The sequence below is a fragment of the Ischnura elegans genome, chromosome 9 (assembly GCF_921293095.1).
Source record: "Ischnura elegans chromosome 9, ioIscEleg1.1, whole genome shotgun sequence".
Lineage (NCBI taxonomy): Eukaryota > Metazoa > Arthropoda > Insecta > Odonata > Coenagrionidae > Ischnura > Ischnura elegans.
The window spans coordinates 14,927,735-15,216,092 of record NC_060254.1 but is presented as its reverse complement, the minus strand read 5'-3'; the positions used below and the strand labels follow the sequence as shown (position 1 = coordinate 15,216,092).

The following is a 288,358-nucleotide window of genomic DNA, read 5'->3' as shown; positions in this document are numbered from 1 at the left end:
CACACGTACCGACCACACGCCAGCACCGGCAAAATGCCGGTTAACTGCCGGCTATTGTCACTGTGGATCGCCGACGCCGGCTCAAAAACTTAGCAACGTATCGCTTGACCGGTAAAAATCCGGCGTGTGTGCAAGCATCGCTTCGCCGGTAAAATATCGGCCAATATTTTACCGGCCGTCCAAAATCGGTGTGTGTGCAAGGGGCCTAACGGAACTACTACACTCGGCTCTCCATCAGCTAATGCCTCTGCCGTTTTTTTCCTTTCCGAGACTCCACAGGAAAATATCAAGTTACAGGGGAACAATGGAAACGTGTTTCATCCCTACCCCATTCCACCAACTGACCTTTTTCGGTCTACCAGGTTCAATTCCCCGAATTTCTGGAGGTCAAATGCTACGTGAGTCACCTTCTGAGCTCGAAGATATCTCGATATCTTTCAGCAATTGTATGACACGCACGAGGTTCTAAAAAGAATTAGACCTAACGCGACGTATATCTTACAGCATTTAAGTTTTTTGAGCTCTAATTGATTGACACAAAGATTTATAGCTAAAATAAAGCTACTAATATTCAGCATAGTCCAAACAGCACAATTTCGGAAGAAACAAGCGTAGCATAAGCGCATTCAAACAAGACGAGACGGACTGGAAACTCAGGCAACGCAAACTGCGTATATCACATTGCTGCGCCTTCGCCCCTTCGCTTTAAAGGCAACGACGTCACATGCAAGATCGGACGTGTTCTTCCCTTGCTCCTTCGCTCGTAGCTTTAAATACGGAGGGGAGGGAGCCCTCTTCCCCTCGACCTCTCCTTCAGCGCTCTTCACTTATAAGCATTTCCGATTTCTTCTATCCACCATTAAGTCCAACAATGAGCACACTCGTTCGAATTTTTTCTACCGCAGGTTTTGACACCAATATTACTATATGCAGTATAAATGCCGTGGGATGCCCACTCGTGGCAATAAATTTAGCGCGCGCTTCGGAGCGAATCACCCCGCGCGATCTTTTCAATGGGTGCATTCAGGGGGAGTGATCGCTCCCTGATCAGTGAGCGGACTGTGACGTCAGCGCTCACTGAGCGATCACATCCCTCCCTGGATGGTGAATGCTCAGTGAGCGCTTTGGTGGGGAACTTGAAATGCAAAACATTCAATATGGCGCCCAGCGCTTGTGTTTACTTTCGTGTAGCGGCTGCGAAATATCCTTTAATTCCTGTGATAAGTTCATACCTTGTTCACTCTTAATGTACGGGCCTTAAGGATTTATCGCTAACAGTTCTTTGCGAGTCGCGTGATATTTATTGGAAATGCCTTTTGTGTCAATCGTCCAAATATTTCGTTGGGAATCTGGCGCCTGACATTGAAGTCTTGAAAAAAGAGGTTTTTGCACTAAAATGGACGTCTTTCCCATGTTTAGAAAGCAATAGTTTCACATTTGCTAATTCCGTGAAATCCGCTTCTCTTATAGTTTCTTGAATGAGATTTAATAATTGATCAAGGACAGCAGTAGACGTTATTATCACAACAAACTGTTTGTGAACATCGGGTGACTAATGATGAAGTTATATCTCAGCATTACGGGACGTAGTGTGGCGGATGTTTTGAGGAAGTGCTGGTAAACCGATCAAATTAAAAAAAATGCTGGTTTTATCGTACTAACCAAATCTGACATTACTTTTGAAGTGAGCTATGTGCCACATGAGCTTCTAATTGAGGAATGGACTTTGAATGTGCTCGGGTTAATGTTCATGTTCCTGCTGATGACAAACAAATTTTTGTTATATCTTCTTGTCGTTCGCCAGCGAGTAGTTTTAAGGGTTTTTAAAATCGCTGAACAACTTGCTTGATGCCAACTTTTTATTGACATAATAGATTTAGCCTCTAACATTCAACATTTCTAGTTCTGTCTACTTTATGTATGCCACTCACTTTGTCAAAGGTCACATGAAAGGTTGTACTCTTAACCCTGATATCACTGTAATATATGTTTCTCTACCAGAAGACCAATATTTATAAAGGTACCTTGGTATTTATAAAGGTAAAGGACGCAAATTTGACCGTGGGACATCGGCTTTATGTACGATCATTCTCGCGTGTGTTATAGAAATTCACCGCTTTACACGATGCAATTTTGATTTTAACTTCATACAGACTTCAGCTATTGCGCAATGACGTCCCCCGTGTAAAACGGCCTGAAGGCAATGTTGAAGCCATGGTCCTTAATTACTTAGTTAACCCGGGAGAAAAATTACTCACGCCTTATTTTTTGACTAAGCGGACAAGTAATACCCCGCGATTTACGTATATAGATATATTTCAATTTATCTGAAGCGTATGAAATATAAATAAAGAATTAAAAACACATTTCAACTCGAAAATCCATTTTTCAGCGAAGGCTACATCTGAACTTTACCTGGCTTACGACAAAATTCCACCGCAGAATAATATTTTGGCCACCTAATTTAGTAAATAAATACGTAACAAAAGGCCTTCTGCCAATCGCATTTAATATGCCTACATTACGTATAAGTCATCCAGCGTTCGATACGTTACAATGTATAATTAATACGGCTGCTCGACTCGACAGTTCTTCGGCACTATTTTGAACTCGCGCCGCCGCTCACTGGCCGGTGAGCGAGGTGATCATACTCGGAGTACGCTCACAAATATGGCGGCCGCTCACTAGTGATCGGATGGTGAGCGGTCGCATCCAGGGGGAGAGCGGTGGTTCGCTCACCTTCCGCTCAGTGAGCGGAGCTCCCCCTGGATGCACCCAATGTTCACCTCTGGGGTACCGACGTGACGGCGCGATGCTTGCAAGAAATTCAAACAGGAGCATTTTAAAAATACGTCACTAAGGGAGAAACTCCCCTGGCTGCCGCTTGATTTTGACCCAGGGTTTCAGATGACTGACTCACGCTGAAAACCAAGGCCACTCAGTTCCCCTTGAATTTGCAACCGGTGAAGGGGAGGGGGGGAAGATAAGAAGTTTGTGTAAGAGGCGCACCCCCATTTTCGACTGCAATATCTGGGAAAAAAGGTGCGCCTCTTACACGCGCTTATACGGTACATACAGCAGGAAATTTGAACATAGAAGTAAGAAACAACTTATCAGAACTTATATTTGGAGTATGCTCCTCCTTGGAAGTGGGTCATGGACGATAACAATAGCAGAAAAATCAAGGGTAGAAGCCTTTGAAATGTGATGCTAAAGAAAAATGATGAGGATTAAATGGATTGACTCAGGGGTAGATATAGCATCAAATTTTGGGAGGTGGGCGGGGTCATGACCTAAGTTCAGGGAGTATAGAATATGCACTCCCAGGGAGAGAGGGGCAATCCCTCACCTAAATTTTTTTACAGGGAGGGCTACATTTTACGATAAATATAACCCAAAGTTCTATCACGCTTGGGACTTGTAACCATGCATTTTCGTATACACTCCCAGTACTCCTTTACAAGGATACAAAAACTATTTGACTAAAAAGTATTGAAAAATTTTGATAAAGATTGGGGAGGGGACATGAGCCCTGTGACCCCCCCCCCCCCCATCTTCCCGCCTGAATCTGTCACTGGTTGACCAAGTTAGTGATGAGGAAGTCCTAAGAATAGTAGTAGAGAAGACAAGCCTCATGAAAACCTTGATAAGAAGACAGAACAAGGTTATAGGCTATATTTTGAGAGATGATGGCCTGATAAAGACAAGGTATTTTTTGAGGAGCAAGGACATGGTAAGAAGGAAGACCTCAAACAAAGTATGTATGTATTTGGGGAACAGGTAAAGGAGGGCATGAAAGACAAGAAAAACGCAGGTGTGAAAAGGTTAGCTGAGGGGAAAATTGAGTAGGGAGCTGCATCAAACCAATCTCAGGATTGTAGGTTCGAAGATTTTCGCAGCGTTGATTAGATGATCTCTCCATTCTATTTGGGTTTTCACCGCGAAACTGTTGTCACTAAAACACAACGGACGCGGTGAAAACCCGAATAGAATGGAGAGATCATCCAATCTCAGGATTGCTGGCCAGTGATGATGATGACCTTACTATGCATCTCAAATGTCTATCGCATAGTGTACTTCTACAAGTTAGGGGAGGGATTTACCAAAATAACAGAGCAATTTTTCAAGAAAAAGTTTTCTTGTGATAAATATTTATTTCTTAGTTACAACTTTATAAGTCTCCCACCTAACACGCCTCATTCTGCCCTGAGGATGGGTTTGGGGCAAATAGTTTCCCAGTCTTTGGGTCATGATAATGCCTGCAATAATGATGAGAGCCCTGAGTGTGTGATCAAAATATTTCATGGTGAGACTGATAGAAGCAAAGATCTCATCAATACAAGGTAAATGAAAAGCATAGGTGCTTACAGCGTATCAACTCGTGCCACCACTTTCTGCCCCTCAATGGTTGGTTTGGCCCCATTGCAAGCCAACCCTCTGTGGCCGCCCATATCTGCGGCTCACTATGAGAGGAGGGACCACATCAGGTTAACTTCCCCTTCAAGAGAAGAGTCTTGGTACCTGGCATTGGTCAAAAAAATTCTGAAATGTACTGATTATAAAAAAACCGATGATTACCAAAATGAGATTGATAATATTAGATGCATGCATTATGTAGAAAATAGCTTACATTCGCAACATTCATGAAAGAGGATGGAAACTTCTTGTTCATCTCTTTTCAAGGCTGGATTCGGTATAATTTTCTGTCCCCCCATAAACCCTAATCAGTTCAGGCAATTGCCCAGTCCATTTTATCATGGGCAGTTACTACTGGGCATTGCTACTCATGCTGGATTATGTACCCATTCATCCAATCCTATATCCTAAGTTAATCTGGAATGAAAATTTCCCCTTAGAAAGACAATACCAGACTAAGATGCAATACAGATATTCAGCTATAATAATATGATTAGAAACGTGACTCCAATGGTTTTCATTTGCATTTATCATTTGAAAAGCCATGGAATGCATAAGCAACAACAAATGTTTCTCCAGTATATTGAACTCTCAAGTAGTCAGTAAATATGCATGTACTAATACACTGTGTAGCAGAAAAATTCTAATCTTGGGTTGGTATCCATGGACTTCTGGTCCATGGGAAATAGTGAAAGACCAAAAGTTGGTACCGGTGGTTACTTCTGTTTTTCCCCATTACGGTAAAGTGATAATGTCTTTTATGGAATGAGCTATCAGATAAATGCATAGCCAACTAGTATTGGCTTGTAATAATGGCTGGCTCATTTAATCTGTATCACCCTCCTGGACTAAAAATGCAATTCAATGGTTTACACAGGCAAAATAAATTTAAGGTCGTACTTGCCAATTATAAGGTCGAGCTTTTCTTCTATCGTCTTCAATTGAGAGAGGGCCTCTTCACAGCCCCCACAAGATTTTCCTTCCTGCCTCTCTTTCACATTCTCCTCCAAGATGGCTACCCTCTTTGCAAGAGGAGAATGAATTTCAAGGAATTCCGTACCCCTGAGGCCTGAGGTGGTGCCATCTTATGAGCACTCTCTACCCAGCTCATTTGCATATCACCAGCTACTTTCCTCTTCTTCTTACTGGAGACATCAAGTTAAAATACAGGGATGTTGTGAAATATGAAGTTTACATCACCTCCATATTTAACAGCATCATATAACCAAAAAATAGAAATTTTGGAATATAGGTACGTATATATTTCTACCTTCTGAACTCTTCGCTCCTCAACAGGATCTTCAATCTCCCCTTCATCAGCCGCTGTGCTAACGAAGTCCGAGTCTGTCCTCTCTAAAATCAGATGTAGAGGCCTGACTGCAATCATGGATGCTTAAAAAAAAAGACAAATATTTAGAATATTATAGAATAATAATTTAATAAAATTATCATTATGTTCATTTTTTGTGTATGTGTAGCCTCAATCACATAATTTCATATTAATATCTTGCATATTAAAAAAAGAGAAAATTTCATACCATTATTGTTGCATGTTGTTTTTAATCTCAAATATGAGAAGACTGTTTGCCTGTCAGACCCCTGTGCCCCCCCCCCCAGAAAAAAATCCTGGCTCTGTCCTACTAGGCAACTATATGTAATTCATTAAGAAATAAATTTGGAAAAATTCCTTTTACACAAAAATATTTTTAAAGATATAATCAAACATGACTGCTGATGATGACAACTAATACTGCTACCATGAACAGGCTAAGCTATTCCCCAATAGCAACAGTGGCCCGACTAATGAAATTTATGGCATCACTCATTAGGACGACTCCAGGGGCGGAGGGGGGGGGCACAAGGATACCTCGTAATACAAATCGAATGCAATGATAATGGGACCGTATTAAAAGTCTTGCATATTTTTTAAAGATATTCATGGTTAAATAAAAACACAGTACTATTCCACAACCTTATATTTTTGCAGTCTACTAGTTTCAACGTTTACAACGTCATTATCAAGACACGTGCCCCCCCCCCCCCCCCTTAGATCCGCCTATGGATGACTCACTGCATATTTATCTATTTCCATTGTTCTAACCCTGCATGGATATATCAACTGAAATACTCACTGCAGTCGTTTTCATTTTCCATGAATGGGCACGAACTTTTGTTACTACCTATGTATGTGTTATTTCTTATGACCATGTGGTGACCCTGTTTCATGCTACCTTCCGATGATTGGTCTTCCCCAGCCAAATACCCCACAGATGAATGACTCTCAGGGTATTTTTTACAAATAGATAACTAAATGTGCATGGCTAATATACATGATATTTCTAATTTATATCATTATGAATGTCGCATTAAAGTATTGGTACATTCATGACATCATTCTAAACAAATTGATATTTATTATATTTTGGAAATTTACTTTACCTTGAAATTTTTTCACAAAACAATATTTTCCTAATGAACAGTGATTGTTTTTACCTGGTAAGTAACCATCAGCACTCAGCAGTGTACAATGCTTTATAATCACCATTCTATATAGATTCCATAGGTTTTCAGGGTCCAGTCAAAGTTTTACCTTTACTATATTGCATTTTTATTCCCAATGCTCACCCTTTACCACTGGATGTAATTCTAACCTCTTCAAATTAGCTTGCTTGTGTGAGCGTACCACAGGCACTACATTCAGGTTTTTTGCCATGCTTATGCATGCAAGGCATTTAACCCTTTCGAGACTGGAGCATGACTGCTGTACTGAGCCCAAAGGGACTCTTCCGTTCCCTCTGTATGGAGAATTTTAGCAGGGCATTCTTTAAGAACGGTCTCGCAGATAATCACTCACTCTCAGCATCAACCATTTTCGACCCTTCCTAGCGGGAACTCCACATTATCTCGGACTCTGGGGGTAGTTGGGCTCCCTTCTTTTGGGATTTATAACCCTACCAGAGGGATTAGTTCACGGTCAATCATGCTTTGTTTATATGGATTAGCTACGTAATTCCATTTTTACGAAGGGAATTCTAATGGAAATAATAGGCCCAGTGTAGCCATCCATTAAAATGCAAAAAGGTTTCCTGCTGCTTTTGGGCACTATTTTATTTTTTAAATAAAGATCGCGGAAAACATTGAAGGAGTGTGAATTCATGCACTGATAATCTGCAACACGGATAAACCAAACCTGGATAATCAGGAGTCTGTTGTACATGGATAATTGTTGCTTGCACGAAAATTGCTGACTTTGAATTGAATTTCTTGTTCTATTCTGAGAATTGTCAAATATTGAACAAAGCTTTACCGTCAATATTAACGCATTTAATGCAGCAATGATTTCCATGTTGATGGTTATACTGAAATCAAGATTTAAGTTCATATTTAACGTAATTTCGCTTAAAAATTGTAAATGCAGCTCAAAAGACAGAATTCAATTATTAATTTATATTTTTTGAGAGAGAAGCCTATATTTATTTCGAAAACTGACTGAATGAACAATTGAATGACCGCAATCCCTTACCACATAGAGGGGTAATGCGGTGACCACAAATTTGGACACAATATTTTCGTCTAAATTCGGAAGTGTTTACACCCACTCTAACGCGTGAGGGAGGTGGAGGCGGAGGACGGCTGAAGGAAAGGAAAGCGAAAGTGAAATACGGCAACAAAAACACACTCAGAGAATATGGGAAGAGGGACACCTCAACAACATGGAGTTATTGGGACAAACACTCCACTTCCTAGGTTATGATACCATATATGATAACATATCATATAGGTCAACTTGGGGGGGATAGGACCTGGGAGGCCAAGATTTTGGGTATAAAAACCCTCAAAATCTGAAGGAAGGCAGTTGATGTTGGGGAGTGACCGCTGGGACGTGAACCGCGAGCAGAGGTCGAGTTAGACAATAAGGAATCTCCCATCTTCTCTGTGCCGTATTTCGAAACTCTGTCGGCAGAAGTACCTTTGCCCAGGGCGCAATCCTCCTAAGGAAGGGCGAGAACTCACACTCAGTCCGAGAGTCACAGCCCCGCCGAAGATCAGGAATACATTATGGAATGTGTCATGCTAATTTCTAATATCTCCACAGCCATTCTGATGAGCTTTCAGACACAAATTCTTAAAAATATGCAGCAAAAAGCTTTGTGATAGCTACCCTGGCGAAAAATCTGTGTAACAAATATGTGTAAAAATATGGTACATTATGTAAAACTACACATTTACTACACTTTTCTACTCACAAAGTTATACAAATCGTACAGTTGGTACATCCTGTACATTATTGGTACCACAGCTGTACTCAATGTGATGCATCAGATGTTACACAGATTATACCACTAAGTTACCAGTCTATTCATACACCAGAAGTGTACACAATTTGTACACATCAATCACCATTTTTGGGTACACAAATGTCATCACAATTTTACCACTGTGTCGCGATACCAATAATTTACACTCATAGTACAGAGATATTACCCCAGAAGTGTATACCTAGTCCATGTTTTCTACCTCTCCTTACACTTTTTCTGTACTTACAGGCCATTCTCACCAACTGTTCCCATTTTTCGTGCATGTCATGTACCACATTTTTTTGTCAAGTGTAGATCAACACTCAGTGTTAGAGGGAACTTTTGTTGCAAAATAACTTACTAGGTTTGAAAAGAAGATTTTATTAACATCAGGTAACAATTTATCCACCAGGTACATCAACTTTTATTTATCAGAAACATTGTCAAGAAAACTAATAGAAGGGCATTTCCACGAAAATGACCACTTTTTCTCTAAAATTAAATTTTAGGCTGGAAATATTTTATCTTGATAAATCAACAGTTAAATGATCGAATTTTATGAAATCAGTATTGGATTTGCTCAAACACCTTAGTTACTCATTTGGTGATCGTTGAATTCAAGATGGCTGACAAAGATTTGTTATGAACTATTTCATTATTGTTTACAGAGTAATATTTATCAAAAAACAACATAAGTAGTGTCCTATTGCATTGTGGGCCTTGTGTAGTATAGCTTTGGCAACGTTTTGAAACAAATATCAACTTTAATACATAATGTACATAGATTTTAAAACACGGATATAAGTGAACATGAAAAATTGGTAATTCCGTCACAAAAACTCTAAATTGTTTTTATTGTATCATAAATTTATAACATAGTGATTTTATTTTAGTTCTAGAAAGGTAGGTTCAGACACCCTTTAAGGGCTAAAATTAGATTCTCTAAAAAATGCTTAATCGAGGCCACATAGCAGCGTGACTCTTGAAAAGTTGAAAAAGGCCTATGAGGAACATAACATATAAATAGCACAAGTTTTTTGCTGGCACAAATCATTTTTGGAAGGCCGAGAACACGTTGAAGATGAACTATGCAGACGGTACATGTGCATGAGTAAAAATAAAATATCCATAAACTCAGGTTGAAGTAATACTGTCCAAAGTTGATGTCTTAAAAATTAACATCTCCATATAGAAGGGGTCAATGTCTTGGAAAAACCTGCTAGTGTGTCTTGTGACCTATGGCTGATAGAAGGTCTGGTTAGACTGACACATACGGGAAACTGCAGGAAGCACAGAATAAACAGGAGATGGGAATTTTATTTTATAGAAGCTACATTTTTTAAATTTTATCTGGTAATAATACGTTTACTGTTGATTCAGAGTTGTTTTGAAGTTAAATGACCTTATTCTTTTTGAGTTTGAAACAAGAAGCAATTGGTAATTCCGTCACGTGTTTATTTATGACTGTGATGAACATATTATTAATTTGTATTTTTGACGAATTGTGTTATCATAAGCAATGACTCAAACACTGTTCAGAGCCATATTAAAAGTTTTCAAATTCCACTTAGATTCACAGAGTTTGAAGATGTTTGACATCATTGCACATAGGAGGTTGACCTGGGAGTAATTCCGTCACATTTTAATTTTAGGCATATTTAGAAGGTATTTCTATAATTAATTTTGTTTCTTTTTATGAAAATCACCTTCAGAAATGTTTTTTGATCATGCACAGATAGAATTTTTACAATAATGATGTATTTTAAAATTTTATCGAAATATCCAATTGCATAGTTTTCTCTGAAAGTAATTCCGTCACAAATGGAATTGCCCAGATATCTGTGTGATTTTAAGCACTAATAATAAATAATGAATCTAATCTCCATAACAACCATAAGGAATGTCAGCTATAAAGTTTCCAGTATCTGTTTCCATGTGAATACATTGACCAATGATATCCGAGGGTTAAATGGCAATTGAACTACCTTTATCAAGGATTCTTTTAATGTGGTTTACCATTAGCAGTTGAGTTTGAAGAATGGGAGCCTTGTCAATCGTCACTTCTTGAAGCATAACAACAATGTAACTTCTTTCTCTACTTAGAAAGTGGTAATTGGTTTTATGAATCCCCTTCTGCCATCCCCAGTTTTTACCCAGGAATCGTCATTTTTCTTTCCCTCAGAATAACCCTTAGTTGTTAGGCGCACCTTCCTATCCACCATTCTACTATAACTATAAACAGTCTCCTCTAAGAAATCAACACCTAATATTCTCAGGCACTCCAAGTCCTCTGCACTCAAATGATGAGTTGTTGATTTCCCAATCAGAATAGATTGATTGCATTGCACGTGGAATGAATACCTCTTTCCAGTGATGTCTGTAATAAAAAGTAGAGGCTCATCTGAAGATGCTAAGCATTCACAAAAGTTTGGATAATCTTTAAAAGTTAAGTATCTGCGAGTGAGTTGTATGGCGACTCTTCCAGGACTTGTGTGCATTTTATTCAAAAAATGATTCTCACCCTCGAAAACAAAAGTACTGTAAGCCCAAATAGCCAAATAAACCAAAAATCTGAAACTGCTTTTGTAACATGTAGCAGTAGGTGAACATTGTACGTCATAGCTGTTTCTCTGAAATGCTGTTGGGTGAGAAAAACGTATTTTCTTAGGTAGCAATGTGCCAATTCTAATTCATTGCCTGTTATAGAACCTTTGAGCAGAATGTAAAAAGATGCTGAGAGCAGAGCAAAGTGTTCAAAATATTTACCATTTAAATGACCATCAAAACAAGCAATTGAATAAAAAGTAGTAAAGCTCTCCACTCACCAGCTGTGTATTTTTGTATGTGCGTAAGTTCCCTGGGTGTTCTTGTTATTGATCTTGGAGGCCTGATCTGCATTAGACGCTGGTTCATCACATAACTTTTCTCTGGATCACCTAAGTAATATGGAGCACCAGCTGTGTTGAGGAGTGCAAATACATGAGCACGAGTGACTCCTAAAAGTGCATTATGCATAAAATCAACAACAACCCCAGAACCCAAATTCAAGTATGGATGTAAATAAACTAATGGGGTAAGGCCTTTACACCCTCTGTAAACTCGCTCTTTGGTATTTCTGTTATTTCTACGTTCATGAGCAATTTGCACGTCTACAAGCATAGATTCTTGAGTCCTCAATGCAGCAGGCTCTTTACATACAGTGAATCTACGTCCACGCTGTGTGTTTTCAGCCCTCTGATAACAGAATGTGCATCCCATGTAACCCGAGAAAGATGTCAAGTTCAAAAATTTATATTGAGCTCCTGAATCTAATACCGCCAAGATAGGGATGACTTTACTACGTTGCTCCACACCATTGGAGTCTTTCCAAGCAAAACCATCATTAGCAAGTTTTTTCAAATCATTAACAAAAGGCTTCAAGAAAATATTCATGTTCGGCTGTTTCCGACCCACCCACATACCAGCATAAATCAGATATTTCTTCCTTGTTTGTGGAGACAGTTCATTGATATCCATAAATAATGGCCAGGCAGCCTGCGTAGAAGATTCACCCAGAGCTAAACCATCCGTGTTAATTGTAACTGAAACGTTTTTTGGGTCTGAAAGAGGTTCACCAGGTTCACACAATTTTTTGTACATGACTTCCGGAGGTCAAAAAATCTATTATATGGATCTATGAACTGAAAAACCGACTTTGGCACCCTTTAAAACCTATGATTCGACACTTTGGTTGTCATGATGGCCCGACGTTTAACTCTATGACTTTTGACCCCCACTGTGACCCTTGGAAGTAAAAAAAATCAACAATGTGGATCTATGAACTGCCTAGCCGACCTTGGCACCCTTCAAAACCTATGATTCGACACGTTGGTTGTAATGATGGCCCGACGTTTAACTCTATGACCATTGACCCCCATTGTGACCCTCGTAGGTCAATTAGTGAATAATACGGGTATTTGGACAATAACAATGACTTGGACACCCTATATGTAAAACCCATGGATCGACACCTTTGTTGGTATGCTATTCTTTTTGCCACCCTTATGACCTTGACGGTGACCTTACAAGGTCAACAGTTGAATTTTCGTAAATAAAAGTGTTATTTTCGGGTTTCTCGTGCCCGAAAATCTAAGAATTGACAGCTTGGTCTATGAAATTCAGACTTTTTTCTATCTCGATTTTTTTAACATTGAAACCCCATAAGGCAAATTCAAATTTTATGTTTGGACCCACATTTGTGAGGTCAAAATTGTAAAATTTTGCTTACACACAACAAAACTTAGGACCTTTCCCCATAAGTGTGCCAATTTTCATGAATATTGTTTGGTGCAAAGTTACTAAAATTACAGGTCAAAAATGACACACGACCCTTGGGACAGTCTGTATAAGAATAAACTCTTCTTTTTAAGATACCACAATTCATGTGAGGCATGTGGTGATAACTCAGAATTGCTGATAACAATTTGTGATCTATGCATTTTAAGGACAACAAACATGACTCCTTGCATTGCAATAAAGGAGTTCAAGAGTAACAAGAGGGGGTGGAATAAGTTTGCAGCCATATTCAAGAACATTTAGGACTACTTTTATTTAGGCTCCAATCCTTCAACCAAGCTGGTATTTGACAGTGTTTACTGTGCCTACCAGAGTAGCTGTTAAGGTCATTGGAACACTTAAGCCCTTCCTCCACGTCAAGGTAGTAGGAAGTCATCCATGGGAAGGGAAAAACCAAGTGATTATGTTTCTTATAATAAACAAAAATACTTTTCAAAGTACACAATAAAACTTTTTAAAAGAATAACAACCAATGAAAATAAAAATAATGGGTATTAAAATAAAATAAAGACTACCATCTGAGTATGAGGACCTCTGAAAATGAAATGGAAACATTGTTACTTTAAGACCGCATTCGAAATGTCATGACAAAGGAAAGGTGAAATTATTCTAAATGCTCACGCCTATGTGAAATACTGATGGATAATGTGATTCTGGATTCTTTGGGCCCTCTCCAAAGCATCTCCCATTGGATCTCCACCATTAGGCACCACGTTGCCTCTTTCTTCCTCAGGTTCTTCATGAAGAGGAACCCTTAATGAGGTTTAAACTTCAATATATTCATTGCTATACAATCTCCTTCCTGAGTGATACAGAAAATAAACAAACTTACCCGAAATGCAACAAAATATTGTGCAAAATGGCACAAACAGAAATTATTTCTGAGGCCCGTTGTGGTTGGTAATGCAGGGTGCAGTCTCATTGGAGACAACTCCATCGCCCTTTCAGCACCCCAAACAACCTCTCCACAACACTCCGTGTTCTACAGTGAGCCGCCGTGTAGCAGAACTCTGGAGTCCCTTCCTCTGCGTGGGGGAGAGGCGTGAGCAGCCAGGGCCAATGCATAACCTGAGTCTCCTGAGATTGAGATGTAGGGACAAGAATATAATGACACACAGAACAATATAGTCATCATCTGATTGATTAGTTTCTAGAAGCTTGGTATAGCTTTTACCAATCAAAAAATACATCCCAAATCTTTCTTGATGGGCATCCATCAGCATTCTCCTCACCCTGCTGTAGGACCAGATGAAGTGGTCATGAACAAACCCAGGGTATGTACAAATTTTCAATATTTTCACCTGGTCATCAAAAAATCTGAAATTGGAACGTTACATACACATGAAGAACACACAGTATATTGGTAATACATAGCCACATCACTGTGAGGCAAAGTTCATGAGCCACAAATCTAAATGAAATAAGGAACTGCATAGATACCATTTGAACATTTAACGAGAAGCCCTTGTAGTTTCTATATCCCTCTGCATTTATCAGAGGAGTGACAATTGCAATATGAGTGCAATTTATTGCACCTATAACTACAGGGAATCAACCAATTTTTTTTACCAAAATAAAAACCTTTCACTTCAGTGTAATATCACAACATATCACTTCATAACTAACCTTTCCCCTATGCACTCCCATGTGGCCCTTCTTGGAAATTTTACCCATTTGGGCAACATTCTACGCACCATTGCTCTTGTCACCCGCTCCAGGCATACACTCACAGTGTTGGCTGACAGAGAGGAGAGCATCTGGCATCTGTTAGCCCACGCCTTTGTACCTTTGATAAGTGGGGCTGCAATTCAGTGCACAGAAGCGTTAAATCAATTCTAACACAGTGTTGAATCATTAATTCTTTCCAATATTTTACGCATTATTATTTGTAGTACATAATAATAGTGGTGAGTAAAAGGTGAAGGTTTATTCGGCAATACATAGACATCAAAAGGTTCCCCTTTGACACTTTCTTTTGGCTGGGGATATCACAACGAAGGAAAAATGAGTATCTTATCTCCCTGTATTGAACAATTTAAAGTGGTACAATATTGACAGAATCAATATAAACTCTACGCTAGAGAGCTACAGTAATTGTTAAGAACATAAGCACCTGTGTGAGCCAATTACGTTATTGAACCCACCTTACATTTCCTGAAATTGTATCCTTACCCTAAACAAAAACTCAACCATTACCAACAAAAACTAAACCACCTCTAATGACAAAGTGAGGAACGTCAACTGTTGATTTACAGTTTTGGGCTCAAATACGATCCTCATCATTAATTTTTCCCGAAAACTCTCAGAAGAAATGAAGGACTTAATCAGTCTTAACCATTTTAAATAGCAATTACCATTTGAGCCGATTGGCGGAAAAGTGAACGTAAACAACCAATTTCGCTTTTCGTTTGTTTACTACAGCGTACGTTAAGCGTCGTCTGTGTTTAGCTGGACACAACGTTGTTGACAGTTCTATATTTCATATTATTTGGGGTTTATTACGATTTATAAACGTAGATATCACAATTTAATATTAAGATAATCAATTTTAGTCTATATTTTTACTTCAGGACGCCCCAGTAAAGTTAGTAAAGTGTACCCATATGTAGTACTGAGGGTGTCAGTGGCACTGTTTTTCTTCGGATCTAGTTAAAATGTCTGAAAATTGGGTAGGTTATGCTGTGTCATTAGATTGTGGCGATACATTGGGTAGTTACCAAGGCCACATTAGCGCCGTAGATACGAAAGAGCAGACGATAACTTTGACAAAGGTGTTTCAAAATGGAATTCCTCATTCTTCTCCGAGCGTTACGTTAAGGTAAGTGCCCGATGTAATTACCGTATTGCCTACTTAAAGATGTATTATATGTTATATTTTTTTAACATTTTAGTGCCAGAGACATCAAAGATCTTAAGATAATTGATACGTCCCCAGACGCAGCCACAAATTCGGTTTCAATTGCCAAGCCTAGTGTTAAGAGAACAGGGAGGTCAGTTAGTGAGAGTCTAACTACAACGAAAAACAGTTCTCCGATGGTTGATGTGGTAAGGAAGCAAGTGACTGAAGAGATGGCAAGTCGTAATCATTCAGGTACTTAGTATTTCTTGTTGTTTATCTTTTGTTTCTTTAAGAGAAATATCCCCTCGGGTCGATTTGTGTTGATTGATTTTCTTTTGATAGTTTCTGAAGGTAATCGCACTCCGAGCAAAAAGGATAGATTTCGAAATCGTTGGACTGACAGGAACGAGGCTTGCTTTGGCAATCACATAGACAACACAATGGATCAAGACTTCGATTTTGAAAAAAATTTAGCCTTGTTCAACAAGCAGGTATGCTTTTTTATCTCCATTGAGTTACAATATGTTTACTCAATGTATTTCGCACTTCGGGTCTTGAACCTTGGTTCGGAATCGATTCCATTCTGTGAGGCATTTTTCTAATGCAATTGATGCATAATTGTATAGGAATTGCAATTTCACTTGCGATACATACAATTGTAACTGGCGTAACTGCATAAGGGGTGTAATATTTTGTCCCCATTAAAAATAGGCCACAGCATAACAGTGGCTGAACCTAAACAAGCAAATTATGGTACTTTGGGACTTAAAGTTATCTGTAGGCTCGGGTAAATAAGTAAAGTTATCGTCGATTACGAGCTAGTAACGTATACAATGAAAGTAACAATTCGTCTTTCACCATAAGGAGTAAATTACAAATAAAAATTACATTTTGTTAAAAGTAATTGTTACAAGTTTTAATTACTGCATAAGTAATTGTTACAAGTAATCCAATTGCTTTTACTCGGTTACTTACCAACACTGATCTATTTCATAAAGCACAATAAAAAATCAACCTCACAGCTTTGAAACTGAAAGAAGTGAAAATGAAATTGAGTCAATGATTTTTAAATTCACTGTAGAGATTTATCTATTAATGATGTTAGGTTTTGTAGAATAATCTGTGTTAAATTTTAATCAAGTGAGCCATTCTGTCAACGATCAGGTGAGCTTTTCTCTCATCTAGTTGCTTATAAATGTATGCAGCAAATTTTAAAATTCTCAGAGGGAATTACAACTATGACATGTACTGATGGAATTGCATATATAAGGAAGTGCAGTGTAATTAACTCAGCAAGGAAGTTTAGTACAAGGATTTAGGTTAGTGGCTTTGTAAACTAATTTTGTGTATTTTTGATTGCTTAAGTTTCACTTCCATAGACAGCCGGTATCCAAGTCTACGGGAAAGTCGTGATCAGTGCTTCCCATAATAAGTTTTAGCATGTTATTTATAAAAATGAAATTTTCTTTTCTAGGCTGTATTTGATGAGATAAATGCTTCACAGAAGCCAGACATACTTCGACAAGCAGATTCAAACCGGCAGTACCGACATGATGAGAACATTATTGGTTCAACTCCAATTATATACAAGCAACTGATTGTCCCCTCTCCAGATCTCAAAGAATATGTCACAGGTACTTTTTTGTAATCACAGTTTCTTCTTCAGAATTGTTGCAATTTTATGCACTAATGAGTTTTGTCAAGAAAATGTATTATAAAATTTATAAAAAAATAGGTGCATTAAAAAAGGTGCTTAAAAATAGTAATTTGAAATAAGACAAATAAATACGTTGGAAATTATTGAAAACTGTTGGGTAGAAACTCACTAACAGTGGAACAACATTTATAAATTTGCTCGCCCTTCAATTTGACCTTGAACTGAATAGTCATGGGAATGGAACGGATATTGATAGGATGTTTATTGTACGCAGTGGTAGGGGTGCAGCTAGGAATTAAGGCTAGGGAGGGTTTCAGGCGCAATTAATACTGGGGTGCTTGGGGGTGTGGTATACCTGCCAGAGTAATCGGGAGGTGTGGGGGCCCTCCGCCAGAAAAAAATTACGATAAATGGTTCAAAATGTTGAGTTTTAAGGCCTTCTGAGGGATATTTTGTTAATACTCACACTATTCTGTAAGCAATATTAATCCAATAAAGTAAAATAGATTTAACTTAAAAATTCTCTGGACTCTTGGGGGGGTTTTACCCCCCAAAACCCCCTCTCGCTGCGTGACTGCACAGTGGCTTTGCATTGGATCTTTTAACCCTTTCGTGCCAAACATTGGTAGTAGTCACTGGGAATTTTCATACTCAAGAGACCTAACTACGGCTCTAGCTGGCATGGAATTTTCAATGCAAATGAATGGACGGCGGCTAGAACCAACACTGGGAAGGGAAGTGACCTCTGAATTAGCAATGGTCAGAGATATTCAGGCTCTTTCTGGGACCCAGCCTAGTGAGACCTTATTCCCACTCCTCAGCAATTAGGCCAGCACTTTCTACTCATTTATGATCCTCCTCATCACAGAAATTATTTGCTAAGTGGTTTTATTGTCATTGGTTTTTGCAAAGACACATTTTGTTGTATACTCTAAGTTTTTATATTTTGAAATGAATTCTTTGTATTCTTTATGTGTAAGCAATTTTTAAATGAAATTTTAGCATTACTATGAATGGACTACTGGTGTTAAAGTCTTAGTATGTTCCTTGTCGATACTTCCACTGCACAGATGCTCAACAATCGCTCTCTGAATCAAATCTGCTCATCTAGGAGCTCAATAATATGAATGCGCATAGCTAGCAGTGTCCGAATCATTAACGCTCAGCTCCGAAGCTTGGAGAATTGGAAGTGAGCGTTTATACTCAGGCTATTGCCAGCTGAGTGCATAAGTACTGTTGGTCTACTAGATGAGTAGATTTGATTCGGTGGGCGATTGCTGAGTGTTTGTGCAGTGGAGGTATAATTATGTTTCTAACTTAGTTATTATCAACGCTAGAAATCTGTTTAAAATTACAAAATGCTAAAAAATAATAGTTATTCTTACATAAGTGTAAATTATTGGAATCAAAAGCAATATTTTTTTAATAAATATACTGCTAATGCAGTAAGTTGGCCATGGATTCATGCTAAGAAAAGGTTTGAGGGTCAAGTCTAATGGCCGTGGTAATACCTGGGCACTCCGTTGAGTTGGTTCCCAATTTGGAGGGATGAGAATACCTGGGTAACTCCAAAACAAAGCTCTGCAGGGAGAGGTTTAAAATATTCTCATGCTACTCGTAGCACGGAAAACATTTTCCTCTCATAGGTACCTATAGGAAAGGATGAAACAGAGGCTGAACGTGTATTGGAGGGTGTGTATGTAATTTCTAGAGTGTGTAATGGATGTGTTATATTAATAAATGGAGACTCACAAAGTTTTTGTTTGAAGTTGTGTACTTCACTTTACTGATCACCACCATTCTATATGGTGTGTTTTACTACTTATATGGCATGCAACAGGAAAAACCACTGGAGAACAATCGATCTATGCTAAGCATACAAAACTGCGAGGTAAAGAGTGCCGCTATGCAATACTTCACCATTTTCAGCATCACAAACTATCATACATCTAAATGACATTCTCAAGTGGTCTTATTGTAGTCTAATGATGTTAATACCGATTCTATTCCAATTTTTCATGCTACCGCATGTAAGAAAAGTAGGATCATGAAAGTTGTCCATGATTTAGTTTGGTGTAGATGCGTAATATAACTAAAGTGTGTGTAAAAGAAGTGTTATTACAGGCAAGATAACAATTTTACCAATAAAATATAGTTTTATTCAGTATCTTTGCAACAATATCTTTTGATTTACTTGGATTTCATAAATTTTAGAAAATTTTAAGAATTAAATTTTTCTAAATTTGTCCAAATAAGTGCTCACAGTTTGTTGTACAGATGAATGATGATAAATTTCATGCATTATAACTTGTACCAATCTATTTAAAACAGCTAAGTGAAGTTTCATCTCCTGAAAAAAGCTTTTTTTCGACCAACTTCAGATTATTGTCGCCTGTTCTGGTCTGTATGTATTGTATTGAATTCACAATTATGTAATTAATTTGTAGCTGTTTCATTTTTGCTATTGCTCATGAGTTATTACATATTGTTGTTCATTTAAAAAGTGAGTAGAAAAACATGGCCATATAATTTAGGTGTTCAACTGTAGCAAAGAGGTGGCTGATTCCAAGGCAGTGTATCTACCAATTCCTTAATTCTGATGGAACCTTCATACCTATCTGTAATAGAGATAAATACATAATTTGTTGCTTTGGTTTTAGTAGTCCCTTTCAATGTGAACTTTTCTCATATCCACAGATACAGGCTTGGTCGTCCCGAGTGTGACACCTGAACTACGCCACCAGCTGTTTGCTGCTGCAGAAAGGTTGGGACTGTCAGTGGAACGGCAGACAGAACTATTTGGTAGAGCTGCCACTGAAATTGCCTTGCAGTTACTCGGTGGAAGCCACAGGTAATTTGTAGAATCTTTACTCCACCAGCAATATTTGCGGCACAATACAACAATGAATATTTACATGCGATCGCTTCTTGGTTTCACCAGCTTTTGAGTCTAGAACCAATGTCAAAAAGAATGTACACCAAAATTATTTGTATAAACTAGAAAAAAAAGTAAAACTGACCCATCAATTTGTATGGAAACTTCTATAAATTGGATGGCAATTTGACTCAGGAAAATCAGGTGAGGAAAAAGTCATAGCAGATTTTTGTAGGCTTCTTTCGAAAACTTACCCTTCCAATGCACATTGGCATTCCCCACATAATATTTTCAAGGTTCCTCCAGGCTACAAGTCACGTTTCCCTATCATCGTCTTCTTCCAACTCCACCTACACCCTCTGGCCACATCATGAGAGAGACTCTTAGGTGTCATCTCATTTCGTGATCATGGGGGTGGAAGGGAATATGGAAGATGAGTGGGCAAGGTGGCCACACTGAATGTTTCCATACCTGCATGTCTAGTCTGCTCACAATTCTACCCTGGGAAATTTGTTTTATGTAAATTAAATTAAATAAATAGGCCAATTTTTTGCCAATTTACTTAGCATTTGGGGGAGCATCAGCCTACTCAATTTCTAAGCCAAAAATTTTATTTACATTTATCATATTGTCTTTAAAAGAAGGTTATATTTATGCTCAAAGTATTTTAAGATATGAAGGTGAGAAGAGGTTTCTCTCTAGATAGTAGTAATGGACCATGTTCCATAAGGTAAGAGCAAGTGGTTTTGACTTAAGAGCTTTCCTTTGATCCTCTTTTGAGTTTATTCGTCCTTAATATACCGTGTTTATCTGATAATAGTCTCCCCTTTTTTCCAAAAATGCCCTTGGTAAAAGTAAATGGGGGACTATATTCAAATGCATTTTCTAAAATTTTCCCGAAAATGAAAAATATATCGGGATCTAGAATAAAATTATGTTTAGAATGAAGTATTGTTCATTGTATTTTTCATTATTTTGATGCCGACAGTAGTACTTAAACCCTATTGCAGTCTTACCTTTTGAGTAGACGCGAGAGGTTGTACATTGCATTTGGTGTTGCATTACTAATGGAGCAGTTTAAAGAAAATGTATTTTGCATGAAACTTTTCTAAATGGTTTTGGAAAACTTGAAGGAGACTAGTTCATATATAACGTAACACGTGGCATAATCCAGAAATACAAAGTGTATTGCATGGGGTGCAATGGCTCCCCTAAATTGGGCTACTGCCTCAAGGATTGCACCAATACCCGATGGCTCAAATGGAATTAATGATGTGATTTCCAGCACATAACAACTGCTACATAGAATGCTCATAAAATGAAATACACATCATTGGACTTAGGGGAAGGACTGGGGACCCACAAGTTTCTTTGAAGAAACCAAGAAATGTATTCAAATACATATGTCAGTGCAGCAGCAATCTTACTGAAGGGTTAATCTCACTACAATACCACTGAATTAGAAGACCACTTTACCCTCCAAATTTATTTTCCTTTTTACGCTTCCCTTAAATTTTACATTTTGATTTGTCTTTTTTGTAATTTGACAGGAATATGTTACTCCTGGTGTAAATAAATTTAATTTTACAATGTACCTTCCTTTGTTTGTCCCAAAATATGAGTGCTGTGCTGTTAACTTTTCCAGAAAAGTCCAGGAAATAAAATAAATTTGGACTGCAAATCAGGGAATGTGGGTGACTTTGTCTATTCGCTGGGGATCTCTCACTTTTGCATTTCACTAATGCACTTCAGTTCCAGAGAGTTGTCTACAGAGTACTCACAATATGGCAACCATAGACTACCTGGTCTTAATCGCAGCATCTGAGGTGATCACCCTCGGCAAAAATATTCCTGCTGGACTCTTATTCCTTTGATGCTCATTTCCTCTTCCATGGCCATTGGAAATCCTGTGGAGCTCCCCCGACTCCATTAAAGACTTTCATACATAGTCAAAGGTTCACTGGAAGGATGCCAACTGCTCACTCACCTTAATCCTTGGGGAATACTTCATATCCTCATTATCTCCTGAAGAAGGAGTGGCCTTTCTCCATGACATCGTCGAGGCCATGGAAAAATATTTGGTTCCCTTAGTAAAGGGGAGGAAAAAAAAGTTCCATACATGTTTTAAAGCAGGCACAATACACATTCTTGGAAACAGAAATCATGCTTGATGCATCCACGAGGCCATCCCAAACTAGAAAACTCACCATTCCTTTGTTTATCTCCACCAATATTCCAAACTCTTCAATTCTACTGGCTACAAAAACTATGTGCGGACTGTTTCTTCCAACTTTTCCTCCAGTCCCACAAATGGGGAACTTGCATGAATTTTTTTTATTTCACAGGCGGACAGAAAGTTATTTTCTGAATACAACAAAGAAAACCGCATGTATATCTGAGTTTTCCTTCGCGAGATATTCAATGTTAAATATAACGAATTTTAAAGCGCGGGAAAAACTCCCTCACCCCCCAAGCCACTGCCGACGAGGCCTCGATGACGTCAAAGGTGCCTAAACATCACGCGAAGCTATTGTTGTGATTGTTTGTAATAGTTGCCAGCAGTTGTGAGAGCTTCGTTTGTTAGACGTGTTGATTATTTTCTATTTAAAGATAAATATCCGACGATAGAGGCTTGGAAGCCCTCATATTTTGCATTATTTATAATATTAATATCTGAGTAAGGGCATAAAATATAAAACTGGAGCAGTTAAACCAAAATTTTTACAATACCTAAATAACATCGTTGTAGGAGTCTGAGCCACGGCCGTAGGAAGGGGGATACGTTAATGGTAAGTTGATGTTATCGACGGCATATCATTCATTTAAGTATGTAATTAGAACGATTTTGATGTTTACTAATGTCCGCTATGCTTTTATATACAATAACTTTATACGTTTATTCGTAGGTACCGGAGAATTCGTCGTTTAGGATTGTCTGTGCTTGTATTATGGGGTGAGTTCCAGTCAATGCAACTTTTGCTCGCTGATTGGAGATATCTAGGAACATTTTTGTGCCAAAATAGTGTTATTTTCAACGTGACATCTCCCGTTAAGCTACTGCTAATAATCACAGTGCCAGTGGTTGTAATGCACAAAGTTTGACAAGGTTGAAAAATATCGGCCAAGAGTTATCAGTGTTCCATCGTGATTGAATTGTGAAAAGTGCTATTACGCTATCGATAAATGTCTAACAGTAGTGTAAAAATTGTCAGTGGCGTGTTAACCTCCGTTGTTCACCGTAGATATGACATTTCACGATCAAGCTATTGAAATACGAATATATATCGTAATAACTGTGTGTGAAGTTTGTTATTCCATTATTTCAACGAATAGTAGTGAGAAAAGTCACCTGTGTCACTTGTGTGTGCTAATTTAAGGGTTTAAATCAGTGAATAAATAGTTGTTTCCATCATAACGAGCTCTGTTATTGTAAGTTGTACGTGATGAATATAAGAATGTGACAGTGACTTCCAGTTTTTGATAAGAGTATTTGCCTATTTCCCACTATATTTTTATGGTATATGCTAGTATATTGTTTATGGATTTACCTATATTATTGAAATAGATTGTGGCTTGTGTGTGTTGGCAGCGGAACCGATTCGCGATCTCACATGTGGATTGTGTGCAGATTGTTTTGCTGTGAATTCGTACCGTAGGACGGATAGGACTACCTTCTCCGCTAATTCGGCGTTGCCAAATTCAACAGCACAGCTTACTCTAATGTCAACAGCACAGCTTACGATCGTTATCCTCTAGTATTACAAGTTTCTTTTACATCTCGATTTGCCGCCGACGTATAGAAATAATTTGTCTTAACAAATTTTATGAGGGCCGTGGCATCAATTTTTGGTGTCCTAAAAAAAAAGCTGGTGTCCTAACACCCCATGCCACTCGCCTTTTAGGCGGCTTGCGGGGTATTATGTAGATGTAGATGAATTTCAGGTGTACTATTCGAACGAGTGGCAACGTTATCTTTCATTTTTCTGATAACTAAAACATACGAAGTGAAACGCTTGTACTTCATCATCCCGATGTCGCATTATTAATATCCCAAGTAATAATCGTGGCACATTAGTCAGAGGAAAACTTGCCCAAGAATAACAGAACAAAATAAAGTGACGATGAGCGGCTAAATACTCCCTCAAAACAAATTTTACATCATGCGCTCAGCGTATTTCCCAACTCCATACGGTTGTTTAGGCACCTATGACGTCACGCCTGGCCTCGGCAACGCTCGGGTGTCTTCGCGCAGTGGTCGGCTCAGAGAAATTTTTCTCGATTTTAAATGCAATTTTTTTATTTCTTTTGATGTTGAATGGAGAAACTGAAGGTATTTTTGCGAGCTAATATATCCATTTTACTCATTCAAAATAGTTTTTAGAGCAATCTACGACCCATGCAAGTTCCTCATTGTGGCTTCTAATCAATCAACACCATAACCATCCCTAAATTCCTGAAGCATTCGCCTTTAATACCAAAAATGCTGTGGGCTGAGGGACACCTGACTTCTTTCTCAAATTCTTATTTGATTGCCTGTAATCTACTTTATTTCAAAAATGAACCCATGCCTATTCTTTTTCTCTCAAATTAAATCATTCTCTATCCCACATACTGATTCCTGGGAAGTTAATATCTCAAAAAATACTATCCACTGCTTACCTGGCCCTGATGGTCGCAACCCTAAATTCATTCCCAACTGCAGTTTATCCTTCTCACAACCTTAGAGTCTCTCGTTCAATCACTAGTTTTTATTAGGAACTTTCCCTGGAAATGTGCCAACTTTATTCTGATACTAAAAACTGGTAGAAAAATTGATGTCTCAAACTATTATCCCATATCATTGCTTCCAATACATACTTCTTTCTGTCTGCGGGTGAATTATTCTCACCAGGATTTACTATTTCACATCTCCTTTTTCATCCTCCTAGGAAGAATATGCTTAACAAATCATGCTGTCTTCCAGCTCCATACCATCTCTGCAATGGACAACTTTAATCAACTTAATGCCATCTACCTTGATTTCGTCAAGGCTTTTGACACTCTTCATTATCAACTTCTCCTTCATAATCTAAGCCAACAGTATGGCATATATGGTATGTTCCTTGGCCTACTTTCTAGCTTTATCTCCCACAGAACCTAGCGTCAGCATCAGGGGTGCAGCCAGGAATTAAGGCGGGGGGGGTTTAGTTGCAACTAATACTAAGGTGTGTGGGGGTATGAAATACCCACCAGGATAAGTGTAAGGTGCGTGATTAACAAATTGCAGAATTTTAAGATAAACGGTTCAAAATGGTGAGTTTTACGGCTTTCTGAGGGATATTTTATTAATCCTTACACTATTCTATTGCTAATATCAATCTAATTAAGTAAAATGGATTAAACTTAAATATTTCTCTGAGCTCTGGGGAGGGGTTTAACCCCCAAAACCCCCCTCGCTATGCCACTGGGCAGCATCGCCAGTACCTCCCCTCCTTGGTCTCCTGTGACATCTAGAGCTCCCTAGGGCAGCGTCTTTGGGTATAACTTTTTCAATTTATTTATAAATGAACTTCCGTCCCAACTTCGGATCCAGGATTTTTTTCTGGGGGGTCTAACAGGCAAATGGTATTCTGATATTTGAGATTAAAAACCACATACAAAAATTGCTATTCTCTTTATGTTAATATGAAAGTTATTATGTGGTATGAAATTAAATGATTGAGACTCCATAATACAAAACAAAATTAACGTAATGATAACTTTATTAAAAATCTTGTCCATTTTTCAAGCGCCTTCCTCCCACTTGCATTTTTCTACTCCATCTGCATATTCTCAGGACTTGACTCTCATAGTGCTCACCTTTATGCTACCTTTCATCCCACCCTTTATTGATCCATTTTATTAATCATGTTTCAATTTCACCATGCAACTTATGTCCCATCTGTCACCAAGGGAAATGTTTTCCTTGCTCCTCTGGTTTCTTCATTAATGGTTCATATACTATAGTATTTTTATGTCCTACTTCATGTTTTTGTAAAATTTTTCCCTCTAAATTGTCTTAATTCCTATGTGTGAAAAATGTGTTAAATAAATCATTTAACATACCTGTTTATTGCCATCATTTATACTAATCCCTGCATTTTACATTTCAAGGTTGATTGAAAGATGCCTTTGAGAAATATACAAAATGGCAAATTGTAATTACATTGAGGATTGCCTGAATCCTGCTCTGTGACAATCTATGCCTGACTTAAATTAATCACCTTTGTCTTCCTGTAAATCCATTAACAATACTCAGGGGAGTGCCTTTGTAGCTTCTGTATTTAAAACAAATGTTTTCCACAGTGTAAGACCTATGTTACTGTCTGCATTCTCCTTGCAGATTTATAGATTCCCCTTGCAACTATCTGCCCCAACCTCATTCACGTCATAGCCTCTCCATCAGTTTTTCTTCCTTGTTATCACACCCACCCTATCACCTTCTCGGCTGTTCACTGACAGTCGGCTTAATGTGTCAACAGTGGATTTCAGGTCGGAGGAGACTAAATATAGGGGAAGCTTAGCAAAGGAAAGGATGCAGAAGGAAGGAATAAGTAAAAACTCAACAATGAAGATGCTGTCTAGAATTCCTTAAAAAATAGCTGTGGAGGTTTTTTTCCAAAACCGTGGTAGATTTCCTTGATCAAACAACTGTTCTAATAACAGTGGAGTTCTCACTTCTCATGTTCTCCTCTTTCCAGACTCAATCCTCACAATGCTCACCAGTGGCCTACGGTCGTTGCCCTCTGTGGACCTCACAGGCAAGGGGCCGCCGGAATAAATTGTGCTCGGCAGCTGGCTTCTCATGGCATCCGCACCCTGGTCTATGTTGCTGACCCTCAACGTCTTCCATCACAAATTTCAGCCGAGCTTGCATTGTACCGAGTCACTGGAAATGGTGTTGTGTCAAACGTAAAAGGTAAAGTGAACAGATAGAAATTTTGCCTGAGCCACTGTGTAGCCCTAAGTTGGAAATTAGGAATTACAATTGTACGCTTTACCCTCTTAATGCTATTCTTCTTCCTGGGTTACTGGTGAGTAATATTTCAATTAATTGGAAAAAAAACAATACAAAGCTGTTTTAATACATATCCATATGTGGTTTCTTTTAATTGGTGAGGTTAAACTGGTTAATTTTGACAAAATATTTTACGTTTTAGCAAGGGATAGGTATAGTTTTAAGTTATGGCAAATTAAATAATGGACTACGTTAGAGCCAATATATCAGCCCACCTTGCTTTTCACCCAAATGGTAAAAGGCGATATATCAGCCTGCTGCACTAAAAGGGTTAATTTTGGGTAATGCACTCATTCACTCTATGGAAACCAAAGATTGGTGTATTGTAGCCTGCCATTTCTTCCTTTCCTAAGCCAGTTCCTAAGTAGTTCCCTGATTTTCTTCATCCTCATGTCCTTTATCTGATATAAATTATCTTTTGCCTTCATTGGTGGGCTTTCCCTTCATTTCTTCCCCTCCATAATATTTCTCAAAGTTTAGAAACCCCTCTTCAAAGATATTTGCCGCCTGCCCTGACAAGCAGGAGTTCACAGCTGTCTTCGTTGTAATTGCAGCGTTTCCCACCAAAATGATATTTAACGTACCAAAAAGGTGGAAATCACTCGGAACATGTTCAGGGCTGTTTGGTGGGTGATCCAAAACTTCCCAGCCAAAACAGTCACTCATTTCCCAGGTCCGAGCAGCGGTGTCAGGCCTTGTGTTGTTGTGGAGGAGCAAAATTCCCTTTGTCAACATGCTACGCCTTTTATTCTGGATGGCGTGTCAGAGCTTGGCTGCGATTGCACAGTAGGCTTCTGAGTTGATCGTCATTCCTTGTGTCATAAAGTCCACTAGCACAACACCGAGCCTGTCCCTGAACACCGTTGCCAAGATTGCGACAATGTTTGTGATCACCGATGGCCGGCCTGAGCGATCTTCATCGTGAATATTCTCGGGGCCATCTTTGAATTCTCCGACCCATTTCTGCACTTTACCTTCGCTCATTGCATTAGCAGCATACACTTCACAAAGCTGGCAGTAAAGGTCTGCAGCCAACATGTTTCTTACTGTCAAAAATTGTATCACTGACCGAATCTCACACACGGCGGGCTATTTGATAATCTTAAACACTTTAAAGATCCAGAGTAAAGCGTACATGTTAGATGCAGAACTGCAACCGGCATGTGGTTGTTTGCAAGGAATTCCGGGAGGCAGCACGCACACTTGTTACGGATGGCGCGCAAACTACTAGTGTATGGCACAATGGACCTTACTTAAAAAACAGGCTTTGTATAATACATAGCATTACCTACAAATTTTGTCCAGGTAAGTTTTTCTCGACTAACCATGTGGGCTTTCGAAGAAAGTTAGAGCTTAATGATTATTCATTTAAATCCCATTCTCTTTCCCAAATTCTCCAGAGTTAACCACATAAGCTGCGTTTTTTTATGATGAAATCCAGTTGTATCTGAAAACTATAATAATTTTCTTCTGTCATGCCAGAGTTACTGCTAATTTAAAAATATGTATGCAAAAATATTCAATGTTGCAAAAATATACAGTATCTACTAGTACTTGACGCACATTTTTTAAATTACATATTTATTCACTCCTGATCTATCTTTTCCTTCTAAAAGATAATTATGTAATGGAAAAGTCTTCATAGAGAGGGGCATGGTTCATTTGATTCACCCCTTTACTTGATTACTTTTTGCCATTTTTTGCAGTTGTGGAACTGGAAGTTTCGTTGGCTTAGTTTTTAAATGCTACATTCAGCACCCAAATATCCACTTAAAGGCCATCAAATCAAATAATAGCATTCATTTGGAACTCTAATGCATCAGTTCAAAAATATTTCACCTAATATTTCTAACCAATTTCTCTCATCTATTGCACTATGTGCTCCACCTATATACAAGATTACTAAGCCGTCATGGTGCTTGAGTAGGTTTTTTTTTTTGTAGACCTCTAGTGAGGTAGAGATCCTATAGACACTGTGGTAGAGTGTGAATGAGATATTTCAGTGTATTAGTGTACATTAAAGAAAACCCAATCAATCCCAATATAATTTATTTCCCATAATGCAAATCCATAAAAATAATAATACATATCTCTTCATCAAAAAAGCCATAAAAACAGCTGGAAATGAAAATTTACTATGTACAAATGTTGCATGTAAGTGGTGTTTGAAATCCCATCACCCTTTGTGGAGCCATCTAGTCAGCTCCTGAGCTCCCTATGAGAGACCCATATGCCCGTATTGGGTTGAAGGCAAATGGATCTTCCCTACGTACTCCTTTCCATAACACTAGCTTTTTAGGCCACAATGAATCGAGAAGACTAGCGTCTTATTTACCTGATATCACAACTCAAGATGCTGCTATGTAGTGAAGCTAGTTTTATGAACAATAAATTTTTTTTGAGACAGCACAAATTACAAACATAAATATGTTATATGTACTTCCACACATGAAGTCTCCCTAATATGGTTGAATATATGATGACTGTATGCTGTTAATTTCCAATTTCTATTTCAGATCTGCCGTCAGTTGCTGTTGATCTCATTATTCTTGCCCTGGAAGGTCATAGTCCTTCGTTCTCTTCAGCACCCAGCAATGGTGGACCCAGTGTGGCATCACATAAAACATTTCCCAGTTCATGGAAGCAATCCTCCTCCTCGCCAGCACTTTCATCTCTCAGCTCATCGACTGGCATTGCACCTGTTGCAGGCTGGGCTCATGAAAACAGGGCTACAGTATTGGCCCTCGATCCACCAGCTACTGGAACGGGAGTGGGAACTAAGGTTTGCTTTGACTGATTGTTGATTTATTATCATTTAGCCTGGTCACAATAATTGTCGTGGAAATAAGTAAATAATTTACTCTGTAGGTACTCTTAAGTGAATTTCAGGCTCTTGGTTTTCCAGACCGTTGTGCAGATCATTATGCTATCCAGATTCATTAATTCCCATAGTTATTTATCTAAGTTCATGGTGTAGGTCAAGGCACAGAAAGCTAAAGTTCCTTGGTTCAATACCTGATGCAGGGGAACTTTTTTCATTGAAATTATTAAGGATTTTCCACCATTATGGAACAGAATTGAAGTATTCAATGATTGGTCCTTTGTTTGACATAGTAGTTCCTTTAAGGAATTCTTAGCCTCTGAGATAAAGTTGTGTAGTCCTAGATGGAAAAAAAAGTTACCATCCAGAAGCTGAAATTCTGATATCCCGACTCAATGTCAAATTGGATATGCCAGCAACCACACCCTAGCTTTAGCAAGCAACAGGCATATGAGTTGGAATGGAATTTGTCTCTCTCCCTTATGTGGTGCTCTGCATATGATCTCTCAATTAGGTCCTTGGAATGAATTGCATAATATTCACCCCACCTGACTCCAGAATTCATTCTAATGTGTAACTTGGTCTTGTTTTCTTTGAAGGTCACCTTGGCCCCTGTGCTTCCTTTATCGCATTCATCGGATAATGGCAAAATCTACCTTTGCAATCTTGGATACCCACTGGGAGCATTCCAAGATGTTGGCATAAAGTATAGATCTCCATTCGGACCAAAGTTTGTGATTCCCCTCTACCTGAATGATATTTGAAGCAAGTACTATCCTCTTGGACTCCTTAGAAGACATCCAATGACTTGCCCCCATGGCATATATGAGTGCAAATTTGGACTTGAGGAGTAAAATAGCATACTCTGCTCTGTTCTTGTGGTGTTTGCCCAGAAGTTCAAACGTTTGGATTGTAACTTTTATTTGGGACCAACTAACTACTCTTCAGTTAGGTGTTTTCATCCTGAAGAAAATAATGACATCTCTTTTTGCCGGTATATTGATCCACTTTATTTATGTAAATATTGAGGATTGGAGGGTTTTGAGGAAAAGTTTTGTTTTCCTGAAGTCTTTTATTTTGGTTTTTTGACTGTTGACAAATTGAGTGATTATGCCTTACTTTTGACGATAAGGGCTTTTTTGTTAAGAAAACTTTAAGTAGTCATGAGATAACTAGCAATGCATCAAGTACTATTGCTCATATGATTAATTGCATGGTGTAATTGTGGAAACTGGAAATGTACAAAATATATCTCAGACACAATAAACTTAGAGGAAATCGGAACAAAGCATATTCTTCATCAAGGTTTTATGACCATTTTTATTTACTGAGCAAACATAATTTGAGATGGAGTGAAGGTTAATCTTTTCTCAAAATCAATTTGATTAATTGACCCTCCCTTTCATTTAAAACCCTACAGTGATGTGAGTTAATACGAGCAGTTATTCAGTGCAGCATTATTTCTCTTCGTGCAGTAGTTGAATGGGAATTGAAATTATAGGATACGGTTTTCTAAAATGAGTTATGAAAATTTAATGAAGATAACTCAACTGAAGGAGGGTTAAGGGTAACATAGTGCTTTAGATGTAAATACATGGAAGAAAACACTTATTTCATTTACAAAATGCTGCCACCTTTCACTTTTTCGTCAATAATAGTCCTTGTTCAGTTTTAGACATAAGATCTATTGCTATATACATAGTATAAATCTATAGGCGTAAGATAGTGTAGCTGTAGGCATATAGTATAGCTATAGTTTAAGGTAGTGGGTCACACTGCAGCATGCTTGCTGCGATGTGACCCACCTGTGGGTAGTACCCTGGATTACAGCAAATTAACTATTTTTCTTCATTTTCTTCAGTTGTTGCCACTAATTGGAATCAGAATTTAAAGTCGCGTCTGCAAGGGTGAACCCAAAAATAACCAGACAGAATTTCCAGTGTGTTGCTCAAGTAGCATGGGATTCCACGAGATGGTTTATAAGTATTCCCTCCTGACTCATTGCTGCAAGAGGTGTTCTTTATATGATTGTGGCAAGCCCCTGTGACGGTTTTCATTCAATGAGTTTATCAACCTCTTCCATTTTGTAAATGGCTGATATTTGAGAATGGTATGCAGTATTGAAATTTTTCTTTCTGCTTGGTAAAAGTGTATACAACATTTTTCATATGTTGTCTGCAGCTATTGAAGAAATGCCTTGAAAAGGACTCAATTTAATGAGTCGTATTCGTGACGTAAACGTTGCAATATGGCAATCAAAGATATTCAATACCCAAAAAACTTTCATGTTCAGAAATGATGGTAATGTTGGAAAAATTTGTGCACTTATGCCCAAGGATATAAGGCATACTATTGGTGAACTCAGTGAACTGTCTAATATTTCGTGGAATTCAGTGCAGTGTAAATCAATCGATGATCGGGAGGTTGGTCGAAGATGCATCAAGGGAACGGGTGATGAATCAACAAGAGAATGGAAGGCTTACGCTGTATGACATGCTTTATTGGCAATACCAATCGGACTGACGCCTCCTCCACGCATCTTTCGTCTGTGCATCCATTGTCTGCCTCGTGTATGCTGACCCAACACTAGCAGATCCCCACTCCCACCCCTTGACTCTCACCTGACATTCAGCCGTATCGTTAGATTGTAAGTCAGCAACAGCAAGTGACTAACGGAAGTTGGCGGGAGGTGGGGAAGAATGCGGAGCAGTCATTACAGCAGCACCTTTTAGCTGAAAATTTGCAATTTAGGCACAACATGGCGTAATTCATTCCATGCTCATCAACTCCTGATCTAAAAAGAGCTTGTGTAGCCTTTTGCTGTACCACTTGGAAGTCAACAAGAACGTTTTTCACAAAATCATCTCTGAGGATGAATGGTGAAATTATGGGTATGACCCTAAGATAAAGTACCTAGTAGTCATCGCAGTGGAAAGCTGTAGACTCCTCTTTCCCAAAAAAGGCTTGTAAATCGGGATGAATGAAGACAATGCTGATGTATTTTATTGATGTTTGTAGCATTCTTTTTTCACAGTACATCCCAGAGCTTCAAACATTGAGCCAAGTCTTTTGTCGACAACTTGAGTGTTTTGAGGTGGTTGCATGAGGGTGTTCAGCTAAAATGGCCAGATTTGTGGTCGAGTGTGTACTGGCAGGAATAGAAGGATCTAAAACTTTGCTATTTCCACATAGGTAGTAATTTATTTACACCGACCATAGTTTTGTTACAGAGTAACATTATCAAGGTGTAAGGGAGTGTGGACTGGGTCTTTCACCATCATTCACCATGCAACAGCTCACACATCCATTTCAGTGTGTGATTTTTTGGGAAAAAACAACATGGCAACACTTCCTTTCCCACCCTAGTCACCAGATCTTGCACTTAATATTTATTTTTGTTCTCCGAAAGGTTTGGGTTTTGCAGACATGCTGGAGGTTAAAAGAGAATCAAAGGCTGTGCTGTAAGGCATCAGGAAGGATAAGTACCATAGGTGTTGGTGCATTGGAAAAAATGTTTGATCCAATCCAATCCAGTTGATTTGAAATGGCATTTCGAGGTAACATTGCTGGGAAAGGGCCCAAGTGACAGACTAAGAGGGACGTTGCAAATGTTAGCAACATGTGCCAGTATGCATTGTCCATAGGGGTTACATATTCAAACTTCAAGGAGTGTTAAATTGGGAGAAAGCATGGAGGAAAGGTGTGGCCTATGATTTTGAGCAATTGAACTAGCAAAAGAAGAAGCTGGCTAGAAGATTTTGGGAGCCAACTAGATGTGTCCCTAGCAGCTGCTCTGAAAGACATTAGTGGTTCCTTTTATTCAAATATTCCACAATCCAGGAAGCACTCATTTTTTAAAATTCTTAGCTAAGCATCCAAAGGCATTGCTTTTGATATCTCTGGAAATTTTTCAGAATTTCAGGAAAGTACAGCTCTAATTCAAGGTCCTGTGAGTTAATTTGCTATCCCCAGTTGATTAGGACAATCTTAGTTACACATCAGAATTAATCATCTGTGTTTTATGTCCGCAGTTAAGAGAAAACCATTAGATATAATATAAACAGTGAGCACTTGGTGTGTCAAGGGACAACTGTGGGGACAAATGTGCTTCTTGGTGGTGATAATATAATCACCACTCATATTAGTGTGCATGGTTTTTGTAATATTTTGAACATGTATTCGTCTCCCCCATGTAAGGTTTGGTGACATTTGGCAAGACCACTACGTCCCTTACGTCCCTCTTATGTAGTGAATGAAGTTGGAGTAGCCAATTTTGAGAATTTGCTGTCAATTCGCTTGCATAAGAGCATGATACATTTCATTAAGTTAAGTATAACACTGAAAATTACATTGATTGCTTCTTATTGGTGGACATTATGAAGTGTGTCTATATCTAAAAATGTCAGAGGATGGATGACCCTGAGATAGTGATCTCCTGAGAAGATATATCGCGGGTATTTGTCGTTAGGTAAAAAAATTTGATGGGGGCTACAGCCCCCAAAGCCTCGCGCCCTGTCTATGTTCCTGGTTGAACCTTGTCCAAGTGGAAGAGGGAGTGTCCTAGTCTAAAGAAAAAAAGGGAGGAAAGAGGAAAAATGCGGCAAATTTTTGGGGCGAGAGTTAAAAAGATTGTACCCAAGGCATTTTATTAGCATTTTATAATGTGCCGTCACTATGGTGGCCAGCACGAACCATATTCAGGGCAGGCTAGCTGCTGGTACTCTGATATGTTGTACTATGAAGACCATGGGATATGTGTAAATTTCCTGTCACTGTGAATTGGGACCAGCAATTATAATATCATTCCATCATGATACAGGGTTCTTTACATTAAGTTCTTCGTTTTGGGGGTCTTCATTACATCATAACTTTCCACGGCGCAGTAATGGTATGCAACAGGGGCGGATCCAGGATTTCTTTCTGGGAGGGGCACAAGCAAGGCCATATCCAGAATTTTGTTCAGGGGGGGGCACAAGGATACCTTGTAATACAAAACGAACGAAATGATAATGGGACCGTATTAAAAATCTAGCATATTTTTAAGGGTCTGGGGGGGCACGTGCCCCCGTGCCCCCCCCCCCTGGATCCGCCTATGGTATGCAATACCTCTTAGTAATACCTCTTCCAACAGAAGTCACTCAAGAGTCACCACCAGATATCGTTCTTATTTTTCTAGGTGATACGAAATGGATGCACATTAGATGTAATTTTTGTTTCAGCTGCCAACACTTGATACTTTTCTAGATATTGGCGATGGAAAGCAGGCGTGCAGCTGGGAATTAAGGCTATGGGGGTTTTCGGAGCTACTAATACTGGGGGTTTGGAATACGGGAGGTGCGGGTGCCCTCCCCCAGAAATTTTTTATGATAAATGGTTCAAAATGGTAAATTTTACGGCTTTCTGAGGGATATTTTATTAATTCTTACACTATTCTGTAAGTAATATTTATCCAGTTAAGCAAGATGGATTAAATTTTAAAATTACTCTGAGTTCTGGGGGGTTTTGTTCCCCCAAAACCCCCCTCGCTGTGTCACTGACGGAAAGTACCAGGAAAACAACTACATTTATGCAACTCGCAGCGCAACAAACACGGTGTATTGTTGTGCTGTGGGTTGCATAAATGCATTAGTTTTTTTCTTTCTTATACTTTCCGTCGCTAATATCTCGAAAAGTATTGAGCATTGACGGTTGTAATAAAAAGTACACCTCATGAGTATCCATTTCCTATCACCTATCAAAATATGAACGAGATCTGGTGGTGAAACTCGAGGGACTTCCCTTTTTCGGTCTGATATTGGTAGACAAGTAGCTTTTAGGTATTCAGCAATGACTTTTAAATTTCTTGTTAACCTAGTGAAATAAAACTGAGAAACGCCTTAAAGGTTACCATCCTTTCAATGTTTCTAAACATTACGGGGAGTGGGTGGGGGGGGGGGGGAAGCGGCCGTCCCCTCTTAATACGCCACTGTCAAAATGGAAACTGATTTTCTCGGAGGCCAATTGCCACGGTGCAAACTTCGTGCATTTTTCCCCGCAGTGGATAGAATTGTTTTGTTTTCCTCTTATAAATGCTTCAACCCATACCTAGTGTTCATTAGTTAAAACATGATAAAATCAATTTAAGTTGTTGGTGAAATATCCCTCCCTAAAATATTAGGATAGCGTGTAATTTTTGGCTACCCTATTTATTATCTAGGTTGGGACAAGTCAGGAAAGTCAGGAAAGTCAGGAAATAGTCAGGAAAAAAAGTTTTGGTCAGGAAAATCAGGAAATCGTCAGGATGAGCGCCCGAAGAGTCAGGATGGATCGGATTGTGTGCCTTTTGCTGTGCCGCCGGCCACCGCACGCCGCACTGGCGGCAAGCGACAGCCGCAAGATGAGCCGAGAACGCCCGCGCCGCGCTGTCTCACCGCCTCCCTTCCCCTCGTGCTAACCCGTGCCGAACTGGGCTGCCGCCTTCACCGCCGAAGCAAGGAGTGCTGGCGTCGCTCTGCCTGCCGCTGCATGGCAAGGTTCTCGCATGTGTTCTAGCAATTCACCGCTTTACACGACGCAATTTTGATTGCGCCTTCGCACGTACGTCAGACTGCGCAATTCCGTGTACCGTGTAAAACGGCCTTTAGACACTCTTAACCCTCTCATGCATGCATGCATGCATGAAATCCTTTGGAGTAATCAAAAAATAAAATAAACATGTGACGAGTGCAAAAAGTGAAAAGGGTTGAAATTTTACATCGCTTGCTGCAGCGGTTCCAATTAGGCAAACGTTTAGCAAATAATTTAGACTATTGAAAAGGAACCAACTTCAATATTGAGCTCAGAGAGAATTCAGAAGAGTCAAAGCATTTTTAGAAAATTTCTAGAAAACATTCAGCAATGTGAGTCACTTAAAAATAACGATCATTGATTATAAAATAAATTTTGAAATTACCGATTGCTAATTCAGATGCACTATAATTGAATTCATATGCCTACTTTTAAAGCTCCTCTCGATCACCCGTCAGGTATGCTATCAGCTAAATAAAACTAAAACACATATATGCATATGCTTTTCACTAAGGATGACCATGTCATTGCAAAACGCTATTTTCTCACCATGCGTCTTGTCGTTCATTATCATGCTCTGGAAAAATTAGTTGATAATTGAGAATAGAGAAAAGTATAAAGTCTGAACGCAATGAAGATTACCAATAAATCTGGAGCAAAGTATCAATACCTGAATTAATGACTTTTGATCGGATAACCAGGCTAAAATCTCAAAAGTAAAAAGAATCCTTCACTTGGAAGAGGTTCTGATTCAATACAGTTGCAAGTACATATGACGTGAAAAGAAAAAAAATTGAAACGGTTTATCCTAATTTACCTTAGAAGTTTAGCAAGACTACCAATTTATAGCTTGTTCGAGTGAAGGAATAATTACCATAAAAAATATAGGTTTCTATCATGCGATTTACGATCTTTCCCGTGATGCCTGAGAAATATTTTTAATGCGCTAAAATATTTTTGAACTTCAATTATCACATGTTATGGGTTATTCTGCTCAGCCATTGCCTGGAAAATTGCTCTGTATTATTTAATGGCGTACAAAATAATAAAATTACAACTAGTTTTTAGTCTCACGTCTAGAAATGAGGTTGAATGATTTCTTACAATGGGGATACAGTGGAGGTCATGCCTTTCGGGTTGATGATGTAAAAACATAATTGTCTTTGCACGAATAAGTATGTTAGGTAATTTATCTCAAAAGTGGAAAAAAATCTAGCTTATCACATGTGATAGGAGCATCGCAAATCTTGTACATCACTTCTTTGGTATATATACATATTAATTTTGACCGATTCACTTTCAGCGATATTTTTTTAACGTGTGAGGGGTATTAAGAGGTTGTTGGTGCCGATTTGTATATCCATGAAATAAAAGGATTCCTAAATTCAAGTGCCCACGTGTAGTATGAGACGTTTCGTCCAGCTTTCTTCGTTTCTGACAGTTTGAGCACGTCGCCACTGTATAGCGGGAGGCCGGCATACACGGCAGTGTAACGCGCTCTTCTTCCACAAAAAGTCATTTTATCATTTGTGGACTACTGAGACCATTAACGGAGAAAGCGCAGGAAATATTGACTACATTGTGTTGAACGCATGGCGACGCAGCGTCTCAGGAACCTTAAATGAATTCTGTACTACCATACGACAATGCAATAGCAAAGTTGCATTGGGTCGTCTGTGACATAGTAGCGGCTTGGTAGGCTCATGCGCAGAAGCGAGTGAGGCAACCTTAGGCTCTAAACCTTGGCTCCACGGTCGCTCCTTTTCCGCGCCTTTCCCCCCACACCCCCCGCCATCCCACGCGCTCCCCGGGTCTACGCCCGCGGCGGGTCAACAATAACAGTGCGACGGTGACGAGTCCGGACGAGTCGGTGTGCCTGGAGAGCAGCGGAGGTTGCGTTTTCTTCATTGAAGGTAGGCTGTCACGAATATTAGCAAACTCACTGTCGTGTTATTTTATCCACTCCATTCGACTATTCATTGAAACTTAATGGTGCTGTAGTTCAAAATGAGATTGTATTATTTTCAGACCCGAATGCTGAGGCCCATTTCGTCTCTAGTCATGGTCGGGGGAAAGCAGACGTATTGGAACGAGGATTGGTCAAAGGAGCTTCATTTCAGCTGCTTCTCACCAAAGACTTCGACTGCATTAAAGCATGGATTGCCAGAAGGAAAACCAACATCTTTCTACTGCTCGGTGTGCTGCAAGACGAATCAACTCGGCAACATGGGTCGCGGTGCCCTGACTAAACACCTGTCATCAACCCACCACAATACTGCCGTCGAGAACAAGAAGAGCTGTTACGGGATCAAGATATTTTGTTTGCCTTCCGCTAAGAAGGTAAGTGATGGTGAGTTATTTGTAAAATCTTCGGGGTTTTCTGGTTCTCTACCCCAGCCTGATTTTTGTAGGTGACTACAGCAACTCCCTCTACCTCTACATCCGCGTCGGTGAACCCCACGGCGGCGGCACCTGGTTCCTCAGCATCGGGTGGGACTGCAGAAGACCCTCGGGACGATCCCGATGACCCCACACCAGCTTCACCTGCCTGCACATGTTCATGCCCATGTGCGCGATGTACCAACGAAGTTATCGCCGTCCCGAAGACTGCTGGTTTGCAAGGTCTTAACACCTGGTTAATGAAGCAAGATACTACCAAAGCTGAGATTTTGTGGTGTATCTATTGTGTAACGAGCCATACTTCTTTGTCTTCTGGGGGCAAGGCAGTGCAGTTATTTCCCACAATGTTCCCAGATAGTATGATTGCTGCAAAAATGGAATTGGGTCGGAACAAAATCGCCTATTCACTTGTACATGGTTTAGCCCCACATTTCCATGATGTTATCACATCTAAGTTAACCAAACTGGATTTTGTGGTAGTTTTATTTGACGAGAGTCTCAATAAGTGTAGCCAGAAGACTCAAATGGATCTTGCCATTAAATTTTGGTGTGATGATCAAAATGAAACGGTGACGAAATATTATGATTCAGTGTTCCTGGGTCGCTCAAGGGCGACTGATCTCATATCGGCATACTGCACAGCAATTCCTAGAAGTGTGCAGTCTCATGTGCTTATGGTTGGCATGGATGGCCCGAATGTTAATGTCAAGTTCCTGAAAGATCTCCAGATTTATATGAAAACAGAGTTTGGTGAGGATGAGCCACTGCTGCTGCTCATGGGGTCCTGTGGTTTGCACGTAGTTCATAATTCCTTCAAAGAGGGGGTTAGTAAGTGTGGCTGGAATATTGTCATGTTTCTCAGGGCCTTATACAATATATTTAAGAATGTGCCTGCCCGTCGCAGTAAGTATACAGAGTGGACAGGCTCTACTACTTTCCCAAATAAGTATTGTGCAGTGAGGTGGTTGAATAATGCACCTGGTGCCGATAATTGCATCAAAATATTGCCAAACGTAAAAACTTTTATTGAAAAAGTGAGAACTGGACCTGAAGAGGATAAAATAAAATCTGCCGGCTTCTTGTATGTTGCAAAAGCTGTTGAAGATAAGATGTTGGGGCCTAAGTTAGCCTTCTTCTCATATGTTGCAAGACTTGTTGAGCCATTCTTGACTACTTATCAAACCAATGACCCAATGGCGCCGTTCTTGCACACGGACCTGTCGAACTTAGTGTCGAACCTGCTTAGACATTTTGTCAAGAATGATTATGTAAATCGAAAGTCAGATGTATGTAAAGTTGACATTACCAATGAAGACAATCTGATTCCTGTGAAGAACTTCAATTTTAGTTTTTCTGTAAAGGACGCTCTCAAAAAAGTACAAGTATCTACTCCAGAAATGCTGAAGTTCAAGGAGGAGTGTGTGCTCCTGCTGAAGGCTATGGTTAGTAAAATTCTTGAAAAGGCTCCCTTGAATTACAAACTCTGCAGAGCCATAACTTTTTGTGACCCAGAACTGATTTCACATTCCAAAACTGCCGTTTCTACTCGACTGAACGGCTTCTTGGAACAACTGCACAGCCGCAATTGGCTTCCTGCAAGTGAGTGCGACACTATTTTGTCTGACTTTAAGGTGCTCTGTGACAAACAAGTATTTGCTAACGCCTGTCAAGAATATGATCGTCAGAGGCAGAGACTAGATCATTTCTGGAGAGGTATCTGGGATCGTTATAAGTGCTCAGATGGTTTAGTGAAAGTGATTAAAATGGCTCTGATCATAAGCCATGGCCAAGCTTTCATCGAGCGTGGCTTCTCCATCAATAAGGAGATAATAGTAGAGAACCAATTAGATATGTCTTTGGTGGCTCAGCGCCAAGTGTACGACTCAGTCAACGCTGCTGGTGGCGTAGAAAACATAAAAATATCTGCTGAAATGATCAACAGATTTCGGCACGCGCGCTCCGAGTATGAAGAAGCAAAGAAGCAGCGCCGATCTGAGGACGCTGAGGTCGAAAAAAAAAGGACCCATGAGAAGATGATTGGAACTGAAGTTAAGGAGCTTCAAGCCAAAAAGATGAAAGTGTTAGCATCAAGCCAGAAGGAGGCTGATGCCATTGATGAAGAAATAAAAAAGTTGACTGGTACTTTCTAACTTAACAATGGAGTTTCTAACTTAGACAATTTGTGAAGTGCACTTTAAATTAATAGTGATTTTTTTGTTCACCAAGTTTTTTTTACTGTTTTGACTAATGATTAAGTCACAGTGATTGCTAGTCCAAAGTGGCCATATTTTGTTTGGAAAGTCAATATGAAAGAACTATGATAATTTGTGAAGTGTACTTAAAATGAGGAAATAGTGATTTTTTTGTTCACCTTGTTTTTTTTACTGTTTTGACTAATGATTAAGTCACAGTGATTGCTAGTCCACAGTGGCCATTTTTTGTTTGGAAAGTCACTATGAAAGAACTATTATTATGTGTGAAGTGTACTTAAAATAAGTAAATTGTGATTGTTTTGTTCACCTTGTTTTTTACGGTTTTGACTAATGATTAAGTCACAATGATTGCTAGTCCACGGTGGCCATATTTTGTTTGGAAAGTCACTATGAAAGAACTATGATAATTTGTGAAGTGTACTTAAAATAAGGAAATAGTGATTTTTTTGTTCACCTTGTTTTTTTTTTTACTGTTTTGACTAATGATTAAGTCACAGTGATTGCTAGTCCACAGTGGCCATTTTTTGTTTGGAAAGTCACTATGAAAGAACTATTATTATGTGTGAAGTGTACTTAAAATAAGTAAATTGTGATTGTTTTGTTCACCTTGTTTTTTTTACTGTTTTGACTAATGATTAAGTCACAATGATTGCTAGTCCACAGTGGCCATATTTTGTTTGGAAAGTACCAAAGTACCTAACGTGTAGTACTGTACAGTAGTAACATTTCTTGTAAGTTTTTCTGATATTACAATTAAAAAATACTGAAGTGTTGCATATTTTGAGCTATTTCCTTGTATATGACCTCTTATGACATCTTTCTTCATGCGTTAAAACTTATGGCGAACGCTAGAAAAAGTCAGGATATATCAAGATTTTGGTCAGGAAAAAGTCAGGAAAAGTCAGGATGGGAGGAAATTGAGATCTTGTCCCAACCTAGTATTATGTACTTTTCTCCCCAAGTATTCGTCTGCTGGCTTTAAGAACCCTTAGGGTACACGATTTCGATTGAAAGCCAACCACGACCTCACTCTGTACAGTTATTTTGTATTCCTATAATATTTGTTTTGATGGTAATCGTGAGTTAAAATTTGATCTCAGTTGTAGTTTGAAAGATTTCATTTTGAACGGATATATTTTTTTGCTATATCATTTATTGCATAATTTTTCTCCCCGAAGATTCGTGAATGCGCGTCTTGAACGCACGGAATTCTCGATTTTAATAACGATTTCGATTGGAAGTTAACGCGTCGACCTACATTTTTTTGACTGATCGGAGCGCGCGACCTCACCGTGGCCAGGTCGCGATTCCGTAGGCGGAACGAAGTGGGAGAAAGCTTGGGAGGACCCTGCTCTTGCTTCGGGTCATTTTTGTTAGTTACGCTTCAAAATTGTGTGAGGGTAGGGTCGCAGGAAAGGTTCCGCCGCTCATTAATCAGGTCACATATTGAATATTCGACAGCGCATGAAATCCAAATGAAAAAGAGGTTATGTCAAGAGTTCAGGGAGAGCAGCTTCGTCCATGTGTAACCACTTTTTTTCAAAGGTGGAAAGGGGCTTTTATTTGAATATTAGCCAGCTATCCGAGTGAAGTTATGTAAAAGATTAATGATCTCCGAAGTATGCACATTAATGATGGATACGCACGAGTATTTAGGGTGGGGGAAGTTATAGGTTGTGGAGAATTTTAGGAAGCAACCGCGGAGTCCATAAAGCAAGCGGCTAACTTTCACGGAATGACCGATCGGTGCAAAATGAGTGAAAAAAATTCCTAAGATGAAAATTCTGTTGATTTAACCTGGGCGCGAACTAAGATACAATGAATTGGCGAACAGTGGTCTATCATCTCGTGGCTCCAACTCTGCTTTTCAGTTGAAATTTCTTTTTCTAAACGCTAAATATGATTTCCCAGAAAATTTGTTAAAAGCTATGATTTTTAGCGATTAACAGTCATTTTTAGACGAAAACACAATCGACAATGGTGTAAACGCGATGAGTAAATGACCGTATGTTATTCAATAAACAATAAGAATATGTACACTGTGGTCTTCCGGTCCCTGCGTGAGTTATTTGTGTAGGTAACTTCAATTTAAGGTCTCCGTCCGTCGAATGGGACGTTAAGCCATGTTCCCTGGGCGCCTCTCGTTAAGAGCAAGCAGATGCCAACGCTGAGCTTCTCACCGCCCTCCTTCCATACCCTTCCCTCATGGCGCAAATAATTTCAGCTGTCGATCGCCTCCTCCATATACCATACCATACAAGATGTATAGTATCCCTGATCAGTGGCGTAACTAGGAATATGCTTTAGGGGGGGATGAGGGGGCTTTGGGGGGGATGTGGGGGCTTTGGGGGGGATGAGGAGGGTTAGTGGGGGGCTACCCCCCCAGGTAACGGGAATTTCAGGAAAAGTTATGAAAAATAACATGCCTGAAAATGCATTTTACATCATTTCGGTACTTAAATTTTAACTTTTAGCAGATGCAGTTATTATATATCAAATCCAGATAAGATTTTCATATAATTTTTTGATTTCTCAGAGGCTTAAGGGGGGGGGGATACATCCCCTCATCCCCTCCATTGTTACGCCACGGTCCCTGATTGATGCTGCATTGGTCACTTGCAGCAATTAAACGAGTTATGTCAATAATTTCACTTTTGGTAATAGAAATTCCTTTTCTCGCAAAGAAACGTCCTCTTTTCCATAAACTTCTTTTCTCTTACCGTTGCTGAGGCTTCGGCACGGTCTCGCACTGCTCAATCTATGAGATAAATAACGTGACAGCTATCGCCTTTCAGAGGACGCATGTTTCGCGAATTTTACTATCACTAAAATTTACTGCCGTTTTTGCAAATCAAGTGGAATATTTTGGAAATGCAGGTATGCCATAAGAGGCCCTCTTAACGATGACAGAATTTTCATGTGTAGGGGAAATCCCCACCCTGGTACGTAATCACTATAGCTAGACCCTAACCAGAAAAGCATTTCATGGGTTGTTCAACTTGGAAAGGGGTACACTTCGGGGGGGTTCAGCAGGAGGAGATACGCGTGAGACTAAATCTATCTTTCAAGCAATAAGAGAGGAGATTTCAACCCCTATTTGTAATAGACTGTGGTGTTAGGCCAGCGCTTATATTTAAAAAATGATCCGATTTAAGAATTCGTGGTCTCAAAATGTGCGCATCGGTGAGAAAAATATTATAAAAGAAGCCCGAGGTTCGTGGGACGACGGATAGCCAGCTTGTAGGGTCCAATTGCAGTTATTTTGAAGGTTGAGGTTTTCGACCCGGATAAAACGTTTTTTAAAGTAATCATTTTATATTGGAGTTCTCTAGGTAAATATTTCAACCGTTTTGCCGTATCTCGATTCCTTCATGCCGAAACGCTGCCTCTAAAGGCCGTTTTACACGGGGCACGGAATTCCGCAGGTTAGAGCTGCATTAATTTCTAAAATGGCGTGGAATTGCGCGAATGCGTGAACGAAATTAGAACAGGGGCTATTTTGCCGTCTCGCATCCATGCATTCTAGCATGTGTTCTAGCAATTCACCGCTTTACACGACGCAATTTTGATTGCGCCTTCGCACGTACGTCAGATTGCGCAATTCCGTGTAAAACGGCCGCATGCCTCCCGCCTCCCTGCCACCCGCCGCGCCGCGCATTGCTTGATTCGCGGAATTCCTCAGTCCCGTGGATCTTCCCTCCTTCCCCTAACATCCTGGCGGAGTGGCTCTAGAGTGAGTTACATTTACAAGCTGGGGACGATATGATTCATTTTTAAATACAATTTTATAAATAGTACACTTTAAGCGAAAAGAGGGATACAAAAGTCGTAGCGGTAGTCGTTAAAATCTTCACTAAATTGAGTTTGGAGTAGCTAGTGCGTAATTCATTCTTAGTATTGAAGTCATACTGTAGCCCTCCTTTTACTATTCAGTATCAGTTCTTTTACCTCTCTGAGGCCCTTCTTCTCAGTATTTTCTTGATATGTCCTAGGTACTTGTCCCTTCCACTGGGGAATTTCCATCAATTTCTCATTCCATTTTCTCTCCCACGTAACTACTGTCTCGCATATTCTTCCTTATATCTCCTCATTTCTCGTCCTATTCGTTCATTTTATCTTCGGTATCCTCCGCCAGTTCCAGAAGGCCTCTGATAATTTATTCCAATAGTCCAAGCTTCCGAACCGTTGAGTGCCATTGCACACATGAATAAGCAGAATAAAAACCTTGGGCCTCCTCGCCTAACGAAGGTTTTTGTTGGGACTGTCCGAAGGGCTCACCCGGGGCTCGAACCCGAAAGCCTTCTATCTTTAGCCTAGTGATCTACCGTCTGCGCTACCGCACTGCCTACAAAAGTAAAAAACCAAAGCTTTTTATCATGTTTACGCTTTCATTTACCATTCGTGATTTATGTTTGACGTGATTATTTGCTCATCACTATGTCAACGCGAAGGAAACGTAAAATTCTTGGTCGTCTGTGGGCAGCGTTGAGTGCCGTGAGATGAAGACGCCGGATCGAGGAGTCATGCCTGTTTAATTTGGTAAGCTTACAGAGGACGTGTCTATGAATTTCAGGTATTGTAAACTAGCGTCAAATATAAATTTACTAGCTGCACCATGAAAATTTTAGGGGTGGCATGGATTAAATTAAGGGAACTGTCAAAATAAAATAATTTGAAAATATATGTAGGTATATGCGTTTAAATATGAACCAGTTTAACATTAATTACCGTCCTATTTCCACTTTCTAAAAATAATCCCTGAATAAACTGAAAAATGATCCCATAAAATAATGAAAAATAAATTTCGGCCGCGCTAATGAAACCATTCAGCTGTGGTTTGGATTCTAACTGAAATTGAATTCCATTACATTTATATGCATGCTACCTTTACATTAAGTAAACAGTGCGCAAATAAGTATGCAATTATGAGAAAAACGTCTGTATTTTTGCTTTCATCATAATTTTAAAAGCTAAAAACTGTGCTGTTGTATAGGAGTGATGAAAAGGTAGGTATTATCTCTAATCAGGATCTTGAAGCAATTAATCCTTGCATGATTGTCATTTTTTATATAATTTCCCTCCTAAATAGGGAATAGATTCGCTGAATTCTCCTCTGTAATGAATTCCTAGTAGTAGAAATGGGAGACAGTTTTAACACTGTTCAGACGAAACGTAATTATCTTACAATTACGACCCAGAAAGACCTTGTTATCATTAAATTATTCCACCGGTCAAGGTAGGTTTTCATGGAGCATTTTGCTTATCTCCCCTGCCTGTCTACCCTCCCAGCTTGGAGTTACCTCTTCAATTCAGAATAAGGCCCACACTTACTTTTCCTCCCTCACTTAACGAACATTCTTCCCTCTAACAACGTTTTCAACTTCCCCTTCCTCCTCAAAACTATCTACATCCAAACATTCTGTCTTCTCCTTATCTCATCTAGAATCTGCCTCTCCTCGCCCACCATGTCTAGCACTTCGTCTTTCCTCCTCCCCCCCGTCCCCTTCACCTTCTCCAACCGTCTTCATACCCACATCTCGGAGGGCTCCAGTCTTTTTTCATCCTCCGTCCTGAGTGTGCATGGTTCCGTACCATAAAGGCCGTTTTATACGGTACACGGAATTGCGCAGGTTAGAGCTGCATTAATATCTAAAATGGCGTGGAATTGCGCGAATGCATGAACGAAATTAGAACAGGGGCTATTTTGCCGTCTCGCATCCACGCATTCTCGCATGTGTTCTAGCAATTCACCGCTTTACACGACGCAATTTTGATTGCGCCTTCACACGTACGTCAGACTGCGCAATTCCGTGTACCGTGTAAAACGGCTTTTAAGCTCCACAGTCCAGATCAGACTCTTAACTAGCCTGTTCTTTAAAGTCTGTCATGACTATCCTCTCAGTAGCTCTTTCCTTTTCATGAAAGAAAGACGTCAGGGAGTAAAATTTGAACCCAGTTGTCATTTAGTGATCCTATATTTGTTAGAAGTGCCCGATAGATGGGCGCATCATCAGTGGCTGAGGTGGCAATCAACCGAAGTTCGGCCATAGCCCCGCGGCAGAAGAAGCCAGTCGGCCGATTTCTAAGGCGCCCCGAGGCTTAATCGTCTCCTTATGTAAAACGCGAATTTGCACATTTGGGTTACGGTGAGCAGCGCCGCAGTCCTATTAGGTAGGAAGGCAAGTCATGAATAAATTAGCGGTTGAGACAGTTTCAGCGGGAAAGTTCCCACTCACCATCGGACGGAGAATGTGAAGAAGGTATTTTCATTGGACGACACTTGAGGTTTGCCCTTTCTCTCGAATGGCCATTTGAGCCACCCTTCTCCTCGCCATACAAGTAAAGATTTCTTTAGTTGTAATACTAGAGTGCTACTTCATTTTTTTTTAATCCTTTGGAGAGACAGGTAGGTACTTTCTTCTTAAAAATTGGGGGTTTTATTTTTGCCAAATAAGGAAGCATTTTTGGAAAATCTTTCATTTTTTGCTTGAAATGTTTTTCACACAATAAAAATTCACAATAAATTATTGATAACGATTACAATGGGCGTTGTTTCAATCACGGTAAGTTTACTTGGGGCAATTAGCAAATCATTTTTCTTAGAAATAATGGGTTTTACTCTTACCGAATAAGAAAGCATCCTTGGAAAATCATTAATTTTTTCTTGAAACGTTTTTCAAGCAACTAAAATTCACTACAAATTATTAGCATTTATGATTACAATTGAAAGTTTTCTATCAGTTACGGTAAGTTTACATGGAGCAGTTTGCTAGTCATCCCCCCTTTAATTCAAAATTACAGCAATCCCTTCCATAACTTTTTCTCGGTCTTCCCTCCAACCTAGTTATGAGTATCCTCATACCGTTTAGTACTTGCTCCATCAAAACCATTCATCTCTTCCAGAGGTTTCCTTTTATCATCCACCATGCCTAGAACTTCAAAATTTCTATTCTCCTACGTCCACTTATCTTGGTACTCCGTGCTCCTCTACTCCCAAATATCGTGCATCTTCAGAGTTTTTAATCGTCCTGTTGCCATCAGCGTCCAAGTTTCTGCATCGTAAAGCGCTATATTCCAGGTCAGTAATGGTAGTAATTAAAAAAATAATAATAGATTGATAAGCGAAGTACCCACGCATAATGTCTTCCAAGTACTTAATTCCAGAAGTTCCACTGAGTCAAAAGAAAAACGAGGGAGCAGATAGCAAATGCACAATACCAAAACTTTTATCCTGAAATTTTCGATATTCATGCTGCCCTTAAGTGGGACGATAAATTGACAGGTATCCCACATGTTTTAGGAAATAGATTTGACCCCAAGACCTTTTGAAAATTTTACGGGGCTTTTAAACCTATTTGATGTTAAGAATAGCATTTTTTAACAGCTTTCCGGCGTCTTTTTTCCAGCATCATCTCGTCTAGTCAAGTAATAATCTCGTATTAAACGTCTCTCTGCAGTGTCATAGTGGTATGAGGAAGTATCTAGTCTCGAAGCAACTCCAGTTAGTAAGTGAGCGATAAGTAGAATGTCGTTTTAAAATGCATGAATACCATTTCAGAACCGGATCAATTTCATGACTTGACGGAGAATCTGTCATTGCTCCACCTGTGGCTGGTGTTTTCCTTTGATTAATCATCTGGAAAATTCCCGCAACACTTGGCCTCATGTTTCTCATTTATGTAAAAAATTAAAACATCTCGCATATAATATATTATCACTGTCTTATTCGTCAATGAAAACCACCCTTTCTTTTATTGCATTTCTAGGAGACAGCATTCATAGATTCAATTCCGAACATTGAAATAGGCGTTTTTTTTGTTAGAGAAATCGTTCGTTTTCGTCAAACTATCAATGCAGAGCAAGTGAAACTGGGCGCCGACATTTATAAATATACATGATTTATCCATCAAATTAATCTAAGATGTAAGTATTTAAAGAGAAAATGTATTTTGCATAAATTTCGAAACGATATTTTTGTGCACCAGCACTTCGTAGTGTATGCAAGCAGATACGACTATTTTACCACTACACCAGCTGGTCTTAGCATCAACCCGGTATAATGATATCGCGCTCTTTTATTTCATAAGAGAATCTCGAATATGACATGATTTGTAGCTAGTTGTTGGGGGTTACGCATGCGTAACGAAACTAATAAGGCATCCAAAGCTAGTGGTCCAGGCAGTAGCGGATATAGAAAAAGCTATCTTGAGTTACCTTTACTCTTACCCCAATAAAAAATAATCAAGTCATATGCAGAGTCTAAGAAAATTTTAGTTAAATTTATTACACACGTATACAAGACAATGCCATCTTACAGGGGCGGATCCAGGATTTTTTTCTGGGAGGGGCACGAGTAAGGCCGTATCCAGGATTTTGTTCTGGGTGGGGCACAAGGATACCTCGTAATACAAAACGAACACAATGATAATGGGACCGTATTAAAAATATTACATATTTTTGAGGGTCTGGGGGGGGCACGTGCCCCCGTGCCCCCCCCCCTGGATCCGCCTATGCCATCTTATGATATAAAAAGTTATAATTGTGGCTCTGCAATGTTTGGCTATACGGGCGGGCCCGTAAGGGGGGGGGGGGCTGCACCCCCCATCTGTATACGCCACTGGGTCCAGGTAAAGCTCCTCATGAAAAGGTTAGATCTTGGGAACAATATTTTACCCTATCTATGCATCTGTTGCTTACATTATCGAAGCATTAACTCAAGCATATTGATATAAGTAAATGCCGTCGTTTTTATGCATTATTTTCACAACAAATCCTCTCTGAAAATAACTTTTTAATTATTGAGGTCTATGATGTGAAAATTCATCTAAGATTGCCATATCGTGAATGTTTTAACCCAAAATCAAGAAAGCGATTTATGAAAGCCAAGCTGAGCTCAGGTTTGACTAATGTGTGCATCGCTTTAGAGAATAGAAAATTTTCTACGGGAATTTCAAGTGGTTAAGAGTCTTGGTCGATGCAATCCGCTGCGGACCGTAGCTTCTTCACAAATGTGAAGGGCTCATTTGTTTCCCTAAATCTCCTCTTACGATAGACAAGTTTTCTGAAAACATGCCGTTATCTTAGTGTGTATCCTCTGTGCCATTAGTGTAAGCTGCTTGCCGCGTCCCTTCGAGACGTCCGCCATTTTGTAACGGAATGACATGCATACTACGTTTAATTTCTCCAAACCGTAGTTAACACAAGCAATAGTATCTTACTAACAGATTTTACTATTTTGTATACCATAGATTATCAATTTAATTCAGCAATTATTTAATGAGTAATATTTTCTAAGAAAACTGTATAACGCTGTTCCTCAGAAGTTTTGTAATTTTCTCACTCTTTCATCTAGTTGAGTGCTTAGGCAAATTTTGAAGTTCCTGACCCGAAAAATGTCGTTTGTATTTTGTTTATCCTTTATCGACTTCAGCCTTCTGACGAAGGAAAAAAATAATTGGGAACTCAGTATTTTCCTGTAGTTCCGAGTGGTCAACTTGACGAGATGCAGTTTTAGCAATAATTTGATCTGTTTGTAGTTTTCAGTAGTTTTTCACTGGAGGTTCAGTGGCCAAATACTTGTATTGTGTTGCTGACTACGTATCTGGCACCAATTGATAACAGCTATCAATCTCTAAGTGGCTTTAGAGAGATTTTTCTTGATTCATAATGACCACCCCAGACGGCACAGGAAGTTTTCGTACCTGAATACGAGGGTGGACCATCAAGATACAAAAATCGCGCTTAGGAAGTTACTAAAAAGGTTTTGTTTCTTTATTTCCTTTAATGACGAAAAAAGATGCAAGAGGACTGGCAAATTCATATGCATCGATAAAATTGTATCTCATCGATAAAACTGTATTCGGTCTGGGACTATTTTCTTTCGCGGGTGGTGCCATCTGGTGCCATCGTGCCATATCCTCCTAGAAAGATCACATGTCTTCACAAGCCGATGGAGCCCGCATCGTTTACGTAACGTCTCACCACATTTCAGGGATTTTTGTGGTTAAGTTTGTGAAAAATAGAGTGTCTGGTAATGGTGAAGTTTCCCTTATTCTTTAATTTCATTCACTGGGCTTCAGAAACGTGTTTGTGAGATATTTTTGTTAAAAATGCCTTTCGTGTGTGTATTGTCGGGATGTAATGGAAACTCCGGGACATGGTTCAAGATTTTAGCTTTCCAAAAGATCCTGAGTTGAAGAAGAAGTGCATTTGGGCGATAAGAAGAAAACATTTCACCCCTACGAAAAACTGTGAGGTATGTACTCTCTTTCTCGTTGTAATTATTTGGATGTAATTTTAAGTCAGAAGTGGCTTCGGGATGTTGATGCATCAACATCCCGAACTATTCAGTACTGAAGTACTATTCAGTACTAAAAATGGTGATTCAAAATATTGCAGCTGCAATTCTTTTGAAAATTCTTGCATTTTAGTTGTCTTTTTTGTAATAATTCATTCGGTAAACGTGTGGTTAAAGGAGAAACTAGGAATAAGCTGCCAAGTTTATAGGATCGAATATTGCTTCTTAGCTTGCCCTATGGTGTATTACACGTCGGCTTTCATCATTTCAAATTATCTTATGCTATAGTTTATAACAATAAAAATATCAGGCATACAAATATTTACTGTATTTACGAGCCTAGTAATTTGATTTCTCATGCAGAAATACCAAAAATTGGAAATGATTTGACCTAATAAGTTACATGGTATTTTATTATTTATTAATTTTAGGTGTGTGAGCTTCACATCGCACCTTGTGATATCAGAAAATAATCTGTGGCCTTGGACGAGAAGACGAGGAGAAAATTCTTGCTGAATTGAAGGTGCCCAGATTGGAGGAAGGTACCATTGCTTCACTGTTACCTACCTGTCGCCAAGAAGACAGACATTGTGGCAGAAGTGACATATTTGTGGATGTGGATTTGATTTGTGCAAGTTGATACTGTGATAGTGGACGTTCATCGGAGAAAGTATTGAAGATAGTTTTTATGTATCGACCTGTCCTCTTTTAAATAATTTTCTATTCGAAAGATAATAAGAGTAATTGTTTCGCTAAATTAGATGTGGAATAGAAGAGGAAATTGGAAATATTATTGTGGTTGACAATAGAAAATACATAACATATGTATTGTATTTCTGTGGGTTTTTTTCTTTCCTGCCTCGTTAAAATTTCTTGTGGTGGTGACTTCATGCAAAGTAAGTAAAAAATCGGAGGTGTGATCTAAGAGATACCATGTTTTATTTTAAAAGTGTTTATGCTGGTGATTTGGCAGGACTTTCATATTTTTAATAGGTTGCATTTACTGCAGTGACCTAGAGACTTTTACTCATCCCAAATAATTTTTCAAATACTTTAGCGCCTGATATGGGTAAGTTTTAGTAGCTGAGACTGAACTATACGTTAATTTTTGCTTGCATTTTGATGAATTCGATAGTACTAATAGCAGATGTGTCAGCAATCCTGTTTCATTGGCAATTTTTATTTAAAAATTTTATTTCGTCAGGCTTTAGGGTAAGCTTTTTAATGCTCGTGGGCTATGTGATGTCTTATTTAGGGTCAAAATTAATAAGAATTTACTCTTATTAACATCTCAAGGTTTCCATGTAAGTACGAGCCACTTAAGAATGCTGGGGATGCGTGAATTAGCCTTGAGAATCTCATTTCTCGCAGTTATTTAAGTGGCCGAGTAAGTTTTGTAAGTTCTCAATAGGTAAATAGTACTGTATCATGGTAATTAGAATTCATGATATAGTATTATTTACCTATTGAGAACTTACAATTCATAATGATTCATAACATTCTCATCGATTGAGATTAGCCTGAGTGCTGTGTTCCTCCGCGCTTTGTATCCTATCGTACGTGCTTAGTAGCGGACATTCACATGCTGCGTACGCGCTTCGTCGACAGGCCGCGAATGGAAAGTATCCATTGACGAAAAGCGACGAAGCGGAATAGTATCCCCGTAGTCAATGGATACTATGTACATACGAATTAGATACGGAGGGTTCTGTGCCGTCTGGGACGCAAGTAACTTTCAATGCTTTCTATGCAGCATTAAGTAGAAACACTGCCGCGGGGAAAGTGCAGCGAATCTATAATTCTGTAACTGATCATTATCCTCAAAATAAAATACGAAAGATTCAAATAAAATTATTAAAATTAGCCTCTAATGCTGCCAGTTATTCCACGAACAGAATTAAAGTAATAACGTAAACTGAAGAGCGAAATTAGATCATCTGTGTCACGCTTTCATTGTTTGTGAGATAGATTAGTAAATTAGTAAATTTACGAATTAAGTAACATATTTCCTCCCTTCACCGTTGATGATGTGAACTCGACAATTATGGAAGTGGATTGATGAAATTTCCCTCTATCATGTTTACTTCGTCAGGTTAACGCAGTGACGACACTACCACAAATGGGGTAAGTTATTAAGGGCGCTTTGATACGCGTTTAATATTCTAGTCACGACTCAAACTCGATAGGTCACGAAGTATTTAAGACCGAAACCCATAAATATTAAAGCTCCTCGGGCATAAATAATCCACCGTATTATTGATTGCCTATTAAGTTAAAATTTGGTGTGATAATTTCACTTTTAGTGAACTTTTAAAAAATTATCCCCGTTTTTTTTTCAGTTATTTCCAGGTATATGTTTTATCGCAGTGCAGTAACATTTTAAATGTGGTGATTCATTTAAACTAATATCTCTTTGCACATTAATTTTTTCATTGCTTTGTTGGAATATAAATACTTCCTTCTTCCTTTGGTTATTGTCATCTGTTGTTAATTATTATCATGTTTATAGGGAACTTTGAAGGGGCCAAAAACGTCGTCTTGTTTTTTTTGTCGAGTGTAAGTGCCTATAATATTATTGTTTTCATGTGATTTTCTTCGGACTGCTCTTGACTGGGGTGGTAGGACTATTAATAGCAGGCAATTAATCTCGTTCTTCAATGCGCAGAAATATTAGCTATAATTTTCTGTATACTGTAGAGATGGTAATGTGGTGTTATCTTGTGGAACTCATCGAAGGATTGTGGCCGATTCCGTGAACATAAAAATCGCCTGAAGACTTTAAGACCGGATGGGTGAGGATTAGGTGGGAGCGGTACCCCTTATGTAATTCCGGAAAAAAATATGGTAATAATTAATCTGGCTCTCTCATACAGGTTGTATTCCACGAGCACAACAAACGATGTTGAAAGAAAATTGAAGTAATATCTAAAAGCCGCTTGTCTAAGCTGAATCGTTATCGATGAGAGGTATTGCATACCACCAAAGTGCTGCAGAAAGTAAGAATAACCACGGCCTTGATCGAGTCCTGATTGCGGAGCTGTTCATCTTTGCCATCAGACCCGGCTTTTACAAAGGACTTGAGTATATGCTAGGTGGAGCTTGGTGCGCAAAATTTCCTACTTTTTGTTGATGGCCGGTGTCCTAAAAACCTCCGCCGCACGCCTATTGAGGCGCTGGTGGAGTAATATATAGATTTTGATGAACTGCTGCCTTCCACCTGTGGAGCCGGGCAACTCCTCTAGCAAAAACTCCTCTGGCAACCAACAACTACCAATGTAGATAATCGAATCCAACAACTAATAACGGACTACTGGAATGCTGCCTCAACTTCAATTCCCCTTACTAATATTAAAAAGAGCACAGTTTAATGGTGGAATCTGAAACTACAATACTTAAAAACGAAGTGTAGACGACAAAGAAAGGCATTTCAAAGGTGTAAGAACGAATATCGAGCAGAATTAAAACGAATTTACTATGATTCAGTCGCTAAATATAAGGATGAAATCAAAAAAAGTAAAGAGAAAAGTTGGCAAAACTTTGTTAAAAACAACTTGGAACAAAATCCTTGGGGATTTGTATACAAACTTGCAAGTAACAAATTAAGGATTCCAACGACATATGTATCACATATGAATCCAGACGGTGAAATGGAAAATTTGAATAACACTTTAAATAAAATACTAGAAACGCTCATTCCTAATGATTTAGTAAGCAACGACACTGAAGCTCAAATAGAAATCCGCCGACTGGCGAAAGAAAACGGAGATTCGGAAAGTGTAGAAATTAATGAAACAGATACAGCCACTGCAATTTATGGAATCAAAAAGAAGAAAGCACCGGGAATTGACGAACTTCCCGGAGAGATGATTCTACATTCCGAATCAATAGTTACACCACTCCTCACACGCATCTTTCAAGATTGTCTACGTCTCGGCTATTTCCCGACCTGCTGGAAGACTGGACTCCTCTGCACGATACTGAAATCCTCGGATAAGGACCCTGCAGACCCTAAAGCTTATCGGCCGCTTACCCTGCTCCCTGAATTAGGAAAAGTCTTCGAAAGAGTGATCAAATCAAAGATAGAAGAGCGGATCCCTGAAGAGGATCTTTACAATCCAAACCAATTCGGATTTAGAAAGGGGAAAAGCACCATTGATGCCGCACGAAAGCTACAATTAGAAATAAATAATTACCCAGGTAAATACGTCGTAGTCATATTTGTAGACTTTGCTGCTGCTTTTGACTCGGTTTGGTGGCCAAATTGTATTCTTCAACTGAAACGAATGAAAGTTCCAAGAAACTTAATCGGATTAATGAGGAGTTACTTCTCAAACCGCACCACGGTGCTAAGAAGTAAACACGCAGAAGTAAGCAAAACCGTTACCAAGGGGGCACCGCAGGGATCGATCCTGGGACCACTGATCTGGAACATAACCATGAACGAACTCCTGCAGATGGACCTACCGGATGGCTGCACTATTACAGCATACGCTGATGACTTGGCGGTGGCAGTGCCTGCTAACTCAAGAAGAGAACTAGAAAATAAAGCAAATGCATGCTTGGCAACCATAAACGCCTGGAGTTCCAAAGTAAAATTACAGATTTCCACTGCAAAAACTAAATACGTTTGCTTTGGCAACACCCGACTGTCTAGGAATCCAACTATAAAGTTAGAAGGGAAAAACATTCAACGAGTAAGCTCGTTTAAATATTTAGGAATATGGTTTGATGAGCGTATGACTTTTCAGACGCACGTTAATAATATGACAGCAAAGGTTAAAACCATTTTCTATGCGTTACATAGATTTTGCAAAATTAATTACAACATTAATCACTCACATCTCATAACAATTTATTCTACAGTGGCATTACCTGTTCTAGCCTACGGTTGTGAAATATGGGGTGAAAAGCTAACTCAATCCCGCATTGTAAGGAAGCTTAATGAAGCTCAGCGAGCTTGCCTTCTAAGCATTGCCCGAGGATACAGCACCATGAGTGTCGACGCACTAACAGTGATCACTGGTATAATTCCGATAGCCCTAGCAGTGGCAAAAAGGAAAGCAAATTCCGAACTAAAACGCTTCGGAGCCACCAAATTCCTAAACACTGACATTAGCATAGAGCAACCTAGGAATGAATTAAAAAGGAGGATAAATCAACTAATAATCACCGAATGGCAGAAGAACTGGGATTCGAGCGAAAAAGGACGGCAAACGTACAAATTCTTCCCCAGCATCATGGAGCGCCAAAAAATGAACATAACAGCATCCAGACAAATAACAGAAATTCTAAGCGGACACGGGAATTTCAAAACGTATCTAAAACGTATAGGTAGAAGCAAGACCGATGAATGCGAGCGTAGCACAGGAGACGATTCTTTCGAACATAGAGTGACTTACTGTCCATTGTACCAGGCTGAAAGAGCTGAACTACGGAAAATCCTCGAAAATTGGCCACCAGAAATGACTGAAATTGGAAAACTTATACCCAATAATGCAAAAATTATTACTGCGTTTAACCGCAAAATCATTCAAGGAGACGCTGATGATGAAGATGGAGACGAAGACCAATGGTAGGATGAAGGAAGAAGATAAGAAGAAGAAGAAAGAAGAAGACGTCAAAATTGTTAAGCAAGTAAGAAGAGAAGACAGAAGATGCAGAAAATCATGTAAAGCAAAAAACAGAAGACGAGCCAGATAGAAGACGCTGAAGATAATGGAAAATAAACGCTTACATTCTTAAGAATGAAAATGTCCAAAAATAATAATTTTGTAACTTAAAAGAAAAAGGAAAAAAAAAATATTTTGTTAATTTCTCTCTAACATATTACTTTTCTTTTGATTAAAGCAATTGTAACTTAATTTAATAGGGGGTTAAATGTTAAAGGAACCCCAATTTCTGTAAAAGTCTTACGGAATAAAGGCATAGAAAAGAGGAGAATGGAATAGACTGGAACTCAGACTTGACATCTGATAACATTCCATTCTCCTCTCTTTTTTTTTTTTGTGGAGCCGGGCGAATTGAAGTAGCTACTATAGTTGTCGGATCCCGAAATTCCAGGAAGTATACCGAGTTTTTCTCGTAAATAGGGTGGTTTCCTATTATTTTTTATTGCCTAAATCGAAAGATTATTACTCCTGGAGTACGTATTTCACGCTTTTAGATTTTTAAATTACGGTATCTATTTTTCGCGGTTAAACGAAAAGTGAAAATCTTCAAGCGCGCGAAAACGCGACGGCTAAGTACTATTGCTGGGAAAACCCCGTGTGACGTCGTTCTGGTTCCCGCTGCCGCAAGTGAGGTGACCTTGGGGCGAGGCTTTGAGCGCTGATACGACGCAGGATATTGGGTTGAAATATTAATTTTATAAATTCTCAATATAAAATATATGTTGAAACTGGGAAAATCACTTTTGAAGCGGCACTATATGTAAACTGGGATCCGGGGAAGACACCGCCACCGAAATGAAAAAAAGTAAAAATTAATCAATTTGACAGTTAGTTCCGACGTGTCCTGATAGTGATAGATATGTGATCGCTTATCGTCACCATTGGCCTTATCATGTTGTCTTCCTGTTACCCCCCACATCGCAGGATATCGGCCGATAAAAAGATAGTAATCTTTAATGCGGCTCTCCTATACAGATTTTTATTCCACCAGCTCAATAAACAATATTTGAAGAAAATTGAAGAATATCTAAAACCAATTTGTCTAAGCAGAATCTTTATCATTGACTTTTGGTGAACGCGATATTTTACATTGATTGAGCAATTATAAATTGATATCATCATCTTAGAACCTCACTATATTTCCAGGTTTGACAGGAACAATAAATTTAGTAATTTTTTTGCCGAACGGGTAGGTATATGCATTTGTTTTTTCTTGAAAAATAAAGGACTATCTAAAAATTGATTCACAAATTAAGAATTTTGGCAAACTAAAAATGTCAGATACATTTATTTGGCCCCAATAGCCTCTGCATTGGGGCCAAACCAATTTTTAGATTTTCCAATGGTATTCACCTCAATGGCGAATGTAAAGGAAATGTGGGTATAGATGCGCCACTGCGCTGGAGTTAATCGTAAAATGCGAATTCCTGACGATGTTTCTCGAGAAGGGGAAAGATGATGCTTGGAATACACTATTTTTTTTCAAATTATTGGGAATTGGTGGAGTGTCCTTGACGAATTCTTATGCCTCGGGGAGGGTTTGTGTAGCGATGGGCGGGGAAGAAATAATATAAATATTCGTAGACGTTTATATGGAAAAAAACTGAGAATTTCGTGTGTGGGATCGTTCTCTAACTTGTTTCCTCCGCCTTCGATAAACTTTCCCTTGTACGCACGATGCAAAATTTGCGTGAGCTCCGTCCATCGCTTCCAAGGGTACTGCGTAGTCCGTCCCGTACACTCTTGATAATCGCTGCTACTGCTGGAGCGTTAAATAGGTTTTCAAAAATATAATAATAATGATAATAATGATAAACATTTATTATTGCGAACCCATTGGTTCTTTAATAAATTAACAACCAAAATAACACATATACTCAGTGAACAAATATATGAAACACAATAAAAAATACAACTAAAAACCCTGAATTATGGGAACTCATAGAGTAAATAGATAATACAACAATGCATAGAACGAATGGGAATACAGCAAACAATATCTATTTTCATTTCAGCATATTGGAATCTATTAAATTGAAACCTCTTTTTTTGGGTATCCGGTTGGTGTAGTGACTAGAGTATCGGCTTCCCACCCCGTGGGCTCGGGCTCAAATCCCGGCAGTGGCAGAGAATATTCTGAGACTGCCCGATCCCTGCTTGGATGTAGTGTGGAGAACATTGCAAGCGGAATACTGCGTCCGTCGAATGCGACGCCAAGCCGTGATCCCCTTGGTGTCTTTCGTTAAGAGCAGGCTAATTCCGACGCCAGGTCCCTTCCCTCGTGGCGCAAATGACCTCAGCTGTCGGCCGCCTCCTCCAAGTGCCATACCAACTTTTCTTTTAAAACTTTCCATGGCTTAACATGTTTTAAAATCATCAGGCAGTGAATTCCATCTGCGAGAAATAGAAACTATGAATGATCTGCGATACATCCCTGTGCGAATGTGTCCGCGGCGAGGTTGTGAGTGGAGTGCGATCCATTTATTCTTGATGTTTATGAAATCAGCTGATTTTGGCGTGACTCGGTGGAACGATGAGATATTCATGGTGAAGCAAATATATGGAATTGGAGTGAGGGGAGTGGGAGGGGGAAAAATCTAAATCTAAATTGTTCACTTAAACTATTTCCCCCTCCCACTCCCCTCACTCCAATTACATACGCCCCCACCTCCTACCTTGGCCTGGGTATATATACCGAGAGAATTTTTGTTGCATTACCTTGAAAATGACTCAAAGTGTCGAAACCATGGTCGGTTAAGTGTTAAATAAAATAATGTGGAAATTACCATTTGTGTTTTAATCATGGAGAGGTTGATATGCTGCAAACTTAATATATATAGATTCGTGGTTTTGAGCTTGATGTTTCAAATGGCGCGTGCACATTGCGATCCATGGGGCGTAAGACGCTACTGAAGAGAGGTTAAGGGAAGGAGCGGTTATGCAGGAATAGTGGAGAGAGGTGATTTAAATCGAAGGATGCCGACGGTTAAGGTACGGCTATATATACGGGTACGGCCAGGGGGAGAGGAACCTTCAGTCCCTCGCCTCCCTACCGAAATTTTTCCCTTGCGGCGACTGCCCGCGATGCTTTTGGTGAGGAGGTAAGTATGCCATGATGCATTTTTTTCTGGCACTCTTTCGATATAATTCGATTGCAAAATGTCTGCCACTAAATCACTTCGAGGAAACACATAGGCGGATCTAGGGGGGGGGGGGGCACGCGCCCCTCCCCCCGGGCCCTTAAAAAATACGCAAGATTTTTAATGTGGTCCCGTTATCATTGTGTTAGTTTTTTGTTATGGGGTATCATTGTGCCCCCAAGAACAAAATCCTGGATGCGGCCTTGCTTGTGCCCCCCCAGAAAGAAATCCTGGATCCGCCCCTGAGGAAACATCAACAATATGGTAGTTTCCTTCATCAAAGAAAACGAAAGGCATTGATTGCGATTCGTTACCCACCATTAGTGTATTCATAGTATACAAATTATTTGGTTTTAGAAACACCGGTTTAAACGAATGGCAATGGTCAATTTTATCCTCATTTGAAAAAGACCAGATTGGCGCCCATGTGATGCCACTCCACCTGACGTCACAGGGATCTAGTTTCTATACCAGTAGATAGGAGTTTTACATCGTCTGAGATTACCAATGCATGCATGAGGCTCAGAGCTCAGGGAAACATGTCTTAATAATCACCTATTAAAACTGGCTAAGGTCGGAAAGTTTCCTTCTTTTGATAAGGTATTAATCATCCTTATTTAAGCCAAGCGCTACCTTATAGCGGGGTACTCGGCTACCTGCTAGCAGCCTGCATCGCAGTGGAGCAAATACCCTCGCCCCAAGGTCACCTCACGTGGTGACAGCGGGAACCAGAATGACGTCACACGGGGTTTTCCCAGCATTCATACTTAGCCGTCACGTTTTCGCGCGCTTGAAAATTTTCACTTTTCATTTAATCGCGAAAAATAGATATTTTCGTTAAAAAATATAAAAGCGTGAAATACGTACTACAGGAGTAATAATCTTTTGGTTTAGGCAATTAAAAAATAATAGGAAACCACCCTATTCAATCTCCTTATGTGTATGGACAACTTTTAGTGATAGGTATTCGAAAAGATTCATTGCATGAACTTGAGGATTTAAAATTATGGAGACTAATGTCATCATTATGTTTGTAGCGAAGGAAAGAGTGAGGAGCATGATTATACCTAATTATTTAAACTGTGCCACAGTATTGTTTCGGGTTATTTCTATCTTTATCTACCATAATCGACAATACTGATTTGGTTATCTACCTTGACTCACACACTAAGCGTTAGGAAGGGTTAGCGTCGCTATATTTAATGGCAGAATTATCCGTTAAAAAGTGTTTTGTGCATTTTATTTGTTTCCTGTACGCTCCCAATAATCCGGCGTTTTCGATGACCTGGCTATGCCTCCGCTGTATGTATGTCGGAATAGCGAGTTCGCATATTACCTACCTACTTTGCATATGTAAAGTATGTCATCATGCATTTTATTTATCAAGGAAGATATCCTACCTCTCTTCCTCTCACTTAATCGTCTTCTCATCCCCCGATCTCATGTAACCAGTATATGTACATCAACATAGATTTTGTGGATCTCTCACCCCTCTATGTTGTTTTCATTTATTGGTTTTACTCGCTTCAAATCTCTCTCAAATTTGTCTAACATTACAAGCCATTATGTGTTCCTTGTCGCTCGCTTTACTCTCATCCTCTACATATTCCGTATCGTCTAACTAACCCTAATCATGGTCTCCTGTAGCCTATTCTCATCTTATTTCTCAGGGTCTCCGTTATTCTACTCCAAACTATATTGCAGGCCGTTTCAGGACAGCATTCTGCCTAATTCCGGTATCCTGTCGATGAGGATTTCGTAAGTACCCGTGCAAGTTGTGTTTTACTTACAAAAAAGGCTTAGGTACTTATGCGTTTTCCCTTCGTGTTAGTTCTTGGCAATCACTTTCCATCTCATCATTCATTACTTTAATATTAAATTTTCAGTCAAAATGAAAGTTCTATCGTCGGTGAAGAGTGGTATATAACATGGCCGGTTTATTCTCGTGGAACTGGTACTTATGAAGATTTTATTTCATTCAGGCTAGGAATTAATTTCTTTTCATGGTCCTCCTTATAAAATTTCGTTATAACCGGCAAGTAAATAACCTCATTGCATCAACCAGTCACCGAAATCTGTATGCTTATTACACTTTATCATTCACTCCACGGTTTTTAAAAGCCATTATAATTACTGAGCGTTAATTTTTTAAAATGGAATTACTGACCCACATTCATGTAGTTAAACTGTTACCAGAGGAAATACTGAATGTGAGAGAGGTTGATGTGAATATCACTGCGAGAAAGATTGTCTTCAAATATCACGAAGAGTTATTTCCATTGTGCCCACTCCAAGGATCTCTGGGATGGATACCACATAAAGTCTATTAAACCTTTTTGAGTGCTCGCAAAAACAGCCCCAAAATTGTTTCTCGCAAAAATCCATGGCATTGAGCTCCATACGTTTGCATCATGTTCCTACCTTTTAAAGCCCTGGTGGCCTGGTTATTGTGGGCATTGATTGCTTTTATACCGATTTTGAGGAAGAAAATGTCTGGAGGCCATGGAGGAGGTCCACTTATTGTTATACTCGCCGAGGTAATGGCAGTGAACCACTTGCGACCGCTGTGCCTCCCACTCGGACGATTGTGGTGGAAATTATTTAAAAGAGATGCGTTTTTAGGGGTGCGTCGACAGCAGGGTCATTTGCAATGATTTAAAAGAGCAAAATAAAGCTCACGCGGAATTTAATGCAATTCTCATGGGAGGAAAAGAGGAAACATTGCACTTTTAAGGAAGAAGTCCAAATATCACGGACCATAGATAAGGATTGCTTAGGTAACACATTTTGGATAAGGTGCCTTTATCGTTTCATCTGGAATGCTGTCAGGAGTTGGATATAAGGTGTGGTTACGGTTCTTCCCCTCTTGCTGTTGCTATCCATGACGTTGACTTCCACTGCTCTTTCTTCCTCGTTTCTCATCAACATGCAGCCCCGTAAGCCACCTCAATAAGCGGATGGCAAAGCGTGTGGTTGGCTTGGTTCACGTGCGATATGGGAGATTAATCGTTATTTCTTTTGAGTGGCTATGGCCTCATGTATAATCTCAAAAAATCACTCATACTTGTTTCTAATACTGTCGTACATTCCCGAGATGTAGAATATAATGAATGGATTCCTTACTTCTTCGCTTGCATTCTTATCTCGTGGTAGATTTTATTTTCTCTAGAATTACCTCATCGCCAATGCTATTCTTTTCAATATTTTCTTTGCTTCGGCCACAGAATTTTATCTTTCCTCTCTGGTATAAGAGCTTACAGGGGCACTCGCAGAGAGGAATTTATGACTCGCCGCGCTTGTGAGTTATACAAGAAAAATGCTCGAGGGCAACCTAGTGAGGAGGCTCCGATTCATTTTTCCCGTTGGAGCACTGCGGCGCAAAGGCCCAAAAATTAGGGAAGGCAACATCCCCCCAGGACCGATCATCACCGATCAACAATCCATAAGCCTGAATCACACGATCATTTTTTTTCGTCGCGAAAGTGATCACTAACGCGATCACTTTTCCCGACGCGAAAAGCGATCACTCTAGTGATCAGTTTTCTGAATCACACGGTCACTCCCGCCGTCGCTTTTCGCATCATTTCCGATATCACAACTCGTTGTCATGGGACCCGCATCACGAAAATATATAGCGTGCTTGTTTATCAATGTCGTTCCCACAATTTTCAAACGTTGCGCTGCAAGTGCTCCATACGGTCATGCGTTCCGATTGGCTGATATGGAGTTTTAGTGACGGTTTTAGCGACGGAAAAAGCGACCGGACTAGTGATGAAAAATAGCGATGGGAATCCTCATCGCGATCGCGAACGTGAGAAACAATTGCCGGCGACGATCATTTCGCCAAGTGATCACGATAGTAATCACTTTCGCGACGAAAAAAAATGATCGTGTGATTCAGGCTTTACATTGGTTTGACGCAGCTCTCGCTTATTTGTCCTGTCAGATAATCTGTTCACTCCTGCGTATTTCTTCTCTTTCACATCCTCCTTTACCTGCTCCATACTACATTGGAAGGCTTCCATTTCCAATTTCCATTGACATCCACTTGTCCCTCGACGATTGTCTTCAACAGGTCAATATACCTCAAGGTACGGTCCATTAAGTTTTATTGCCTTCTTTCTCAAGTTTTCAGAACGCTTCTCTTCTCTCCTACTTTTCGTAGGGCTTTCTCATTGCTCCATTTGGTTCCCATCATTCTTATGCAGCACCACGTTTAGAATATATCCGCCTTTGATTTCTCCGCTGTTTCATTTTCTATGCCTCACTTCCAAGAATCTGAATTTACGGCTCACATATTTTATGGAGACTGCCAGATTTGCAAAAATATTTCCGTCTTCTCACCATTGAGCGACTCTTTTCTGATTTAGAACGCTTAGCAAAGTTTTGAGTCGATAGAATGGCATTCCTATCAACCCATTCTTATCTTGTAATCATACCGTTAGAATGGCACTGGGATTTTTATGAAATGAGCGAATAACAACGGTATGGTTCAAACTCCAGCCCCCGTTAATCTTTGGGCATTTAGTGGACCACCTCCGATACGCCCACACGAAATTTACCCTTCTCCCAACTAACCATCCCCCTGAAAATTTATTCTAGAAGGTGATAATACTTCGGTTGATAATTCATAATTTACAAATCATGATTTTAGTCCACAAAAACTATATTTTTTACTAGACTTGATTTTAGTCTACAAAAAGTTACTAATGTACGGCGAATTTACATTATAGAATCATGCTTACGAAATATATAGCTGGTTGAATTAAATGCATAATTTTCCGATGCTCGTTCTCTGGCAACAAAATAACAGTATAGGAAACCCTCTGAGGGTACCTGAGGATGACGCCGCTGCGTCGAAACTAGTAATACCTTAAAATAAATTGGTGGAATACAGCAAAGTTTTTCATTTCATTAACGTTAAAATGAAATTCCACAAAGTTTAGCCTTAGACAATAGAGTAAACCCTCATACAACTTAAAGACTGAATCACTTGATCATTTTCAAGTGCTTACACCTGCGTTCATTCTAGTGATCACTCGGAAATGATCGTCGCGCGCGATTACTTTTTCGCGATTGCTCCAGTGATGAGGATTCCCATCACTTTTTCATTACTCGACACGTCGCTGAAACCGTCATTGAAACCACCTATCAGCCAATCAGAACGCATGGCCGTAGAGAGCGATCGCAGTACAATTTTTCCAATCGTGGACAAGGGTACTGCATTGAGGAGGCCCAATTCCCAGGGATGCCGACTTACAAAAAATATTGTGGGAGCCCAACCCGTGGATCTTGCCCAAGGAAATTTTATAAGTAGTGAGTTTAAAGTTTTTTAAGCATTTTAGAAGAGTCGTATGATCAACATAAGAACCCTGATAACTCATATCCCGATATCTGGTCAAAATGGAAAATGGACAAGCCTAACACAATTTCCACCCACCCATAACGAATTTTCGAGGGGGCTCGGGCCCCCTTAGGCCCCATGGAGTAGGCGCCACTGCCAATTACATTCCATAGAAAGTTGATTCCTGCTGCCACTTCTGTCGCATATTAATCGGTTTTCAAAAATGTCCGCGGCACGGTGATGAGAGCGATGCGATCCACCATTTTTCTATATTTTGCAAATCAATTTTTGTAATCTCGAGGAAGAGCATTGAGCTTTTATGAATTGGATAAATCACATCATCATGTGTATAAATTTCGGTTGATACTCCTATTTATACCTTATTCCCCCGTGAAATTCGGACCAATTTTTGTTAAATAAAAACTTTTGGGCTATGCCATCGACAAGCGACCAGCATCGGTGGGGAAACGGTGGGGTCACCCAAAAATTGACGCGGTGACATAGCCCAAAAGGTTTTATTTAACATGACGAGTACCCGCGAAAGTTTTAACGAAGAATTCGGATCAATTTGTCCGTCAGCGACGCGAGTGGCGACTTTTGCAAACCCATTTAAATGAGCGGTGGGTGACTACACCTTTAAAAGCCGACTTGAGGATCCTCTTTTGTAATATTCGTGGGAACGACATAGGTAAACTTACCAGCTAATAAGAACGCCGAAAAATGGCGGAAGGAGTGATGGAGAGAGTGACGGAAATGATGATCGTGTGATTAAAAAAATTGATTTCTCGAGCGATCAGTTTTCCGGTCCCGAAAAGCGATCGCTCCAGTGAGAGCTAAGAGGGATGACATGAATGATCGTGTGATTCGAGCTTAATCTTACCCCGAGGAAAATTTCTGGCCTGCGCAGATCAATTGTAAGATTGTTCACCCTTCTCAGCTCCACCTTGCGGGATGGTCACCCTCGCACGCGAATCCCAGATATCCCGGAGATAAAAACTCAAGATATTGTATACCAAGACGTGCGGTCTCCCGTCAAAGTCAACGGAGTGAGGAGGGGTGCCGCTCACTGCGCCTGCGCGTAAAATGGGAAAGGGAAGTGGGGGGGAGGAGGAGGGCCGCGACTCCGCGATCTCAATCTTCAGTCCGCTCCAATCCCCTCTTCCGTCGACAGCGAGTTCTAACAGCCCCGATGGATTCGAGTGGGCCCAAGTGGTGACCCTTGTGGTACTCCCCCTACGTGTTCACAGTGTCGTTCCCTTCATGTTCCCCTCTCCGCCTCCCCACTTCCAGAGGTCAGTGATTGACCCCACGACGACCCAACACCCTCTCCAGGGGTCCTCTTAACAAGTTCTTTGACCCTTCCGGAGGGATTTGCTTTGAGTGCCGAGTAGAAGCGCCTCCTTGTGATCTTTTGAGTGGAAAGACCCCGCAGCCATGCTGCACGAAAGGCCCTCCAACTCAGTCGGGGACCTGGCCCACTCCTGCGGGCCGTCCACAGGGGGCGTGACCATGGGAGGGGCCTTCCTGATGCCCCCCACCTCTCACTCCCCTCAGGCTCGACGCCGGTACTCCTGGTCCGGGAGATTGCTGTCGCACGTCAGCAGGTCACTGTCAGCTTCGCCGACGAGGAACACGACGCGTGACTATGGATCGGTGAGTCTCCCCCTGATCACGCGACTGGTGAGCGCGTGCCGAATGGTTTAGCGGAGCGTGCGGAAAAATAAAAAAATGTGAAAAAACGGAATGCGCAAGAGAAGTGTGGCCGTGATAGGTAGGGAAATCGTTCGTCGCGCCTGAGCGCCCATACGAAAGGTATGAGGACTTGCGCGTACCACCCCGTAATCCAGGATTGTGACGTGCGTGTTTGGACTCTCTGTTATCTTGAAAGTGGTTAATCATTATGCTCTTTTCATTTTACCAAGGGTATAGTCATTGTTTTGCCAATGAATACTAAGTGGCAAAATACTAAGTGGTTTTGCCAGTCAGTTACTAAGTGGCAAAAAGGCATCCTGAGAAATTGTGTGCCATTAGTAACGTTCTACGAGAAAATCAGTCCTTTCTGTTGGCGTGATATTCCTTCACCTTTTTTAGACGATGGAAATAAAATATTTTATCATCTTCCTCTTTTCAACGTGCAAGTCGGGGACTACGAGTGAATCGTTTGATTTTCGAACAATGCAAGAGAAGGTGCTAGGTATTATTAAAAAATCTGGGAAGTGTACAATACGGGTAAGTTTTAAATTGAACGTTTCAAACACATAGATTAAAGATCATATAATGCCCTATCAATGATTATTCAAGCGACCACCACGAGTAAAAATGAGGCAGGCAAGTTGTGGGTATTGTTCCCGGCTTGAACGATGTAAACAGAAAGACGATACGACGTGTAAGAATTTCCCTCTTCCGAATTTGGCCTAAGGATAATATACCATGAAAAAGGATCACATACTTTTTCCCTGACCAATATTGCTTACATATAATTCGTCGATATACTTCGTTCCGCATAATACTTACCAGAACTATGCGGAGAACATAATCACTATCCGAGAATCACTCAATATTTCTTCGCCCTGAAACGATAAAATAAGAAAGATATCTTGCCCAGTTGATAGGTACATGGATTTTTCCCCCGAACAGCAAAGGATTTCAATGAATGCTGGGTCGGAGAAGGGAACTCAAATTTTTCACAGCCTAGTTAGGCGGCTTGAAGGATAGCATGCTGGGGTAGATGAGTACAAATTATTGAAATAGTACGTGTGCGATGTTTTTTTAATGATACCCTTGTTTTACTGTAGACCTTTACTGTCAACAGAAAAAATCCTACCCGTATACCCGATGACAATGTATCTCTTGTATTTTATCTTTTTTGTCAGGCCAGAGCATCCAAATCTTAGGGCTCCTTAACTAATGAATTTCACATGAAATCGAGTGAGTGGTATCAAAGAGTGCCAAATAATGCGTGTTGCTACTCATGATCGGTGCTTGTGTTACCTCTTATCCTGAGTTATTATTGCAAGCTACTTTGACCACAGTTTTTCGTGAAAAATCAGAGTGACGCTCTCGACCGCTCGTAGCGGTTCTTATTGCCTGTTTTACATTGGTCACGGAATTGCGCATCTTAAATCTTCACTTTCAGATTAATAGGGTCTGCAATTAGAATTCTAGGAGGGGTTATTTTGCCACCTTGATTTCATGCATTTGTGTATGCGTTCATGCAATTCACATAATGAAGGCCGTTTTACACGGGGCACGTCATTGCGCAGGTTTGCAATGAAAACATGTTGAAATTGCGAGAATGCGAGCTAGGAATCTCTCGGAGCACGGGCTGTTTTGCCATCTCGCATCCATGCATTCTTGCATGCGTTCTAGCAATTCACCGCTTTACACGACGCAATTTCGACTGCGCCTTCGTACGTACATTAGATTGCGTGACGTGCACTAGATGAATCTTAACCCTAGATTATTAAACCTGGCTATCAAGTGGTCACTAAAACTTCGTCATTTTGACGACGCTATTTATTTTACCTTTCAATGGTTATTTTTGTGATTTATACCTACCAATTAACTTAAAGTTTTCTTATTGCTAATGTATATTTTAAAGTTTATGCGTCTCATTGAAAATATGTTAATAATTTTTACAATGATTTATATCAAAACTGTCGATTTAAGGTGGTAGGGAATAATATTTAAATACTGTGAAATACGTAAATCACGAAGGTTTAGTGATCCAGAGTTAAAATGCATATTTGCACTTTCTTTAGTTCGTCCACTTACTTTCCTCCTGTAAAACGAGCGTGATGATGAGCGCCGTTCCCATTGGTATTTCATTTAGTTAACGGATTTAGTCCATCTGCCCTGGATGGAGGGGTTGTCGTGGTCCTCTCCAGAAAGGAGGACCGGATCGACTCGAGGACGCCGTGTCTTACCGCGTGTTTCGTCGATACGGGAGCACTCCGACATTTTTTTCCCATTCCTCTTATCTCCAGTCGAACGTCTATCTCTCCCCAAGAGAAGCATATGAAAAAAGAGACAAGATTCCGGTCGGCCTTTGAGCTCCCTGCTCCTATCAAGTGTCGTCAGCGCGCGGGAGGCGTTCCTCGTTTATTTTATTTTGTCTGATGACACGTCGTCACTCGACCAGAGAGTTGACTTGGCCCTAACGGATCACCCGATGAGTTCTCCCAGCGAAGAATTGGTTGGCATTACTGAGTACGGGGATAAGGTGAACTGTTATCCCGGTGATTTCAACGACTTGTTCCTAAGTAAGCGCGTGAGATGGGTGCTAAACTATCAATTTAATTTCTATATTTGCAATGGAATAATTGTAATTACGAGATTTAGCATTGAAAAAATAAGATTTAAGTAAATTATATCATTTAGTGGTTATGTTCAACCCCTATTTTTTTAGCACATTATTGTGAAAATTATAAATGAACTTGAATTAAAAGGTGAAAGAAAAGAATAATATGTACCAACACCAGCCACTGCCTATTAATGTTAGATGATAATACTCAACACAGGATATCCTCTAGGTGTACCTTTATTCCCCCCTTAAAAATGTTTATGACATTGTACAACCTGATATTGTGTAATATTTCAAGGGGAATAAAAATGTGATTATTATTTTAAATTCACCATACCAAGAGTGTTGATTGCTCCTTTTACATTCAGGGTTATAGGCGAGAGAACTACATTGAGGCGGCTCAAGTCCACCACGTAGACGCTTGATTTATTCTGTCACTATGAGGTAATGTTTGGCGCGGAGCGAAGGTTTCCGGAGCTATTGTTTGCCACGCCTTCAATCAGAGCTACCATTATTCACGCTTGACGCGGGCTTTTCGCAGCGTCTTTTTTGTTACTAATATCACCTAAGAACCATATAGCCAATTAAAAGAATCATTCACTTGTGAACAGTTTGATGTTATTTGATGAGTTAACTTGATGCTAACTCAAAAAAGGGAGTCGGAGAGATAGTAATTAGTTTTATGCCACATAAATACTGGTGTGGTCGTCATGTAGCATTGATGTTTATTTGGTGTGGTTACGATATTTGTTCTTTGCCTGCGTAGATTGATATAGACTGGTAGTAATTGTTTTAATTTTAGCATTTAACTTGTGGAAAATATGATTAACTGAACAGTGAGATGCTGGTGATATTTATTCGGGTGTGCCCGCGTACTTATTCGGTTGTTGACCGACGCGACGTTTCTTGGCCATTGCTGCTCACTTTTTTTCTATTTCTTTTTCTTTTCGACTCCTACATTGACCCGCAAGAGCTTCAAACAAGAAAAGATGAACAATGAGATTCGAATTTTGCTGTTATTTTTTATACATAAATGGTAAATTTCAGATATATTCCTATTTTATTTATTCTTAAATAAAAATTTTAAAAAATTTTCTCAGCACGAAGATAAATGCATAAAAGTGTATTATTTCCATTCACAGTTTGTTGAAAACAAAATAGCGCTATCTTGGGATTCGGCATGAGCAGTCACATTTGACTCACCGCTCCGAAAACCAGTGGCGCAGCGAAGTGTAGGTTTGGGGGTAAACCCCCCCCCCAAAACTCTGAGAAATATTTAAAGTTAATCCATTTTACTTAACTGTATTGATATTACTAATAGAATAGTGTAAGGATTAATAAAATATCCCTCAGAAAGCCGTAAAACTCACCATTTTGAACCGTTTAACTTAAATTCCGCAATTTATTAATCTCGCACCTACCGCTTATCCTGGTGGGTATTCAATACAACCACACACCCCGGTATTAGTTACACCTAAACCCCTTAATTCCTAGCTGCGCCCCTGCCGAAAACCACCGTACCCCACAAAAACCTCCAGATCCTCCAATTACCTCCGTTCCCATGGCTCACCTCCGATTGACACCCGACCTCCGTCGGTGGTACTGGAGGCCTCCGGAGAAAGCGCCGTGATGGCATTCAACGATTCGATCACTGAATAACACCCTTCGGTTCACAGAACTACTTCGAGGACGTTTTAATAGTTTTTCAAAACTGTCCGCAGAGTGGCGATGAGTCCCATGTGCGCGAATATTGTAAAAGAGGATCGTCAAGTCGGCCTCTAAATCTGTTGTCACTCACCACGCATTTAAATGGGTTTAAAAAAGTCACTAGTCGTGTAGCTGACGGAAAAAGTGATCCGAGTATCACGGGGAAATAAGGTATAACTAGGGGTTTAACCAAAAATTATACACAATACAGTGGCGCAGCGACGGGGGTCTTGGGAGATAAACTCCCCCCCCCCCCCGGCACTCAGAGGAATTTTAAAACTTAATCCATTTTATTTAACTGGATAAATATTACTTACAGAATAGAGTAAAATTAATAAAATATCCCTCAGAAAGGCGTAAAACTCACCATTTTGAACCATTTTCCTTGCAATTACAAACATTGCACTGCCTAATATAGATAAAAAAAACTGGATCACATCGCACTCATCACCGCACCGCGGACATTTCTGAAAACCGATTAAAATGCGAACGAAGTGGCAATAGAAATCATACTTCTATGGAACGGTATTGGGTCTCCTCTATGCAGTCCTCTTGGCTATGTGGTTCATTTTTTCCAAATGTTTGCCATAGAGCATTTGAAATTGGGAGAAATATCATGGAGAAAATATGAATTTGGCAACTTACACCATTTTAAATATAATTTTCTTTTAAATGCCCTGATTATTTTACATCTCCCTAATTCCCTAAAACTCTAATTACCTTCATTGCTACATTTGCTCCCCTTGGAGATTGCGGGATACGTAATTGAGAATGTTTTTCGTTTTATCCTCGTGTATCTTGTTCAGGAGGTTTTATGGCGCCCTTGCCCACTTAATCCACCAACGCCCAATTAAGCGCAAAAGTAACTTCGTATGCCTTGTTCAGAGAATTTTAAGTCACCCTAACTCCTTTCGTCTACAGTTATTTCAAATAAATTATTCCAATGGCACTCAATTAAAACTTAAGAGATTTTGGACCTCACTGGGTGAAATTGATCGCTCATATCATGAAGATCACAACGCCAAGAACGTTAATAATAATTTTTTTTCGCGTTGGTGGTGGATTTTATTCTAGAAGATTCAGATTTTATTTATTCTCGAAGTTTCAAGTGTCATCCGCAATATTCTATAACTAGTTTGAACTTGAAATATTTCACGATATGAAAAGGTATGAGACGAATTGTTATTCTAATGGGGTTATATTTTGGTGGGTAAAAAAATCTCAAACACACTCATATCTACGCTCCTGTAAGAGCATCGACTAAATTAAATGGCTTCAATCGTTTTGTAATAGTTCATGTCAATATTCAATGACTCATTATAAGAAACAATATGAGCATGCATTAATCTCTACTACTCTCATCAGTCCTATCCAACCTTGGCTGAAATTATTTGCGACTGACATCTGGAGAATTTGAAGTGATATGTAAGCAACTTCGATTTTTTCCAGCGCGAATTCGCGCGGCTGCATTTTTTCTGCAGTTTTTGAACGGTTAGTAGCATTCGTCGCGTTATTTACTTATTTTTATTTAAAAATATGAGCAGACTTTATTTCCTTATGTGGGCGCTACTTCGCACTCGTAAGGCCCCATCTCGAGCACGCGTGAAGCAACCGTGACCTGGGAAAGTGAGGTTATTACCGTGAACGAAATGAAATTCCTAGAAAGCAGCGAGGTCAAAAACTGCTGAGAGCGAACAGAAAAGGTTACGCACCTTTGGCAAGGATTAATAAGGCATCCGCTAGATATTTTTAGGGAATATGCTAATCTTAGATTACCTCCATGGTCGTACCCAGCGAGGGGCAGGAGGGGTCAGCTGCCTCTCCCGAAAAAGCAAAAATCGCAAATGTCTTCAGGGAAAATAATATTTTTCTAGCAAATAGTTTGAAAACTAATAAAGAGCTGTTACACTTTCCTTAAAATGTTGATTCATTCACCTTTTCCATACTTAAATCTTACCTACAACTTGAATAAGCATGGCTTTCCCCAACCCCCTAGTTTTGATCCTGGGTACGCCCTTGATTGCCTCTTAAATTAAAAACAGATAAGTTTCAGAGGGACGCTTGCAACATCATCTCAGAACCATACCGCATTTCCAGGCCCGAAAAGAATGACGAAATTGGAGAAATACCTTGTCGAACGGATTGGAATAGGAATTATTTACTCCCTCAAATAGGTCGAGCAGTCAAATCTCTAACTACGCGCACATAGATTTTTTAGTATCCTCTCACAGGTTAACGTCCGGTGTCTGAATACCTTCCTCCACACGTTTATTGAGGCCGCTTGCGAGTCGGTATGAAGATAAAGACGTAGATGAGATGTAAAAACTGAGCACGAAAATGAAATTGTGAAAGGAAAAAGAGCCCTAGCACTGAATGCCAATGGTAGTGGGTAGGAGTGGCATTGTTGGCGCTCAGCAGGGAAGGTACCGTTGGTGATCAACGAGCTTCTTGGCAGGAAACAAAAGACAAACGTGCTGATTCTGACGCAACGGATGAATTTTTTTTGTTACGCGCGTGCGCTACGCTCGAGATCTTTTTAAAGAGTTTCATGACTGTCGTCGAATGGTTTCCGCCCTAGAATGCACGGTTTGCGTGAAATCCCTCCTCCAGTTGGCGGCGTGCGATTTCCGTCGAGGCTCGTGTCTGTTGTGAACGGTTGGCTCCTCAAGCGAGACCATTTTTCCAGAGTTTTCCCCGAGGGGGACACTACTACTCCAGATGAGGGGAGTGCACCAGTTTCTCGCTCGTCCTTCAACTGTTTCCTCTGTGGGAGGGAAGGACCGTGGCTTATCTGCCCGGGGGGAAATCTAAGCCTTCGCGCTGAGACTAAGAAATCCGCTTTTTTGGGGGCCTAGAAATTCTCGGTGACTGATAGCGGCGTTCTGATATTAGTTAACTTTTTAACTTGTCTTTTTGGGTGAACTCCGCGTATTTTTTTAGTACTTTCCCCGACGTTTCCTCTCTCATGCCGAGGACTTCTTCAGAGTTTAAGGGTTAATTTAATTGTTGTGGTTACGAGAAAAGGTTCTGGAGGGGTTAACGCCTTGAAATCAAATGTCTCCATGTTCCTAGAGAAGCCTCCAGCTTGAGAGGGAAAAATCAGTGGAAGTATAAAAATATAAGGAATTCACCAGAAAAAGAAATTAATTTGAAGTCAATGGTCTGCGAAAGATTCAACTATTTACCAATAGTTATTAGTGATTATAAACAACACCACTTAATGTGACTGCGCAGTAAATATGAGCTAAGTTCAATATTGACACCCCCAACATAATTATGATAGAAGAAAATGTTACGAATGGAACTCTTTTAGATGTATATCATGAAAGTACCGATACTTCTGATTATTTGTATGTATATCTACTGTATTTAATATCCCTTCTAAATTATGTTGTGCCATTTCTGGAGTTGGTCAGGAAATAATTTTCATTTCAGATAACAATAACTCACCAAAACGTCATCATTATCCTGGAGTAAAAATTTGTTTCCAGAAGAACATCTTAAAATACCTAACGTCTTTTCCATGACCGAAAACTGGTTGATAAATATAACAAGAATAACGTGGCCAATCGAAATAAACAACATATAATCGAACTGCATTGCTGGAAAAATGCAATCAGACCCATCAGGGCCCATGAGATTTTTTTTCTATACCAATCTTGCTCGCATGCGCCGAGGCCGAAAATTTCTTTTGCCTATATTTCTTTTCAGGTGTGGTTAATTTTCTGAAAGACGGGCAAATACAAGAGCGGTAGAGACATAATAATAGCAGTGAATATCTTTGCATCATAAATTTGAGTTATCTTCTTCCCCATTTTATACAAGCAGTTTTTGGCCCAACTTGGAACACTGACTGAGTGAATACAGAAATCATGATTAAAGGTGCATATGTAAGAGGAAACTATCATTCGAAGCTACAACGCAGGCCTTCCGTAGTCGATGATAATGAATTAACGGATCTATTTTAAATGTATTAGCCATTTCTCATGCGCCGTAACATCTTGGGACTTCTTGAAGGAACCCCGTTTGCGCAACGTTAACTTGGAGCTCATTAATGGCATTTATTGGGAGCTAATGTGATAAGGAGGAAGTAGAGAATCTAAGCAACGCTCGTGGGTATGTAAACAAGCTTGGAGATGCTGAAGTCCGTGATAGATGAAAGGAAATCCTGGGAAAGCGTGGAAGAGAAAGGTGAAGAACATGCATTGGATGCATAGAAGACGTATGTCACGCCGAAGAATGAAATCCTTACGGATTGAAAAGGATTGTGACAGTAATTGCATAATACATCAAATACCTTACCGGGCGAAGCGTTCGGACACCCCACACGAAAATCCCCTGAGTGCGAGGTGCCCAGGGAGAGGAAATGGCTCCCCTTGAATTTGTGAATTTCATATACCTGTGACTTAGTGGCGTATCCAGGGAGGGCTCCGGGGGGTCCGGACCCTTCCCCCCCCCCCCCACGAAATAAAAAACACAATCATTTTTCTTCAGAAAAGAAAAGAAAATATGGAAAAATCATGAATTTAAAAAACAGTTCCATAACAAATGAAGTTTTTTCGATTATGAAAAGTATAAAAATTAGCTTAAAACCCATTACTTAGTACCCTATTTTTCAAAAATTTCCCTCCCCTGGTTTTGGACGCCCCCCCGAACGAAATTCCTGGCTACGCCACTGCTGTGACTTGGTGTGGTGTGAGCTCTATACTCATATATCCAAACCTTCCCACGGGTCGAATCACTGAGTGGGTAGTGCTCTATTGGAAATATCTTTGCTTGAGAGATTGATTGACCAATTCCGTTGATGCGATAAAGTCTGGAGTGGGGAGTGAATATTGTAGTATAATCCATAGACCTATCTACGTAATGTAATAACACTATAAATTTTCTATCGCACAAAACTGCGCATGCAAGTCGAGGATTTTTTTTAAGTATAAGAGAGGGATTCTTTTTTTACATAAAAACATTTTCCTTCATATCATCAAGGTTACGCCATTGGAACTTTTTCTCATATAACTTCCTGGTTAATAGCCCTCTCAAACCACCTAATGGACCTTCAATTGACGTGGACGAGAAAAAATATGCCTACGCATTGTATTCAGAACATTAAACCTCCGTGTTTGTCGTAACTTTATCCCATTGCAATGACTGCGCACTCAATTCATTTAGTGCATGCAACTTATGTTAGCAATGATCAGTAATCGTGTCTACTATTTTTGGGCCACAAATGAAAGTCAAGTTGCGAGAAACGAATGTGTAGTTAAGGTGAATTTTGCCCGTGGTTGTTTACCAGAATTACAACAAACAATTATGTTTACAATGTAGGAACATTCACCGAGGGTGGTGGCGGAGTTATGCATGGAAAATTTGGTAATAAATCCCGTAATAACTTGGTGCTGGAAAGGGATCGGAAAAGATGAATAATAAATTTTCTTTCGCTGCTTCTCAATCAATCACTCCGAGGTCACATGAGTCCACGTAGGACTGGTTTCTACGAAGACTTATTGTTAGATAGTATCGGCGAGTTGGGCAGGAGATGGGGACAATGTTGTGATGATATTTCTGGGGAAGGTGCGAGGTATACAGAATTAAAAATAAATAAACCAGAGCGACTATTTGTTTGACCTCCTTATGAACACCTGTTAACGGGTTAACTTTGTTAAATTGTAATTTCATAGCCCTGACGATGAAAACGCTCAAACAGTGATTCAACCCAAAGGTTGGTCTAGATTAGCTAGGGAAGAGTTCGCGCCAGACTAAGCCGTCGTGGAAAATTCGAATCTTCTTGGTCCAGAAGGACGGGAAGACGTTTTTAAGGTGGAGCTAAACCTGTTCTTAGATATTATCACGACATTACATGCTGAACGGCTCATATCCTTGCGCTGCATTTTATTTCATGTGGTATCTTTTTCCATTGCCCATAGGATATTATTGAATTTTAGTTTCTATTTTGGCTAAGCTTTTGGTCACGGCTTAGTTACCTTTTGCGCTCATGTGCATGTTTACCAATAGGGAAACCCTCGTAAAAACTATTATTGGAGCATATCAGGAACAAATTCATGTTTTATGTGAAGAACGGCGGAAACTTGGCCATTTTACATAAATTGTTTTGGCAAGTTTGTCAGGAATGTTTAAGCAGATTACTCGGGAAGAAAATTACTAGGCATACTAATAGTAGTGCATTTGCTCATATCAGTCTAATTTGTTAAGTTTGGGCCGAACTTAATCCAGACATGAATTTTACCTAAGTTTAGAGCGAACCCTTTAAAGACATGTGGAATGTAATAAACCGGTTTGAGGAAAAGAGTTGATTTCCAAAGCACTCTAAAATGTTATTTAAACTTGCATGTTTTTGGATCTTTCTTGGCAGCATTTAGCTCTCGGAAAACCGCTTACAGAATGGAATTTCTCCCGAGATCTAAACAGCTGGCATATAGCTTTAACCTTGAGGCCTCCAATCACACTTGAAGCTGTCAGAAGTGTTCCCTTGGGTAGCGGTTTTCACAGGTGTTGGGGCGTGATATAACAGTCGGAATCATAATAAAGATAAATATTGATAAGCGCGAAGTCTGCTCGAGATATCCTCCGGTTTAAATTGTTGTATATCACTAACGTTATTGTCAAACTGATTTATTCACCGTGATCTTCATCTAAATCTAAATATTAACCCTCAAGCCGCGTCAATAGGGTTATGGCAGGGAGTGTTATAGTCTGTCCAAGTACGGAAAGTGGATAAGAGATTAAGGCACCGCTCGAGAGCCCAACAATATCCGAGTACCACCCTTTCGTCGTACAACAGCCGACCGCGCGCGCTATGATGAGTCACTAATCACACTCCACTACGAAAAATTGTCTCATAGATATGTCTCATAGTGCAAACGTTATTTGTATTTTTATTACAGTTTTGATTTATATGTGTGATTGCATGAAAAAGGAGTCTAAACACGACGGAGTTATTTCAATTAGTTATGTAACACTTGGTGGTTTCAAAAAAATGTATTTTGCTCTTTTTAAAGTGTCACTTGAAGTGTTACAATCCTTAATGCCTTAATATGTCACCCGCCTTCTGTTCTTTGTTCGGAAAGACTATAGGGCACGAGCCGTTATCTAACAGGAATTAAATGCGCACACGGGGTTTAGCGTTTACCGAAGTCCTTTATTGTATTGGGAAAGAACGAATTCCTATTCCTATCCGTTCGGCAAAATATCTCTCTTAATTTTCTGAATCTGTCGGACCTGGAAATATAGTGGGTTTCTAATATGTAGTTCTCTGTGTCGCTCTGAAATATTTCTATTCTTGATTGCTCAAGCAGTCTAAGCGTAGCTTTTAGCCTCCGAGTATCTTGAGGCTTACAGCCTAATTCGCTTAATACCTGTGTAACGCTTTCTGTACACCCGTAGCAGTTTTAGACGAATCGTGCAGCTTTCCTTTGTACTTTATTAAGTTAAGCTATGATCTCGTCCTGCGCTGTATCCCATTTTCTCGCTGCATATGCAAGACTTGGCCGAACGAGCGAGAATTAGTACCGCTCTTTAACTTTTTCAGCCGAAAAACATCCCCCCCAACACGCTTGACGAATCCTAACTTGCTCTCCCTTTAATATTTCTTATATGTAATTACCATGATAGGCTAAAAGGTATCATAACCCCCAGATACTTCATCTGTCGCCTTTATGTTAACACTATCCACAGCGTACGCATGGGGATAGTTGGACCACCTACGCAAGAAATGTACCGCCGCACAGTGGGCTGAAATCCAAAAAAGCTGGACAAAAGTCCAAAATGACGTTTTCTGAGTTAGAGACTTCAAACTTGGCGTAAATACTTATAAATGATTACCAAGTATAGATGTATGCGGCATTTTACATCAATACGACCCGTTACTGAGATACAGTGGCCCAAACATGACCAATTTAAAAAAAAACACGCGCGATCTCGTTTTTCTTCAGAAACCTTTGAATTTAAGCAGGTGGTGTTGCGTTGGCATGATTTTTATGGAATAAAAACGCAATATTCCTTAGACCTGATGCTTTGCCAATACTTTCCATGAGTTTCGAAGATTTTGGTTCTCATTTGACTGGTTTTACAACGAAAAATGGCGCGCCGTGTGAATTTGCTCAGATTAAGTTGTAGTCCCCCCTCATGACCCCGCCCATCAACAAGTGAATCTCATTAATTGAATTATTGACGAGCGAAACAGTTGACGCAAGATAAGATTGTGTTACTAATTTTTATTAAATTAAAAAAATACTTAATATTCAGGTGTTGAAACTACTCGATTACCTCAAAAATATTCATTTCGCAATTTTCAGGCTCTCGTGTGATTCCTGAGAGATCTGCAGGTAGCTCAGGAAAGAGGCATTGGCCCAATTCGCAGTGTGTGCGATTTTCGCACGGGTTTGAGATATCTGTGAGAGAACTGAGCCCTTCGCCCTTCACACCATCGTTTTGAAATTGTAAATCTCATTTCTTTTGCACAGTATTTTTTTAATATTTCGATTTCTATTCTTATGGCACGTAAGTCGAAGATCAGAGCCGAATTTCTAGTTATGCGCCCGTGCTTCTGTATGTTTATATTAAAAATTTATTGCGAGTGTTTAACTTAACTTATTTTTCCGTTACGTGACATTGTCTGTTTACGCGTTAATGGTTGATTCAGAGGATGGGAAAATTGAATCCAATTCTTCGAGGTAAAACATAATGTATTGTTTTTCAATTAATAATTTATGCAATCCATTTAGTGCAATTGAACTTTCATCACCTGATGCACAGGAAATGTGGTAGTTTTCATTTTCTGCTCGGTCAATTCATTGCAGAAACAGAGCTCACTCCGAGATAAGTTCTGAGCAGTGATCGTCTCAGCCAAATGAGTACAAATTGGATTAACCGAAGGCATTACTCATTTTACGACTGCTTTAATCTTATCTCACTCGATATCGTGACTCAAAACCTTGTGTATCCGAAAATTAATAGAATGATAGCAAAGCTGGTATCGGAAGTTGAGGAAATGTGCTCATGTGTAATCTGTTTGTGTTGAGTCCCATTATTTCGGCGAAGATCACCGTCGAGAATGATAATTCTAGAACGATAATCGTGATAACGTGGGCAGACATGCCTATCCATTGATCCGAGATGGCGCAAGTTGCAGGCAAAAGATAATACTCAAGGAGTGGTAGGTAGTTATTTGGAGGCGGCGATCGACCGGAAAGTGCATTAGCGCCGCAAAAGCCGTTTTACACGGGGCACGTCATTGCGCAGGTCAGCACCGAAAACAGTTGTTGAAATCGCGAGAAAGCGAGTCGGTAGACTAATCGGTAATTCAAAGAAACGCTTGAGAGAAAATAGTCAAAGGGTAATAACATAAAAGACTTCTATAGAGGGATGCAGTTCACAACTACGTAGAAGCCTAAAAACTGTGAAATACCTGAAATACCTTCAGTATCACGTCTAAAATAAATAAAGGTACTTAAAAATTACCGCGATAAGATTTTAATCATATCTATGGTGAGTATCAAATAAATAAATCAATTGTATTAACAAATCGACGGTCACGAAACATGGATTTTACAATGCGACCAATAATCATTACGAGAAACAGAAACGTGAATGGAGTTATCGTTAAAGGGAAGATATTTTCATCGAAATTATTTCATGAGTAACGTATTTAAAGCAAGGACCTCCTTTTAAGTCTATTTAGACCAAGATAAGAGTTGGCCACTCTGCAGCAAGATTAACTTCCAAACTTAAGCCTTTAAAGATCTCTAATGCATAAGTACTTTTTTCGAGATATCTGGCTGTGGCGTAACCACAAACATCACAAGGGAAGATTCTCCAATCGGCCTCTAGACGTGTTGTCATCTTCTGCACATTTAAATATGTTTACATAAGACGCCACTCGTGTCGCTGACGGGGAGAGCGACCTGCATTTCACGGAGAAATATATATTATGTACGGAGAAAGCTATACTTAGGGCTTTTAACCGAAATTCTTGTAATAAATAAAATTTTTAAATTTTCAATGCTATTCCCCGCGATTGCAAGTTCTCAATTGCAGATATTGATATGGTTTATTGGTATTTCTCTGCCCAAATCGCCGCGCTGATGGCAAAACCGATTTGAAAACCGATTAAACTGCGCCAACAATAGCAACGTATATCAAAATTCTGCTAGACGGACTGAGGCCTCAACTTTGTCTCCTTTGGACGTAACAATCAAGCTTAAGCAATCATTATTTTCTGATCGAAATCAAAATAGAAAGCTATCATATTCCTTTTCAGTTTCCTTTCAATTCTTATCCTCTGTGAATGCGCATTACGCCTCACATGAATGCAATGGAAAGGAAAAAAGAGCATGATAGTGGTGAATATTTGATGCCGTGCGCAGAACTCTTCGTGTAAAATTAATTAGTCAACCTAATCTACGAAAACGAAGTTCCTCAGGTAAAGTATTTTCTTTTGGAATATTAGGAGTGACGTAGCCAGGTGAGGGCGAAGGGGTGGTCCGCGTAAGCACACATTTAAAGTCTCAGCGATCTTCGATCTCTTAGGCAGCACTTCGGGTGGTACGGGGGTCCAAGCTCAAAATTTCAGCGTCACGAAAAAAAGGAAATCATAAAATTGAATAGTTGTCAACATTTGCTGATGCCTTAAGTATAAAAATTTTACCTCAATGTTTTCTTGAAGGCAAAACTTTTACATTTGAGACGCAGGTAAATACTGAAGAGGGTTCAATCTCTTTACTCGGAAAGTTTCAAGGATTAACGTAAGTTTAAAGCTGGTATATGGCGCGAAAAAATACTTAATATTATTGGTTGAGGGAGAGTGGAACTTCCTTTAGATATTCATACGGGGTAAGTATTGGTCAACTTCTGTCTGGATCTTAAATATGAAAAGCTTACCAAAGTTTATTCTCTTTGTACTTAAGACGCAGGTATTGTTGAAGTTTTACTGGGGTAACAATCCACGAAAAAAAATGCAGGAAAAATACAGGACAAGAAATACCAGTGTGAGCGGGAGTGATGCTTTCATCAGATAATTGTCCCCTGCAAGGAATCTGAACTTGGCCATCGATTGCACATCTTTCTCTCTTCTGTGACCGGATTCGACTCTGTTTTCTCGAATCGTGGCCCCATTTACCAAGAATGCCCAGTTCAGCACTTGCACTGGGGGGCGCAGATATTTTCCTCCTCCCCGTTGCCTATATTAAGAGAGTCGCGCGTTGCGCAAGCCGCGTGACAGGTTTTCTCCGAATGCAATGAGGATTTCCCGAGCGCCTAAGAGCCTTCCTCCGGGGAACATCGAGACTGACCATTTTATGTCCGCTTCTATTTATCTTCACCAGCACCGCCGAGACGAAATCTTTTTCAACACTTCCTGGCCCGTCCTGAGTGGCGTAGCAAAGGTGTGGGGCCCGGGGGGGTCCGGACCCCCCCCCCCCCCGAAATATAAAAACACAATTATTTTCCTTCCTTTAACAAATTAAGTTTTTTCGTTTATGAAAAGTGTTAAAATTAGTTTAAAACCCGTTACTTAGTGCCCGGTTTTTCAAAAAAATTTCCCCTGGTTTTGGATCCCCCCCCGACGAAATTCCTTGCTACACCACTGCCTGTCCTGCGCTAGAGATCTGAATTTTTTAAAGAAAACTCTTGTATAAGTACCGTGTCAACGAGCATATCATCAGCTCATAAAGCTAATATGAGTAATATATACAGAGTGGAAAAAAATCATGTCATGAAATTTTAATCTTGGATAGTTGACGCCAAAGAATGAGGACTCAAGAGGAGCCCTTCGAAGATACAACACACCGGGGCCGGGAACCAAGTCCGTGACTAATACTCCCGATCACCCGGGGAGGGGGAGGAGAGGGAGGAAAAAGGAAAGAGGCGCCGCACAGTGGGCGGAAATCGAAAAAAGCTGACCAAAACCCCAATTTTTCACTATTTTTTTAAATCCACAAGTTGCGTAGTATTGTTCTAGAATGTCTCTACTTCCAAATACGTTAACTTTTTAAAATTTATTGTATAAGTATGTCGGGCTCCTATCGCGCGCCGCCGCGATAGGAGCCCGACGACGCCTCTGGGGTAGGGAAAGGATTGGAGGGGATGGGACGGGGAAAAACACCTTAACGCTATAGAAGCGATAAGGGCCCAACTAAATAGCGAAACCAGGCAAAGCCATTACCGTGCCAGCGATTTTAGAGGATTATCCGATGAGGAAGAATAATCCAACGATCAAATCGCTAGATGATAGCTGATGGCATTAGGAACCAAAATTACTGATTATGCTTAGCTTGAAAACTACGGTATCTTAAACTACGGAAGACAAGCGCTCCGATTGGCTGCGAGTTCGCCCTGTTGCCGCCATCTCTGGCAGGCAAAGCATTTGAAGCCAAGAGTGGTCCAGAGCATCCGGCAACAGTGTAAACTCGCGGCCAATCGGAGCGCTTTTCTCAAAGTCTCAGTGGTTAAAAAAAGGGTGCCCTTTGGCCTAAGCACCATTCGTAATTTTTCCTCCTACTGGCACCAGCTATCTAAGGGTAAACTTTCCTGGCACAATTTTTCTCCACCCTGTATATTAGATCAGGATTTTTAGAAAATCTTTATTGTTACCAGTAAACCATTTATTTACAAGTATCAGATTCTCAGGAGAGCCTTGGGGCTAGAGAAAGGTAGGCAGAAGGGTTTGGGCGTCAGGCTAATGATCTAGTGGTCTCGGGATGTAATCCCGGGTGAAGCTTTTGGGTGCACCCAAAAGTAAAGATGGCAGTAATTAGTGGCTCAGGTGGAGAAACTGGCACTGAATTGTGAATTTCAAAGGTCTCTGACTTAGTGCGAGGTGAGCTTTACCCTCACATATCTATTCCAACCTTCGCGATGATTCACTTAGTGATTATATACTCTAAATTCTCATTCGCGTAATGCATTAATTCGTAATTATTAGCAAATTTTATTGATAAGACGGGCATTTGCCACTCAAATTCCTCATTCATCTAAAATTACATCTAAAATTATGAGAACGAAATAACTTTAGAAAAAACATTCGGTATTGCATGTAATATTCTTTTTTTGAATCCAAATTGGAAATCGTAATCACCGTTTTAGTCATTCTCACCCGTCTCATATTAAACTCACTTTTTTTGGTATTTTTTAGCAAGGAGTACATGAGAATACCTATATCAGAAACTCAGAATACTCTTCATATTTATAATATAATGTCTTGTATTTTATATAGCTTGAATATTGGTAGTAGAAATTGCGCTATTGCCTCAATATGTCTGGGAAATAAAACTTCCTTACTCGTAGAATATTCTTAAGAAATTTCTATTTAGAAATTTGCTTGGATTAGTGAGTATAAATATTAATGGAATTCCGAAACAATCAACTCAATCAAATGTTGAAGCTATTTGGGAGTTTTACTAATAGTAGGTTTGATGGGCTTAATTTTTTTTCTGTACGCTGCGCAAAAAATCAAAATTTGTTGCATCTTATTATGAGGTTGTTATTGACTGAAGAAAAAAGGAGTCGTGCAACACTGAAGAATTTTTTTAAAAGATTTAATTCTTATGAAGTTAAAAAGCGACGTACAATCTGGGTTATTCCATCTCCAATAGCCAAATGTTTGCCCCTAGGAGTTTCAGATTTTGATGAAAATTTCTGTATGGCTTTTTTCACCTCAAACTAAACCCTAAGAAGGGGAAATTGTTTCTGACCATAAAATGTGGCCAATAGTATTATGAGGTAAAAACTGGAACGCTTTCTAGTGGTACTATCAAAATTTCAAATTTTAGGTATTTCATCGCACAGTTATGGCACGTTTATTTTACGATTGGAAAGATGGAATAACTTATTTACTCATCGCATCTGTCAGCGTCATTCCAAATCAAACGAATGACATTCAAAGGCAACCTTGTACCGATTTTATTTCTCTAGTAACTTCGTAATTGCTATCAACTAACAGTACACACTTTTAAGGGTCAGAAACGAAGATTTATGCCGCAAATAAGTTCAGTTCACATTGAGAAATAATTTATATAATATGATAATTGATATGTACTCGAAACTATTGAAGTGATTATGTACTAATTTTTTTGTTCTTTTCCGTAGATTGGTATTTCTAAATACGAGTGAAATATAACGAATCTATATAATACTTACTTAATTCATAGCAGAATACAGTTTTGGTATTGGGTAATGATGAGTTGAATATATTGTTTAGATGGTTTTAATGCAGGTAACTTTTGTTATCCTCTTTCAGACGGAAATTCCAATTTTCCTACCTTCGAAATATGCGTTGCTACGCTAGTACGTCCTAGTATTTTTAAGACGTGGTAGACTATATATCGGAGAGAGAATTGCCAGAGAACTTTAGGTTTACCTTATGTTCTTGCCTCGGGGAATTGGACAGATAGAGATGGATGCCTCAGTATGACTTCTTTGTGTAGTGAGAGGAGGTCTAACTGGAACTTTCCAGGCACAGAGAGCATAGGCAGTAGGTACCCTAAGTTTGAGCTCAGCAAAAAACGTAATTGACCACGCTGCCTGTGGGGACCGACTTTACAAAGTGACTGTACCTTCATTTCCATGGCCACGAATATTACGAAAGACGATCCTTGTGGAAGAGGATTATTTAAACGGGTTTACAGAAGTCGCCACTCGTGTCACTGATGGACAAATTGATCCGAGTTTCACGGGGAAATAAGGAATAATTAGGGGTGTTAAACCGAAATTTACATTCTTAATGATTTGATTTATAAAACACATAACTATTCAATGCTATTCCTCGCAATGACAAACATTACACTGCAAAATATTGGAAAAAAAGTGGATCGCATTGCACTCATCACCACGCCGCGGACATCTTTGAAAGCCAATTAAAATGCGACCTAAGTGAAAATAGAAATCAGCCTTCTATGAGATGGAATTGGGCCTCGCCTATGCAGTCCCCTAGCCCATGGCAATTTCGTGAGGTTCGTGCTACTAGATGTTAGGCCCTCGAAGTCCATCATAGATGTAAACGCGAGGGAATATGTCGTTTCAAGAAGCTACGGCAAAAACACCTAGCAACATGAGGCTCTGTTATTTGTCATGGCAACCAAAGAACCTGGATAGCATAGTAGTCTGCGCATTGGCCCGCAAAGCCCAAGTTCGGTGGTTCCATTCCTGGTCCAGATAATTTTTTCACACGGTGATTAATGTGAATTGTCCGAATAGAGTAGATGTTGTAGGTAGGTATAAAAAACAATAGTTTTTTTTTAACTTTATTGCCACACTTTTTACTGGAAGCGAAAGTGTTAAAACAGGTGTTTATCGATGTTATGGGCAATCATGTATCATATCTCGGGTCAGTTAAGAGTTAATTTAGGAAACAGCGTGATAATTATGACCAGTAATTTAAATTATCATCAAGAGCAAAACTGCCGTTGTTGAAATACAAGACAGTAATTTTCATGATATGATTCTTTGAAAAGCTTAAAAATGATCCACTTTTTCTTCAAGTATTTGTTTTTTCTCAAATGGAATCGTTAAATAAGTAATAAAAGGCATTATTTTCGGTCATTTAAATTGATGGATGTATTTTCAAGATAATATTAGCGATAAAATATACAAAAAAATCTAATTTAAAAAAAAATGAACTTAAATTAACTTATTGTGTGCTTTGAAGTGAGAGGATAAACGCAAAAAATCACTAATGAATCTTGAACAGCTGTATTTTGCAGAAAACCATTATTTCCACGCGACAATGCATTAGTCAGCTGGAAAACAAATTATCGAAGATTGATTATGTTCCAGGTATAATAATGCTGCATTAAAGCGAGTGGCCGATGGCCGGAGTGAAAGGAAGCATATTTTATAAGTCTAAGGGAAATGGGATTATTTTTGCTATTACAGTTAGATGTTCGTAGTTGAAAGGAGAGGAAAGGTTAATTAACCTCCAGAGTGTGCTCTTGATATTTTCTAATGTTCACAAATGGCATGATTTCACTTTTTATTTTGAATGATTAAACAGGCATTATCTCCTGTATTAAATATTTTCTCTAAGAAGTGTTTTCCCACTTTTTCATTGACTTATTACTCATTGCCAATAAATCTTTCGGTCCGTTTACAGCTTTTGGGAAAAACTAAGCTACTATTAACACAATTGTTTGCATTGATTTATTTGAGGCGTGTATTTTCCATGAGTTTCAATGTGAAAGATTTTTAATGAGAGTGCATGTGTAGTACTCTTAAGTGAGTGCATTGATTATAAAAAGGGAATGCTTCGTTCGAGTCGATTGCTGTGAAAACGGGGAGAAGGGTATAGATTATACTGTAAAAGATAAGAGGATGATATTTTTTAAATCAAGAATTTAATTTGGTGCGAAGAGAGAGAATTTCAACCTTCGGGCAACGTAATTAAAATTACGGATTGGAGAACTCTGTAGCCAAACCAATAAACCACTGTAAATACAACGTACGAGGAATATTAAAGCCCTTGGTGGACTAAGCGCATTGGCTTATGGCCCCGCTCCAGTGGCTTAGATAAGAAGTTGGTAGTTTCCCAAACGTCTGAATTTGACATGAATTCGAGAGGTGATAGAATGCACGTTCCTCTTCGATCTATTCCGATAAAGGCGGAAAGTTCGAGGCTGAGATTAAAATCCTTCAGATAAATGGAAAAAATGCCCCATTTAAGCTTATTTCAGATTATTATCCCGTAACATACGAGTATGGATCACGAAAAAATGTTTAGCAGTGATTGTACCCTTCTGCTTATCTTACAAACGCACAGATTTTTTTCCAACTTCTGTTTTCGGTTGCCTGTTGCAGTTAAGACTTGACTTTTATTTTTAAAATATGTATTATTCAAATTTAATGAATTCTTATTATACCTATTATCAAAAAGTTCTATCGGTTAAGGCAGGTTTACATATATGGTTTGGGAGTTAGGTCGTTATATCACCTCTCCCAACTGTTATCTCATTACATGATATCTATCAAATATATATTGATATGTAGTATATAGATACATAAATGCATAATTAATTATTATCTTAGTTAGCTTAAAGATTAATTTTAATCAAAAAGATAATTATGCGTAAAGTACCTATATTTATTTTATAAATATTGTTACCTATGATCAGGGGCGGATCCAGGATTTCTTTCTGGGGAGGGCACAAGCAAGGCCGTATCTAGGATTTTGTTATGGGGGGGGGGGGGTACAAGGATACCTCGTAGTGCAAAACGAACGCAATGATAATGGGAGCGTATTAGAAATCTTGCATATTTTTTAAGAGTCTGGGGGGCACGTGCCCCCATTCCCCCCCCCCCCCCCCTAGAGGGGATAGATGGAAGATGGGACTTTCTAGTACCAATCTCGCACAATAAAGGCGTGTTATTATTATTATTATTAGATCAGCCTGTGCCTATGATAAGTAATTAAATTATTATAACACCAGTAAATTTGTTGTATAAAATATTTATGACATGCATTACTATTAATACAAACATAATTATTAAGTAGCTCAGAAATAAAGAAATAAAAACTTTGTAAGGTTCACCGTTAATTAATTATGGACACCAATTAAGAGCCCATAATTAAATAACGGTGAACCTTACAAAGTTTTTATTTCTTTATTTCCAATATGGAGAGGTTTCACAAAGTAAAGCCTGAAGTTACCAGTTATATTTGGTAACTCTCTAGTATTTATTTCAATTTAACCACATAATTATAAGATTTTCCTGAAATCTCGTCTCGAATATCTCTTTTGAAAAATGTGCATAGACCACATGGGAAAACTGAGCCGCTGGGAAACCAGTTCATGCGTCCCGTTAGCGAGTTTTACGCACTTCATATAAATGTTTTTCTCGAGAATGCGACCCGAGATAAACCTACCATAACGATCTGATACGCAGCAAGCCGTGAGGAGAATATTTATCGGGCGACAGACGAGAATCGCTGCCCGCCGAATAAACTCAAACGTCAGATCTGTCGAGTGTCTTGGGAGTGATTGATGCATATATCATTGTGAAAGGTGGCACGGCTGGAAGTGTATGCCATGAGAATTGTCCCAATCACGGCCGCTTCCTGAAGCAATGATAGCATGGTGCAATGTGCGTGATACTCTTGGGCTGATTCACGATGACTTTTCTGCTCATGCCCAACGTAAAATTCTTCTGCGTACTCTACGTAAATACCCCCTCTCGTCTCCGTAATTCTTCCCGCTCTGAAATAATGTTTACCCTTTCATTTTCCTAACAAGCAATCCCTAGGAATAAATAAGACATACTCCCATTCTTTTTACTTGACATCGTCATCCTAAATTCTGTCTTTCTCTCCCCCGGCAATAACTTTTTTACAAACTTTCTACCTACTTATTTCAAACTATTTCGTTTGCCCATCCCTCCCCAGGTCTGTGAAGTAAAATCTGATGCTTTCCCGGCGAATATGTTCAAAAAAGGCTATTCGGGCTTCCAGCCGGGTGGTCTCCCTCCATTCTGCCGACGTTTCGGAACACGAGTCGGGTTCCATCCTCAGGGCTAATGGTGAGTGGATGAAGTTTGCCAGCTTGTTTACTCTTCAGTTGGTTGTGAGGTCTAACGTGATTGGCTGGGAGGCAGCCAATCTTATTTTCTTAAGTGCCGGTTTCCATGCATTACTCAGTGGATATCCTGTGTCACGGTTGAGGGTGTTAGTTGTCAGCCGGATCTCGATGGATTCCTTTACCAGTCTTTTCCAGAAATCAGTCTCGCGGCATAGAATTTTCACGTGATCCCACTTAACCCTATGATCGGATTCAATGGCGTGTTCTACAACCGCGGATTTTTCCGGTTGGCAGAGCCTAAGGTGTCTCTTATGTTCTTTTATCCTTGTATTGATAGTTCTTCCCGTTTCCCCCACGTACACCTGTCCACACTCACAAGGAATTTGGTAGACCCCTGGAGTTTCAAAACCACAAGGATCCTTCGCTTTAAGAAGTAGATCTCTTAGTTTGGAGCATGGTTGGAAAACGGTGTTAATACCTATCTGCGCCCTTCGGAACATTCAAGAGATAGCTTCAAAAAGCCTTCTGCTCCTGAATCCTCATTTTTTAAAATTTTTTTATAGTTTATATATGTTGTCTACAGACTTTTAGTTTTACTGTCATTGTCGGCCAAGTTGGCCGTTTGTAATTAATTAACTAAGAAATAAATAAGCAAAAGTCGTCCTCAAGAAACTTACCTTAGATTAAATATAAATAAGAGTGATTTTCAGCTTCCGTACTTGCGCCCAAGACGAAAAGCTCCCGGACACTTGATTTCTATGGCACGAAATGCGTTAGAATAATATATATTACGACCATCGCATTGTAATGCATTTGCCATGTGATAACTTTTTAAATTTTCCGCAGTAATACTGAAGTACAGTGGTAGACCTTGGCTTTGTTTAAATACGCAGCCACCTCGAGTGCTCATGCTTGTATTTTTTGAGCAACTTATAAAAACCGATATTTTTAATGGTTTTAAATTTTTATATTTCGTTCGAATTGAAATCAACCCGCGATAATATACTTAGCACCTATATTCGTATCTGCAGGCCATTATTATTCTACCCAATCTGTCTCATCATAAGCCCTATTCAGTGGAATCTCGAAATTTTCAGCCTACGAAATTGATGCAAGATCGACGTCAGGACCTCAAAAATACTGTAGGATGCCATTAAAGAAACTGATAGTCGCTGAAGTGAATATGTCTCACTACGAAATATTTGAGAGACTACCGTATGAAATCGTTACTGAATACTGTTCCACTTCATCATTTGGTGTTTCACTCGTCACAAATCCGACCTCCTTTACTCTTACAATATCACCATCCTTGAATCGTGGATTTTAGCACCGCTTCTCCCATAAGAACTCTTTTTATTTTATACCACGCATTTTCCACGATTATAAAATTTATTACGACCCAGATTTTAAAGCTTTTACTAAATCTTGAAGATCATCTAGTAAAATTGAAACCTAGGTCGTAATAAATTTTATAATAGTGGAAAATTGCAAACAATTATTTCAATATGACGGTATTTAAGATACCCCGATACACCGTGGTCAACATTAACCTGTATCTCAAATTTCAAAATTTTACTTCAGCTCTTTCTCAGATCAAATGGTATTTGAGAATTTTTTTTATTTCTACTCTCTAATTTCACAATGATGTTTATGTTTGTAAGGAGTCCCCGAAAGACAAAATACGAGCGGTCGAGATGAAGGGATTCTACCACGGCTTAATGCATTCATCCACGGCTTTCTCGATTATCTCACAGCGTCCATCTCACTTTCTCGAATTTATTTGTTATTCATATCTCAGCCGTTCCCCCTCTTGGTAAACACGCGAAGCAGGTGCCATTCATACTGCACGCCCATCACCAGCGCACCTGTGCCACATTTGTCCGTTTGCCCCATTCACTCTCTCCTTCTTGCATTAAATGTGCAGAACGAAAGTCCAAAAATAAAATCGCAGAATTTTATTTCCCATATATTTCTCTCCATACTTTTTATTTCAACTTTCTGCAATATTACCACCGAAAACTGCTAAAAAAAATAGAATGGACGCTAGCTGATCTACCGGCCCTATATTTAAAGATTACGGCGCTAAACCGGTGCATTAAGAGAATTTTTTCTTGGTATGCCCAATGATTATTTTTATTATTGTAAACAGTATCGAACTTATGTCATTGAGAGGAATGATACGGACCTGGAAACGCGAGCGATCAAGGAATAAATCTATAGGTTGAAATCCAGAGAAAAAACTACCCAACCACCAACATTTTCTGTGAGCAAATGTTATTGAAGCGCACAGCAAGAAAATGACTCCTTTCACTGTGCATACTTACTTTTGAGCCTGCCCAAGCCTTATATAATTATCTCTAATAATGTATCCATATGTGCTTTATTTCAAACCTGCCGCGAGAACGGCGGTGAACTTCACCTTAATTGCCATTAGAAAAAAATGCTTTATGTTATGCTAATATCAAGCACCGTTGAATCCCGGTAAAATTGCCGTGGGAGTTAAATAATCTGGATAACACATCTATTTTTTCTTTTTAATCAAATGCCAATACTTTGATCCTAAACAAGGTAAACTCCTTTTATTCGGGTTCGTGTGGTGGCTCGAATGTTCTTATCCCACTTCGTGGATCCGAGTTTAAATCCGGTGGCTAAGTTTTTCCAGCGTCTGCCCCATCCCTGCCTCTGTAGAGGACAATTCAAAGTGTAGCACTCCGTCAGTCAGGTGGATCTTTAAGCCGTGGTCCCCTTGGCGCTTTTCTTCACGAGCAGGCTGACGCCGACGCCGGGTTTCTCTCTACCCTTCCTTCCCTACCCTTCCCTTACGGTGCAAATGACCTTAACAAACGGTTGCCTCCTCTAAATGCTGCACCATGACGTAGGAAACGTCTTCCACATTTTTGCTCCAAAACATCTATTGTTCTCTTGTTGTTCTCAAAGGATTCCAGAATGCGGTATTGCGTCATCGTCCCGTCAGCGAAGACTCGGCCGTCGACATCTCCAGCTATCATTGTCTCAAGCTACTTTCTCACTCGTGCTTCTTTAATCGCCGGAGACAAGAACCGCTGTAAAAGGAAACCAATGTTCCGCATGAGACTTTCACGTCGAGATTGTCAGTTACAAATCAAAAGTAGTGTTGAAATTTATGCAATGTGGTAGAAGGGTAAAAGTAACCTATTACCGTGTTGACATTACCGCGTGAATAAGTGAACATTACAGTCTTAAGCTGATGTGAGCACCTAAGGCATTTGAAGACGAAGCATGGCTACAGAATTATTTTCGACGTTTATGATCCCAGTTTCTTATTTCACCGCACCCTCTTGATATGGTACTTCGACTAATTTTTCTTCTATTTCTCTACCTTTCCTTACACAATTTCTTGGGGAAAGCATGCAGTTATACCATAGCCATACTCAAATAGCTGGAACCGATACTGTAGCCAAAGTTTGGGCATAAATTCGCAATGGAGTAACTGTTACTACAGTGTTATTAAGCGAACCAGGTAGTAATTCGCCATAATGTTTGTTACGTGGGTGTTTTATGATTGAATATTGTGTAACTGGATGTGAATGCTGTGACTATTAACGTTTTACACACGACAGATAGTATTGCTTGAGGCAGTTGGAGAAGTCATTTTTTGCTTATAATTGTCACTCATTGAACCTCATCATATTCCATCATCTAATAATTTTCACAAAACAGAATTTTTATCATTAAAACAAAACATGTAAAGGAAATTCAATGCGAACTAATTGATATTCAAAGGCCTATATCTCTAGGCTAATTGTTTTGGCTTGGGATGGATTTAATTAAGGTTCTAGTAATTTCCATATCTTCGCAATCTAATAACGTAAAATCGTTGGCCTCTTAGTTCAATGCAACTCAGCAGTAACCGGATTAACCAGTATCTGACCCTCCGAGTTTGTATTATCTCTATATGGTTCTCAACAAGTTGACTCAAGAATTTAACGAAGGGTTGAGTTTTCCCTTATATGTATAAAGATACACGCTGCATTATTGTGCGATACATTAATCAAGTTCGTGCTCATTTGAGCTTCCACCGAATATTTATTGCTCCTTGAACTAACCATGCTAAAGAGAGAACTAATTAGAAGATAAGAAGTCTATGGCATTTTTACGATCAAATTAAGGTAAAACTTGTACATCTAATCTATTGCTCCTTGCCGGAACGGTGATTCAATGGATTTGGTAGATTAAGCCTTGCCTAAGATGTCCATTACAACTGGCTCTTTCTCTAAACTTATAAAGAGGAAAAAGTGGTACTTTTAAAACTTACTTACTGATATCATTCTCAAATTTTGTAGCTTAAACTTCCTTTGTTATTTCACTCCAAGGCATATTGGAATCCGGTTAATTTTTCCACTGATAATAGTGAGTTAAAATTGCCTCAGTAAATTGGATAAAAAGTCTTAATAATAAATTTCATCTTTTAATTCGCTCTACGCTAAAGTAAAAATTTGTAGCTTATATTTCTATATCATATTACATGTTATATCCCTTATGGTACTGTAGAATCTGTTAAATGAACCTTAGGTTCTTTGGCATTTTGGAATTTTGAATACACCTTATAAAAAAATAGAATTTATTCTAAGTTTGCCCTAATTTTCCCTTCCATGAAATATATACAGCCATGGATATATAGGTATATCTCTGGTATATCGCAGGTAGCTTGGCGACTTAATAAAGTTAACGTTTTATGATGCATTGAGTCTTATTCAATTTAATGAGCATTCCACCAATAGATAGATCTAATTACAGCGGGAAATTCAAGCATATAAGTAATGAAATATAATAGTTTTTCTGAACTTACATTTGGAGTACGCTTCTTAACGGAAGCGAGGTATAGTCAATGACAGCCGCGGAGAAATAAAGGGGGTAGAGACCTTCGAAATCTGGTGTAAAAGAACAAGTATGAAGATCAAATAGTAAGCAATAAGGAAGTCCTAAGAAGAGTAGGAGAAAAGAGAAGCTTCGATGAAAACTTAACAAGAAAACAGACCAACCGTATAGGCCATATATTGAGACATGATGGCCTGTTGAAGACAATCGTCGAAGGATAAGTGGATGGCAAGAAAGGGAAAGGAACTCCTCGAACAAAATATATGGAATAGGTCAAGAAAGATGTGAAAGAGAAGAAAAATGTAGGTGTAAAAAGATAAAATGATAGAAGAATTGAGCGGATAGCTGCATCAAGCCAATCTTAGGATTGTTGACCAGTGTTGATGATTATCTTAAATTTCTTCTCTTTTTTTCCAACGATTCTTTTCAGTTGCAGATACTACTGTCCACTTTATTGCGGCAGTATTTGTTCGATCGACGCCCAATCCATTAATGCATCTTTTCATCCGCTATTCGAGTCCTTCGCAGCCGTCCGAGGTCGTCCTCTCTCTCTCCCCCTTTTTCCAATTTTCGCTGCGGTGTGAATTTTGAGCGTGCAAGGTCGCTAGCCTTGACAGTAGCCGCGCCACGCGCAGCTTTCCCTGCTCTCGGCTACTACGCGCCACCGGACTGCTGGTCGGTTTTGGCACAGTTCGACCAGCGAGGAAACTGGAAGCCAAAGGCGTGATAGCCTCTCTAAATCAAAAATCGCCATTATTACCGTTGTGGATTCTCCAGTCCGCCTCTTGATGTTTTGTCACCAGCCGCGCATTCAACTGGGTTTACGAAAGTCACCTCTCGCGTCGCTGATGGACAGAGTGATCCCAATGTGACGGAGATTTAGCTTCAATTCAGGGCTTCTAGCCTTAATTTGTTTGAAAAATGATACGATCTATCAAATTCTTAAGTTTTCAATGCTGCTCCTCACCGTTGCAAGTATTACTTTGGCAACTTGAAATCGGTATCGTTTCATGATGCATAGAGTCATATTCAATCCGCTGTTTTCTCTTTCATATTTTACATTTCTTCTCTTTTTTTCCAACGATTCTGTTCAATTCCAAATAATACTCTCCATTTTTTCATGGTAGCATTCATTCGCCTCACGCTTAAACTATTAATGAAAGCAATGGAAACATTTCCTTTCATGTGTCACTCTCACTTGACAGCCACCCGCAAATTTACCCGGGGATGCTCTGGTGTTTATAGTTCGAACTATGATGATCGGTTATATTCCTCTATTTTTTTATCACCAATGAATCACCGCATCGCTATGCAGCGGAATTTTTTGAAAACCGATTAAAATGTGGCAGCAAATATGAAGCCAAAGTTTGTCTTTTATGTTGTCCACTTGGCAAAAATAACGCGTGGCTCACGGAGCTACATCTCTGCAGAACGAAAATATAAGGGATGCAGTTAATTTTTTTCACTATCCTTACTTGACCATAAGTACTTGCAGAAAATAGTTGTGTTATCACATGACAGGATTAGTTGCATAAACACTTTACACGCTCTATCATGGAGATTAATTACACATGTCACTCTTAGCTGACAACCACCCTTAAAATAGTTTTCCGCAAATCTACCCGTGGATGCTATGGTATTAATAGTTCGTACAATGATGATAGGTATCATAGTAGCATAGGTCTTCTAATTTCTAGTGAAGGAGATTTTCACTGACAAATAAAGAAAAATTCTCCTATATTTGTTGAAAGTAATGGTTCCACGTCATACCTACTTTTTTAAAACTTCCATCGGATATTCCACTGATTTTTTTATGTTATAGTGCCTAATGATTGACTTTGCATGCAATAGGTGTTGAGGCCTGTTTTTATTTTGCACGTAATTTATAACCATAGAGCGCTATAATTTTTTTTCTTCTTTAATACAGTAATGCAAAATCGGCTACGCCATATACCCGGAATTCTATGCACCAGAACTATGATAAAGTAAAACTTAAAACTCACAATTACTAATTACTTTGAATATTTTGCAAAATAATTCCTTGAATTCACATTTCAAAGCCATTTTTGCACACCATTGAAGTAAACTGGAAATGACATTTAGCCTTTAAAAACCGGTAAAATGCTAAATCAACCACACATTCATCGGATAATGGCTTCACTACTGTATTAATACATTTAAAGATAAAATGTATCCTAGCGACTTTTTAATAATATATTGGAAACAGTAGTATTCATGATGGCTTTTGCGAGGTGTCCTTAATAAGTATTTACGAAAACAATAGGGTAGTTTCCTTCATCAAAGAAAACGAAAAGCATTGATTGCGATTCGTTACCCACCATTAGTGTATTCAAAATATACAAATTATTTCGTTATAGAAATAGCGGTTTAGACGAATGGCAATGGTCCATTTTTATCCTCATGTAAAAGGGCCAGATTGGCGCCCATGCGATGCCACTCCACGTGACGCCACAGGGACCTAGTTTCTATACGAGAAGATAGGAGTTTATACATCGTCTGAGGTTACCAATGCATGCATGAGGCGTAGAGCTCAGGGAAACATGTCTTAATAATCACTTATTAAAACTGGCTAAGGTCGGAAAGTTTTCTTCATTTGATAAGGTATTAATAATCCTTATTTAAGACAAGCGCTACCAGCCAGCAGGGTACTCAGCTACCCGCTAGCAGCCTGCGTATCAGCGCTAAGCCTCGCCTCAAGGTCACCTCACAAGGGGGCAGCGGGAACCAGAAATAAGTCTCACGGAGAGATTTCCCGGCATTCATACTTACGCGTCGCGTTTTCGCGCGCTTGAAAATTTTCACTTTTCATTTATTCGCGAAAAATAGATATCGTCATTTAAAAATCTAAAAGCGTGTTATACGTACTCCAGGTGTAATAATATTTCAATTTAGGCAATAAAAAAATTATAGGAAACCACCCTATTGTAACGAAAAATGCTCCTTTTCACTGATAAGCAGTAACCATCCAAGTGATCATAGAGTGGTTCTATCAGTTTTTCCGATGACCGGTGTCTGCTCAATGATTTGGAGCAGCTAATATTTTAAAGAGAAATCGTGACCTTGTTGTCGATCTCCCGATTGGAGCCGATTTCCACTACCCTCGTGTTATCCATCCCTCTTGGCAGTATAAACCCATTCATAAAAATTATTCCATATCCAATTGTTTTCCTTTCCATCGCTGATTCAAATCATGTAAGCACTACCACTTGCTTGTGAGACATCTGATGATCATACATTTTAGGGGAAACTTACCGGTGGAACAAATTAAAAGGAATGATTAGAATTAGGTGATGATGAGAGTAATCAAATCTTCTGGGCAACAAATTTTGAATTTTGAATTAATTTTGCATTGCATTTCCTTTCTAATGGCTTCGGCCTAGAAGGAATACGAAAACATTAAATTATCATCCTCGTCAAAAAGTAATTTATCGTGATTTTGGGAGAAAATTTCTCCTTTTCTCCTCTCGCCTGTGAGACTGACTCTGTATTCTAAGAATTGAAAACCTGTGTCCAAAGGGTTTTTATTCTTAGCAACTTCTAAACGTTACCATGGACAATTAGGCAGTGGCGCTATTGAAAAAATATTTGGTTTTCAATAATTGGCGAAGTCAGAGAAAATTGACATGAAACCTATAATTCGTTGCTTCTATGGAAGTAAGTCGAATCCTTTAATTATTGATGCAACAACCAAATTTCTGATGATAATTATTGCTTATCATTAATCAACACGGGTCCTCAAAGATATCGTAATCCCGAACGGTGATTCTGGGAGAGAATTTAGATGAGACCTGACTAATTTTTTTCCTGTCGTCCAATGAAAATTAAATCCGCTGAAGCGGTGAAAGTTGAGATGACGATGTGTCATCGTTAGCATCACGGAGTATTAATGAGCCGGGGTATAGCGTGGGGATTCATCACAACGCTAATGAATGCTTTAATACTTATAATGTCCTGACGAAGATTACGTATAATATAATAATGTGCATAAAAGGAAGTTTTCCTTTTATATTTGGAGTGATGACCCATCATCGCTACACTGGATGTATTTTAAGTGAATGTTAGCCCAGACATCCAGCAATCTTTCGAAATTGGTGATTTTATTAATTGAGAATTGTTTTAAATGTACGGCCATGCGAATCTGGGAGACAGCGATAATTATCAATAAATTTTGTAAACTTACCATTATCCACCTATTATCCATTATCACACTAATATTTGCGGAAAACCATCACAAGCAATGTGTTGTAACATATGACAGGTTACAATATTTTAATCGTTTTTACCAATTTTTTATCCACCGGAGTCATCAGTTTCATTAACAATTGGAAAAAGTGTCCCAATACACTCTGGGTATCGATTTCAAAAAAGAAGGTTGGTTTGGATAGGTGAGGGTGGATCTCACCCCATATTTAGTCACAGGCATAGTGCTAAATTCACAAATCCAGGCTAAGAGGCTTTTTTTCACTGGCCTACCTTGTACTGTGAGAATATTTGTGTGGTAGAGATCTAGAGATTGAACGGGATTTCAACATTGGACATTCCGATCATTATCCAAACATTAATTCCACTTGGTCCCATCTCTTCTAGCGTTAGTGAGATCATAGAGCACTTACTCCATGTTCCATCGTCTAAGGTCCATCGTAACAGGATTGGCGTGCAATATAAAGCAAATCCACCATCCATAAAGTATTTCGTAGGGTGTTTTTCACAGGCCGGAGCTTTATCAACATCACATTCAGTTCGACGAGGTGCTACCAAAATTCACTCGAGCAGGTGCAAGTACCTACTTGTACGAGGTACTACTTCCGCCACATTCTCTATTAAAAGATGCAAACCTATAATCCAGAGAGCTATATTCATATCTGCTCAGGATCTTATATTGTTATCGAATATATATGCGAAATTCGAATCCTAAAACCCTTCGAATCTTGAAATGATTCGAGGTACGAATACTAAAATCGTTGCGCTATATCCATGGTTTCAAAGCTATCTAACTTTTAAAAACTACGCAGAAAGCTTATAGCTATTATTGTGAAACAATTAATTTTGGCAAGTTCAGCGCATTTCATGAAATCTTAAAATAAATGTTATTATTCTAAATTTTCTAGAATCAACTTTGCTGTGTAATGTCTATTACTCATCTATTATGCTAACTCTATTATTATCTCAATAAAAAATTTTAATTTTTCCTGGCGCATTTGACTTTTTTCATGAATGGATATTTCAAAAGCCTTTCCTATTGTTATAAACATTATATTCAGAATACGGGGTATTTCAGAACTAGAACCTCCACGGAATTGGATTGAAAGTGATATATGTTTCATTTTACCTTTAATTATTCATATTGAATCTTCAAATGTGGTGAAAATACAATCGTTACAATAATAATATCTATTTCGAAATAATAGCTCGCAATTAAAAATATGGCAACAAGCAGAACTAAAACCAATGATTTAAATTCTATTATTCCCGATAATCTTAGAAAAAAATAAATTAAAGTCTAACCCAGCCAATCAATGGTTCCATGGTCAGCTTCTTTTGTCATCATACCAAATGCTTTTTTCTCAAATTACGTTGAAAATTGAAATATATAATTATTTAGTATCACTGTATGGGTTATTATGATTCATATAATGTATTCAAATGATAATTGGCAATCAATGATTATGATCAACCAAATTCCAAAAATATGTGATAGAGAGTGTGGTTTGTAATGCACTGCACCAACGACGCATTTACTTGATAATGCGGAGTGATGTCTCGCATTCCCCTCACCAGAGGCGCTGGTTACCCAAGCGCACATTAACACTTATCTTCGACGGTTGCCGATGACGCATTAATTGAGAGGAAATGTTCAAGGACAGACATCGGGAAATGATAAGGAGGCAAGCGATTCGTAATCGGGCAGTAGACGGTCAATTATGCGGCAAATGTCTCCACATTCATGAAAAAGGGTGTAGGTACTTTGTGAAGCTATCAAAACACCTAACAAATTGTCTCTGACGAGATATCTGTCTTAGATTCCGTGTTCGGACTGGAGTTTCAGTGCACTGAAAATAATCATATGGGCTATATGAAAAAAATACGTCAAGGCTCGGCGAATTGGATTCGGCTAGAAGGTCTGTTTCGCTATAGGAAATAATTCCTACGCTGGAATTGAAATAAACTTAAAAAAAAGTCAATATTTCTAGGATCTCATATGATTGCAAAACTGGGGAGCATATATAAAAAATAGGTTTTTTAGTACAAAAGTGAAAAAAATCATCATGAACTTTTATTTTATATTTATGAGGTAATCCTGTTCCAGCAACGCAGCTTATGTTGGGTCAAATGGTGTCCATGTTGAGGCTTTCCTGAAAATGTGTCGATAAAAGAAATGGAACGCATAATTTTCGATTGAATCAGCACAATCACCAGCTTATTACATCTCCGTGGAATCTGTAAATATCGGCGATTACTTAATCAGCACACCAGATGAAAAAAAACGATGACATCACTCCGAAACGTTGATCGTGGGCTTCCAGTGCCCGGCACGAGTAGCCGACCCCCGCCCACATTTTCTACACATTAATGTAACTTTCGACGTCTCTAGCACATTTTTTATTTTTCTTAATTTATGTATTCTCAGCACTTCATTAAATCTCCATTACAAATATTTAGCCTCGCATGCTTTTTTTACGCTATTTTAGCTCCATTTATGCCAAGAATCGTGTAAAATTGGCGTCCACTATTTTTTAGCGCAAGAGCAACCAAAATCACTTTAAAATATATGAAATTAAATTTAAATAAAGAAAAAGTATTATATTAGCAGGTGATGCCACTTTTTCGTTCCTTCAATTATTCAAATAGCGTCAGCCAGGCAGAAAGTTTTGTCTTGTTTGCATGCATGTAACTATAAAACGGCAAATTTACATCCTGTTCAATGATTCCCAACAGTTTTAGAAATATTATTGCGGAATTTCAGGCAGTTTTTATTTTATGATTTAGTCCACAATTGTCGACTTCAGCTCACTGTGCCTCGGGACTGGATTGTTCCTGATGATGAAATATTTTATTGGTTTATTTAAATGAAAAAATCGATTTCTAAATTGTAAAATATTTTATTTATGTACATCAGGAAGTTTTGGTTGGTGGTGATTAAGTTAAATGAATAAATTATAAAGCTGTCCTGTTGTCACTCATTTGCAACCGGAGTGTTTTGGAATTCATTAATTGCATAGTTGTTTTTCATTTACTTCTTATGGGAAAGAAGAGGCTCCAGCCTGTGCTTTGATCAGAATAAATATAACTGTTCGTATATCTAGATAGGAGAGGACTCTAGCTCTCACGTATGATGGAGATTTCTGCTTCCATCAAGAAGTATGCAAATATCAAGTCAATGTTCGACGAGTTAACTTGGTGGAATTTCATCTTATAAAAAGGAGAGACACGAGGTAGTACATTTCTAAACTATGTATATTTAACCACTACCGGTTTCGACCTGTCTCAGGTCATTCTCAAAGAGTTGTGTCTAAGTTACAACCCGTTAGCCTCGTGTGTATAACTTGGTTACAACGTCATTTAAGGGGCCACACAATTATTGAAGCTACATCAAAGTGACAGCGTAAAAGGGTTATTTAACTTGATCAAGAATTCAGTTACGAGTTTTCATGAAATGCGTACTTTATTAATGTTGTGTTATTTGAATGTTATGTAAAAAGTCATCAATATAAAGTATTTTATGCAAAAAATACAGTAATATGTTGAATTAAAAGCACAATAGAATATGTTATAGAAAAATTGAAAGCTTACAAGCACGTTTAAAAGAAATTCTACTGCTGATAGACACCTGTATTTTTCTTTTGGGCCGTCCTTTGTTGCTTGAAACCGGATTTTTTTGACGTTACATGCGTAGTATTGAATTCTATTGACGATCAATCGGAGGTTTTATCAATGCTTACACTTTAAGTTTGGCGGGACTTAGGAACGAATGACGTTATACCCGTGTCGTCGTTACGGCCGAGGTCGTAATAACCAAGTTGCACAGTATTTATATGATAAGAGGGGCAACAAACGGAAAATTAAAAGTGGCGTGGGGATGAGGATTGGGGACTGCAGTAGGGGAAAGAGTAAGGTTTCTAAAAAAGTGTTAGGAGGAGGTGGGACTTCGTTTTCTCTCTTAATACCTCCAATGGTAATACATTACCACCCTGAATTAATTAGATGTTTATTCCATGTGAGTGGTTTCATTCCTTTCTCTGGGCCTTGGTTAAATAGTGGCTGAGGTGAGTGGTTTCTTCATCGTCATTCAAATGCGTCAGAGTCAAAGGAGATATCTCAAAGAGGGATTTAAGGTATGCATGTGACATTTCCAGTGAGAAAGTCGCATCTTTACGGAGTGGAAAAGCGCACGAAAACCTCCTTTCACTCTGCACTGTCGACTGCGTTCTTCATTGAAGACAATTTATACGCACGTTTGCTGCATAACTTGTTCCAAAAATTAAATTAATTTCGGTATAAAAAAGCCTTTCATAGTGCATATTGCTGTATGAAAGTTTCAGCCATTGAAAAAGCATCATCCAATCGATACCCCATGACATATTAATGCATATAAAAGGGTGAATTTGCGGACATAATTTTCAGTGAGTGACCGGCTAAAATTTTAAGAAAATAAACGATCACCGACGACCGTACTGTAAAATTCACGCCTTCAATTTCACGCTTGAATTTCGAGAGAAAGTGGTGAAAAAGGCGGTTGGACGTTCTTATGAGTGGCCTTATTTTAGTTTATGGCATGAATTTACGTGTCCCTCCTACGTTACTGCGTTACTCCTTCTTGACCCATAGGTTTGACCCCTGGCAGACTTACATTCTTGAGGCGATTTCCAGTGGATTTCTTTAAAATTCATTGAAAATTCGCCGCCAAAAGAAATCGAATAGAAGAAAAATATATCACTCTTGGAAGTATATTTTAAAATATCTGTTGTGAGAATTAAGTACATAAACTAACTTCTTTATGAAATTTTGGACTTTTTAACTTCCATAGCGACTAATTAGCGAAAATCTTTGTATTGTATCCTGAATCTCTTTCTTGTATGATATGCGACACGATTTTGTGGAAGTTTTTAATATTAGTTAAATGTGAAATTGAAATATTTCATTGGACTGAATATCCATAGTTTTACATGGAATTCATCGTGACTGAAACCGCAACTGAAATGAGTTGTCGCAAGTCTGCAGCTATTTCAAAGCGTATTTGTAAAAAAATAGTGATAAGATACAGCTGAATGCTAATTTCTTGAATACATTCTACTAAGAAACAAAATAAAAATAAAATAATGTTTATCATGGGCATGGAAATCTCAGCTGTGGATTTAGAGTAAGGATTTTATGACAACATCTTAACAGTCTTTACGAGTGGGTCATGTTTTCTTCAGAAAAAATTATTATACTATATGACTTATGACCTACCACCAGTACCTATGAGCAGTATTGCACATTTTTACACGTCGTTGTAGCTTTTTCATGCCAAACCTTGTATTATCTGCCCCATTTATTTATTTCCAAGTATTTTCCATTCATTTTTAGTCTCTAGCTTGGGATTTCTCTTTCCATAATATTTCTCACGAACGGAATTTCTCATGGAAATGGTTTTTATTTGACTAACATGGATCCTTTAATCTCGTTAGTGTTTCACTTATATTCTGCGGGAAATTTTTCGGATTTACCTCGATTCGGGCTTCGATCGCTATATCGGTTATTGCCTCGTTATTGCAACGCCTTGATGTCAATTACCGAGTCGTTGTAGAATTTGAAGTCCTTAACGAGGTGGAAATCCCTATAAACGTACCCGGACATTATTAGTAAGGAAGTTTCTATTTTACTTTAATCTACTTTATATTATCCTTTGCATTTTTGTCCACTTCATTTTTCGTATTCATGATCATCGGCGGGCTTCAAATTCCTTCATTCGCTTCTGTTCACGCTTACCAATGGTCCACTTTTCCAGGAAATTCGTGGAGACTCTATTCAACAGTGGCGGATACAGATGGGGGGCGCGCGCCCCCCTCTTGCGGGTCCGCATGTATTGCCGAACATTGCAAAACCACAATTGTAATTTTTTTTTATTATAAGATGGCATTGTATTTTACATGTTTAAAATCACTTTAAATAAAATTTTCATATACTTTGCCTGTGACTTGATCATCTTTTATTACGATAAAATTAAAGACAATTCAAGATATGTTGCGCCCCCCCCCCCCTTGAGTTTTTTCTGTATCCGCCACGGCTATTCAAAGAATATGATCGGAATAGTTAGCGGTGTACCTTTACTGATTCCAAGTGCAGAGATTCCTGAGATCGAGTCTTATACTGACTGTGAGAGAAACATTTAAGTTCAATCCATTTTACTTAATTTTATTGATATATTTATAGAAGAGTGTAAGGATTGACAAAATATCCCACAGAAAGCCATAAAACTCACTATTTATCTTAAAAGTTTCCTTGGGGAGGGACCCCGCATCTCCCGCTTATTCCGGCGGGTGTTCCACAAACCCCAGGTCTAGTTGCGCCTAAAATCCTTAGCCCTAAAATCCCCTAGCCTTAATTCCTTGCTGCGCCCCTGATTCTACTAACGTTTTCCCTCCGCGCTTACTTCATTTCTGATTCTATTTCTTCAAGATCACGAGATCCAGAGTTCAAGGCAGATTATATTCCAGATGCTTCATTGCACGGTAGAGATCTTTATGACTCATCACTTGCACAATTAGCTCAACAATAGTCTTAATCGGATCGTGACTGGCGAATTTTTTTTTATTTGAAGCAATTTTGATTTTCGAGGCCTTGACTAGAGTGTACAAAATTACCCAACCCAAAAAAAGTATTCACTTCAGCGGCGTATATACATCCTCATTTGGTAATGAGAGTTTTCGGGCCCCGTACCTTATATGCACCACAATTATTATTCGGAATTATCATTTGGACCTAAAGATGAATTATTCCACTTATTTTCGAATCTGATCCTGATTATTTCAAATATATTTCCAATTCCATCGATTCTTATTCATTTTAGCAAGCGGGATATTGATTTTTCAGTAGCAATTCTGTCACTAAATTTTAAGAACTACAAGGAATAAAATAAGAAAGGAATTAAATGGGCCAAAAGGTATATTTATCAAAAATATATAATTATTATTATAGTAATATATCCTCTGATTTAATAAAATGATGAACACTTCCACAGTTTTAGACATAAATTGCTGGCCTAATAATGTGCAGTGCACAATGGCCCAGGTGTGTGGCGGCCTTTATGCCCTAAGCTCTATCTTCAAAAATTTTATTTTCCTGAAATAGATGGAAGAGGAATCGACCTCTGGTGTTCGATTTTTCGATTCCGATTCCGTGCCCAAGAATCGGTTGGAATCGAGAATTGACTCATCCCTTTTAGGAACAATAAACTTCCGGTTCGGCTCCAATGCAGACAGTGGTGACCTCGGCGACGGGAGGCAAGCGCGTCTGCCACCTGTCATCACCGTGATACATGTGATGCAATTTGGACCTCAAAAAGTCGGTTATGATGGATTAACTCACCCGATTAAGGACTCGAGAAAATACCAGCCAACGGGATCCGATACTTATTCCGTAGAGAGTTTGGAGGGTGAAGATGTATAATAACATGTCAGTGATGGAGGAAATATAGCTGTTGGTCTGTAAGAAATATTAGTGCAAAGAGAAGAATTAGTGAATGTGATCACTCCAACATCTATCAAAGAAAGATTTTTCGATGCAATCTCAAATTCTGGGCTTTCGAAGCGTTATTTGCTATCTGAGAACGAACGATCATCGGAAATTCCGCCTCCGGTTTCCATTTTGAGTGGATTTTGATGCAAAAATTTGTGTTGTGTTGATATATCGCAGTGGTGGTGGTTTTTCAATTACAATCATTCTGAAGGCATATTTAGATTTTAAGAGTTGGTTCCATGAATCGCATGGAAGACTTTTTGAAGAAGATGGAATCGGAATGGAAGACATGGAAGACAAGGAGACTTTTTCATGAACCCAAACTCAAAATCCAACATAGGCCTTACACTATCGGAATAAATCTGGCTGAAAAACAACCGAACTGCGATATTAAAATTACAGGCCCATTGTGCACCAAAATCCACTTCTGGCGGGGAGATGTTGGCGTGATTTTCCGGTGAAACTGTCGTCAACAGTAAAAATCGTGGTGGAAGCCCGGAAAACATGATCACATCAAGAATGAAGCCTTCGTAAGAAAGATTTTTCGAGTTGTGTCTACGCTCAGATTGAGGGTATAGTGACCCATGACCTCAGCGCATTTTAGAAGACTTTCTCGAACTGCCTCTAGAAGATTTCTCAATCGTACTAAAGTTGGCCGAAATGCCATGCATCTCTTCTTCAAATAGACATTTTTTTAGTCAACTGGTTGGGCGGGGGTCGTCAAGCAAGCCCTTTAATGGAGTATTTCGGGTCGCGACCTTTATAGTTGGTTGGGGTGCCCATGGCTTTGTGAGAGATAAGAATTCAGTGAATTCAGCGCGATTGAATTGTGTTGGTACCCCATAAGGAGCGAAATGAAGTAGTGCAGTAGACTTAGCTCCTGCGGTGCAAATAAGGACAAACTTTGCGAATTTTTCTAGGCAAGAAAATTTGTGGCGACCCTGGTTTCAACACATTGTGTTATCAAAGGCCTGATACTAAAATTTGCAAAGTTTGTCCATTTTTGCATCGTGTAGAATTTTCACGAAATAAATCCTGAAATACTTAGTTTCGTTTGCTCGTATGTAAATCAAAGTGCAATTGACGTACCTATTAGGGAGCATCAACTTTTTTTTATTTTCAAACCACTTAATACAGCTCATATTTGCCATTTGAAATCAGAGTATTCAACAAATTTAACAAGTAAACGTACACGAATTACTATGCCCTAGATATGGGAAGCCTAAACAGGCGGGACTCGAACCCGCGACCTCTTGGTGGAGCAGGATGGCTCCCGAAACTGTTGTCATCCAAAAACAACCAACGCGGCTGAGGAACCCGAAAATCAGCACTGACCAAGAGCAACGCCGCGGAAACCTACGCCAGAATTCCGCGACCCCTTGTTTGGCAGGTGAGGACGTTACCCCGCCGCCACCGACATCTTTACGCAGGAATTACGTTCATCATCATGTGCCCAAAGGTTTCCCTGAATATTGCACAACTGTAATCAGATGATAATTTGTGACAGTCGACGGAAATTGAACAATAAAATGTTTGCAATACTTTTAAAATAAACGTTGAGAACTGTTTATTCTGTCTTGCGCCAGCGTCAAAGGTGAATCAAAGAATTCTGCAAAGCCATGTTTGAATTCAATTAATATTTGAAGTCATTCACACTTCCTTTTCACTCTGAGGCGAACGAGATGTAGTTGGACTCAAAAAAGGAAGTTTTGGGACAATATCGATGACAATTCAACAAGTTCGGTTTGAAAAATTTCTTAGGTACAGTCTTTTACACACCATCCATCTTACTTTGTAGTGCATAAATAGTTATTAGCGCAATAGCTTACTTTCCAGTGTTTACATGAAATGCACTTCTTTGGCTTTAGCTTGTTATTAATTTCGTGACAACCTTAGTACTTAAGACAATTTCATTTGTAATTACGATAGTTAGGCCCATTAAATTACTTTTCAATCGGAACCTTTCTCGCTCCTCCAACTAGTGTCGATTCCCTCATTGGAGGGGCGTAGTTGTGTCACGTGACTCCTCAGTCATTCAGTCCAGATAAAGCCGATCGGTTCCAGCTCTTGCTTGGTGCGATTCATGACACCTGGGAGACCGACCCAGAGGCAGATAAAACAGATAGGCGCACGATCCGTCACCAATTATCAGGTGTCAGAGAGACATATCCGTTTTATCAAAAACATATCCGTTTGAATTACTCTAATGAGTCAAGGCATCCGAGCTCCGTTTTTCCGAGCATCCATATTCCGTTTTTTTCCTCATCATTTCACAGCATAGGACTCAGGGTAGTATACATGGGTGGACCAGGTGGTCAGAGCCCTTCCAAAAAGGGGGAAAAATAAAAAAAATTGTTTGATTAATGTTCCGCGAGGGTAATGCCACGGCGTATGGTCATACTCTGTAATAAAGATAATTATAACATAAATTTTAATATCATAGGGTTTCCGAATTCGAAATGAGTTGATTTAACTTTACCTTGATCTTGACTCTTTCTCGACTATAATCGATGCATCATCCTAAGTTGTTGCTTAGGACTATTTGCCCAACTATTCGCGAAGAGACGGAGAGAGGCAAAACTGAATGTGATGCAAATTCCCTTGTCGAATTCTCTTATTATAGCTTGTTGTTTTCTTCATATTAGCTCAGTGTATTAATTTATTAATGATGTTTATTGGTTTATCATTGATATGGCCAATAAAAACTATTTTTCATGCAATACAAATCATACTATCATCAATGAAAATAACAAAGTAACTACACTTGTTTTTACCCTCGTGAGAAAATATTAGATAGTCTCTCAGGCATTGGATAGAAAATTAAAACAGCCCTCACCACTGAAAATCCCCAGAAATGATAAATAATCGGTAAAAAATGTGAGCATTTATTACTGCTTTTTTGGATGACCATAGATGTGCATTGCGGGTGACTCGGTAAAGTTATCACAGTAAGTGGCGGAACCAGGATAGGGACAAGGAGGGGGCTATGTGGGGTTCAAATTCTAGCGGTAGCGGGAATTGGAAAAAAATTGCCATTCTATCTTGTATAAATTGGATACCCAAGGGGGGGGGGGGGCTACAGCCCCCTTCCCCCCGCCATAGATCCGCTACTGATAACAGTGGCTAGTCCCGGTATATTAGTCTAACTATAGATCTTTCCCAGTTTCTAAGAATAAGATCAGAAAATGACATTTTATGATTCTAAAGAAAAGCTGTTGCAGGAAATGAGGTGACAGAGGATAAAAAAAGTATTGTCGCTTAGTGGTTCCACAGAATTAAGTGAAGAGTGTTATTGTTCCAGTAGGATAGTGCCACGTCTAATACATTGGAGACGGGACTTACCTTTATCATTTTTTGCGAAAACGTCTATAAGGGAGATTTGATTCTGCAAATGTACTGCAATCAAAGTTACTGCCATCCCTCTCACAAATTAACGCACTCGAAATGAGTTATCTCCATTATGGTGAGAATTTATACGTTATTTGCTTATCTTACATAATGCGGTACCTACACGAGAGTTGGACTTAGAAAATTTTCAAGAAATTTTGGGGAATATCTGAATGGTATTATCGCATGTCTCCATTTGCTCCGACGGAGTGGCTATTATCGTAACCTTGCCACGATAAACAGTGACCTCTATCCCTCTGCTCTGCTGTCCAGAGATCCGGGAAATATGCAGAATAAAAAAAATATCAGCTAATATAATTCATAATCACATGAACTTGGTGCAGAGTTCGAAGGATTATGTGAAAATGCATTTTTGGTGACTTTGTTTTGCTTTAGTTGCCAAATAAACTCCTTGGAAACCAAAAAAATCTTTGCCAGCGTACGGATAAGAGTAGGTGAGTGAAGATGAGCTAAATAATAAGTCAATATCAAAGCAGTGGGTACAGTGGCATAGTCTCAGTATTAGCTTGAATGAAATAATTTGTTATCATATACCATAATCTAGTGCTATCTGAAGTGTATGAATGTATATGCAGAAGCTTTTCTTGGGGTTCGCCCTGGTAATCATCGAATAACGAAGAAACGTCGACGTTTTTAGGAAAATTCTCCCGAAACATTTATTCTATCCACTGCAAATATCTGAAATATTTTACTGTCTCAACTATCGTTTAATCGAACAAGCTAAAGAAACGATTCCCTCTCATATTATACGGAAAATAAAGGGGTAAAAATTAGGTCCCTTCAGCATTTATCAGCTGTGAGTCCTAAGTATATTAAAATGAGGATATCTCTATTTCATGTCAAGTTTCATTTTGGGGATTTTAACCTAGGCAGACACTTCACTCCCCATCGACCAGTCGTATTTTGTCTGTTTCATGACGTATTACCCGTTTAAATGTTACGTTTACGATTTTCAATCACATTGAGTACACCCTCGTCAGTATTTTTTGCCTGTATCTCAAGCAATACAAATAACATTGGAAGAAATACCTAGGCAATGAGCAATTTTCAAAATCAAGAGCAGGCAAATTTTGATAAAGGTCTACCCTCTGTGCCCTGAAATTTCGGGCTTAAATTAGTTGTAATTTAAATGAGTAATAATTAACAATACTAAATGAGTAATACTTCACGAAATGATCGATAGAACGGAAGTGTTACGTCCTCTTAATTTGAAAGTAGAAATTCGATTCCATTTTTCATTAAAGCAGAGACTAAGCGAAACCACCCTATGCCTTGCTCATGAGAATATTTTTTTCATGAGAGAATGGAAATATAGTTCTGTAATGTGAGACTGAATGAAAATTGTGGTCAATAAATTTCACTGGAGGCGTAGTGAACTTTGCATTCATAACCTTATTGAATCCCTTTCCACGTCTTTGTCCAGAAGCCATTAAATTACAAGGAGAAAGCACTGAGAGGTGGTCCATAAAACCTATTTCTTATTTCGTAGCGTGACTTTCTGAGGCGCCAGGCATAAAATTCCCCTCGAATTCGCCGAGTCTGCCAGTATATTATGTTCAAGTTAGCGGTCCAAGGAGACGGTTTGGGGAAAGAATGCTTTAGACGGGCCGATGTTCAACGCCCACTGAAGGGCGTTGTATCTAAACTTGACATTGATAAATTTATGACTTACTCTTTCGAAATTCATTGAGATTTGAAAAGGAATATACTGACGAGGGTTTTCATACCGCCACCAAAAATTTTATTGCCATTCCTCCCACTATTGATACAGGGCAAAAATCATTTGATATAAATAGGGTATCATTTTTTTAATTAAGTACTAGCTACGTTAGTACACATCTTTATACCATATAGCAGCCCCCGTCGTCAGCGCCTTCATAAACTTCCCTACGATTAGTTTCTAAGCAGGACCTCAAGCGCTAATACAGCATTACCTCAACGGGCGTAGAGCCCGAGTTGAGATAGGTTTTAGGTAACTTGATAGGCTGTTTTATCAAAATTTTCAAGCTGTGCTTCGTAAATCTAGTCACTGATACGTGCTTCAGTTTTCAAGTATATAATTCAGCTGTATCCGTGAAAACGAGAGAAGTAGCTTTCGTGCACGGTCAGAAAATAGCAAGAAAATTCCATCATTAAATTACCAAAACACTTACTTCACGTGAAAGCACAAGGATGAAGTCGATCGAATGAACAAGTGGCGCCATCGACAAAAATGACGAACTAAGTGGACTATAAAGGGAGATGTAGCCAGTGGGGGAGAGGTCGGAAGATGCCGGAATGCCGGGGCCTGCCTCACAAATTGACACCCTCGGTAAAACCATAGAGTAAGTATATGAAGAGGGCTCGCCGCACGTACAAAAATCGTCTATACATATTTTTGATATAGTTCTGGAAGAATTAACCAAATGGCGAGGAAGAATTTTTTTTCAATTTTTTTAATTTGCTCGTTCCACAAGCCTGAAAATTTCTGAAGCAGAAAGGGTCGTTTAGTTTAGTGGTGACAATCGTTAATCGATTTTGTTCATAATAATTGTTATAAAAAATATTTCCTTGAATTTCGGCTGGTAACTTGGCTTTTCCGAGTTTATATTTTTAATCCTGCTGCCGGCAGACTGTTCTTAATAGTATTAAGTTGAAACTTGCAGGAAACGTATATTGTACATTTTTTTTCTTACTGGTCAACTTTAATTTGCTCTCAAGTCAGTTTCCACTTATGTTTGTTTATATATCTAAAATAAACTGTCCATACGATTTCCTCTTATGCCGTGAGCCATCTAGAATATACTTACTCTTTGGTAAAACTTAGCATTTTTGTGTTTCCAAAATTTTTTAAAGACGAATCGCTCTGTGCATGTTTTGACTCTGGCCTATCATCATCTTGTTTCTGTGTATTGAAATTGTAAAGAGAGCATAACTGCTATAACTTCATCGTTTTATGTTCCCTCATCAACATTTTTGTTAAAGTCGGTGTTAAATTCAATCATTCCCAACGTACCATATTGATAGATATTATTGGAAATTTTCTAACATTTATTTCCCATATTTGTTTCAAATAACATAAAATGATGCCTTTTCACATTTTAGATTTACTTGTGAAACAACTTCTGGACTATGTTGATTATAAAAATGGATCTCACCAGTAAAAAACCAGATGTTCATTCTTATTCATAATATACTTACCAAGAACATACAAAATTGAAAAAAGTTACGTTGAGTGATAGTGTGTCAGTTTATGTTATGCAGTTGCTGTCAGAAAAACACATTCAATTCTGATGAATACAAAGTTTAAATCATTACTCTAAAAGCACCATAGCATATAGTTCAACTGTAGGGACTTAACCAAAAATGCACTAAAAGGCAAAAAACGATGCTTACCTCATCTGTTCGGCATAATTTGAAGTAATATGTGCAGCCATGTCGTAAATGTATTATTAAAACCCCTATAAAGTTATATATACTCGCAGCAGTAATAACCCAGAGTAAAACATTTCCAGCGATGTAACCACGGCAGTGCGAATATCCACTGGAGGCGTGAGCCTCGCCAACAATTTAAGGACCACGGTCCTCAAGGGAGAGTATTTCGAAATGATGCGGTGGGGTGAAAAATAGGAATTTTTTTGCCTCAATTCCGCCCGAAATTACAGATCGAGCAAAGCCGATGAAGCAAGTCTGTCACAAATTGCCTCTTCATTTCTTTTCTTCTGGTCGTCAGGAAAGGAGTGGTGCGAAAAACAAAAAAAGGTTTCGAGACTGCCGGTCCCCGCCCGTGTGCGTAAGCAAACATTCGTCTGTCACGCCTCTTTAGCGCTCGACACTTGGCGGGAGACTCATGTCGTTTGCTCCGTCAAATGGAGAACTGTGAGTGTTCCGAGGTGCAATTTGTCCGGACCCAGGGATGAGAGGAGACCGTTGCCTTCATTTGATGGAGTCGAGAATGAGTTGGAATGATTTCGCGACGAGGTGATTAAGGATTCTTTGCTCATTCCGGTTCTCGTGTGCGGTTTTCGACGTCTCTATTTGTAGAAGCACGGAGGAACCTGTTTCACCTTTTCCACACGTCGTATTTATTCAAAACGACCAATCATTATTACATCAATGTCGCACATTATACGTGGCCTCGGCGATACTTAGTAGGGGATGCGTTTTTGCCAACATTACTACTCTACTTATCTCTCTCGTGATGTTTTATATCTTTATTTGATGAGGTTGAAAATGTAATGCTTCCGCATAACGCGTGCTGGTGTGTTTAGAGACAAATATCTCACTAATGCGTACTTGTGACTGATATTTTTGTGACTAACAAATAGTTTATCGCTCATCAAAAAAATCATTTGCACTAACAGTGAGACTAACGATAATTTTCTTTATGATTCCTGTAATAATTATTATGGTTTTCACATAGGCGTCATAAACATTCATGTTATCATTGATTTTCATTTTTGATATATTCCCATATATTTACCAATTTTTTGGCTAAGCGTGAGGCTGATTAAGCACGAATGTAATCAAAGCTATATGAACCTTTAGAGGTAACAGTATCACGAAAAAATGGGCCGAATATTGGAAAACTTTCGTTAAAATAATGCATCAGCATCGGAGAGTTTTAGATTGAATTTTGGGGGGATTGCAGAGGGGTAATTTCTATCAAAAATACCCTGGCTCCGCCCAGAATCTGGCAAGCGGCTATTGAAATAGCTTGTCTAAAAAAATCTCATTCTGTGGACAAACTTGAGGCTTTCTCGATTATGATCGTGACTCCATTTCACGAACTTCATCGAAGCTTTCTCTTAGCGTTCGCGCTAGGACGTAGGGGTTTTTTCTTTCCACGATTCCCTTAGAAATTTACTCGGAGCGTTTCAGGTAATGTAGCGTGAAGTAATGGCTGATTTTAATTACTCATGGCATCGAATTCGTTTTTGAGAAGCCTCGATAACATCTCTTTTTCGCCGGACAATGCCTGGGAAAGTGGGAGACCGTTAAGCTGCGGGCTATCCAGGAAGGAGGAAGTTACGGTTCATCGATCATGAGGGGCGATCCGAGATGAGGGACGCTGCAGGTCCAGAGAGCATCGTGCGGAGGTCATTACTGGAATTGTGGCGGTTCGAGCAAACAATTGAAGTGCTCAGTAATAAGTAAAGTGCATTTTTTACCTGTTGTAGCAAAAGCGGAATTAGGGCGAGGAAGAGGGGGCACGTGACCTGGGCGGCAGATTTCAAAATTATTAAAGAGTTATTTAATTTTTTATTTATATTATTTTACTAGAATTATTATTTTACAAATTTTTAAGCAATAATATTAATGCAACTTATCAGAATCAAGCACATGGTGTGTAATTTCGACTACTTATAGCATTAAAAAATAGCCTACGGATAGCAGGTTTTCAGCAATAGCAGGTTCTTCGACGTTGGCCACCGCATAGGTTATTTCCCGCCACAGTTTCCTCTTATACCTCTAAATTTTGATATCTCTTCTTGGAGAGAACACAAAAACAGTGGGGCAATAATCAGGATGCTCTGGATTTAAATTAGGCTTCCCCGAATTTAATATAATAAATGCTCTGTATTAGGTAAACTGTGTGATTTCCGTGTACATGAAAACATTTCATCGCAATACCATAGTTATATGAATTTTGAACAACGCTGATACATCCTCCTCAAATAAACGACTGAATTGATTTACTTACCACTTAAAAAATGATCCGAGCAAATACGATCTCCGTCTTTAGGATTCCAATCGGCTCGTTTCATTTTCGCAATCCATGGACTCCTCTTCCCTCGTCCCGAGGAAACCGAAAAAAACGAATATTCGAGTCCTTTCTGTGCCTATTTGCACATCCTACTTCCACACAGCTTGTTGGCATTTTGATTTGTAGTGTACAACACTATAAATGCAAACTTTAACACAATATATTCGATTGTAACGTCAATATATACTGCAGTTTCCACGTGAACTATGCCCACCAAATCTTTGTTTTGCCTACCGAACTGTCAGTTGCTCATATCACGTGACCACTTACGTCACGTGAATTGCCCGTATTTTAGCGGTGGAGGGAGGGAGAAAGAGGGAACCAGGGGGGAACCGGGGAGCGGGACGGCAAGCTGATCATTGCCTCCCCTGACAGAAATCCTAGTTCCGGCCCTGTTTTGAAGTATTGGTAATGGTATGGGCATTCTGGTTTATTGGTAATGGTATGATATGGGTAGTGGGCCGAAATCTTTCAACCATCATTTGCACAAGGAAGGAAAAATATATTCCATAACTGCATGGAGCAAACAGAGTGAGTTGGTTTTTACACATATTTTAGGATTGGAATCTCTATAGACTCTAAGGCTACGTGAAAGACTTAGGACGCATGCCAATAAAAGGATAACACATTATTGTATACCATGAACTAACTCAAGTATGTACATCCTTGGGGCGAACTTGCATGCCGGAACGTGCCTATGTAAGCACTCGTACACCGATGCGGCCGTCTACGAGCAATAAAAAAAAAAACGCATAGCGCTGCATTGTGCTGGAGGATACGCATAACATGTATGGATAAAAATGGTGATATGTATTTAAATGATCGTTTTGGTGTATTTAATCGTTACTCATAGATCGGTCATTGTGTCTTTAGGACGGCAGGAAGAATTGATTCAGCATCGGGATGGAGTATGAAATGAGTCGACGAAGAGCTTCAATTTTGATGTCTTATGTTTCTTTTCATGCATTATCAATGCAACAAAAAATAGAATTAATCAAATAGGCTATCCCCGCTTTCATTCGAAACACCTTTTTAAATTATCAGCTGGGTGTGAGTATAAAGAAATGCTTGAAATTCAACAAAAACGTCGTAGGTATATCTCGTCGAAATTTTCGAAATCTCACGGACACCACAGGTCAAAAATAAGTTTTCTAGAAGAGGCATTTAAACATAAGTGCATAATGTGTAAAAACCACTTTTAAACTAAAAGTTTAGCTCAGATAAATAATATTTTAAAAACAAATATCATGGCCATGCGTTTGAGTCGTGTCTGCAATGTTTCTTTAGTAAGGCCGGTAAGCTCAGTAGTACGCCGTCAGCTGTTCTACTTCTTTTTTTTTTGTCGTGAACTACACCCACCAGGGCCCTGGTGTGACACAGCTTCGTGGAATTTCAAAGATCGCCGAAAATTAAGCGAACGAGCTCCTCCCTCACCCGTGAAATCCACACAGTGAATTACCTTATCGTCTAGAATAAAAAAAAAAACGCTGAAGAACTAAATTAAATAGTTTTTCAAGTGCCAATAATTCGCTTAAACACACGTAAACTAACCGTACCACATACAAAGCATGGGCCAAGGTCGGTAAAAGCCATATATTCATATACCTACCAAGGTCTGTAATGCCCTGCCTTCATGCTTAAAAAATGCTCCTACGAGGGCAAATTTCAACTACAATCTGAAACTCTTCCTTGTTAACAAAAGCTATTTTAGCACAAATAAGCTTCAAATGTGTATGTATTTTTTGTATTGACTTGTACTATATTTAACAATGTAAAGTCATGGGACCAATAAGAATAATAGGGTGGTTTCCTATTATTTTTTTATTGCCTTAATCGAAAGATTATTACTCCTGGAGTACGTATTTCACGCTTTTAGATTTTTAAATGACAATATCTATTTTTCGCGATTAAATGAAAAGTGAAAAATTTCAAGCGCGCGAAAACGCGACGCTCAAGTATGAATGCCGGGAAATATCTCCGTACGTCGTATTTCTGGTTCCCCCTCCCGCCCGGTGAGGTGACCTTGAGGCGAGGCTTAGCGCTGATACGTCGCAGGCTGCCAGCGGGTAGCTGAGTGCCTTGCTGAATGGTAGCGCTTGGCTTAAAAAAGGTTTATTAGTACCTTATCAAACGAAGAAAACTTTCCGACCTTAGCCAGTTTTAGTAGGTGATTATTAAGACATGTTTCCCTGAGCTCTGTGCCTCATGCATGCATTGGTAACCTCAGACGATGTATAACTCCTATCTTCTCGTATAGAAACTAGGTCCCTGTGACGTCACGTGGAGTGGCATCGCATGGGCGCCAATCTGGCCTTTTTCAAATGAGGATAAAATTTGACCCTTGCCATTCGTCTAAACCGGTATTTCAAAAACCAAATAATTTGTGTATTATGAATACACTAATGGTGGGTAACGAATCGCAATCAATGCCTTTCGTTTTCTTTGATGAAGGAAACTACCCTATTATTATTATATCTATGCTGAAACCCTAATATATTAGTAATCAATCCGGAAAAAGAAAGTAATTAGTGAATCCTAGAACCTATGCGGTAGAGCAAAGTGTATAATTGCCTATGGCCATGGAAAATTCCATGCACCTTACTTTCAAAATAAAGTAGAAAAATCTAGATACATTAGAAACTATTCACACAGAGCACTATGATAGGAATGTTTTGTCGCGTGAGTTGGACATTTTTTCAGGGTTGAAACAAGGCCCTGAGACTAAACAACCGCCCGTATTATGAAGTATACTATAATTCCATACGACCATGTAAAAATTTCATGCACCTGAGTTCCTAAATATGGAAATGAGACATGGTTCCTTTTACCTATGCACCCGGTGCGCTGTAGGGCGAAATCTTTTTTTCGCATGGGTTGGGGATTTTTTCAGAGTCGAACCGAGATCCTCAGGGTCAAAAACCGCCCGTATTATGAAGTATACTATAATTCCATACGACCATGTAAAAATTTCATGCACCTGAGTTACTAAATATGGAAATGAGACATGGTTCCTTATACCTATGCACCCGGTGCGCTGTAGGGCGAAATTTTTTTTCGCGTGGGTTGGGGATTTTTTCAGAGTCGAACCGAGGTCCTCAGGGTCAAAAACCGCCCGTATTATGAAGTATACTATAATTCCCTACGACCGTGTAAAATTTCATGCACCTGACTTCCTAATTAAGGAAGTGAGATATGGTTCCTTGTACCTATACACACGGAGCGCTGTAGAACGAATTTTTTTTCGCTTGATTTGGGCATTTAAAAAAAATCAAATCAAGGTCCTCAGACTAAATATCTGCCCGTATTATCAAGTGTACTATAATTTACTATCACTTTGGAATTTTTCATGAATCTAACTTCATAAATAAGGGAATAAAACATGGTTCCTTGTACCTATTCACCCGGAGCGCTGAAGTAAGAAAATGTTTGTCGCGTGGGTTGGAAATTTTTTCAGAGTCGAACCGAGGTCTTTAGGGTAAAATGCCACCCGCATTATCAAGTAGACTATAATTCCCTATCTTTTTGGAAGATTTCATGAATTTAACTTGATAAATAAGGGAATAAAACATGGTTCCTTGTACCTATGCACTCGGAACGCTGAAGTAAGAAAAATTTTGTCGCGTGGGTTGGGAATTTTTCCAGAGTCGTACCGAGGTCTTCAGGGTCAAAATCCGCCCGTATTATCAAGTATACTATAATTTCCTATGACCATGGAAAATATCATGCACCTGACTTCCTAATTAAGGAAGTGAGACATGGTTCCTTGTACCTATACACACGGAGTGCTGTAGAGCGTATTTTATTTCGCTTGGCTTGTAAATTTTTCCAGAGTCAAATCGAGGTCGTCAGACTAAAAATCCGGCCGTATTATTAAGTAAACTATAATTTTCTATAATCTTGGATGATTTCATGAATCTAACTTCATAAATAAAGGAATAAAACATTGTTCCTTGTACCTATGCACCCGGAGCGCTGAAGAAAGACATTTTTGTCACGTGGGTTGACAATTTTTCCAGAGTCGAACCGAGGTCTTCAGTGTCAAAAACTGCCCGTGTTCGCAAGTATATTATAATTTTCTATAACCATAGAAAATTTCATGTACTAGACTTCCTAAATAAGGAAGTAAGACATGGTGCCTTACAACCCATGCATCCAGAGCGCTGCAGTGCGAAATTTATTTTTCCCGTGAGTTGACAATTTTTCCAGAGTCGAACCGTGGACCATAGACTCAAAATACAGACGTATCATAAATTTTCATTTTATTAACTATCTATAACAAAACTTTCACTTCCCTGCATTGATTACGTTGTGAGAAAACCGTGTTTCCTTTTACCTATGTCTCCCGTTTAAATGCACGTAAAATTTGAATTCCCGCCGCGCTAGAGACTCAAGATGGCGGATTACATTGGTCAAGTGCGTGACACGACCTGGCTTTTAACGACCTTGGCATGGGCGAACTACAAGTGGCGCTCGTAGTTCGTTAAAATTCCGCAGCCTCAAAAACGTGCCACCAAAACTGAACGGCGGGCATGGGAAGTTGAACTGGTGTGGTCTTGAAGTCGCTCCTAGTCGAAACATGCGACCTCACTTCCGGAAACTTGGGAAATTTGTGCACGCTTTGTACACCCCAAAGTGGATATGAATTCGTGAATTATAGTATTTGAGCGATGATGAACAAATTCCATTTCAGTCGCATCCCATTTTCGAAATGGAGGGAAAGTACGCCGCTCAATTCGTCGCAATATTTTAAGTTTGACTTTTTCTCTCTTGTTAGGAGAGTGTACCACGGAACACTTTTTCAATTTTTTAGATAAAGCAAAATATATTTACTTAAGATTCAGTCTAATAGTAGTAATTTAATCCATCAGGATTACTTAACATAAGTTTTAAGTTTTAGACTTGTACTTTTACTATTACTGGATCTAATTTCAACTTTTAAAAGTGTTTATAATAGTTCATTGGTAGATCATGTTCATGTACCTTGGAACACTACCTATCATACCAAGGAACACAAGTTATATTGGTGGGAACAGTAATTAAAAACTTGAAAAATGGGAATCGATATGTAGTTTTTACAAAATTTGAAATTACATTTAAGGGTTACATAAAGAAAATAAATAGCTTAGGTAAAAATTCATTTCTAAAATATTACTCCTTTGAAGTAAAAATTAACTTAGGTTAAACCCTCCAAAATTAATATCATTCACTAAAGTCCAATTATGTAATGAATGTAACAAAAAGAGTAAATAGAATATTTTATCATAAATTACGACTTACCACAAAAATCACAAACATAGGAACATGTTCCTACGTACATCATGGGATTGTGTTCCTTGGTGATACAGGTAGCCGTTTTTAATTTCGGCTGATTCGTCTGGTTAATATTTCGTCTAAAATACCAAATAAGTTGCAAACACTACTCGCAATTATATGCCAATTTCACCTGTGCTACGATAACCACTGTTGATGTGATCGATTTACGGTAAAAGACTTGGATATACAACTAAAAAATATCTACTTTTCAGCGACAAAAACTTCAAACTAGCGTCTTATTTCTATGGATAACCCTAATGGACTAATAAGTGACCTGTTTTGCACTCTAGCGCATCTTTCACATAATAGCTTACAAGCCGCTAGGTCGCAGACCTTGCCGGTAATTGCAAATATTCCTAGGTACACTCTGTCCTAGGTACGCCACCCTCCCCTACTCGGAAACTAATCTTTGTAATTGTATACCTGTCTGGGTACTGGAGTACCATTCGCCTACTCCGATACCTATACTCAAGCCTGCCACAAGTATCAAAATATATTGGCAAGGAAACTACTAAAATGAAACCCTAATATTTTTTCACGTGTGCTCTTCGATGTCCACTTTCATGGAATCATACATTTATGCACGTATTTATGATGACCTTTTCCGATCAACTTAATGCATTATTTTCGTATCATCCTAATTTTGCATGATTTACGAGGATATGCATAGTTTTTAAAATGGTCGCCATGAAGCACAATTAAGGTACTGATCAATTGAGGAACTGATCTATGGATATGCTTCCAATATTTTTCCTTTCATTTGGTTACAGTGATGACCGTAAAACCTGTGCTGGACTACTTTCCATCGATGATGAAACCATCGGTTGATGACTATCGCTATCTCTCAATCAGTATTTTTGTAACAATGATAATATAGCTGTCATAAATCATTGGTGTTAATTGTGATGAAATCCCAAGAAAATCTTCTCATTTAAATTGTAACTAGATTATGTACCTCTTTTTCTCCGTCGTAGGACTTTTCCTACAATATTTCTTCATTTGATTTTCTATTATGCCTTTTTAATGAGTTTTCATCATCTACATCAATGTATTTCACAACTTCCTCAGCTTCAATCCATGGTGTTATTTACTGGGGATGAGCTTTCTGTGCCAACCTCTTTTGGAACTTGATTGTATACCTAACCAGTCCCTTTGATACTTGGACCGAGCATTGTGCTCTACATTTTAAATGTGTATCTCTACTTTTTTGTCCGAGTTCATTGTTACCAATCGTAAACTTTACGGCAAATGTTTTCACCCCCTGTTTTCTCAATGAAAATTGTAATTTTTTAGACGCAACAAGTGCCTACTCGTGTAGAGTACATCCTCTCCTACTGTTGACTGCTCTTAGTTCGATTTTCATTGAAACCTATCCATAACATGCCTTAAGGATTGCCCAGTAAAGGTAATCAGACCATTTTCTCGGTCCGTCTGAAATATGCCAGCCCCTGAGCTTTTCAGCTATTATTTTTCTAAATATCAACTTTGAGGTGATCTTATATTTTAAATAATTCTACAGAACCATTTCATAAGAAATTAGAAGGCCTAACACCGATATCAAGAGGAAATTTGAAGTTTCATTGATTTAAATACCCATTTTCAACCTACTATTGTTGATTTCTCTATTCTTATGCCACAGCTTCATCTCTTAGCTTCGTAATGTTACCATGCGTAATATATCTGGATGAGAGTAATATCTCTTTTCCTTCGCTCGAAATTAGGGCGGATCAAATAAGGTATTAAAATAAATTCTAATACATTTTCCGAGCGGAGTTTTATATTATGTATTACAACCGAAGAAATGCGCAGGTAATTACCTCCTCCGAAAATTTCGCTTGGAAATTTCAGCGTGGGAGCAGTCTTAGCATTTCAAAATTTTATCTAAATTAAGACATTCGCCCTCCTTAATCCGATGCTTGAGCACTTAATCTTACGCGATAAATCTCATCCCGGAAATGGCTGTTAATCTAGATGGCGGATGCAGTTAATAAGGGAGAAGTGTTCTGCTTTGAGCCTTGAGAAAACTTTCTGTGCGTTCTCATGATAAATTCGATTAGGATATCGACGGTAATCGTGGTCGATTAACACCAATTTTCCAATGGACAACTTCCTGTCGTTTGGATTATTACTAAAAAATGATGGCGTTACGGATATTTAAGTGGGAAAGTTTTTGTGGTGAATTACAGTCACTTTTCGTTTTATTTGGGGCTATCTGAAAGGAAAGGACCTGCTAAAACTATAGTTAAGTCCATCAGTTTCATTTGAATCCACGGAGAAGCATGAAAAAAAAGTTCCTTCGTTCATTCAAAGTAATTTACTGGTTGTATATGGAGTAGTTCATTTCTGTCTAAAAATATTACAACATTTCTGTGGATTCGAAGCAATACTGATGCAACTACCAATTTTGTTCATCAGCTCTGCATCTCTTGCACATAGTCGAAGCCTCCTACTTTTTATCATGTTACCATTAATTCTCTTGCTGCAATGAAATATTGACTAGCAGTGCCAATGTGCCCATTCAACAACCAGGTTGACTGCTGCTCCACCGGTTGTTGCCTCGTCGCCCATAGTTGTGGCGTTGTTGCATGTCGCAGTGTTGCACCTGTTACTAGAGTTTCGCTAAAGAGAACCACTGCAGTGGGGAGACCGGAATTAATTGTGGCTGGCCATTGTTTGTCTCCCGTTTGTGGGCAGGCTGTTTTTGGCCCGCGACTTTATCGCAATCTCAAGCTTCAGTGCTGGGACCAAATCTAAAGGCCGTTTTACACGGGGCACGTACTTGCACAATCTGAAGTGTGTACTGAGGCGCAGTCAAAATCGCGTCGTGTAAAGTGGTGAATTGCTAGAACACACGCGAGAATGCGTGGACGTTAGATGGGAAAACTGCCCCTGTTCTAATTTCGGTCATTCATTCGCGCAATTCCACGAAATTTTAGAAATTAATGCAATTATAACCTCCGCAATTCCATGCCCCGTGTAAAATGGCCTTTAACTGTGCGTGCAGAGATTCTACGTTGAACGCACTAAACCCCATGCCTGTAGCACTTGGTACGACTGGGATAGACCCTAAACCGTGATTGCAAAAAATGCATACAGACTGATACGCTACAAACTTTATTTATATCATCAAAGTTTTTTTTCATGGGGAGTGATAAGGAGATTGGGCTGCACCAATTTGTACCGCTAGCGTCACACCCTTCATGTACGATTGACGTCAACTGGCTTATGGCAGCGAGTTTTTTTTTTCATTCCGCCGAAAACAGCTCCATTACCTCTATATACCGGAAAACCGTGTCGTTAATTGGCTTCTCGTATGCAAGTATAAACAGTGTGTTGGAATTTAATTTTCATTCATAATTCAAAAAAATAATTAATGCAATCCAATAAAAAGAAAAAATATGTATTTTAAATTGTGTACCGTTCTAAATTTTTATTGTAATATGTAAAATATTCTAATTTTTAAGTTCTATTTCACACACGCAACACTTCACATCAACAACGTTACACATGCGCTATTTTTTAAATTGTTTATTGTAAACCGGCTGGTTGGGGTGAGCCAAGGCTCACCGTTACAGCTTCTATATTCTCGCCTTGGGCGCGGTTATTCAGTTAAAGGGTTTTTGATTCTCGTTGGGTTCGGGACAGCGAAGCTTACAAAAATATACATGTATAAGATATAATCCCCTTACCTATAGCCTCATTCTGTCTGCGAGTCCGTTATATTTATTCCCTTGATCACCATCCTTTCTTCTATTGCTGACTAATCAGCAATCCAACTTCCGCATTTCCAATAAAATTACCAAACTTTGATTCCATCTACATACTACCCCACAAGCCGAAGCAAAAGGTGTGTGGCGGGGGTTGTTCGAACACCAGCAGTTTACAAAATGATAAAAGAAAAAAATGAGTGTGGCGGAAGATGATACGGCACCAGCCGTTTACAAAATGATCCAAGAAAAGAAGTTGCGCGTTAAAGATATTTGACTACCATACTGTTTGAACTCAATATTTGCTCCACTTTATTATTACAATAGTTATTTCACTTTATTTCAATAAGGTTAGTAGTTATAATCCCCTTAATTATATTTACTCCTAGGGTCTACCTACTTAGGTTACCACCGTTGCAATCTACTTAGAGTTATAAAATGGCTGTGGAACAATATCAATACAGTTGTGCCTTGCGAGCGTTTGCTAAATGCCAAATAAAATTTGAGAACTGACCTCATTTCGTTGCGCAAGAGCTGAGGTCTTTATTGGTCGACGGCGTGTAACCTGAATGAAAGAAGAAGATGCAAAGTGTTCTGATCAAGATTCAGCAAGTCGATAAAGATATTCATGCTAATGTATCCTCATTAATAATTCATTTTATCGAGGAGGTAAAATCGCATCGCCTTGATTTCATAAGCAAGCATCTCCTTTCGAAGAGCAAGTTTTCCTTTGGTGTTTCAATGGATCAGGGCGGAATCATGAAAACATGTATTCCTTTGCTTGAAGCATATCTTTAACTTCCTTGGTCGAGTTAACCAACAGAACAGAGCTAAAAGCAGGGATGGCAATCTAAACGAAGCTTAAATGCAAGGTGACTACATACATCAGTCCACTCCTCAGTTCCTTGATTGAAGATTAATTTTTATTGTCACTTCAGGTGCGTTTTAATTGCCTTTTAAAATATCCGTAGTGAGGCAATGAGTGCAGAGTGATTCAATATTTTTTCTCAATATTTTAAATAAATAATACTTGCGATTATAGAGGAATAACATTGAAAATAAATGACTTCAATAGATAGCATCATTAAGAATATAAATTTTTGGTATCTGTACAAATTATAGATTATTTATGGATGAAAATCGGATCGCAATGCCCATCAGCGACGCGAGTGTTGACTTATGTGAACCCATTTGGATACGCGATGGTTGACAAATTTTTCCTCTCCCTTTTATGCACTTCCTCATTGCTCACTCGGTCAATTTTGTCTTTACTGTTCTTCTGAATCACAATATTCCAAATGCTTCAAATCTTGAAATCACTTCTATTTTCAACATCTGTACTGAAGTGAAACATGCATGTCTAGCGTTCCATTGTATCGCTCTTCCTGAGCTTGCATCCTCGGCGGTGAGTAGATACTTCTATTTGTATAATGCCTTCTTCGCTGTAGCTTCATTTTGCCAGTAAAACCTAATGAGGCAAGGAAAAGGACATAACAGCTGTCGGGTCTCAACTAGTTAATTTTGTGCATGTAACTAAATTTGTAATGATGGATAAGGATATTAAACTATAGCTAAATCACAAACGTACCTTCTTCACATTATTGCTATTATTTCATTTACATACTACCTCAATAGCTGTGTGGAGAATTGCTGTACAACGTATAATAAAATGCTATGCAACTCTTGCGTGGCATAGCATTGAAATCGTGTAAATAATTTATTATTTTGGGTTTCTGAACGAAATAATAATAATAATCTACCTTCGGGAGTGTAATTATATCTGAAAGCGAATTATGAATTCCCTAGTTCACTGCATTTGAAGGTTTTTTCCTCTATCTTCATACCTTTCTTTTAACATTCACGTGCTATTTTGTGAGCACGCGCCCCCCGGTGGGATAATTAACAACGGGCTGATAATTAGGCCATTAGGTGTTATAGCCTTGTTGTTTCTTCGCCGTAGGAGACGCACTAATTTTGTATATATCGTTAAATGCCTTTAAGGCTTCTTCGCTCTCTTAATAACAGTGAGTCTACCTCTCGTCTCGCTCAAATACATCATTCAATCCTCATTTTTCAGAGACTATAAGCCTTCATTTAATGTTTCAGTGCGCTAACTGACGGCTGCCGTTACCTGCAATGACGTGTATTTGGCCCCGGGAGAGTATTTTTTCAAAGGGCTTGGTCCAGCTCAAAAAAATATTTCAATTCACTATTGACCCAGTCAGCATGCGACCTGGTGGCTCATTTTGTTAACGTCACTTGTAAAGTATCATTCTGATACGTCGTGACCGCACCTAGCCGCGATACGGTATTTTGATACGGTTCATTATGGTGGGTTCTTACCCTTCGTGTCACGTTTTATGATTTAATGGGTGTAGGGTTTTTAGTAAGAGAAAAATACACTTTTCATTTCCATGTTGCGATTCCCGGGTGATCGGGAGATATCGGAGTGAAGACTTTACGTTCTTGCACTGAGATGTTAGTCAGTATTTCAAAATGAAAAAGGCCACATTCAGAGAGTTTTGGGTCTTCCTGTGAACCGTTCAATGAGTCATTCAATAATCGATGCAACAACAATGACACGACGGAAATGAACCGTTCCCATGGAAGTGAACCCTTTTAGTGAGCCGTTACTCTCGCGCCTTTGATGGTCACTTATTGAACACCCAAACAAAGATAGTATTTTTTTAAATCTGTTACGTCATCCAAATTTCGACACAAATTTGGAAACACAGAATAGCCCTATTGGTGTGGATTTGTTGTCTATCACAACGACCTTACTCTCGACGCAGAATGTATTTGCGCTCGAATTTACATTGAAATGTTAAACAAAAAAGGACACAGAAAAATCATTGCCACTAAAATTTTCTTTGTACAATCCTGCTGTATTTCGCACATCACTTAAACTAAAGCGCATTTTAGAATTTTTATCCCTATTTTAACGAAGAAAGTGCCAATTTCTGAGGGTGCTCTAGACAAACAACAAATCAGGTAACACTTAACTTAATTACAAGTAATTTAATTGTGGAACAACTTATTTTTTGCTGTAAACGATGTACTTAAGCGCCAATCGTAAATTATCTATGCAAATTCGTCGCCTTCCCCTCCTTTCAGATGGCGGCAGCCGTGGAGTCAGTAAAGGCGCTGAGAAAGGCGGCTACGATACATTCCGATATTACCGTTAATTCAAGGAGATCGTCGATGGAGAAAACTCATTTCCATCTGTATAATAACAGTTGATACAAATTAACTGAACTTTCCAAGGACAGTTACATTTTCGTAACGCAGTGGAGACGTGGATTACAATGCTACCACAAATTAAACTCTGCGACGCGTCCCGGTGCCCCAGTTTTGATATGCCCATATAATTACAAAACTGAAATCAGCTCTTTTCCTGTAACAGGCACGTAATTACATATACTTGCTTGAAGCTAATAGTATATATTGCAAAGATGTTATTCTAAGCAGTCCTCAGTTTGATTACAGTAAGTTATTTGACTGGTTTTCCAGTTATGAGTTAGCGAAGTTGGTCCTTAGCTTACTTAACACTCAATATAGGGTTCATTTTCTCGTTATAACCGTAATCAAGACTAAAAAAATTCTAGTTAAAGTATACCTTCGTAACAAACGCATGTAGGGAAATTGATGGAGTTATTAGCTTTTCTGTATCACTTTATTTTATTTAATTCGTCCTCTCCAAACACGATTGCTTATAATTTTTGAGTCGACCGTAGTTACATAAGTACCAGGATCCCAGGTTTTCTACAATTTCTTGATGTTGCTTTAGTATCATGTTCCCGAAGCTACGGCGAGTTGAGCTACGTAGGCGCGACAAAACTTTAGAAAGCCTTACGTAAATGAAACTTTACTTGACAACACAATCCAACTTTTTCCGCATACCTTGTTACCGTATTGGGTAGAACAGAAAATGCTGGATTATTAAAAATAAAAGCGATGATTTTAACCAAAAATTATCTTTATAGTAATGGGATGATTGCACAATCAACGGGTCCTTAACGGCATCTAAACCTCTTCTAAGAATTTTCTGCAAACTGCGCACACACAATTATAATTGAGTTGAGTTGTCCTCAGCTATGTTGACATCTTATGCAAGGTTTATATCCAATTGATTTCCATTTCTTCTCCATCAATAATTCTCAAAATCAGTTATAGTTAACAAAAAATGGAATAAAAGTGCTAAAACAAATGACAGCGAAATTGACTACGATGTAATCGAAGTCAGCATGTGACTTTTGACTCACCGAATGAAACAAGTAGTAAAAAAATAATGCGTTGAGATGCAAAATTCTGCCGGCCTCGGTGGCGGCGGGGTAAAGTCATCGCCTGCCAAACAAGAGGTAGCGGGTTCGAGTCCTGCCTGGGTAGGTTTCCGCTATCCGGGGAGTGGTTGTCCGTGAACGTGTATTTGTTAAAATTGTAGAAAAGCCCCGATGTTAAGGCCAACACGAGCTGTTTTCGGTCGTGTGAAAATAAATAAAAATAAAATGTGTGCAATTAAAAAATAAGCTTAGACCTCTCGTTGCTATAAAACGGCTGGATAAACAAATGTAACCGTAGTGAGCATAAAGGACCTGGTAACGATTGCCAATACGAAAAAGGGGTCGTCCACTTACAATTAGTCCCGAAAAATTGTTATTCCACTAAATTATTCGTTAGATAGAATTGAATGATGATTTAAAGCGAAAAAATAAGTCCCCCTTCCTTTGTCATTCTCTCGTAAGTTTAAAATTAAAAAAATCAGAAGGGGGCGTAATTTAAGTACCGTTTCATTAAATCGTTCATGAATAACCGGTCAATGACGCAAGGAATCGTTTACGGGAGTTTGAACAGCTAAGAACCTTATGTCACCGATGCATGGAAAGGAGGATTAGCTCAGAGGTTGTTGAGCATTTGCGCGTGACGTCATCTACTTATCCGGGAAAGAAATTTTTCTGTCGATTTCTCGCCGCTAGTAGTTTGAGACGTATGCAACGCGTAGGGAAAAAGAGAGACACAGACTATTAAAGTTTTCAAGCTTGCTTATCATCATTGGTAATAAAAGCTAGGTGAATTGCGGAAATCCTTACAAAAAATTCATAATAAGTAGAACGATCCAAATGATGCAATTAAGGGATGTTATTGCAGAATGAGACGTCACCTTTTTTACGTTTCTTGCAAGGTCTATCTTTTTTTTTAATCTTTAATGTTGGAGGACGCGCGCTAGCCTTGTGGACAGGTGTTATCTGCGCTGATCGAAGGGCCCTTCGTTACTGATGGACGAATTTTGGGTTGAAATCCTTAGTAAAGCCTTTCTATACCTCCAAACGCAAGTCCTCCAATGTACGAGGTCTCTTAGGGAAATGAACTGTTTTCTCCGTAATCCTGTGGCATATTCCTGGGTGAGCTCTACCCTCACCAACTTTCAGTTAGATTCACCGAGTGTGCGTTATGGAGGATTTTATGATTCTTGAAAGAAACATTTTAAAAGTCCACAAGATTTTCAATCAGTAAACTGTGGTAAAAGACTTTTACTCTTTTGCACCTGCCGCGTTCAGTTGTTTTTCTCTGCGATGTTGTTTGCATAGATTTTTAAATGGAATAATCAAGCTTGTAGATAATAATAATCATCGTGATAAATGCGCAGCCTCATTATCTACCGCAGCCAGGAATTCAATGCCGACTTTACACTCCCGTCTGATAAGAAAAAATGAGCTGGTTATAGCTTTGTGTTGTGACGACAATTATGAAGGCGATTGCCTTATATGTCGGCAGATTTCAGTCTTTTTTGTTTGAAAAGGCTTTCTACAGCTGGCGGCAAGAGTTAATGTCATCATCAAGGGACTACCTACGATGACATCCAGTTTTCCCGAATATGGGGCAAAAACTGAAGTCAGAGGGATTGCTCTTTAAAAATGTGACAAGGAGCGCCGAAGGCCATGCTTAAATCTTAAATTGAATATTTATTTAATTATGATTTAATTTATAAGTAAAATTTAGAAACTTATATTATTATGAACAGTGACAATCGGAAACGAGGAAAATCATTAGAAGGTTACAGGAAACAGTACAGGGTACCGAAAAAATACATTATCAGATTTTTGACTGTACTTTGATTGTTACATAGGTATTTTATTGGTTTGGTTCTTATATTATTGTATGTGTCTACCAAATTAGACTTCAATTGTGCATTATAAATAAGGCCTAGTCCCTTGTATTCCATGCATATTTATGGGGATTAGATGGCAGATGGGACTTTCTAGTCCCAATCTTGTCCAATGAAGTCGAATTATTATTATTGTTATTGTTTTTATTTTGTTATTATTATTATATCCTATTGTATTCCTTCCCCTTCTGTGCTTACCTAAGATTCTTTCCTCCAACATGACCATTAGCTACCCCTCCTCCTTACGCGATCCATCCTTTGGTCTCCTCCGCATCTTTCAGAAGTTTCTTCTCCTCACCCACTATATCTAGCACTTCGTCGTTCCTCTTACTCTCCGTCCACTTCACTAGTGCTGGGCACGTGGCGGAGGTTTTCCGAGCGATTGTTTACCGCGCTTTCAATCGCAGCTACCGATTACTCACGATTTACGCGGGATTTTCGAATCCATCTTTTTTCTTGCCAGATCACATACAAAGAATATAATCCATTATTAGCTTCATTCTCTTGTGAACAGTAATTCGTAGGCTAAAATTTATACCATTGCCCAAAAATAGCTATCCACTGAAATTAAGATTTAAATGAATGGTGTACTTTCAGTTGTGTACAACGAGTCATTTAATTAACGAGTGCTCTTGTAGCAGGTATGTGTACAATGGAAATTGATATGATGAAAGAATACCGTAAGTTGTTTATGCACTACATTTGATATTAAATTAGAAGAGGAAGATATTATAAGTAGTGATTAGTTTTTATAAATTATTGTTATAAATTGGTGATTGTTGCCATGCGGTAGTCATGTTTATTTGGTTCGGTTACGGTTTTGCCCTATGCCTGTGTATACATGGTATAGACTGGACATTTTTTAAAATGAAAATGAAGACTTAATTTGCGGAAAATCAGAAAAAAAACTATTACGCTCAAAATTTGACGTTATCTTTGAATTTATAAATGGTGGATTTATGGAAATGTGTCTTTAAAAAATTTATTTTAGCATGCAAATACTATTTTTTCTGAACACCTACGTAGTATGTATGTGCATAAAATTGTTGAATGTCCATTTAAAAATTGCTGGAAACACGGTGCAACAATATGACATCGCGATCTTGGGACTCGCCGCATACTAGTACGACTTTCCACTCCGAAACCTCTTTACTTTCCGAAAACCTCTTGTTTCTCCGATTACGTCCGTTCCCACACTTCGCCTCAGATGGACGCCCGACCTCCGACGGTAGTGCCAGAGACTTCCGGAGAAAGCGCTTTGATGGCATTTAACGATGCCATCGCAGAAGAACTGCCTCTGGCACGCAGCACAACTCCACACCCAGGTCTAGAACGCCTCCAGTATTTCCTTATCATCCTTCCTAAGTGTCCACGTTATCGCACCTCCAAGCCACACTCCAGATACTCGCAAATAAAGATTTTCTCGTTGGTTCTTTCCTATTCGCGAAAGCCTTTTTTACTTACGTAATTGCTTTCCTGTTGTTCTTACCGCTGTGTCGTTTTCCTCCAAAGCACTGCCTAAGTACCTATCTACGAAAAATCGTTGAAATTTCCTTCCTCGTAGGAATTTTTTTCTTTTCTGTAGACACATTAATCATGGTTTCACTAGTAGTAGGACCCGCCCGCCTTTGTGACGGTGCGGGATTCCTCATCCCTTCCCTATCCACTCCTTGGAGGCGTCGTTGGGCTCCTATCGCGGCGGCACTTTCGTCCTTTTTCTTTCTTTGTCCCTTCCGTGGTGCAGAAGCAATAAGCGAAAGCTTAAAACCCGGCCCGGGAGTGTAACCCTATGAGTCCACCCTGGAGTCTCGATCCTCTTGCCTAAATACCTAGTTGAACTTCTCCACCAGCTTAAGTTTGTGACCATCTACCAATATGTTGAGCCTCATATTCCTAACTCGCGATACTTAACAAAACAGCTTAATTTTAATATTCTTGTGGTTAATGTTTTTGCCACATCCTTGCACCAATTACCTAACGTATCAATAAGTGCCTGTAACCCTTCCGTCGACTGACTAATCAACGCCTGGTCATCAGCGAACCTCACTGATTTAAATACGAATCCCCTAACTTTAACCCAAGCCTAAAACTTATCCCATGCCTCCCACATCATTTTATCTGTACATATGATAATCGTGACGGGCGATACTGGACGCACTTGGTTGCAGAACAGCTTTGCTATCTAAAAACGTAAAAGAGGGGAAAGTTAGTTGGAAATCTCAAGTAGTTGGCATATACAAGGGACAGATAAATCTAGGCAAATAAAATAGACTGAATCAAGAGGAATAAAATAGCTCCATGAAAGAGATAGTTGAAGAAAGAGGTAGAATGATGTGCAACAGTCAACCATTAATGGTATTTATGGAATAAGTTATAAATTTACCTGCCTATTAACCATTTGCATCGAAATAGCGACCAATTGGAATTTGTGTAGCTTAAAAACGTCGTTATATGTCTTCTAATAAGTACCATCGTATAGGTGTTTTGCTATCATTATTTTGTTCCCAATACCTGCTCCTGAAGATAACCCTCCAAACGTTTTATATACATCAATATTTTAGCCCACGATGCCTCTCTCACTGAAAAAGAAATAATTTCGATTAACCCAGCGACCGAGATTCAGCAATAGAAAAGCGCCTCCCTGACACGCCTAAAAATGAAGCAGTTAAAAATCAAGTTTACCCACAGGGGTTGATTGAGATGGGGAGGTAACGTTTTTTTTTCAAATCCCTTGAGTGAGTTATTTAATGGCAAGGAACAGAATGTGTCATAAACTGAGCGATTTACGATGTGATTAATCGAATGTGAAGAAAATGGGCCGAAGGGAACGCATCAAATGGGGAGGTGGTGGCCAGTCACACGCACACATACACTCTCTCGCGGATTAATCACCACCGACCGAAATGAATTGCACCCGGGCGCCTTTTCTACCTCGATTGATGACTTGACCCAACCTCCCCCGGGTGCCATAAAACGTGCCCCCACAACCGCTGAAATAGGTACTGCTTGCAACCAAAGACTCGGCGCGTATTGGGCTGGTCCCGAAATTCGCTATCGGCGTGGTTGAAATGCCCTATTAGCCAATAATTGAACTCAACAGTGACTCTTAACAATGCTTCCAACCAAAACAACTTGGCCGCGCTGAGGATCATTAGGGTCGAAATCTCGAGTCTGAAGTCGAGGTATTTGCTAAACCTTGCTCGAACCCGTTTTTTTATCTTTTGATGATAAAGCTGCAAACAATTTATTGAGTTGGGAAATAACATGCTTTTTGCTGTGATGATCGACTATTAAGTCGCAATGCCCACAAATTTTATTATAACAGCGTAGGTACTACAAGTGTTTCGATTGTTAAGCAATCCTCATCAGGTACTGTACCAGCTACCAGCGCAAGGGATCCATTCTTTTTTCTGTGGTACAGTCTTATTACAGGCGTCGATATCTTCATCAGTTCTCATAAGCCGGATGGGCTACTTTTAAAAATTCTCATATTGAGTTAATAAATTCATATCTTAAAGAAAGGGGAAAATATTTCCGTTTGCTGCTCGTATTGTCTAGCTGTGTACGTCAATATCACCAGCAGTCTTTGGAAGTCAAATGAGTTCATCTGGGAAAACTTACCTTTTAGGAGGGTCCTGCGGAACCTGCGGGTCAAGATAACTGTACTGTTCGGTGTCAACCAATTGACTCAGGCAAATAATAAAAACAATAACTATAAACAGTCGGTTAACGGGCAGTTAGCCGCCGTCAGTCTAAATTAGTGAATTGCATGTTCATAAGTGACCCCAAACATATTATGATTGCTTTGAGTATGAAATTTTATTGAGTTTGCTTTGCTCCTTTATATGGATGAATTTCTTACTCAATTCCTCTCAATAATTCCACAAGGAAGTGTATCAAGCTGTTTCTAAAAATTGAACCGCATTGCTAAATGAACACTTATTGTAAGATCCGTCTGGAAACAAACTGATAGCCAGTACTAGGATTAAAAATTCTAAGCATTCGGTGTGAACCTTACTGATATTACATTTTTGGATATTACATTGATATTACATTCATTGGATATTTTCATTGTTTGCGTAACATATTTTGGAACAGCTTCGGAAGGAAAGAAGCAGTGTGTCACAGATTCCATTTGTCTAAATATTTTCCATCTCGGTCAGAAGTTCATATATCCTTAGCCGATGCATTAATTGACAAAATAGGAATAAAAAGAATTATGTTCTGGCACAAACTGAAAACAAACATCGAAACGGCAATTTCACTTTCGAACTTTGGCCTAACCCAAACACCGCTCTCCCCAATACAAAGTCAAAGCAACATATTTTTCCCACTTTAACGAACAGATGAGCAATATCACAAGGGCAGAATATATATCTCAAATCTTACAAAGAGACACTTGAAATAATCTTTACAGTTATCATTGGATTCATGAGAATGCCTACTTGAGGATTAATAGTATCTTGTTTCAGATACAAGGATGAAATTCATCAATCAGGAAATTACGAACTATAATTCCAAACGTATTGACAGAAATATCCCTGAATGGGGTCGTTCGTTCGGTATCGCAATTCATTCAAATAATTAGGTAGAAAGAAGGGAAAGATGAAGTCAAAACGAAAAAAGTCTTCCTAATTGAGCTGTTCTCTCGTAAGTTGAAAATCAGAAAACGCAAAAGTTTCCGCCCACTTTTTATGAATTGGTGGCGTCATCAGTGTTATAGTTAATTTAATCGTTAAAGTAGGACCTTTTATTGATGGAAGGAAGCGCTCACGGGAGAAACAACAGCCAACTAAAAAGAGCCCTGGCACAAGCCCAAGGAGCGGAAGAGAAGCGGTGATCCGCCCGGCATGAGTTCGTGACGTCACCAACTTACCTACGAAAGCGTTAAGGCCGTCGATTTTTCTTCACTTATAGATCAGAAGGTTGGTTAGATCGAAAACTATTAAACATATGGATCTCTTTATTTTTTTAACTCTATCACAATCGACAAAAAAAGGAAATTGGTGAACGAACCCATTTTCCATGAAGCCGATGGTGATGGCGATGACCACAAAAGTAATATTTTTCTAGGTTGATGGGTATCATTTCCTTAAACTTAAATGCTATGTGTCACTTTTATTTAAAATATTCAGCTTCAAGTAATTGCATTTTGCCACGCTCTGGGGGAATATATTTTCATCTATTCTTCATATCATAGGATATATATCTGAACAAAATAGCGGGAGAAGATAGAAGAAGTTGATGAAAGGTACTTATTACGTGCAATAAATAGCAGATGAAAATTACCCATCAAGCTGATGAAGTCGTATCTTCTTATTTTTTTCATGCTATTCTTACCATAACGACGTCTTTAAAATACCATTGAAACGATTTATAAAAGAAACGTGTAAAATATATGAAAGTATGGAAAGGCTTTGAATAAGGTTAATTAATTTTCCTTAAGACTGAATTCTAACCTAATCTATTTATTTTCCTATTCCACGCGCTTTTTAAAATTGAAATGCCAACATTTTAATGTTATATCCCATGTTTTTACAGATTTATAAATCTATGAAGAGGGTAGTTTCCTTCATCAAAGAAAACGAAAGGCATTGATTGTGATTCGTTACCCACCATTAGTGTATTCATAATATACAAATTATTTGGTTTTAGAAATCCCAGCTCAGACGAATGGCAATGGTCAATTTTGACCGCATTTAAAAAAGGCCAATTTGGCGCCCATGCGATGCCACTCCACGTGATGTCACAGGGACCTAGTTTCTATACGAGTAGATAGGAGTTTTACATCGTCTGAGATTACCAAGGCATGCATGAGGCACAGACCTTAGGGAAACATGTCTTAATAATCACCCATTGAAACTGCCTAAGGTCGGAAAGTTTTCTTCGTTTGATAAGGTATTAATCATCCTTATTTAAGCCAAGCGCTACCTGCTAGCGGGGTACTCGGCTACCTGCTAGCAGCCTGCATCGCAGTGGAGCAAATACCCTCGCCCCAAGGTCACCTCACGCGGCGACAGCGGGAACCAGAATGACGTCACGCGGGGTTTTCCCAGCATTCACACTTAGCCGCCGCGTTTTCGCGCGCTTGAAAATTTTCACTTTTCATTTAATCGCGAAAAATAGATATCTTCGTTAAAAAAATATAAAAGCGTGAAATACGTACTCCAGGAGTAATAATCTTTCGATTTAGGCGATAAAAAATAATAGGAAACCACCCTATTACATATGTACTCCTTCACTATTCATTTTCCGAAATTAACTTCAAAATTCTTGGGAGAATGTAATTTTTTAACAGAATAGACATAATAAAGTGGTATTCGGTAAAACAAACTGAATATGTTATGTTGTTAAAAATTGAAGTGCCATCAAAATAACGGTGCGAAAACATAACACTGATGGAGGAGGATCAGAAAAGAGTGGAGGCGTTCGGGACATGCCTTAAGGTGGAAAATGAAGAAAGTGAAGAGGAAGGCGAGGGAAAGGAATGAGGAAGAACTAGGAGAGGAAACTTCTTGATGAGATACAGGGGAAACAGAGGATGTGCACGAAGGGAGTGTATTAGAGGCCCTGCATAGGAAGAGGTCACCCGAGGGAGCGCTGGTTTCCTAGTGGCTGAGCGCTCTCCACTCCCACCGGACTCCATTTCCCGATGTTCGAGAACCGGAATTACATGGTAGTGAATAGAAATTGGGAAACATTTTGAAACTTTAGTTGTTTTTGAGATGATTATTCTGTAAAAATTTATAGAAAACGATAGCCTACTGAAAGGATAGCCTTTAATCTGTGTTATTTCTCGAGTTGTTGCTCAAATTAAGCAATGTAAAATGCTATCCATTCTTTCAATACAACTCTTTTCTCGGTGATAAAAGATTTCATTGGTTAACTTATTGAGCAAAATTATTGATGAAATTTCCTAATTAACAATAAGGTTTATAAATTGTGATGATAGTTAGCTACGATCACCGTTGCGTATTTCATTTTTCTGTCGCCTGCAGCATTATTGAGCATCATTTATTATTAAATTTCCAAACTAAGCATCATATATTGCGGAGAAAGTTAGCTACGAACACCATGAAGGTTGCGCATTGCGTATATTATTTTTCTGTCACCTGCAGGACGCGCTCCAATGTCTTGTGCCAAGTGTTCATCGTTTAAGGCCGATTTTATGCGTGATATTCATTTTATTGACATTCATTCTACACTCATATGTATACTCTTTCATGGAAAATCATTTTAACGAGTAGACAATCCAGAAATCTAATATTATTTACGATTTAAATCGGTACTCCCATAAGCAGTCACGATATTAGAGCCATGAGTAACACGAAAAAATTGGCGTCTAAATTTCGCTTGGTCAGTTTTTTTTACGTATGTAGACGTCCCTTATTGTTTTTTAGGGGGAGATGAAAACTTGCTTAAAATTTTAATGGGGGCGAGGATCTTCGGTAAGCGGGGAAGAAAAGATGATAGGTTAACTGACGGAACGAATGACAATTGATCTTCATCATCTAAGAATAAGGAAACTCAGAATAGTGATAAAAAGCCTTGGAAGAGACCAAATAAATATACCAATAGATTATTTGAATAGTAATTGCGAAATTTTTTGGTTTCTCGTTTTTTTTAAATTGTGTGCTTTGGTCCGAGACTCCTCGAAGACACAGACGACTTTCCTAGAATATGCAACGCCGTCAGTCAACGTAGGTGATGCTAAATATTTCATTTTCAGCCACTAAACCTCGTTAATTACCCCAGGAGCGGTTCTACCAAAAAACATTGAAGTCCAATTTTACAGTGGCGTATTATTCATAGAAATATTCACAAATTTTGCATGAGGAAATTGTACCTTACGATTGAAAACATACATGCAACTCAAGAGCAACATGAGTGACTTTCCAGTCATGCCAATTACAACATTCTCGAGAATAGTAAGTTGACTTTTATTCCATTTTCAAAAACTGGAGAAGAAACCATTTTAAAAGAGTATGTTACGGTAATTGCTTCACGATAGCCTTTTTTGCAAAAAAAACTATATTGCGATAGAATGGGTGAAAGTTTTACTGCACGGATGAGACGTGGTGTGGCCCTAGAGTAAGGAAATTTAATAAAACGAGAAAATCGTAAGCAAAAAAATCATTCTTAATGCTGCCAACGGAAATCCAAAGCCCTCACGAGAAAAGCCGATGGGACTGCGGAAGACGGAATCATAGTAAATACTTATGTTATCGAGGAACCAGATTCCCTTTGTGATTGGGCTGTTGATTTCATGATCACGCGAAAAGTTCCGAAAAACCGGTGCTTATTGTTTTAATGGTTTGTAAGCATACCGTCAAAAAACTTGCTCCAAATTTTTATTGCGAAAATACAACCCAAAATTGACTTTATTTTAATGCAAATTACCTTGAAATTAAACCATCCATTACTTCAAGACAGCCCTTAAAACCTTGGTATCTAATCGTTTGAAATGGACAACAGTTGAAGTGTTACTTAAATATTTGCCAAATAGGCCTTTAAAGTATGGAATATTAAAATTAATTTGCTAAGTTGGAGAGTGTAAAAAAAATAAAAAGAGACCAAATAATAAATCCGTCTTAGTCGGACCAATGAATAACATGTTAGCGTTAGCATATTTCCTAATTTTCCCCAACGTGCCACTTATTTCAATGCCTGTAGGCTGATTTTCTTCATCTAAATGGTGAAGTTTTTGCCAGATTCTACTGGTGAATGAAATAGCGATTTTCCGTTTTCCCAAAAAAAGTGTAAAAATTGCTTGATCATTCGCCAGCATATCAAGTTGAATTTGTTCGTTTCTTTGTTCGTTAAAAATAGACGTCCGCGCAGGGGCCACCATGTTTTAAATTTATCCCTCCATTTTATAGGTATATTGTGTGTGCCTTCTTCATTAACTTATCATCTAGGTCCTTATTTGACGTACTCGTACACCTCGTCTCTTTCACTTTCCACTAGTTTTATCTTCAGCACTTGGCGCCAGCACCAGGTCTCGAAGGTTTCAAGTCGTTTTTGGTCAACTTTTCCGATTTCTAAAGTCTCTCATCCAGAGAAACCCTCTGCCCACTCTGATTTTTTTCACGCACTGTTTCCGAGCCTCCGTTCCAATGTTCGTGGTGCAGAATAGCGACATTTTAGCCATGACTACCTTTAAGCTTGGGCTATACTTTGCTTTATGTCTGGTGTGCTTTATGGCATTCATCCTGCGCAATTGTACTCTCAAAGTGAATTATTTTTATCATCATCACTGGCCAACAATCCTAAGACTGGTTTGACGCAGCTCTCTACTCAATTCTCCTATCAGCTAATCTTTTCACACCGACGTATTTCTTTTCTTTCACATCCTTCTTTACATGTTCCATATATTTTGCTCGAGGTCTTCCATTTCCGTTCTAGCCATCCACTTGTCCCTCGATGACTGTCTTTATCAGTCCATCATGTCTCAAGATGTGGCCTATAAGGTTGCTCCGTCTTCTTATTAAGATATTCGTGAGGCTTTTCTTCTCTCCTACTCTTCTTAGGACTTCCTCATTACTAACTCGGTCGATCCATTTACTTGCCCTAATCTATTCTCCTTTGCGGTGAATATTGTCCGCTGCATTTTCTCTCGTATATAACAGCATCTTTGTTATCATCTTATTAATTTACATGCTGTGTACATGATATCAATGCTGTATACATGATTGCGTGGAATATATTTATATTTCTTCTATAATATGAAGAATGATGAGGGTCCAATTGATAGACCGAGTTACTAATGAGGAGAAGCCTCATGAAAATATTGATAAGAAGACGAGACATCTTGAGACATGATGGCCAGATGAAGGCAATCGTCGAAGAACAAGTAGATAGCAAGAACGGAAAAGGAAGACCTCGAATAAAATATATGGAAAAGGTAAAGAAGGATGTGTCATAGACCAAATACTTTGGTTTGAAAAGATAAGCTGATACGAGAATTGAGTGGTGAACTACGTCAAACCAATCCTAGGATTGTTGACTTGTGATAATTATATTTATGCATTAAAATCCCTGTCGTGTATGGTGGAGCTTTGATGCTCACTGTGGGAATAATTGCATAACTATGATAAATAGCGATTTATTTAAATTAATACGCTATTGAATTGTTTAAAAAATAGGTTGTCTTTTCAAAATGGCTTCAATGATACTTATAGCAAATATTAGTACATTCTCAACGCGAGTTTGTGCTGGCATGAACAAAAGTCAAGTTTCAATTTTTTCTTCCCATGGCGTTAAAGATATTAAAAATATCCTTTTCTACCACATTCTGGAGGATGACACTTATTTCACTTTCAATATATCTCATTTTTGAATAAGGTAAGTTCTCCATTTACCCCTATACCGTAAAATAAATATGTGTGTCATTCAAAATTCCATGAGATAATTCAACTCCAATAGGGCTTAGCGATCCGCCTCAAAACTCAGGAGTACGTATTTCTCCTTTAGTTTCACAATGACACATGCTAATGAATTACTTTGACTGTGATTAACCGTAAAATGACTATAATGCACTCCGTAATGTTAAGCATACGCTTCATGTTAGTCAGTTTATATTTTTTCCCGAGGTACGTCATTAATCTCAATTAAATGCGGAGTTTTTTTCTTCCCTCGGTCTGGGTTTAATTCTAGAAACATTTCGCTCTCTTCCCTACAATTACCACCAATCACGCGCCGCCGGCTGGAATTTCTTCCGACAAATTTTTTTTCTACTCATGACGAGTGATTCATCAATTTCAAAATTTAACTTTCACCGACGATTTTCTTTCCAAGCTTAATCTAACGTTATGTCAACCTTTACAAACACACTATTCTTATGAGTCATTCTCTTTTCTTAAAAAAATTAAGTCCTCTTTTTAACCGTTCATGAGAACTATGCAAGATTGGGAAAACATTATTTTCCGTTTAATTCCATCATTTTGGGAGGTTTGGCTCCATCTCAATATTTATCTAAATAACGTAGTCCTAAGGAATAGGAAATTGCAATATTTACACTCATTGACTGTTTAGAAATTAATTGTGATGCCCTCTCAGTTTTTAATTTAGTGATCCAGCTCAATTTTTTGTGCATTGACTTGTTCATGGACTGAAAATTTTATGTCAAAGGTTATGATGGCTAATCACTTGTATGGATTTTTCTTTTCTTAGTTCTTTCGTATGTAATTTCAATTTTACTGAAATTGAGTTGATAATTTCACAGCGATGTGTAGATGGCTAGCTTCGCGATAGAATGAATTTAATGATAATTGGGTTAATAGATTATTATGCTATTTTTGATCACTTCGATCAGTGGAATGTGAACAATCTTTAGCATTTTACATTTGATGAATTTCATGTTTTGTACACCTGAAAATCGCCTTGACCACTCTACGAAAAAAATCGCTGGTATAAAAATTCTACAAAGCCCAATGAAACCACAGCCATTTGCTCTGCACCTGGCTAAAATGACAAGATGAAAATGCCGGCAATTAATTCACTCCCGACCATCATTTCCCTTCAGGTAGTACACATGTCTGGAGCCGAAACGTTGAAGGCCATGGAGACATTGATTCGATTAAAAGCTCGAAGGTCCTGAATAGTGTTACATCTTACGCTATGTCAGTGGACCTCACAGTATGGCCAAATAATAAGTTCATCAAACGGGAAATACGGTACATTCGTATGGGAGAGCAGTGCTTCTAGTTTGCCCCCTGTTTCTGTTAAATTTTGTATAGAACCCCAGTTTTGGATTTCCCATGCATTTAAAATTAGCACAATGCTCGAGGTCCTATCCCACATGGCGCGATGCGCAATTTATTTCACATGGGAAGGGATGTTTCATCATTCCATTGTATTGAGTTTTGTGGTTAATGGGGACTTCAATCTGACAGTAATTTAATACGAGACCTTGGCCGTTTCCGAAATTGCAAATGGTGTCATCTTCTCTAGGCAAAACACAGGCTCTATATTACGTCAAAATCTAGCAATCCAGTATCGTCAGTATGGCTCTCGGAAAGGTATACATAGTTCATACAAAGCTCGCGCTATTTTGTAACGATGTTCTCAAATCTGGTGAACCGAAAAGACAAGTTGACGCCTAATTCCTAGATTAAAAAAAGCTTTTGGCACAGAACCACACAACAAACTTTTACTCAAATTACAGCCATGTGGGTTAAATGAAACACTAATAAACTAGATAGGCGACTTTCTTCGTGATCGTCAGCAAGAAGTTATTCTTGATTGAATCGTCTTTGATGTTGTTGACATCAAAGACGAAGTGACATCAGCTGTCCCTCAAGGAAGCGAATCGACCCCCTTTCGTTCACCATGTACCTACATAAATGACCTATACTCTTGAGTTAGCAGTAAGATACGTTTAATTGCGACGACGCTGTCATCTGTCGCGTAGTTACTGATCACTCTGACTTTGAAATTCTATCATCGGATCTAAACATCGTTTGCGTGTGGAGCCAAGAGAGGGGACTCGAACTTAATCTGAGAAAACGCGCGGCTGTATATTTCTTGTGGTTGTCATGAGGATGGCGTTAACATAAAGGCGATGGGTGAAGTATCTGGGAGTTCCGGTATCTGGGAGTTGCCCTTATCGTAGGGAAAACATAAGAAATATTCGTGACAGTGTCCTAAAGAAGTTAGGGTTCGTCGAGTGTGTTGTGGGAGGAATTTTGGATGAAAAAGTAAAGGAGGTGCTATTTCGCACTCGCACGACCACACCTTGAATGTCCAGCGAGCATATGTGTTCCGGTGCTGAAGGACTTAATCTGTGAACATAGTAAAATACAAAGGAAAGCTGTGCGATTCGTCAAAAACTGCTACGGGCGTACAGACAGCGTTACCCAGATGCTAAGCGAATTAGGCTGGGAGCCTCTCGAGACTCGGAGGCTGCGCGCTTGGCTTAGATTGCTTGAGCAATGGAGAATAGATATCTTTCAAAAAGTCACGGAGAACACCATATAAGAAATCCACTATATATCCAGGTCCGTCAGAAACGATAAATTAAAAGAGATATATTGCCGAACGGATAGGTATAGGAATTCGTTTTTCCCCAGAATAATGAAGGACTTAATTTATACCAGGCGTAATTTCATTAAAGCGTTTCCTTTTTATTTGTACGCGACTGGTGTTCCAATACCCCCGCTACACACGTATTTAGGCGGCTTGCGGGATAGTACGTAGATGCATTTAAGTTGTTATTGATAAAGCGACTTTGACTGTGACTGGTGAGTTACAGTCTATTAACTACGTGAAGATAGTAGGTATTGTTCTCGCTTTCGGGAACAACCATAGTTTGAGAAAATTCCTGTTTGGACCCAGTGAACAGCATACAAAAATTAAATGCCGTAAATACTGCTGTAGTAGTAATTGGATCGCAATCATATCCAATTGGTTGGATAGATTTAAAATTCATTGTAAATAGGAACTCGCAAGAGCACTAAATGATATCATTGACATTTAAATTTAGTTCGTGATTCAGTTTTTTTATGCACCCATTAACAAGCCATCAACTAATTGACTCATAAGAGCAAGTTGATGAACTTAATTTTAGTAAGAAATTAATGCGGACGCATGCATTAATTAATGTTGAAAATGGCTGCGAACAGTGTCAAGTGCCATACGTTTTGCACTTTTGTGAAAAACTACCCAGAGTTTAACCTTCTGAATGCGGCTTTGAGGGAAAATGTAAATTTATGGTCTTTGATTGCATTTTTGGGTGTTGATGTTAGTTCCATTTGCCGTAGTAGTAACTTCAAGCCAGCAATTCTTTAGGCTTCTTTTCGAAGGTGGGGGAGAACAGATATTTTATTGATGACCAAGGATTAAATTTCAGCCGAAGTTACTGAAATTTTGTTCATCCTTCCTTAGGGCACTTCAGATTTTTGGCATGTTAACAGAAAAGTCGAAGGCAAATTCCTGAAAACTACTCGTATGATTAAAACATTATGTCATGATATGTAGCACAAAATGGCATCAAGTGGCTTTCGTAATCCCTTTAAAATCTTCATTTCCTTTTCCAGATAGGTTCCAAAATTTTCAGTGAATCCACCGCTAAATAAATTCCACTGAGAGCACACGGGTTTTTTTTAATGCAAAATATTGATCACCTCTCAGAGTTGCTGCTTTTTCTATACTCGGGGAGTCATTTTCGATGTCATTTCTTCCCATTCTTCTAATTTCATAACGTTAAGTTAATATTTACCAGGTAAAAAAAGCCATTCTAGCGAGTAACAACTGCTCGCAATGGAATTGGATATGATAGATTCTAACTTATGCACAGTCTTGGTACGATGCTAGCTGAAATAAACTTGCTACGCAATTGGTCTGGGCCAAGCTTTTCATGGAAAGTCTCCTCATCTAATAGTATGCGTAATGCTGTGACCAATAGTTTGGGATAGCCACATATCTTATGTGTACTTCAACTAAGATTGTTCTCCTCCTAGTTTATATTATAGACGATGAACTTCAATAAAGCTGTCATGACGAGAAGAAGTTAGCCATTTTTTATGGTTGACATCGTTGCAATGGGTACCAAACGCACAAATACTCACGTATTGTACACCTCCACTCCCTAGTGTATGTGACCATTGTATTTCCTTGTCTCCTTTCAAATAACCTGTATTTTAGACGTTATTGACGTGGATTCATGCCTATTTAATGGTTAAATGTTCAAATCAGCATAATTAACACTTTTTAGCCGTCAAAAATTCAATAAATTTCGTGTTAATTTTATTTATTTTTTCTATCCTAAAAGGGGCTCGGCTCCTAAAATGTGTTACTCCGCCCGCAGCGCCGAAAACAAGTGACTGATGATTTCTTTCATTCCTTTCTTTTTCGTTCCACGAGGGAATGGAATAAAAAACTGCACCACCTCCGTTATAATGACTTCGATCCAACTTTAAGAATTTAATTATCCTCTCTCACTCAGTGATTTCTAGAATTGGCCATGGGAGTCGCGGACTGAAAGCAATTTTTATCGTCGGTTCTTTTTATTGACTTTCTCCTTACGGTCAAGTCTCTCTTGTCTGCTTGCTTATTTTTTGCTGTGTATGTCGCTCTATAGTATTGCCCGAGGTGGAATAACACTGTTGGGGTCAAACGTGCCGGCGTATTATAAAATCGTAAGGTCAGCGAGGGCTTTTTTTTATCATCATCTCCGTAACGGCCGTAAATTCTTTGTAATGAGTGGCATGAGCAATTTGGAATTGGCAGGTGGGAATGGAGGTCGTCAAGATTGAATGAGGTTGCAGTGTGTATTTGATGTTCTAATCCCTTCTCTGCCGTGGACCGTTAACGTTCTTCGCGTTGCGAGGGCAACGGCGCAAAGTTGAAAGTCGCGGGATGACTGTGCATCTAAGGGCTGGCGTGAATATATGTGCTTAACCTCAAAACAAAAAGCCGTTCCCGCGATAGAAGACGAGTGAGGAGAGAATAGGTCGACCCAGCGAGACAAAGAGCCATCGATTTATCTATCCCGGGTCTATTATAAACCGGAGAATCCGCCGTGACCGCCTGAAACAGGTAAATTGGAGAGCATGTTTTTTATAGAGTATTCCGGGAATGAGGAAAGAAGGTAAAATAGAGATGTTACCTGTCTATTGTTAGAAATGGACCGTTTTGGAAATACGTTTATAGTAAATGCAGTTTTTTCACTTTTGTTGTTTGTTTGATTAGATGCTATGAAATTTATTTTCAAAGGGCTCAACTGTTGATTTTTTTTCTAGTTTTTAAAATTAATATTCTAAGCTAAGGAGAAAGAAAAAATTACGAAACATCGGCTGATATTTCGATACGCACAATAATTTGACCAAATCCCAAGAAAAATTGATATACAAATGTAAATCTGAGTGGTCAAGAGTTACATGCATAGTTTTTTTTAGGAATTTTTAATGAAAATGCAGTTTTTCGCGGTGGTCGCACATTTTTATATAAAAATGAATTTAATCAACGCGAGCTATACGTCTTACTTTTGAGCCACGTTCGAATATTATTGAATAAAAAAGAAAAGAATGCTTTCGACTACAATGCCATTTTTATAAAATGGGGGCTATATTTTCCCGTTACATCATCTTGGAAGATTCACTTTTTATATGAAGAATTTATGTTCACCAGTTATAGCACATTTTGTGAGTTCGAGAAATTTTTTCGATTATACCCGGATCAACAGAAATTTTAATAACGCGATATAGGCTTTATTCGTAAAAAAAATCTTCAAATGTCATTTTTCATGAACTCCGGTAACTCTGAAAGAGGTAAGTAGTTAATTAAAGCTTTTAGTAACTCAAAGTATCGGCGTAAAGTACGCATTGCCCGAGGGTATCTGCTGATTTGCTGCCCCTATATATATTTTTTAGCATCGTATGTATAGTTCTCATTATGCAGTATTTCACGTTTATTTTCCTCGAGTGTATCTTTTATTGCACCATCACCGTCTTCTCATACTTCTCACAAATTTTAGTGTCATTTATCTGATATATATTTATCTGACTATTCTTTGAGTGCAGTACCAAATCCTGCAATTCATTACATTGCACTCTTCATCAACATCAGGGCCTCGAATAGCATCAGTTGTGTTTTTCTGTGCGATGTGTCTATTTGATTTTCAATTTTTTCCATCCCCCTTCCCCTCTCTTCTTTCCTTATGTCTTCTGGTGATTTATACGTACCTTCCATTCTTTTCCATCTTTCACTGTTATCTATACCTATTGTTCACTACTATTCACATTTTAATATCTGTATCTTCATTTATGCCAATTTATTGCTTTTTAGGTTTTAGGTGATTTTTTCTCACCATGCATGCCACTAAAAGTCACAGTACTTAAGGATTTCGAATGTCATTTCCAAGATACGCGTAGGGATAACAATAGGTCTCAGGTATTTTCATGTCCCTCAATAGCTGCGTGCATTCCAACAGTATTGTTTTTAATTTTGTGTACATTTTTTAAAGCATTTTATTTCACTTGAGAAAAGAATTATGGCCCCAAGGTTTTTAATCGAATGAAACAAAAATTTTGAGGAAAAATGGTGCATTCACATTCACTCTGGGAAAAATGGAATAAAATATTCATCGATGAAGATCTGTAGAATTTCGTTACATTAGTACTTCATTATAAATTAACTTAACATTTGAAGGTAAACTTTCGTGAGGTTTATCTCATGTGTAAGAATTCTTTTTCAGCGAACCAACTTTTATTACGTTCTGTGCGGTAATCTGTTGCGACATTCATCGCGTAACCGTTATCTTAAATACATTCGGCACCGTCAATGTATCATATGTACCCCGCTTATGTTCGCCATTTTTTTGTTTTCCAAAACCATGAGAGTACTCTCTAGGTAATCATTGAAGATATCTGACAACACTAAGGTTTATTAGCCACCCTTAACCACCACATACTAAATAAACATTTGATGAGTAGAGGTGAGGTCTTGAAAGTAAAATCATCAATTCTTACCTTTTTTTAACATGATGATTTATTTTCTTTTGTCATTAGTAACTACAAATCCTAGTCACTCTTTTCGTTGATTGATGCACGATCGAAAATAGGACTTACTCCACTCATATCAAGGAATTAACTGTTTGACTTGGACTAAACTTTCGATGCAGACTCGAGCAAAAATCAGACTTCATTCTATGACAGGTTTATCGGAAACGAAGCGATAAATTTGACGAGTAGAGCACTAATTATGAGGTTCTAGTGATCTTAGGTTCATAGAAATATTAGCACGAAAACTGGTGAAATAAACGTGAAAATTAGCGAGGCGTTAGGTCGATTTTGAATTAGCGTAACATTTTTGGAAGACGCAGTTGCGTCATATGTTTCATGCGCCATTTTTCCATGTTATGTTTACTCAAACCGATAAGCAAAGAAAAAGACATCTCAATAAGAAAACTGCATGGATCCAACAAGAAGTCAGTGGGAGCCAAACTGCTAAATTTGTCTAGTGACTTCACGAAATTACTCTCATGCTTCATAGTTGTCCCCGCTCGACGTAATTCAATCTACTAGACTTTTTCTTCTTTCTTTTTCCTGTGATTTACTACAATTTTCGATGCCGGAATATTATGAGGCACCTATCTATCTGGAGCATTACGTCGGGTTGAATTTGGATGGCGTAGGGGCATTAATCCCATAAATTATATTTTTAGGAAGGGCTCCTTGTAAGGTGAAAGGAGAAATGTGAAAAATTGACCGTCTCCCGAGTGTACAGAAAACGATTAACTCGGAAAAACTATACGAGCTAATATTTTGGAAGATCCAAGCATATTTTCCCGTATAGCAAATCAATTTGACTTGCTTGAGCGGTTCATCAAACACTCGTGAGGAGTTATCCACTTAGTGGCGAAAGTACCCTTTGAGGCACTTTTTTACGATCAAAAGAGCCTTTCATACTTAACCTGAAACTAGTACAGTGTCGTAATGGGGTTGTTCACTCAGAACCGAAATCATAATTAATTAGGGGAACGCGCTGTGGAAGGAAAAGGTAAGTTTCGACAAAAAATAGTTTCCCCAATAGTTCACCATTCTCCATTAACCATAACATAATAAAACTCGAAAGCTATCGCCCAGTTTTCATGAGTTGATGACGTCATGAATGTTTTGAGTAATTTGCTTAGGGAGAACCTTTTATAGAGGGAAGCAATCGCTCACAAGAGTGCAAATAGCAAACAACACGAAGCCCATGCGCTTGGCCAGCCCCTGGCAAACTCCTACCTATCCTCTGCTGGCTCTACATCCCCATATTGATGCCATATTGCCCCCTCAACACGTCATTCTTATCGCTGGCGCTTCTCGAAAATTTGTCCGACTGCAGCTTTAGGCTAACTCGGGAAGTAGGCGTCTTCGTGATTCACTGCGATGAACCAAGGCACCGAGGAGTAGCTGATAATCAGTGACCCGCTGGGCATGGCTTACTGACGCCATCAACTTATTTGCGGAAGGGTTCAGGCCAGTAATTTTTGATGGAATAGCTCGGGAATATGGCAGCGGATTAAAAAACGGGAAAAATTGGTTTCTTTTTTCACACACTGTCACAATTGCCAGTAAAAAAAATTATGTGCAAACCCATTAATCACACTATAGTTCATGAGATTTTATTTTCAATGATAATTTGCCTCTCTGAGATTTAACGAATAGAAAGCCTATATACTACCATTCAACCGATTTTGTTTTCAGCATAAAACATCTAAAATATATTCCGGCGTATCTTCATTTGCAATACTTTCATTTTTTCTGTAATTTAATTTTTTTTAATTAAAATTTCTTATTTTAATTTTTAAGTTAATTACGATTAATATTTCAAACCGCAGTTATACTTCTAATTCTTAGTCGAATCTTACTCAGATTTTTTTTTCTAGTTTGTTTCCCAGAAATGTTTCCATTTAATATAATTGCATTTTTAAAACACCTATAACAATAATTAAAGTAGATAATCCTTATGCAAGTTTTTCGATTTACCTTTCTCCAAATTAATATTTTATGTAGGATGATTTCCTATTTTCAGTTTTCGCATATTAACGAGTAGAATTACGTGTTTTTTGCGGAAAAAGTCAAAGGGTTATGTTTTTAGACTACATTAGCCGCATAAAGATACTGTTAGAATTTTCTAATGTTATTGAAATTATGATACTAATTTATCAAAGGTATGATGGAGATTTGATGAACAAGTGAACTGATTGTTTCATATTGCTTGAAAGTATGAGTTTTTCTGTTCAAAGGGAAGTTTAAAAAGAAACACCGTCCATTTATGCGGTGTGCGGGTTAGGAAGGGTTGGGGTATTTAAACTTCGTAATGGAGTGGGCAAAGGCCAGAGTATCTTATCTGCTCCAAGTACGGCATGTGACTTGCAGGTGAAACTCCAATACGATGGATTTATGTTCGCAAGTGATAAAATATAAAAGGTAAAAAACGTGCATGTACCCTAGCGAGAATAATTTTAATATTTTTTCGGTAAACGTTTTAAATATAAATCGGTTTTTTGCTACCCTTGATTCCCATTCAAGTATTTTTTTTACGACCCGTCTTATCATCGTCCTCCGTCCACTACGAGTCGCCGTGGCTATCTCGACTGCCAGGGTTAATTTAATATTGCTTACACATCATCGTATAGTACTTCAAAAAAGATATCTCGTCACTGTTATTAGCGCAGAAAAGCCAAGTGCCAATACGCCTCCAAATGCCAGAGGTAGGAAATCAAAAGAAATTACGGTTGCGAAAGAGAAATATTTTCATCTCCTCTTTTAGGGTTAAATTTAATGCTGGCATACGATTAATCTCTCTCATGTTCTATGCTTAAAAAGAGTAAGCTGCAATTATATTATTTGCACGCGTAGTTTAATCAATTTTTGCCGCTGGCGATCCATCCATAGGCATCCGTGCGGCGAGAAAAGTTCAAGTTCGCTAATAGGTGGAATCAAGATTTACCACGTCCTCAATCGATTCGTAATCTCTTCGCAGTCCTTCGCATTTACCGTCCACAAGTACGAGTCGAGAATTACAGTCAAGTGCTGCAGCAGTCATTTTAGACTAGTAATCAGGGCTTTAGTTGATCTCTGCATTTTCCTCGGGTCCTAATCGCGTCCGATGACTATTGTTGACAATAGTTTCTGCTGCAATGCAATGAACTACAATGTCAGCGAAACTATTGTCAACAAAAGACAACGGATGCGAGGAGAATCCGAACATAATGCAGAAATCATCTGATCAACGCCGCGCAAATCTTCTAGCCTTTGTTACTGACGGAGATTTTTCTCTTTTATAGAAGCGAAAAACTATCCATGATTTGTAATACATACTTTAGCGTCACCCAAGTGCAGTGAATATGGTTTCATGGGAGTATTGACCAAAGATAAGAACTAGAGAAAAATAATTAGTGGTAATAGTAGTGATAATTACAAAATGCCTTTGATAGGGAGAGGCTTTAACTGAACAAACTCTTTTCCACGAAACCCATCGTCTGTCTGCGAGAAAAATTATAACTTTTGAAGTCAAGTCATTATAAAACACAACTATACACAGAAGTTGCATTCAATATATGAAGAGAATTTTATATTAACTTAAAGCACTTTTATAGCTTGACAATTACTGTCTAGATTTATGATTTAATGCTGAATTAAAAATTATTTAATAAAAATTTGATATAAAAGGATTATATGTGTGCGAAACAGTTATTATTATGTATTTAAAATAAGCTTCACGGATAGTAAAGTTTTCTTTACAGAGTGTTTTGTTTGTTATACTGCCGGCTGCAATGTAAATAGTGTTTTGTTTCAAGGCAATGAAGACAGCGATGTTATGGTCCTCATCGTGAAAGTGAGAGGCAGCAATATAGATCTTACGACAGGACTAAATGGCGAGGGTAAGATGGGTAGCGAGGCAGACAAACGAGGAACGAGCTTCGTAGAGGGGAGACAAGTGGATGATAGACGTCGCAAGAGTCAAGAAGATCGACGTAAATCGTTCCTCTCGCATCGGGATTGAGGAAAGGAATTTCGAACCGTAGGAGGAAGGCTTGATGGCGGTGAAATAGACACCTTTGGGTGGAAATGAGCGATAAAAAACGACCTATCGAGTGAGTTCTGTCGTCGATGTGCGCCTGAGAAGACCCACCAATCTTGCGGTTGGATGTCAAATGATGATGACCAAGGCGCAGGTGCTCCTCTCGGGTCCCATACACGCTGCCTAACAGGAAAAACTTTCCCAAGACGCTTCTTCCACTTCTCTTCAGTTAAAACTAGGGATGGTCGGATCGGATACCTCGGATCCAAATATCCGCGGATATTGCCCTTCATCGGATACATCGGATCCAAAGTCGCGGATGACATCGGATCTGGATCCGAAATTTTAAATAATAACTTCAGCGAATGCAACGCCCCAAGAACAATAAGGGAGGAAAGAGTTCCGATTCTATCTTCGAATGTGCCGTCGTATGCGATTCTTGTCCTACTCATGAAGCGTTTTGTTTGAAAGCTCTCGCAGAGGTTACGTAGGAGAATTTCAGCCGTGGAAAATAAAAAAGGCAAAATACGACTGGCACATGGCGTGACTCTTCCCAAGAGATTGAACAATCATCGAGGGAATGTCAGCGTGAGGAATTTGAAAATGCATTTGGATCCGGAAATATCCGATCCGAATCCGGATCCGAAAAAAATCCTGGACCCATCCATCCCTAGTTAAAACCAATAATATCTATTAGGATCACCTATATAAATATTTGGAATGTGCGAATAAAATCATAATTCGAGAGAAATCGAGAGAAAAAAATCGTCTCGACTCGATAAAATTTTCAGAGCACCAGTGGGGATTGGTACGTATACTTTGAAAATAGGAATAAGCATAACAGAATATGTAATATAATTTTATGTTGGAGAATTTGAATGAATATATTGTATATAACATACTAATCAGACTTGCAGTAACTGAGTCGACTGCAACGGTTAAATTTTATTTAATATCTACTCGTAAACGATATATTTTCAAAAATATATTATATTTAATTTTGATTTATCCGCCGTTTCTTAAAACTCATCATTGCTTCCTACTTTTCTATCGTCAAGCACATGCTAAAAAGTCTCAAGTTAATGCCTTCAAAATGAAAAAATTGGTCCTTAAAACGAAAAACGAAAACGCGCATGATAAAGAGAACTGCTTTCGTTTGGTTGTCGAAGATGTATCCTTCCTTTATCAGTGGGTTGAATTGAATGCGCTTGAATTTTTATCCGCCAATGACGGCGGTTTCTTATGCCAGAGATTACTACATGATTTTTTAATAACAAACAGAGGTGAAATACGGACGTATTGTTGTTACTAGGGATGTGCGAGTAGTACTTTTTGATCTCGAGTCGAGTTGAAAATAACTCGCGAATATCGAGTCCAGTCGAGTATGGTAATTTCTGGGCCAAACAATACAACAATGCATGATCCATCATATTCTCTTTTTTACAATCCCCTATTACATTTTCTATTCTGAATGCTTATCCTGATGCAAAAAGGAAAAAATATTGAAGAACGTTGATGGTGATTGTGTCAGTAGTTGGTGATGAATGGAAATTATGTGTCTAAACAGTGGAAGCACAGTTTAAATGAATTAACCCTAGTAATATGTCGCAAATTTAATAAATATGTGTATCCAAACGGTTTGGAAGAGTCCTGAGTAGGCATTTGCATTTGCAAAATAGTAATAAAGATTATATACGTAAGGTAATCACTGGCTTACTGGCCTCAACAGCTCTGTAACAGAAACTACTCGAATCGACATACGTAATGCTACTCGAAACACTCGAGTCGAGTACCAACTACTCGACTCGAATGTTCGAGTACTAGCACATCCCTAGTTGTTACAAGTTTTTTTTCTGAGAAAGGAAAGAAATATTTTATGGTAGATTCCAAAATATCCTCCTGAATAGTACTTCATTGACTGAGGATGAGAGTACTTTAGCCTTACATACTTTAGTTTATGCTTATTGCATTTTAAAAATTATAATTTTTGCAAAGACTTTTTATACTGCTCTAAGTATAGGAAAAATGTTGTTTACAATTATTGTACAATTATGTTTGTGAAGCAACAAAAATTTGTTTTCAAGTTGGTTATATCATCAAGTTAAATCATGTTACTTACATGCCACCGGCTCCGCTATCGGCTCATAATTCTTGAAGAACCAATAGTTTAAATGCATTAGCTTTGAATTCTCCATATTCAGTGAACTTTTGTTTTGCTTTTTACCATCAAAGATTGAAATCTATGATATCGAAATGTTTTCAACAAAATATAGGAATGGTATTTGCTTGGATAATCGCTGTATGTTGTAGATCCACAGTATGTAATATATAATGGGGAAGTAAGGTAAGTAATTATTGTTGCGAACAGAGTCAGATTAAGTGTACCAAGTGTATGATTCTATTTTTGATTAATTACCGTTCATTATTTCTAGCCTTGTAAAATATCTACTTACCTTCTCTTTGCTTCGTTGAATTCTTGAGTTATTAGTATTTTTTGGTTGGAAAGTCATTGTTTGAAGAACTTTTCCTCCTCTTTTGAAAGGTTTACTCGACACCATTTCAGCATTTAATCCAGGGAGACCACAGAAACTCAGTAGCCCAAGATATGAAATATTGAAATTCCTTTGAAAAATATTATTGTGTGTGGTATTTCTTTATGAATTATCATTTCAAAATCCTACTTCCGGATATTAGATACGCATGTTGATGAATAAAGCTGTTGTGCTTCCAATTATTATCAAGTTCAAATACACCCAAATGCTTATATCAGCCCTCAAATTATATCTATTCGTTTTGCTAGCATAGAAAGGGTTGAAACCTGAGCGAAATAAGAGTAAAATATTGGTTGAGCAAAAGTAATTGAGTTAACTCAAATCAGAGTCATCATCACCTATATAGAGCGAAAATTGAGTGAGAAAATTAGTGTCACTATTCCTTCGATGGCAATAGAAAAGGACAGTTGTGATAGATTTTAAAAGAAGGAAAACTTTTTTCTATGAAGACAGAAGTTGCTTTCATATGTAACGAAGTTTTTATTTTCTTGAAAACACATTTTTATAGAAATATTTTTTCATTATTACCCTTTTTGGATGTTTATCAACGTTTTAGGTTCATTATTCTGTTAGTTTTTGTTTTTGCTCTCTGTATGAAACAATAAATTTGATGCTGAAAGTGTCCATTGAAATTTCGAGCAAAATTTTTGGATAATTTAATAAGCAAAGATTCATACAGTGTGAGGACTTAATGATGGAAGAAATGCTTGTGTGTGGTGGAATACGTTTTTGTGGCCTGCGTGAGATTTTATAAATGCATGCGATATCGGTTTAGCTTCTTGAGTACACTCGAATCAGAGAAATTATTTTAGTGTGTTTTACGAAAATTCAATATTTAAGGTTTTGTAAATGGATAGGTATTGAAATGATTTCGCAATTTACGATCAGTTTTTGCGTCGTTTTCTGTCCTGAATGTGCGTGGGAAGGTGAATGCTGAGATTTGAGGCGTCACATACGTTCGTTCACATACGAATGTTCATTTCCAAATTTTGAATTAAATTAATGGTGTACATTTTTTTCGGATCGAAGAGCGTTTCAAGTGAATATCACGGCTCCATTCTCTACAATTTTCTCGAGTGGCACTACTTCAGCCGCCATTATAATCGCATTAGCTATGTTACTCTCCATAGAGAGGAACCCTTGCTCAAAATTGGACTTCACGCCGTACCGTAGGTAAAAATTATGGCTTAAATTGCCGACACTGATGCTATATTAACGTGCTTTTTTATAAATTTAAACTTTCTAAAATGAACTTGGACCCAGATAGCATCCTTTGAAAATGACACCGATGAAATAGTTCACGTTTTAAGGAGAAAATAGGCTTTGGAATCCAATAAATCGTGTGGTACTCAAAATGATGTGCCGTTGTACTTTGAAAATTTTTATCTGGACTTTAGTGCATGCCATAGTAATAAATAATACGTCATTTAAAGGAAATTTTATTCTCAATTCTGATTCTTTTTTGTTTTATGAAAAATTTAAATATGTATACACGCGAGCGCAATAAATGACTCCGCGCACCATTAAATTAGCCGTTTTGTCAACTTCATGAACTTTGTAACTCAACCTAGAGAAAACTACAGCGTCTATAACATTCATCTTCCACAATAAGCTGCAAACATCAATTTTAATTAATAAAATGGCTTTTGCGTGTTTTTAGAATTCATATTTTGTTGTAAAATAACCAAAATGTGTAAACACTATCTAGTCCTACAGTTTACCACGAAAAAAAATAAAATTGATAGAAACACTTCTTAATTTATCTGCAATTTTTCTATGATCCGAAAACACATGATTTTTTGGTAATATAGATTATTAATGGGCAGTTAAAAAAATACGCTGGAGCGAACGAATGCTGCGTTGCCACGTCTTGCGCGTGAAACTCTGCTTCCTGGTAATTGGCACTGGACGGGGCGCGGGCCCGTTTGGCAACATGGCGTTATTAGAAGTTATTGACATTCACAAATATCAATATTTTTATAGTTTATGGATCATTGAAAAATTGAAAATTAATTAAGATGTGTTCCTATAAATTTTATATTTTCTTTCGGGGTAAACTGTAGGACTAGATAGTGTTTAAACATTTTCGTTATTTTACAACAAAATATGCGTTCTAAAAATATGAAAAAGCCATTTTATTAATTAAAATTAATGTTTTCAACTTATTATGGAAGATAAATGCTGTAGGCGTTGTAGTTTTCTCTAGGTTGAGTTACAAAGTTCATGAAGTTGACAAAACGGCCAGTTTAATGGTGCGCAGAGTCATTTATTGCACTCGCGTGTCTACATTTTTTAAATTTTCATAAAACTAAAAAAGAATCAGAATTTTGAATAAAATTTCCTTTAAATGACATATCATTTATTATAATGGCACGCACTGAAGTCCAGATATAAATTTACAAAGTACAGTGTCACATCATTTTGACGCCGACAGTATCTAGTGTTTCAACAACTTCACTCCACATGGTCTCCGAGATAATACTTAGGTATATTAAAGCTGAACAAGCAAGGCTTCAAAACGTAACATTATCAAACTAGGAATCTCCTTTATTCAATTTAGGCATTCATTTGGAATTTGAGAAACATCTACATGATGCCGGCGCCGGTGACAGCGAGGTTAAGTTCTTGCCTGCTAATCCTGGGATCGTAGATTTGAGATCCGCCTCAACGGTTTTTTTCCTGGCATGGGTTTACGTAAAATTCAGCCAGTACGATCCAAAACTTAAAGATAAGATACGCCGTCTAAGATTCCAGGGGAAAAATGGGTCAGGGTCAGAGCATTCATATAATTTTCATACTAATAAAGAAAATTATATTAATTTATATTAGCAATGAAACGCCGTAGTAATATTCCAACTCCACACTTATCTAAAAGTACCGGTAGTGTAATTCCTGATAAATGGTAGCAAATTTCACAAAATTACGGCTGAAACTATTAATTATGATCGCATACATTTAGTCTCTAATCAACCCGTTATTATTAAACAATAATCCAAATAATATAACTTGCTTCGTGCAAGCTGGGATGAAAAAAAAACCGTCGCGGTTGAGGGTCAATCACTAGGTAACTATAAGATAGTACACATTGGTACAAACATATTCAGTAGTGAAACCTTTGCACCCGTCAGTCTATTTTGAAGTGGGGAAAATAGAGTATAAATGTTATTTCACAACTTGTTGTAAGTGGTCGTTTCCGACCTTCCTAAAGATAGATTTAAAAAATGAAACTAAATCTGTTCCATGATGTTACAATAAATAAGATTTATAAACAAGCTTTGTATCAATATCATAAAAAATTGAAATCCTGATCGTTCAGGGCTAATGCATCTACCGAAGTTATGGGCTTGAATGTATCCATTCCCACGAAGAAATTTTTCGAATGGACAGAAGTAAAACGGCCATCATTTGCAGTGAATATACTTACTCGGAATAATTTTTGTAATGGTCACCGAGATTGACCATAGGGCGTAACTGGAGCGATCATCCATCATAAGTGAAATACCCTTAAGTTATCCAATTCATTGGACAAAAAAAATATAGCTAATCGCGGGCCGCACCTTCCAGTGAATTGGGTTGCCGAAATTTGGGCCCATTCAGTTAACGTGAGAGCGAAGGTACCACGAAATATCTAAGACTTGGGGGATTTAATTTCACGTAAAACCGCAAGCTTGATTGATTGCACACCTGTACATGGGCGTACCCAGCGAGGGACAGGAGGGGCCAGCTGCACCCCCTAGAAGCAAAAATCGCAAATGTCTTTAAGGAAAATCATATTTTTTCAAGCAAATAATTTTAAAAACTAATAAAGAGCTGTTACAGTTTTCTTAAAATGTTGGTTTCATTCGCCTTTTTCATGCTTAAATCTTACCTATAACTTGAACAACCATGGCTTGCCCCCCCCCCCCCCTAGTTTTGATCCGGGGTACGCCCTTGCACCTGTATGTTTCCGAAGTTTTTTTTTTCTCTACCACCGCACCTCTCTCCCAAACCAAGCGGTAACTATCAACTCTATTGTGGAGGCTAGATTCTTGGCTTCTCGACCCGATCCCTGCTTGAGAGCCTTAAGGATGGCACCTCAAGTGCAACACTCCGTCCTCCCGATGGGACGTAAATCTGTTGTCCCCTTGGCGTTTTTCATCCAGAGAAGGCAAACTCCGACGCCGGGTTTCTTTCCACCCTTTCTTCTCGACCCTTCCCTCATAGAGCAAACTTTAGGTCGCTCTCCCCAATTACTTCTCCCAACTTCTTTTTTCAATGTTTATTTATTTTATCATGTTATATGTTCGCCCAACATATACGTAATATAGGGTGAACAATCCAAGAATATAGCAAAAAAATTATTATAAATTGGTCACAGCCACAAAAATAGTAACAATCATGATAACAATGAAAAATATCAACTAAATACTATCACAGTCGCGAACCATATTCTTAACATCTTTTACACGGCAGACTTTTTTTTCATAAAAGTCTAAATCGCTGAAACTTTTGTTTTGTTTTACACTACACAAATCCTTCCTATTGGCGTATTGGAACAATAATTTGTTTTAACCTTTGATAAGTGAAATGTTCTTTTAAACCGGCTATTAATATTAAGAACTATTATTCTTATTTCCTTCTTTTACTCGTACCATAGGCCCTTATTGATGACATCATGCAGAAACAGCAGATAGTTTATGATTCTTCTATTTTGCAGGGTATGGAGACCAAACTCTTTTAACAAATCACTATAGCAAACATAATTTTTGAAAAGCGGATACACATGATATGATACACATGACACGATATGACATGTTGAAACATTCACGCATTTTTGTGTTTAGTCGAAAGGATAACTTTTGACGTCTCATATTCCCATAGCTTAAAAAATTAATTCGCGAAACAAATGTGGATTTTTCCTTCAATGGTACACGATTTTTTGCCCTAATGAAGTTATCATGGAATGGCATAAGTTTTTATCAATGAGTGAAAGAGCGATTGAATTATAAACAAATTTATCGAATGGAAAGCAATTTATTTCAGTTTGAATTACTCAGGGCTTTACCTAAATATACATTTCATTAATTCCCGCGGTATTTTTATTGGTTAATGAGCAGCAATGTCAAGTTTGCTCTTTGAATGAGATAAATCGCACGTACTCACCTCCTTTGATGCATGAGGGGCCTACCTTTTAATGTCACCGAAAAAATATTTTCAAAAAATTAAGCCGATTGACTCTTACGGCTCGTATACAAGTGTATATTCTAGATTTTACAGGATCGTTTAATCTGACGGATTCAAAACTAATTCCATTCAGCGTTCGTAACCTAAAACTTGCCGAGATAAAGAAATTCTTAATAGTGGAATATATTATGCTTTTCACCCAAAAGAGTCATCTAATTTTTAGGATACATTGCAGCATTCACTATCAAGATAATATTCTAAATATGATGATTATTTCTTGAGACTATTTATAGTGGGATCCTCTCTTAAATTAAAACAGTATTTTGGGCACCTATTTAAGAGGAGCAACTGTTAAATCGCATTGGCGCGTCTCGATTTTAGATTTTTTCTGTTTTCGCAGGATCTTGCATGGATATTGGGCTAAAATAAGGCGTCTAGGCTAGTACTTTGATGTTTCTATCCTGTTTTTTTCACATATTGTGTTGAGTGCAGCTGTTAGGAGTTTTGATTTCTTCGAATGAATTCCCATTTCGTTGTGATTTATTGCCTTACCCAGCGTTTCCCTTTCCCCGGAAAAGGCCACACAATTGCATTGGGACGAATGAAAGGTAGTCACGATGATTTCCAGTTTCATTTTGATTGACGGTCTCTCTCAAAAGATACTTTTTTCCCTTCCTTGGAAAGGTAACTGCCGAGAGAAATATATCCCCATATTTCGTCAATGAAAGGAAAAATTTTGATTCGATCGTGATCTCTTTTTATGCAGCTTTTTTTATAAAATAGTCACTTTTACAGAGGTATATTGATTCAATACCATTCCACCAGACTAGAGGAATAGCTATTCAAGGTATTAAAGTTCATAGATGAAATATCATTCGCAGGGTTCACTAAAGCTTCATGAAAGACAACCTGTTTTGACGCTGTCACATAACTTTCGAGTGTGATGATGTAAAAACGTGAAAACTTGTCGTATCTTAAATACAGTTTTTAAGGAAAACCTGAAAAGATTACTTCGTTCGTGATTTAACAGTTCCACCTCATCTCACCTTCAGTAACCAGTTTTATGAATGATAAGTTTGTTTTTCCTTCTTCAACAAAACTATTGATTGATCGTGCAACAAGTTTCGTCATAAAGCGTCATTTTCTGGCCGAATGTAAAATTCAGCAACTCGAAATAATTTAATGGGTGGAATTGAATAAAGTAATGGATTTAATATTACACCATAAAATGCCACTCTGCGGATAAATTAGTTGCACGATCAATTCATTTATATTTTTTTGGAAAAAAACTCAATATTATTGTAGATATAAGCATAGAGTAAGTATATACTTACTCTATGATATAAGGTACATTCACATTCATAAAGGATATTGATTTGGTAAAATATGAACTATTAAATGACTCCAAAGTACTGAAGGAGTAGAATACCACACTCGTGTGGAAAAAAAGTTGGCCCAAATAGTCAAATCAAGGTGAGCGATCCTCAATATTTAGAAGTAGTCCTGTTTTTGGTATGGTATGCTATTTAGAGGAGGCGACCGACAGCTGAGGTCATTTGCGCCATGAAGAAAGTGCTGTTCTCTAAGTAGGTACTATCGTCGTGGAGAAATTAATTTAATATGGAAAACACAAAGTTATTCAAGATTGTGCTTTCGGACTAATTTTTCAGCTGTTTCCTATTTTTTATAATTTAGTTTTATTTCCTAATTTAAAAATTTAAAGTTAAATCACGTTAGTTTTTACCACCAATGGCTCCACTTTTAGTTCTCATATCTATAAAAAACATTGGGATAAACCCATAAGGTTTGAACTCTCTATATTCAGTGAGCTCTCGTTTTGCTCCTAACCATCAAAGGTTGAGATCTATGAAATCAAAACATTTTCAACAGATTACGCGAAAAGTATTTGCTTGGAGTGGTACAGTCACTTAATGTAATATACAATAGGGAAGTTAGATAAGTATTCCTAGTTGCTTATAAGCTCCACAATTTGGTAGGCCGAAATGTTGATTTTTAAAATCAAATTTTCCCTGAGCGAAAAGTGTATACTAATATCAGGGTCTCAAATCCGATTTTTTAAAATCGGATAATATTAACCACAGTCACCCGAGGCCTTAAGTTTAAGATTTTACGAAAGCTCAGTCGCATTTTGGAGACAAATATCTATGAAGAAGAAATTATTCCAGCTAAGCACATTTCGGCAATCATAAATCATAAGTATTACTTTCAGCATTGTATTTTATAATTTTAAAGTAAAACTAAAGGATTTTATGGTTTTGCGATGCATGAGGATGGTCACATAAACTTCTAATATGGGAAAATTGCATACAATGCAAAATTTCTGGTAGCGTGTTGCATCGCTTCACATTTTTCCCTTAAAAGTCAAATTTGCGGTAAATTTATCTCCACCACCGCCGGGATTCGAATTCGGACCCACAGGGTGGGAAACCAGACACTAGCTAACACACCAACCCGATGTCATCTGACTCTGTTTATGATGTCCTTAAATGTGCGTAGATATTTTTCAAAGGAAGTAAGCGTCAGTTTCCGTCCATCAAAAGTCCATCGCCCTCAAAATATCGCTATTAGCCTGAAAGCGCATGAGCGTCGCCAGCCTTACAGCTGTTTTCTCTAATATTCTTGCGATCCTGATTCTGGTAGAACGGTGTAATTGCTTGAGCAATTTGTTTTCGTGCTTCCATTTGGCTGGCAGTATGGGAGGGGCGCGGCTATCTTCGGTATTTCATAACTTCTTTTTTTAATTGACATGGACTGCCTGACCTGTATGAGAGTTGGTTCAGCCCAACCAGTTTCGCAAAAGGCGTTCCCGAGTTTAATAACAGTATGGATGAGAATTTTGGGAGTCAAAATTTGAGGTAGCCATCACAATAAATATAACTGATGGCTGCGTCGATGATTTGAGGATAATTTTTTGGGATAAATCTTGATCAAATTTTTTGTGGTGAACCCCTAAACTCCGAATTTCGTAGATGATGAAAATTATTGGATTTAAAATTTTAGCGTTTATTTAACTGTATTAGATGCGCATGATTACATAAAAATGAAAGCAAAATTTGGCTCACCAGAAGAAAATAAGATTCGTTGCGACGATATTACGAGAGAACAAATTTAATATAGTTTTCAGAGCGTAGGATCCAAGGCTGATTATGAGAGCATAGTGATAAAAATTCCAGTGGGTTAAACTGGTGATTTCTTACGGGCTAGTTACACTTTAAATTGACGTGTACGAGTTACTGTACAATCGGCCCGTGGCACCGAGAGGGTATAGAATATTTACGAAAATAAATCTTTTTAGCAAAATTTGTTTTCGATTTTCCAATAAGTATTTAGCCAATTAATAAATTCTTTTAAAAATGAAGCAAAATTTGTTTTTTTTTATTCAAAAGTTATGCGTCATTTATATCTTTAAACACCCTTCTCGTCTTTTCTCTCTTCATTCCATCCTGGTCCAAATATTTTTCTCTTTTTTTATACCTACCCGATCACCGATCAGTTCTTCCCCATTCTAAAAATCTTTCACTTCATAAAGTCAGCCTTGCCCTTAAGTTCGTCTTCCAAACACTCACTCCTAATTTAGTGTCCCTTCCTAGGATAAAGTGTCTATCCTTTATCCTCAATGTTGAGAATTTGTTTCTCTCAACCCAGCATATCTTACCCAGGATTGTTTTTGATGGGGATTTGCTGCTTTTCGGGGCGCCTTTTCGAGGCGCCAGAACCTCGTTACAATTAGAGAGTTCGAGAAGAATACTCCGAGGATAAATAAAAGACAACGCATTACTGAGAAAATTTTCCGCGACTTTACCGCAATATAATTAATAATCTAAATAATTCATTACCAAAAAAAATAATTACAGCGAAATTATCTAAAACCCTTAAGGAAAAAGTAACGAAATGATGGAAATTAAACGAAAGAAACAAAATCCTAATTAATGACATTTAAACGCATTATAAAACATTGCCATGATAACAATTTCCTCCTCTATAAGGAACTATTTTATTAAACAGACGGCAAAAGGATTGTAAGCACTGGCTGATGTATTAGGTAAGCGATGCAAGTAATATGGTAGGATGATTAATCGGATGGGGATTTGAGGAGGGAATCTCAATGTGGGAGAAGGTAGAGCGGGGAGATTTGCAATAAAATGCTCTATGTAAAACTACCTTATCTGGTAGAACGGCATTCATAATAATTCGGAGGGGAGTGAAATCTTATAAAATATACCATTTTTACCCAAATTTTTCTTAATATACGGTTGAGTACCACTTGAAACCTCTGTTCCTAGGGATTCTCAATATCCTTAAGTTTTTTGCACGTTTTCCCACATCTTTTTACACTTGGTAAATGTAGCATTGTTCACTTTGCATTTTTATGATGTTTTTTTAAAAGCATACTTGTCTCTTTTGTAATATATAATATTTAAAAGCATACTTGTCTCTCTTGACATAATGTCTCATTTGCTCTAATTTGAAAATATTTAATTTCAAAAGTAACTTGACAATGTATTCATCTGCAAATATTTCATAAGTGCTGAGGAGTTAGATGGAGGACGGGACTTTCTAGTTCCAATCTCACCCAATAAACACAAATTATTGAGCGAAATTGCCTGATTCATCTTGCCACCGCATGTTAAAAACCGAAATGAAACCCCTCATGCCCCATGAATTCTCCTCCTCTTCCCCAGATCAACAAACAGCAACCTTTGTCATCCTTCTTCTTCAAAGATCACGCATCTGTACCAAATGCTATCTGAAACTACTAAAAGCAAAGGCCTTTAGAACCTGCCTATTCGCACGGCAAATTTATCTGGACAGATCGAGTTGTTGATACTTTTGGGTGTAACTCTAACTTCATTCCTATCGTGGGGAACACGTATAAGAAATATTTTAGGCGGAGCCCATTAGAAGGAAGTTATAGTCAAGCGTGTTGTGGGAAGGTCCTCCTAGAAGAAAAAGTAATAAGAGCAACTACTTTGCACTCGACAGGTCGTACTTGGAATACTCCGCAAGCATACAGGATCCGGCTCAGAAATATTCAATCCGTGAAATGAATGAACTACGAAAGAAAGTGATTCGTCACAAACCGCTAAAATGGAACAGATAGCAGATAGATAGATATTCGGCTGGGAGCCGCTGGATACTCCGAGGCTGAGCTAGGCTTAGTTTGGTTTAGAAATTAAAAGCAGACATACATCAGAGTGAAAATTAGGGCATGATATTAGAACCCTTAAATATTTTTAGGTTCAAATATAATGATAATATGTGGGAGATATTTTACCAAACGGATTGGTTTAGTTATTCGTTTTTCCCCCGAAAAAGAAATGAATTTAATATCTTTCTGGTGTCAAACGTAGGCACTACAGTCTCTTACTACACGAAATCGGAGAAGATGCACTTATGGAAAGGTTCGTTTGGAGGGCTACGCAAACGAACGGATTTTCCAAACATGAGGAAATTGATCCCCCCAAAACCTCAGAGAAATAAAAAAGTTATTCAAAACTATTGTCCAGTTTTGAAATTTAATGACTGCATCTGCTTGATGTTAAATTTTAAGTGCCAAAATGATGTAAAATGTATATCTAGGTATGTCATTTTTCAAAAAATATCCCGGGGAGGGCGGGAGTCGCCACCCCAGGCCATGTCATTCCCACCCAAAGAATATTCCTAGTTACGCCACTGGCTGGCGGGGTGGCTCTAAGCCCCTAGGTGATGCTTATCAGTGGCGCAGCGAGGGGGGGGGGGGGGTTTGGCGGTTAAAACCCACCCCAGAGCTCATAGAAATTTTTAAGTTAAATCTATTTTACTTAATTGGATTAATATTGCTTATGGAATAGTGTGAGGATTAATAAAATATCCTTCAGAAGGCCGTAAAAATCACCATTTTGAACCGTTTATCTTAATTTTTTCCGGCGGAGGGCCTCCACACCTCCCGCTTACCCTGGCGGGTATGCAATACCCCAAGCCCCCCAGTATTAGTTGCGCCTGAAACCCCCCCTAGCCTTAATTCCTAGCTGCGCCCCTGATGCTTATGTTGAGTGAAAGTGTCCAAGTGCACAATATCCAGGTAGCAATAAAATTTTTTGGTTAAACCACAGTTATTGTGTAATACGTATACAAACATTCCCGCACTTCAAGGGTTAATGCTATTTTTTTCATGCTAAACATCGCGTTACGAATATTTCGCGACCGCGCTTCCTTGCGGTTTCCTCGTAATCTCATTCACCAATCATAAATAGAAAAAGGGAAGTCCAAACGAGACACATAAATCCATATTTGGGGCACTTGTCTTGCTGTAATACACTGAAGTTGACCTCTTACATCCAGAAACAAGATAAGTGGAACACCAGATTAATAAGGTTAAGAGCTGCTGGAAGTGCATCTAAGTTCGTCATTACAAAAAAATACCGGTCCTCGAAAACTTCCGACCATGAATGAAACATGGTCTTGTGAGTCGCCTTTATAAATATAAATGAGCCAAACTGGGAGTGATTCGAAATTTTATCGTTGAGATACTTTTAGAACCAGCGCGTTTGTCAAGCGATGGCTGGTGAGTGAGTACATACACACTATAAATTATGGGTTGATTGGAACACGTCGGGACCGGTAAACTTTTCCCCAATTATTCCGCTGCCCCATTTATATGGAGAATTCTGCGATGAATATCGAATCTTAGTGCCAACTATATAGATGTTGCGTCATTAAAAAATGTCGAATTTCAACTACATGTTTGCCTTACGCATTTATGAAACCATCAATTCTCAGCATAAGATAATGATATAAAATGTTTATGAATATTCAGAGCATTACCGGTTTCATAATTGCTGTACAAAATTAAAATTGACCCGCTCACAATAGTTTTGTACATTTCGATAGTAGATGTTTTTTTACCTGATAACATGGCCTTCGAGAATCATATCTTATGCTTCATTATTGGATTGATGCACAAATATATGTTTCGTAAAGTTCCACCTCCAATCATAGAATTGATTACCTACTTTGAACGCCTTATACGATCTTATTAAAATCTCAAAATTACAGCAGTAGTGCTTTAATTTTACTTATTTTTTGTCGTTTTTCGGCCAGGTTTTTGAGAGTTAGTGCGGTGTGCTAAAATTACTTCCAGGTAGAGGAACTATATTGGGAAGCAATTAAAAAGTTTATTCACTCGGTGCTTCTACCTGAAGGTTTTAACAGAAGGGTGAGACTGGAGGTCACTCTAGACCATGGGCTTATGAATTTCTCAGGAAATTAGGAGGAACTAGGGATTCTATAGCCTTTTAAAGAAATAAAGCGAAATAAGTTAATAATATAATCATAAAACATGATTTTAGGATGGGGAGCTTCATCCTATCCCTAGACTACTTTGTATCATGAAGATTATTTTATATCATGTGATGCGGGTGGCAGATTTCAGGGGGTGGCTATATTTGAAAAGTTTTTTTAATTTAATAAAAGAATTTAAAAAAGGTTATTAATTTTTACATTAAATTATTTAAAAGTAATTATTAATTTATAAATTATTACCCAATAGTATTTATAAAACTTCTAAATAGCAAACATAATCAGTAAAATTTCAATAATTGCATCCCAAAAAATAGCTTACAGAGGTATTTTATTTTAGTGGCGGGGAAGAGAGAGGGAGGGACTGACTGTGAGGGGGAATCTTGTCCCCCCTGACAAAACTCCTTGTTCCAAGCCTGTGCTAACTACACAAATCTCCAAAAAATATTTTTTAAATGATTACCAACAGAACCTAAAACTCCAAATTTAGCCCCACAACAAGTATTTAATATTGCCTACGTTCCCCGGAAGTTCTACCCCATCAATTTAACTCTGAATCTTCCAATCTAGCCTCATTTGCTCGCCTTTATCTCAGAACAACTATTGGAATGCAATGTCTAAGTTGGGTTAGACAATGTGATTATGCTTAATTTTTCAAATTGATAAATTTCTTTCAATGGAACCTATGCTACAAATATTAAAAATTTCATCTAAGAACTCCAAAATTTTAATTTTTTTGGTTCACTCATTTACCTCTCTGTTAATTATGATAAATGACGGTACAGCTCACCTCTAATGGGTGAGTGGATTTCATATGTTCAGAGCAGGGGGGCAAGTTTCTTTCCCTGGGCCACATTGCTCTTCAAGTAGGTACCTATATTGGGGGTGTCTAAAGACTTCATTTGAGACTTGAATCCAGAAAAAAGGCAAGCGCTCTACTCATTACAGGGGCGAATAAAGGTCCTTGTTTTTGGGGGGTTCATATTTTTTCCGTGGTGCCTTGGTGGTACACAATACCTCTCAGAGATAATGGATCCCAGTTCTACGTAATATGTACCATATTTACCCTAGAAACTACTACCAGGAGTAACGCTCCTTTTCCTCAGAAATGCAGGTGAAAAAAAGGGGATGCTCAGCTTACACCTCCTCCAAATTTTAATGTAAGCCAATCCTTTTCCTCAGTATTTTCCCTCAATTTTTTTTCTTTATTTCTTCAGATTGTAGCACTGAAACTAAGAAAACTTTGCAAGAATTACATTTCTAACATTATTTATAGCCTTATTAACCACGTCAACGTAAATTTATTGATTTACCAATGAATCTTGAGTTCCTATATTAGACCACACTCAAAAAGTGCTAGGAAGGTTTTTTTTCCTCACAAGTCTGCCCAAAAATGGGGGAGAACAGGATACACGAGGACACGGCTTACACGAGAAAAACATGGTATTTTAATCCTGCCTCATGAACAGCAATGAAATTTAGAAGAAGTGCCACGAGAAAAAATTACCCTGCACCAGAGTATTTGCCAACGGAATCAAGGAACATGAATAGTGTAGCGGTCTGCACATTGACCTGGAAAGCCAAATGTCCATAGCTTCATTCCCGGTCCAGGGAATTTTTTTCTTACGGCAATTCCCATCAGAGGTCTGATATGCAGAGACTAGTGGCTTTTAGATATTTGTCTTTTATTTATAAGCATTGTTTGCTTAAATGGTGAAATGAAAACTTTTATTGGAGATCCACATAAAAGATCTTTTCTATTTTTCCTGAAATTTCAGGGGGAAAGGAAAATTTCCTGAAATTTCCTCTTAATTGCCCCCCTCTTTCATCCACCAATGACTGACACCATATCACAATCCCATTTTTTTGTGGTAAAAGTGACCACATTGTTCACAATCAGTAAGAGTTGTCTATAAATAAAAATTGGATGATGAAAGCATTAAAACTTCATTATGCCATTTGCAGATCAAATATAAATCGATTAGAAGATCATCTATGGTGGTTATTCCATATTGCATTTTTCCAAGTTACCTCCCAAGTTTTTGTTTTTCAGTTGATAACAGTATTATCAGAACCATAAAAAAATCTGGCATACTATTTCACTTACTATTAGAATATTAGAATAATATTATATTTTCCACTCTTCAATATTTTCCAGCCATGGTGCCAATCATGGTAATATGTCATGAAGTAGGCAACCCAAATTACATTTCTGACTTCCACAACACTTTTGCAGCAAATTATTTGGAGACATTTTTCCTCATATTATCATGCAATTAATGAAAAGGAAACATAATAAGTTAAGCCAAAGAGATAGGGAAGGTGCTAGGTTATACCACAGCAGGTTCTGGAGGTTAAACAGACATGAACACTGGTAGAAATTTACATAATAAAATATGCATCCTTTGAATAACTAAAAAAATATGAGTGACTTCAGATGGGGGGTAGAGGGGGTGTGCACCCCCCCCTTGCTGGCCCACTTGTATTGCCAAACATTGCAGAACCACAATACCACAATTATAACTTTTTTATATCATAAGATGGCGTTTTCTTGTATATGTGTGTAATAAATTTAACTAAAATTTTCTTAACTCTGAATGTAACTTGATTATTTTTTATTGGATAATAGTAAAGGTAACTCAAGATATCTTTTGTGCCTCCCCTCGAGTTTTTTCTGTATCCACTACTGATTGCTGCATTATGTAAACTCATTTTTAATAGGGTCATCTCATAATGTTTGGTATTTACATATGTGACTACTCAAATAAATATGTAAATGATAGAATTTTATGTGACATCACATGCTCCAGCCATACCCTCGCTCACTAATATATTAAACTAATTCAGCCTATGATACTGATTTTTCCCTATATTTCCCAAATTTTGGGCAACAACAGGCCCTCCCCCTTCTCCATGTGTAATGTTATCTCAAAGATTAGAAATAGAAGTTGGGCCATTGTAAAGCCTGAGGTTTAAGACCAGACTTTCAACAATGATCAACTGAAAAAGTAACTTTAATTGTATTGACATGTCTTATGCGTATGACCATAGACTCTACTCTCACACCATTAATTCACCTAACTCATCCTCGGGAGGAAATATTTGAATGTCTTCTAGTGTTACAATGAGTAGCCAAAAGGTTGATAACTGATTGCTCAACCTCGCACAGTTAGCTGATTCTGATTAACTGGTTGATTAATTCAGCATGTTTACCTTTGAATGGATCAAAACAGGTCTTACCATGAGGTCACCAGAACCCAGTGGATCAAACTCAGGGTGCCGACTCTAACTAAATTATAAAATCCATGGTCTAAATTTCATCAAATTCCCAGTCTATTGATAAGCCATTTTAGGAAGAAATAATGATCATGCAAAAATCACCAGCTACACGTTAACCAAAAAATTTAACAAATGTGATAAATGCCGGGAATGTAAATGCAGCTATGAAAGTGCTCTCATGACATCACCTATCGTTACCAAAATTTAGGGCCGGCTAAAGGTTGTGGGTGGGAAAATGGAGGGTGCCAGGGAAGTGAAGAGGTGTCTGATTTTTTTGCCAGGGTTAATGAACACTTTGGTTATATGTATAGGTCTGTGTGACCTCATGGCACACAGACCAATAATAGGGTAGTTTCCTTCATCAAAGAAAACGAAATGCATTGATTGCTATTCGTTACCCACCATTAGGGTTTCCATAATATACAGCGTATTTGGTTTTAGAAATCCCCGTTTAAACGAATGGCAATGGTCAATTTTAACCTCATTCGAAAAAGGCCAGATTGGCGCCCATGCGATTCCACTCCACGTGACGTCACAGGGACCTAGTTTCTACACGAGAGGATAGGAGTTTTACATCGTCTGAGATTACCAATGCACGCATGAGGCACAGAGCTCAGGGAAACATATCTTAATAATCACCTATTAAAACTGCCTATGGTCGGAAAGTTTCCTTCGTTTGATAAGGTATTAATAATCCTTATTTAAGCCAAGTGCTACCTGCTAGCACCCTGCGTCGTATCAGCGTTCAAGCCTCGCCTCAAGTTAACCTCACAGGGCAGCAGCGAGTACCAGAACAACGTCACACGGATTTTTCCCATCATTCCTACTTAGCCGCCGCGTTTTCGCGTGCTTGGAAATTTTCACTTTTCGTTTAATCGCGAAAAATAGATATCGTCATTTGAAAATCTAAGAGCATGAAATGCGTACTCCAGGAGTAATGTTTCGATTCAGGCAATAAAAAAATAATAGGAAACCACCCTATTGCGCTTCGAATATACATGTGCAGATAAATGTGTGGACAGTGTCTACTTGTGACTGACCTTGAAACATGATTGACACATTGATTTTTCTCTTGATCTGTCTATCGTAGTCCTACAATCAAGTTTGAGAGATTTTTAAGGTGTATGATGAAACTCACGGCTTTTTCCAAGTTTTTTCGCAGTAGACGAAATTCATGGCTTACTTGAGGCGAAGGTGAACTTGGGAGGGAAAACTTGAATAAGGTAAACCTCTGCATTCAGTTAGCTCCAAGGGGAGTAAAGGAAAGGGATGTATGTTCAGACAATGCCATTACAAAGAGATACCCACTTGATAATCTATGATGGATGACGTAATTAGAAAGAAATTATTAATACAGAATAGCTCAGAGCGCATTCCACAAAAAAGGACCAACTTCTGACATAGTGGTAAATTTAAGCATATATGTTTGAAAACAATTCAATTTAACTTACACGAGTTTGCTTCTATATGACATTGAGGGATGAACGATTACTTCACCAGTGAAATCAAGGGCATTCAAAATGTAGTGATTCAGAAGAGTGATGGAAAGTACTAGGTGAGCAAGGGGATTTCTGGCACTTGTCTGTGTTCTTGACAGTGTCAACATGACCATAGCCATATTTTGGAAGGGAGCTAGAGGTAAATTATAGATGCTATCTTTGGGTGCGGGGTCAAGATAAGCACTTGATGTAATGTCACAATTTACAATTTTAAATGAGTACATTCCATCAGTGGTGGATCCAGAGAGTGGCTAGAGGGGAGCTAATGATGATATTTAGTTTGTTTAGTTGTCGAATATATACAGGAGAGGAGAGCCCCCCCACCAGCCCTTTGTCCCCCTCCTGGACTGCACCTTATGATATTTTATATTCAGAATAAATGAATTAGTTAAAAATTTAAGGAAGTATAAGAGTACTAGTAGATGGATAAAAAAAATACTAAAATGGGTAAGACTTTCTACTTTCTTGGCAGGAGAAGTTTTCTTGGGCACACCACCAAGTGACTTGGCTGGGCATGAGGGCACCCTAGTAGAAAAAAATGTGTTCTTTTGGTGTTCTTTATATGTTCATTCAGTGTTCAAGTGTTCTTTTGATGTTCTTTTGGTGTTCTTTTATGTTCACCAATTTCTTGGTGTGTTCTTTTGATGTTCAATTTATGTTCTTTTTATGTTCATCTCAGTGAACACAAAATGAACATTTTTCTTTATGTTCATTTTGTGTTCCCTTTGAGTTCATTTTATGTTCACCATGGTGAACACAATATGAACATTTTTTTATGCGTTCATTTTATGTTCACTTTGTGTTCATTTTATGTTCACCATGGTGAACACAAATTGAACATTTTTTTATATGTTCATTTTATGTTCACTATGTTGAACACAAAATGAACATTTTTCTTTATGTTCATTTTGTGTTCCCTTTGAGTTCATTTTATGTTCACCATGGTGAACACAATATGAACATTTTTTTATGTGTTCATTTTATGTTCACTTTGTGTTCATTTTATGTTCACCATGGTGAACACAAATTGAACATTTTTTTATATGTTCATTTTATGTTCACTATGTTGAACACAAAATGAACATTTTTCTTTGTTGTTCTTTAAAATAAACCAGTATAAAAATTCTCATTCCTTGGAGGTGATTGTGGATAACTGCAGTTCATGTGTCATGACAAGTAGCTTTACATAAAACAAGTAATACAGATGATTTTGGAGACTTTGTCTACCAAAAATGAGTTTGAATTTCGCCATCTTGAAATCCACAAAACTGCATTTTTTAGCAGTTTTCCATAATATTTCTAGAAATTTAAAATAATGAATTTCCGGGAAAATTATCCCAAAATGAAGGCATATCATCAAAAAATGGACATTGAACGATCCGAGAATGCAATCAAGGAACACCTGAAAACACTCTCAATATGTACTTTATTGGATACTAAACAGGGATAAGGCCTGAGCATTTGGCTTCTACGAATATGTTCGTTTCTAATAAAAAAAAAGCTGGAAATAAAATGATTTGAAACTCATCCAAACACTGACATCTGACTCACAAAGATGTGAAAGTGTTCATGGTAATGATGGGACTTCCGTGAAAGCTTTTTCTTTGCTGTTCAGCAAAATGTTCTTTTTATGTTCATTTTGTGTTCTTTTGATGTTCAAAAAAGTGTTCATTTTGTGTTCAAATTATGTTCTTTTTATGTTCACAGACGAGTGTTCATTTTGTGTTCTTTTTATGTTCACAGACGAGTGTTCATTTTGTGTTCTTTTTATGTTCTTTCTGTCACAAAACACATAAAAAGAACATAAAGTGAACATTCGGTGAACATAGAAGGAACACAATTTGAACATTAAATGAACATAAAAAGAACACTGAATGAACACACTTTTTTCTACTAGGGCAGTTTTCTACCCTGTCTATTCCATAGACAACTGTTGAAAGGTAACCATGGCCTGCGAAAGACATAATCAGTGCCACTATAGAGAATTCAACTTCTACCACTAACTTTGACACCGGCAACATTAATCATTAAGTTACTATTCGCAGCAGGGGCGAAGCTAGGAATAAATAGGGGGGGTTGTAGGCGCAACAAGACCTGGGGTGTGGTATACCTTCCCAGGATAAGCAGGAGGTTTTTTTTAAAGATAAATGGTTCAAAATGGTGAGTTTTAAGGCTCTTTGAGGGATATTTCATTAATCCTACCACTATTCTATCAGTAATACTAATCCATTAAGTAAACTGGATTAAACTTAAACGTTTCTCTGAGCTCTGGGGGGGGTTTATCCCCCAAAACCCCCCCTCGCTGCGCCACTGATTCGCAGATTGGCTGCCCTGTTGTCATTGAAAGCACATTTGCTCCCTTCCAGTCATCGTACCTCCTTTTCTCGACAGACACTTATTTATCCAAGGTCGTAGCAAGTTGGGGTTAGTCACAGGGTTCAAACTCCCCCAGAAACATTAGAGAAATAAGGTCATACTTACGAGCGTCACTTAAGTGTACCGGTTTGTAAGGGCCCTTACAAATGATCTTCCATGAAACTTGCATCCCCTTTCCTAATTGACCTCACCTTCGATGATTTTTTTCTGATTACCGGCTTATATTTATTGGAAGTTATCGAGACTGCAGCCAGCGTCTCAGCCTGGTATTCCTAAAAGTATACGTGACCCGCTGCCAAGTGTCCGTGCTGCGCTCGTGACGTTAAATCTGCTACTCAAGAATTCACCAATAAGGAAGTGCGCATTTCAAAGCCAGTAGGTAGTTGCTTATCCACTCCGGTCTTGACGCCTTCGTAACCTTGAATTATATGGCAGAACATTCAGGAACTAACTCTGACGAATACCGCGGGCAGCTGGAATAATACCGGCATTTTTTTTAGATAAGAAGGCTCGGTCACCATCTGAACTCGGCCGCTGTCGAGTGATGTGGGCCAAAGGGGTGTGGTGCCATGAACCACGATGTCTTGTTTAGAGACAAGAGATCTTTGTTTGCTGCTGCGCTGTGTCGAAAAGCAGATTTCAGCAGCAGCGTCGATTACCGGCGGCACTACCATGCATATTTACATCATCATAAGCCAATTGATTATAACGTTAGTGAAGTAATCAGACTTGAATGAATCTGCTCCATGTTGATAAGAAGTTCGTCGGGGAATTGGTAATTACACTACACCAAATAAGCTCCCAAATATTGTTACACATTCAAAACATTAACAAAATCTAGGTTACAAGTAACACAAATACTAATTTCGAGGTAAAACGACCTCGTGCATTGTTTTTACCACTCATGGCGGGCTAATGGTAGTCGTCACATCAGTCGCAGTGGTCGCAGTCATACAATCACACTGAATCACACCATACGGACAGACGGGTGTTTACAATTGGGTGGATTGGGTGTTTATAATTGATTCAAGTAGAGTACTGCCGCAACTGAACGTCTGTCATCATAAAATCAAAGAAACTTACCAATTGTCCTCCTTTCCCCAGAAGTTTCACGTTAATAATTATAATTTTGCGGGTAGTACTTCCGCATTACGCCGAATGACTTTTTAATGTGTCATAATTATAAATAATGTATCGAGCTTGACTTCAGTAGTGTCACTCGCGCTGTAGATATATTCTGTCATTGCCAAGTAGTGAGTAGGAATGTGAGAAGTTAAAGCTTAATTTCTGTCAATTTTCAAGGGGCTAGAAGGAAGATTTTAATGGAGGGAAGAAATGAATATGGATATTACCCTAACATTGGATTAAATGGAGTTGTAAGTGCTTATTTATTCTTTAACATCGTTTTCTTAATGTTGATGCCCCATTTTTGTTGTATCAATTTAATTATAAGTTCTGTGCTCAAGTTTACCCCGAGGTGTATTGTTTATTGTGAACCTCAATGAATCTTTAGTTTTCTATTTGGGAAAATGTTTCACAACCATCCTTGATGGCATTTGTTTGTCTAAACAGTAACTCGGTAATTCGTTACTCATAATCAATTAACACTTTTTTGTGTCTTTTCAGCCTGATGAACTTACCAATAGACTAAGGTTAAAGGTCATAGCTGGACATTCATTAGCCAAGAAGGATATATTCGGAGCAAGGTAATTTAATTACGAAGTTGATCTTACATGTCATAGGCTTTTCCGTAACTGATTATGATTATTATATTTTGCAGTGATCCCTATGTGAGAATTGACTTGAACACTATAAACGGAGATGAGACCGTCGACTCCGTTTTAACCAAAACCAAGAAAAAGGTAATGACAAGCTTTATTTTGTTTAAGGAAAGGTGGAGGTTATGAATGAACGAATCTACACGGGTTATGTTTCTGTCTATTTCAGACTCTCAACCCTCAGTGGTGCGAGGAATTTATCTTTCGAGTAAGTTTTTTAAATTTCTGTTAACTTCTCAAAGAGTCTATATTTGCTTGTTCAATTTAAGTTGACCAAGGTATTTTCAATGGCGTTAGTTGGTTTTTAAAAGAGTGCCAGAGTGCATTTTCATGTAAATACTTAACATATGTATGGTTCAATTAATGGAACTCCAATTTCTGGCCGTATCTAGTGGCCCTGCTGAGTATTAAGTGTTCTCTGATTTTCTCGTTGAAGGTAGATCTGTATATCAATGTATTCATATATCTATCTCTAGGTAAAACCGGCGGAGCACAAGTTGGTCCTCCAAGTATTCGATGAAAATAGATTAACTCGTGATGACTTCCTTGGAATGGTTGAACTCACCCTCCTCAATCTACCCAAGGAGCAAGAGGGCAGGGTTATTCCTCCGAAACAGTACATCCTCCGTCCTCGAAGGTTAGTTTCTTCATTCTAAAACTAATTAGTTATAACTCGGTGCCCAAATCAAAGTATAATTCAATGAGTTTTCTTTTGATAATTTGCGTTGAACAAAATTGTGATTCACCTCGCTTACATTCTTCATTTACGTTCCACTATGTTAAATGTTTGTTTTTGTTGACATTTGAGTAGTAATTTGAATTTATAGTAAAGCCGTGAAGTGATAGGTCAAGTTATGTAGTCTGTATTGTAATGGCTAGTCATTACCTCCCTGTCAGAAGAAGGAAAATAACTTTCTGTTGAATTATTATGTATCTTACAATTTCAAAAATATAATCCTGAGTATTGACCTTATAATTTGAAAACATCATTAGCTCAAGAAGTGTAGTGCTGATGATTCTGACTGTATTCAAGTGAATTCAAGCTTGTGCCTCCAGTTTTTCCTCATGTGCCCCTGGGAGTTGTATCCTTTGCCTTGCCCTCCACTCCGCCTCAGAAATCTTAATGTCCTTGGTCTTATCTTCTCATCCTTGGCAATATCTAGGGCCCTCCGATTGTGATTCCCATGAAGAAAATATCTTCACATTTTACTTCATGTACATTGAAAATAAGTTCTCACAGTAGATTTAACTTTGGTGATTTGCAGCATTTGAACCAAATCCCTCTATACTGAAAAAAAAAAATCATCAGCTTGCAAATAACATTCCGTATGCTGGTTACATGTGGAAATTGCATCAGATGGTCTCCTGGCTTAAGGCCTGGTTACATGGTACATTAACACGTACAAGTTAATGTACCTTTGTGTGAACGATTTCGGTGGACTGGAGCAGAACATGTACGAATGCATGAACCATATTAAGGCCATTTTACACGGTATATGGAGTTGCACAATCTGACGTACGTGCGAAGGCGCAATCAAAATTGCGTCGTGTAAAGCGGTGAATTGCTAGAACGCATGCAAGAATGCGTGGATGCGAGACGGAAAATAGCCCCTGTTCTAATTTCGTTCATGCATTCGCACAATTCCATGCCATTTTAGAAATTAATGTAGCTCTAACCTGCGCAATTCCGTGCCCCGTGTAAAACGGCCTTTAGAACAGGTTCTATTTTCTGTTCGTGCATTCGCACAAGTAGGGTGGTTACATGGTGCATTTTCGTGTTCATTCACGCGTTCATGCATTTAGACATTAACCCATACATGTCAATGTATCGTGTAACCAGGCCTTAAAGCAATGCAGGAATAAACTCTCAGCAATGGCTTGTCAGCACACTTGGTTTAGGTGAAGTTCCTTTCCACATGAATCTGGCTGCTCAGTAGGCATTTTTAATCTTTTTTAATACTTATTTTGAAGGTATTCATTGGAAAGGATGTTTTCTATGACGGATTATTTTCCGAGAATCTGAAAATTCCCCATTCGTATACCCCGAAAATCTTAAAACTGTCAACACTGTAATCTGGGTCCTTCAAACTGATGAATCTGAAGTTGACACACTATCCGCAGGACATGGCATTGATGTGATATAAACTAGCGTGAAAGAAAATAGGAATAATGCGAAAGTGGTGGGCATGTTTGGTGGGGGTATAAAACTTATGAATGAAATGTACTGGGTAAAAAGGCACATGGTGCCATGGAGGATGTAGTAATATTGATATTGATGATGGAGGAAAGGAATTTGGAAGGGAACAGGTCCTTTAGATAAGAAGGAGAGAGATAGGCGGTCAGGTGAGGTGATCGGAAATTCAATTGGTGTTAGGAGGAATGGTCCTATTAGCTCTCATATTTGTTTGTTAGCTTTGATAAGTAATTACGTTGGTTTTTAGATTACCTATGAATGGGTATGTGTCAATTCTTGTTGCCAGCAATTATTTTGAATTGTTGGTGGTATTAATAATTGTCCAAGCATATACTGGTGGTACCTAGATACAAAATTGATTAATGACTCTCTAATTAAATGTAGTGAAAAGATCTGTGCATGCATTTCTTTTCATATCCATGGCTAGTATCTGCATCAACCTAATGATTTGATATTCCTAGTTTTATAATTTCAATTAATATATGTTAGGGGAGTCAGTCTGCAATTTGAATGTTCATTCTGTTGAAAAAGTTATTTTCACAATGTTTTCTTTTTTATTCATCGTAATATCTCGAAGTGTATATTCTTCCGGCTGACACTCAGTTTTGAAACTGACACTTGGATTTTCTCCATCTTCCAGTTCAATATTGACCAGAAATTTTGCAACTGGTTATGCTCTCGATGATAATGCAGTATTCTTTGGTAGCTTAATAAAAGAAGTGGAAAGTGAGGAGAATTTTGACTATATGTTTTCCTAAACTTGTTATCCTATATGAATTCATAAAATGCTTAGGTTGAGTGCAGAGGTTTCTTTTTTTGTCACTTTAAGTTGCTTTAGTTGTTACTTTAGTTTTGCTGAAAATAGTGGATAGTATCATCCACCATTTGGCATTTAAAAGTGTGTATTTCCGTATTTCATTCATATCATTCAGCTCTAAAATTATGTATTTATTTTGACAGTAAATAGGTATTTCCTTGGGTATGGGCTTCTCATGAATAAGAAAGTGCCGCAATAGAATTTTGTGCATAATTTCAATTTATTGCAGTCTTTTATTGATCTATGTTGTGAATAACTTTTTTAAATACATTTAACTGTTATCTCACAATTCAATTAACAGGTTGATGGAGATGATAAGTATTTCTAAAACTTGTTTTCAAAATAGGGTACATTAGGATGACATTCAGGATGCTTAAAATAACTACTAGAAATGGTCATCCTTTGGTATATTTACTGAAATAGATTTTTATTTTATTCCAAAGATAAGGATTTGTGGAGGGTCATTGTTGGTGAAGTCATTCAACTTGCATCTTTAAAAGTCATGTCAGTAACAACTGTTTGTATCTGCCTTATTGCATTTATATTTTCAACAAAATCCTTTTATACCTGTGGAGTGGCTTGCTAGAATAAATCTGCCCTTTTCATACCACAACATATGGGTGGTACACATTCACACAAACTAGCTTCAGTTCTAAGTATTATCATCATAAGGCTTTGGGAATCAGCATAGCAGCCCCTAAAGTGCTCTTAAATGGGAGATTTTCAATGCAATTTTGTGAATAGAGTGAATTTTGTTTTACTTTTAACAATGTCTGGTTCTACAATTCTGGCGTTTCATGTGTTTTGGGAATATTTCATTTAAAATATGTCAATTTATCAAGTACAGACGGACAATTTATGCTAATGAAATACTTCTTGGGCAGCCTTTGTATATGGCAGACTTTGGTCACTGATTCCACTGATAGAAATTGCAACTGCAAAAAGATGTAATGTTATAACATGCAAATCGAAATAGGTAGTCATTGTATAAATCAAAACAATAGTCAAAATAGGTATGTTCATGGTGAAACAAAACTCAGTACAGTGGAACCTCGTTAAAGCGAGTACGGGATATAGCGACACCCCCGCTATTACGAGAGGTAGCCGATGCACCGTCAATTGACCCTATAATAAGCGTGTTAAAAAATTCGTTTTTACGAGACCCTTTCGGTGTTGGCTCTCGCCATAGCGAGGGTTTCACCGCCGGAAGACTTTCATCAAGACTCCTTAACCTCTGTAATTGCTAGCGATCTGTTAGTAATGAAGTTAATGGAGTGCTCAGTCTCAAATTAAGTGGTAAACTGTCGTGCAATAAATATAATGATTGACGAAACAATGCTTTGCTTGATTTTTATTCAGTGCGGCGCTTATAAATTGTTTGAATAGTTAGTCGTTATTTGAGTAAGGAAATTTAGTGATGCAAAAATACATCGCCTTTCGTCTGGATTTATGCTTACGTTTATCGGATAGATGTTTATCTGTCGCCGCACCACTCCTGTTCCTGTATATCTGTTCGCAACAGGTATATTGGCTATTATTTGCTCCACCTCCGGTAAAGCGACAATTCACTATAGCGAGTGTTTATTAGTGCACCGTGGGGTGTCGTTATATCGAGGTTGCACTGTACTATTCCACAAACTTTTATTTTAACAGTCTACTAGTTTCGAAGTTTATACCGTCATTATCAAGACTAACTAAGACTAAATAGGTATGAACTGACTAATACTTTAAGATCATAATTGTAATAACAACTAAGTAATAATAGTAACTAAGTAAAAAAAAGAAAATAATTGCCATGCTGTTGGCTGATTTGAAGTCTTTCAACTTTGATGTAAAGCTGAAGTAAATTTTCCTTAGAAAAATTGGAGTCTACAGCTTCCTTTTTTGTCTATAATTAATAACCTAAGTAAATTCTAATGTACTCCTTTTTATGTATTCATGGATAATCTCTGTTGTGTAAATTGTAAATTGAAAGTTTTAGCTCACATTTGGACTTATATGTTAATAAAATCAAGTTTTAAAGTTGTTGGCAAAAAAAATGTTTTATAAACATTTTAGATGTTTTTCTAGCAATTTTGTATTCTATTGACTCTTCTCCAATAATATCATGTAATGATAGATGCCCTCTCCAGGCTGCTTCCTTTCCTTCCCGACTCTTTTATGGTATTCAAGGGTCTGGCATTTATGTTTTAATTGTTTAATGATCAAACTGAGTTAGCATTGAAACCTGGATTGTCAGAATGTGTACCTTTTTTGTTTTACATAATTGTTTGTATATAAATATGTTCTAAACTCATCTATTGTCAATTTTCTTGGCCGCTGGCTCACCTAATTAGCTGCCAGATGTTCTCTTCATCTACCAATGCCTTTCAGTCTCTGCTCTAATATTCTTCTCATATGATAGCAACCTCCATTTTTAATGAATCCAACTCTTCTCCTGGTAATTAATTCTTTTAGGACTCAAGTGAAGTATTCATAGGGCAAAGGAATTGCTAGATCCAAGAATTGATAAAATCATTGAAAATGAAGCATAAAAATCTAAGTAGGATTTACTCAGGCTTTTTCTTAGATATTGGAGATAATGTGAGTTAAAGTGAATTATTTATTGCAACAATAAGAAAAAAAATCACCAGGCAGCAAGGGTATACCCAGTATGACAGGAGAGTAGCAGGTGAGAGAGAGGAAAATTCAAATTATTTTCTGTGCTAGAAATGTAAAATCTGTTTGCATAAAAATATATGCCTTTCAAAGATAGGGTATGAGCAGAAAAATATAGCATTCTAGATCTCAAAAATCCTAAACTTCTTTGCCATTAAAAAAATGTTAAAATCAGTTAGGTATGTAAATGAGTAAGTGTAACGCATTCCATTTTCCATTGACAGGAATTTAGCATATTGACATACACCAATCGGTTCTTCTGTTTACCTCCATCTCATGTTTTTACATCTTTCTATCAAGTCTAATTTATCTGGTGTTGTTGTATGGAATTATTGATGATTGTATCAAAGTTTTATGTATACTACATAATCAGACTGTGTTGATTGCAAATTTAAACCATCATCGGTTGCAAGTAAATCAAAGGAAAAAGGAAACACTGATTTTGGTATCATTAAGGTATTCACAAGGAAAGTCAGTGGTGGCATTAGGTAGAAAATCATCGTTTGTTCTTTGTTGTAGCATAGAATGAGAGCATAAAACTAAGCCAGGAGTGGCCATTGGTTGGGAGTGATCATTGCTAATTATTTCAATGAAAATAATTTGATAAGTAAGTTTCAGTTGCCACGTTAAAAAGTATTTAAAATGTTTATCTTATAATCATTCTTGAAAAATCTTCTCTTCGTGTTCTAATGTTATTTTATTGCAACAAGTTATTGATCAAAATACTTGTTGGAGAAATGTAATTGTACCTTTAGCCATTAAAGACCTACTCATAATATTAATGGGAAAGCTTTAAGCCTGGGAAGGCATAGGCATACGTCATTCACAGGCAAACATGGCAGTGTGTGTTTTGCATGTTTAAATGCAAATTTTTCTTTATTGTTTTGTAAATTTCCATGAAATATGACCCATAAAATAATGGTTTTTGATACACTGATACTATCGAAAATTTGAGGCTTTATTGACAGGATGGCCACTCCTATGTAGTGCCATGGAATTTCATTCGTTCATTAATTTTTATTTTATTTATTTTATTCTCAAACCACCGAATACAGCTCATATTGGCCATTTTAAATTGGGGTATTCAAGAAATTTAACAAGTAAACGTACACGAACAATCAGGCCCTGCACTGGGGAAACCTACCCAGGTGGGACTCGAACCCGCGACCTCTTGTTTGACAGGCGAGGACGTTACCCCACCGCTACCAAGGCCGGCAATGGGAAAGTCATTGAATATCAGGGGAAATGACGGAAAGAATGTGGAAAGAATAATTGAAATAAAAGTCGTATTTTTTTTGTTTTTCCTCGTCCTCTTACACATCACCTTTAAACTTGGCACTCCCAAAATATCGTTGAGGAGGTGTTCCATTACTGTGAAAAGTCATTTTTGTGTTATGATTTTATTAACTTCCTTAAAGCTTGATGTTCAACTGCACTCAATATCACAATATTATCTCTTGTGGAGATGAACATTCTGCAAAATACATAGGTACCTGGATATTATCATGAAGTCTTCAAAATTGAGACAATTGTATAGAAATGAAGTAGAATTTCAGTTTGATATTTTTGTGGCCCCCTTTGCTATTTGTCATCTTTTGTGATATTTTCTTGATGAGTTGATCTAAGTTCCCTTGAAGAAAGATCATCAATAATAAAATAAAACTTTGGCAAAGTGAGGCAGAGGGAGACAGAATGTGAATAATCGGGTCAATCTATTTTTAATTCTTTGATTCTCTTATTCTTATGTTTAAAATACATTTGGATATTGACGCTTCCGGCATCACGTCAAAGAATTACTGGGTATTTGAATGCACTAAGTACAGAATAGACTTTGGGTACGCAGCAGGAATGAACATGTTGTGGGTGTAACTTTCTTTGGGCTATACCAAATGCACATTGAATTGAATTTCATTCATTTATTAATTGTAATTAGGTATACGTGTGCTGGTATGGGCTTAAGCAGTGACTATGATTATTGTTCATGATAACCTTGAAACAGCTAGAATTTCAAATTGGAGAAGATTAAAAAATTGCGTAAAACAGCGTGTGACAGAAATCATGGATCTTACATGATTATTTATGAAGGAAACAAGCCACCAATGGTGTTGGATAAATTCTGAAATCTTGGAAATGGAACTTGAAGTGACAATTCCTAATGATGCAAACAGGAAAAAGGTGAAAAAACACTGTACCTTAAGGAATTTTGTCATTTCTCTTTTGATCAGGGCATTTTAATATTTTTATGAAAGTTCCATTTACTTCTTATTTCACTTTTTTAAGCTTTTTTTTTTAATTTAACTATTTAAGTCTTTTCTTGTTGGAATATTTTTGTGCATGCAAGAAATAAATTTACAAATTCACTGATGAAATTTTTTGCACTGTTAGGTTCATTCGGCTATTCGAAAAAAAAATGGTTTATACTTCCCTGTATTATCTTGGGATTAACAAAAGTTTTTCTAGAAGTTTGTTAAAGAAACTCATGATATTGTGTGTGAAACAATTCCTGAAAAGAGTTGTTCTTTTATTCATTCTATGATTTGATGTTAATAAAATGTCATCATCGTTAATTTAGATAATACATGATGTCTAACAAGCAACAATGCACTCATGAAGAAGTCCTACTGAAGTTGTGATATAGTTTAATTTTGATGGAATGCCTCTATCTCAGTACGTCTGCAATGGAGCTTATGGTGCAAGTCTAATTAAGAGTAATTTAACTTTTGTCAGTTCCAGATCGCGAGTCAAAGGTCACTTGGAGCTTTACCATGCTTACATCAGGGATCCCCATGCTCCAGCCTTGCCTCCTCGAGAAGATGGTGACGGTGAAGCCCACGTTGAGGTAGTGACTGAGATAAGGGTCAATGGCGAGAGATCCAATGGAGACAGTGGGACAGAATCGTCGAGTGCCCAGCAGCAGGACAGCGAAGGGGAGTGGGAAATTGTTAACAACGATGGTGCATCCAGACATCTGGTAGAAACGGCTGCGCAGGTGAGTGTTTTAAGATTGTTGCAATTGTGGCTTTCACCAAAGTCGTATTTCTTGAATTTCAGAGAACTATGCTTGGTTTTCAAGGGAAAATGTGTGTGGTTAATGTAACAGTAATGATAATGATTAGGGAAGTGCGAGTACTTGAAAATTAGAGTCGAATCAAGTAGTCTGTACTCGACTGGAGTGTTTTGAGTTGCATTATGAACGTCAAGCCGAGGCGATTACTCTCGGTTACAGGGCTGTCGAAGCCAGTAAGTTTCTAAAATTTGCCAATAGGAAGCACTATCATGAAATTCATGTTATGATATTGTTTTAAAAATGATATTTGATATTTTGTTCTAATGACTTGGTCTGAGAATATCAGCTTGCTGTATATATAGCAGTCAACCACGATAGTCATCGACGTGGGCACCATGTACCATTTCATCAGCCATGGCAGCCTACCGTCTTCCTACCTGGTGGCATGATCGGAGTAATCCGAGTGGACAGCTACATCACTCATACTTTCTTAAGTGATACTTTTGTATCCTACCCTACCCTCTTTATTCAAACACCGAGAGGAAAGGTAAAAATTGTTAATATTCCTGAAACAAAGAAAAATATGTAACTTTAATTTTTTGGTGGACAGTGCCGGTTTTTCCCGATTTTGACACAATTACCATCAACGTTGAATGAATCTACCATAAATGAAGTACAGTTGGAGATGCAGAGCAAGCAAAGCATTGGGGTGTGTACTCATAATATTGAGTTTCCAGCTGTGGAAGCTCTCTAAATTTAGAATTTCGTTAGGGATATTGCTTTTGTTGTTACCAGTTTTCATTGCCCACCCCTGACAGAGAGTAATTCCATACAGTTAGAAATAGAATAAGAAAGTGCTCATCCTCAATGGGAGATATAAGCATCAATGTTAAGAAAAAATTCAGAATCAAGGCACTGAAGAAAAAGTTATGTTTTTATATCATGTCTGGCACATGAGACTTGAGAATTTCATTGCATTTTTTCGCATGATACCGAAATTCGCTGAGCTTATTTTTGCAAAATATCCCTTTCCACACTCGCAATGTACTTTTTTTATGCTCTGTATTACTATTTTTCTAATTTTTCTTTGTTTTTTTTTACTGCACCGAGGGACTTATTACAAGTATTGTCAGTGGGACCTTCCTAGAATCTGAATATCTTTTCTTTATTCTTAGATGCTTGTTAAATAAACTACTAAGTTCATTAATGTAATATGTAATATTTAGCCCAGTGAAGTGGAAACATAGTTTTCTCTCGGATATTTACATATCTACGTTATGTATGCCATGTTTTTTCCATAGTTATGATTTCTAGGAAATATAGCTGAGGTCAGCTGAATTACCTACTATGTACTTCTGATTTGGCAAAATTCTTCACTGACTGTATTCGTGCTCAAGACATGCTATGATTGGCTTGACAGCCATTAGCCATTAGGATGAATATTGATCACCTGTCTTATGTCCATATGTAGAATAGCATTTAGGCTCCCTTATGGTTTATGTCTCATTGTAGACCAGCCTCAAGCCATTCAGTGTTTACATTCAGAGGATGTGGATACTGTTTGCTTAAAGTCATGACTGTTTGATTATTTATTTCAGCCTGTGTATGTGCAGACTCAGCAGGAGACTCTCCCCCCACTTCCCCCTGGTTGGGAGGAAAGGCAAGATGCAAACGGACGAACATATTATGTGAACCATGTGGCCAGATCCACTCAGTGGGAGAGACCTGCAGTCACGTAAGATTCCTTATGTTTCAAGAAATAATTTTGCCCCCAGTGCGTAGACATGTGGCTATGTTCTTAATGCTATGGAAGCAAAGGCCTATGCAGTCAACTTTTGGGTAAACATGTGAATGAGGACGAGGAACAGTTGATTTAGAAATAAATTGCCTGTGGTTGTGGTGTAAACATGCACTTTGCTGTGTGGTGATTATGTCACTTCTTGTGACTGTGTCAATTAAAAGATGAGCGTGGTGTTTGTTATGCACAAAATTGCATTTCTTTTAGATTGATTATATTACCCAAGATTTAATTTATTTGGGCTACTTAAAAAGTTTTAAATTTTTCGAGAAAAACAGGGTCCAAACCAGTCAGGGATATGAAATCTGGACTGAAAGTCATGGAAATGTCTGGGATATTAGATTATGTCCAGGAAAAAACTCCAGAAGTGTAGAAAAGATATGAAAATCATAGCTGAACTAGCAGTGTTTAATGTCGGCGTTATGTTTTTATCCTGGCTGGATGGCACTGGATTGTTCTAATTGGCCCTAATTTTTATCTGTCACTACCACTGCTACTGTTTAACAAGTTTTAACAGTTTAACTTCATACATTTTTTCGTTAAATCTCTCTGTTTAACTGCTAAGTCTGGGAAATTTGAAAAATTCAGTTTGGAAATAAGGTGAAAGGCAAGGAAAATGAAAACGGGAAGATGCTATGAAGCCTGGAGGGGAACGTTTCAAGAATATTCCACTAACTTGGATGCTTAATAATTGAGAATTCCCTCTATTTGACTATAAGAATAAATTGTTTATTTTTCAAATCCACCTATATTGTTTTATCAGCTATCCATGTGACAGCAAAAATCTACATAGTAGTTGTGTGGCTGTATTAAAAAATTAAGTGCAGTAAACTCCTGATTATCCATGTTGCAGATTATCCGCCCATGAGTTTCAACCTCCTTCAATGTTTTCTGTGATGTTCATGAAAAATAGAATCCTGCGAAAAAAATCCCAGGATTATCTCATTTTTATGCAAGGATACACAAGGCTGATAGTTTATTTATGCAAATTAAACTATGAACATCATACAAATAAAAGTGAAAGCTTGAATTATCCGTGTCTTCTGATTATTCGTGCTGCTTCTTGCCATTGTTAGTCCAGAACGTGGGAAGTTTACCGTATGGCAGATAGTATACTGTAACCGTACGGGTGCCGTCCCTTGGTCTACACCACTACTAAACTAATTCCAGGCTAATGTAAACCCGGTTGTGAAATAGGTCCTCATCCGGGGAACCATGAGAGGTTGCCAAATGAAAGGTCGGGACCCAAGTATCTATAACAGCATTTATTTTTAATAGAGATGTGCGAATAGTATCCGCGAATACTCGAATACCTCGAATACCAGAAAGTATTCGATATTCGAGATCTCGAATAGTTATGCCAAAGGTGCCGTCTCGAATACCTCGAATACTTTGAATTTCGCGTCATACACTGTCGCTCGCTCGTCGTTGGTAGTTGGCTCGGAAAAGGAGAACTTTAGTAGTTTAGTGCATGCAGCGCCGTTTTAGGCAACCTTACGACCTATATCAAATTCGCGGGTTAGAGCAGTTAGAGCGGTGAAAAGAGTTCGACGTGGGGAACCGAAATTGATCGGGTGAAAAAAATCCGAAAATCCCAGGTGTCCCCCATCACGAGAACCTCAGTGCCGTGGGACAGTGACATTGGCGCATTTCCCACGATCCGCTATCCCCGTTTATTCAGCGTTCGCCCCACCCCCTCCGACGATTTCCTCTTCTCCGAAATCAAACAAAAGGTCCCGACTCGAGCAGGGATCGTATTACGAAGACCTCAGCTTCGAAAAAAATATCAAGTTACCGGAAAATAATAGAATCGCGTTTCACCCTTCACTCTTTCTCCCCCACTGACCATTTTCCCGCATTCGTCTTTTGATAAAAATAAGACGAGGTGTTTACCATGTCTCCTTTGCGGCTAATAACGACAGGCAATTATTTTGAATCTTCCCCAGGAGATGAAACTACCACAAGGAGGAACTCAGTGCCGTGGGATGGTGACATTGGCGCATTTCCCACGATCTCCACTATCCCCCTCCCTTCAGCACACACCCAGCCTCACTCACTCTGACGATTTCCTCTTCTCCGATATCAAACAAAAGATCAGACCTCGCGCAGGGATCGTATTACGAAGACCTTAGCTTCGAAAAAAATATCAAGTTACGCGAGAAAAATAATAACGTGTCTCGCACCCACCCCCTTTTCTCACCCGCTGACCTTTTCTACCTGCTTCGAATTTCCCCCTTACTGGAGGTCAACTGCTGCATGAGTCATCTACTAGCCCGAAAGGTGTCTATCAATGACTTTCGGCAATTGATATTACACTTTTATTGGATTGAAATATTAGTAATATGCGCGTAATTTAAGAAAGAATAAGACCAAACACGACATATTTATGACTTTATTTAAGCATTTTACGCAGGAAAATAAATGCCGGAAAGACGAAGAAATACGACGGGGGCTTAGCATTTTGGCGTAATGCTCAAATAGGGTGCTTTCCTTTTATTTTTTTATTGCCTAAATCGAAATATTAATACTCCTGAAGTACGTATTTAACGCTTTTAGATTTTTATAGGACGATATCTATTTTTCGCGATTAAATTAAAAGTGAAATTTTTCCATCGTGCGAAAACGCGACGCGTTAGTGGGAATGATGGGGAAAGGTCCGTGTGACGCATTTCTGGTTCCCCCTCCCACCTTGTGAGGTGACCTTGTGCGAGGCTCTTAGCGCTGATACCTTACCAAACCTTACCTTATCAAACGAAGAAAACTTTCCGACCTTAGCCAGTTTTAATAAGTGATTACTAAGACATGTTTCCCTGAGCTGTGTGCCTCATGCATGCATTAGTAACGTCAGACGATGTAAAACTCCTATCCTTTCGTGTAGAAACTAGGTACCTGTGATGTCACGTGGAGTGGCATCACATGGGTGCCAATCTGGCCTTTTTCAAATGAGGATAAAATTGACCATTGCCATTGGTCTAGACCGGTATTTCTAGAACCAAATAATTTGTATATAATGAATACACCAATGGTAGGTAACGAATCACAATCTATGCCTTTCATTTTCTATGATGAAGGAAACTACCCTATTGTTTACATAAAAGTAAAATATTCCATTAATCAGCTAAATTCCTGTTTGAATCCTTTAAAGGCAATCACAATTACTCATCAAAATCTTGGGTTTCCTGCTGCATAGGCGACCTAGTCAAACATTCTCACATTCATAGTTTAGTATTCGAGGTATTCGAAATTCGAGGTATTCGAATATTCGAGCAATGATTTGATATTCGAATTCGATATTCGAATTCGAGAAATCTACTATTCGACCCATCCCTAATTTTTAATAATGAACAAACAAGTGCACAATTTAATTACCTTCATTAACAGGGAAACAGACCAAGCATGCGATGAAATGAATATTTCGGGTGGAGAAGAAGCAAACGCGAAATGATTGGCACATGAAACGCGCCTGAGACCAAGCAAACCAAAAATACGGAACTCGGAAAACATACCCCATTCCCTCATTTACACCATACCAAATCGCGAGAGAACTCAACATGACAATTTTCGGGCAGGGCAAGTACTTGGGGCTCACAACTTCGGTATACTGGTGGAACTCCAGGATGGTCCTGGCGACGTTGCCGCTCGAAATCAGGATAACTTCCGGCATCACGGCGGAACTCCAACAGCTGTTCCGGCGAGACCGCTGCTAAGAATCAGGATTGTCGCTCCACTGCGCAATCAGCCCTTCTGGCCACCATCAACCTTCCACCAGACAAGGTTGTCTGCGATCCTGCTACAGTCGTGGTTGACGAGAGAGAGAGATAGAGTGAGCCTCCGGGCCTCACCTCTGAACTGACAACTTCTCCGCTTCCCCTCTTTTTTCCCCTCTCGGCGTCCGAGAACAACTGCCTCACGACGTGCATTGAGTTCTCTCATGCGCGAGTTCCGTATTATTTACACCCCTGACCTGCGATCGCGCTGGCCTACTCTCCACCCGTTGACCCCGTGGAGTTTTGTTAGTCCAGAACATGGGAAGTTTACTGTATGGCAGATGGTATACGGATGAAGGAAATAATTATTTTTACTTTTAAAATTCAAGTTACTGATAACAGCTACCAAATAATGTGTTGAAAGTTTTTAAGTTACAATTATAAAAATTAAAAACATCATAATTTATGAATGAAGTAATCTTTTAAATGTGAATTACAATTTTAACCATTGCGATTAGTATTTAAATTTTTATTATCTTACTCCAAAGAAGTTTTCAAGTAAAGTCAAACATTGATTATTAATCTCAGCTTGCATCTGCCTTCAAACAGGGCTAGATTAGGGTTGTATGGTTCATCACTTTGTGCGGCACCTTCTCAGAGTGCAATACCCGTCAGTGATGAGTCTGAAGTCAGATATATGTAGATTAGTGGCTTGTATACATTCATCAATTATGATAAACATAGGTTGATTAGGTGGTGAAATAAAAACTTTCATTGGGTATATACAGTGGAACCCCGATCTATCGTTCCCGCATTCATCGTTTTCCCGCATCTATCGTTCCCCGAAGTATCGTTTTCCCGCATTGATCGTTTGAATATCGCGGACCCGTGGTATAATTTTCCCGCATTGATCGTTTGAAGATCGCGGTCCCGTCATATAATTTTCCCGCATCCATCGTTTGACAAAAATAAGACGAAGTGTTTACAACGTGTTATTTATGGCTAATAACAACAGACACAAAGTTTGAATCCCCAGGAGATTGAAATACGATAGGGAGAAGCTGAGTGCCGTGGGATAGTTACATTAGCGCATTTCCCAAGATCCGGTATCCCCCTCCATTCAGCACTCGCCTCTCCCCTTCTGAAGCTTTCCTCCTCTCCGAAATAAGAAAAGGTCCCAGCTCGAGCAGGGATCCTATTACGAAGACCTTAGCTTCGAAAGAAAATATCAAGTTACTCGAGAACAAAAGAAACCTTTTTCACGCTTCCCCCTTTCTCGACCGCTGACTTTCTTTTAGCTGACTCCCTTCAAAGGAGGTCAACTGCTGCATGAATCACCGATTAGTCCAAAAGGATGTAAAAATGAATTTCGGCAATTGGTATTAGACTTTTATTAGATTGAGATATTAGTGATGTGCACGTAATTCAAAAAAGAATGATACCAAACACGACGTATTTCTAACACTATTTAACCATTTTAAGCAAGGAAATAGTTGGAAGAATACGATGGTGATTTCTGGCGAATATCGATATCCTCGCAGCTGATAGTGAGCTTCACGGCAGTTGATGCGGATTTTTTTCGAAAGCAGGGTGTCTGGTTACAATTTACGAGTTATGCTACAAGTCTCACTTGTCTGAGGTGCTAACGAAGCGATGTCTTGTCAGGATATTTTGTTTCTCCCTACTAGCAATCTGAATTCATCTGCTCATCTAGAGCTACGCTACTTATTGTTAGAAATGTGTGGGTAAGTTGCCTTCTCTATATGATAAAAAATTTGCGCAGTCTTATGGTCATGCTTCACCCTCTGCAGTAAGCTCTGCTTACGCCGTACGCGATAGCATTAGTGCCGAACTTCACCTCGTACGAGTGGTTCCGTACTTTCCAGGGTGAGTTGACTTAAAACTGGCGAGTGTTTTCCATGTGGGTTCAATAGAGTCCGGTTTCATTTTTATTAGTTTTATTCTTATTCGTCTTCGGACCATGACCCTTCTGAAGACGCAAGTGAGAACTTTAAAAGATGGACTGAAAATAATTGAAGACGAAGAAAAAATCCGGGCTAGAAATGCGTGAATATTACAGCACGCCTCGATATGTCCACTAGTACATGACGGCAGGGGTGGGGGTAGAGTGAGATCCCTGGTGAAAACAAGAAGTGGGATGAAGCCGAGGATCAGGTGGGCGTGCCGCTGACGATTAACGCCACATTGCCTCAATCATATTAAAAATTTAATTGCTTGAAAGGAACATTTCAAATAATAAACTATTTTTGGCCTTCTTGATCCATCTCATAACCAATCACTGCGTCGGGGAAAGCAGTTGTTTGAGGCATAACACACACATTTCTCTCGTAAATACGTGTGCTTGAAATGGCATTTGATGGATAAGAATTTTTACATCAGACAGAAATGCATAATAGCAGTGGAAATTCCGAGTGGAGTGCAAACATTTTTTAGCAAGGCGGCGTGTTCCTTTAGGATATTTGAAAGAGATATAAGTCGAGTCAACAATATGACCTAAGTGTTTTGATAAAGTAATAATATTCCTGTAATCAGCTAAAATCTTTTTTGAATCCAGTAATGAATGTCATAATTCGCAAAAATCCAGCGTTTCCTGGGACATAGGCAACCCGGACAAACATTCCCGCATTGATCGTTTTCCCGCATTCATCGTTTTTTTCATCCATCCCCCTGAAAAACGATAAATCGAGGTTCCACTGTACTCTTCTTTTCCCCTCACCTCATGCCTGCTCCACCTTCTATGGTTTGAGTGTTATTTTTTTAAATGAGAAACGTAAGCTGATAAAGCTAAAGTTTATGTACCTCATTATTTCTTCTTCATTCAGAACAAGAATTTTTAAGGAATATGAAAGTAAATTAATTAATTTGATTTGATTAAAATTTTTGGAGACTCGTGCAGTATGAGCTAAATTAAACTTAAAAGTATTAATTTCTTATGACATCTAACCATTTCATTTCATTTCAGTGAAATTGGCATTGCAAATGAACGTACTTCGCGAGAAAGGAGTCTTGAGTCAGCAGCTACAGAATTCCAGCGACGATTCCATATCAGTGTGGATGATGTAGAAACTCGGAGAGAAAGTAGTTCTGCCACTCCTCAACAAGTGAGTAATTAGCTGAAAATGTGGCTAATACTTGTTAAAGTTTGGTCCCTGGTTTGAGTTGAGAAATTGTATAGAAACAATAACATAATTTTTAAGGATGTATTTATTTTCTCAACCTTGACCAATGCCTGTTGAATTTTTGTCCTTAGTATAAGTTAAGAAGAGCTGTTGTGCTGAAATAATAGCATCATTTTTTAAAATGATTTTTTATTACCTTTCTCAATGCAATTTACTGCCGATTATATGTTTTATTTGGATGTAGTTTAAATGAAAGAAGAGGCATGATGTCTTTGGAATGCTATATTAAAATATGGTTTAAAAAGATAAGTTACTTGAGGCAATTTTTTTGCACTAGTTAATGGCTGTTGAATAGGTCTTTATAAAATTTCGAACTTCAATTTATGATCACCCTCCTCTATTTATGTCTTCATTTTTGAAGCTGTTTGTCCTCTTTTTTTCGTGCATTCACATATTATCACTGTTGGGGCCATCTCATTTTTGTCTTTTCCTTTAGTGATTTTGCTTCTATTATTCACTCAGGAATTCCTGATCCTGTGTGAAATTTTGGTTCAGTGCTTCCAGGTACACCTTGAATGCCTCTTTGTATGATTTTAGTGGGATGGAAAAGTGTTTGTGTCTAACCTTCTCGTTTTATCTCTTCCATTTGCTTTTGTCCATTGTTATACTAACAGCCTTTGCATGCTTAAAATTTGTCTGCTGCATGTCTTCTCACCATTAGGATGATAGCAGCATGGGTATTGAAGATGTGAATGAAGTGGAGGAAGGTGAAATAGTTCGGGAGGATGATGTAAGTGGGGGGGATGTAGATCTGATGGATGTCCTCAATGAGGGTGGGGATCCTGCTCTGTGCCATGAGGTGGAGGGCATTATGAGTCGAGAGGAAGAACCCTCTTCTACTGGGAATGGTGTTATCGATGTTATTGTTGAGGTATGATGCAGGAGTATGTGTACAAAAATATGCTCTGCTCTCTTAGTCACCTGCACTTTTTCGGCTTCAAGCATTATTCCTTATTTTTACAGAATTTTTGTAGTAATTCAAGGAAATAACCGCAGGCTTAGCCAGCAGCATTCCTCTATGGAATTACCTCCAAGTGCACATTAAGTGCAAAAATTCCATAAAATCCTTTGCTGTGACCAGGATTTAGACCCGGAACTCCTGAATTCCTGCCAGCTCTTGTACCATTTGAACTACCAAGGCTTCTTTTACTCCAGTGAAGTTATGTTGGCTTAAAAGAGCAAGGTGGTTTATGTTGCTAGACATGCAATGCCACAATGCCAGTATCTGAAGCCCACAGAACTCCTCATGGGAAGAAGATGGCTCATTAGTTTAGCTAGGTAGGCAGTGTGGGATTCTTGGTGTGAGCTCGGGAGATCCTGTTTCAAATCTCGGTCAAAGCAAGTGATGTTTCATCTCTGGAATTTTTGCATGTCAACCATTCCTTTAACTACTCCGTGCCATCTTTTCAGTGTGTTTTTTGCTAGTTTTTTTGCACAAGTATTTTGTTCCAATTCTCTGTTATATGATGCAGGAGAGTTTAGTGTTAAAATGGTCTCGTCTGTTAGTTACCTGCACTTCCTTGGCTTCAGTCATTATTGCTTATTTTTACCAAATTTTAGCATTTTCCTTTTCAGCTACTTGCCTTCTTGTTGGTACTTTTTTAGATTTTTTTAGTATAAGATTCACTTTCCAGTTCTTGTGTGTATGGCACAGTAGAATATGCTGTAAAAATGCATTAACTTCTTTCTTAGTCACCAGTGCTTTGTCTGCTCCAATCATTATTACTTTTCAAAAATTGTTCACTTTCTTTAACTGCCTCTCGTCCTAATGCTGGTTTTTTTGATAGGCGTTTTAGACATCTCTTTCCTGTTCTAATTATTTGTAATATGTAGGTAATTAATTTACTGAAACATTGAAATGGGCAGCACTTCTGCAAAAATGTGTTGATGATGATTACACCATCTTCTACCAATTTCCTCTATTTGCTAAGAGCCACTTATTTTTCATTTCAGATTTAATTGGCTCAGTGACAGAGAGTTACCTTGCATTGTTTTCTTTCACACAAAAAAGTCTTGACACAAGCTGTTACCACTGTGATTTTCTGTGGACATTTCGTGGAAGGCCTATAGCATGTTTAAGGGCTAATCGCCTATGAAACTTGATTTTCACAACTTAAGACTGTAAATTGTGATGCATACCATGAATAGAAACCAGAGCAAATTTGAACAAAGGTTGCAGTAGCTAATACCTCTTAGTTTTGATCATGTCTCTGTTTTGGAGGTTGACCACTGGCTATTTGATGGTATTGTTTGTAATAAGACTTTCATCTGTTTTTGCTGAAAAGTATGAAATTAATGGTGACATTTTTTATTCATGATTTTAATGCTCCAAATATATATTTTCTATTGCTCATTTATCAGAATGTATCAGTCATCCATCTGTTTTAAATGTTGATCTGTTCACAGGTGATGGACCTCAAGTATTTATTTAATTGCTAAAATTCTGATTGAATCCAGTGTATAATAGCAGAAATTTTCCTTGAAAAATCATGGTTTGAAAAAATTACTTTATATGTGCTGTTGAATCTCTATATATTTCTCAAACACCAGGATACCTGATTATGGCCTTAGATGTCATAGGCCATTTAATTTTCTTGATGATTTTCCACCAAATCTTCTTTTCAGCTCATTAATTGATTCAATAAACTCATTGAAATCTCCAAGTATTTTAGACAATACTCATTGCCTCCATGTTGTAATTGGAAATATGTAATATAATATACAGTAAAACCCCTTATTTACACTTTTCTAGGGACCCAAGAAAAAAAGTGTAAATTGCGGGAAAATGCAAATAGCGGGAAATAGAGAATTTTCACTTTTATTCATATACTGGCTTTGGAAATGTTAATTTTTTAATTGTTCACTAAGCATTATTCCATAACATTGTTTCCCTCAGAAGCACAGTGTTTTTGCTGGCAGCAAAAATTGAAAAATAATCCTGTTTTGTCTGCATTGAAAACATCTTTTGGGCTGTAACCCTTCCAGAACTCTAATATATTCAGATTCTTTCCACTGAGTTGCTGTCTCTTTGTTAACATCTTTGCTTTCACCACTCACCATCTTATATACAAGACTGTACCTATTTTTGAATCTATCCAACCAACCATTATTATAGATGCCATGGAATCTTCGATTCCCAATCTTGTGGGGAAATACTTTTTCTCAAGGGCCTTTGAGCCTGTTTACACGATACATTAGCACGTACGATTGTAGGCAGGGGCAGATCCAGGATTTTTTTCTGGGAAGGGCACAGAGGGCCTGACAGGCAAAAGATCTTGTTTAATTGAGATTAAAAGCAAGATATAACGATGACTTTAAACAATTCTCTTTATTTTTATATCAAAGTTATTCTTATTGAATTAAATGATTAAGCCTCCTTTAGTAATACACAAAGCAAAGCAAACGTAATGATGACTATCAGGCGGATCCAGGATTTCTTTCTGGGGGGCACAAGCAGTGCCATATCCAGGATTTTGTTCTAGAGGGGGGGGGGCACAATGATACCACGTCATACAAAAGGAACGCAATGATAACCGGACGGTATTAAAAATCTTCCATATTTTTTAAGTGTCTGGGGGGACACGTGCCCCCCCCCCCCCCCCCCCATAGAGCCTCCTATGATAACCGTATGCAAATTTTGTCTATTTTTTTAAGCATCTGGGGGGGGGGGGGCACGTCCCCTGCCCCTAAATCCGACTACGAATGCATGAACCAAATTTGAACAGGTTCTATTTTCTGTTCATGCATACGCACAAGTTGGGTGAATACACGGTGCATTTTCGTGTTCATAATTTAGACATTAACTTGTACGGATTAATGTACTATGTAAACAGGCCTTTAGATGACACCATTTGCAGGGACATTTGATGATCTTGCACCTAATAACTATTCTTTTCGAATTCGTTCTATTTCTTCTTACCTGGAATTCTTCACATATATTCTCTTTTTTGATAAATGGCCGCACTGGTATGCATATTTTACAATGGCATCGCGATTTTTCACCACGGTATTGAATGTTGAGACTGGGAATCCGATCGGATTGCCAGTCCCAACATTCGAGTTGCTTCGCCAGCGTTTGAATCGATGCGGGTTCCGGTGTGGGAATCGACTAGCTCTAAAATTTTCATTTTCTCGTCAATTAAAAATGTCCGTTTTTCACCTCGAATTCCCATTTTCAAGCCGGATAAATTCTATTTCCTGTACGAATTGAGGGTAACTTGGCAACACACGAGTGTCTGAACTACTCCTCGGCGATCAAGTGCGTAGTACAAACTGTCTTGCAACTTCATAATTTTTGAAATTTACAATAGTTTGCGATACACTGCTACTTGAATGGGATAATTCAAGTTTAAATAAGTTTTTTAAGTATTTAATTAACCCATAATTGCTATGCAACTGTTGAATGAAGTCAGCGCAAATGATCCCAGTTGTCGGTCAAGTTTTATAGTTACGGACGGCATTTATCACGTTTCATCACGTCTGGTTTCCTTTCAAACTCTCGTATCAAATTATCGACTACATGAATACTGTCAACATTCCTTCAGGAGTTCTTGCATTATAATTATTACATAGCTTGATTGCTCAAAACACCTACTTTCGTATCATGAATCTTTTCGCCGCTGACAGAAAACGAGATGACGTAGTTCAACTTTTCGACGTTAGTGGCGTTCTGTCCCGCCACATTCAAATTCTTCCCGAAAATAATTCTCATTACGTCTCTCTCTCTTGGATTTTTAAATAAAAATGCGCGAAAGGAAGCCAAAAGACAGTTTTTATGGGCTGATATGCACGATTAATTGTTTTAGTGCGCAAATAATTTTTTTTTAGTCGGCACGTCGTGGTGCACATGGCGGGAAAACGAAAAAAACACGGCGTAAATACAGGGTTCTATTTACATTGGAGAGATAGGAAATATGACGGGACCCAGAAAAAAACTTGCAATTTGCGGGAAAACGTAAATTCCGATAACGCAAATATGGGGTTCTACTGTATTTCATGGCTACCACAGCATAATTATAGATTGAGCTTAGTTATTGAAATCAGTTATGTTTTATATTCTCCGTACGACTTGTTTTAAGTTGTGCCTCTTTTCACTATGAGCAACTAGCCAAATCATGCATGTTTGATGAAACTATCACATTCAACGCAGTATGACAAGGTCTTGTGGGAAACAAATATTTTTAATTTTTTGGGTAAATAGGAGAAAATCCTATAAGTGTTTGATGGAATTAAAATAGGTCACCTTTTATCCTCTCAAAATTGGATTCATGCACTTATAAATGCACAATTCTTGGTATTCGGATGTGCTCCATCCCTCATTTTGTTTGGTGTGTTTAGTCAATTTAATGGGAATATTCTGGGAAGAGTCTATGCTCTCCCTACAAAGGAAAGGGTGGATGTTTATCCTTGGGTATGCATGCAGGGCATCCCAAATGACCTTTCCAATGCGCTTGATTTTAATACAGTATACATAAACTGCTCTCCCTTTTTTCTTACCTTTAACTTTCATACATACTACTGACATTTGTCTATTACAATGGATTTACTCAGTCTATGATAACATTTTAATATTGCTTCATTTTAGGGGCCTGATGGCAGTAGTTTAGCTGAATCAAGAGATTCTGAAGGGGTGAGTTGCCTTCTCCTTTTTGCATTATTTTGTACTGATTTTATATTGAATGGTTAGTGTTGACCAGAACATCATATAACCACAGCCTTTACTCAAGAATACATATTTTACATTTTAAGCTCAGCAAAGTGAGTTAGAATGACGATTATTCAAACTCATGGCCTTAAATTGATAAATTCTTGAATTCTAAAACAAAATGGATTATCCATTACCTGCATGAAGCTAGTACATTATTTAATTGGTTTGCATATTAACTTCAAAATAATCTGAAGTATTTGTTGTATTAGTCTTGTTACTTAGAATAATGCCTGAATTTCATCTTTGGATGTAAATAGCAATATTGACTTTGTTGTTCCAAATCAATAAAAAAACTTAATTTTAATGACTGAGGTTTCAAAGTAACTCTTCATTGTCAATTATTCATGATGAATCAGTTCCGTAAAGTCACGCCATAAAATATCTTGCAAAAATCTGCAATTTTAAAAGTCGGAAGACTCCTGAGGAAGTTACATTATCTTGCAAATATGACAAATTTTACCATTATTTTTTAAATGAAGTATAAAATATTTTCTATCTGATGACCTCCTTTCCTTGTTAGAATTCGCGAGGGAACACACCAGGTGGAGCTTCAGGAGCCACATCCACAGATGGTGCTAGCAGCGAAGGACTGCCAAGTGGTGGTGCATCAGGAAGGTCCTCGTCAACAGCTGTCGCCCCTGGCGTCAGCCCAAAGGGTTTGCCCCAAGGGTGGACCCTGCAAGTGGCCCCGAATGGGCGAGTGTTCTTCATCGATCACAATGAGCGATCAACGACTTGGGTTGATCCGAGGACTGGTCGGGCCAGTCCGATGCCGGATGCGTCGCGGCCCCCTAACCGGCGGAGAGGCAGGAATCAGAGGCAGCTGTCTGGAGAGAGTTCGAGTGGGGCAGGTGGGGATGGGGACGACGATGGATCTGGAAAAGGAGGGGAGGATGAGGACGATGGCCTGGGCCCCTTGCCCGAAGGCTGGGAGGAACGAATCCACACTGACGGAAGGATATTTTTCATCGACCATAGTGAGTGTTGTCAGTAACCCAATCCGAGTGGTACCTCTAATGAGTGCTCGGCTAAACAACCATTAATATCACTATTTTCATGTCCTTTTGATTCATACGTGGTTGGAGACATATTGGTTGTGAATTCTTGCATTACTTGCAGCACCTCTGTGTTCCTATTTTTCTCTATCCGTTTGGCATTTTCCATTAACCTCCAAAACCACGAATCAAGAATCTGTGGCCTATTTACAACCGTGTCTCCACCCCATAGACTGTTACACTCCATATCAGACTCATCACCAGCCTTTTTATTCCTTTTCCTTGGCATGATGTCATATGATAGGTGCCATATGTTTTTCAAATACTCTAGAATCTATTCAAGTGTCACCTTCATGTCATATGAGTGTGAGATACAATAAAATTCATTTGTGGATAGTTTATGTAAAGCATTAACTTTCTCCTGGCTCCATCAATGCTCAGAGAGATGAGGTTTGCTTGCAGAAATGTCTGAGCATGCCGTTTGGTTTGTGGGATCTCTCATTAATATATTTGTATTAGAGAAGTGAGATCTCTTAAGGTTTGTATTTACGGAATGAGGTCTTAGGAAAGCCAAGCAGTGCATAGAGTTGGCTTTTTAATGGCTCTAAGGATCAGCTGTCATTTTGGTGGGAGGACTAAAAAAATTCAATTTGCAAAATCCTACAAAACTACCTATCTAGTAGATTATTTAATAATATGATACCTCAATTATGAAATTACATAAATTTTGTAAAATTTACCTGAGAGAAGTACAAAAATAGGGTTGCAATGTAACTATATACACAAAAAATTAGAATAATATAAGGATACAGTCAGGCCATAATTTTCTCTCCCCCATCCTTCATTATTTTCAGTGAATTATATACAGTGGAACCTCGTTAAAGCGAGTACGGGCTATAGCGACACTTTCGCTATTACGAGAGATAGCCGATGCACCGTCAATTGACCCTATAATAAGCGTGTTAAAAAATTCGTTTTTACGAGACCCTTTCGGCGTTGGCTCTCGCCATAGCGAGGGTTTCACCGCCGGAAGACGACTCCTTAACCTCTGTAACTGCTAGCGATCTGTTAGAAATGAAGTTAATGGAGTGCTCAGTCTCAAATTTATGTGGTAAAGTGTCGTTCGATAAATATAAATATTGATGAAACAATACTTTGCATGATTTTTATTCAGTGTGGCGCTTATAAATTGTTTGAATAGTTAGTCGTTATTTGAGTAAGGAAATTTAGTGATGCAAAAAAACATCGCCTTTCGTCTGGATTTATGCTTACGTTTATCGGATAGATGTTTACCTGTCGCCGCACCACTCCTGTTCCTGTATATCTGTTCGCAACAGGTATATTGGCTATTATTTGCTTCACCTCCGGTAAAGCGACAATTCGCTATAGCGAGTGTTTATTAGTGCACCGTGGGGTGTCGTTATATCGAGGTTGCACTGTACTGAGTTGACCTACATAGGAAATAGAATAGATTAGATCATTTCTCATTATTTTTTCATGATTTTGTGTAGTCGTATTCTTTTGAAATGCATTATATATTTTCTGTATTATTTTTTTATATTACTCTGATTCCTGTGTTTTCTATGTTACAGATACCCGTTCCACTCAGTGGGAAGATCCTAGGCTTTCCAATCCTCAAATCGCTGGTCCTGTAAGTGCAGTGGTGCATAGACGTCAAAAATGAGCCATTTTAATCCTTTGTGTAGTGGCCCTTAATAATTTTTTTGCACCTTTCAACTTTTATTTTTCTTTTATTTCAGGCCGTACCTTATTCCCGTGATTACAAAAGAAAGTATGAATATTTAAAATCTCAACTCAGGAAACCTGTAAGTATGGAATGGTTGATGCGACAGGGATAAAAAAATATCTTCTAGTAATTCATAATGTACCTAAAGTACTTATTAAGGCCGTTTTACACGGTACACGGAATTGTGCAGGTTAGAGCTGCATTAATTTCTAAAATGGCGTGGAATTGCACGAATGCATGAACGAAATTAGAACATGGGCTATTTTGCCATCTCGCATCCACGCATTCTCGCATGTGTTCTAGCAATTCACCGCTTTACACGACGCAATTTTGATTGCGCCTTCGCACATACGTCAGATTGCGCAATTCCGTGTACCGTGTAAAACGGCCTTTCATGAGTCCTGTTTTTCATTAGTTGTGAATAATTAAAGTGGCTAGTAAGAATAAGGGTATACATTAGAAGTCCATGATAATGAGTGTTGAAGATCCCTGGAAAATGAATTGTTTTCATCCTGGACATTCAGGTGCAATATCACTTTCACTTGCATCTAGCTTCACAGTGGTCTCCAGCCAAGGAAATGAGATGTACAGTGGACAATGATTTCGGTAAATTGTAAATGAGACAATAAGGTGTCATATTTATCTGGCATGGTTGATGCCTTACCTTTGCGAAATGAGTCTGAAATAAGCTTACAACCAACCTGCAGTCAAAGTTTAGTGCGGTATTATCCTGCAAGTTGTATATCCCATTCGAAACCTGTAATGACATGAGGATTTGTTAATGGAAGTTGATTTCCATATGCTTTTCTACATAGGCCGACCAATGATGTGAAATCATTCTCCATAGTGCTAACATAGCTATAAGCCATACTTGTTATAATGGTCTTCTACTGTTATGCCAGGACACGAATAAGAAATTCATGCATAACAAAATGACTTAATGTAATAAATGCATAACAAAATTACAGTATAAAATAAATAAAAATTTTATGTTGAAAATCCATGATATTGCAATTTTCGAACAGTGAAGTAGTAGCTCATTATTTAGGTGACTTATAGCTGTTTTGTATGCAAGTTGTCAGGTATTCATGGTGAATTTACTGTGAAATGCTCTTAGGTTTTCAACGGAGACGAGGAGTTGCTTGGCTCCGGTGTTTTGCATGCATAGTGTGCCATTGTTTTCAGCATTCACCGGGAGCCAAGGAACCCCTGGTCCTGGTGATAAACCTCTGACTCATCTGATGTGGTTTGTTATGCTGTGGGGCTACAAAGATCACCCCAAAGGTTAATTCTTTTTTATGTATTCATTTTTTTTTTGGGGCTTCATGTTTAATTGGTAATGTTGTGTTATCAAGTCATTGAAATTTGAGTAATGTGTACATTTTTCTGGACTATTTTATTGTGTGGATCCGACGTGGTATGTAATGATATCACAAAGCATCAAAACAGGGCCAAGTAATTCAACTGCTCTTTGGTAGTAATTTCAAATTTTTTTCTGTCCTCCTAGTAAATAACTTCACCTTTAAAAAATCCAAATTACATACATCAGAGGTAGCTGGTGGAAAGCAAAATGCTAAAGTGTACATCTTGTATTTCAAAATCCAAATTTTTTTTGTAGGAAGTATTTTCATAATGGTTGAAGTGTAAAAAACTTGCATTATAATATCTCCATAAAATGTAGAATGTGATGATCCATATTATGATTGTTGACTGGTGCAACAATTGAAACCTCTCTGACTGGTGAAATAATTGAAATTGAAAATTGTCTCAAACCTCTATAATATGGCATATATTTTACCCTAACTGTCTCAAGTCATTTATCTTGCAGATTTGTTTTGAGGTTATAATTTGCTACCCTTAATTTAGCAATATCTTTTCATTCTTTTTTCAGAATAATGTGCCGAATAAGTTCGAAATAAAAGTCAGACGGTCATCAATTTTAGAAGACTCATACAGAATAATTAGCACAGTGAACCGTATGGACTTGTTGAAAACCAAACTGTGGATTGAGTTTGAAGGTGAAGTTGGACTTGACTATGGTGGACTGGCAAGAGAGTGGTTCTTCTTACTGTCTAGAGAAATGTTTAATCCATATTATGGTCTCTTTGAATATTCTGCAATGTAAGTGACATTGTGTTTTTCATTGGTGACCGTGTCTTTGTCAAGCAATACCCTTACTGGTGATTTCTCCTTTGTAGGGATAATTACACCCTTCAAATCAATCCATTCTCTGGGGTTTGTAATGAGGAGCATTTAAGTTACTTCAAATTCATTGGAAGGATAGCGGGGATGGCCGTTTATCATGGGAAATTACTCGATGGTGAGTGAAATACGTATTTTTTCAATATATTTATTTTATTGTTCCTATTTAAATGGTTATCTCAATATCTGTAATCTTGCAAATAAACTCCCCTCAGTCATATTTGCATCACTGTTTTATATCAAAAGTAGAGATGGGTTGGAAAGCATTTTTCTCGAATTCGAATATCGATTACAAATACCAGTTTTTTTCCCGAACACCTACTCGAATATCGAATGCTGTATTATTGGATACTGAAAATGCATTTTTCTACCAATTTTAAAAGCAGACGGTTAAAAAAATAGAAAATGCTGAACACTTTGCAAGACATTGTACTTCAATACGGCTCCTAAATCCTAATGCAACTGTCATCCGTGATCGCATCAAACTTGGGCATATGGAGAGCACTGCAATTCTCTTGTTTTTCTGATTTAAAGATAACGAGCGTGCTGCGCCCGCCCCCAGCGGGCTTCCCCCGCTCTTTTCAATGCAGGTCCACAGAGGGATAGGCACGTTTCTAATTTTAAAATGTAGAAAAAAATGCAGGGTCTTATGTACAAATTTAATTGGAATGTTCATGTACAAATTGAGGTCACTTTTGTTGATTGTTATAACATTTAACTTTCACTTTATTTACAATACCTTATTGTCATAGTAGTTGGCATCCTAACACTATATGATTGAGAGTTAAAGTGAGAAATATCTGTTTTGCATGATAGTTTATTTTATCAAGGTTTATTATAGTTTTTCATTAGGATATTCCTTTTGTTTTTAATGCTCACATTGGTTATAGCTTTTAGCATTATTTGAGGTTTACGAAAATCTTATTTAGGAGAAATAATGTATTCCAATAGTTGGTAATATTTTGGTGATTGGTCAGGGAAATCGGTAAACTGTTAGTAGTCAGGGAATATAAAAAAATTCATATCTCTAGCCATTCGGTTAAATCTACTATTATTGAATGCATACTTTAACTATGTATTTTCCTCTCTACTAAGGGTTACACAGGTCAGGAAATCATTGAAATAGGTGGGTAAATTAGGGAAAAGTCAGGGAATCTTGTCCTTGGCATGAGGGAAAATTTATGTCATGACAAGTGAATCAAATCAAGTACCAAGCCGTCAGCTAGCTTAGGGATTGAGATTTTGAAACATAATGGTCTGGTAAATTTAGATTTGAGAATTTATTTTCTTTAGTGTAAGTAAGCTAGCCAAGTAATTAAGTTACTGTTTTTATGTTTTAATTCTAGGTACTTTTTGTTTGATTTTTAAATTCATATTTTGCTTGAATTTTTTAAATTTTTATTTGACTGAAGTTAAGTTTACAAAGTACTGTTTTTCTGTATGTTCATTATTGAGAAATATTTTTCAGAAAGAATACATATAAATGTAATTGTAGAATATATTATTACAGCCGACTCCCGATTATCCGGCTGCGGTATATCAGTGTTGTGGATTATCCATGCATGATTTTCGCTCTCGCTCAATATTTTCTGCGATCTTTGTAAAAAAATAAAATTGGATATAAAATCATCAGAATTACTGCATTAATGCTAGGATATACCGGGCTTATTATTTCTGTTAGATTCCCTTTCGTAAAACTGAAGCAATCGTGCACTAGCTACACTCACGGGAGCATCGTTTTCCTGTTTTCCAAGCCTCGCAGTGCGCGACCGTACTCCGTGATCATGGATACATGTCCAGCAGCAGTTGAAACCCAGGCAACTTGTGCGAGACGCGACTACGTGGCGTGTGGTGATTGACAGTGTAGTTTCCGACGTTGAAGCATTGGACAGTGAATTTAGGTTAGTGGAGAGTAGAGGTTGGGGAAGTGGAAGTAGGAGATATGGAGAAAATTAGAAGAGGTGTCCGTACTAAGTATCATCAAGGGTAGGAGGATAATGAAGGGTATTAATGTTCTAACCCTCTATTGCAATTAGAGGGAATTAAATGATTTGTTGGAGGTAATTTAATAATTTTTAGGATGACTGCATTTTATATATTCTTATTCTTCAAAAATGCTACGTAACGATCTAAACAGATATTTAAAAAAAACTGAATTTAAAGTCAGGAAACATGTATGTAACAACTTTGCCATTGATTAGTAGGTGAAAGTAACTCTTATTGTGTGTTTTGTTTTTAGCATTTTTTATTCGGCCATTCTACAAAATGATGCTTAGTAAACCTATAGATCTCCGAGACATGGAAAGTGTTGACTCAGAGTACTACAATTCACTTCTGTGGATAAAAGAGAATGACCCATCAGAATTGGATTTAACTTTCTGTGTGGACGAAGAAAGTTTTGGTCACACCTCTCAACGTGAACTCAAGCCAAATGGTGCCAATATACCCGTCACAAATGATAACAAAGACGAATACATAAGGTGAGGAATTACCATTGATTCACAAATTAGCACTGATTACGTACGATTATAAATTTTCATCAACCTTCTGCCTTATTGAGTACTAATTTAATTTTCTTTACATCCTAGTCTGGTGATTCAGTGGCACTTTGTTTCTCGAGTTCAAGAACAAATGAATGCATTCCTTGATGGCTTCAGCGGACTAATACCTCTTGCTCTGATCAAGATATTTGATGAAAATGAACTGGAGTTGTTAATGTGTGGTATTCAAAATATTGATGTCAGGGATTGGAAGCAGAATACGCTGTACAAAGGAGATTACCACCCAAATCACATTGTCATTCAGTGGTTTTGGAGGGTAAGTTTTGATCTTGGAGGATGTTATGATTTAAGACTTTGCTCCTTTTATTGCTTTTTTTTCTTCAATAGCTTTCATGTACCATTTGGTTAATAAAATATATGTTAAAGGCTTCAAAAGTATCTGTCAATATTAGGGGTGTATATAATGCCTATACTCAGTCATCAATTTATATATTTTGACTGATGCATCATATGTGGCAGCAGTATTATTTTCATTTTAATTCAGGTTCAGTATCATTTTCATGGTTTTTGTTGAATGAATTAAGTTTTTCTTGCCATTTTATTTTGCTATTTATGTAATGATTCTGTGGGGAGTTACTATTGCTTTCAGTGGTTAAACTGTAATCAGCCTGTTTTAAGTTAACATAGTTAAGAACACAATTTTGTGATTCCAGGTTGTCTTATCATTCAACAATGAGATGAGAGCACGTTTGCTGCAGTTTGTTACTGGTACTTCTCGTGTTCCCATGAATGGTTTTAAAGAACTATATGGCAGCAATGGACCTCAGTTATTCACAATCGAACGATGGGGAGCCCCTGAAAATTATCCCAGAGCTCACACATGGTACGTAATTTTAAGGCCTTCCACAGAGGATTATTTTCTCTGCTTGGGATTGTGTTATCTTATTTTTCAACCTAAACGAAAATGTTAAATGGTATGTTGATTGGTAGGAAATGGGTGTTGACCCTGCTAAACTTTGCATGTATAAATAACGTTTGCCTTTGATGGCAATACAGTGGAACTTGGTTATAACATCATCAAAGGGACCAGAAGATTTTTAACATTATATCCGAGTGACGTTATAAAAAAAGCATCCTTAAATCTGAGTGAAAGGACAAAGTAAAAATGCAAATATTCTGCTATATACAACACTGTTTATTGAAATCTACTCGTATATTGGAATACAGTAAAACTTCGATTTTACGCACTTCAATTTTACATCAAGTCTCGTTTTTACGCAGCGGCACTCAAGTCCGGCCGGAAAGCATAGGGAATTGCAATGGTGAAACTTTGATTTTACATCTTTTCTTGATTTTACGCAGTTTTTCGATTTTCGCAGCATAACCCCAGCCCCTAAGAGGTCGCTAATCTTGATTTTACGCAGTTTTCTTTCGGCTTGTTTTGAAAATCCAACTAGAGCAATATGCAGTTAGGTTATTATTTCGTCTCAATGAGTTGCAAAAATGAATACAGGAACCGTTGAAATGACATCGCGCTGTTGAGCGTGACACTAAATACATCGCGTATCTAACTATTGCTTCCCCGTGAGCCCTCTCAGTAATATTTCAGGCTCCATTACGAACGCAAATGTCGCTCTTAGTTCAAATTCGCCGTAGAAGGATATCGAAACCTAAAACACACGGCAATCGCCGTGTATGCGTAACTACTTTTGATTAAGACATGATCGCTGGAGATATTAACATTCTCACCTTTTGTTTATTATTTGACTTATTGATCGACGCTGCTTATATCCAGAATTATGAGCTACGGAATATCTATCCCCAACGCAAGGCTTTCTAGAATTTTGCCAACGCTATGTTTTCCGTCGCCCCAGCGAAATATAACGGCGAAATAAGTCGTTAAAAATACTCCCGTGCCAAAATTTTGGCTTCCAAGGTGATCCAAAAAAGATAGTCGTACTTCTAGTATGGACGTATGTTGATGGTGATTCAACAGGATGGTAAAAGCAGCCTTCATTGTCTCATTCCCAGGCTAACCCCACATCTGCGGGACAAATGGAGGCGAGGGAAAATTGCTTGCGCTGCGCGCTTATCAGAACCGACTCAACTTGTATCTCATTGTCAGACGGTTTAAGTTAAACATGGTTGGAACTTGAATAGCTATTAGCTTAACTCCGCTAGGTGGCAAGCGTTTTAACGGAATGGGAGTTAATGCCCTCGGAGAGTAACTCGCGTCGTCAATCGTCACGTAATCATTGAAGTCAAATTCAAGACGTGAGTGATAAGGCAGTCCCTTTAAACTCAGGAATGGCTTAGTACCATTAAATCGAAATACAAAAAGTGTCCGGTGTTGTTATATGGGGAAGCAAAATATTACGTGAAGCTGAGTCACACGGCTTGTGAGTCGAAGGTCCCGGCGCTGAATTCGCGGAAGAATGCCGACAGAGAAGCTATTCCCGGAAGAGTCAATCTACTAATGCTAAAATTTCATGGGGAAATGCTTTTTTAATGCATATAAATTATAAAGAAGGAAATTTTTTCAGGACTATTAGTCATTTTTTATTCATCACGGGCGGCATGACGGCAGTTGCGCGGTCATTTAAATAGCTCCCTTAAAAAAAGTGATCTAAGCACCGGAAAAATCTGAATTTCCTAATATCCCGGGTCCTGTGTGCTCCGTATTATCTATGGTATGCTATTTGGAGGTAACCAACAACTGGGGTCATTAGCGCCATGAAGTAAGGGCTGGGGGGATAGGAACCCTATGTTGGCATTAGCCAGGTTGTAATGATAAGCTCAAAAGGGACCAGGACTTAACTTTCCATCTGATGGACAGAGTGGTGCACTGTAAGTGCCCTCCACATTAGACTCAAGTAGGGATAGGGCCATCTCTGATAAGTCTCTGCTACTGCCAGGACTTGAACCCAGGCCCACAGGGTGTAAAGCCTTTGTGATGCATTAGCAAAATTTTGCACCCTGATAATGGGGTTAATTTGGATGACTATCCTCAGGTATCTCATTTCTTCAATCTTTGTTTGTCTGCTGGTGGTTAAACGGATATCCTGAAAACTGCTTATAATGAGAATATTTTCGAAAATTAGCTTCTCTGCGACCATTTAGTATCACCATTCCGAAATTTCTCCTGGGTAACAGAAGTAATCTTAGTGCCAGAAATGCTGGCATTTCAACCATTTTGTTCAACCATGGGAAACACTGTTCAGGAATGCAAAGTTGTTTCTCTTAAGGTAACACGTCATCTGTGGTGTTGCTTTTGAGTAAATAAGGTTATTAGGCTTCATTTTCCGAGCAATAATGAGCTAGTGTTATCCTGAAAACTATACTCCTCCTCAATACCAACTCTTGATTTTACACACTTTGATTTTACACAGTGCCCATATTTCGGTCCCTCCTACTGCGTAAAATCAAAGTTTTACTGTATGTATTAAAAAAAATTGATATTCACTACTAAATATTTTATAGCCTAATAAAAATCTTTCTTTACTGTCGAAAAAAATCTGTGATCTTCTTCAAACAAAAGAGTTGCATCCCGTCACTAGCTCAACGTCCAGCTTGTGACCCGTTTTTGCTTTGTATGTTTCTACACATGGTTTCTATGAACTTAGGGACATAATAGAATCACACTACCACTTTGCAATCCAAGAATCGCAAAATTTTTGACGCTATACCCTAGCGTCGCAATATTTGTTGATGATATAAACGGGTTTTTGTACAATATAAAATGTTCAATTTTGGCTGGTCTGTATAAAATGTGACGTTAAACCCGAGTTGACGTTACAGCCGATGCCGTTATAACCAAGTTCCACTGTATATATTTTTTACTTATACCTGGTTCAGGTCCTCTTTGTGGCTGAGTGGATGTGGATAAGGCAAGTGGGGGGAAAGTTTCCCGGCACATGAATTTCCCTTTGCCTATTAGGATACAGCAGGCATTCGGAAATTTAGTTGCTCTCAGACCTCTGTTGTGTTAACAATGTGAATTTACTATTAGTGTCAATTGTCAATCTTTTGCATTCTCTCGGTCCTCTTTTCTTTTTCCTTCAAAACCCAACTCATTTCCTACTATGTATTCCTATATCTTCCATCCCCTTTAATATTCCCTTTTTCATCCCATCTTCTCATTCATTGTTCATACCTTTTCCATTCCCTTTACTACCTCTCTATCCTCTTCCTTTTTCCCTCTTTTCCAATACCTTTAAAACCTATGCCAGCGAGGCAGTTTTTCTATTAGGTTTGCCTTTCAACAATGCTACCGAATTTGGTGGGGTAGTCCACCATTTTCAGGGCCTCTTTGAAGGGATTATTCTCTACCTCGTACAAATGATTAGGTATATTATCTCGCCACCAGGGCCACCCTTGACTCATATATTTCCTTTGATAAGCAAGGGTGGCTATTTAGATTAGTATTCAGCATTAACTTCGCTCCGGCTCTCACTTTTGGCCCTTTTGCTAACTTAACAAGCGTATGGGATCCGGTGCAGAAAGACTTATTCTGCCAGCTGAATAAAATACAAAGGAAGGTTGCGTAATGAGACCTAACTATGAAACCGAGAAAAGACATCCGATAATTTTCGGATGTATTGTTAGGGCAACGGCTCAAGGTAAATAAACAGTCGGTGTCGTCCGCCAGATCGTGTCGGTACATTACTTACGGCTACAAATGCTCTCATAACGAGCCAAAAGTAGAATCGTATTGTCTTTAAATTACTTCAAAAGCAGTATGTATAATTTAGTGATAAGTACGTGGCAAATATGATCATTGACGTGAGAACTTAAGTTGCATCAACTAGGTTCGTCATTTGCTTTCACCTTCCATGGTTAAGTGTATTATGCAGCAAATAGCAACATGAAAATATGTTTTCTATGACTGTACGTAAACAATATTGGTTTCTCAGAAGCGTACCAAGTGCCAAACGTGAAAAATATTAATATATATCCGCAGAAACAAGGTGATGTATACCACTAAATGTATTGTACTTATTATACTCCAGCCAATTTTATTATTTATTTCACTTGATGGGTATAATGTGGTAGTATTACTATATTTCTGCTTTGTTTCTGAACATTTTAAAGTAGCTCGTGTGAGCTCGTCTCCCTCAGTATCCTTTGTAACGTAGATTCTTTAATCGAAGTGATCAGCGGACAAAATTTGGCTGCCATGTTTTTGAAGGGTGTAGGGCTGGTTCGGGTTCCCTACATCAAGTAGGTTCCGTTTAGTTCCAAAATCCATGTAGGGCTTGATGTGGCGTATGTAGGGCGAGATCGCTTTATGTAGGGGCTGTTGACGTATCCAGGGTCGGTTGGCCCTACAGGGGCTAAGAATACGGGTCAAAATTTTCTGAAAATGAAATTTTTTATCTTCAATCCATCATTTGAGTATTAATGACCATTTGATGTTTTCTACTCCTTTAGTCACGTGGTGACATCTGTGTTCTTTCTGTTTTCAGCTTTAACAGGATCGATCTTCCTCCTTACGAGAACTACCAGCAGCTTAGAGACAAGCTAATAAAAGCTATTGAAGGTTCTCAAGGATTTGCTGGTGTGGATTAATCATGTGATACGTAAAGGTCGTTGTATTTGTATTATACTGTAAATATTTCTACAAAAGATATGCTCCAAAATTGTTAACTCTTTTTAATGCCATATCCAGTGGTTATATATTGTATGTTTCTCCTAATTTGTATTATATTTGTAGATAATTGATTTTTGATTTGTATGTAAATACTATTGATCATTTGCAATAGCCAAAAATTTATCATCTTAACATGTCTAGTTGTGAGAGAACACAGTTTTCAAAAGTGCCAGTTTGCTGACAAGTTTCTTGTTCCTGTTTCAACGTTCACATTATCATGTTAAATTTTGAGCTGCAGACACCCATTGGTCTCTAATGCCATAATAGATAATTATAGATGCAGCTGTAGTTTTTGAACCATCTCTTCACCAAATTGAACTTTGAAGGGCTCAGATTTGCCCTTTCAAAAATTTTACATTCAATATATTTTGGAAATGAAAATTTCATCATCTACTTTTAGAAATTGTTGCTACAAAAAGTTTATCTGAGATGGATCACATAACTCTCATAGCATGTCAGGAAGGCACAGAGAGGAGTAACAGGATAGGTGGGTGCAGTAACGGCACCATCCTAAATGGCCAAAATTTGCTTAGCTTACATTTTAAATTTGAATCACCGTGTGTTTTCACCCTCATTTTAATCTTTGTTTGTATTCATGTGTAGTAAGTTGATTCATGGATTTTGTGAAAGTTGTTGAAATTTGGAGCATACGCCAACTCAAAACGGTTGCTTATTTCGGCTGTTATTTTGTACATATGAATGAATAGATAATTTTTTTAGTAATGGATGGCATTCATAGAAAATGCATATTTTATGAATCATTAAAGAGATATTAAAATGTGATAAATCATTTCATGTAGAGAACGTAAAAGATAGTTTGCTTCAATGCATTTTATTGAGTCAGAAGTAAATAATAATTTTGTGACTGTGAAATCATATCCTTCTACCAAGATCACTTTCCCAAAATGAGCTTCATAATTGATGGTTTTTAATCAATGTTCACTATCTCAGTTGATCACCAGGGATGGGAATATTTCTGAAAAAGTCGCTAAGTTTTATCTGAAGTAGGAGTATGGCACTTATGGATTGCAGATACATTAAATTTGAGAAATGAACCTTACTAGTCTTGTAATGTCTTTTGTCTCTCAATCCTGGACACAACCAGTTATTGGTAAAGTAGATTCCTGAGCAGGTATTAGGTGAAGAATAACAGCACCAAATATTATAAGTCAAAAAAGTCAACCTTTAATTGTAATATGTTTGCGGCTTAACTTTGTGGAATCATGATATTCGGAAGAAAAATTAACTCCTTACGTGCCACACTGAAACTTCATCAGCAGCCTTGATTTTGACTCTAATATCATCATCAAGACGATAATAACATGTAGGGTCAAAACCCAATAAGTATCAGCGTGAAACGTAGAAAGTGAATTTTCACTTACAACTGATGAAACTGTGAGCAATGCAGGTAATATGTAGTTACATTTTATATACATACGTGGCATTTACCAAATGACTTCCAAATTGTAACGATTGTAGATCCGTAACTCTATTTTTTCATATGTAAATGGTGTCCCATCCCTGGTGGTAACTTTTATTTGTGGGAAGTGGTGATTTTGTGTAAAAAAAATACATCAGGATCTTACTTGTATCTTCAGCAAATCCATCGAGGAAATTTCTACAAGAAGATGTTAATTTCCAAAAAAATATAGGTATTACCCTTTGATTTTCTTATCCTGATTCTCGATATGGCATTGAAGTATTTCCTATCCATATTTTATGTAGCATGCACTGTGACTTGAGTGGCAGCCTTAACGACGATGTTCATGTTTTGAATCAACTTGTGAGAGAGGTGGTTGGAATTACTTCCTGTAACAGATTTTATCATTGATCGGTATACTTATTGTGTGTATCCTCGACAATGTTCTCTCGGTAATGCTTGTGGATAATAAGAAAATTTTGTCCTAAGCTTCTTAGCTAAGTTTATGATGTCAATGAATTTGTAATTATTCAAAGAAGTCATGAAGATTGGTGCCGTCCTGTGTGATGAGGAAGAAGCACTGAGAGACACGTCTGCACCTTTAAAAGCATTTCAAGGTTTCTCTGTGGATAGAGAAAGTGTTTTCACATTTTTGAGGCCTGCTGTGCCTTCAAGTCATCAAACATTACCTTTTTTATGTGGTAACTCATTCTCCCTTTGATTATACAAACAACAGCTACAAGTGCTTTTATGACTGTTCAAGAATCCGTATTTTGTAGGATTTGTTTGATCAATTTGATGAGTATCTGGTGTGGTTTGGTTCTTCTGTGTGTTGTTGGTATGAATGTTTTTTTTTTAAGAATGGGTTATGTTTGTGAGGTGCTGTGAGTAGAAAAACTGTTCCATTTTCACAATTTTGTTATTGTAATTGTCATTATACAGAGGGAGGATAAATTCAGATTATTATGGCAAATAATTATTGGATTCGATGAATAAGTCATGCCTTTTAAAAACCAATTATCTGATTTTGCTTTACTCATGATACCTACATGATATTGAAAAACTATGAGCTATACCTGCCTTCAAATAAAATACCCATTATTTGAAAAATAATGTATTAATTTTATTCTAACAGATCCACATTTCGTGCGGTAGAGAGGTCATTTCATTCCAATTGTCTTTAGAAAAAAAAACTGAGTTTGAGGAGTGCTCTCATCTAAACAAAGCAACCAATTTCAGCTCCACAAAAAGCATAAGAGATGGCTATTTTTTATGCTGGGTTTTAAAAATCCTCTGCTTCATAGTAATTCTTGTTATGAAGTTTTTCTCAAGAAAAGTAACCTGTTATGCTCATGAAGTCACCTTGCCCAACTTCGAGTGCATGGTATTCCTGCTTTTTGCTTGCATATCTTGCAGTTTTGATAAATTGAAGCTTTATCTATTCCTAACTGAGTGGAATAAATGAATTATTTATGCCACAAAAAGTTAAGAAGTTGTTGCCACAAAGAGTAAAGAACTACACAAATCTCTGCTAACTTCAAAATCAATGACTTAATTAAAAGTCGATTGTTACTCTTGTGTGGTACATAGGTAATGTATAATTGTTTTCATTAATATGTAGACACCCACGAGTCCCATTTTATTGATTTACTCTGTGAGAACTACAAGGATTGGCACTCAATGCAAGTGGCATCCTTTGCCTTAATGTTGGCGATAGACTACGAGGTCATACATGCAGTGGTGCAGTGAGGGGGGAACCCCCACCCACCCCAGCATTAATTCCTAGCTGCACCATCGCATACACAACCCAGCGAGGGGCAGATGCCCTCCTCTCCCTCCTGGAAGCAAAAGTAAAGTTAGTGCAGAACGAAAGTATTTTTTATATTCAAGAAAAGTGATTCATAACAGTATAAAACATGTAATTAAAATAATGTTTTTCGAGCAAAAAATTTTAAAAACCAATCACGTGCAGTTATAATTTTCTTGAAATTTTGGTGTCCTTGACCTTTTGTGGGTTACAACATAAACGACCACTGCTTTCCCTCCTCAAGTTGTGATCATGGGTACGCCCTTGTTAGGGCTCACCGTTTCTGTAGTGCAAAGACTCCCGCTAGCACCTACATGAGGAAAATACTTCCCTTGATGAGTAACATGAGAATATTTTAAACCTTGTGGGACCTCCCATCAGTAGTGGGGGTACCCAACAAAATAATAACTCTATCCATTGTAAATTTGATACCCAATGGAGTACTGTAGCCCCCCTTAGCCTTTCTTTGGATCTACCACAGGATTGTAACCTACCAAATGCAAGTAAAATAGGACCAGGGTAGCCGACTTACAAAAAATATTGGGGGGGCCCAAACCGAGGACCTTGCCCCGGTAAATTTTATAAGTAGTGAATTTTAAGTTTTTTAAGCATTTTAGAAGAGTCATATGATCAACATTAAAACCCTGATAATTCGAATCTCGATATCTGGACACTCCAGGGAAAATTGACTAGCCAGACACATTTTTTCCTCACATATGCAACGAATTTTTGGGGGGGCTCGGGCCCCATGCAGTCGGCGCCACTGAATAGGACCTACATTATTAGAGCTAATTTGTATTTCAATTCGTTTAAGTAGGTAAATATATTGGAAAATATAACTAAATACTTTTGAAAAAAATGGCAAGCTACAAAAATTACGATTTTATCTAGTGTCAGTTTCGAAACAATTAGATCCGCCACTGCTTAGGCCCAGACGAATACATCATAACAAAAAGCGCGGTCGAGTGGATTGCGCCCCCCCAAGTTTTGGAATATACCATCGGACGAGAATACACGAGACTATATAAATAAATGTCCGCGATGGCACGAATGATTCTTCGGCGACAAAGTTTTATCCATGTTAGAGTGTCTGTTGAACATGAAATATGAGGTTACCAAAAACCTATGGCTGGTATCGGGACGAAGGGGCTCATTCAAAGTAATCGTATTTGTAAAATTCGTAAGATTACGAACTCAGCGATATGCCGTCGTCAACGGTGTTGAGTTGATTTTTATTAAGTATTCGGTTATCATCCATACCCTGGTTGGAGACCACCTACCCTGGCGGAATTTGAAACCGCGACCAACGGTTTGGCAGGCAGAACTTTACCCCACCGCCACCGAGGCCGGTAAGAGGGGAGAATATTAGGTAACGAGAGGTAAGAAGAGAATAGGATTTTTAGGTAGAATGAAAGGGAGTGGGCCTAACGGTGCATTGACGAAACCGGATAATCTTCTCGTGATTAATCCTGATCTCATACTCCTCGCACCGCTAGTCTAACGCATCCACTAGAGACTGCAGCCCCCTCGCTGACTGGCTGATGAGCGCCTGATCATCCGCGAACCTTACCGATTTAACCTTTTCCCTGCTAAAGACGCAAATATACGTGTGGACGTTTCTTGACCCAGGAGACGAAAGCCGTATATTTCCGCCTGAGATTTTCCTGACCAAGAGAAGGAAAGTCGTATACATAGAGTCACGAATATTACAATAATGTACAGTAATGGAGTCCCCTTGCATAGAGTTTATATTGCTAGAGTGTAGAGTATTTATGGTCGTATACATACGTTTTCTATCTCTCCCCCTTTTATGACGATCCCGAGTGTACGACGTCTTTGTTTCGGTACCCAACACTGCAGGGTTTAGGCTTTACTCTCGGAGTCAGGGAGCAGGTACCCTGACCCCTCGTCTTTTATTACCCCTCTTAGCTGTAAGGGACCGCGGTCAAGCAATTGTTTATCCAGTCAGTTTTCGAATTAAATATTTGTCCTTTTGTCAAGAAATATAAACTAAGAATTGAATTCTTTGTCTTTTGAGCTGAGTTTACAATTTTTAAACGAAATTCTACGATAAATATTAACTCATATCTCGAGTTCTTTATAAATATCAAAATGGAAATTATTGCTGCATTAAATGCGTTAATATTGACCTTAGAACTTCGTTTAAAATTTGACAATGCTCAGAAAAAAATGAGGAATTCAATTCAAAGTCTGCAATATACATGCAAGCAACAATTATCCATGTGCTAAATACATATAAGCAATACATAAGTTGACCGCGAACCAATGCCGCAGGTATGGTCGTAAACCCGGAAAGGAGGGAGCACAACTACTCTCGCAGTCCGAGGAGATAATGCGGAGTCCCAGCGGGGAGGGGTCGAAAAAGGTTCCGCGAGACCCTTCTTAAACATCACTCCTCCCACTTTCACTCCAGCCTCCAACTCGGCTTCACCTTGAAATTTTTTGGCTTTGTAGCAGGCCCTTGTTAATATGGGCCCGGGGACGTATCCATCTGGAACGTAACCAACGTAATAATTTTTCTATTAGAAATAAAGAGGTATATTTCCATACTTTAAAAATTTTTTTCGTGCACTTCGTATTCTCTCAGTGATCATGTAAAATTTAGTGCTTAGCGAATTCAATCATAATTGGACAGTCTACTAGTTGGCTGTGAAATTTACCTCATTCCTTTGACTAATCAGGAAAAGTAATTAGTGCCTTTAAAAAGCTTGAAAAATGTGAGCTATTTTAGTTTTTTTTTCCTAGTTTACGCCTTAGAAATTCGTGCATTCACGATTAACACTTTCTTCATTTGAATTGATGTAATTCTTCATCTTCGCTCAGTATTATTATGATCATAAACTCGAATTGGCATTTTTAAAGACGATTAAGTTAAGAATGGTGATATTATATTTTTATTAATCCAAACCCACCCTCGTTTCAAAGTAGCAGAAATATGTATGCTATTTATGCGTGATAAATGGTGTTAAATGAATTCATTTTAAATGAGTAAGTCACAAGAAATGAAAAAAAATCGCAGCGAGAAGGTTTGATCGTTATATTCCCATTTGGATGCTGTTGAATTGTGAATTTCAGTATATTTCCGCTTACTACCTCCTCTCAATGATAAAGAATATAAGCGTCAAAACAATAACCTTCTACAGGGCTGTCAAATAATGCAGAAAAGGTTTTGTGATAATCAGCGCATGCAAGCATCAGTGTTGTTAGCTTTGGGTGTGCGAAGAAAATGATTGAGAATGGCGGAAGAGTGGCGAAACATTTCTGACGAAGGAATTGATAGAGCGTGAGTTAGGAGCAGAGAAAGAAAGAAAAGTGTATGACTGTGATTGAAGGTAATCACGGGATGAAATCACTGACTCATATAGCTGGGACGGCGAGGGGAAAATGAGGGAATCTGTTACAGATGTGGAAAAAAATTCTCCGGAAGATCTATTGACTGTTTTGTTAAGAAAAACGATCAAAGATTATACCTAAGGAATAAGTTATTGCAGGAACTATTTGGCGAATATTAACAGAGGTTAACATAAAGGCTACAGAGGATGTGAAGATGCCATCCATCCCGCCATATTTGTGATCACTCTGGCTTTTAAATTCCATCAACGAATTTAAACAACCACTATCTCGATGTATTTTCTGTGGATGTTTTTAACATTATGGCGACAGATTGACACGTACGAGTTAATGTATCGTGAATGAATGATTTTTGTGGATCGGAACGGAACACTTATGAATGCATTAACCTAATTTGAACAGGTTCTATTTTCTGTGCATCCATTCGCATAAGTTGGGTGGTTACACTGTGCATTTTGCCGTTTATTCTCGCGTTCATACATTTAAACCCGTACGTGTTAATGTACCGTGTAAACAGGCCTTAAGAAATAATTTTGTCAGAGCCCTGAAAAATCTGGGATTCGTCAAGAGTCATTGGGTGGATTTAGAAAGTAAAAGAGAGGTGCTATTTCGCACTCGCCAGGCCACACCTTGAATATGCAGCGAGCGCATGGGATCCGATGCAGAAAGACTTAATTCGTGAAATTAATAAAATACAAAGGAAAGCTGCACGATTCGAAATGAACCCGCTTCGGGCGTACAGAAAGTGTTACACAGATGTTAAACGAATTAGGTTTGGAACCGCTGTAGATACCGCTGCGCGTTAGACTTGGAATGCTTGAGCAATTGACAATGGATATCTTTCGAAGCGAAAACGGAGAGCAACATATCAGAGCCCCACCACATTTATAAGTCTGACAGAAACGATAAGTTGAGAGAGATTTTTTTCCGAACAGATAGGTATGGGAATTAGTTTTTCCCCCGTCGACAATAAAGGACTTTACTAAATGCTGGGCGTAATTTCGTTAGTGCATATCATTTTTAGTTGTCAACGGCAAGTGACCTAACACCCCCTGCCACACGCCTATTGAGGCGGCTTGCTGGTTAGTATGTAGATGTAGATTTAGGTGATCAAAACAATTTTAAATAATTTAAATTATGTTATGGATTAGTTCTGCAAAAGGGCAACTCACCGTTTAATAACGCCCGGATGACGAGTAACGACTAATTAATGATAAAATGCGTTATGCATACATTTTTACAAATGCGCTCATTAATGTATTGTGTGCTTTCGAGTTAATAATTTTCTTTACGCTGACAAGAACGCATGTAATCTTCCTTTTTCATTCCGTTAGAACTTTTCACCTACCCTCTTGTCGAGAGTCAGAAATATTGAAACTTTTACTTTGCGGTTTTCGAAGTAGATGATATTAGTTCAAAAGAATATCACAATACAGAGGATAAAAAAGGTTGCCGAAGAGAAGAGATTTGAGTGAAATAACGTCATATATTATGCACTGAGAACAGTGATAGGAAATCTACATAGTAGTAGTGATTCTGTTTGATTAAAATTAGCTTTTTAATCATTATTTGTCCGTAGAAAACTGAAATATTAGTTTGTGCAGGTTTTTATGGAAAAAATGAAAAGGGGCTCCTTAGATTAAAGGTGATACAATAATATAAATATCTATCATTCGAGTAATTTCATTGGGAATCGGGAAGTATACTAATCATTTCGCATGAAAATTACTGGAATATTTGTTGGAACATTGCCACATGAAAAGATTTATCAGAGTTCTTTGTATACCGCCATTGAATAAATTCATATTAATTTTATAATGTCCGTTAGCGATAAATCTTGCGAAGAAAGGTAGTTAGGACCCAAGGAACGCAGTAAATTACATGTTCAGCGATAGTTTCATCTGAAATCACGGACCAAACTCCTCTTCAATTATTATTTATGCTTTTTATTATATTTATTGTTAATTAATTAACGTTATATATTTCTAAGTCAGTTTACATATTCATACAAATCTTTCACTGCTAAAATCAAGTGGATATAAAGAATTCCACATTAAAGTGCAATAATTTAATCTGTTTACGAGAGATTTTAATATACCTACCCTATTCAATATCGCTTTAGCAAGCTCCCTAAACAATAGCCAATTGTTTAAAAGTCATTGAACAAATACGTGAATTTCAAGAGAATTTTTTGGGTGTCCTTCTTTTTTTAAAAAAACAGCCTTTATTTTAGCATCCATTTCCTCGATTTTTAAAGACAGACGTGTATAATAGTTTGAGTCATTCCACCTCAATTCCAAAAAGCTTGTCCCCTAGGGTCTCAGAGTTTGATGAATTCATGGTTGATAGTTTATAGTTGAAGCTGTAGGTCATACTACTATGATTTAGACTACCAGCCTATGAGGTCACGCCATAGACTGGCGTAAATAGTAATCGGAAAGCCGCACAGGAGAAAAAGTAAACGTTTGAATTTTTTCAAAAAATGCCTTTCAGGAGTTGATTTAAATTTAATTTTTGTAATTCTAAGGAAATAAATGAGCCTACATTATTAAAAAAGTTGATTAACAATTTTTAAACATTTAGATATGACAATAATGGGGAAGTGCTTTTTATAAATATTTTATTCGGAATGACTTCCGAAAGGACTAAGCGGTAAAATAAGCAATAAATAATGGCTCTACGACAATTTGATGGTTAAATTGTGGGATTTATATGATTTAAGACGATTTTTTTGGAAAAAAAATTCGACAACGTATTAAAACCACAAAATAAAAAAATATCTCAGGGTATTTAGTTTGAGGTTGATGTAGACCTATACAGGTATCAAAATCTGAGTCTCTTAGGGACAAACGCTTGTTGAATTAAGGTGGAGTAACCATGTTTAATAATCCAACCCACGAATTTAATTTAAGTTTTTGCTCTCTTCTAGGTGTGAGCCATCCAAGGACGTGAGGGGAAGAATGAAGGGTGGAGCAGGAAGAATGAAGAAGAGAAGACGGCGATGGCCTCACGGGACATCCAATGATAATTCCCTTTGTGTCATTCGGAGAGATTTGACTCGCATTTTAATCCACATTTTTGCTTTTTCAATTTCAGAATGAATGTTGAAGAGTATAAGAACACCATTCATCGACTTGAATTGAAGCCTGGTAAGAGTGCAGTTTTCCTCGGGCGCTGTGCATTGCCGTATAATTTCATCAGGTTTACGTCAGGTAATCTTGAACGTGAAATGGTAAATTAGGGCCGACCTGAACCACATAACAGGAGTTACGAGAGACTCCTGGTGGAAAGTGAATTCGGCCTCGTTTATCAAAGCACGAGCTCTTGGTAACAACAGTACACGAAAGATAACGGCTCGAAGGAGCAAGTTTGAAAATGTTTCGAAATAGCGCTGAAACAAAGGTACCAGAAAGTGCACTTTAAAGTTATTTACTACGAATGAGACCGGTCGCAGGAGACAAAGAATGCATTTTTAGGCAGGAAATCCATGTGGGTATTTTTGTGCGTGTAGATTTTAAAGATATATGAGTGGGTTTTGTATTAACACCATTTATTGCAGGAGTGAAGAATGAAGAAAGAAGATGTAGCTGAGGCCCCGAAGATTGAAGACCTCGCAGGGGGCCTCGAAGAATGAAGAGGGAAGATAATGTGTGTGTGTATCGGGAATGAGTGGACATTGATAACCCCTCGCCTGAACTGGGTGTACATTTTTGTACTTAATTGTAACATTGCAATGGCCAAAATATTTTTTGTGCCAACTTTTTTCTGGATGAATCATAATAACACATCAACATAATTTCTTTACAAAAGTTTTCGAGTCAAAATATCACCTCCCTGAACAGTCTCCGAAAAATATTTTCACATTATAAAGCTGTCCGAACACGTTTTATTTATAATTAGTATCTAATTATCTGTTTATTCATAACAAATTTTATTTTCTATCATTATTTTTCATTCTGAATCAGAATTATTTAACTATTTTTTGACCTGTGATAGGTTACCCATTTCAAAATCAGTCCTTAATTTTTCCTATATAAGGGAGATATAGTACGATTTAATTCGAATTATTTTATAATAATAAGTATTATTAATTAATAGAGTATTATTTTAATTTCCTCTGCAATACGGGAAATGTTATTTTTCACTCCAAGTTTTTTAAAGCTAATTCAAAGGTGAGCCTATTCACTCTGTAACTTCCATGCGCCATAAGATAATTTATTAATTGATTCGGCCATGAAGCCGATTTTCGAGGACATTTCTTCTTCTCTTTATGAGTATTCGTTTTTTTCAATTGCAGAGTTTGTTGGATGGTATTGTGTGAGTTGACTACTCGAGGCCTCGATGAAAGCACGTGCAAATATTTCCAAGGAATACAGCTCGTTGCCGCAGGCAGACGGTAAGATTTCATTCATTCCTCTTCCAAGTTTTGAGTTCACTTCAGAACCATTATTTAGTGATCACATCGGTACACTCCCTCCCCATCACGAAAAGTAAATGAAAACCTAAAAAATAGGGGTCATTCAATTTTTTAGAGTTACCATACATACAAATATCTTTTATCTCAGAAAAACAAGCTTTAATAAAAAGAAAAAAATTAAATATTAATAAAATTGAAATAAAAAGGTGACTAAAAGAAAATAAAAATTAGCATTTTCGAAATCTCCCTCCCCAGAGTGATCACATAGGTACACTATAACTTTAATTTAAACTATATTTCCATATTTCCTACGCGAAAATATTTAATTAAAACGCACCCAAAATTAGGATTTCGTGATTTTTTGTAACACTCATAAAAATTAAATCTTGCGCTGAATCTCAAGGTATTGATTGGTTGACAACGACCTTAGCGTTTGCTTTCATATATTTCGATTTGAAACTTCATTTCTAAATAAATAAATATCTCGAATGAAGGAAGTTATTGGGATTTTCGTGAATCTAACATATGTATTTACTTTGCTGTTGAATTTTCTCACTGTAATGTGGTGGTCGAGGTTTCCATATTGGCCTTGCTTTTGGCTCAGCATCCGTCATGCGCGCTCAAGTAATAACTTCCTCGGAGACCCTACCTGAGGGAAACGTGAGATTCCGGTCATATTTTCTACCTCTGAATTTTCCCGTGAATTATATATTCCGAGTATAAGTGACATATTTAAAAAAAATTATATATTCCGAGTATAAGTGACATATTTTTAAAAAATTCGCAACAATAATGTTACGATGATTGATACTCCTTTTTGTTTAATTTCGGGTTCTTATTTTCCGTTTACTCTTTTTTCCTTGCTATTAAATACTTATTACGCCAATGGTGTCGGAAAAATGAGTACATATTTTTCATTTTTTTCGGCTGTTTTGTTTCTCAAGTGATAACTTAGACCTCTGGCTCTTTGCATGATCTTGAGAGTTAACTTATATTATTTCTTTCGTATCCTATTTGCTTATATTTATATTATTTATTTCGTATCATATTTCGAGCCATATTTGTAACTTCTTTTTTCGTCTTTTTAAATAATTTCATCGCATTGATTTTTATAATTTCATTATTTTTTTGCCATTTCATAAAATAGTGCATACATTTTTGCTTTCATTTTTTAGAATGCCCATGAGGTCCAAATAAGTTGTAAAAAAAGTTATATTGGTAACACAGTCAGCACACTTTAATAATTCCCGGGAAAATATTTAATATTGCCCAATCATATCTTTAAAATTTTTAAAGAATAATGAAAATTCATTGCAATATTGCCGATTAGATAAGCGTCAAATAATTTGGAATTACCCACTCTTGCATTTTTTAATTTTAAAAATTTATTGACGCTAAAAAAGTAAATATTTTCTTAACGTCTTCCTCGAAATGATATTTCTGAGCTGAAAGTCAACTTTTTATGTCTCCCCTTTGTTGGATTATCAGAATATTTTTGTTATATTACCACAGGTCAAGCTTGTGGACAACGACAGCGATTGCTTTTGGAGACAACTGTTCAGGTCCATGGAATGGACACCTGAAGGTTACTGCGCCGACAACTAGAGAATTGAGGATTTTATCGTGAAGGAAGGAAGAATGAAGATAGGAAGAAAGAAGACCAAGCCTGAATATAATTGTTTTTTTATTGCATTTTTTGTTGCAATTATTGTACAGGGTCTTTGTATATTTTTTATTAATGCATGTATTTTTTCCAGCTTTAGTTAGGATTTGCGGCAGGAGAGTAGGGATTTTACATTGCGTCCTACCGTGGAGTAGGAATAACTCAGATTAGGCAGGTCTTCGTGTATCGTGGCCACGATTCCGTATTTAGGCGTTTAATTAATTCAGGCGTATAAAGTAGTATTTAGGTTGGCAGGGCTGTATGAATGGATGAATGTGATTTTATGAATGAGTGAATGGAATGTGATTTTATGAATGAGAGAATGGAATGTGATTTTATGAATGAGTGTGTGATTGTAGTAGTAGTGGTACTAATGGTAGTGTTAGTAGAAATACTGACACTAACTGTCCTTTCCTTTCACTAAAAATCCCTCCCCACCCTCCCTCCCCCTCAAAATCCAAACTGCTCCCTCTACGTGGGGAGGGGGATAAACAGAGGAAAGTCTATACCAATCAATAGTTGATTTTAATGAATCATTATGTTATCTCATGCTTGAATTACAGCATTGGACTCTCCTCTGGCTAAAGCAGTATGGTATCCTAGTGCAATTTCCAATAGGGAACTTGCATATATTTCAGATATAATCAATAGCCCCAAAATTATTTAAAAATATATGTTTGCATACCTCGGTGAAAGTTTTTTTATTATTTTATGACGTGGTTTGCGATATTTAATGCATCAAAGATCACGAGAATTTTCAAATGCAAGTGAGAAGCGAAAACGCCCGATGATTGGCTGGTAGAAAAATGACATCATAGTTCAGTACGAGGCACGGCGGCACGGCCGTAGTATAGGTTGCGTACTTGAATAAATGCAACGGCGTGGTTATGATTCATATATTGAAGTGCAGACGTATCGGAGTTGTTCATTGTGACTTCAGGGCTATTATTTGATCTATTTCTCCTCCATTGAAAGCGATAGATTGCGTAAAGATGAAGTAATACGGTTATTCTTAGGCTGATCCTAGCAAGCTTCCTGTTACTGATTCCATCATGATAACTAGGGTATTTTAGTGAAACTGTAGACTTCGTCGGCTCGGAAAGTCGATGCCGAGAAATGGAAAGGTAGCTGATGTGCATCTGTAATGTTTTATAGTTCATAACAAAGTGAGACTTGCGTATAATATTGGCGAAAGCGTACACTCATGTGAAATGTGTATTCTTTTGGCAGTCCGGTAGAGTCTTATGGTGAACTTATTTCCACCTCGAAGCTGTCGATGATACTTTCAACTTAAAAATACCTTGCCTTGAGGGCGACAGGAAGCTCTGAGGAAGCCAGACTATTAATGTTTCAATTTAGTAGCGATAATATAGACGAACTTCCAACACAATCTACCATCTTGTGACTAAAAACCCCGAAGCCACTTCCTATTCTGCAGAAAGAATCGGTCAACCGCCCTTCGATCAATATAATAAACACAACGTCTTCGGGTGTTAATAAGTTACTTTTGAAATGAAATACTTCGTAAATTAGCATTAAAATGTGCATGTTTTCCAAACAGAGTCTTGAATACATTTTGGGAGCTTTTCTCACGATATATCTGAAACCTTCTCTAAAGGTGAGCTCATCGTCATTGCGATCGGTTGTCACTTAAAAATTCCGTATTGGAAATCCTAGAGGGATGACCTTCGACGATGACCGTGATCACCTGCACTCTCACTATCACTGGAACCCGTGGTGAAAATATCATCCCAATCCAATTTCTATTTGGTTTTAACTGGAGTAAGAGCAACATAGAACTGCACATTCTTTGGGCAACTTTAGGTTTGACTTTCCCTCAAACACCCCATTTCCCCTGTGGTGCACATCAGGATCCTATCTTTATACGATGGCCTGACAACCTTTAAATGGATCCTTGGTTTATCCTGACAACCATCTAAATGGAAATTGCTGATCCACACGTCTTCCTCTATCTCCACAGTTTCCAATTCAAGGGCCGCGGAACATTCCTCTTGTGACTCAACTTTTTCTGAAAAGCAAGCAACGGCGTAGAATAAAATCAAAGAATGCTGCGATTAATTTTTTGTGACCACCTCTGGATTCCATTCTTTTTCCATCTACAACTTCCTTTATCTTTCGGGATAAACTATGGGACAAGATAATGTTTAAATATTTTCATTAATTTATAACAAAATATAAGTAATAAAAATACCCAAAAGTCATTTTATTAATCCGCACTAATGAGTGTAAATTAATGTGGAAGATGAATGCTGTAGACGTAGTAGTTTTCCCAAGGTTGAGTTGCGAAGTTCATGAAGTTGACAAAACGGCTAATTTTTCGGTGCGCGGAGTCATTTATTGCACTGGCCGTGTCTACATTTTTGAAATTTTTTGTAATAAAATAAATCAGAATTTAGGATAAAATTTCCTTTAAAATGACGAATAGTTCAATATTATACCATGCAGTGAAGCCAGGATATAAATTTGCAAAGTACAGCGGCACATCATTTGACGCCGATAGTAGAAGAAAACGCTGTCTTCTTGGCTGGCACTCGAATGCATGAGGATCAACGTTGCTCTATATTTTCATATTTCCTCCCTTGATTTTAAACATCATGGAATTTTCTATGTCCTTCCGTAACTGAAATTGAACAAGTGCCTTAATAATTTGAGTCCATCGTAACGATGGTAGCGATCGTAGCCATCGAGAAACACCTATCTAGATTTTTGTTCGGAAGTTGAGTTTTTATTCTACGGCGGCCGAATTATCGAAAAATCTCAGTTTCAAGTTATTCAGTCAATAAAATATGGAAATATTATTTATATTAAAGTTATCTTCGCTCACATAGCACACGGGTTTATCATTCCGTTTATTATACTCTTATCTTTCCGTAACGCTCATCCCGACAGACGGCATGCATCGAGGCTTTTCTTCTAATTTCCTCCGTGGGAATGCAGACGAAAATTTTTTCTGGGGTGTTATTGCACAGAGGAACAATGCACCACTTGTAATGTTTCCTTATTTCACCCATGTTCTCCTTTAAACGCAACGTGGCTCTTCCAAACCTGCAGTTACTGCGGTTACTGGGCGTGGATCTTGGACTCGTACTGAACTATGACGTCACAGCAAAAGATTAGTGGGGGCGGTATTTTTTAGCCCGCGAAACTCGGGCGACTTTTGGGAGTCATTTTCTAGGGTATAAACTGAATTTTAAGCGGAAAAAAGTATATTGCAGTACTAAGTGTTTACTGTAGTATATCATCATACTGTTTATAAAAAGTATGCAATTTCCCTATTCTGTGTGTGTGCTTTGTATTTAGGTGCTAAGTTTTACTGTGTTCTTTTAAGGAATTAAAGTAATTTAAAATTTACTCTCTGTATTCATTCATTTTCACTGCTCTTGATAATGATGTGTTGTGTAATATTATTCTATAAAATTAAATGTTAACTTATATTCCCATTTAAGCATATTCTTTGTAAAATACATTTTTGTTCCCCCTTTTCATTGGTACTGGGGATCTTTTGTAAAATGCATGATTCAACTGTCTCTACATGCTAAAGTATGACAATAATTTTTCTATTACCTTTCTGCATATTATTTTTTGTAAGTATATGTAGAATTAGCTTGAATTAATAAAAATTTGAAGTACTACGCTTTTTTAATCCCTTTTTTGGTAGGTTTTTCTTCGATGCTGTTATTATGTGCCCAGTCGGAGTTTCTAACCTGCCATCCATGTTGATGGCTTGGGCTGAGAGTATTAATATTGTAAGATTATGTTTGTCTCATTTACTGGTGAAAAATTCATAATTATATTTTTACTCCTGGTTTTCATTATAGTTACACTAGCACTAAACAGTAGAAATTAGTATACTGTTGACCTCACAATTTGGGTCCTTATGTAAAATTTTTGCATGGGTTTCAAATGCTAAAAAATTTCGAGATTGAAAAACTACTGAATACCTAGGTGAAAATGAGATACCCGCGGTTAAAGGTCTTGAGAAAATGAATACACTACTTTTTAATCAAAGAGGACTACCGTGGCCCTAATGAGGACACAGGGGTGGTAACGACCGATGTCAAATGGATTGCATAAGCAGCATGGTTGCTAAGATGGCCAAGTTTCCAAGCATGCTCAAGTCAACATACCGATATTGTCAACTTGTGATCACCAGGGTTCATGCGTGCGGCAAATGTTTATGTTGTTTATTTTGCACTACCTGGGCAGCTGAACTGACTTAGCATAGCATTTTTGCTTGGAAAAGTTATTGACGAGGTCTGCAGATCACTTAGTTCACCACCAACGGCTATACGGAGGTCATTTGTTATTGACGCATGAGGTGGAGTATCTGGACAAGCAAGGTGTCAACCCTAGTCTTGGAAGTATGAGTCAATGAAGTAGTAGGTGATTAACTTTAGTGAAACTTCTTTTTCTATGACCCTCTAAAATCCCTGATTTTCCAATGACTGAGATCTAAGGACAATTGAATGACTATATGATATGCAGGTATGGATTTTTATGCAGTGGTTTCACCTTTTTTCACATTTCACCTTTCTTACGCGCTGCAGTGCTTTCACTCCTAATTCGGCATTTGGGATTTTTCATAAAATGAATTGATGAATGAAGGATCTGATTCATAAATCAATATTCCTTTATCTGAAGGTCATCATTTTAGGTAAAAGAATCACAAATTTTTGCCTAAAATATTAGAAAGAGGATGTTTTGTTTGCCCTGTGTGTTGCCACCCATCGCGAATTTAAATGGGTTTACTAAAGTCGCCACCCACGTCGCCGACGGACATATATATCCGAGTTTGATGGGGAAATAAAGAGTAATTAGGAGCGTCCACTGAAGTTTACATTCATGATGATGTGATTTATCAAATAGTGCAACTACAGAGTGATAAACTCTTTGAAATAAAGACACTTAATTTCCATACGTTTTGATGCACAAAGGTTAAGAAAAGACTTAGCTGTTTCACAAAATAAAATATATTTGCGACCGGTTTCGATACAGCGTACGTATCATCATCTGGCAATTAAAAGTTTCAGTACATAGAATTTATACCCTTGAAGGCGTTAGAGGGTATAAATTACTGTATTAGGGAAGGGTATAAATTCTATGTACTGATACTTTTAATTGCCAGATGATGATACGCTGTATCGAAACCGGTAGCAAATATATTTTATTTTGTGATACAGCTAAGTATTTTCTCAACCTTTGTGCATCATGAAGGAGTTTCACCATGTTACGCCAACCACCATCGCATTTTCCATACGTTTTGCTTTGGGGGCTATATATTTTTTTAATTCATGACTATTCCTCTTGTTATTAGTGCTTTATATTTTTGCTATACCGTATATCTCCGAATATAGTCCCCCCTTTTTTTCCAAAAATGGCCGCGGAAAAGTAAGGGGGGGGGGGACTATAATCGAGTGTAATCCAATTTAGCATACTAAAGGTGACCATAAAGTAATAAATAACGGCATAATGGCTAATGTTCTCGTAGTCTTTCTATTTGAGTATATTTATGAGGATAATAATCGGAGATATTAGTAAATACTGCCACGTTTTACCGGAAATTAAGACAATTTTTACCACAAATGTTGTACAGATACGATTATTCCGATTCAAATAGCATATCGAATATGCGTTTTCACGGAATCCATCGGGTAGCCGCTAATTTTTCTTGGAAAAGTATTGTTAGAATAATTCAATCGACACTGATCACTTAATGACGCAAAACAGTAAATAATTAAAATGAAAACTAAACACACACTATCATTACATTAATCGAACACTAGAATTGAATCAATAGTATATGTACCCGTCGCTCATTTAATAACTACACGATTTAAATAATTGCGAAAAATAAACAGATAAAGTGAACCTTTCGTGACGATTTAGCATTTCATTGCGTCCGTAGCTACTATACGTCCGTGCGGTTCGTGTTTACAACCACTGCCGCTTTCACAGAACAAGAATGCGCAATAGGTGATGCATTTGTTTCTGAAAAGGCGCAATAATCACAGCGACTCAGCATCGAAAGTGTAATCAATTTATTGAGGAATATCTTCAATTCGTCAGGGTAAATAGGATCGATAAATTACGTCGCATAACGTTTCGCAATTATTTCCGCGATATTTTCTTTATTAAAAATAATTTTACGTTCAACAGTGAGGTGATGGATCAAGTAGAAAGATGAGGATCAATCCTGCCGCAGATTAGAGGCCTTCAAAGACGGAGTTTCGATGCCAATTTAAAAATAGCCGTTGCAGAATACGCCGTAAATCATAGTATTTACAGCGCTAGCAAAGCGCTAATACATCGCGGAAGTCATTTCGGGGGTCTCGACGCGGCAGATTCAAAGAATTAGAGGAAAATATCGTCGAATTTGTGCGCAAATGCAGAGCAGAAGCTCTTTGTGTAACTTATGCAATGATTCGCGACGAGGCATTGAAAATTGATATAATTTTTTTTCAGTTTTAATGTTTGTTGGAAAAAGTTTATTTCTTAATTTTATTACTTTGATATTTGTAAGTCCTGTAGTTTAATTGTTTTGCTTAGCAGGCATTAGATAGCAATATTTTTATAATATTTATAATTTATTTAACACAATTTTATTTAGATTTCCTAAATTCTTCAGGTCACTTGGATTTGTGATGACTTGATGGGTGTGTTACACTGGATCTAAGGAAGTTTCAGGGCCAAATGCAATACTGTTTATGGGCTTTAAGTTAAAGCTTATATATTGACATTGTCTGTAGTCATTTGGAAATCAAAAATATTAATAATTTGTGAAGGTTTAAAAAATACAATAGCCTTGGATACTTAAAAAAATTTCTCATTTCTTCATTACATCTGGTTAAGGAACTATAAATTACTGATACATGCAATGGATCACAACATGTTTTAGGTATAGTTATTTTGTTGTGATGGAAAATATGTGAACAGATTTGTTCTTAATCTTCACAGAAAATAATAGTTTTTATCGAATCTAGAATCTTAACTTGCTAACCACAGAAAAATTGCCTTCCTTTACATTTTAAAATTTTTCCCAAAACTGAGGTCTCAAAATTGGGGGGGGGGGCTATTCGGGGGTGGACTATATTCGGAGATATACGGTATATATGCAAGCTGGATGGGATATACATACTCTTACAGGACTACGTCCATCTATATATGACCCAAGATAAGAAAATAAGCATAGGATTCGATGCTGATGTTTTTTATGTGCTCATGTATTCGCATTTTTAATTGAGGCATATTTAACTGAAAATCACCGTTTGACGAACTAATGATACTTAACTTAAATTCAATCTTTGAAAGCGCTTACTATTCTATTTGAGAATAAACCTAAAAATACCTGGTGGAGTAATCTAAGTTAATATGAGGACTGTAAATACAGCATATGTTTCGATAGAGAGGTTTTTTATTTCGCTTTTCAAAATCTTTTTAGCAGAATGTGCCTGACTTTAGCTGTTAATTTGATTGAAGAGAAGACATGGTATTATTTTCTCGCGTTATAATACAACACATAATCATTAATTTCGATAAAATTCAGGTTTTAACTAAAGAAACATAATTTTGAGCTGATACCCTCATTGGTTAGCGCTCAACTTGGTAACCCTGGTGACCTTCATAGCCACTCGAGAGGCATCTTCATAGACCGTGGGCTCCTTTCCTGCGTTCGCAGGTCTAAAAATATTTCATCGCTTCTCTAAAAGTTGGTAACATCGATTTGTTTAACGCCGACGAGGTGCCAAATAAGGGACAAGTCGTCTCACTACACATCCTTTTTTACCTTCTACCATCTTCCGATTTACATTATCAAAGATGAACGCCCTCCTAGCAGCGCACGCGGGATGAATTCTGCTGTATTCGAGGCGTGGGAGTAGTAGAAGCGAGCGGAGAGGGGACAGGATAGGCTTGCTGCTCTTGTATCTGCGACGCTGCGTGGGCGTTGGAATATTTTCTATGCAGGCGCGGACTCAAATTAAGCAATTTGTGGCTAAACGGTGGCAGATACGTCAAAATGCACAAAATTTTTGTCATATAGAGCAGTAACTTGGCAAAACCTTTAGGGAATGACCATAAAATATTGTATTGTTCGAATTTTGACCCTCCCCTCCTTAAATTGCATTTGAGCGAGGGTCAGGGGTTCACCTAGAGGTCTCAAATTCTTCAGGCCTTATTTTTGATCGGTCCCACAACTTTTTTTCATTGGGCCAGATGGATTTGAAAAAAATCGATTTTTGCGATCCGCCCTACTGCAGGAGCTTGAGATGGTTGACACTCCATTGTCGAGATTATTTTCCGAAGGTGTATTAGGGTGTCTCTTGACATGCACCACTCCTTCCGGCTGTTCTAAGGTTGCAGGGGGCCCGGGGATGAAGTGAGGGGTCATAGTAAGATTTAGTCGGTCCGCTTGCATACATATATAAGCTCTTATAAAAACTAGGAATAACTTTCTTGGGAGTTCCATCGGCACATCAAAAAGATGGGGAAGGTATGAGGAAAGATTTTACTGATACGTGTCCTTTTTGGGTCTTTGGGGTATAGACTCAGTTGCTGAAATAAAAAAAAGGATGTGGAAACAGAAATAATCAACCCATAACTTCCTAACCTCACACGAAAGCCAATAACATATTTTTCAAATATGATGTGACCGAGTTAAAAATTAATACACAAAAACTAGAACTAATAGTATTTGCAAGCAAACATCTCACAAGTAATCTTCATTTAGGCCACGTATCGCAGTTCTTGCTACGAATATTCTGCGAAAATCTGAAAATGATGTAAATTTTTACCACAATAATATATTTTTCATTTGGTGCATAATAATATCAATTTGAGTAAACCATTTAATAATGTGTATTGCTAGGAATAGATTTGCAGCATCTATGCCCCTTATTACGTACCTGATTACCGAAAGCAACGATGGCGTTTTCAATTACTCGAGGGAAAGACTAATTCCATCATTCTTGGAAATCTCTAATTACTTCATACCAGGGATGTCACCAAATTGTTTTTCAACCAAGCTATGAAAAATTTCAGGGGCACATGATATGCCGTGCGGCATCCTTAAATACTTATAGCAGCCAAATGGGCTTGAGAAGGAGCATTTTAGGGTAGATTCCTTATTTAGCTTCACCTGGTGGAAGCCTTCCTTGAGGTCGAAGACTGAAGAATGAGTGACCACATAGTTTTTCAGATATTTCTCCAATGGTGGGGACGCTATAAAATGGTCTTACAAAATACTTATTTTGGTCAACTGGGTCAATACAAAATCTCAGATTTCCATTGGGCTTCTCTGTAATGACTAAGTTACAAATCCACTCCCTCCCAGTGACTTTTTTAATTTTTTCAATGATGTTTTCACCAACTAACCTATCCAACTCTTCTTTCAGTTGAAACCTTGAGGCCGAGGGTAACCTTCTAGGGGGGCTACAGACAGGTACAGCATTGGGTTGGGTAATGATTGAGCATTTTTGAGGAAAACAACCAAAACCATCAAATACACCTTTGTTTAATTCCAAGAACTCACTCTTAGGAGTTGTTCCCTTTATTGAGGATACTCTCTTAACCAAATTTTAAGATAGACGCCCTGGTAAACCCAACAGGGGTTGGGAATCACAATCTACAATCAGCTCTGCAATGAACCGCTGCTCTATCAAGGGTCAAATCTTCAATTCGAAGGAGAGCTTCTTGAACCGCTTTATCCCTCACCCCGAAGACAATGCGGTCCTGCAACACTGACTCTTCCTGAGACTCCACCCTGAAGAATCGGCAATTGAGGAGCCTCTGAAAGTCGGCGAAAAAGTGTTTGAAAGTCTCCCTTCCTCCTGTATTCATTGCTGAACACGTATCGTTCAAAAGTCTCATTAATTATTGGAGCCACATATAGTTCGAATGCCTTTTTTACTGCTGTGTAGTCTTTCCTCTCCGCTTCTGTAAGCCCGAAGGTCAACAATGGAGATAATTCAGGCCCGCCAAGGATGTTTAGAAGAACGGTGGCTTTAATGGCATCACTTTCTCCATCTTACTTCGTGGCAATCAGGAAATTTTCAAACTCACTCATGAAGTTTACCCAGTCTATGTAAGCACTCGTGCCGTGGAAGTCAACAGGCTGCGGTAGTCTAACATACGAGGCCATTTTCTCCGGGTTCCGTACCTTGGGCTGGCGTGGTCCGATGCTATTTCGCGTAAGTCACCAATAATATTTATCTATTACGATAGAATGATTCCACACGACTGCGCCATGTTGTATTTTTGGTCCAGGAGGGTGATGCGGATTAAAGGAGCAAGCCAGTACTGGATGGCTATGTATTTACTTAATAGCTCATACAAATTATCACTTTCCCGTAATGGGTAATAACGGAAGTAACCACCAGTACCAACCTTGGGTCTTTCACCATTTCTCATGGACTGGAAGTCCATAGATACCAACCCAAGGTTAGGTACTTTCTGCTACAAATACAGCCCCTTCTACTTTACTTAGCTTGTTAGGGAGGTCAGTAATATAAATTACAAAAAGAATATGCCTATGAGCTACACCACAAGAAACCTTATTAATTTTAGATCTGCATTGGATACCATAATGGGACACCACAACAGACTGATGCTTGTCTTGAGCATTTTACCCACTGGTTTGCAAATCTTCTAACACCGAGGTGATAAACTTTAACTAACAAGGGGAGACCACGTACCTTAAGCTCTACCTTTTTCAATGCCGTATTTTTTATGGCCTTCGGAATGGTGAACACATCTCTTAACTAGTAGTGGTTCCGTTGAATGGGCCTTAGTTTGGCTGTAATTAAATAATTTTCATGCAATACTTTTCACAAGTTGTAAATAATTCCAAAATATCTCACCCCTCACTGATCAGGTGGGATAGTGGTAGCGTATGTGACTTCCACCCGTGGGGCCAGGGTTCAGGGCTTTGTTACGGCAGCATATTTTGCTGTCTTCATTGTGATCATACGACATCATTTTCATTAATTGTAATTGCAGCAAGCATAGACGTGAGACTATTTTTTTATCATCATAATGGTATTTAGGTATTTAAGCAGTGTCATTTCAGTGATCATTCACAGGATCATGTGGGCAAAATAGAACATGTTCTTATTTATTTCGCGATTATTTCACTTATACACGACGAATGATTTCATTTGCATCATCTTTCAGCATGTTCATTCACCATGCATAGCAGCCTTAAGAATTTGAGCTACGTGGCAGAATACAGAGTATATTTAGAACTCACTCACAAATTACAACAAATTAATGGATGATGTCATCAGAAGTTGGGAGAGTTACACCAATGATCCTTATGCTAAGCTAACCACCTATGTAGTTTGTAAGCTGTACTCCCAGCATATTTCCCACAGCCTTTCAAAATCAGTTGTCCATTTAAATTTGTCAGATTCAGATAATAAGTAGATAAATTCAGATAATAAGAGTTCATCCTTGGAACCAAGTATCGAGAAACAAGAACCGATGGGGAGAACTGGACCAATATCAATCACTGAAAAAATTTAAGAACTGACTCATCTTTACAAAATATGGTTTCATTATTTATGAGGATGAATTTATTTCCAAGTATTTACTTTGATTCACAAGTATTTATAACTTTCCACTAACCTAATCAGAGGATTTGGAATTCGTTGAAGGAAACAAATTAAACATGAGCAACAACCTTTTTTTCTGATTATTATTCACGTAAAATATACATCTGCCACAATATGGTTCGAGAGTAGTTGTTACAAACACCTTATAAGAAAACTCATGAACCAGAATATATATCCACTATACACAATGTGTGAAATACTTACAAAGTATACAATACTAGCTGATCCAGCCAGTGGCGCAGCGAGGGGGCGTTTTGGGGGATAAATCCCCCCCCCAGAGCTCAGAGAAATTTTTAACTTCAATCCCTTATACTTAATTGGATTGATATTACCAATAAAATATATTGGTAATTTCCCAGGGGAGGACTGGCCCAAGTCCACCGGTAACGGGAGCCCTTGCCGAGGACCCCCAACCACACCTGACCACCCCTACAAGAAGGGACTAGAAGAGGGGTCCTGAGGGTAACCTCTCAGCAGTAGTAGGTGGTACTAGACAAAATTGTAATTTATCTAGTGTAAAATTGATGCCTTTATACCACAGTTGGGGTCTATATCCTATCTACACCCTATCCCCTCTCTGGATCCTTCTCTGACTGTGATCCCCTCTCCTGTTCATCCGCCCTTCTCAAATATCCATCAGAAAACTGTAAAACTCGCCATTTTAAACCATTATTCTTCAAATTTTCTGGAGAAGTGCACCCGCAAATCCCGATTACCCTGACGGGTATACAATCCCCCCACACCCCTAAGTATTAGTTGCGCCTAAAGCCCCCCAGCCTTAATTCTTAGCTACGCCCCTGCCCTTATGAACTTCTGAGATATCAAGTGAATCCTTACACCCAGAAAACTCCGAATAAACCCTATCAAATTATGATTTAAAGAATTTAAAAATAGTTCTGCTAAGGCCTTGGAGAATGATTTTTTCTCTTGAAAGTGAGGCAGTTTTTTAAAATATTTGATATATTGGTAAATTCATTGTTATGAAGATTGTCTTATTTGAATTGCTGCTTAAAATTTCTATTAGATGCAGCAGCTGTAATGTAGCATTTCGGTTTCACAAACCCTTGGTCATGAAGTAGTAATCCTGGTTTTTCTATGATAAGTGAACATAAAACTGAAATGGCAGATTGCCTGTAATGATTTGGAGTCATAGGTGGATCCAGAGGAGGGCACGTACCCCCCCCTTATGACCCTCAAAAATATGCAAGATTTTTAATAAGGTCCCATTATCATGCGTTCATTTTGTATTACGATCCGTATCCCCCCAAGAACAAAATCCTGGATATGGCCTTGATTATGCCCCCCCAGAAATAAATCCTGGATCCGCCCCTGTTTGGAATTAATTATAACTGTATCGTGCTCTCCAGCGATTAGGCGGCTTGGGATTCCGACCTCAAGATATTCTATGACCGAATTTTACATGTCATTGAAACACAAATGTTGGTGTTATTTTTTGGTACATTGCCTCAACTTTCAATTGGTAGTATCGAAAGTAATAACACGAAGACCACTAGCGCGATTAAGAATAACCTTCGATTTATATTTCAATATGCTCGAAAAATCGACGAGGAGAAAAACCTGGTTTATCGTTAGCTTAGACCATATAAGCAAGTTTACACGCCATTCGGGCGGAACGCTGTAGCCAACATCGCACGGCGGGGAAGTGAGGGGAAGGAGGGAGCGTGACGTCACGGTTGGGAATGCAAACGATATACCGCAAACGCGCTTGAGATATTTTAACGCTCATACACTGCAAAGTTGCTGAAAAGTGAAGAAATTGGGCTCGCAAAATGATTATAGACTTAAAAAAGATATATTTGCAATGAACTAAGGCATCTTATAACCTTGACTGTGTGCAAAAAGTTACAAAAACCAAGATGAGGCAAGGCAGCAGGCAGCTACCCCCCCTAGAGGCAAAAATCGCAAAAGTTTTTTTTTTTAAATCTACTGAATTGTAATGAAAGTTTTCAACTAAATAATATTCAAATTCGATAGTCGAGTTTGAGAAATCTGCTATTCCAACCATCTCCAATAGTAATGCCAGAAATATACGACTTTACATTTCTTAACCAGGGAGACAAATGATGGAATTATCTATCAGGGATTTTTCTATGCCAACAAACGAATGCCATGAATGTATATCTGGCACCTAGCTCCTTGGGAGCAGGTACATACCTCTACCCCTCCTTATACATTACGTCATCTCTTTTTGGTAATCGAAAGCATACCAATGCCCCCAGGAGGGTTTTAAACCAGGAAAGCAGGGAGCCCAAATAACCTTGGAGTCCTAGATAATAATGTGGAGTCCCTGCTGAGAGGGTCTCTTGGGACTCAGTCCAGCAGTCATGCTAAGGAGAGAACTCAGCCTTCTCGAAAAGGTTAAATTCTCCCAATAAATCAGGCTTATTTCATCATAAAAGTTTATTTGTTCCTCATTTATATTTACTTAATTTGTGGAAATTAACATATGCAATATTAATGGAAGCTAGATTTTTAATTTAATCACTATGGTTTCTTTGAATATATACATATATGGAAAAAATTGGAATAGTGATGAAGTAAGTCTGAGTTGAATAATTTTAAAGAAGTAATTTATATTATTTCAACTTAATTTGAAGCGATTCCATCGTGCCTAGCTGTCATGTCTTGTAAATTTTACTCTAGTTATGTTAATATGATTTATCATGTTATGTATCATCATTCTTTACCGTTATGATATCTGTGCACATTTAAATGCGTCTTTGGAAGTGTATAAGAGAGAATTTGTCCACCTCTCTCCTCCTCCCTGGGTTCCTCACTCTCTGCCATGGCTCATCCAAGAGTGTGCAGATGCAGCAGTGAGCTCATTCAGCTGAGGGAGAACCTTCAGATATGCTCAATGAAAGATTTTCAACCTGTCTCTCATGCAATCACTCTCCTTCTACTGAATGTGGAAAGTGGCCGTGTAGTGAAGTGTAGACATGCAGGAAGAAATTTGCTTGGGAGTTGGTGCTTTTGTGGTAAGGGGGCAGCCTATACTGATATTTGTCGATGTCAATTATGTGCTTTCAAATCAATGAATGAAATGCAAGTTTGATAAAAATTCTTCTGTCATTCCCACCCCCCTGTCAGCCTGAGAGCAATAGATCAAAGCTCTTTGAGCTGTACTTGGGTGTTATAGGGGTCCTTCTTTTGCACAGAAAAGAAGAATAAAATAATCTCCCTTCAATAAAGTGGGGGACAAGATAGGGTTATCTTTTTTATTAGCTATACCATACAACCAATGGAATTCAAAATGAAAATGTGACTGATATTGATTAATATGTAAATGCAAGTCCATCAATGCATTCACATCATTGTCTACTCTGGCAAAACAACAGATGACTAATCTGAAAAATATTCCTACTCATAAATTAATATTGACATAAGCACAATATATTTTACTAGTAATATGTACTTTAATTAATAATTTTCTCCAGGATTATAAGAGCAAACACGCCTCAATCCTAGAGATACTTGTCAATAAATTCAATGCCTAGTTTAGGGTCTCTACGGGTCATTTTGTGCAAAGTAACTACGCCCTTTGTGACATTGAACAATGTATCAATTTATTGCGTGGCCTCAGGGACGCAACTCCCGGAGAAGGGTGCAAATTCCCCAGGGTACCGTTACCCTGCCGGCGCCAAGGGTCCTCCACCTACCTCCCTCCAGGCAGTGCTGTCTTTCATGGTAGGGCACAACGATTTGAATGCAGCTAGCACATGGAAACCACAATTAGGGCACAAAGTGACATTAGATTACCCGAGAACAAGATATGTATATCTTTCGATATAAAATACATTTTCATATTTAAAAATAATTGAAAGTTCACAATAAATCACAGAGCAAACAAGAGTACAAGAAAATTCTGAAATCAAGGTTATAATATTGAGAAGACAAACAATGAAAGTGTTGGTTTGTGTGATGCCAACATATTTGGAGACATGAGGGTTGCACCAATAGCAGCCTTTCATGTTAAATCCTAGAATTCCAGCAAAGGATCCATTCCACTGGTTCTATTAATTCCCTTCGGATTGTGTCGAGAGAAGCAATAACAGAAAGAAAACAATAGGGCTGCTACGGGAGGGAGACAGCTTCTAACATCTCTGGCAGGAAGAATCGTACATTCGGCAGTGGGAAGGATAGGTTTCTGCACACACCTGGAGAGTGCCTAGAAAAATATGAAAGAAAAACAGCAAATGTTACTTCTATGACTGAATATTTGTAAACTTTATAGAGCAATGATATCCTAAAATTTTTTAACTTTTTTTCTGACCAGAAAACTAGTACCATTAGAATCATGGGCACTTTAAAATAATTTCTCGCAATAATACTTCATACCTGCTTCTTCATACCATCTTTCACATTTTAGACCTATGTATTCAATTTATTCAGAAAGGAATGATGTACCACTATAAATTGAATCATATTCTCTGGAGTCAAGTGCCAGTCAAAGTGCCGTGTGAGTAATACTCATTTGTAGGTAGTATGTTGGTATAGGCACTATGTCATGTTTCATTTTAAATGAGAAAATAATTTTGAATTTAATTCTTTCAGAACAATTAGCAAGAAATTAAATGTCTCATAGCAGAAAATATGCACATGTAGTCTGATGTACTACAAGGAAATGAAAAGGCATTAGGTATGAGCAGCAATAAAAATGATTATGATAACCAAGTGAAAAATAAGTAAAACGCTTGATTTGTTTTATCTCTGTGTACAGTACAGAATGTATTACTTGGGTCAATGAATAATGATTAGGTATCTGTTTTTGAATAATATTACGTTCAGAGATTTGACTCTTAATGGACAGTACACATTACTTAATTAATGTTTGGCGAAGAAATCATCTCACATTAAAAGATGACAATGTTTTGGTTGAATATAGTCAAGTGCACCCTTGAATGAAAATAACAGATGATGTGCATGAATTTTGAATAAAATAACTACTTTACAAAAAATAAAACAACTTGTACTGGATGAATAGTATTAGTACCACTGGCTTATTCCAGGGCTGATTAAAGACCACAAACAATATTTTTCTGGGCCAGACTGGAGCCTGGGACAAAGACTTCTTGCAACTCATCACCTTCCCCTTCATCTTCCTTGGGAAAAAGTGAAAATGCCATTCTCAGAAGACATTCTTGCTGGAAGCACTGTTGTAAGCACAGACAATCTTCATTGATTCAGGCATAAATACTTTCAACTCATTCACAGGTGTAAATGGATCATTCCTCTGAGTTTCCGTCATTCTACGAGAAAATGAAATGGAGAAATAAGATTCTCTCACTTTCGATGACTAATACAATTTGAACACGGGCGTACCCAGCAAACTCAGAAACAAGAATCGCAAAAGTCTTTGAGCAAAATCAGTACTGAATTGAAACAAAAGCATTAAACAGATTTTATTTAAACCCACGAAAAATATTATATATGTATTAGCATAAGATGTGTAACTAAAATAAAACTATTTTTTCAAGGAAATAATCTGATAAATTCCATTGCTGCCCTCAGGCCAATGCCTCAGGCCTCGCCCTTCCCCCCCCCCCCCCCCCTAGACCACGGCTTGTCACCCCCTATATTTGAATGAATGAACCCTTGAATTTGAATGTACCTAAACAAATGGAAAAAAAATTAAATTGATGTTTTACAATAGTACTTCTATTAAACAGATTATTTGAAACAAAAAATTGTGTACAATGGTAATTTTGAAAAAAAATTATCAAATACACATCAAAAAACAAAAGAGAGTAAAAAAGATCTCGCCATGAGCTTAGAGTAAAGAGAACGTAGAGCCTTTGAAGTGAGCAAAGATTATATCATGCGTATAACTCTATACTAATTATTTTCATTTTATAAAATAAAGTTTAACCTTGGACTTTGATTGTGAAATATATCTGTTTTATTTCATTTTCCTACTCACCCCTTTGCTTATCATCATTTCTTGAAAGACTTCTTTGCTTCAACATGTTTATATTCCATGGTCCAAGATCCTCATCCACCACACTTTCCAGGGGCGGTTTGCAGGGCCGGCCTTAGGGCGGGGCGACCAGGGCGACCGCCTTTGGGGGGCCCCGCGTTCGTGAAAAAAATTAAAATATACAATAGTTTTGAAAACGCAAGTTCAACTATTACTGTATTGTTAAGTCCGTGCTAGACAAAAATAATATTATGAAAAAGGAATAATAATGCAGTAATTTTTATTGTGCAATTGCGTTTGTCACACACTTAGCCAGAGAGTGGTAGAGATTCAAAATGCTCGAGTTTGTAGATGGGATATAGAGTTTAATATTTTAAGTGAAGGGCCCCGCACTGAAGGTTCACCCCTAGCCCCGCACCTGCTAGGGCCGGCCCTGGCGGTTTGGCCGGGTTGGCTGATCGGTGACAGCCAAGGGCCCCCAGATTATGAGCCCATCACAATGCTCATGTCTATTGTGAAGCGTACACGAATGGTGTAATAGTGTAATAGAAAACTCAGATTACTTCAACATAAGATTTATTTTGTAATCATAAAATTCTAGGTTTTCATTGATTGCTTTATTTAAAAAATAATGATAAAAATTATATAAAAAACAAATTAAAGTGTCAGAAGATTAAAGAGAACCTGATGCTTTTTTGAAAGGGTTATTCGAAAGGTTATTTTATAGGTTTCTTTTAGATTTCAGAGCAGTTTTAAGGAAAACATTCTTTTAATAGATAAAAGAACCATAATGAAGTTTTAATTTTTATAAGCAGTGGAATTCTCAAATTAAGTGCTACTTTCCTTATGAAATTGCTATTTTTCACTATCGTTTATATTATTTTTAAGAGCCAGAATAGCATGGACATGCAATTTCCTAAAATTTTCTGAAGTAGGACCCCTGATTCCTCCCGATTGAGGGCCCCATAGTCGACCCTAGCCGAGGGCCCCCTATCACACTAAACCGCCTTTCGCACTTTCGCCCAGCACAGGCCTTCCTTTAACCCTTTCGCAACGGACGTCGGGTGTGGCCTATGGGTATTTTCATACGCAGAAGACGTGACGTCAGGTATAGCTATCACAGATTTTAAATGCAAACGACCAGATATATTGGCTCTGGCCGATGCGAGGGAAGGGAAGTGACCGCTGAGGTAGCAATTGTGGGATGCATTCTGGCCCGGCCTGAGACCCAGCTTAGCGAGTCCTTAGGGCCACTCCTTAGCAATTAAGCCAGACCCTTCAACTCATTTATGATCATCCTCACTGTAGGAATCCGTTGCGATGTGGTTTTATAGTCAATAGTTTTTTCAATGGTATATTTTGTGCATACTACAATTTTTTTAATACTATGAAATGAATTCTTCGTTTTATTCTGCGTGTAATTAATTTGTAAAGGAAATTTTTGCATTAAAAATAACACACTTACAGACTTATAGCCTTATTACCTTATACCAAGCTTATACATATTTAATACCTTTGTTGTAATTAGCACAGGAAACCCGTTAAAAATTCCACAATGCTTAAAAAATACAAGTTATTCTTTTAGAAGAGTTAAATTATTGAAAATCAAATACATTTTTTTGTTGAAAAAAACACCTGTAACGCGGTAAGTTGACCATGGATTTGTGCTATGATAGGGTTGGAGGTTGTAGTCCAGTGGGTGGGGTAAGGGACGGACGCTGATCGCTGGGCGTTGAGCTGAGTCCCACATCAGAGGGACGAAAATACCCAGGCAACTCACCCCCAAAACAGAGCTCCGTACAGAGAGGCTTGGAATATTCTAATGTTACTTGAAGCACGAAAACATTTTCCTATTCTAGCCACCAGTGGGAAAGGGTCAAATGAAGATAATAGGTATTCTTGGGAATTAACATGTGCATTGAGGAAATATTTTTTTAATGAAATGTGGTTAATGCATAAAAAAATTATATTCAGAAAAATCAAAACAAAAATAGATCTCATACAATTTTGATGATCACCTGGAGGCTAGGGGCAGCTGTCATTCCCCAAATTTCACACATAGTCAGGTGTTATGGCTGAAAAACAATTTCCATGATATTCATTAGGAGCCAGCTTAAAATATATTTTGGATGATCTACCCTTATCATTATGTATGTTGTTGCTCCTGAAATTTATTATAATACGTATGATAAAATGCAAGTGCCAATTATGTATAACAGAAAGTTCCTAACCTTGTGTTGGTATCTAAGGACTTTCCGTCGTTGGGAAATGGTGAAAGACCCAAGATTGTTTCTGGTGCTTACTTCCGGTATTCCCCATTATGGGAAAGTTATATGTAATGTCAAATTAATGTCTCGTATGGTATGAACTATCAAATATATACATAGCCATCCAGTGATAGCTTGCTCATTATTAATCTCTATCACCCTCCTGGGATAAAAATACAAGAACCAATAACTTTTAAATAAAGACAATAGGTACCTAATCTTGGAAATTAATGAATGCCTTGAGGAAATTTTTTTTTGCGAAATCATTTGTGTCGTTGTTTTTTGTTTCAATTCCATTTATTGAATCACTTTTTATTTCAAGTATACATAAATTCAAATGAATAGTGAAGCAATCAAGAATTTCCCTGCAGATATTATCAGTGTTATGTTAAAGCATATAATAAAATTTACTTTGTTAATAACAATATTTGGGGTATTTTTACTGCATTCAAATCAAATTATCCTCCTAACAAAACAGCATGTTTTTCCTTGTTAGTGTTTCCCATATTAGCATAGGCAGAGCAAGATTTTTAATAATGTCCCATCATTGTTGCATTCTCTTTGTATTACGAGGTATCCTAGTCCCCCCTCCCCAGTACAAAATCCTGGGTACCGCGTTTCTTGTGCCCCCCAGAAAGAAACCGGGATCCGTCCCTGCATATTTACTACACATTTACACTATTATCCAACTAGAACATGTACAATTACTTTTGATAGGTTCTCAAAGTATGCAGAAATATTTTAATACGAGTACCTTTTTTTTGTTCAGATTTCAAAATTCATTATCATCTCGAAATTCAAAATCATTCATTACTTGTCCCAAAAGTTTCTTAGTACATACGAGAGCTGAAATGTTTTTTTGAATGTCAAATCCTAGGTTTTACAAACATACATATATTTAAAGATGAAACATTGAAATGTCTTGGCTATTGTTTAAATTAAGTTCTCATTAAAAATTTGAGTGAACTAATATATTTTCTAACGCTCACAGAGCATGGTTGCAAGCAACTTGTTCCAGTAAAGAAACAAAAAAAAGTCATCAACATTCTGCCCTGCAATCTATGACATTGTTTTGATATGACATCTGCTGTCATCTCAAAAAAGATAAAAATGAGTGATTGGTTAAATCCACAATTTGAAGAAATCCAAATACAAAAAGAACCTTTCTCCATATTTGAATAAAATTCTTGAATCCATATTCACAAAATCTATATAAAAAATATTAAAAATTGAAAAGTTATAAATACAGGATACAGGAAGAGCATGGCCTTTAAAATACAATGAGATATTAGAGGAAGAAAGCTGGCCTCTGCGTATAAGCTAAGAAGGGGGGACTGGTGGTCATTAAGTTATTCGGAGTTACAAAAACTCTTACTAGAAACTCTTTCTTGTAAACAAAAGCTATCATAGCATAAATCAGTTTCTGGAGGATTTTGTCTACCACAGAAGTGTATGATTTTGAATGTGTATGTATTTGTTTATGGTTGGTAGTGAGGCTAATATATTAAAAAAATGTATATTTAGAAAAATGATAACAGAAACAGATCCCATACCATTTTGATGATCTGTTGAAGGCCAGGGGCAGGTGTCATTCCCCACATTTCACGATTAAACGCATAGTCAGCTGTTATGGCTGGAAAACAATTTAAATGATATTCATTAGGAGCAAGTTTAATACTTTAAGATGGTGGAGTTCTCTTCTTAGCATGAGTGCTTGACTGAGCCTCAAGCAAATCTTTCATCCCCTCTATACGGAGCATGTATGCAGGACATTCATTAAGAAGGGTCTCGCAGATAATCATACACACTCAGCTACAACCTTTTTCGAACCTTCCTATAGTGGGGACTCTGCATTATCTCTTCTGTCTCTACTGTCAATATTAAATGGAACAATGCATCAAAAATTTCAATCTTTATGTTTATACTGAAATACAGATATAAGTTAATATATATGGTAGACTTTTGTTTTAAAGCTGTAAATGCTGCTCAAAGACAAACAATTCAATTCTTAGTTTATATTTTCTGAGGAAGGAACAAATATTTTTTTTGCAAACGGACGGAAGGAACAATTGCATGACCAAAGTCCCTCACCACAAAGAGGGGTAATATAAGAAGAGGGGTCTGGGTACCTGCTCCAGGATTTCAAGGGTATGGCCTAAGTCCTGCTGTGTTGGGTCCTGAAAGTGCGACTTCGTAAAACTTTTACTGTCATAAAAGGCAGAGTACAAAGAAACGTATATTTCGGAATACTGCCTGGTTAGAAAAATCTCTGTTGAAAATTTTTGGCTTCCGTCTCCCAGGTCAAGAAACGTCCTCCTGCATTTTTTTGTCATAAGTAGCAAAAGAGTTAAAATGTATTCTGGATGATCTACACTTCTTATTATATATGATGTTCCTGGTGTTTTTATATGAGTATGCTAAAGGTCATGTGCCATTGACCGTAAAAAAGAAGATAATAAGTATTCCTGGAAATTAATGGGTGCATTGAGGAAGTTACAAAAACCTCTTACCAGAAACTCTTTCTAGTAAAGGAAAGCTATCATAGCATAAATATTTTCTGGAGGAATTTGTCTACCATAATGGTGTATGATTTTGAATGCATAAGTATTTGTTTTTTTTCATGAAATATAAACAATTCACAAGAAATGTGTACCTAGAAAAAAGATAGCAAAAACAGATCTCATATCATTTTGACATTCTGCCAGAGGCTAGAGGCAGGGGTCATTCCCAAAATTTTGTGGAGGAGTCGTCCCAGTCACGTGCTATGGCTGGAAAATAATTTAAAAGATATTTTTTAGAAATTAGCTTTAATTGAACAATGGATGATCTACCCTTATTATTACGTATATCATTGCTCCTGGTAAATTTTATGATAAATTGCATATATCAATGGCCTATATATAGAGGTTAATATAATGTTACAATTTTGCCATGTTTATAGGCGTTTATATTATGGTACACATTTCATGAATACTTATACTTATTATGACGATTTTGATAATATACTAAGCATTTTACATAACATTTAACACAATTTCGATTGTACAAAATTTCTGATAAAACTAAATGAAGGAAATGGTTCAAGTTACATTGGTTCAAGGTAATATATACGGAGCCATTCCAGGATTTTTGGATTGTCAAGTTTCTCCACACTAAATATAGCCTTTAAAAATGCTACAGCAGTAGCAACAACAAGCTCCTCCTTTGCTTTCTTTGACTGAGTGACTGTGTGTTCAAATTCTTTTATTGCAAACTTTGCACAGTAATATGTACTATGTATGTCTTTCAAATAAAATCCTTCTGAGCTGAACTCACTTGCCCTGGTATGAGCAGTATGACTAGCTTTTGGAATTTTAAAATTCCTTTCCTTCGTTCGATATTTAAAGCTGGAACCACTATAAAAAACAGTCCAACCGCAAAACACAAACATTCACTGACTGGTGTTTTCAAACTGAGTGCTGTGTAGTTACAGTATAACTGTAGTACTGTATAACTTTGGCCAAAATGGCTTAAATTGGCCGAAATGTTTCATGTCGTGGGTTCCCTTTCAATACCACTCACCCAGGTGTTGAGGGAAGGTAGGACAGCAGCTAAATACAACAAAATCGCTTAGTTTTGATTACAGCTGTTGCCAATCGGCCAGGAAAGACAGTGAAAGTGACTCAAAATAATCGGATTCAAAGAAACTTGAAAAATTATTTCCCATTTATCAATCCTGAAACATCTAGAATGAGGCTTTCTCATCTGAAGAATTAGATGCTAGATTGGGCTAATGTCAAAATGATTTTTTTTTTGCATTAAAGCTCAGTGGAGATCCGACGATCCGGCCACTAATAAGGAGAACCCCCTCTCCTCCTATCCTTTCAGTTCCTTCCTTCCCTTCCCACAAATGCTCGGGCTTCGTGCCTTCAAATAACCATTCGTGTGAATGGATGTCTTTTAAAGAATCGAATCGCACGGTTGACGGGGCGACGCCGTTGACGGCCGCCTTGGTGGGATCCCCTTATGGGATCAGCTTTTATACCACTCCACAATGTTGATAGTAATGCCTTTACGCACGTGAGTAGGCAAAAAGTGTCCTGTGAACGCATACCCCAGCTAAAAGGTATGCGCCGAGTGCATATAAATGGGTAATCATAGTATCCTTTGAGTTATGTTTTCGCTTGTGGCGTGTCAAGAGGTGTGCCTGTGTGGCAGGATGTCTAACCACAGAAATTGCATGACGTCATACGAGTGACATAACACAAGCTAAAGCAAAAACAACGAGAAAAAGGACACCTAGGATACAACAAGAAGAGGAACTAAGGCGTTTTGGGAGGATGAGAAGTACTTTTGTACTAACAATCGGTGCAGCCATGGTAATGCGCATGGCAGACAGACAAACAGACATTCTCTTTTTAATATATAGAAGATAGTTAGCTAAATTTATAGAATACCTTCTTACCTTATGTAGGAGGAATAGGGGATGCTCAACTGAGTATTGAGTTTAATTCTCAATTGAATTGCGTTGGAATGATTAGAATGGTAGAAAGTATTTCAATCTTATTACAATCTAAGAGTGAGGGATGAATACGTTTTCTAGGAACTAAGCTACAGCTATTCCAATAGAAAAACTTGAAAATGTCATGTACCTCTAGGTGGTTGGCCACCAACATGCCAGGGAGTTGGCCTTGATGTTATGGCCCTGAAACAGTGAGGGCATATAACTGTAGATAAACCGCATTTATTGATGAATTGACGAATTAGCAATATTGGAGTCAAACTACAGGGACAAAAGTCTTACAATTAGTGGACGGAATGTACTGAGGAAACTCATATCCATGCACATGTTGGGTTGTCGGAGTAATTCTTACAGGCTCCATTGTGAGGTTTATCCTCTAGTAAAATTATACAGGTGAATATTCGCATATTATTGAAAACGATAGTACACACCTTTAAAACGGCTAATTACAGGGCATGTTTGATGCTGTCCTCCTTTGCATAATTTTTATGTTGATAAATGGCCAATACATACTCAGCTAGGAGAGTCAAAGGTTGCAATGTGAGTAGTGTCTGGAAACGAGCCCGTAGTCTCGTAGCTGATACTATTGCTATCATCATTGATTCATAACTACATAATTGTACATTAAACCGTGACCGTGCACAGACAACTTTAAGTACTTAGGGGGCTTTGCAACAGCCTGAAACTATGCACGGTGTCATTAAGCTCAGCTTCAATGTCAGTGTGGCAAATAGAAATGCAATTTGATTAATTTTGAATTAATTTGATTAAAATCCTGTTACTTCTCCTAGTTTAAAAGTGATAAGTGCTATGGAAATTTAATGTTCAATGGAAATAAACATCCAAACGAATGTTACTCCCAGAATCTGTTAATGAGCAATCTTCGCAGCTAAGGAAAAATGAAAGCAGCCAAATGATCCGTGATTCTCCTAACCTTTAAGGCAAGTTCAGAAGCAGAATATTGCTCATGTTTGAATGGTGGCAGGAATGTATCCAGATTGCAGGGGGAGGCCCTCCTTTACATTGAGAAGGACCAAAAGATATGGGATTCTACCAATTCAATCCTGTTGACATTTGCACGAAGTGGAAATCTCTCTAGTTTACATCCACACTAAGACTTCTAGGCATACAAACATATGATACATTCACTTACCTCTTGAGGTGGGACTTTGGGCCTCGCCGCGGGTCACAGGTGGTCTTAATGGTTGTAAAACCTCCCGTCCCCATCGGGATGGTTCCACGACGTTCTCAGTTCCAGGGCCTGGCGGACAAGACCTTGAATCCGTCTCTCTATGGCCTCCACCATCCAGTCAATGTCATATGTAATAGATGCTATATCCAGCATTATGATGCTATAGCGTTGCATGAATTCTTCAACTGACGGACGGTGGAGGTGGGGCCTGGAAAGTCTTCCACCTCGCCCACCTCCCTGGCAGGGCCCTGTTGTTCAACGTCGAGGTCTTCCCTTGGGACCATGGGAGGGTCTTCTACTAGGCCTTCTTCTCCCAGAGGAGGAGAGGGAGGCGTTGATGGTCGGCCTGCCTCCAGGGGTGATGGGGCTGTTGCTATCGGCATCTCTGCTGTTTGCGGTAATTCCACGTCAGCCCCCGGAGTCTCCAACTCCTCCGGGATAGGGCCCTCGGCGGCCAATTCCTCCACCTCTTTGCGTCCTAGGCATCTGCCTATTATAGAGAGGAAATAAAGACTGCGATAGTTACCTAAATGATAGCTAACGTGGCAACCATGAATGTGGCACATGATGGGGAGGCAAGAAGTGAACTCGGCCACACGGTTAATTTCGAAAAAGCCAAAGGTCGTGGCGAGAGATATAGGGAGAGGAGATATTTCTCTGAACTTATCAGGAAATTCATGGGAATACAGAAATCGCCGACCAACGTCATACAATGCAAAGGTGGTTGTGGGGATTGAAAATACATCCCACGCTGCTCCAGGAACAGGCGACAGTGCCATCCACGTGGTGTGGCTCTAACGTAGTATCATATTTTTGCATTTGATTAGTCGATCGAAATGATCGTTCTTGTTCACAAAGACATTTGCGTCCATTTGGGACCCTAAGTGTCTTACATGTTTAACAGCTAGTGAGGTTATCAAGGCTCTATTGCACCCTTGCAACGCAAAGGACCCGTCTACTTCACTTGGGAATCATACCAGTTACGATCCCGTACCAGCTTGCAAAAATTCCATAGCTCTGAAATAAAAATTTTCATTTGAAATATTAAAATATATGCCTCCGATTTTTTTTTCTTCTTACACAAACTTTCAGTGACTGTGCTGACAGTACCACTTCACTGTTCTCCTAAAGAGTACTGAAGGGGCTTATATGGCTTGGTGTGAGTTTAATGCGATTTGTATCCGTTATTCTAGCTATCTTAAGTCGTTCATTAATATCCCTTCACATAGAAATTATTGGGAAGATGTTTGCAAAGGAATGTTTTTATCTAGATCTCTCATCGACCGGAGAAAAATTCCCAGCAAACGCCCCAAAAAATCTTCATGTGCATCGATTACATGTTCGATTCATGGTAAATATGATCTTTATGTCCGGTTTTGACTTTGGAGGAGTAATGCAATGCAATGGAATTTCTCGAGGCTTACCGGAAATGAAAACGATTATATAATGCATGAAACCGATAAATTTCCGCCAGGAAAATTGCTGGGAAATAACACCTTCATAAGGGGCTCTAGCAATCTCTTCCTTGAGTAGATTTACCCGAAAACCAAGGAAAATGCGAATTTCGTGGACATAAAGTTATTTTTGAGAGAACCAGATCCTGGTTGCTAAGCATGCTGCATAGCTGCAGCTATCTCTGTGGGATGTATTTGAACAAAAAATGGGAAAAATATATATTCTTAAGGGCGATTTACACGGTATAATAAAGTTTAGAAGTTCATTTGTTACTTACGTATGGTATTCCCCATATTAGAAGGTGTTTTCTTTTTAAAAACAGTCGTTTTTGTAAGTTTTCTCGGTTGCTGCGTGAGCTTTTTTGCAAAGATTGCACGCACTCGGCGGCTATCGGTTTCTGAGGGCATTGTTGTAAGGAAAAACATGCGGCTGTGCATATATATATATATTATCATTCATTTCATTGCAAATATACCGTTTTAAGAATCAATAAAGTGCAGTATTTTCAAATTAGTACAAGTATTTTCACTGAAATTATCGACATGGAGTGATGGTGGCCGGCAATATTCATGCGGGTATTTTTTTTCTGCGTGAATTTTTCGCCACTGATTAGATTTGATTTTTTCGATCCTCGTTGATTTAGCGGGGTTGATTTATACACATGTATGTATCCGTCGTATAAATATTAATGCTCTGCCTGTTTTGGCTGCAATTATTTTCGGATCCAATTTATTTCTTCACGCCCTCGATTTACTTCACCCCTTCAATAGTTCAAGGAGGATATTTTACGCGGCAGAAAAGAAAAACATGGAAAATTTACGCGTGTTATTTAAAAAAATTAATATCGGAGCATAGAAATCATGTAAATTCCTCTCGATAAAGATGAATTAAAGCTACTTATTCGATTAAATATGAAAATGTTTATAACCGAATAAAATCTTTATTGCAGGTTATATCGGCGTATTTGAGTGTCCAATAATATCTCCCTTTTCACATAGCCGGTATATTGACGTCGGATTAGTCTTCAATCTTTTCAATCGGTGTCTCCGTTTCGTCATTAATATGAGCAATTGTGCCCTTCGAATAAATTTCTTCCGCTGTCTTTTTCGGCTTCATACCGATGAACGCCGATGGTAGTGTTGGCAGAGTTTCTCAGCCATACGATTGTATCCAAAGCCAGCCAAAGTATTGAATTATCAAATGGATAAACCGGAAACTCATGAAGTGAGTAGGAAATTCATGAAACTGAGGCATTTCATCAAGTAAGCACTGTGTATTTTCTCCAGAAAAAGGAGTTAATAACGTTTACTCGCGTTATCGACGCATAAATTATCACGACTAATTCTACAGGAAATAGGATTTGTTAAAAATATCAACTGGTATGATAGGGAGGATAAAAAAGGAGTTAATAACGTTTACTCGCGATATCGACGCATAAATTATCACGACTAATTCTAAACGAAAATAGGATTCGTTAAAAATATCAAACTGGTTTCATGGGGAGTAGTTTTGTTGAATGAACTTAATCGTTGATGCAAATAATGAAGCCATTGTTCTAATATATCAAACGTTCATGATCAATTTTATCAAATATTTCGATATTTCATTATTTAGTCAATTTTACGAAAGAGTTTGGTAAAAATAACTGCATAATGATTAAAAAAGAGTCACATACGGGTGTATGCCGCGTGTCGTAATGGAGATTGCCCCGACGTTTCACGACCGACTGCTGGACACTTCACCAAGAGAATGATGCTGGGAAATATGTTTTTGCTGCCTTTTTTTATAACAGGAGAGAGCGGAGGGCGGAGGGTGTGAGGAGGGGGGATTGGAGGGGAAAATAACGAAATGTTGCGGATGACTGGGTTCCAAGTATTGCTGATTCTCAATCCGGTATCTCTATTATAGTTGTTCTTGCTCTTCTTTATTTCTAATGCGGATGAGTCGGGCTTTAAAATGTTTTACCCTCGCGATGACCCATGATTTTTCGAAGTCGATCGCATGTCTGGTGGCTTCGTGTTCCGCTACGGCTGACTTTGAAGAGTAACCCAGTCGAATGGCCCGTTTGTGCTCTCCTATTCGAGTTTTGACCGTTGGTCCATTTTCCCCGATGTGTTTCTTCTCGAGCGTTCCGCAGGGTATTTCGTATACTCCTTCAATTTGAAGTGGCTTCATATCCTTGGCCTTTTCGAGGAGGTGTCGTACTTGGGCGTGTGGTTTAAAAATGGCTTTAATGTCACATTTTCGGAGGATGTTGCCGATCTTATCAGACGTTCCTTTCACATAGGGGAGGAAGGCTTTCTTTTGGCTAATGATGTGTTCTGTGTCTTGGGATTTTTCATCGAAGTTATGCTTAATTTCACGAAAGTACTTGCTTGTTCGTTAGCAATCATGTTTTTCGAAGAAGTATTTTCTTTCCCGAAGTACTCACTATCTTTGGGTCTAACTAGTTTATAAATTTTTCATTCATCCGGACTCTTTTAAAGATCCTCAATAGGGTATTTTCCTTCATCAAAGAAAACGAAAGGATTTGATTGCGATTCGTGACCCACCATTAGTGTCTTCACAATATACAAATTATTTGGTTTTAGAAATTCCAGTTTAGACGAATGGCAATGGTCAATTTTATACTCATTTGAAAAAGGCCAGATTGGCGCCCATGCGATTCCACTCCACGCGACGTCACAGGGACCTAGATGCTATACGAATAGTCAGGAGTTTTACGTCGTCTTAGATTACCAATGCATGCATGCATGAGGCACAGAGCTCAGGGAAACATCTCTTAATAAACCCCGTATTAAAACTGTCTATGGTCGGAATGTTTCCTTCGTATGATGGGGTATTATTAATCCTTATTAAGCCTAGCGCCACCTGCTAGCTGGGTACTCTACGCTACCGCCATGGTCGGCAGCAAGCAGCCTTCATCGTAGCGGCGTTCATAGCCTTACACCCAGTAGGCCTCACACAGCAGCAGCCAAACGTCACACGGGCTGCGTCCCAGCATTCATACTTAGCCGTCGCGTTATCGCGCGCTTGAAAATGTTCAATAGGGGGGTTTCCTATTATTTTCTTATTGCCTAAATCGAATGATTATTACTCTTGGAGTACGTATTTCACGCTTTTAGATTTTTAAATGACGATATCTATATTTCGCGATTTAATGAAAAGTGAAAAATTTCAAGCGCGCGAAAACACGACGCGTAAGTAGGAATGATGGGAAAAAGTCCGTGCGACGCATTTCTGATTCCCCCTCCCGCCTTGTGAGGTGACCTTGATCGAGGCTCTGAGCGCTGATAGGACGCAGGATGCTAGCGGGTAGCTGAGTACCTTGCTGGCTGGTAGCGCTTGGCTTAAAAAAGGTTTATTTAATACCTTATCAAACGAAGAAAACTTTCCGACCTTAGCCAGTTTTAATAGGTGATTATTAAGACATGTTTCCTTGAGCTCTCTGCCTCATGCATGCATTGGTAACCTCAGACGACGTATAACTCCTATCCTCTCGTGTAGAAACTGGTCCCTGTGACGTCACGTGGGGTGGAATCGCATGGGCGCCAATCTGGCCTTTTTCAAATGAGGATAAAATTTGACCCTTGCCATTCGTCTAAACCGGTATTTCAAAAACAAAATAATTTTTATATTATGAATACACTAATGGTGGGTAACGAATCGCAATCAATGCATTTCGTTTTCTTTGATGAAGGAAACGACCCTATTTTCATTTAATCGCGAAAAATAGATATTGTCACTTAAAAATCTAAAAGCGTGAAATATGTACTCCAGGAGTAATAATATTTCGATTTAGGCAATAAAAAAATAATAGGAAACCACCCTAATGAACGGTTCAATTGAATATTTCTCAATTGAAAAAATTTACAAATATACAAATTCATGGGTGATGAGTTATCGGGTTTCCAGCCGGTTCCGAGGGTTTTTCAGATCATTCACCCTGTAAAAGGTTGCAGACTTCGACCTCGAAACGTCGGTACTGAAAAACCCTTGGACCCGGATGGAAACCCGTGAACTTTTCCTCCAATCTATTTCCGGGGAAAACCTTGGGACCTTCATACAAATTCATCCTATATGGTAAACTTATTAGTAAGTCTTTATTGCATAAATATTTTTATGTTATGTCTAGTACACATAAAATCTAAATTTCACGAATCCCGAATTCTGATAAATAAAATATGCAAACAGAAATTAAAGATAAAATGTTTTTAGAATCAGTGTAGTAAAAACCTTAATTGGGCTTTTCCACACCTTCCATCACTTCTAAAACTCATGAATAGTTATCGAAAAGCTGTATAGTTTTGCCATGATTATCAGAACAATATTTTTACCATGAGAGCCACATCTTTTATCACTTCTAAAACTCCTAAATAGTCATATTAACGCCATGATTAACAGAACCACAAATTTCACCAGTTCCAACAACTTTGAATAGTTATCGAAAAGAAAAAACTTTTCCGTGATTAGCGATTGCAACTTCACCAACAAATATCTCACACGTCTTCATCTCAGAAAGACTCCCTTGACATACTAATGAATATAATTCTGGTTTTGCATTGAGCCAACATAAAACGTGTTTTTCACAGCAGAAACATGTCACTCATGTTTATACAAGAACACGGGGATTTAACTAAACACAAACAAATCTGCGTGATGCACACTGTTCCGACCATAGAGGTTACCTCTATGGTTCCGACAATGCTTGTAGTTTCTTGTCGGGGATGCACAGTGGGCTGAAATCGAAAAAAGCTGGACAAAACCTCAAAATCGATTTTTTCGAGTGCAGAGAGTGAAACTTTCCTCAGTTGTCAATACATTAGTGCATTTTTTTGACGCAAACCGTTTTTCGTAGGTTAATATTATAAACAAATTACTTGGCCTCAAAGTTGAACAAATTACTCAAAAATTGCCCTCATTGAATTTTTTCCAAAATTCAGCTCGTTAAAACTAATGCCATACTTTTTGTATTAATTCAATAGTAACGAAAATTTACAATGTCATCATGCGGTTTTTTATTGTTAATTTTTGGCAACTTTCACGACTCAGTTGTATTGTTTGTGGCCGATACGATACAAATAGGAGGACTCTGTTTTTCGTCGAAATTTTGTGATCGTGTAGGATTATAAAAAAAGGAACACCGAGTTACCTCGAGATATTTACACCGCTTATACAACAAAACATGTAGAGAGTGATACCAGAAGGACAGCTGCGACGCCGAAATAAAGATCGATTTTTCGAACTTGAGGCACAACTCGCAGCTCGCTGTTGGCCACGGTGAATATCGTGCTCGACAGATCTTGGACCTTGAATCTTTTAACGCAGATTAATTGTATAAAAGCTATAATAAGTTAGTACCACATTTCATTTCCATTTCATACAACCTAATTTCTTCGGTCTCCTGCGATATTTATCGTCGATGCGATACAAAATGGCGGACCATGTTTTTCGTCGAAATTTTGTGTTCGTGTTGGATTATAAAAAAAGGGTCACCGAGTTACCTCGAGGTATTTACACCACATACACAACATAACCTATAGAGTATGATACCCGAAGGAGAATTGCGACCACCTGCGACGCCGAAATTAAGATCGATTTTTCGAATGTGCGGCACAGTTCGGGGCTTGCTGCAGGCCACGGGGATCGCCGTGCTCGACGGACGTTGGAAAGTGAACATTTAAGCAAGTGAATTGTGTATAAGATATAATTTATTTAGTGCCAAATTTATTTTGCACTACTTTTAGCTTAATTTCTTCGCTCTCATGCGATATTTATCGTTGATACAATACAAATTGGAGGACTGTTTTTCGTCGAAATTTTGTGTTCTAACACGATTATAAAAAAGGATAACCGAGTTACATCGAAATATTTAGTTGAATTACGTCAAGCATTTTAGAGTGTCCATCCAAAAAAAATTCGACCGTTAGCATCAAGCAAAATAAAAATCGATGTTTTTCCCCGCACGTAGTCTGCGGCAGCTCCGCGATGGTATGGCGAAACAAAGAATCGTTCACCAGGGTGTCAAATACAACGAAAAACCATGAATAAATTCGTGAGGCGCATTGAAGTTTTTAAACCTCAAGTTTAAATGGGGTATTTAATGGCAAACAATTATAATATTAACTCTATAATTGTAGATATTTTGAGCAGCATAAAATATACGTTTTCATTTCCTCAATTACGAATACTACAAAGAGTTCTTTTCTCCAGTCGTCCTCTAAATGTGTTTAACACACTGCGCATTTCAAGGGGTTTAGAAAAGTCGCCACTCGATTGGCTAACGAACGAATTGATCCAAGCTTCAGGGGTAAATAAGATGTAATTAGGGTATTCCATTCATGATTTTACGATATGTCAACTTAATAACTTTTCAATGCTATTCCCCATACTTCAAAACATTATACTACATATTATTGAAAAAAACTGATCGCATTCCACTCATCACCGTGCCGCGGTCATTTTTGAAAACCGATTAAAATGCTACGGAAGTGGTAACAGAAATGAGCCTCCTATGTGATGGAGTTGGGCCTCGTCTATCCAGTGCCATTGGTCTTAATAATCCAATCGAGGTTCATCTCAGGGCTGTGAAATTCGCCCATTCAGGAAAAGGGGTGGGAATTGCTACCCCTAGGACACCTTATGCTCCGAGCATTATTGTTTGCGGAGGGGGAGGGAGGTGTCCCTAAGGATCACTCTTTATCGGAACCCCGGACTCATCGAATAGAAATCCAAATGCTTCACCCTCTGGCACTCCAAGCCCACCCTACGACACGCATTAAAGTAATCTTTAGTTTTCAATTTTTACCTTATCCGATTTTTTTATTTCTCTTGAGGGGAAAATGTCATAAATACTAAAACAATTAAATTTCATTTTAAAATCCAAATTCCTACTATATCGAAAGAGGGCTGTAACTTGGCAACCTACTTATCTCGGTTAATGCATTTGACCCTCAGGTGTTACGGAGGCTTATGGTTTGGATCAAACGATAACAGCTTTCCTGGAAAAGATAAGTGATTTCAATGCCATAATTGAAGAAAATACCTTTGATTCGACGGTTCATCCTCACTTGCGCTCACAATTGACATTTTGTTCTTGTTCATTTCATCTTATCAATGCTTCTTCTTGAAAGTCGCTTTCCTTCTCAATTCTGATTTAAAATGTGATCTAATTTTAAAATGTGACAGCTTTGCTGCTTTGTAATTATAATTGACGATCATGAAATTGTCTCACATATATGTCACTATCACAGCACATAAGCCTTCCTTGCTGATAAAAATAGAGTGACACAAAATAGGATAGTGCAAGCCTTATATGTTTCATTTGTGGCACTTATTGGGTGATACGGTTCTTACCCGGGATTTTCTAGATAATTTCCTCGGTTGCTGGCTGCGGGGATTAACCTAATCAACGGTGGTTGGAAAGTGAATCTTTTTAAGTAAACCATTGATATAAAATGTATAACTAGATACAAACCCTTTTTTGTGAGCTACGTTTTTAAACAAATTTCACAATTAGAAACCTACTACAGTAAAGGCGGAGTTCTTAAACAATTGTACGACATGCATTGAGTTAATGAATTTTAACAAGGGCGAAGAGAATGTTTATAATTTATTCTTAAGGTATAATCTATTCTTTAAGGGGCCTGGCTGATGTGACAGCTATAGTGGCTTCATACTCTGTGTCACCGGATACACAGTTAGTTATACACACTTATATTACCGGATACTATAATATAGTTATATGTACTACCGGATACAAGTACCGGGAGGCGGAGATTTTCAAAGATTGCACTTTGCTTGCGCTTTGGGGAGGGTGTTTGGAATACATCACTCCGTTCTTGGGATGGTATGTTAAGCCGCCATTACAATGCCTATCTCTAATGTTATATCACGTTTCCATAAATGCTAATAGGATAGAAAAACTTTATCCTTACCTCACAATTCTCTCTGCCGCTGCTGCTCCATCGAGGCTGATGTGTTATTTTTATTCATTGCAAAATTATTGTTATACATTAAATATTCTTAAATCAAGTAAGTAATTCTGATGGCTAATAAGTTATAACAGATAAGTACATCAAGATCCTCGCTACAGTATCTATTCGTCGTCAAGCCTCGTCAATAAGTTATTATTATATAATACATGCATTAATGACCATGTGTCAGACATAGTTAAATAAAAATTATCTGGAACTCTCTTCTTCCGTGATGCCTTGTGATGTGGTATTCGTTCGAAACTTTAGGGAATCCGGTAACACCCCCAAAGAGACCACCGTGTCCTCATCGGGGCTGGTGAATAGAAGACGTAGAGTGTCCGCTGTGTTGTCTTACGATGCGCTCTCGTTGTCCTTTGCATTGTTGGTACAGTGGATTTCATGGTGATGCTGTTTGTGAGGTGCTGCGTTTTAAATAAATCGGAATTAGTCCACTACATTATAACAGAACAAATTTACCGCTATACGGGAAAATTGCAAACGTTACACCGATTTTAAATAAAGGAAACATACATCTACCGTCCAATTTCATTTACCTCGAATATAGGCAAGATACTTGATCATACCGTCTTGAGCAATATCATGACTTCCATGGACAGAGGTAAATTCTTCCATGTCTGTCAGTACGGATTCCGATAAGATAGAGTATGCGAAACACAGCTCGCGTTCTTTCTTCACGATGTTCTTAAATCTGGTGAATCAAAAAGACAAGTTGACGCACTATTTCTGGATTTTTTTTAAGTTTTCGACACGGTACCTCACAACAAACTTTTATAAAAATTGCAGATATGCCGATTAAACGAAACAGTGGCAAACTGGATGCGCGACTTTCTCAGTTATTGTACACAGAAAGTAGTTCTTGACGAAATTAGCTCTGACGTAGTAAAAGTTACATCATGTGTTCCGCAAAGAAGGGTAATCGGTCCCCTTTTGTTCATTGTATACATTAAAGATCTCTGCTCCCGCATTAGCAATAAAATACGTTTATTTGCTGACGACGCTGTCATCTATCGCGAAATTAGTGATCACTCTATGAAATCTATCATCGGACGGACAACGTTCATTTGTGGAGCCAAGAGTGGGAACTAGAAGGTAACCTGAGTAAATGCATGATGGTACATTTCTTGCGGAATTCGTCCAACTATAACCTTGTTTATGCAAATAAACACAAAGGCATTAGATGATGTGAAGTACCTGGGAGTTACGTTATCCTCGATCCTCTCGTGTGGAACACGCATAAGTAATATTTCGGCATAGCCCTGAAGAAATTAGGATTCGTCAAGCGTATTATGGGAGGATTTTCGGATGAGAAGGTAAAAGGAAGGTGCTGTTTCGCAATTGTCCGACCGCACCTTGAATATGCAGCGAGCGCATGGGATCCGGTGCAGAAAGACTTAATGCGCGAACTGAACAAAATACAAAGGAAGGCTACCGGTTTCGTAAAAAAAACTGCTACGGGCGTACAGACAGCCCTACCCAGATGTTAATCGAATTAGGCTGGGAGCCGCTGGAGACTCGCAGGATGCACGCTGTTCTATTGCGTGGTCACGCGATTCTACTGCGTGAACATTTGAAAATATTTAAGAGCGACACGGAGGACATATTATCAGAGCCAAAAGTATATTTCCAGGTCCAATAGAAGTGGTAAATTAAGAGATATTTTTTTCCGAGCGGATAGATATGGGAATTCGTTTTTCCCCCGAACCAGAAAGGATTTAAATAAACGCTAGTTCCAACTTCGTCAGGGCACTTCATTTTTATGTGCAAACAGATCCTAATCCCTACACTAAATCCCAACACCCCCTCCCACACGCCTTTTTGGCGGCTTGCGGGGCACCATGCAGATGAAGATGAACACTTCTTCGTGTTTGAAAAATTCGTCCTTTTTTTTATAGCCTTGCCAATGAGGCTCAGGTCATTGAGATAATTTACAATATATATTTGAATTTAATGGTGGAGAAGAGTTCCCACAAGTTATCATTGCCAAATCAATTGTTTTATGGTCACACGCCCGTTTTCAGGAAGTAATTGAACATTTATTAGGCGATGGTATCATGTATCCTCTTACCTAATAGACTTAGTAATTACAGAAGAAAAGGGTGACGAGTTGCTGCTGAATTAAGGTGGATAAGAGAGAAATACATGGTGCCTAATGGGCGTAAGATGAAATTTATAATGATTTAATAAGGTAGGTTTTATGATATTTCAAATTGGAATTTTAAGTATATCATGTGATCGCAATTTGCCTAGGTCGCGAAGAAATTTCTTTCAGAAATACGCGACAGATATTTACTTCGACGATATTGTGAATGTTGGATTAATTTTATCTCGAGCAAGATACCGTACATGAAATTCTATAATGGCTTTAAGTCCATTGAAGATTTACTAATGAAATGTTAATTCAAACGTGTGAAAGGAAGTTACCTTAAATTTTAAGATTAAGTAGAGCTCAGGTGGTATGAGAATCATAGAAGACTATTTTAGATTATAATTTGATGAAAACAAAGATTTCTCCTCATCCGTCCGCCTTCCCAATGGCATCACCCGCTCATTCCAGGAACACACCGACTTATCTCTCTCCCCCAACACCATCGCAAGCCGCGCTGTCCTGGACTTGGGCCACAGATGTTCTCTCGGCTGGATATGGGGAGATAGCAGGTCCTCTTTGGCGACCACTGACTCGGATGCAGGATCTGGGGAAGGGAAAAAGCGATAGGTGGCCCTGCTCCGCAAGCCTTTCCATTCATTTGGACGCTAAGTGCAATTTCAATCTATTGCATGGATCGCGTGAGTAATCAGGAAGGGTATCATCAGAATATGATCATCTTCAGTGGATCTTCATTTGGAAGGATTATCAGCAATTTGCGGATAGTACCGTCGGGAGACATGGACGACATCAACCGGTGAAAACCCCGAGAAACTTTTCTGCAACTATACGCCGGGAAAACCTAAGATCATACATTATTCTTCTCTATTTTGGGACCAATATGGCGAGTTCCTTTTTAATTCATTCAGGCAGGTTGAACGATAAATGCAAGGGATTGGTGTTAAAAAAGCAAGGTGATTGCGCGGATTCATTCAAAATAAAATGAGAGACGTAATGAATTCTGTAAATGTTCTGATACATGACAACGCCCGTCCTCTAAGCGCTGGATTCACTGTAACTGTTCTTTGAGTTTCAATGGGACGTTTACGACCACCCTCTGTGCAATAATGAACTGGTAACTTTTGACTTACATATTTCGCCAGAGTAACCATTTGGCTGGGAAAAAGCGTTTAAAAGCGGACGATTAGATTCAGGATGCCGGCATTCGCAGCAACGATCTATGAAGAACATCAATCGCCTGGGCGGTAACGCCGAAAGTTAAGCAAAAGCATACTTATATCAAGCAATGAAATGATTTTTAGTCAATGACTTCGTCTTTTATCCATGACCCATTGGAGATTGAAAAAGACGGCCCTCGGAAATGAAGAAGAACATACAAAAAATAATTAAAAAATATACAATACTCAAGCACAGAATATTAACTCAAATCTAAAAGATAAAAAGGAAAGAGAGAAAATACTGAACACAATTGAAAATATTCAGGCAGAAAATAATAGCTATTATTTTTAAACTATCTATACTTGAGGTGGTTGGTTTCCCGGGGGATCAGAATGCTAAAACCTCGTGACCTACCGCCATCCCCACGAGCTCCACGCAGGTATAAAAATTAAGCAATAATATTAAATATTAAGCGGTGACAGTAAATAATAAATAATGTATTGCAGTTCTCGATTCCACAGTTCATACTACGAAAATGAATTCACATTCGGATGGAAGTTAATCCCGTGATACTTTATACTTGATTGGAACCATTGAAGCTTACTAAAATAATCGAATTAGGACTTATCATGAAAAAAATATATCACAAGTTTCTTTTGTGTATAATGATTAAGAACTTCTACTTGGTGTTTATGCTTGGTAATGGGAAACATAAAAACGTGAAAGGAAATGTGTTAATGCATTTAATATTTGAACAGAAAAAAGATCACGTTTTAATTCTTCTACATCATCATAATACTCGGCGAGCCACTTTTAGGGTGTTTGGCAGGGGGTGATTAATCACCTACTTGCAGTATGCAAGAGAACCACCGGATAAACACCGCACGGTCATAGTAATTTTATGCATAATAGCAAAATATACGTCCATATACATGCGATTTGGTTCATTGACTCACGTGTTAACTTGAACTTGTAAATTCATTTCTTTAACGCAGTTAAATTAACATAAGAACTCACCCTGCGACTATTGGCAGTAAAATGAACCTTGTGAACAATGCATGTGACGTAGCGAGAGGATTGTATAGGGTCTCTTTTGTGGCGCCCTGACTCCCTTTCCCCCATCCCCTCTTCTTCTCCTTCAATACCTCCCCTTAAAAACCAGCTCCCCACCCTACGACGCGCCAACCGAACTTCTCCCGAACGCATTCGCGATGCACTTCGACTCAAAATTGGACCAACAATTTTGACTCTGACTTGAGCTATTTGTTCACGGCAACCACCCCTTGTATTATTAGTAATTCGCCGCCCTCCATTACATCTGAGAATTGTTAGTAAGAAGCTGTGCGTCACTTTGGGTTTTCCCCCCATTCTATCATACCTAGTTAAGTTTTAGTCTCTTAGCAGTTCGGCTAGGGTAAGGAGGTTGATTCTCCGTCGCTGAAGTGTACGGGTATGTTCTTTTCTCGTAAATAACCTATTAATACATGATAATCTACTAGTAAAACCATACTAGTTGATAATTTTGTTCAAAAAGGTAATATTCTTTGGCGCTATGATTTGGTCACTATTATTTGAGTTTTTGTACCCACATTCTTGGCTTCGACTTCACATTCCTTTCGAGTATAATGATTAAGAACTCTTCCTGTCATCAGTACCGAATTTTTAGTGTTATAGCTTAAATCTACTTTTTGTTTTTTACAGTTTACAAGAGCTGGAGTGAACAATTCCATTAATTCCTTGAATGACACTACAATCCTTACATCATGGTGTCAGCGATCTCTTCAACCCTTTGCCTCCGCGCTTGGATAATTATCATTGGTTCATCATCATCATGGAAGCAGTGTGCATGTCTCATGGAATTATGTGAAGTTACCTGAATGTGTTAGTCATCCCATTGAGCGAGTGTTAATTCACCTAAAGAGTGAAGTGAATGTGTCTAGGGCTCATCAAATAATTCATTGTCAGTGTTGTGTTCACTGTGAAGTGCTTGTGAATATAAGTATTTTGGAGAGTCGCTGTTGTAAAGCTAAGCTCTGTCGCCGATGGACCCGGCAGCAAATAAAAGGTAGTGAGACTTCTCCTCTTGCAGTTTTATTCAACATGGAGGTTAAGTAGTGTTTGCAGAAAATTCTTTGAAACAAAATTGATTTACTGCTGAGAAGGAAAAGTTTTTGACCCAATACGTGGGGTCTATTTGTAAATAAAAATACTCTTTGAATGTCGGAGCTATCCCTTTTTGTAGTATAGCGGTATAAAAAAAAGGATTTTCAATTTACTTCAATCGGTAAGAAATGTTATTATTGCTATTTCGCCATCGCGTGTCCCGGCCACCAATTTTCACAGGCTATATCATAAAGCTATCCTGTGCCGTTTTTCAGGGTGCATACCTTCAATTGTTCCCTTGCATTCCGACCGTCTCACTCAATGTGCTTACTCTATTTCGGCCCCATTTGCTTCTTTCGCTTGTTTATCAAGGATAAACCCCTCTCCATATTTTTCTTCGTCATCTACTCCACGGAGAAATCGAAACCGTTTGAGAGCTGAAGTAAACCACGAGACCTTTCCTGTTGTACTGCCATTACTCGTGAGTTGCGAAAGAATATTCAAGTATATTGAACGAATATTTTGTCGGCTTATCTCATGCCTAAAAGTTATTAGGCGGACGAATTGTATCTTTTCAGCTTTTGTTGACTTCGACCATTATCACAAATTTCCACAATACTGATAATCAAACCTCACTTCCAAAGTCTGAATGACACATTCAGAAATATTCCCATGCAGAAACGTGTTGATAAATGCCATTAACTCATTTAGTTCCAAATTATCAATTGAAATTTCCCTGTAGTAGAGTTGACCAAGCTAATGTCAATGAACTTGGCGGGTGCTGAAATTCAGTGATTATTTCCGTACAACTTTCCCTTGCGGTTTGCAAGAATGTTAGTGTCGAATCGTTGTGGCTCCGTTGATTTGTTGCGAAATCCCCTTCACTTAACCTATTTATAAACAGAACCTCTAAGCCGATTTAAACTAAAGCTTAAGCTAAATTAAACCAAAACTTATATCAATTTAAAATATGTTTAAACCTACTCAAGATGCCAGTATTGATACCTTTAATCAAGAATAAAATTTGGCATATGAAATATAAATAATGAAAGTCGTTACAAGCTGATTAATTCCATTGATGAATGGCTAACGATATGACTTACCTCGAGTAAGATTCGACGATGAAGACCAAGAATGCTGTCTGTCTTCGTGGAAAGAAATCAATTCCAATTGTCCGTTCTTATGCTTTCCTTGAAGTAGTAACTTTCGAAGTGACATATATATTCAGTTGGTTCGTAATGAACCATTAAGCAATCTCTTCGTAGAATGATGACAGCATCTGGTTACTCCACCCGGATATGGCTTATGTTTAGCTTGGCTATCAGGGAAACGAATCTGCGAATTACCAGAAAAAATAAATACTACTGTGTTATTTTTATATTTCAATTAAGAGCTATTAATTTCATCGACGTACACATGAAAGTATAATGACATAAATTTTCAGGCTTAGTTGGCGACACTATTTGGAGGCCAAGAAATGTGTGATAGCTACTAACTAACGCCATTATAAATGAACAAATGTAAAAACGAGGATGCAAGTTAACCTGCTTTATCGATGTCTGTGGTATAGTGAAAGAAGATGATCACATTGCGGACTTAATAAAATATCATAGATCATAACAAAGTTTGAAGATCTTCGAAGGAATTGAAATATCTTTACTTGATTCTGTATAGGTTAATGGTTAATTAACAAAATGGACTAATTAACAAGATTAAAAATAATTTTTTGGAGTCACTCGAAAGTTTTTATGTGACGAAACTTAAGGTAGCAATTGTGAGACTATCGAGTAACACATTCGCAGCTGGCGCACCTCAATATAATATTTCCGTGTCATGGAATCTTTACCACCGAAATGATACGTAGATCCGAAGGAGTATTCCGCTAAGCAATGCATACGACCATGATTGAATTGAAGATACTAATGCTCAGTGTGGTTTCCACTTTTAAATATTCGATAAATTTGTCACATCGATGAAAATGTGAATCGTAGAGAGTTCTTATGCACTAAAGAGAAAACAAATAATCTTATCCCGTATGTACTTATCGCACAATGGGATTAGCAACGCTCTTATCGTTTGTGAACTCACTACATATCTCCGCTATTCACTGGCTTATGCAAACATTTTACATGATGAGCTATATTTGAGACATGTTTATCCGTGAGGATAGTCGTGATTAAAATTATTTTCTCTTTTCACTATTTCATAAAAATGCTTTTGCTCACTTACCTCAGTAAATACCGCTGCATTTCTTCTTAGAAATTCTGAGGATATGTACCTCGTAATAATCGCTCTCCATCCTCGTTTCCGCATAATGTGACGGTGACTTCAACGAACGAAGGAGAGGTTGAAACCTCCAGGAAATGAATTTATCAATTTTAAAATATTCAGAATTGTGACTTTGTCGAAATGACGGTTGGTGAGGGAATGGGGTGTGCTTTTCCTCGTAAGTAGTGGGAGGGGGAGGTGCTGCTTTGCGGACGACAGTTGAATGAAGACCGTTGATACCCTGTTATACTGTTTTTCGTGATGCGATGACGTGTTTTGCAAACGTAACTAATGACCTTCGCAGATGACTAGAATATTCTGGAACATTGATCAAGTGAGTTTCAACCGTTAGCCGCTTGAGAAATTCGCGCTATTTTTTTATAACAGCGGAACCAAATGAACGAATCTTATTGGCCGAACGTTTCATTGATTTTCCGCGCGATAAATTTTTTAATTATAATATAAAATATTACCGTATATATTGATGTATTTTATGGTTTAAACTTTTAAATCACCTAACATCTACGATATTCAGCGGTTTTTTCGGTTTTTCGTTGCCTTAAAGAATAAATCGGTTCGAAATTATCGTGACGTAACAGGCACACGTGACATGGCTGACGAAGTGTCGGAACATCCCCTCCCCCTGTTTTTGGACTTCAGTTCTCGGCAAGCTCTCTTGGAGTTAAGAGGTGAGTACCTTAACTACTTCTTTGGTGAATCATTTTCATATTATTTTCAATGCACTTTCAATTTCTTATCTGAAGAGTAGGACACTACGCAAATACAAGTTGTGTAATTCCATTCAGATATCGTGATCAGAGTGGCATATATTTTGAGTGACAATATTTATTATGCCAACTGCCTTCATATTCGAACTTTTATTACCACGTCTGACATGCGCCTCGAAGTTAATTAAGTTAAAGTTAGTGTCAGGACAGTTTTTTTAAAGAACGCTAGTGATAGGGAAATACCCTCGCCGGTTACTGGCGTACTGATTTTAGTCTCTATATTGTGACCTAAGAATTGATATTTTTCGAGATTTTATGAAAATTATATCGGCAATGGACTACATCGCGTACTTGATTTGTTGCCAGAGCAAATACTCGATCATTCTTCTCGTTGGACCCTTGACTAAGTACGTAATAGTTTTTTCCGAGTGTGCTAAGCGTAAATTGTGAAAATTGCATTCCATTATGAGGTGACGGCATTTGAAATGAGTAAGTAACCTGTGGGTGGTTTTATCTTTACAATTATCGTGTTTTTTAGGACATCAAAGATAACGGATTGATTGTAGGAATTAAGATCCTTACGGCAATCCGGTAGCTTACCTCTATTACTTCAGCAGATTAGTTACTTTTTAACGCAGGTTAAAATGATGAATTTTAACGTAGTGACTGTAAATATAAGGTATTAAATGTAGACGTGGAACAGTGTATTTCATGCCAGCCACGGTGCTTCGTTTTTCATTGTGATAGAACGTGAAATTTCAAAATGAATCTCCCATCCGCGATTTCTTAAGTTGTTAGCCGGGAACCCTTATTCATACTTTAAAAAATTTCTCTAATTGGTATCTGAATGGCGAGTTATTCCACGTAATATAAGTTTCTACGAGGCATTCGGAAAAGTCCTAGATATTAAAGCCTTGGAGATTGCAATCAACTTATTTCGTTAAGACATGCATCTCCCATTCCAAAGCCGCTCCGCAATAATTGGTCGTATAATTATATAATGAAGAAAAGGAATAGAATATTAAGGATCATAATTGGATTTACAGCACTTCGCTTAGCACTTGCTTTTTTCCATTAATTTCGCCTTTGTGGTAGTTAGAATGATAATTTGTTGTAGCCTTCAATATCAACAAAATCTTTAATTTATGCTGCATGTAAAGTATGCGTGAATATTGCCAGCCTTTAATGCAAACTTTTTCTTTTCAGGTCCTCGTTTAATATTGGGGTAGTGGATCACTTCCGTGAATCGTTTGGGGTTGAATGGGGCATTCCGATTAGGTTTCAAGGAAGAGGAAAGCTAAAGGAATATGGTGAGTCAATATCATTCACTTCATTTGATAGGCCTTTGAATACGTATAGATCTTCTGCTTCTCTTTGTATATATTGGTAGCGAAATAAGAACTAAATCCTGTGCGGTGCGCAAATATTAACTTATTCAGTGATTACTTTCATTTCGATATTTCATCATTCACTCTTTAATAGCTGTATTTTATGCTACGCTCAGCTGTTAACTGGTATGAATCTCCGTGACTATGTAGGCAAGTAGTAGGAATGAGAGCTGTTATAAATTTACATAGTTCACGTAAATTATGGGAGGTTATATTTTAATATTTAATCATGTCAGGTGGAGAGCAATGGAATCTGTCAAATACTCTTTCATATTCCTCTTTTCTGGTTCTTTAAATATGAAATCGGAGGTCTTACTTTTCCGCTCTTAGCAACCACTTGCCCGTCGAGGATTGCTTTCAACAAGCCATCAAGATCAATTTTTTAAGATATGTTCGATTATAATGGTGTGAATTCTACTTTAAGTATTGATTAGGCTTTCTATTCTCTCCCACTCTTCTGAGGAATCCCGCATTCCTCACTCGAACGATCCATTTAATTTTCATACAGCCGAATACCCATCAGTTTCTTCACTGCTGTCATTGCCCATGATTCATTGCCATATATAGAAGCATACTCGAATTGTAAGTTCTGATAAAATATTTCCAAACTTCATGATAGAATTTCCTGCTTTTATAAGCAAATTGATGCCTTATTTTTTCTGAAAAGTTGGCTTCGCCTGGGCTGTTCTACTGATTATTTCTCTCTTGTTTCTACTCCTGGTTATTCTGCCTCCGAAATATTTGAATTGGTCGACCTCTTTCAATGTTTTTTCCCTAGTTTATACTATTCATGACTTCCTGTCGTTTGCTACACTGTAGTAACTGATGGTGATTTTCATTTGGCATTGGCCGTTGTTCTACGCTTTTTTATCAGACTCTTTTTTAATTTTGTAAATATTTTAAGCGTGAGCTAATTTCTCCTCGTGGATATTCATCCACGTAAACTCCCAATTTTTCCTTGATGTAATCGGTGCCTTTTTAGTTGTAAACTATGAAAATTACGGGAGAAATAACCAAGCCTCAGATCACATGACTTTGTTCCTAATACTTGATTCCTCATAGCTGTGCCGTATAATGTATCACCGTACTTGGTTTTTATAAACGAATTGTGGATCATTCACATGTCATTGTTCATAAACTTCATTCCAAATTCTGAGCATGGAATTCCAATCCACAGTACTGCTGCGTCAAATAATTCAAGGAAGACCACGATTAAATTAATTTGGTGATAAACTTGTCGACCTCTTCCAATGTTTGTTTTCCTAGTTTAATGCTATTCTTTTGCTGCACTCGAATATTTAATAATCTGTATCCAGGGGCGGATCCAGGATTTTTTTCTGGGAGGGGCAAAAGCAAGGCCGCATCCAGGATTCTGTTCTGGGTGGGGCACAAGTATACCTCGTAATACAAAACGAACGCAATGATAATGAGACGGTATTAAAAATCTTGCATATTTTTGAGGGTCTGGGGGGGGCACGTGCCCCCGTGCCCCCCTCCCCCCCTGGATCCGCCTATGTCGGTATCGATTTAAATTGATTTCGTTCCTAGACGCCCTCCTAAACACATCTCATATAGATATTCAATCCATGTCTTCACTGTTATTTGTCATCGTTCACAAGTTATATGCTATGAAATTCTATCATCTGACTTAAACAACATTCATTTGTGGAGCCAGAGTGGGGACTCGAACTTAATCTGAGCAAATGCATGGCGGTACATTTCTTGCGGAATTCGTCCGACTCTAACCATGTTTATGCAGTGGATGGCATTAACATAAAGGAAACAGACGAAGTGAAGTACCTGAGAGTTACGATAACCTCGAACCTTACGTGGGGAACACATATAAATAATATTTGCGGCATAGCCCTGAAGAAATTAGGATTCGTCAAGCGTTTTGTGGGAAGATTTTCGGATGAGAAAGTAAAAGAAAGTTGCTATTACGCTCTCGTCCGGCCGCACTTTGAATATGCAGCGAGCGTTTAGGATCCGGTGCATAAAGACTTAATCCGCGAACTGAATAAAATAAAAAGGAAGGCTGGGAGCCATTGGAGACTCGGAGGCTACGCGCTAGGCTTATATTGCTTGAACAATTGAGAATGGATATCTTTAAGAGCGACACAGAGAACATAATATGAGAGCCACACTATATTTTCTTGTCCGATAGAAGCGATAAATTAAGAGAGATGTTTTGCCGAACGGAAAGATATGGGAATTCGTTTTTCCCCCGAACCATAAAGGACTTTAATTAACGCTTGTCCCAACCTCGTTAGAGCACTTCATTTTTTTTAGTTTTAAACGGCTGGTGTCCTAACACCCCCTGCCACACGCCTTTCAGTCGGCTCGCGAGGTATTATTTAGACGTAGATGTGGAAGTTCTCCGTATTTGTCACTTAATTTATTCATCCTACGCTCATTATTAGAGGAAGTTCCCCAAGGGAGCCTCTACTTTTCCATGCACACGATGTTTTTATATTCCCGACTACGTTCCCCTGGTCTCCCTGGATTTATGTCAAATATCGTTCCTTATTCTCATTTAGCATCTTTAGTATTCTTGTACTTAAGTGGTGCTTTCAGTTTAGATTCGAGACTTTTTGCGTGATCCATTCTGATGATTATCCTTCTCCCAAGAACTTCTTCAGCTGCTTCCAATAGCCAACTGTTCGAGTTCTTCTGACTCTCTTCCTCTGATTTCTCGGACACATTCGATGCTATTTTGTTCTAACCAGCCTCCTGAAATTTCACTTGATACCGAGTTTTATTCATTTTCTGCTTGCCATATACTTTTCATCGCTTTCTTCTGTTTTAATTTTTTATATCATTTTGGGTGACATAACATCGCTATCGGAACATAGTCTCGGTTTATATAACCCCAAGGGTAATTTTTGACGTCCATTTTCTAGGTCCTGAATCAACCTCACACTAGGTTTCCTTGTATATTGTCTTCGGCTGTGATTATTTAATTTTGTTTTCGCTACCACTACCTTGTGGTCTTTGTGAGTCTTTCATTTTGGATACACCATCCCTGTTCCTCGCCTTTCCTCCCGTCTTGAAATTCGCCAGTGATTGCAATACATTCATAATGGATTATTCAATTGTCTTCACCTCTAACCTGCTTGAATATTTCCGTGATACCTTCATGCACTTACTACACATTTGCGTTTTTAGCAGTTTTTTTTTAGGCTTACAAATATTCGATGATGCAATAGTTATGGGTTTCGGTTTATATCTTAACCATTACAAACCTTTCATCATACATTAGGTAGCTTTTTAATTGGTGCTTTTGCTAAGCATTTAACCTAATTCAGCATTAACGTTTAGCGATCTATATCAATTAGTCTGTAGCTTACACTCCACAATTCTCTCACTCCGTGCAATTGTATTTCGCTATGACATACAGTAGTGGTCGTCCCTAGCCTTCAATGTCACAGTATTGTTGCAGTTTAATTGATTTTAAGGTAAACCTAAACAAAGGTATTCCTTTACTTCAGCCCCAGATTCCATTAGTTTCCGTAATGGTAACATAAAGGTACACCTAATTGAAAGGCAAATCTGCTGATGGATTTTAGCCATTGCAAAGTCATTGGGTTAGGGAAAATATCATTCTTTGAGGGAGGAAGTTTCATAGCTCCATCAGTAAGGGCTACTGATTGCCTTATAAATCGGCCTTAAATCATTCATCCTGTTTGGGTTAGTGTCTTTAATAATTTACCCTGCATTCAATGTACTTAAGGCCTTCATTGCCTCGTAAAAATCCTATTGATACAATGCTCTGTCGTGGGTCAGGGAACGGACTCGCTGACGTGGCCACATAAGAGAACACACACAACCACACCAAAACATTGCTGCCAATATGTCGAAGTGGGTTATTAGTTACACGTAACACAGCATCTCCTCCTACCTTTAACACACATTCCACCCAAAAAGAAACAATATTCATATGATAGCATTTTGTGCTAAAATCAACCTTTTCCTAAATTTGGCAACTTAAATTTCTCTCAAATGCTTTGTTAAAATGGTGGGTATCATTTCTTCCGTTGGGGCGTACCAAATTTCAACCTTATAATACTTTACAGCCCCCCTAACAAAGAGATAGCGATCATTACTATGCCAATGAAAAAAATTTTAGGGCTATGCCGCTGCGTCAATTTTCGGGTGGCTTCAACATATCCCGACTAATGGTGGTCGCTTTTTCAAGGGAATCAGATGAAGTAAGGATTTTTATTCATATATATTTACTGGTATTCGTTTCTTGGGGTGGGGGGTGGAAGTTGGATGTTGGATGAGTAGGTTGTAGAGTGTTTTTACGAATTGCGGACATGCCAAGTACGAATTATTATAATGCTGATGTCTCGGTTAAGATTGTTCTTCTCCTCATTTCTTATTTCAATGGCTTCTCTGACGAGTCTCCGAATAAGCCTCTCACGTAGTCGACAATTGCTGTCCCTTCAAGGTCGACTGCGTGGCTCAGCGCTGCGTGTTCGGCTACCATGGACTTAGTTGGACCCCAGTCGAATTGCTCTCTGGTGTTCATCCTGGCGTGTTCTCAATGATCCGCGCGTTTCGCCGATGTAGTTCTTCCCAAAGGTTTGACAAGGGATCCGGTAGACCCTACCCTTCCCCTCCGTTCAAACAGCCCCACCCCATCTTTCCCTTCGCCCCTCCCCTCTTATCACTTCACATTACCCCTCCTTTCCCCCACTCCTCCCCGGGATCTAGACACCGAATCAGCAGGTCCTCCCCGCCGTGTCTCCTGATTCTCTCGTCTAGGGTTCCTATTCGCGCCGAGAGTTTATTTTCTCACGTAAGATATACTCCGCCATATGGCAGTAGAGATGTTTTTTTTTCCTTTACCATCTATGTGGTGCCAGCAGCAGTATTTTTACAATGTTGGCATTTTTTAGTTATTATTTGCATCCATATTAACTGAAAACTTTCCTATTTTGAATGTCCTTATTACATACGGAATAATTCCACTGCATGACCCTTGAGAAATGCACTGAGCAGGCAAACCTGTTTTGCCTATTTAAAGGTGAAAATTAATGATTAATATCAAGAAGTCATGGGCTCCTCACAAAGTTAACAAGCAGTATGTCAAGAGTTTACGGACCTGGAGGAACGGAATACAATACATGTCTACCTATAATATCATAGTATCATAATATACATATAATTTAATATATGTAGTATACCTATTAATTGCCGTGAGCCCAAAGATCACTCATGTTGCTGCTTTCAAAGAGCAAAAAAAGTCTGTACACAAAAAATATTTAATGTGAAATAGAGTATCCTAGTTAATCATCAACTATCGCCCATCTTCGGCGCTTCATCTATCGTTGCCTAAATTTTAGTGCTAGTTTTCAAAGAATCTCATTTCATATTTGCGTATAAATGAATGCGAATCTGCGAAGATCAAAGTGACGCTAATGACGAATGTATTTAAATTGAAGACGATGGCTCGTATCATTTAAAATAATAGTACGTAGTCTATGTGTGATTCCATTCATTGCACATTTTTTATTACTGAAGACTTCAATCCCCAGGTGGCTTATTTAAACATAATATACGGTTAAGATCGGATGGTAAAACATGAATGTTAATTGCGAGATGAATAAGCCTTTGGTGACTTCTTCTTGGTTTTCATCTACTAGATATTCATTTACGTTCACTTACATTCACTTGGAAATCATAATAAAAAATATTTAAATTATTTGTTGTGTAGAACACAAGAAAGATAATTCATTACACAATTAGAAACATTGTATCACATATCACACAATTAGAAATTATTGTAACCTATGAAATATTAATACTTGTTAGTAAAAATATAAAGAAGTAAATGTAAGTCACGTGCGAAAACGTGCCCCGTGGCCGAGGCATGTTTTCGCGTAGCTATAAGTTATACTGGAGAAACTTTTCGCATATACTAAAATATAACTACTTAAATGGAAAATAAGAACACATATGTCAGGAGTTAACTGTACATTTAACATAAATACATTAAGAAAGTTCAGCAAAACTCATAGTCATTGTCGCTGTCACCGTTTAGGCAAATAAAAAATAATGATTCCCCTTTGATGCAAGAATCGTGTGCCCATCTATTGCAGCGAGAGCATTTGACCCACTGCTCGCTAGATATGGAATTGCTAAATTTTTTCAAGCAGCAAATGCACGTACAGTCGGTCTCATCTTCATCACTGGAATGGCTTTGGAATAGATTTTTATTTAGTGAGTTTGGAATTTTCCATCGTTCTTCATGGTCTATTTGTTCACCTTTTTCTGTTTCTTTTTTCCTTGCTATAGGTTTTGCCTTTTCTGCTCAGCTTGTTCCTGTTCCATTTTTCACTGATTCTTAAATAGCCGAATTTCTTTTATTCCACCATTGCCTGGCTTTCTTTCTGGGTAGAGCTTTATCGAACGGCCTGACATCCTCTGGCGATGTACAAGAAGCAGCAGTAGTTGTGGGGATGTTTTCAGCTAACAGAACCAAATTATTTTCAGTGGAACAGTTTTCAACATTGACCCCAGTTGGGTCAAGCCTATCCGTGAAATAACTTGGCATGAATTCGGTGTCAATATACACCAAATGATTCAAAGGGCACGTTTTCAATGGCGAAAACTTTCCCCGCATCGTATTCGAAAACCTGCCCTGTCGCCATTATTTTACTTTAAACCTACCTTAAATGCCGATAATAAATATTTCTTTGTTCATTACCTATATCGTTAAACACAGCAGTTTATACTCAATCGAAATATGTTATTAAAAAAAGGCACAACTGAAAAGGTATATGTTTGTTTTTAGTTGAAAGTAGGGAATAAAACTTACTCACCTGAGCAAAAATCAACAAAAGGTGACACTCCTCCGCAACCCTTGAGTCCCTTCACAAATTCACAAAACAGCCGTCGAAGCATAGGGGCATCATTCGAGTATTATTGGTGATGCACTATAGCGGATAGATTAGGAGGTGAAACCAATTCGAAAACATGCCCCATTCGAAAACATGCCGCGGTCTCCCCTGCGTCTATATTGTGCGCGGTTGTTACAGAAAAGTTAGGGAGTATAACTGAGCTCATCAGAGGCTCCGAAGTCTTGTACTGCAAAAGGTTTTCGGTCAGGTTATTCTTCTGTTTACTTGGGTCGCGTTGAGAACTCGGAGCTAGCAGCTGTTGTTGAGTCCTAGTTTATAACTGATTATTTACACGGATATCACTACTCCTTTTTAAAACCTATTTAGGCCTAATATGACAGTTGTTACAGTTTTTATAAGGTGTTCAAGTTGGCGTGGAATGCTGGTACGCTGTTGTGAATACAGTGTTGATGACTTAGTTTAATGTAAGTAAAACTATCGTGATATGGACGGCGTCTAGGAACCCTTTAACAATAAATGAAATATTATTATTGTCATAACTAGATGATTCTCTTAGGCTTCAATAAACTTGAGGAGCAACCTGCCACATATTTGCCCTGAATCCGTAAACGGAGGGATTTCGACTTAATCTATCCTTTTACCTTATTACTGAGAAAATGTTTTATGAATACACGGCTTCCGGAAACACAGCTCGCGCTCTTTTTTCACGGTGTCCTTGAATCCGTTGAATCGAAAAGACATGATTACACTTTATTCTTAGATTTTAAGAAAGCAGTTGACACGGTATCTCACAATTAACCCATATAGTATTTACAGTCATGCGGATTGGATGAAACAGTGGTAAACTGGATACGCTTCTTTCTGAGTCATCGTAAGTAACAAGTAGTTCGATACGGAATTAGCTCTGATGTAGAAGTGACATACGTTGCCCCCCAAGGAAGCCTAATGGGCACCGTTTTGATCATAAGGCTTACACATCAATGACCTATGCCCTATCATTAGAAGTAAAATACGCTTATTTGCTAACGACGCCGTCATCTATCGCAAAATTAGTGATCACTCTGACAATGAAATTCTATAATCGAATTTAAACAACGTTCATTTGAGAAGCCAAGAATGGGGACTCGAACTAAATGTAAGCAAATTCATGTCGGTGCATTTTTGCAGAGTTCGTGCCAAACGTGCGAACTATAACCATGCTAATGCTGTGGATGGTATTAACATAAAGGCTACAGAGGATGTGAAGATGGCAACGTCGTGACGTTGCCATCCATCCCGCCATATTTGTGATCACTCTGGCTTTTAAATTCCATCAACGAATTTAAACAACTACTATCTCGATGTATTTTCTGTGGATGTTTTTAACACTATGGCGACAGATTGACACGTAGGAGTTAATGTATCGTGAATGAATAATTTTTGTGGATCGGAACGGAACACTTATGAATGCATTAACCTAATTTGAACAGGTTCTATTTTCTGTGCATCCATTCGCATAAGTTGGGTGGTTACACGGTACATTTTGGCGATTATTCTCGCGTTCATACCTTTAAACCCGTACGTGTTAATGTACCGTGTAAACAGGCCTTAAGAAATAATTTTGTCAGAGCCCTGAAACATCTGGGATTCGTCAAGAGTTTAATGGGTGCATTTTCGGATGAGAAAGTAAAAGAGAGGTGCTATTTCGCACTCGCCAGGCCACACCTTGAATATGCAGCGAGCGTATGGGATCCGGTGCAGAAAGACTTAATTCGTGAAATTAATAAAATACAAAGGAAAGCTGCACGATTCGAAATGAACCCGCTTCGGGCGTACAGAAAGTGTTACACAGATGTTAAACGAATTAGGTTTGGAACCGCTGTAGATACCGCTGCGCGTTAGACTTGGAATGCTTGAGCAATTGACAATGGATATCTTTCGAAGCGAAAACGGAGAGCAACATATCAGAGCCCCACCACATTTATAAGTCTGACAGAAACGATAAGTTGAGAGAGATTTTTTTCCGAACAGATAGGTATGGGAATTAGTTTTTCCCCCGTCGACAATAAAGGACTTTACTAAATGCTGGGCGTAATTTCGTTAGTGCATATCATTTTTAGTTGTCAGCGGCAAGTGACCTAACACCCCCTGCCACACGCCTATTGAGGCGGCTTGCTGGTTAGTATGTAGATGTAGATTTAGGTGATCAAAATAATTTTAAATAATTCAAATTATGTTATGGATTAGTTCTGCAAAAGGGCAACTCACCGTTTAATAACGCCCGGACGACGAGTAACGACTAATTAATGATAAAATGCTTTATGCATACATTTTTACAAATGCGCTCATTAATGTATTGTGTGCTTTCGAGTTAATAATTTTCTTTACGCTGACAGGAACGCATGTAATCTTCCTTTTTATTCCGTTAGAATTTTTCACCTTGGTACCCTCTTGTCGAGAGTCAGAAATATTGAAACTTTTACTTTGCTGTTTTTGAAGTAGATGATATTAGTTCAAAAGAATATCACAATACAGAGGATAATAAAGGTTGCCGAAGAGAAGAGATTTGAGTGAAATAACGTCACATATTATACACTGAGAACAGTGATAGGAAATCTACATAGTAGTAGTGATTCTGTTTGATTAAAATTAGCTTTTTAATCATTATTTGTCCGTAGAAAACTGAAATATTAGTTTGTGCTGGTTTTTATGGGAAAAATGAAAAGGGGTTCCTTAGGTTAAAGGTGATACAATAATATAAATCTCTATCATTCAAGTAATTTCATTGGGAATCGGGAAGTACTGATCATGTCGCATGAAAATTACTGGAATATTTGTTGGAACATTGCCACATGAAAAAATTGATCAGAGTTCTTTGTATACCGCCATTGAATAAATTCATATTAATTTTATAATGTCCGTTAGCGATATATCTTGCGAAGAAAGGTAGTTAGGACCCAAGGAACGCAGTAAATTACATGTTCAACGATAGTTTCATCTGAAATCACGGTCCAAAATCATCTTCGATTATTATTTATGCTTTTTATTATATTTATCGTTAATTAATTAAAGTTATATATTTCTAAGTCAGTTTACATATTTATACAAATCTTTCACTGCTAAAATCAAGTGGATATATACAATTCCACATTAAAGTGCAATAATTTAATTTGTTTACGAGAGATTTTAATATACCTACCCTATTCAATATCACTTTAGCAAGCTCCCCAAACAATAGGCTATTGTTTAAAAGTTATTGAACAAATACGTGAATTTCAAGAGAATTTTTTGGGTTTCCTTCTTTTTTTAAAAAAACAGCCTTTATTTTAGCATCCATTTCCTCGATTTTTAAAGACAGACGTGTATAATAGTTTGAGTCATTCCACCTCAATTCCAAAAAAGCTTGTCCCCTAGGGTCTCAGAGTTTGATGAATTCATGGTTGATAGTTTATAGTTGAAGCTGTAGGTCATACTACTATGATATAGACAACCCAGTCTATGAGTTCACGTCCATAGACTGGCGTAAATAGTAATCGGAAAGCCGCACAGGAGAAAAAGTAAACGTTTGAATATTTTCAAAAAATGCCTTTCAGGAGTTGATTTAAATTTAATTTTTGTAATTCTAAGGCAATAAATGAGCCTACATTATTAAAAAAGTTGATTAACATTTTTAAACATTTAGATATGACAATAATGGGGAAGTGCTTTTTATAAATATTTTACTCGGAATGACTTCCGAAAGGACGAAGCGGTAAAATAAGCAATAAATAATGGATCTACGACAATTTGATGGTTAAATTGTGGGATTTATATGATTTAAGACGATTTTTTTTGGAAAAAAAAATTCGATAACGTATTAAAACCACAAAATAAAAAAATATCTCAGGGTATTTAGTTTGAGGTTGATGTAAACCTATACAGGTATCAAAATCTGAGTCTCTTATGGACAAACGCTTGTTGAATCAAGGTGGAGTAACCATGTTTAATAATCCAACCCACAAATTTAATTTAAGTTTTTGCTCTCTTCTAGGTGCAAGCCATCCCAGGACGTGAGGGGAAGAATGAAGGGTGGAGCAGGAAGAATGAAGAAGAGAAGACGGCAATGGCGTCGCGGGACATCCAATGCTAATTCCTTTTGTGTTATTCGGAGAGATTTGACTCGAATTTTAATACACATTTTTGCTTTTTCAATTTCAGAATGAATGTTGAAGAGTATAAGAACACCATTCATCGACTTGAATTGAAGGCTGGTAAGAGTGCAGTTTTCCTCGGGCGCTGTGCATTGCCGTATATTTTCATCAGGTTTACGTCAGGTAATCTTGAACGTGAAATGGTAAATTAGGGCCGACCTGAACCACATAACAGGAGTTACGAGAGACTCCTGGTGGAAAGTGAATTCGGCCTCGTTTATTAAAGCACGAGCTCTAGGTAACAACAGTACACGAAAGATAACGGCTCGAAGGAGCAAGTTTGAAAATGTTTCGAAATAGCGCTGAAACAAAGGTACCAGAAAGTGCACTTTAAAGTTATTTACTACGAATGAGACCGGTCCCAGGAGACAAAGAATGCATTCTTAGGCAGGAAATCCACGTGGGTATTTTTGTGTGTGTAGATTTTTAAGGTATTTGGGTGGGGTTTGTACTAACACCATTTATTGCAGGAGTGAAGAATGAAGAAAGAAGATGTATCTGAGGCCCCGAAGATTGAAGACATCGCAGGGGGCCTCGAAGAATGAAGAGGGAAGATAATGTGTGTGTGTATCGGGAATGAGTGGACATTGATAACCCCTCGCCTGAACTGGGTGTATTTTTTTGTACCTAATTGTAACATGTCTGTAACTCTTGCCTTCCAGCCATGAAGATTGAAGACATCAAATTGAGCTCGAAGAACGGCAAGAATCCGAGGGCGTGTGTTTTTTTATCTGTCGTGTGATTTCGTGTGATATTTTCCTGCGTGTGATTATTTATATTTGTGTGTGCTGCGAGTATTTTTCCGTTGCGTCGCGTTAGGGCTTGCATGTGAGTGTTATTAATTTATTTGTTTGTGCATGCACTAATCTTACCTCTTCACAGATTCAAGCCATCGCTGGACATCGAGGAAGGAAGAATGAAGACTGCACGAAGAAGAGGAGATTGAAGACGCAAGTATTCACAGAAGAAAGAAGAGAAGCATCGAAAGAAGACGTGTGCGGTATTTGCGGCTTAGTTTTGTGCCATTCTGGCCAATGAATAAAAATTTGCGTAAGGCTAGGCGTTTATTCCGTGCGTTAGCTTTAGTTATTTTGTGCCGTGGTTTTGCATTACGGATTCCATTGCGTCATGCAGGAATGTGGCTATGGCTAGGTAGGAAATTTATGATTTCCTATCGATGCCATTGTCTCGTTCTTGTGTGATGCTTTGGAGTGATGCAATCCTCGGAAGGGTTATTTATTTGTGTATGCACTAACCCGCTCTCTCCCTAGGTCCGCAAGCCATCGCTGGATGCGAAGAGAAGAATGAAGATTCATCGGAAGAAGAGAAGACTGAAAAGGATGACATCGCGGGACCAGAAGAAGTCGACATCTTAGCTTTGGGCCCTTCAGGCCAATGAACATAATTTTGCGTAAGGCTAGGCGTATATTCCGTGCGTTAGTTTTAGTTTTTTTGTGCCGCGGTTTTGCATTACGGATTCCATTGCGTCATGCAGGAATGTGCCTTAGGCTAGGTAGGAAATTTATGATTTCCTATCTTTGCCATTGTCACGTTCTTGTGTGATGCTTTGGAGTGGTGCACGTCCTCGGAAGGGTTATTTATTTGTGTATGCACTAACCCGCTCTCTCCTTAGGTCCGCAAGACATCGCTGGACATGCTGAGAAAAGGAGAAAGAAGACACTTGGAAGAAGATGGGATGGCGCACCTCACCGAGCAAGCTTCTTGCGGCTCTACATGATTTGCTGCAGATAAGGAGCGGTATGATCTCATAATATTCATTCGATTTTGGTTCATTTTTCCCATATAAATTTAGAAATTAACGAATTGCTTGAGAATGTTCATTGATGCATTCATTAACGGAACTCAAATTTGCTCACACTGAACTTCTAATTTGCCCATAAACCATTAATATTAACAAATAAACTTAAAATCCTCATCAATTTAGTCATTGACTACACAGTTTGAAAATTTTACTTGGTACTTAGTAACTGGAAGTGATACAATTTCATTGACCTATATTAACTTTAATATTGAATTTAAATGTTATGAAAAAATATTTGCAATGGCTAAAATATTTTTTGTGCCAACTTCTTTCCGGATGAATCATAATAACACATCAACATAATTTCTTTACAAAAGTTTTCTAGTCAAAATATCACCTCCCTGAACAGTCTCCAAAAAATATTTTCCCATTATAAAGCTGTCCGAACAAGTTTTATTTATAATTAGTATCTAGTTATCGGTTTATTCATAACAAATTTTATTTTCTATCATGATTTTTCATTCTGAATCAGAATTATTTAACTATTTTTTGACCTGTGAAAGGTTACCCATTTCAAAATCAGTCCTTAATTTTTCCTATATAAGGGAGATATAGTACGATTTAATTGGAATTATTTTATAATAATAAGTATTATTAATTAATAGAGTATTATTTTAATTTCCTCTGCAATACGGGAAATGTTATTTTTCACTCCAAGTTTTTTAAAGCTAATTCAAAGGTGAGCCTATTCACTCTGTAACTTCCATGCGCCATAAGATAATTTATTAATTGATTCGGCCATGAAGCCGATTTTCGAGGACATTTCTTCTTCTCTTTATGAGTATTCGTTTTTTTCAATTGCAGAGTTTGTTGGATGGTATTGTGTGAGTTGACTACTCGAGGCCTCGATGAAAGCACGTGCAAATATTTCCAAGGAATACAGCTCGTTGCCGCAGGCAGACGGTAAGATTTCATTCATTCCTCTTCCAAGTTTTGAGTTCACTTCAGAACCATTATTTAGTGATCACATCGGTACACTCCCTCCCCATCACGAAAAGTAAATGAAAACCTAAAAAATAGGGGTCATTCAATTTTTAAGAGTTACCATACATACAAATATCTTTTATCTCAGAAAAACAAGCTTTAATAAAAAGAAAAAAATTAAATATTAATAAAATTGAAATAAAAAGGTGACTAAAAGAAAATAAAAATTAGCATTTTCGAAATCTCCCTCCCCAGAGTGATCACATAGGTACACTATAACTTTAATTTAAACTATATTTCCATATTTCCTACGCGAAAATATTTAATTAAAACGCACCCAAAATTAGGATTTCGTGATTTTTTGTAACATTCATAAAAATTAAATCCTGCGCTGAATCTCAAGGTATTGATTGGTTGACAACGACCTTAGCGTTTGCTTTCATATATTTCGATTTGAAACTTCATTTCTAAATAAATAAATATCTCGAATGAAGGAAGTTATTGGGATTTTCGTGAATCTAACATATGTATTTACTTTGCTGTTGAATTTTCTCATTGTAATGTGGTGGTCGAGGTTTCCATATTGGCCTTGATTTTGGCTCAGCATCCGTCATGCGCGCTCAAGTAATAACTTCCTCGGAGACCCTACCTGAGGGAAACGTGAGATTCCGGTCATATTTTCTACCTCTGAATTTTCCCGTGAATTATATATTCCGAGTATAAGTGACATATTTAAAAAAAAATTATATATTCCGAGTATAAGTGACATATTTTTAAAAAAATCGCAGCAATAATGTTACAATGATTGATACTCCTTTTTGTTTAATTTCGAGTTCTTATTTTCCGTTTACTCTTTTTTCCTTGCTATTAAATACTTATTACGCCAATGGTGTCGGAAAAATGAGTACATATTTTTCATTTTTTTCGGCTGTTTTGTTTCTCAAGTGATAACTTAGACCTCTGGCTCTTTGCATGATCTTGAGAGTTAACTTATATTATTTCTTTCGTATCCTATTTGCTTATATTTATATTATTTATTTCGTATCATATTTCGAGCCATATTTGTAACTTCTTTTTTCGTCTTTTTAAATAATTTCATCGCATTGATTTTTATAATTTCATTATTTTTTGCCATTTCATAAAATAGTGCATACATTTTTGCTTTCATTTTTTAGAATACCCATGAGGTCCAAATAAGTCGTAAAAAAAAGTTATATTGGTAACACAGTCAGCACACTTTAATAATTCCCGGGAAAATATTTAATATTGCCCAATCATATCTTTAAAATTTTTAAAGAATAATGAAAATTCATTGCAATATTGCCGATTAGATAAGCGTCAAATAATTTGGAATTACCCACCCTTGCATTTTTTAATTTTAAAAATTTATTGACGCTAAAAAAGTAAATATTTTCTTAACGTCTTCCTCGAAATGATATTTCTGAGCTGAAAGTCAACTTTTTATGTCTCCCCTTTGTTGGATTATCAGAATATTTTTGTTATATTACCACACGTCAAGCTTGTGGACAACGACAGCGATTGCTTTTGGAGACAACTGTTCAGGTCCATGGAATGGACACCTGAAGGTTACTGCGCCGACAACTAGAGAATTGAGGATTTTATCGTGAAGGAAGGAAGAATGAAGATAGGAAGAAAGAAGACCAAGCCTGAATATAATTGTTTTTTTATTGCATTTTTTGTTGCAATTATTGTACAGGGTCTTTGTATATTTTTTATTAATGCATGTATTTTTTCCAGCTTTAGTTAGGATTTGCGGCAGGAGAGTAGGGATTTTACATTGCGTCCTACCGTCGAGTAGAAATAACTCAGATTAGGCAGGTCTTCGTGTATCGTGGCCACGATTCCGTATTTAGGCGTTCAGTTAATTTAGGCGTTTAATTAATTTAGGCGTTTAATTAATTCAGGCGTATAAAGTAGTATTTAGGTAGGCAGGGCTGTATGAATGGATGAATGTGATTTTATGAATGAGTGAATGGAATGTGATTTTATGAATGAGAGAATGGAATGTGATTTTATGAATGAGTGTGTGATTGTAGTAGTAGTGGTACTAATGGTAGTGTTAGTAGAAATACTGACACTAACTGTCCTTTCCTTTCACTAAAAATCCCTCCCCACCCTCCCTCCCCCTCAAAATCCAAACTGCTCCCTCTACGTGGGGAGGGGGATAAACAGAGGAAAGTCTATACCAATCAATAGTTGATTTTAATGAATCATTATGTTATCTCATGCTTGAATTACAGCGTTGGACTCTCCTCTGGCTAAAGCAGTATGGTATCCTAGTGCAATTTCCAATTCTGTGTGTGTGCTTTGTATTTAGGTGCTAAGTTTTACTGTGTTCTTTTAAGGAATTAAAGTAATTTAAAGTTTACTCTCTGTATTCATTCATTTTCACTGCTCTTGATAATGATGTGTTGTGTAATATTATTCTATAAAATTAAATGTTAACTTATATTCCCATTTAAGCATATTCTTTGTAAAATACATTTTTGTTCCCCCTTTTCATTGGTACTGGGGATCTTTTGTAAAATGCATGATTCAACTGTCTCTACATGCTAAAGTATGACAATAATTTTTCTATTACCTTTCTGCATGTTATTTTTTGTAAGTATATGTAGAATTAGCTTGAATTAATAAAAATTTGAAGTACTACGCTTTTTTAATCCCTTTTTTGGTAGGTTTTTCTTCGATGCTGTTATTATGTGCCCAGTCGGAGTTTCTAACCTGCCATCCATGTTGATGGCTTGGGCTGAGAGTATCAATATTGTAAGATTATGTTTGTCTCATTTACTGGTGAAAAATTCATAATTATATTTTTACTCCTGGTTTTCATTATAGTTACACTAGCACTAAACAGTAGAAATTAGTATACTGTTGACCTCACAATTTGGGTCCTTATGTAAATTTTTGCATGGGTTTTGCATGCTAAAAAATCCCGAGATTGAAAAACTACTGAATACCTAGGTGAAAATGAGACCGTGGCCCTAATGAGGACACAGGGGTGGTAACCACCGATGTCAAATGGATTGCATAAGCAGCATGGTTGCTAAGATGGCCAAGTTTCCAAGCATGCTGAAGTCAACATACTGATATCGTCAACTTGTGATCACCAGGGTTCATGCGTGCGGCAAATGTTTATGTTGTTTATTTTGCACTACCTGGGCAGCTGAACTGACTTAGCATAGCATTTTTGCTTGGAAAAGTTATTGACGAGGTCTGCAGATCACCTAGTTCACCACCAACGGCTATACGGAGGTCATTTGTTATTGACGCATGAGGTGGAGTATCTGGACAAGCAAGGTGTCAACCCTAGTCTTGGAAGTATGAGTCAATGAAGTAGTAGGTGATTAACTTTAGTGAAACTTCTTTTTCTATGACCCTCTAAAATCCCTGATTTTCCAATGACTGAGATCTAAGGACAATTGAATGACTATATGATATGCAGGTATGGATTTTTATGCAGTGGTTTCACCTTTTTTCACATTTCACCTTTCTTACGCGCTGCAGTGCTTTCACTCCTAATTCGGCATTTGGGATTTTTCATAAAAAGAATTGATGAATGAAGGATCTGATTCTTAAATCAATATTCCTTTATCTGAAGGTCATCATTTTAGGTAAAAGAATCACAAATTTTTGCCTACAATATTAGAAAGAGGATGTTTTGTTTGCCCTGTGTGTTGCCACCCATCGCGAATTTAAATGGGTTTACTAAAGTCGCCACCCACGTCGCCGACGGACATATATATCCGAGTTTGATGGGGAAATAAAGAGTAATTAGGAGCGTCCACTGAAGTATACATTCATGATGATGTGATTTATAAAATAGTGCAACTACAGAGTGATAAACTCTTTGAAATAAAGACACTTAATTTCCATACGTTTTGATGCACTAAGGTTAAGAAAAGACTTAGCTGTTTCACAAAATAAAATATATTTGCGACCGGTTTCGATACAGCGTACGTATCATCATCTGGCAATTAAAAGTTTCAGTACAAAGAATTTATACCCTTGAAGGCGTTAGAGGGTATAAATTAGGGTATTAGGGAAGGGTATAAATTCTATGTACTGATACTTTTAATTGCCAGATGATGATACGCTGTATCGAAACCGGTAGCAAATATATTTTATTTTGTGATACAGCTAAGTATTTTCTCAACCTTTGTGC

The 288,358-nt window shown here is 38.1% G+C and overlaps 4 protein-coding genes and 2 long non-coding RNA genes across 13 annotated transcripts; 3 read left to right on the top strand and 3 right to left on the bottom strand.

The window, feature by feature from the left end:
* Window positions 1-4,155: 4,155 nt before the first annotated feature.
* On the bottom strand, window positions 4,156-5,830 carry LOC124165794. Its single transcript, XR_006866322.1, has 4 exons — window positions 5,687-5,830; window positions 4,631-5,561; window positions 4,369-4,521; window positions 4,156-4,259 (listed from the first exon to the last, which is right to left on the bottom strand). It is a non-coding gene; the product is annotated as an uncharacterized LOC124165794 (long non-coding RNA).
* Window positions 5,831-10,474: 4,644 nt separating this feature from the next.
* Window positions 10,475-12,572, bottom strand: LOC124165253. The gene is made up of 2 exons (XM_046542573.1): window positions 11,540-12,572; window positions 10,475-11,091 (listed from the first exon to the last, which is right to left on the bottom strand). Exons 1-2 carry the CDS (start codon window positions 12,351-12,353, stop codon window positions 10,814-10,816), a joined length of 1,092 nt encoding a protein of 363 aa, XP_046398529.1. The 5' UTR covers window positions 12,354-12,572; the 3' UTR covers window positions 10,475-10,813.
* A 705-nt stretch (window positions 12,573-13,277) lies between these two features.
* On the bottom strand, window positions 13,278-15,449 carry LOC124165254. 4 transcript variants are annotated; one of them, XR_006866178.1, is made up of 7 exons: window positions 15,404-15,449; window positions 14,676-14,850; window positions 14,490-14,590; window positions 14,224-14,366; window positions 13,882-14,126; window positions 13,671-13,802; window positions 13,278-13,583 (listed from the first exon to the last, which is right to left on the bottom strand). It is a non-coding gene; the product is annotated as an uncharacterized LOC124165254 (long non-coding RNA). The 4 variants fall into 4 exon arrangements; XR_006866177.1 differs by lacking the exon at window positions 15,404-15,449 and adding an exon at window positions 15,194-15,397; XR_006866176.1 differs by lacking the exon at window positions 15,404-15,449 and having other exon boundaries at window positions 14,676-15,397.
* A 43-nt stretch (window positions 15,450-15,492) lies between these two features.
* LOC124165252 (enhancer of mRNA-decapping protein 3) lies at window positions 15,493-31,561 on the top strand. Its single transcript, XM_046542572.1, has 8 exons — window positions 15,493-15,867; window positions 15,941-16,140; window positions 16,231-16,379; window positions 17,363-17,522; window positions 20,243-20,396; window positions 27,140-27,357; window positions 29,973-30,238; window positions 30,877-31,561. The coding sequence occupies exons 1-8, from the start codon at window positions 15,704-15,706 to the stop codon at window positions 31,039-31,041; spliced, it is 1,476 nt and encodes a 491-aa protein (XP_046398528.1). The 5' UTR covers window positions 15,493-15,703; the 3' UTR covers window positions 31,042-31,561.
* A 4,911-nt stretch (window positions 31,562-36,472) lies between these two features.
* LOC124165504 lies at window positions 36,473-41,419 on the top strand. 2 transcript variants are annotated; one of them, XM_046542945.1, is made up of 3 exons: window positions 36,473-38,736; window positions 38,852-39,163; window positions 39,235-41,419. In XM_046542945.1, exons 2-3 carry the CDS (start codon window positions 38,858-38,860, stop codon window positions 41,371-41,373), a joined length of 2,445 nt encoding a protein of 814 aa, XP_046398901.1. In that variant the 5' UTR covers window positions 36,473-38,736; window positions 38,852-38,857; the 3' UTR covers window positions 41,374-41,419. The 2 variants fall into 2 exon arrangements, with proteins under 2 accessions (XP_046398901.1, XP_046398899.1); XM_046542943.1 differs by having other exon boundaries at window positions 36,473-39,163.
* A 25,611-nt stretch (window positions 41,420-67,030) lies between these two features.
* Window positions 67,031-215,522, top strand: LOC124166094 (E3 ubiquitin-protein ligase Nedd-4). 4 transcript variants are annotated; one of them, XM_046543717.1, is made up of 19 exons: window positions 67,031-67,539; window positions 176,655-176,734; window positions 176,809-176,890; window positions 176,976-177,014; window positions 177,283-177,443; window positions 185,209-185,464; window positions 187,081-187,217; window positions 193,971-194,109; window positions 194,849-195,058; window positions 199,772-199,816; window positions 200,415-200,871; window positions 202,482-202,540; window positions 202,650-202,715; window positions 204,528-204,757; window positions 204,835-204,956; window positions 207,078-207,318; window positions 207,427-207,655; window positions 208,053-208,222; window positions 212,805-215,522. In XM_046543717.1, exons 1-19 carry the CDS (start codon window positions 67,321-67,323, stop codon window positions 212,905-212,907), a joined length of 3,045 nt encoding a protein of 1,014 aa, XP_046399673.1. In that variant the 5' UTR covers window positions 67,031-67,320; the 3' UTR covers window positions 212,908-215,522. The 4 variants fall into 4 exon arrangements, with proteins under 4 accessions (XP_046399673.1, XP_046399672.1, XP_046399676.1 ...); XM_046543716.1 differs by having other exon boundaries at window positions 185,203-185,464; XM_046543719.1 differs by lacking the exon at window positions 67,031-67,539 and adding an exon at window positions 176,152-176,404 and having other exon boundaries at window positions 185,203-185,464.
* The last annotated feature ends 72,836 nt before the right edge of the window (window positions 215,523-288,358 follow it).

What these genes read in the sequence shown, in the direction of transcription:
- LOC124165253 (XM_046542573.1), bottom strand. Translation starts at nt 12,353, where the DNA reads ATGTACAAAAAATTGTGTGAACCTGGTGAACCTCTTTCAGACCCAAAA. An exon ending in CATACAAAAATACACAGCTG is followed by an intron (nt 11,092 to 11,539) that starts GTGAGTGGAGAG and finishes TTTTTATTACAG; the next exon opens with ACATCACTGGAAAGAGGTAT.
- LOC124165252 (XM_046542572.1), top strand. Translation starts at nt 15,704, where the DNA reads ATGTCTGAAAATTGGGTAGGTTATGCTGTGTCATTAGATTGTGGCGAT. An exon ending in GGCAAGTCGTAATCATTCAG is followed by an intron (nt 16,141 to 16,230) that starts GTACTTAGTATT and finishes TTCTTTTGATAG; the next exon opens with TTTCTGAAGGTAATCGCACT. An exon ending in TGTTGTGTCAAACGTAAAAG is followed by an intron (nt 27,358 to 29,972) that starts GTAAAGTGAACA and finishes TTTCTATTTCAG; the next exon opens with ATCTGCCGTCAGTTGCTGTT.
- LOC124165504 (XM_046542943.1), top strand. Translation starts at nt 38,831, where the DNA reads ATGAGATTGTATTATTTTCAGACCCGAATGCTGAGGCCCATTTCGTCT. An exon ending in GTTTGCCTTCCGCTAAGAAG is followed by an intron (nt 39,164 to 39,234) that starts GTAAGTGATGGT and finishes TGATTTTTGTAG; the next exon opens with GTGACTACAGCAACTCCCTC.
- LOC124166094 (XM_046543716.1), top strand. Translation starts at nt 67,321, where the DNA reads ATGCTGCACGAAAGGCCCTCCAACTCAGTCGGGGACCTGGCCCACTCC. An exon ending in TTATCGATGTTATTGTTGAG is followed by an intron (nt 195,059 to 199,771) that starts GTATGATGCAGG and finishes GCTTCATTTTAG; the next exon opens with GGGCCTGATGGCAGTAGTTT. An exon ending in TCATGGGAAATTACTCGATG is followed by an intron (nt 204,957 to 207,077) that starts GTGAGTGAAATA and finishes TTTTGTTTTTAG; the next exon opens with CATTTTTTATTCGGCCATTC.